Consider the following 284,768-nt stretch of genomic DNA (forward strand, 5'->3'; position numbering starts at 1 on the left):
CAAAGTGTTGGGACTACAAGTATGAGCCACTGCACCCGGCGTCTTCCATTATTCTTAACAAAATGTGTCATACTCTATATACATTTTTGGACTATGATTTTTTTTCACTTAAAAATATATCATGATGGCTGGGTGTGGTGGCTCACGCCTATAATCCTAGCATTTTGAGTACCTGTAGTCCCAGCTACTTAAGAAGTTAAGGAAGGAAGAATTTCTTGAACCTGCAAGGCAGAGGCTACAGTGAGCCGAGATTGTGCCACTGAACTCCAGCCTGGACAACAGAGCAAGACTCTGCCTCAGGGAAAACAAAAAACAAAAAACAAAAAAACGGGAGGCTGAGGCAGGAGAATCGCTTGAATTGGGAGGTAGAGGTTGCAGTGAGCCAAGATTATACCATTGCACTCCAGCCTGGGTGACAAGAGCAAAACTCTGTCTCAAAAAAAAAAAAATGTGTATCATGACATTCACTTCATAATAGTACATGAAACTTCTGTTCATTCTCATTTATGCCACATAGTACTCTGTTGTGTAGCTCTACCACGTATAATTCAATGAGTTTCCTGTATATGTGGCATATGAGCTGTTCATAACATTTTGCTAAAATGTCACAATTAATAACCGTGTGCACTTGTGTTCTTTCATTTTTTTGCAGATGTATCTGCAAGGTAACTTCCTATAAAAGAGATTATTGTGTCAAAGGATAGATACATATGAATATATGATGGTTAAACATTGCCAAATTTTCTCTCTCTAGTATCCCAGTGTGTACTTCCAACAGCAATGTAATAGAGTGCTTATTTTCCTTCCAGCTTCATTAATATAGTAGGTTGCCACCTTTTGAATTTTTGTCAATGAGTGAGAAACAGTATCTCAGGCTGGGCTCAGTGGCTCACGCCTGTAATCCCAGCACTTTGGGAGGCCAAGGCAGATAAATCAACTGAGATTGGGAGTTTGAGACCAGCCTGACCAACATGGAGAAACTCCATCTGTACTAAAAATACAAAATTAGCCAGGCGTGGTGGCACATGCCTGTAATCCCAGCTATTCAGGAGGCTGAGGCAGGAGAATCGCTTGAACCTGGGAGGCAGAGGTTGCAGTGAGCAGAGATTGCACCACTGCACTCCAGCCTGGGCAACCAGAGCAAAACTCTGTCTCAAAAAAAAAAAAAAAAAAAGAAAAAGAAAAAAATGAAACAGTATCTCAGTGGAGTTTCAGTTTGAATTCTCTTTTGAGTGAAGTTAAGCATCTTTTGACATGTTTAAAGAACTTTTTTTTTTTTTTGAGACGGCGTCTGGCTCTGTCCCCCAGGCTGGAGTGCAGTGGCACAATCTCGGCTCACTACAAGCTCCGTCTCCCGGGTTCACGCCATTCTCCTGCCTCAGCCTCCTGAGTAGCTGGGACTACAGGCGCCCGCCACCTCGCCCGGCTAGTTTTTTGTATTTTTTAGTAGAGACGGGGTTTCACTGTGTTAGCCAGAATGGTCTCGATCTCCTGACCTCATGATTCGCCGGCCTTAGCCTCCCAAAGTGCTGGGATTACAGGCGTGAACCATTGCGCCCTGCCTGATAAAAAATCTTTAGCGAATAGTAGGTGCTCAGTAGGTGGCAGATATTACTAACAGTTAATATTATGGTCTGCAGGCTGGGCACAGTGGCTCATGCCTGTAATCCTAGGATTTTGGGAGGCCAAAGCGGTGGATCACTTGAGGTCAAGACCAGCCTGGTCAACATGGTGAAACCCTGTCTCTACTAAAAACACAAAAAAATTAGCCAGGTGTGGTGGCGAACTCCTGTAGTCCCAGCTACTTGGGAGGCTGAGGCATGAGAATTGCTTGAACCTGGAGGTGGAGGTTGCAGTGAGCTGAGATCGAGCCACTGCACTCCAGCCTGGGTGATGGAGCAAGACTGTGTCTCAAAAAAAAAAAAAAAAAAAAAAAATTATCAGCTTTGCTGGGCATGGTGGCTCACGCCTGTAATCCCAGCACTTTTGGAGGCTGAGATGAGTGGATTGCCCGAGGTCAGGAGTTCAAAACCAGCGTTGGCCAACATGGCAAAACCCCATCTCTACTAAAAATACAAAAATTAGCTGGGTGTGGTGGCGTGCATGTAATCTCAGCTACTTGGGAGGCCGAGGCAGGAGAACAGCTTGAATCTGGGAGGGGGAGTTTGCAGTGAGCCAAGATCATGCCACTGCACTCCAACCTGGGCCACAGCAGGAGACTCTATCTCAAAAAAAAAAAAAAAAAAAAAACCACTATGAATCTATGAATAGACAACAGGTTCCCTCAACCAATATCTCCATCATATTGTTCTTAACAGGACTACATCAGTCAACACAAGGGTAAAGCACTTAGCCCACTGCTTAGCACATGGTCTACACTAGTAAATATCAGCCAATTTTATTTCCAGGCAATTATGCCACTATGTGGTTGATGTTACAAAAGAGGAATTCTGTGAGAATGGGGCATCCACCAGCTCTGGAGAAACTATATCTAGCAAACTACATTTATCAAGTAATAATGGGCCAGGCGTGGTGGCTCACACCCGTAATCTCAGCACTTAGGGAGGCTAATGTGGACAAATCACTTGCACAGGAGTTTGAGACCAGCCTGGCCAACATGGTGACACTCACTCTCTACCAAAAAAAAAAAAATTAGCCAGGCATGGGGGTGCACGTGTAGTTCCAGCTACTTCGGAGACTGAGGAAGGAGAATAACTTGAACCCAGGAGACAGAGGCTGCAGTGAGCTGAGATTGCAAATCTGCACTCCAGCCTGGTGACAGAGTTAGACTTCATCTCAAAATACAAAACAAGACAAAAAGTAAAAATGGATTCCTCTTTGTATTACTAATCAACAATTAATTAACTCCAATTAAAACTGGAATAAGAACAGGCCGGGCGTGGTGGCTCATGCCTGTAATCCCAGCACTTTGGGAGGCCGAGGCGGGCAGATCACCTGAGGTCAGGAGTTTGAGACCAGCCTGGCCAACATGGTGAAACCCCGTCACTACAAAAATACAAAAATTAGCCAGGCATAATGGCGGGTGCCTGTAATCCCAGCTACTCAGGAGGTTGAGGCAGGAGAATCTCTTGAACCCAGGAGGCAGAGGTTGCAGTGAGCTGAGATCACACCATTGCACTACAGCCTGGGTAACAGAGACTCCGTCTCAAAAAAAAAAAAAAAAAAAGAACTTTTAATCAGTATGTGATAAGCAATATGATATATTTTCTGTCCAAAGCAAAGAAACTTGACATTTTAGCCTTGCAAACTTATCTAGAATAAATGTGATGGTTCCGTTAGGCTTTTGCAAATATTGGTGATTTCTGCCCTGGATCCCTAGGGATACCTTCACAGACTGACTTCTATGGTCCAGGACCCTTCTTCCCAGGATGGAAACTACCTATCCAGGAAAAAAAAGGACAGAAAGAATGAGACAAGCAGAGGGGCAAGCTGATATTTATAGACCAACTACCATGTGTTAGAGGTTACGTATTTGATCTCTTTAGCCTCCTGATGTGCTGTAAGGCTGATTTATTATTCCTATTTTAGACATAAGGAACTTAGATAAACAAGAACTCAGAGAGGTTAAATAATGTGTTTTGGGTCAATAGGTAATTTGTACCAGGATTTCTTTTCTTTTTTTTTTTTTTTTGAGATGGAGTCTCACTCTATCGCCCAGTCTGGGGTGCAATGGTGCAATCTCGGCTCACTGCAACCTTCTCTCAGGTTCAAGCAATTCCCCTGCCTCAGCCTCCTGAGTAGCTGGGATTACAAGTTTATGCCACCAGGCTCGGCTAATTTTGTATTTTTTTTTTTGCGACAGAGTCTCGCTCTGTTGCCCAGGCTGGAATGCAGTGGCGCAGTCTCAGCTCACTGCAAGCTCTGCCTCCCAGGTTCACGCCATTCTCCTGTCTCAGCCTCCCGAATAGGTGGGACTACAGGCACCTGCCACCACTCCTGGCTAATTTTGTTTTCGTATTTTTAGTAGAGACAGAGTTTCACTGTGTTAGCCAGGATGGTCTTGATCTCCTGACTTCGTGATCCGCCCGCCTCGGCCTCCCCTAAGTGCTGGGATTACAGGCGTGAGTCACTGTGCCCAGCTAATTTTGTATTTTTAGTAGAGACGGAGTTTTACCATGTTGGCCAGGCTGGTCTCGAACTCCTGAACTCAGGAGATCCACCCACCTGGGACCCCCAAAGTGCTGGGATTACAGGTGTGAGCCACCGTGTACCAGAATTTCTAGGTCTTCTGATTCAAAGCCTGGAGCTCTTCCCTCGATAACAATCTACATCTTGTGAGACTGTGATAGAGAAGTCAGCCTTAATTAGCTGGGCAGGGTGGTGCATGCCTGTAGTCCTGGGTACTTGGGAGGCTGAAGCAAGGTAATCGCTTGAACCCAGGAGGCAGAGGTTGCAGTGAGCTGAGATTGCACCACTGCACTCCATCCTGGGCGACAGAGTGAGACCCTGTCTCAAAAACAACAACAACAACAACAACAACAACAAAAAACCCAAAAGAACTCAGCCTTATGTTTGCGATACTCTCCCACATAGGCCTTACTTGGGAGAGGGGTGGAGGGGTGGAGCAAGGATGGTTTGGAGCAATGATCATGATTCTAGTTTTCCTTCTGTAGGTCCCAGGAGGGGAAAGTAGTTGCTCATGGCCAAATAGAGCTGGGGATACTTGGGAGAGTGAGAAATCAGGCTGGGGAATTACCCTGGCTAAAGACATCATGGGTGTCTGTACCTCGTAAGCTCTCCCTAGGAAGTTTTAGTGAGGAAGCCGATACCCAGTTTGTGACTTTCCAAGGGTTCCCACTTGCCTGGAAGATGACAAGTGTCTGGGAAGCAGAAGTCCCTGCTTCTAGTTGTTTCCCTACAACCTGCAGTGAACCTGTCCCTTATTGAAGGCCAGGGACGTATGGTGCCCTGGCCCTACTCACTTCCTGCTTTTGAGAATCTGGGTCCCAGAGGGAGAGGAAAACCAACAGTAGTGAGTGAGTACTATCAGCTGAACCCTGAATTGGTACACCTGGTCTGATAGCCATTTGTATTTATTGGAAACCACAGGACAGAATCCTTGAAACAGAATTCATTGAGGAAAATTTGATTTATCCACTCTGTGCCCTTTTTTTAAAAAAAATAAATTTTATTTTTTGACATGGAGTCTTGCTCTGTTGCCCAGTCTGGAGTGTCATGGTGAGATATTGGCTCACTGCAACCTCCATCTCCCAGGTTCAAGCAATTCTCCTGCCTCAGCCTCCCGAGTAGCTGGGATTACAGGCGCACACCACCACACCTGGCTAATTTTTGTATTTTTTAGTAGAGATGGGGTTTTGCCATGTCTGCCAGGGTGGTCTGGAACTCCTGATCTCACGTGATCCGCATGCCTCAACCTCCCAAAGTGCTGGGATTAGAGGTGTGAGCCACCACACCTGGCCTACTCTGCCTATTGCCCACCTTTTGGGTTGTCAGTTAGGGGAAATAATATTTATGGGAAATGTAGTCAACGTTAAAATGCAGCAGTCTGTTCTCTAGCATGTCTGACCACTTGCTAGCCAGATCTGCTTGCACACTTGCAGTGTAAGCTCTCTGCCTGAAAGGCAGTTCCTTCTTTCTCTGATCAGCTCTGAGGGAGAGCAAGTTCTTCTTTAGTTGAAGAAACCTAGTTGAAGAGCTGAAGCCTCTCTTGCTGCAATCCCTGCCCATCTGTATGCACCGTACTCCAGGGATTTGAGGACAATCTTCATGGCCCAAGTCATCTACCCTCCCACCCCTAGTGTAACTTTGATATTTTGGATGGATTCTTCATTCCTTGGGTCTCCATCCACCACAGCTGGTCAGTGTCCCTGCAAATAATGGTGCACAGAACAAATACAACCAACGTTGCTGACGTGACCCAGTCAGGGTAATGTGCAGGAGATGCATCTGTTCCTATAATCTACACTGTGTGACTCAATGAAACACAGCATGAGTGCTTTCTATCAGTTCCATAGAACTTGCTCTTTTTTTTTTTGAGATGGAGTCTTGCTCTGTTGCCCAGGCTGGAGTGCAGTGGCGCGATCTCCGCTCATTGCAAGCTCTGCCTCCCAGGTTCACGCCATTCTCCTGCTTCAGCCTCCCAAGTAGCTGGGACTACAGGCGCCTGCCACCACACCTGGCTAATTTTCTGTATTTTTGGTAGAGACGGGGTTTCACCGTGTTAACCAGGATGGTCTTGATTGCCTGACCTCGTGATCCGCCCGACTCGGCCTCCGAAAGTGCTGGGATTACAGGTGTGAGCCACCGCGCCAGGCCAGAACTTGCTCATGTTAAGTTTGTAATGGGAAAATACAGCCAAATCTTTTTTTCTTTTTCTTTTTTTTTTTTTTTTTGAGACGGAGTTTTGCTCTTGTTGCCCAGGCTGCAGTGCAATGGTACAATCTCGGCTCACCGCAACCTCCGCCTCCCAGGTTCAAGTGATTCTCTTGCCTTAGCCTCCCAAGTAGCTGGGATTACAGGTGCACGCCACCACGCCTGGCTAAGTTTGTATTTTTAGTAGAGACGAGGTTTCTCCATATTGGTCAGGCTGGTCTCGAACTCCCGACCTCAGGTGATCCGCCTGCCTGGGCCTCCCAAAGTGCTGGGATTACAGGCATGAGCCACTGTGCCCAGCCACACCCAAATCTTTCTCACCTAAACTACACCAAGTCTATGCTTCTCATAACTGTCCCTCCCTGGTCCAGGAACTACTGTCATGATTTCTGCGATACTGGTTTTCTTCCTATCTTTACCGTTTGCCAACTATGTATGCATAATGTTTAGTTTTGTCTGTTTTGGAACTTTATGCAAGTGGAATCAGGTTCTAAGTATTGTATAATTTTCTTATTTCTCTCAAAATTAGGTTTGTGAGATTCATCTACATTAAACATGTGGCTTTGGTTTGTTCATTTTCTTTTCTTTTTTTTTTTTTTTTTTTGAGATGGAATCTTGCTCTCTCGCCAGGCTGGAGTGCAGTGGCACAATCTCAATCTTGGCTCACTGCAACCCCCGCCTCCCGAGTTCAAGCGATTCTCCTGCCTCAGCCTCCCAAGTAACTGAGACTACAGGTGCATGCCACCTTGCCCAGCTAATTTTTTTATTTTTAGTAGAGACAACCATGTTGACCAGGATGGTCTCCATCTCTTGACCTCGTGATCTGCCCACCTGGGCCTCCCAAAGTGCTGGGATTACAGGTGCCACCACACCTGGCCAGTTTGTTCATTTTCATTGCTGTAGACTATTCCATTGTATGTTAAAACTTTAAAAAAATCTAGGCCGGGCGCGGTGGCTCAAGCCTGTAATCCCAGCACTTTGGGAGGCCGAGACGGGCGGATCACAAGGTCAGGAGATCGAGACCATCCTGGCTAACACGGCGAAACCCCGTCTCTACTAAAAACACAAAAAATTAGCCGGGCGAGGTGGCGGCGCCTGTGGTCCCAGCTACTCGGGAGGCTGAGGCAGGAGAATGGCGTAAACCCGGGAGGCGGAGCTTGCAGTGAGCTGAGAGCTGAGATCTGGCCACTGCACTCCAGCCTGGGTGACAGAGCGAGACTCCGTCTCAAAAAAAAAAAAAAAAAAAAAAAAATCTAGTCCACTGTTGATGAACATATGTGTCCTTTATTTATCGTATTATGAACTATGCCACTGTGAATATTCATGTGTCTCTGGGGCACATGGGCAATGTCATTGGTAACCAATTATTTGATGTATTTATGTGTTAGCCCCAATGTCCTTCAGAACATAAGAATCACATCTTTTATACTTAATAAAGACTTTGAGCATACATCTGTTTTCTTAAAATATATTCCTAGGGGTGGAATTGCTGTCCTAGGGTTTACCTAAAAATATGAAAATGTTCAGTATTCTTGATGCTCCTATCTGATTTCAAAATGGCTTTTTCAACTACTTCCTTCACACGGAGAGCCCTAGGTGTCCAAATCAGATGCCTGACCATTTCTGAGGGACCTTGATCTTGAGGGCCTGGCTTCAAGCCTCATTATCAATGGAAATAAATTTGCCACTCTCTCACTGGAAGGAGCCCCTTCTATTTTATTTTTATTTATTTTTATTTTTTGAGAGGGAGTCTCACTCTGTTGCCCAGGCTGGAGTGCAGTGGCACAATCTTGGCTCACTGCAACCTCTGGACCTCCTGGGTTTAAGCAATTCTGCCTCAGCCCCCCGATTATAGGTGCCCAACACCATGCCTGGCTAATTTTTGTATTTTAGTAGAGACAAGGTTTCACCATGTTGGTCAGGCTGGTCTTAGATTCCTGACCTCAAATGATCTGCCTGCCTCGGCCCCCCACAGTGCTGGGATTACAGGCGTGAGTCACAGCACCTGGCCGCATCTGCTATCTTTATGGCTTATGCCTCGTGTTAGTCATCACAACAATACAGAGGATGCACTGGGCTGCCCTATCCTGGCCAAAGGTCTCCCTGGTAAGTATGGATTTGCTAATCCAGGAAAATCATTTATGGGGGGGTTGGGCAGGGTGCTGGGGAGACCCTGCTTGCTCTCTCAAATGCACACCAGTCATTTGGGAGACATTCACTGCTCGAAAAACTCGAGTCTGTATATTGGCTCTCCCCTAACGTTGGCAGGACCTGGGGCAAAAGTACAAACAGATACCTTAATTACTTAAAATTACAAACCAGGTTGGACATGGTGGCTCATACCTGTAATCCCAGCACTTTGGGAGGCCAAGGTGGGTAGATCATTTGAGGTCAGGAGTTCAAGACCAGCCTGACCAACATGGTGAAACCGTCTCTACTAAAATCACAAAAGTTAGCCGGGCGTGCTGACACACGCCTATAATCCCAGCTACTCAGGAGACTGAGGCAGGAGAATCACTTGAATCCTGGAGGTGGAGGTTGCAGTGAGCTGAGATGGTGCCACTGCCCTCCAGCCTGGGCAACAGAGTGAGACTCTGTCTCCAAAAAATAAATAAATAATAAAATAAAATAAAATTACAAACTACTCCAATTAACCGCTAACCTTAATATAGTCTATTCTTCTACTTGGACAAATCTACATCTTTTAAGACCTGGAAGACCAGGTTTAAATTTAGAATTCCTGGACTCCTGGGAGTTAAGCACATGAATGAGGTGGCGAAGGGAGCACAGGACCTGGCCCAACTATTGTCTCTTGGCTCACTTCTTTTCTCACCTCTGTCCTGCACCACGAGGGATCTGTGGACATAGGAGCTCAAACACCCAAGTGTCGTGTCACCCCCTTAAAATAAAACACAGCTGCCCTTTAGCCCCCCCTTTTTTGATGATAATCATTTTAATAGAAGTATATCTTCTTTAAAACAAATGATTTAATTAAAGAAAGTAGAAACTGATTCTAATTAGTGGATTTTCTGATTATTATTATTATTATTTGAGACCGAGTCTCGATCTGTCACCCACACTGGAGTTGCAGTGGCGTGATCTCGGCTCACTGCAACCTCCGCCTTCCGGGTTCAAGCAATTCTCTGCTTCGGCCTCCCGAGTAGCTGGGAGTACAGGCACCTGCCACCACGCCCGGCTAATTTTTTGTATTTTTAGTAGAGACGAGGTTTCACCATGTTGGCCAGGCTGGTCTTGAACTCCTGACCTCGTGATCCACCTGCCTCAGTCTCCCAAAGTGCTGGGATTACAGGTGTGAGCCACTGTGCCTGGCCTATTATTATTATTTTTAATTATACTTTAAGTTCTTGGATACGTGTGCAGAACGTGCAGGTTTGTTACATAGGTATCCATGTGCCATGGTGGTTCGCTGCACCTATCAACCCGTCATCTAGGTTTTAAGCCCCACATGCATTAGGTATTTGACCTAATGCTCTCCCTCCCCTTCCCCCCACACCCCACAGGCCCGGGTGTGTGATGTTCCCCTCCCTGTGTCCATGTGTTCTCATTGTTCAATTCCCACTTATGAGTGGAACATGTGGTGTTTGGTTTTCTGTTCTTGTGTTAGTTTGCTGAGAATGATGGTTTCCAGCTTCATCCAAGTCCCTGCAAAGTACATGAACTCATTATTTTTTATGGCCTCGCTTTATATTCTTTTTATGTTTTGTTTTGTTTTGTTTTGTTTTTGAGACGGAGTCTGGCTCAGTCGCCCAGGCTGGAGTGCAGTGGCGCGATCTCGGCTCACTGAAAGCTCCGCCTCCCGGGTTCACGCCATTCTCCTGCCGCAGCCTCTGAGTAGCTGGGACTACAGGTGCCCGCCACCACGCCCGGCTAATTTTTTGTATTTTTTAGTAGAGACGGGGTTTCACCGTGTTAGCCAGGATGGTCTCTATCTCCTGATCTCGTGATCCGCCCGCCTCAGCCTTCTAAAGTTCTGGGATTACGGGCGTGAGCCACCGCACCCGGCCACTTTAGATTCTTTTAGGGATGCCTAGACTGTGCCCTAGAGAGAATGGATCTGGGAAAGAGGCCACAGCTTCAGCTAACTGGAAAGGGAATTCTGGGGCCACAGGTATTCAGAACTTGGTCCTGAAGTGCCAAACCCTGTGGACTCTCTCACCCTAGGGTGGGATTGCTGGGCCTTAGGATTTCCTTAAAAATATGAAAATGTACGTAATTCCTGATGCTCCTCTTTGATTTCAAAATAGCTTTTTAGGCCGGGTGTGGTGGCTCACGCCTGTAATCCCAGCACTTTGGAAGGCTGAGGCAAGTGGATCACGAGGTCAGGAGTTCGAGACCAGCCTGACCAACATAGCAAAACCCCATCGCTACTAAAAATACAAAAATTAGCCGGGTGTGGTGGAACGCACCTATAGTCCCAGCTACTCGGGAGGGTGAGGCAGGAGAATCGCTTGAACCCTGGAGGCAGAGGTTGCAGTGAGCCGAGATCACACAATTGCACTCTAGTCTGGGTGTCAGAGTGAGACTCTATCTCAAAAAAAAAAAGCTTTTTAAACTACCTCCTTGGCATGGGGTGCGCTCCAGGTGTTGAAATCAGATGGGGAGTGGTGATTAGAGGGGAGTTCCTAAAGTATGGGGCCCAGGGCAGGTTCTCTTGCCCAGGTATAAAGGGCCACACTTGATTTCTCCTCTCCTGCTATGAGTGCAGGGTCTGTACCTGGCTGTATCTCCACCATCTATCACCACTGAAAAGCCAAACGTATTTGCTTAATGGATAGTGCACTGGCCTCTGCATCAGAGGACCTGGGGTCCAGGCCCAGTACTGTCGGAAACAGTTCTTCATACTTTATTACCTCGTTTAAACTTTTCTTAGCCATTATATTGATAAAAATTCCAAGAGGTGAAGTGACTCTCCCAAGGTCGCACAGCTAGAAGAGGTAGAGGCTGGAACTGCACCCCGCCATCTGTCCTCCTTTCTTATTCTTTTTCTTTTTTTTTTTCCCCCACTGTGCTGTGGTGGGCAACCGGGACCGGCCCGTTCGAGAGGCCCGGTCTTTACTGCTCTCCCTCTTCTCCAGCTCCGCTCCGCCTTCAGCGGCCCTGTGGCGCTGGGTCAGGCGCCCAGCTCCGCCCGGACCCTCCCCTCCTGCCGCGCTCTCTCCGCGCTCCCGAGGCCCCGCCCCTCCCCTCGGGCCAACGTCACGTGCCGCCCCATCCCCCCGCGCCTGCGCACTGCTTATTTCCCGCTGTCAGGATGAGGAGGCGGAGGTCGGCGGTCGGGTCCGTCTCTGCCGGCGGCTGTGGCGGCGCCGGCGGCTCCAGCCTTAGCGGTTCCTCCCTGGGCGGCGGCGGCGGCGGCTCGGTCGACGCCTCCTCCGCCAGCTGAGCCCTCGGGAGCCCGGGACGCCGCTTCCCCGCCCATCCCCGCTCCCCGAGGCCGGCCGCCTGGTCATGGCGCAGCCGGGCCCGGCTTCCCAGCCTGACGGTGAGGCGCCCACCATGGCAGGCGCGGCGGGCGCGGCCTGCCCGGCGTCGGCGTCGCGGGAGGACTTCGGGGAGGGCAGGCGGCGGGAAGGGTGCGCGCAGGCCCCAGGGGTGACCCTGCCGGGCGGAGGCGGGGGCGCGCGGGCTGCGGCGCGCGAGGGCGGCGCGGGCACCCCGGCGGCCGTCGCTGGGGAGGGGGCGGGAGGCGCCCGTGCAGCGCTTGCGGGAGGACAGAGGGAAGGGCGTGGGGAGGCTGCTGGGTAGCGTGGGGGAGTGTGGGGAGGGAGCGGTTCTGGGTAGCGGGGAACCGGCACGTGGGTTCTGCCCGTGGGGGAGGATGGAAATCGGGAACATGTGCTATATTCGTTAAAGAAAAAAAAATGTTAGGTAGCGTGCCCTCCCCGCGGCCCCAATCCTTGCTATAGAGCTCTTTGCGCCCAGTTATGTGACCTGGAAGTAGTTGTGTACAGTAACTGGATTTAGTAGCATTCCCTGAATGGCACTGTAGCTTAATGGTAAGTGTTGGGGCCTGGGTGTCTAAAGGACCTGGATTGTTAACCAGCAAGCTCTGGGCTCATTTGTTAGCCTCGTTGAACCTGAGTATTCTCACACAGGAATTAATCAAGAGGTTAATTCATGCCTTTGTATCTTATCTATAAAAATAGCAACACGAATGTGTATATAAAATAATAGAATTGTTAGGAAGATATTAGGAGTAATGAGAATAGTGTTTGAGAATGCTGAGGCCTTCTCGCACTACTTGAAGATATTTGCTTGTGGTACTAAAAAAAAAATGAAGTGGAAGAAATGTGTCATTTATGGCGTTTATATTCTTGGAAGGGAAAAAAGGGCCTCATCCTAAATAATGAAAGTTGATTATCAGAGCCCTTCATGATCTTCTGGGAAACTGGACTGAGCTGTGCCTCACAGATTGACTACATGGTTCCAGGTTTTACCATCTAGAATTGATGTTTGGGAGTAGTGTACTTGGTCTTTTCCAAGATCCTACTGTATCTAGTTGTGAAAGTTCTTTCTGGTGTGTTTCTATAATCAACGTGTGTGCTTAGCGTCTTTAAGTGTGAGTAGAGTAGAATGTTGGGAAAAGGGACTTGGTACGGAGTAGGTACTTTAAAACTTGCCTTTGCTTGGGGTTGTCTCAAAATAACCTTTCATGAAACCCTTACTCTTTATTCTTGCCTTTGGGGAACTTGTAACCATATCAGACATTAAGGTTCTGGCTGCTTTCTGGGAAGTGTGCTCCAGAGCCTATTAGCCTGTAGTTTTGGGTGGTGTTAGTTGCCTGAGGGGAGATGTCCAGTGAGCACTTGGACTTTTATAAGAACCTGCTTGCTATTTCTGTTTCAGTAAGCGAACATAAGGGAAGGAAAGTGTTTTTGGTGGGCTGTCAGAGAGAGGAAACTGGGATGTTTTCAGGCTGCATTTTAATGATCACCTTTTGCATTTGGTGTCAGGCAAGAAAACTTTGTTTTTCCACAATCCCACTTTCTTACTGCGCAGAGCGGCAGGATACAGAGAGAGCTTGTGGTTCTGATCAGGAGTGATAGGTATGCATAGCTGGCTGCTGCCTTCTCTTGAGTTGCATGGAAACAAACGTTTAGGGCAGCTCAGGTGACATGACAGTCTGGAATCAAAATTCCCTGCCTCTTTCAAGATATGAAATGGTCTTCCTTGTAAATAGGCAGAAGTGACTAAGCACTTGAAAGAGACTAGGGAAAATTAGCTTTAGGAAATCTTGTATTCTTGCTATTTTTGTTCAGATTTATTTCCTATTTTTGAAATCTTGTGACTCTAGTATGATTTTTATTTTAAATTAATGTAGGTAGCCATGGCTACTTTTTACAGTAGGAGAGAGGTAATTTGGTACATTTGAGTGCCTTGTGTCAGTGTCTTAGAAGTTCATCTTGGGGATTTTAATTTTTTTTTTTTGAGACAGTATCTCACTCTGTTGGCCAGGCTGGAGTGCAGTGGTGCCATCTTGGCTCACTGCAGCCTCGACCTCCTGGGGTTAAAGCAATCCTGCCACCTCAGCCTCCCAAGTAGCTGTGACTACAGGTGCATGCCACCATGCCCTGCTAATTTTTGTATTTTTGTAGATACGGCGTTTTGCCGCGTTGCCCAGGCTGGTCTCAAACCCCTGAACTCAAGGGATCCATCTGTCTACGCCTCCCAAAGTGCTAGGATTATATGTGTGAGTCCCTGAGTCTGGCTTTTGGGGATTTAATTTGTGTCTTTAGCGGAACTCATGTAGACCACTTTAGCTTTAGGCACATTTGAATTTCCTGCTGATTAAAAAAAAAAAATTGCCAGAATTCTTTTGTGTCAAACTGGTGGTGAAAGATAACTAACTGCTTAGTCTTTGACTGTATCTCTGTTTTATCCCATTTCAGAAGCGATTGTCTTTGATGACTTAAAAAAAAAAATCTATATTGTCTGTTTTTCATGGCCATATGGTAGATTAGGAAAATCGATTTGTGTGTAAATTGAAGGGATGAAATGTAATCACTTTATTCATTTTAATTATTTTGTAAATTAAAGTTTTGGGTTTTTGATACTGCCTCTTAGTTTACTTATTTGGAATATAGGTAATTTTAATAGTTAAATTTCAATTGATCTGTCTTCCCCTGAAAATTCAAAAATTTGAAAAATTTCAAATTTTAATGTTTATTTTAATCTAAGTTCAACTATATCTTTGAAACATTTGCTCTGATTTTACTTCACTTTTTTCTTTTTCTTTTGTAGAGAGGGTCTCACTGTGTTGCCCAGTCTGATCTTGAATCCCTGGGCTCAAGCGATTCTCCCATCTTGGTTTCTCAGTGTTGGGATTACAGGCATAAGCAACTGCACCCAACCCACTTCATTAGTTTTTATTCTTGCCATGTTGAGCAGGCTGGATTCCTGATTGTTTCTTGTTGGTTACACAGACATGCTACCTTTTACCCCTGAAGGACATGCTTTACATACATAAATCTGCAACTTCCCTATCTCACTTAATAAATGTTAGCTAGAATATACTCATACATGGTTATATGGCCATGTAATGTTCTGTAAACACTGTAGGTGTTATCTTAGGGAATCTTCGTAGCAATGAAGTAAGTACTATTGAAATATTACTGCTTCTATTTTCTTGATGAGGAAACTGAAGCACAGAGAAGTTAAAGAAATGTGCCTGGTGTTATACAACTATTAAGTGGGGGAGCAGGCTTCAAATCCATACCATCTGGCTTATGTACTAGATCATGGACTACTTTCCAGGTCAGTGTTGTAGGCCTTCCTCATTCTTGTTAAAGACTATCTCATCATATGCATGTACCATGCATGATTTATTGCCTGTTTCCCTGTTGTGGGGCAAGTAGATTGTTTTCAATTTTTAATTATTTTATAAGCAGTGTTGTAATGGATGTCCTTGTGCATATTTTTTAGGTACTCTTGTACTTCTGTAAGACTAGTGAATTAAATAAAGGGCATGAGTTCTGAGTGGTTTACATTTTAATACCTGTAGCTAGCTTACTCTCAAAGGCATCGGTTTACGTACTCGCCAACAATATATGGCAGGTGGATTTCCCCTGTAATCTTACAAGCGCTGGATGATGTCATTTGTTTTAAATTTGTGTCTTTTGATTAAAAAAAGTGATGTTGTTCAGCTGGGCGCGGTGGCTTACGCCTGTAATCCCAGCACTTTGGGAGGCCGAGACGGATGGATCACAAGGTCAGGAGTTCAAGACCAACCTGTCCAATATAGTGAAACCCAGTCTCTACTAAAAATACAAAAGTTAGCTGCATATGGTGGTGCACACCTGTAGTCCCAGCTACTAGGGGGGCTGAGGCAGAAGAATCCCTTGAACCCGGGAAGTGGAGGTTGCAGTGAGTCGAGATCGTGCCACTGCACTCCAGCCTGGGGGACAGAGCAAGACTCTGTCTCAAAAAAAAGAGTTGTATTGTTCAGTTAACAAGTATTTGTGTGTCTATTCTATGCCAAATCCTATGCTAGGATCTAGGAAATGCAATGATGAACAAAACCAGACCCAGTCCCTGTTCCTAGGTAGTGAATCATTCAGCCACTAATTAGATAATCCTATAGACATGTACAAAACTATTTATTCAACTAATATGAATGTATACTGTTTCTCAGGCACAATTCTAGGCATTTGGAATACATCAGTGGGCAATATAGATAATAAATAACCCTGCCCTAGTGTGGGAGAAACGGATATTAAACAACAAATAAGCAAATGATATGGGTTGTTAGATGATAAGTGCAATGGAAAAAAGAAAACATAGCAGGATAAAGGGAAGGGGGGTGGGGTTGGTTTTAAATAGGCTGGTCAGGCAGCTTTATTGAGAAGATGACATTTGTGTAAAGACTTGAAGTAGATAGAGGAGTTAGCCTTGAGGATATCTGGTGGAAGGGTGTTCTAGGCAGGGATCAGTTTTTGCATATGCCTTGAGGGCAGAAGCATGTCTGGTGTGTTTGAGGAATGGCATGGAGGTCAGTGTGGCTGGAATGATGTTACGGGGCCTAGGAGAAGCCTGGAGTAGGATATGAGGTCAGAGAGGTCGTGAGGTGGAGGCAGATCTTGTTGGCCCTGGAGTATTGCAAAGATTGGTTTTCACTGTGGGGAACCATTGAAAAGCTTTGAACAGAGGAATGATGTGATCTCACTTAGGTTTAAAAAAAACCTGGGCCAAAGTGCTGGGATTACAGGTGTGGTGGCTCACGCCTGTAATCCCAGTACTTTGGGAGGCTGAGGCAGGTGGATCACCTGAGGTCAGGAGTTCCAGAGCAGCCTGGCCAACGTGGTGAAACCCTGTCTCTATTATTATTATTATTATTTTTTTTTGAGACGGAGTCTCTCTCTGTCACCCAGGCTGGAGTGCAGTGGCCGGATCTCAGCTCACTGCAAGCTCCGCCTCCCGGGTTTACGCCCTTCTCCTGCCTCAGCCTCCCGAGTAGCTGGGACCACAGACGCCCGCCACCTCGCCCGGCTAGTTTTTTTTTGTATTTTTTAGTAGAGACGGGGTTTCACCATGTTAGCCAGGATGGTTTTGATCTCCTGACCTCATGATCCGCCCATCTCGGCCTCCCAAAGTGCTGGGATTACAGGCTTGAGCCACCGCGCCCGGCCCCTATCTCTATTATAAATACAAAAGTTAGACATGGTGATCTCAGCTCACTGCAGCCTCCCGGGTTCACGCCATTCTCCTGCCTCAGCCTCCTGAGTAGCTGGGACTACAGGCGCCCACTACCGCGCCCGGCTAATTTTTTGTATTTTTAGTAGAGACGGGGTTTCACCGTGGTCTCGATCTCCTGACTTTGTGATCCGCCCGCCTCGGCCTCCCAAAGTGCTAGGATTACAGGCGTGAGCCACCGCGCCCGGCCTTTTTTTTTGTATTTTTAGTGGAGACAGAGTTTCGCCATGTTGGCCAGGCTGGTCTTGAACTCCTGACCTAAGGTGATCCACTTGCCTCGGCCTCCCAAAGTGCTGGGATTACAGGCGTGAGCCACCGCGCCCGGCCTGTGTTTGACTTCTTTATGACATGGACCACTTCTATGATACAGGCAGTGAAACTAAAGCAAATGGTGAAACGATTGGTACCATATAGAAACATTCTTAGAGAAATAAAAATCCAGATTAACACATAGTTCCGTAAAGTTACATTGAGTGCGTCTGCCTCTCTTGCCTCCCCTTCCACCACCTCCGCTCCTGCCTCTGCCATCCCTGAGACAGCAAGATCAACCCTTCCTCTTGCTCTTCTTCCTCAGCCTACTCAGTGTGAAGACAAAGAGAATGAAGAGCTTTGTGATGACGCACTTCCAGTTAATGAATAGTAAACATATTTTCTGTTCCCATTATTTTAATATTTAGCCTGCTTTATTGTAAGAATACAGTATGTAATACATACAACATACACAGTATGTATCAATTGTTTTATGTTATTGGTAAAATTACTGGTCAGTAGTGAGCTATTAGTGAAGTTTTTGGGGAGTCAAAAGTTATACATGAATTTTTGACTGTGGGAATCGGTGCCCCTAGTCTAGTCCCACGTTTTTCAAGGGTCAACTGTATTTTTTTGTGACTTGTGCCTTTCGTATCGTATCTAAAAGTCATCTCCAAACCCAAGGACATCAATATTTTCTCCAGTGTTATGTTTTAGGAGATTTAAAGTTTTGCATCTTTTACCCTTAGGTCTATAATCTATTTTGAATTTGTTTTTGTGAAGGATGTAAGGTCTTGTGGCTCAGTTCATTTTTTTACATGTGGATATCCAGTTTTTCCAGCATCACCATTTATTCAAAAGTCTGTCCTTTCTCTGTTGTGTTGCCTTTTTGCTCCTTTGCCAAAGATCAGTTGACTGTATTTGCATGGATCTGTTTCTGGACTCTATATTCTGTTCCATTGATGTATTTTTTTTCTTTCATACTGCATGTTTTGAAATTTTATTTGCATTGAAAATAAATACTTGTGGCTGGGTGTTGTGGCTCACGCCTGTAATCCCAGCACTTTGGGAGGCTGAGGTGGGCAGATCACAAGGTCAGGAGAATCACAAGGTCAGGAAATCGAGACCATCCTGGCTAGCATGGTGAAACCCCGTCTCTACTAAAAATACAAAAAAGTTAGCCAGGCGCGGTGGCGGGTGCCTGGGGTCCCAGCTACTTGGGCTGCTGAGGCAGGAGAATGGCGTGAACCCGGGAGGCGGAGCTTGCAGTGAGCTGAGATCGTGCCACTGCACTCCAGCCGGGGCTACAGAGCAAGACTCCGTCTCAAAAAAAAAAAAAAAAAAAACTCGTGATAAGGAGATCGAGACCATCCTGGCTAACACGGTGAAACCCTGTCTCTACTAAAAACATACAAAAAAAATTAGTTGGGCGTGGTGGCGGGCGCCTGTAGTCCCAGCTCCTCTGGAGGCTGAGGCAGAAGAATGGCGTGAACCCGGGATGGGGAGCTTGCAGTGAGAGAGATTGCACCACTGCACTCCAGCCTGGGCGACAGAGTGGGGCGACAGAGCAAGACTCCGTCTCAAAAAAAAAAAAAAAAAGTGATAAAACAATTTGTAAATGTATAATATAAAAGGGAAGTTGATATGAACTGATAAGATCATTCCTCAGAAACAGAAACACTATTAATGTCCTGGTGAATATTTTTCCCATGTCTAAAAAATGTGTTCTGTGGTAATTTAAAAGCGGAATCATGGCTGTGCACAGTGGCCCATGCCTATAATCCTGCACTTTGGGAAGCTGAGGCAGGAGGATCACTTGAGGCCAGGAGTTTGAGACCAGCCTGGGCAACAGAGCAAAACCGCTGTCCCTACAAAAAATAAAAATTACCCAGGTGTCACAGTTCACGTCTGTAGTCCTAGCTTCTTGTGAGGTTGAGGAGATCGTTTGAGCCCAAGAGGTTTGAGGCTACAGTGAGCTATAATTGCACCACTGCATTTCCAGCCTGGGCCACAGAGCAAGACCTCATCTCTTAAAAAAAAAAAAGGCAGAATCATGCTACAAATGCTGTTCTCAAACTATATTATTACTTTTGAAGTTAATTATTGTTTTCATGGCTGTAAAATACAGATTCACTATAATTTTTAGATGTATTTCTCTCATTGATGAATATTCATGCCATTCCAATAACACTCAAGTGGATGTTTCCACATTCATGTGTTTTTATAGAATTAATTCCTTGAACTGGAATTACTGAGTCTAAAGAATGTGAATGTTTAAAAATTTAATTCTAAGTACCAAATTCTCTTTCAAAAAAGGTTTGGCAATTTATAGGCTCATCAAGGTATGTAAGAGAGCTTCTGTGGCTGGGCTTGGTGGCTCACACTTGTAATCCCAGCACTTTTGGAGGGCAAGGTGGGCGGATCTCTTGAGGCCAGAAGTTCAAGACTGGCCTGGCCAACATGGCAAAACTTCCCTCTCTACTAAAAATACAAAAATTAGCCAGACATGGCAGTGTGCACCTGTAGTCCCAGCTACTGGGGTGGCTGGGGCATGAGAATTGCTTGAGCTTGGGAAGCAGAGGTTGCAGTGAGCCGAGATCAGCCATTGTACTCCAGCCTGGTTGACAGAGTGAGAATCTATCTTTAAAAAACAAAAAAGAAAGGCTCATGGTCCCTTAATTTAACAAGTTCTTTGCATATAGGGAAGTTGACCTTTGTCAGGTGTGTATCAAGTGTAGCAAAAATTTTACTCAATTTGTTTTTTAACTTTGAGAGTTTTTTGACTTTGAGAGTTGAGTTTTGGCATATGGAAGTATTTTAATTTTTCTGTGTGGTTATCAATTTTTTCCTTTATGATTTCTAGGTTTGTGTTCTTCCTCTTTGTGTTTTCTTCTTCTTCTTCTTCTTCTTCTTCTTCTTTTTTTTTTTTTCTTGAGGCAGAGTCTTGCTCTTTTACCAGGCTCTCTTACCAGGCTATCTCGGCTCACTGCAACCTCCGCTTCCCACGTTCAAGCGAGTCTCCTGCCTCTGCCTCCCAAGTAGCTGGGGCTACCACCACACCCAGCTAATTTTTGTGTTTTTTTTTTTTTTTTTTTTTTTTTTTGAGACGGAGTCTCACGCTGTTGCCCAGGCTGGAGTGCAGTGGCGCGATCTCGGCTCACTGCAAGCTCCGCCTCCCGGGTTCCCGCCATTCTCCTGCCTCAGCCTCCTGAGTAGCTGGGACTACAGGCGCCCGCCACCGCGCCCGGCTAATTTTTTGTATTTTTAGTAGAGACGGGGTTTCACTGTGGTCTCGATCTCCTGACCTTGTGATCCGCCCGCCTCGGCCTCCCAAAGTGCTGGGATTACAGGCTTGAGCCACCGCGCCCGGCCATTTTTGTGTTTTTAGTAGAGACGGGGTTTCACCATGTTGGCCAGGATGGTGTCGATCTCTTGACCTCGTGATCCGCCTGCTTTGGCCTCCCAAAGTGCTGAGATTACAGGTGTGAGCCACTGTACCCGGCCTAGTATTTACCCTCCCCTCCCCTGCCCTCCCCTCCCCTCCCCTGTCCTCCCCTGCCCTCCCCTGTCCTCCCCTGCCCTCCCCTGTCCTCCCCTGCCCTCCCCTCCCTTCCCCTCCCTGGAGTCTCGCTCTGTCACCAGGCTGGAGTACTTTTAAATGATCAGTTTGCAGTTTATTTTGCCGTCAGGAATGATATAAGAATCCACCTTTTACTCTACTTGTGTTTTTTTTTTTTTTGGAGATGAGTCTTGCTCTGTCACCCAAGCTGTAAGTGCAGTGGTGCGATCTCGGCTCACTGCGACCTCTGCCTCCTGGGCTCAACCAATTCTCCTGCTTCAGCCGCTCGAGTAGCTGGGACTACAGGTGTGTGCCACCACCCCTGGCTAAATTTTGTATTTTTAATGGAGACGGGGTTTTGCCGTGTTGACCAGGCTGGTCTTGAATTCCTGACCTCAGGTGATCTGACCACCTCAGCCTCCCAAAGTGCTGGGGTTACAGGCATGAGCCACTGCACCTGGCCTTACTACTTACTTTCAAATGGTTGGCCAATTGTTCTTGCACGATATGGTGACTAATACATTTTTCTTCATTGATTTTGAAATACTACCATTTATCGTATGCTAAATTTGCAGGAATATTTGAGTTCATTTATAAACTGCATTTTGTTCAATTGATTTACCTATTCTCTTGTTATACTACATGGTTACAATTACTGTTCCCTTCTCCTCTTTAATGTTTTAATATTTAAAAGAGCCGGGCTGGGCATGATGGCTGACGCCTGTAATCCCAGCACTTTGCCAGCCCGAGGTGGGAAGATCACGTGAAGTCAGGGGTTGGAGACCAGCCTGGCCAACATGGTGAAACTCTGTCTCTACCAAAAATACAAAAACTAGCCAGGCGTGGTGGCACACCCTGGCTACTCACAGCTACTTGGGAGGCTGAGGCAGGAGAGGTAGAGGTTGCAGTGATCTGAGATTGCACCATTGCACTCCAGCCTGGGCAAAAAAAAAAAAAAAAAAGATCCAGGTATCCTTCATTATTCATTTACTAGAATTTCCTTATTATTCTTAAGTATTTTTTCATTCAGATAAAATTTGGAATGAGTACATTAAGTCCACCCACTGTGCTTACCTCTCTTGTTTAAAAAAAAGGACTTAAAAAATATCTGTTGTGGGCCGGGCGCGGTGGCTCAAGCCTGTAATCCCAGCACTTTGGGAGGCCGAGACGGGCGGATCACAAGGTCAGGAGATCGAGACCATCCTGGCGAACCCGGTGAAACCCCGTCTCTACTAAAAAATACAAAAAACTAGCCGGGCGAGGTGGTGGGCTCCTGTAGTCCCAGCTACTCGGGAGGCTGAGGCAGGAGAATGGCGTGAACCCGGGAGGCGGAGCTTGCAGTGAGCTGAGATCCGGCCACTGCACTCCAGCCTGGGTGACAGAGCAAGACCCCGTCTCAAAAAAAAAAAAAAAAAAAAAAAAATCTGTTGTGTTTATAAGCTCAAGAGAGCATATATCGTTAACAAACATCTTTACAATTAAGATAAGTTAGTGCATTAACAAATGCATATTAATTTAAATAATATTATTATTATTTTTTTTAATTTTTTTTTTTTTTTGAGACGGAGTCTCACGCTGTTGCCCAGGCTGGAGTGCAGTGGCGCGATCTCGGCTCACTGCAAGCTCCGCCTCCCGGGTTCCCGCCATTCTCCTGCCTCAGCCTCCTGAGTAGCTGGGACTACAGGCGCCCGCCACCGCGCCCGGCTAATTTTTTGTATTTTTAGTAGAGACGGGGTTTCACTGTGGTCTCGATCTCCTGACCTTGTGATCCGCCCGCCTCGGCCTCCCAAAGTGCTGGGATTACAGGCTTGAGCCACCGCGCCCGGCCTATTATTATTTTTTGAGATAGAATCTTTCTCTGTTGCCCATGCTGAAGTGCAGTGGTGTGATCTTAGCTGACTGCAACCTCGGCCTCCTGGGTTCAAGTGATCCTTTCATTTCAGCCTTCGGAGTAGCTGGAATTACTCCGTGCTCATGATCCAGCCTGACTAATTTTTTTCTATTTTTAGTAGAGTGGGTTTTGACATGTTGCCCAGGCTGGTCTTGAACTCCTCGCCTCAAATGATCTGCCCACTTCAGCCTACAAAGTGCTGGGATTATAGGTGTGCGCCACCACACTTGGCTGCATTAATTATATTTTTTAATCCTTCTAATTCTTTAAAGATAATATTAACATTATTTCACAATTGAGGCTATACAAATTTAATAACTTGCCTAGAATCCAGGTTGCCGTGACTATTTTCATTCTAGCTATCCCTCAGGTCAGTTTTAGCTTAGCAAACTTTGATCATTTTTAAAAAGGCAAAATTAAGGCTCCAATTTTCTTTTCTGATCATAACGTACAAAGAAAGTGTAAAAGAAAACTAGACTTGCTGAGCGTGGTGGCTCACGTCTGTAATCCTAGCACTTTGGGAGGCCGAGGTGGGCGGATCACACGGTCAGGAGTTCGAGACCAGCCTGGCCAACAGAGTGAAACCCCATCTCTACTAAAAATACAAAAAATTAACTGGGTATGGTGGTGAGCGCCTGTAATCCCAGCTACTTGGGAGGCTGAGGCAGGAGAATTGCTTGAGCCTGGGAGGCTAAGAGGTTGTAGCGAGCCGAGATCGCGCTATAGCACTCCAGCCCGGGTAACAGTGTGAGACTGCATTTCAAAAAAAAGAAAACTAGACTTACACATAATTCTATAGTTTAGAGTATTTTTTTATTCTACATTTAAAATTTTTATATCTACACATAAAAATATTTTAAAACAATTGATCATATTGCACATGTGGTTTTGCATTCTGCCATTTTCATTTGGTTATGATGTAAACAGTCTCCCTGTGTTGTAAGTTTTCTTTTTTTTTTTTTAATAGTGGTTTTGGCCAGTTGCGGTGGCTCATGCCTGTAATCTCAGCTCTTTGGGAGTCCGAGGCGGGTGGATCACTTGAGGTCAGGAGTTTGAGGCCAACCTGGCCAACATGGCAAAATTCCGTTTCTACTAAAAATACAGAAATTAGGCATGATGGTGTGCGCCTATAATCCCAGCTACTCCAGGGGCTGAGAGAGGAGAGAATCACCTGAACCTGGGAGGTGAAGTTTGCAGTGAGCTGAGATTGAGCCACTGCACTGCAGCCTGGGGGAAAGAGCGATACTGTCTCAAAGGTGGTTATAAGTCTAATTTATCATATAAATGTATCATTTTACTATTACTGCCATTTTGATCATTTATAAATTCTCACTATTAATAATTTCATAGGAAATAACATTCTTGTACATTAATCTTTGATCTCAACTTTATTTCCTAGACTGTTTTGGATCTGAAGTATGACATTTTGATATATACTGCCAAATTGCTTTCTAGAAAGCCAGTTCTAGTTTACATTTCTTCTTCTTAGTGCTGACGATGTCTGTTAGTCTCACTTCATCCTTGTCAACATGAAGTGTAGACTTAAGATGTTCTTGCCAATAGACAAGGCATAAAAATGGCATCTGACTGATTTTAGTTGCAGTTTTAGTATGATTGGCTTTTGTTCATTTTTTTTCCTTTTTTTTGTTTTTGATTGTTTTAAAAAAAATATATTGGCCTTTTTGTGTGTGTGCATTGCCTCATCATGTCCTTTACCCCTTTCTTAATACATTTTTAATTTATATACTTTTTTTTTTTTGAGATTGAGTTTTGCGTCGTCGCCAGGCTATAGTGCAGTGGCGTGATCTTGGCTCATTGCAACCTCCACCTCCTGGGTTCAAGCAGTTCTGCCTCAGCCTCCCGAGTAGCTGGGATTACAGGTGTGTGCCTCCCTGCCTGGCTAATTTTGTATTTTTAGTAGAGACAGGGTTTCACCATGTTGATCAGGCTGGTTTCAAACTCCTGACCTCATGTGATCCACTCATCTTGGCCTCCCAAAGTGCTGGGATTACAGGTGTGAACCATTACACCTGGCATTTATTTATTTACTTTTGAGATAAGATCTTGCTCTGTGGTCCAGGCTGGAGTTTGGTGGCCTGGTGCGATCTTGGCTGATTGCAATCTCTGCTTTCCAGGCTCAGGTGATCCTCTCACCTCAGACTCTGTGGAGTAGCTGAGACTACAGGCATGCACCACTATGCCTCTCTAGTTTTTGTATTTTTAGTAGAGATAAGGTTTTTACATGTTGCCCAGGCTGGTCTTGAACTTCTGGGCTCAAGCCATCTGCCTGCCTTGGCATCTCAAAGTGTTGGCATTATAAGCATGAGCCGCTGTGCCTTGTCCATTTTCTTATTAAAATGGGGGATATATATATAAATATTTGCCGGGCGTGGTGGCTCACACCTATAGTCCCAGCACTTCGGAAGACTGAGGCAGGTGACTGAGGCAGGTGGATCCCTTGAGGTCAGGAGTTTGAGAGCAGCCTGACCAACATGATGAAACCCTGTGTCTACTAAACAAACAAAAATTAGCCGGGTGCGGTGTTGCACGCCTGTAGTCCCAGCTACTTGGGAGGGTGAGGCACGAGAATTGCTTGAATCCGGGAGATAGAGGTTGCAGTGAGCCGAGATTCCACCATTGCACTGCAGCCTGGACAATAACAGAGGAAAACCCAAAAAAAACTATATATATCTCTCTCTCTGTATATATGTGTATTCATAGATGTTGGCCTTTGTTTTTTATTTGTTACAGATATTTACAGATATTGTCCACGTTTGTCCTTTGTCTTATTTTGGCTTTTGGGGTAATTTTTTTTTTGAGACAGGGTCTCACTCTGTCATCCAGTCTGGAGTGCAGTGGTGTGATCACGGCTCACTGTAACCTTGACCTCACACCTCAGCCTCCTGAGGCCCCTATAGACACATGCCACCATGCCTTGGTAATTTTTGTATTTTTTGTAGAGACGGAATCTCCCTTTGTTGCCCAGGCTGGTCTCAAACTCCTGGGCTCAAGGGATCTATCTACCTGCCTCAGTTTCCCAAAGCTCTCGGATTACATGTGTGAGCCACTGCATCTGGCCATTGGGATAATTTTTGTTATGAAGAAATCTAACGTTTCACTTGGACAAACTTATTGATAATATTTTGACATTTTCAAAGATGTTCTCTGTCTCAAAATCAATTAGATAGATGCTCATAACTTATGTTGTTATACGTTTAAATTTATTTTTAAACAGTGGCCAATGTTTTTCTACATCATTTCAATTAAGTTGTTTCTGTGTGAGCTGTTTGTCAAGTTAGATCTTCCACATCTTGTGCTTGTCATTAATTTTCTTTCTATAATTATTTTGTAATTACAGATAAAATTTATATTGCCCATTGCAGACAATTAAGAAAATGCAAAAAAGCGTAAAGTGAACAGTCAGCAAAGACAGTTTATTAACGCTCTGATACATAGTTAGCCCTCTGTATCTGCAGGCTCCACGTTCATGGATTCAACCATCTGGGGATGGAAAATGAAAAAACCCTTTGGGAGGCTGAGGTGGGGGATCACGAGGCCAGGAATTGGAGACCAGCCTGACCAACCCCGTCTCTACTAAAAATACAAAAATTAGCTGGGCATGGTGGCACGCATCTGTAATCGCAGCTACTCAGGAGGCTGAGGCAGGAGAACTGCTTGAACCCGGGTGGCAGAGGTTGCAGTGAGCCGAGATCGCGCCACTGCACTCCAGCCTGGGTGACAGTGAGACTGCGTCTCAAGAAAATAAAAAACCAATAAAACAATAAAAATACAAATTAAAAAATGCAGGATAACAACTATTTACATAGTATTTACATTGTATTAGGTATTATAAGTCATTTAGAGGCAATTTAAAGTACATGGGAGAATATGCATACGTTATATGCAAATACTACACTGTTTTATATGTAATGGATTTGAGTATCATCGGATTTTGGTATCCGAGGGGTCCTGGAACCAATTTCCCTCAGATACTGAGGGAAAACGGTATTATCTTTTTAAAGTTTCATATGTATAAAATATGTGAAAAAAACTTAAAAATTTGATAGAAAATTGTAATACCTTTATAGCATGTTTTTTCCCGCTTAAATGAAGAGATGTTCATGATGTATTATTAAATAATGTTATTTTTAAGGCCAGGTGCGGTGGGTTACACCTGTAATCCCAGCACTTTGGGAGGCTGAGGCGCGCAGATCACCTGAGGTCAGGAGTTCGAGACTAGCCTGGCCAACATGGTGAAACCCCGTTTCTACTAAAAAAAAAAAAAAAAAAAATTAACAAAAATTAGCCAGACGTGATGGCGCACACCTGTAATTCCAGCTATTTGGGAGGCTTAGGCAGGAGAATCGCTTGAACCCAGGAGGTGGAGGTTGCAGTGAGCTGAGATCAGACACTGCACTCCAGCCTGGGCAACAGAAGAAGACTCCATCTCCAAAAAAAAAAAAAGTTATTTTTAATGGTATGTAACAGTAGTATTTTAATGTATGGATTCCATAATATGTTTAATCCTCTATTAGTAAATATTGTTTTTATTTTTTTCTATTTCAGACGACACTGTGGCAAGCATCCTGATACATATGTCTCTAAATATTTAGTCAAATACTTCCCTCTGCTAAATCCCTGTTGCGTCAAAGTTTACATACATTTAAAATTTGATACTTTTGATACAATTAAGTTTTTATATGTTCTTTTGTATCAGGAATAACTCTATCTGAGACCAGCTGGAAAGCCAACCTAGTTGCTTCAAAAGTGAAGGGTTCAGTTTTTCTCTCCGTTCCACGTTCACACGTAGAGTTCTAAATTTGGTTTAACTGCTCAAGAATGTCAAAGATCGGAGTTTCTTCTATTTTCTACTTTCTTCCTCTGTGGGCCTGTTTGTCACATCATTATTTTTTGTAGATTTAGTTCTGATTTCCTTTTGGGAATATTTATTGCTTTAAATCTTCTACTGTTTTCTTAGTTACGTTTGTTGGGTTCTCTACTTCAGGCACGTGGATCATCCTTATTTTGGATAGTCTATTTCTCATAGCTATTTCCTCTCTAATTGCTTTACTTTTCTTTAAAATTCACTGAGATTATCTCAGGTCTTTTTGATCTGTTTAACAAAACGGATTGCATTAATGGATTTCTGAATGTTAGTTTTTGCACACTTAGATAAACTCAACTTGGTTGTGATGGATTGTTATTCTGGTATGGAGCTAGATCTGATTTGCTAAGGTTTGAGAATTTTTGCAATTATATTCATAAGTGAGATTGGCTTGTAGTTTTCCATTTTCGTACTGTGTTGTGTTTTGGGGTTTTTTTTTTTTTTTAAGACAGTTTTGTTCTTGTTGCCCAGGCTGGAGTGCAATGGCACGATCTTGGCTGACCACAACCTTCGCCTCCAAGGTTCAAACGATTCTCCTGCCTCAGCCTCCCAAGTAGCTGGGATTACAAACATGTGCCACTATACCTGGCTAATTTTGTATTTTTAGTAGAGACTGGGTTTCTACATGTTGGTGAGGCTGGTCTCAAACTCCCAACCTCAGGTAATCTGCCCGCCTCGGCCTCCCAAAGTGCTGGGATTACAGGCATGAGCCACCACGCTCTGCCTGGTTTTGGTATCTTGATTATGCTAGCTTGGTAAAATGGGAGGCATTTCATTGTTTTACTATGCTGAGGACAGTTTAAGTAGTATTGAAAATATTCTGTGAACATTTGATAGAACTTATGTTCCCTTTCAAGATTCATCTTAACTTGTATAGCTATTGCATAATTTATTTTGTCAATTTTATTTTCTTGTTTTTGGTGGGGTGGTGGCGGGGGGGCAAGGTCTTACTCTGTAGCTCCAGCTGGAGTGCAGTGGTGCAGTCATGGCTCACAGTAGCCTTGACCTCCCGTGGTCAGTTGATTGTCAGCCTTCTGAGTAGCTGGGACTGCAGGTGTGCACCACCACATCTGGCTAATTTTTGTATTTTTTGTGTAGATGAGGTTTCACCGTGTTGCTCAGACTGGTCTTGAACTGTGGGCTCAAATGATCTGCCTGCCTCAGCTTCCACGAGTGTTGGGATTACAGTCATGAGCCACTGTACCCAGCTTTTTGTTAGTTTTCTATTGTTAGATATTGACTTTTTTCGAATGTTTTGGAATTTTAACTGATGCTGCAGTCAATATTCTTGCAATTACATCTTAACACATATCTATGATTATTTCTTTAGGATACATTCCTGGTGGTGAAATTGTGTAATCACCTTTAGTTGAGAACCACTGGTTTATGACAAAATGCTTTAGGATACCCATTTACCATTCTGATACAAAATTGTACACAAGACTTTTTTAAAAACCCCAAAACCTTAACAGCATAATGCCTTTATTGTAAAGGAAAATAATTTGTAATTAGTAATACAGATTGCTTACAGATTTCAACATGTAAATAAACAGTGCGACTACATAAAAGAAGAACATCCCTAGGAGGTGGTATTACACCTGTTTACAACTTCTGCTTATGTAACTCATGAATCTCCTCTGTTAAACACCCGTAATCATGGGGAAATCTAGCTAGGCCTTGGAATGAGGCAGGTCAGTGTTTGAATCCAGGTCTGCTACTTACTAGTTGTATATCAATAGATTGGCTTAATCTCAGAATATTTCTTCATCTATAACTGGGGTGATAATGCCTCTTTTATGGTTTGGTTTGAAAATTTAATGAACCAGTGTATAGCCTGATACTCCATGAAGAGCTATTTGTGAGTTATTTAATCCTTAATACAATGCTAGAAGATAGTCCTATTATTAGTCCCCATTTTTACAGATGGAGAGAAGGAACCAGCTTAGTGGGAGGGCTGGAATTCAAACCCTAGTTTATTTCCAGAGCCTGTGCTGTCAGTTGTTACGTGCTATGACTTCTCATATAATAGTTGATAAATAGGCAATTTCATTTTCTGTAGCTTTAATCAAGAGTTCCCTCCCAAGTATTAACATCAGCATTCTTTCCTTAAGACTTCCCTTTGCTCTTGGTTCTCGTGTTCCCTTCCTGAGACATAAAATTAATCTCCTTCATCCACATGTAGGCGGATAGCTATTTATTAAAAATTCTGTTCTGTCTCTATGTATGACCTTGATATTTCGGAAAAGCTCATAAATAATGCAGCCAGCTTTCCTTGTAAATAAAATATAGCCCTGTGTTTTTATTATTTATTTATGAAGAACTTTTCTTCTGATAAGTAACCCCCACTGTAGAGTTTATAGCTAGTGTGTAACCTTTTTATAACCCAAGTGTAGGGAGATAAGGAATTACATCTACATTTTAAAATTTTCTATGTTACAATCAAGGGAAGGGTGTATATAGGGAATTTGATTTGTTTTATGGTATAATTAAATATGGTTCTAAGAGGTGTCTTATGTTGCATTAGGCTTTTTTCCTGTAAATGATAAAAATTTTAAGAATATTCTAAACCAATTACTATTTATATTAAAGGAACCGGTAATAACCAGAGATGATGATCTTCTTTATGAATAGTTCTCCACTGTGAATTGTGTGTGTATGTGCATAATGCCTCATTATATCTTCATATGGAACTTCTTAAACATTTAAAAAGATTAGTATGTAGAGTCACCACCTTGCATGTGTCATGGTTCTTAATGTATGGCCAGTCTCACCTATAACCCCCACCTCCTCCAGGATTTTAAACTACAAATCTGTGATTTCATTTGGAAACATTTCAGGGTATGTGTAAACATACCACAATACTATTATAATACCTAAAACCAGTTAACAGTATCACCAAATACCCATTCCATGTTCACATATTCCCTAGTTGTCGTGCGTACTTGTATGTGTGTGGAGGAAGTTTCAGCCTACCACACTGATACCCAAACTGCCCCATTTTTGGGCAGTGTGTGACCTCTTTACATTGACTCCTAAATCTTTTTATATAACCTTAACCGACAAGATGTTCCAGGCTTATCTTGCACACTTCCTGCCCTGGACCTGGAATCGATCCTTTTTCCTAACGATCCCTAGTTCCTTTTAGTGGGGAAATGGCATTTAGAGAACACAGTCTGGGTACTGGGCGTGTAGCATGTATTTTTTTTTTTTTTTTTTTTTTAGCAGTTTTTCTTAAGTCACTATTATCACTGTTATCCTTAAACAGAACACTGGGCATCATTTAATCTTTTATTGATGACTTAGTATTATGGAATTTAGTTTTGGTACTGAGCGGTAAGCTGATGAGTCCCTAGGGCCACTGAAGTTTGTTTTCAGTTAGTTTTGTTTGCCCTTATATTAAGTGGTTCTGAATTCCAGTTCATTTTTAGTCATGGTTTTATTTTTGCCTTGTGACCCAGTCCTCCCTGCTGTCACTGGGGTTTGTTTCTCATTTACAGGGCTATTCAACCTGCTATCTGCACTCGTTTCTTTTTCTTTTTTTTTTTTTGAGTCTTGCCCTGTCGCCAGGCTGGAGTGCAGTGGCGCCATCTCGGCTCACTGCAACCTCCGCCTCCCGGGTTCAAACGATTCTCCTGCCTCAGCCTCCCAAGTGGCTGGGACTACAGGCGCCCGCCACCACGCCTGGCTAATTTTTGTATTTTTAGTAGAGATGTGGTTTCACCTTGTTGGCCAGGATGCTCTTGATCTCTTGACCTTGTGATACGCCCGCCTCGGCCTCCCAAAGTGCTGGGATTACAGGCGTGAGCCACTGCGCCTGGCCTGCACTCATTTCTAAACTGCTTTTTCTCTCTGACTGGACTCCAGGCAAAACTGAGGGTTATGTTAGGAGATATGATTGGGTCTTATAGAGTATAATGTGCAGTTAGTTGGGAAGGAAAATCTAACCAGCTAAGCATTCAAGTGCATTAGTTTTTCATTTCTGTTAAGCTTGAAGGCTGTTGTATTACATTTGTTGCCAGGCCTCCTTATGCTTCTCTAGACTGTGACAGTTTCTGTGACTTTGGTTTGATGATCTTGCTAGTTTTAAGAAGTGCTGGTTGAGGCCGGGCGCGGAGAACTTCTCACAAGTTTCCAGGTGATGGTGGTGGTGTGGTCCCAGAGCTACACTTGGAGAATCACTCCTTTATGCTAAACTTTAAGGAATACTCAAAAGCTGCTCTAGACCTGACCTTAACGGAAACTTGCCTCTGGTGCTGCTGGCCTATAGAAAAGAAATTGACTTAATGCCGTTGTCACTACTGCTTGGACTGATACCATTTCTGATTCAGGAGCTAGACCTATGCCACTGGGACGTGACTAAAAGTCTTACAGCAATGAGAATGGAACCTTGTTTCTTGACACGGCTCTATTCTGAACTGAAGGTGCATTTGGGTGTGTTTGTTTGGAGGAGCCTAGGTCACATGCCTGCATTCTTGTTTTAAGGGAGATTGGGGATTTGTATTTGACTTCTATTTTGGGAAGCTGAAACTCATAAAATGGAAATTTCTTTAAATGTAAGAAGACTATTGGAAAGATGATAGACAGCCATGGATATGGCAGTTGTCAAACTACAGCAGTACTACTGAAAGTAACCTGTCCACAAACTGTTTTTAATGTCTTCGAGGACACAAGGAACCTGAACCAGAATGTCAATCCATGTACTACTTTCTTCATAGAAAAATGTCAGTAGAACTAAGCAATGTGCTTAGTGTCTTAGTTTATTTTACATTGTGGCACAAACTCCTTATCTCATTCTTAGACCAGTAACAAACAGTCTGCATACCAAACTTAGAGTAATAAATCAATATCAGCCTCCACCAAGATTTCAGGTGATGTACCAAGGGTCTCTTAGTCCTAACCTATAACTTTGTTTAAAAAAAAAAAAAATCAACCGCCTGTGCCGTGGTTAAAACTGCAGTAGCTTCGGGTTGTAAGAGGAGCCTTGGTTTAATAGCAATTGAAGTGGAAAGGGTTTAAGGACAGTATTGGATTACATTAATCTTGTGAGATAACAATAACAATGTGGGGTTGTGGCAAAAAAAAAGCTAGAGTAGATTTACCGTACATTTTTTTTTTTTTTTTTTTTTTTGAGACGGAGTCTCGCTTTGTCGCCCAGGCTGGAGTGCAGTGGCCGGATCTCAGCTCACTGCAAGCTCCGCCTCCCGGGTTCACACCATTCTCCTGCCTCAGCCTCCCGAGTAGCTGGGACTACAGGCGCCTGCCACCTCGCCCGGCTAGTTTTTTGTATTTTTTTGTAGAGACGGGGTTTCACCGTGTTAGCCAGGATGATCTCGATCTCCTGACCTTGTGATTCGCCTATCTCGGCCTCCCAAAGCCGTACATTGTTAAGGGTATAGTCCCCTGAAGAAAGGAGATATTTCTGTTAGACTCTATGCTGGTATTGTGTTTAGATCATACTGTCATATTTTATGTGGAACTTTGACTAAGTTTAGTTTGAAGGGTGAGCAGCTTGGATAATGAAGCATTTAGAAATCATGATTAGGAGAAATCTGGAGAAGAAAATAGGGTAGGTATGAAATGTCAGATACTAGAAAATCTACTCTCTAATTCTGGACAGCATAACTAAAATCTTGGAGCAGATTGGGGGAATGTTACTAAAAACAGATTTTTTTTTTTTTTTTTTTTTTTTGAGACAGAGTCTCGCTCTATTGCCCAGGCTGGAGTGCAGTTGTGCAGTCTCAGCTCACTGCAGCCTCCTCCTCCCCAGTTCAAGCGATTCTCAAGCCTCAGCCTCCCGAGTAGCTGGGACTACAGGTGCCTGCCACCATGGCCAACTAATTTTTTTTTTTTTTTTTGGTAGAGATGGGGTTTTGCCATATTAGCCAGGCTGGTCTCGAACTCCTGACCTCAGGCGATCCGTCCCCTTCGGCCTCCCAAAGTGCTGGGATTACAGTCGTGAGCCACCGCGCCTGGCCAGTTTACCTTAGTTTATAAAGTTACTTTATAAGCTTTTTAATGTTTTCTTTTGGAGTGCAGTGTTGCCATCTTGGCTCACTGCAAACTCAACCTCCCAGACGCAAGCGACAGACACACACAACCATGCCTGGCTAATTTTTGTATTTTTAGTAGAGATGGGGTCTCACTCTGTTGCGAGGCTGGTCTCAAACTCCTGGCCTCAAGCAGTCCTCCCACCTAGGCCTCCCAAAGTGATGGGATTATAGATGTGAACCACTGGGCCCGGCTAGGAAAATCTTAAAATCTTAAGTGCAGTGTAAAAAATGATTATTTTGTAGACTGTGAGTTTCTTTGTTTTTTTTTTTTTGAGACAGAGTCTTGCTCTGTCGCCCAGGCTGGAGTGCAGTGGTGCGATCTTGGCTCACTGCAAGCTCCGCCTCCCGGGTTCACGCCATTCTCCTGCCTCAGCCTCCCCAGCAGCTGGGACTACAGGCGCCTGCCACTACTCCCGGCTAATTTTTTTTGTATTTTTAGTAGAGAAGGTATCACTGTGTTAGCCAGGATGGTGTCAATCTCCTGACCTCGTGATCTACCCGCCTTGGCCTCCCAAAGTGCTGGGATTGCAGGCATGAGCCACCGCTCCTGGCCGACTGTGAGTTTCCTTTTTTTTCTTTTTCTTTTTTTTTTTTTTGAGACGGAGTCTCGCTACATCATCCAGGCTGGAGTGCAGTGGCTCAATCTCTGCTCACTGCAAGCTCCAACTCCCAGGTTCATGCCATTCTCCTGCCTCAGCCTCCCGAGTAGCTGGGACTATAGGCGACCACCACCACGCCTGGCCAATTTTTTGTAGTTTTAGTAGAGATAGGGTTTCGCCGTATTAGCCAGGATGGTCTCGATCTCCTGACCTTGTGATCCACCCACCTCGGCCTCCCAAAGTGCTGGGATTACAGGCGTGAGCCACGGTGCCTGGCCAACTGTGAGTTTCTTAACAGCAAAATTTAAAAAATGATTTTTTTGTGTTAAAATATTCTGAGACCATTTTGTATATGTGTACTTTTTTATGAGCAAATACATTGAAGTAGAGCAATAAAATAGCATAATTATTAAAATAAGAAACATAAAGCATTTCATTGCCTTTTGATTTAAATCTCATCAGCATAATTCTTTTATTACTCTGAGTGCCATTTGGGATATTCATTACAGTCTTTTTTTCTATATAATTTTTACATAGCTCATACTGTGCTATATATAACATTGTATTTTTTTATTTAACTTTTTCTGGCTTGGTATTCCTTCACTGAATGAATACGTAAAATGGGTAGGATACACCTACCATACTTAATAGTTTTATTTTATTTTATTTATTTTTTTTGAGACAGGATCTCATTCTGTCACCCAGGCTGGAATGCAGTGGTACGATCTTGGCTCACTGCAACCTCTGCCTCCCAGGTTCAAGCAATTCTCGTACCTCTGTCTCCCAAGTAGCTGAGATTACAGGCACGCACTACCATGTCTGGCTAATTTTTGTATTTTTGGTAGAGATAGGATTTCACCACATTGACCAGGTTGGTCTCGAACTCCTGTCCTCAAGAGATCCACTTGCCTTGGCCACCCAAAGTGCTAGGATTACAGGCATGAGCCACTGTGCCCAGCCAATAGTTTTATTTTAAAATCCAGTGACACACAAGATAAAACATTTGAGTTTTAGGAACTATTCAGATTCTTTGAGCCCACTGGAGTTATTTTTTGTTGTAAATTGGTTGAAACAGGTATTTTCTTGGAGTTCGAACATCTTTAAACAAAAAGGTTTTGGTCGTAGTACATTTCATGTTACTTATATCTTTATCAAATTTAGTGTAAAGATGCCAGGTGTGGTGGCTCACGCCTATAATCCCAGCACTTTGGGAGGCCAAGGTGGGTGGATCACTTGAGGTCAGGAGTTTGAGACCAGACTGGCCAACATGGTGAAACCCCATCTCTCCTAAAAGTACAAAAATTAGCTGTGAGTGGTGGTGGGCACCTGTAATCTCAGCTACTCGGGGGGCTGAGGCAGGAGAATCACTTGAACCCTGGGAGGTAGAGGTTGCTGTGAGCTGAGATCACACCATTGCACTCTAGCCTGGGTGACAAGAGTGAAATTTCGTCTCAAAAAAAAAAAAAATTATTATAAGTTTTACTTGTAAGAGGAACGTAGTAGTAGGACACAGCTTGAGTCTTAGAAATACTTTTATGTGTTCTCTTGTTTATATCAAAATTATTAGGTCTTTACTCCATTTATTTATTGTATTCTTTTTTCTTTTTGTATTGCTGTTGTTAATTCAGACATTCTGAATTGAGTGACATAGTCATTTTTCCCTTTGGATGTCAAGCATTATAAGTAGCCATTGCATGGCTGGACGTGGTGGCTCACACCAGTAATCCTAGCACATTGGGAGGCTGAGGCAGGTGGATCACCTGAGGTCAAGAGTTCAAGGCCGGGCGCGGTGGCTCAAGCCTGTAATCCCAGCACTTTGGGAGGCCGAGGCGGGCGGATCACAAGGTCAGGAGATCGAGACGACAGTGAAACCCCGTCTCTACTAAAAATACAAAAAATTAGCCGGGCGCGGTGGCGGGCACCTGTAGTCCCAGCTACTCAGGAGGCTGAGGCAGGAGAATGGCGGGAACCCGGGAGGCGGAGCTTGCAGTGAGCCAAGATCGCGCCACTGCACTCCAGCCTGGGCAACAGCGTGAGACTCCGTCTCAAAAAAAAAAAAAAAAAAAAAAAAAAGAGTTCAAGACTAGCCTGGCTAACATGGTGAAACCCTGTCTCTACTAAAAATACAAAAAAATTAGCCTGGTATGGTGGCAGCTCCTTTAATCCCAGCTACTTGGGAGGCTGAGGCAGGAGAATAGCTTGAACCCAGGAGATGGAGGTTGCAGTGAGCCGAGATTGCGCCATTGCTCTCCAGCCTGGGCAACAGAGCAACAACTCCGTCTGAAGAAAGGAAAAGAAAAAAAAAAAAAGAAGAAAGAAAGTAGGTAATGCATTAGATAATTTCTCCCTTTTTCTTATTGCTCAAATGAAGGCAACAAATACGGGATATATGGAACTGTTGACAAAGTCTGGCATACTGATATTCTCAGCCTTCTAAATTTCAAGTTTAATGTTGAAGGCTGGCAATACAGTAATTACTTTGTTCGTGATGCTATAAAGATACATGTTAATAGGGAAGGGTATGAGCTGGAAGCCTCAGCATGGAACTGAGTCAGAATCATGAGGTTGGAAGTGACTTCTGGTCTTTTCTGGCTACATATAAAGTCATTTAATCACTACTTTTTTGCTTTATTCATGAAATAAATACTACCAATTTAATAATGACAGCTAACGTTTATCAACTTTATTCTATATGCCACACTAAGTACTTTTTACATGAACTGTTAGCTCATGATTGTGACCTATTAGCTGCCATGTTATAAAAAAATAATGCAGCATTTTGTGTGATGAGAGCTGTTTTCTCCTTGATTTGTGGTTGGTTGCTAATGCATTAGGATACGCTTATTTGTAAACTTTCTCATATTTAGGGTGAATTGATTTTTCTAGATGTTGTAGTAAAGTCATTCTTGTAAAAAGCCGTTTTTTTGTCTTTCTATATTGTAGAATTGCAGTATGTTAGAAGTACTTGAGGTGGATGATCACTTCTTAAAAAAAAAAAGAGAAAGACAATTACTCGATATACTCTCAAAGGGATCATGATTTCTAGAACCGAACACTGTCCTGAAGCCTGGAGAGAGCCAGGCTTTGTGGGTATAGAGTGGGTCTAAACTGTGGGCCAGAGCCATGAGGGGTTGGGAGTAATGGAAACCTACTTAATCTTGGCTGCATCTTTAACGGCTGCATTTTTGTTTTGTTGATTCATTTGTCTCAGTTCCTAATTATAAACACATTAATGTTGAGAGGTATGGGTGTTTTGGTTATGTGTGCATTTCGGTAGAAGGTAGGGATAGGAGGGGATACGTCTTATTAGAGAAAAATAAGAACAGGGATTTTGGTTTTTCTCTTTCCTTGATTCCCCAGAGCCCTTTATTACCCCTGTACTAATCAGTAGCTACTAGTAATACTAAAGTGTTACGTGGAAAAGTTGTTTAACTTACTAAACAATGTGGATTTAATAATAAAAATACCAGTAAAATTAGCACAGAGAACAGATTTCTTTCATGATTTCAAATGGTAATATGAGATAATTGCACATTTTTTCCTTCCAATGGATTTCTCATCCCTCTTTTTCTCAAAGTTTTATCAAACCTTCTGTTGACCAGAAGTTGTTGCTTTGACTTAGAGACCCTATGTGTTTGTTCCTTAAAATAATTACCATTAATGACATGGAACTCAAACCAGCAGTCATCCTGTTTCTGCAATGATTGCACTTACACTGTTAAATCTATAGCGAGGCTAGTTTCAAGGTCTCATGGGAATGAACGCATAGAGATACTTCTCGACTTAACCATGGAGCTATACCCATTATAAATTGGAAATATCATTAAATGCATTTAATACACTTATGGAACATCATAGCTTAGCCTAGCTACCTTAAATGTGCCTAGAACACTTATATTAGCCTACAGCTGGGCAAAATCTTCTAACAGAAAACCTGTTGTTGACAAAGGCTGGCATACTTATATTCATAGCGTTTTAAATTTCAGAAGGTTTAATATTGTTGAAGGCTGGCATTATAGTAATTAGTTTGTTCATGATGCTATAAAGATACATGGTAGGCTGGGCACGGTGGCTCATGCCTGTAATTGCAGCACTTTGGGAGGCCGAGGCGGGCAGATCACCTGAGGTCAGGAGTTCAAGACCAGCTTGGGCAACATGGTGAAACCCTGTCTCTACTAAAAATACAAATACTGGCTGGGCACAGTGACATGTACCTGTGATCCCAGCTACTTGGGAGGCTGAGATAGGAGAATCACTTGAGCCTGGGAGGCGGAGGTTGTGGTGAGCCAAGATTGTGCCACTGCACTCCAGCCTGGGTGACAAGAGTGAGACTCCGTCTCAAGAAAAACCCAAAAAAGATATATGGTAATAGGGAAGGGTATAAGCTGGGAGTCTAAGCATGGAACTGAGTCAGAATCATGAGGTTGGAAGTGACTTCTGGTCTTTTCTGGCTACATACAAGGTCATTTGATTACTATTTTTTTTTTGTTATTCATTAAATAAATACCACCAATTTAATAATGACAGCTGACATTTATCAAGTTATAATAAAATGTTGTGTATATCATGTAATTTATTGAATCCTGTAGTGAAAGTTGAAAGTGAAAAAGAGTGGTTATATGAGTACCATAATAAAATGGAAAAATTGTAAGTGAAACCATCAGTTTGAACCATCTGTATTGGTTTTAGTTCATTGTCAAAGAAATACACATCTGCATAGAAGAGAACTTTGGGAAGCATATGGAAGGCTGGGTGCGGTGGCTCATGCCTGTAATCCCAGCACTTTGGGAGGCCGAGGTGGGCGGATCATTTGAGGTCAGGAGTTCGAGACCAGCCTGACCAACATGTGAAACGCCATCTCTACTAAAAATACAGAAATTAGCTAAGCATGGTGGTGCATGCCTGTAGTCCCAGCTACTTGGGAGACTGAGGCAGAAGAATCACTTGAATATGGGAGGCAGAATTTGCAGTGAGCCGAGATCGCACCACTGCCCTGTAGCCTGGGCAACAGAGCGAGACTCTGTCTCAAAAATAAAAAAGCATATGGAAGAAATTAATGGGCCATAATTCTGTTACTCATACATAAAGCATTGGTACATTTTTTCCCATCTTTTTTTTTCTATACATTTTAAAAATCAGCTCTCAATTAAATTGAGTGAGTGATTGGGAGAGGGGATAGCCTTCAAAGATAATCTCAGATCTTGATTAAAATTGTAGGCAAATCATCATTATCTGGAGTGACTTGTAGCAGGAAACTTGGATCTCTGCTGGCCTAAGTAGTTAGTGGTTGATGAGGACTAACTGATACCCCCTAAAGGGATTATGGTCATAGCTTTAAGGCTGGGATGCTGTTGGGGCAAAAGAGGAGATCAGGGGTTTGGACAGCTGGACCTCCTATCTTATGCTTCAATCAAAAGAACCCTTCGGTTTGGTCAGGGAAGGCAATCATTTAACCAACTGAGTCCAAATTATAGTGTCCATAAAGTAAAAAAAAGTCTGCTAATCCCCACACACCATGATCAATATTGAAAACATGGAAGAAAACCAGATTATCTCTCAGTAATTGAGAGTTCATATAGATTGTACAGTTCTGTATCCTCTCTCTGTGAATGGGTTTTTGATTATGATCTCAGTATAATGGTAATGGATCATTTTGGAGTTGGAAGAATAGTTCAGTCTGGTATGGCGGCACTAATTAGGGAACCTATTAGATTCTGCTTGTGACATTTGAGAGAAATGGGAAATAGCAAGATTGGCAGTGGGTTCATATGTGGGATAATTAGCTCAAATAATCCAGTGTTTAACAGTTCTAAAATTGAATTGCTATTCAGTTGCACAAAGGCACTTTAGAAACTCTTTTTTTGTGGGGAAGTTGGTCTTACGTGATTCTCTGTATATTTGTGGTTTCACTTTACATGACTCATTTACAGTTGTGTATTAAGTCTAATAGAAGGGTCTTTTTTTAGACAAGAGTCTCACTCTGTCACCCAGGCTGGAGTGCAGTGGCGTGATCTCGGCTCACTGCAACCTCCGCCTCCTGGGTTCAAGCGATTCTCCCGCCCCAGCCTCCTGAGTAGCTGGGATTACAGGCGCCTGTCACCATACCTGGCTAATTTTTGTATTTTTAGTAGAGACGGGATTTCTCCATGTTGGCCAGGCTGGTCTCGAACGCCTGAGCTCAGGTGATCCACCTGCGTTGGCTTCCCAAAGTGCTGGGATTACATGCGTGAGACACTATGCCTGGCCTGTCTTACTTTTTTTTAACATTAGAATATCCTAGCATATGGTGGATTTTTGGAAGAGACTTGACTACTTGTTTCATGTATAGCAGTGTGCAGCTGGAATATTAATTTATTGTTTTATAAATTTATTTATAAATAAAAGTTATTACTTGTTAACTAGTATTTTTTTCCCCCAGTTTCTCTTCAGCAACGGGTAGCAGAATTGGAAAAAATTAATGCAGAATTTTTACGTGCACAACAGCAGCTTGAACAAGAATTTAATCAAAAGAGAGCAAAATTTAAGGAGTTATATTTGGCTAAAGAGGGTAAGTTCATAAGTCTCCCACCACCTTCAATGCAAAAATGGCCTCAAAGTGTTGAGTTTCTTGGTAGTAGTGTTAATTTTATCATTGAATAAACCTTGATTTTATTGGTACTTGCATAATAAAAGAATACTGTTTAAAGGCCAGATTAAGAATGAGATTGAAAAAACAAGTTGAAAAATGCCTTCTTCAGATTTTGCCTTGTTTTTTTGATCTTACTGTTGATATTTAGGTTGCATAGCCTTGAGATAAGAGACGGTCATTGCTCTTACACTTGAGATACAGTTGTGGGCAAACTAGGATTGTTGGCATTCTAATAACATCTTTAGCTATGTTTAATTCCGTGAAACATCAGTTTTACCCAACAAATATTCAGTTGTCAATAAATATTTAATATCTACTATGAGGCAGACATTATACTTACATGTTGGGTATACAGAAGGAGCAAAATTCATGTGGTTCTTTAACTTGGTTGAACACAATGAGCCAAACAGATGTTAAGTAATTGTGTGATGAGTTGTTAAAAAAGAAATTGCAGGCCGGGCGCGGTGGCTCATGCCTATAATCCCAGCACTTTGGGAGGCTGAGGTGGGCGGATCACCTGAGGTCGGGAGTTCGAGACTAGCCTGACCAACATGGAGAAACCCCGTCTCTACTAAAAATACAAAATTAGCCGGGCGTGGTGGCGTGTGCCTGTAATCCCGGCTACTCGGAAGGCTGAGGCAGAAGAATCACTTGAACCCAGAAGGCAGAAGTTGAGGTGAGCCGAGATTGCGTCGTTGCACTCCAGCGTGGGCAACAACAGTGAAACTCCATCTCAAAAAAAAAAAAAGAAAAAGGGAAACTATCAGGAAAATACATGAGAGAACATGGTGGGGGACCTAATTTGAAGGATCAGGGAAGGGGCTTACATTCTGAGTACTGACCTAGAATAATGTGGATATGGCTTCCACAGCTCTCTAGACCAGTGGTTCTCAAAGTGTGGTTGTGGAACAGCATCATTATCATTATCACCTGGGAACGTTGTTAGAAATGCAAATGTTTGGGTCCCACCCAGATTTACTGAGTTAGAAACTGTGGAATTTGGGTCCAGATGCACACTAAATTTTGAAAACTGCTCTATTCTATAATAGAATAGTGGCTCTCAAATTCTAACATGGATAAAAATCACCTGGAGAGCTTGTTAAACCACAGTATGTTTGGGTGGAGCCCAGAAATTTGCATTTCTAATAAGCTCATAGATGATTCCAGTTACTGCTAGTTCAAGTACTACAGTTTGAGAAATCCTGTTCTAGACTAGTGATCATGCAGCTTTTTTAACTTGTGAACTCTGTAAAATATATACTTACATACAACCTTTATACATTTTAAAGTTGATGTTTAAAATGTTTTGCTTGAAAAGATGTGAAGGATATAAGTTTTATATTGTTGATATTTACAATTTAAATGAAAACTTCGTGCTTTTTTTTTTTTTTGAGATGGAGTCTCGCCCTGTTGCCCCAGGCTGGAGTGCAGTGGCGCGATCTCAACTCACTGCAACCTCCGCCTCCCGGATACAAGCGATTTTCCTGCCCCAGCCTCCCGAGGAGCTGGGATTATAGGCATGCACCACCACGCCCCGCTAATTTTTTTTTTTTTTTTTTTTTTTTTTTTTTTGAGACAGAGTCTCGGTCTGTCGCCCAGGCTGGAGTGCAGTGGCGCAATCTCGGCTCACTGCAAGCTCCGCCTCCCGGGTTCACGCCATTCTCCTGCCTCAGCCTCCTGAGTAGCTGGGACTACAGGCGCCTGCCACCGCGCCTGGCTAATTTTTTCTATTTTTAGTAGAGATGGGGTTTCACCATGGTCTCGATCTCCTGACCTTGTGATCCACCCGCCTCGGCCTCCCAAAGTGCTGGGATTACAGGCGTGAGCCACCGCGCCCGGCTAATTTTTGTATTTTTAGTAGAGACAGGGTTTCACCATGTTGGTCAGGCTGGTCTCGAACTCCTGACCTTGTGATCCGCTCTCCTCGACCTCCCATCCAGTGGAATGAAAATATCAGTGATTTAATGTCCATTGTCATCTGTTTAACAAAAAAACACACGAATAGCTTTTTAGCAGAGATTTTACAGTGGTTTTCCTCCTTGAGTTTTCTTCTTTACATCTCTTTTAGAATTTTGTTCTTAAAAATGGTTTTGGAATTTGAATGTGCATTTGTTTCTTTTTCTTTCTTTTTTTTTTTTTTTTTGAGACCGAGTCTCACTGTTGCCCAGGCTGAAGTGCAGTGGTGTGATCTTGGCTCACTGCAACCTCCGCCTCCTGGATTCAAGCGACTCTCGTGCCTCAGCCTCCCTAGTAGCTGGGATTACAGGCCCATGCCTCAATGTGCTGTCTCAAAAGAAATAAGTTCTGTCTGGTTATTCAGTATCTTTATATGAATGTATCTTCTCCCTTTTAAAATTTGTTCATGCTTTTGAATTAATCAAGCACCACTGTCCTTCTGCAGTGGTATATTCTTGTCAAGATGACCTGTAAAACATTTGATGTATATATAAAAGGTTGTGGTAGTATTTTCTCTGATGATCATTTGAAACCCAGCAGTATGATGCTGGCTAATGATATCCATTTTCTCCTTTACCTCTTACACCAAAACCTCTGTAGCTTGTTCATCCTGTCTACGGCTAATTGAAGTCAATCTTGCCTAAACCTTGTTTGTTTTGCTTTCTTTTTGTGTGTCCCCAGTAAAGCTGTTAGGGTTCCTTCGTTTTCTTATTTTCTATGAAATTATAAAATTGAATTTTCCCAAAAATTCTGAAGAAATGAAAATGACCAAGAACCTCCCATTTCTGAAATGCATTATCAACTGCAGTTTTAGATCTGTGAATTAAAGAGCTTGTAACAGGGGTTGGTTCAAAAACCATGCTTAGTTTGTTAAAATTTCATTGATGACATCTAAACGCAGTAAATAGTCTTTTTGTGTACTGTTGTATCTTTACTGTCCAAAGTGGTCAATAAACTTAGCTGGCCATAGCAAACAGTTGGGGTAGCTTTTTACAAAATTTCAAAAAAATACTGTGATCCTTTTTGAGAGTTTTTGAGAGACATTCGTAAAGAAAATGCATAGTATATAAAAGGTCATATGCTGATTACTTAGTTTTTGTCTTGGCTGTTAGCCTATATCATAATAAAAATCAAATGTGAAGATTTCCCCTGAGACAGCTGCTTTTATTGTATCTACTGTGAAGTCTAAATCTAGTCTTTAATGATTGCCACAGGTGTTTACAGTATAAACCAGGATTTTGATGTGGACAGCAGTCTTTGTTTTATCTTTCAGGAAAACCAGGTCAAGGTAACTCTGAAAGTCCAAACATTGGTTTTTTCCCAATAGGTCCAGCTTTTGCTTTAGTGTTGTGATAGCTGTGTTTGCACTTGTTTGGAGAATAGCTGAAATATAAGTGCAGATGGTAATGAGAAATGTACCTTTTTACTTCTCTTACTGTCTGTTCTTTTCTTAGTACCTATTCTTTTTTTTTTTTGAGATGGAGTCTTGCTCTGTCACCCAGCCTGGAGTGCAGTGGCATGATCTCGGCTCACTGTAGCCTCTGTCTCCCAAGTTCAAGTGATTCTCCTGCCTTAGCCTCCTGAGTAGCAGGGACTACAGGCACATGCCGCCACACCCGGCTAATTTTTGTATTTTTTAGTAGAGATGGGGTTTCACCATGTTTCCCAGGCTGGTCTTAGTACCCGTTCTTTTCCAAGCCGACTTTAGCTGGGAATGTTATAAATATTTCTGAAAGTTTTATTGCTTTTCTGTTGAAGTATTTTCTGATTTAGCTTTTCTTTAACTACAGAGCTTGGCACTACAGCAGTGTTTGTTTTGTGCTCTGGAAATTTGTAGTGTTGCCAATGAGTAAGAGACGGTTACATGAAACAGAACAAAAGGCCATATAGTTCTCAATCTGACGAAAAATAGTAGGAATAGAGCTTATAGCTAATCACCAGAAGACATTGAAGTTTTCTACTGGTGTTCAGAAAGTCTTTATACATGGTTGTAATTTATATATAAAGCTGTTATGCTAACTAATCAGAATTTCAATAGTGAAAAGCTAGATATAGGAAGCTATCTGTGGTTCCAGTGTCATAAACTTGCACTTAGATATGGAAATAAACAGTATATAAAATTAACAATTAAGACCCATTAGTAATACTGTAAACAAACGATTAGAAATTAAAATAGTGTTTGCTAATAGATTTAATCAGTAGAGATGATACAGAGATTTTAGTAAATTAGAAAGCAGTACTGAGGAGTTCTCCCTCCTAGTGAGACAAAGAAGGAAATATGAAAGAACATAAAGACATAGAGGATGAATTGAGAGCCTTTAACACACATCTGAAAAGAGTTCCAGGGGAAGGGAATGGAAGGGATAGTAAAGAATATTGGAACAGATAACTTAAATTTTTACTAATAAAAAATGTGAGTCCTTAACATCAATATTGACTACTAAACAGGATAAATAATAGTAAATCAAGCCGGGTGTGGTGGCTCATGCCTGTAATCCCAGCACTTTGGGAGGCTGAGGCGGGTGGATTACTTGAGGTCAGGAGTTCGAGACCAGCCTTGCCAACATGATGAAACCCCATCTCTACTAAAAATACAAAAAAACTAGCCGAACATGGTGGTGCACATCTCTAATCCCTGCTACTTGGGAGGCTGAGGCAGGAGAATTGCTTGAACCCAGGAGGCGGAGGTTGCAGTGAGCGTAAATTGTACCACTGCACTCCAGCCTGGGCAACAGAGTGAGACTTCATCTCAAAAAACAAAACAAAACAAAAAATAGTAAATTCATACCATGGCACATCTTTTATATGATAGAACATCAAGAATCAAAAGAAAATGTGAAAATCTACCAGAGAAAAGAAACAATTACAAGAGATACTTTGCAAGCACCATAGATGCCAGAAGACAATGAAATAAGATCTCCAAAGTGCATAGAAAAAATAATTGTCAACCTAAAATTTTATATGCTGCTAAATTATTTAAGGGTGAGGGCAAAATAGATATTTTAGGCATATAAAAACTAAGCACTTAGCCATCTATGTAATCACTAAAACTACTGCTAGTAGGCCAGCTGTGGTGGCTCACACCTGTAATCCTAGCACTTTGGGAGGCGGAGGTGGGCGGATTGCTTGAGTTCATGAGTTTGAGAACAGCCTGGGCAACATGGTGAAGCCGTGTGTCTACTAAAATACAAACAATTAGCTGGGCGTGGCGGTGTGTGCCTATAATCCCAGCTACTTGGGAGGCTGAGGCAGGAGGATTGCTTGAACCCAGGAGGCGGAAGTTGCAGTGAGCCGAGATCGCGCCACTACATTCCACCCTGGGTGACAGAGCGAGACTCCGTCTCAAAAAAAAAAAAAAACCAACAACAAAAAAAGAACTGCTAGTAGAGATAGACATTCGCAAAAAGAAAACATAGAGGAAATATATAGGATGTAAGAAATAGGATAGGGCGGGTGCTGTGGCTCATACCTATAATCCCAGCACTTTGGGAGGCCAAGGCGGGTGGATTGCCCGAGGTCAGGAGTTTGAGACCAGCTTGGCCATTGTGGTGAAACCCCATCTACTAAAATGCAAAAATTAGCTGGATGTGGTGGCAGGCACCTGTAATCCCAGCTACTTGGGAGGCTGACATAGGAGAATTGCCTGAATCCAAGAGACAGATGTTGCAGTGAGCTGAGATCACGCCACTGCACTCCAGCCTCGGTGACAGAGCAAGACTCTGTCTCAAAGGAAAAAAAAAAAAAAAAAAAAAAAACAGTGTAAGAAACAATACAAAATACAGAAATTGATAAAAATATATATTTTTAAATTTTTATCTTTTGAGATTGAGTCTTGCTCTGTCGCCCAGGCTGGAGTGCTGTGGTGCTGTGATGGCTGACTGCAACCTCTGCTTCCCAGGTTCAATTGATTCTCCTGCCCTAACTTTCTGAATAGCTGGAATTATGGGCACCTGCCACCACGCCTGGCTTAATTTTTGGAGGAGACACATCCCCACTTATTCTTTGAGGCTAGTGTTATCTTGACCTCAAAACCAAGGAAGACATCACAAGAAACTTAGCCCAGTATTCCGTGGGAATATAGAAGCACAAATTCTCACCAAAGAACCAGCAAATCAAATTAAGCTACAGGTAAAAAGAATCACACAGCATGAAAAGTGGGATTCATCCCAGAAATTGAAGGTTGGTGCAACACCTGAAAATCAGTAGGATAAGAAACAAAGACACATGATCATCTTACTAGACAGAAAAAGTATTTGACAAAACCCAACACTGTTTCATGATAAAAACACTAAAACAGGAAATCCTGAAAAATGGGCTTCTACGAAAAACTTACAGCTAACATCACACTTAATGTTTAAAGACCAAATGCTTTTCCCCTAAAGCCAGAAACAGGACAATTATGTACACTCTGACCACTTCTGTTCAACATTGGAAGTGAGGATCTATCTAGGGCACTTACCCAAAGAAAGAAAAAGGAAGGGAATCCACATTGAAAAGGAAGAAATAAAACTACTTTTCTCTGATGGCATCCTCTTTCATATACAGACGCCAAGGGAATCCACTACAAAACTAGTTAAAACTAATAAGTGAGTTCAGCAAGATTCAGAATATAAGAGCACCATACAAAAATCAGTTATATGTATGAAAATGGTGTTAAAGAAACAGTTCCATTTACAATAGCATCAAAATGAATAATGTATTTAGGAATACATTTAACAAAATAAACTCAAAACTTGTACTCTGAAAACTTCACTATTAAAAGAAAGGAGATCTGGGCTGGGTGCAGTGGCTCACTGCTACAGTCTCAGCACTTTGGGAGGCTGAGGCGGGCGGATCACCTGAGGCTAGGAGTTCAAGACCAACCTGGCCAACATGGTGAAACCCTGTCTCTACTAAAAATGCAAAAATTAGCCAGGTGTGGTGGTGCACGCCTGTACTCCCAGCTACTTGGGAGGTTGAGGCGGGAGAATCGCTTGAACCTGGGAGGTGGAGGTTGCAGTGAGCTAAGATCGCGCCACTGCACTTCAGCCTGGGAGACAGAATGAGACCCTGTCTCACACACACAAAAAGGAGATTTAAATAAATAGACATCTCATGTCCATGGATTAGAAGTCTTAATATTGTTATGGTGGCACCACTCCTCAGATTGATGTACAGATTAAATGCAGTGCCTTTTAATATCCCAGTTGGCTTCCTTGTAGGAATTGACAACTGATCCTAAAATTTATATGGAAATTCTAGAGATCTAGAATTGTCACAACAACCTTCAAAAAGAAAAATGTTTGAAGACTCACACATCTTGATTCCAAAACTTATTGCAAGGCAACAGTAATCCAGACAAGGTGGCACTATCCTAAGGACAGACATAGATCAATGGAATAGAATTACATTCTCAGTTGCTTTTCCACAAGGTGCCAAAACCGTTCACTGGGGGAAAGAATAATCTCTTCAACAAATTGTGCTGAGACATTTGGATATCTACATGTGAAAGAATGAAGTTGGACCCCCTGCCATCTGCCAGAGTTAACTCAAAATGTATAAGGACCTAGATGTAAAAGGTAAACTATAACTCTTAGAGGAAAACATAGGGTTAAGGTTTTGTGACCTTGGATTAGGCAGTGTTTTCTTAGGTATGACACTAAAAGTGGAAGCAACCAAAGAAAAATGAGATAAATTGAACTTCATCAAAATTAAAAATATTCATGTTTTCAAGGATACCATAAAGTGAAAAGACAACCCACAGAATGGGGCAGAATCTTGCAATTATTATATTGGATAAGGGTCTAGATTACATAAAGACATTACAACAACTCAATAGCAAAAAGACAGTCCAACTAAAAATGGACAGTAAATCTGAATAGGCATTTCTCCAGAGGAGAGACACAAATGGCCGATAAGTATGTCGTAAGGTGATCAGTGACATTAGCCCTCAGGAAAACACAAATAAAAATTATAACATGCCGCTTAGTACCCACTAGGATGGCTATAATTAATACGTCTGACATTAACAAATGTTGGCAAGGATGTGGAGAAATTGGAACTCTCATACACCACCGGCAGGAGCGTAAAATGATATGTTAGCTTTGGAAAACAGCCTATCACTTCCTCAAACAGGTAAACATAGAGTTACCATTTGACTCAACAATTCCACTCCTAGGTATATACACTCAAAAAATGAAAACGTTTCCATACATAAACTTGTACATGGATTTTTGTAGCAGCATTATTCATAATAGTGAAAAAGGAATATCCTAAATGTCCATCAACTGATGAATACATAAACAAAATGTGTTTTTTCTTATCCATAAAAAGGAATGAAGTACCAGTTCTACAACATGAGTGAACCTTGAAAAAACATTACGCCAAGTAAACAAAGCCAGTCAGAAAACATCACATATTTCATGATTCTGTTTATATGAAATGTCTAGATTGGCAGTCTGTAGAGATAGAAAGTAGAATATTTGTTGTCTAGGGTTGGTGGGGTGAGGAGTTGGAGATGAAAGAGCACAAGGTTTTTTCTGGAGTGATGAAAAAGTTCTAAAATTGATGGTGGTGATGGTTGTACAAGTCTGATTGAATATACTAAAAAGTCATTGAATTATATACTTTAAATGAATTGTTTTATATGTGTGATACTGTAAAATATATATTTGGGGCGGGTGCGGTGGCTTACACCTGTTATCCTAGCACTTTGGGAGGCTGAGGTGGGCGGATCACCTGAGGTTAGGAGTTTGAGACCAGCCTGACCAACATGGAGAAACCCCATCTCTACTAAAAATACAAAATTAGCTGGGCGTGGTGGCGCATTCCTGTAATTCCAGCTATTCGGGAGGCTGAGGCAGGAGGATTGCTTGAACCTGGGAGGTGGAGGTTATGGTGAGCCGAGATCATGCTATTGCACTCCAGCCTGCGCAATAAGAGTGAAACTCCATTTAAAAAAAAGAAAAAGAAAAAAAATATATATATGTATATAAAAAATATATACTATATATGTATATAATATATATGTATATAAAAAATATATAAGTATATAAAGTGATAAGTGTCTTTGTTAATGAGCTGACTGATGGCTGGCAGCCCCTAGGTAATTTCAGGATAGGGGATGGTCACCAGAAAGACCAACACAGGATTGGAGGTTGGAACTTCCAACCCTGCCTCCCAACCTCCAGGTAGAGGAGAGGAGCTAAAGGTTAAGTTGATCATTGGTGGCCGTTTAATCATGTCCATGTAATAAAGCCTCTGTAATAACTGAAAAGGACAGGGTTTGGAGAGCTTCCAGGTAACTGAAGATGTGAAGGTTCCTGGAGGGTGGTGCCCCAGAGAGGGCATAGAAGCTCCATGCCCCTTCCCACATGCCTTGTCCTGTGCACCTTTTTCTCTGTACCCTTTGTAATAGTCTTATAATAATCTGGTAAATGCAAATAAATGTTTCCCTGAGTTCTGTGAGCCCATGACAAATTAATCAAACCTAAGGAGATAGTGTAGGAACGTCAGTTTATAGCTGGTCAGTCAGAAACACAGGTAAAATAATTTTGAAGCTTACAATTGATATCAGAAGTGGGCTTCAGTCTTGTTAGACTGAATTTTCAGCTTGTGTGATCTGATGCTATTTCCAGGTAAATAGTGTCAGAATTAAATTAGAGGATACCCAATGGGAGTATGCTACCAAAATTACTGATTGGTTACTGGTGGGCGAAAAGTAATATGTGAATTATATCTCAATGAAGTTGTTACAAAAAAGTACAGTAAGCCAATCTAAGTAAAAAAAGATTACTAACACAAGAGAAATTACTGATATCAGAAATGAAAGAGGAGACTGCACTCTAGATCCCATATATAGTAAAAGGATAATATAAGAAAATTATGGAACAACTTCATGATTAATAACCTTTCAAAAAAAGCACTGTGCCCAGTTGTGTTCACTGGTGAGTTCTATCTGCCATTTAAGGAAGACACTATACCATGAGTTACACCAATCTCTCCGAGTCTCTATTCTCTATAATCTTTCAGAAGATAGAAACAGAGGGAATACTTCCTAACTCATTCTGTGAGGTCTGCATAATCCTAGTCTTAAAACCATACAAAGACATTTAAAGAAAACTACAGACTCATATCTGTCATGCACATATATGCAAGATTCCTTGACAATATCTTAGCAAATCCAATCCAACAATGTATAAAAGTTACACACTGCAGCCAAGTGGCATTTGTGTAGGTACTCAAGACTGGTTCAACATTCAAAAATTAATGTGTAACTTACCATATTTGAGGTGATGGATATGCTAATTGTACTGATTTGATCATTTCACAATGTATAGATGTATCGGAATACCACTTTGTACCCAACACATATGTACAATTATTATTTTTCAATTAAAAAGTTTAGGCTGGGAGCGGTGGCTCACGCCTGTAATCCCAGCACTTTGGGAGGCCGAGGTGGGTGGATCACGAGGTCAGAAGATCCAGACCATCCTGGCCAACATGGTGGAACCCTGTCGCTACTGAAATACAAAAAATTAGCCAAGCGTGGTGTGCACCTGTAATCCCAGCTACTAGGGAGGCTGAGGCAGGGGAATCGCTCAAACCCAGAGGCGGAGATTGCAGTGAGCTGAGATCATGCCACAGCACTCCAGCCTGGTGAGAGAACGGGACTCCGTCTCAAAAAAAAAAAAAAAAAAGAAATTTGTCACATATTTTTTTCCTTTTTGAGACCCAGACGGAGTTTCACTTCATCACCCAGGCTGGAGTGCAGTGGCGCAATCTCGGCTCACTGCAACCTCTGCCTCCCAGGTTCAAGCGATTTTCCTGCCTCAGTCTCCCAAGTAGCTGCAATTACAGATGCCCACCACACCTGGCTGATTTTTGTATTTTTAGCAGAGATGGGGTTTCACCATGTTGGCCAGGCTGGTCTTGAACTTCTGACCTCAATCTGCCTGCTTTGGCCTCCCAAAGTGTTGGGATTACAGGTGTGAGCCACCAAGCCCAGCTTACCAGAGAAATTTAACAAGGATATTGAAATAATTAAATTAAACAGAAGTCTCAGAACTGATAAATGTATTTTCTCAACTGGAAAATTCATTAGAGGCTTTCAGTAGCAAAATGGATCAAGCAGAGGAAAGAAGCAGTGACCTTGAAGACAGGCTGTTTGGAAAAACAAAGAGGAGAAAAAAGAATGAAAGCAATGAAGATGACCTACAGGATGTAGGAAAGTATTTCAAAAGACCAAAGCTAAGAATTGTTGGTCTTCAAGAGGGAGTTGAGCAAGAGCAAAGGTAGAAAGCTTATTCCAAGAAATAGCAGAAAACTCTCCAAAACTTGGGAAGGATATAAATATCCACATGCAGGAAGGCCAGAGGACACCAAAGGAATTTGACCCAAATAAAACTACCCCAAGGCATATAATAACCAACTCTCAATGGTCAAGGACAAAGAGAGGATCCTAAAAGTAGCAAGAGAAAAGTAGCAAATAACCCTAATGGAGCTTCAGTTAGTCTGTCAACAGACTTCTCAGTACAAACCATAAAGGCAAGGAAGGACTGGAATGACATCTTCAGTGTGCTGTGCTGAAAGAAAAAAAAAAAATTGAACATCTAAGAATCATATATCCAACAAAGTTATCCTTCAGATATGAAGGAGAGATACATTCTTCCAGACAAAAGCTGAGAGAATTGACAACTACTAGACCCATCCCACAAGAAGTGCTAAAGGGAGTTCTTCCATTTGAAATTTTGAAAATGCTAAGACACCAAAAAAAAGAAGTATAAAACACACTGGTAAAATTAAGTACATGGACAGACTCAGACATGGACAGAGTTAGACTCTTAATACTACAATTGGTAACTCTAGTATAAAGCCCAAAAGACAAATCTACCAAGAACAGTAATAGCTATGGCAGCCTATTCAGAGATAGGTAATGTAGATATGTGTAAGTTGAGACTACTAAAATTCAGAATGTGGGGAAAGTGGAGCTAAGTTGTAGAGGTTTTTTCCCCACTTTTTTCTTTGTTTCTATTTTTTAAGATGTATTCTCTTTAAAGTAACTTGTTATCTACGAGATGTTTTTTGTAAGCCTTGTGATAAAAACAAAACAAAAACCTATAATAGATTCATTAAAAATCAAAAGCAGTGAATTAAGACATACTACCAGAAAAAATCATTTAGCCCCAAAGACAGAAAGGAAGAGAGGAGTTACAAAGCAACCAGAAAACAAGCAATACAATGGCAGTAGTTTAAGTCCTTTCTTATAGATAACACTGAATGTATATGGATTCAGTTCTCCAATTTAAAGCCTGAGTGGCTGAATGGTTAAAGAAGCCACAACTATATGCTGCCTACAAGAAACCCACTTTGGCTGGGTACAGTGGCTCATGCCTGTAATCCCAGTATTTTGGGAGGTTGAGGTGGGAGGATCACTTGAGACCAGGAGTTTGAGACCAGCCTGGGCAGCAAAGTGAGACCCTGGCTCTACAAAAAATAAAACTGGCCGAGTGCAGTGGCTCACACCTGTAATCCCAGCACTTTGGGAGGCCAAGGTGGAAGGATTGCTTGAGACCAGCCCGGGCAACATAGTGAGACCCCATCTCTACTAAAAAGTACAAGATGTGGTGGCATGTGCCTGTGGTCCCAGCTACTTGGGAGCCTGAGGTGAGAGGATCACTTAAGCCCAGGAAGTCAAGGCTGCAGTGAGCTGTGATTGTGCCACTGCACTCCAGCCTTGGTGAGAGAGTGAGACCCTATCTCAAAGTAGAAATTAGCTGGGCATGCTGGCATGTGCATGTGGTCCCAGATACACAGTAGGCTGAGGCAGGAGAGTTGCTTGATCAAGCCTGAGAGGTTGAGGCTACAGTGAGCCGTATTTGTGCCACTGCACTCCAGCGTGGGTAGCAGAGCATGACCATGTCTCTCACCACAATCAAGTAGATTACTCCTGAGGATGCAAGGAGGGTTCAGTATACACACTAAACAAATGTGATACATCACATTAACATAACCAAGAACAAAAGCCATATGGTTGGCCAGGTGTAGCGGCTCATGCCTGTAAACCCAACACTTTGGGAGGCCGAGGCGGGCAGATCACTTGAGGCCAGGAGTTCGAGACCAGCCTGGCCAACATGGTGAAACTCCGTCTTTACCAAAAATTCAAAAAATTAACCTGGCATGGTGGTGCACACCTGTAATCCCAGCTACTCTGGAGATCGAGGCATGAGAATCGCTTGAACCTGGGAGGTGGAGGTTGCAGTGAGCTGAGATTATGCCACTGCACTCCAGCCTGGGTGACGGAGTGAGACTCTGTCTCAAAAAAACAACAAAAACCATATGGTTATTTCAATAGATGCTGCACAAGCATTCAGTAAAATTCAACACCTCTTTATGATACAAACCCTCATCAAATTGTGTGTAGAAGGAACACACCTCAAAATAATAAAGGGCATACATGACAAACCCACAACTAACATCATACTGTATGGGGAAGAGTTGAAGGCCTTTCCTCTGAGATCTGGAGCAAGACAAGGATGCCCACTTTAACCAGTTTTATTTAACATAGTATTGGAAATTGCAGCCAGAACAGTTAGGCAAGAGAAATAAAGGGCATCCAAATTGGAAAGCATGAAGTTAAGTTTGTCTTGTTCACAGATGACACAATCTTATACTTTGAAAAACTTAAAGACACCACCAAAAAAGTGTTTAGACTGATAAATTTAGTAAAGTCACAGAACACAAAATACACAAACATCATTAGCATGAATATATACCAACAGTGAACAGTCTGAAAAAGCAACCCCATTTACAGTGGCTACAACACACACACACACACACACACACACACACACACACACACACACACACACACACACACACACATATATATATCTAGGAATTTAACCAAAGAAGTGAAAGATCTGTAAAACACTGATGAAAGAAATTTAAGAGGACACACACAAATGGAAAGATATTCCATGGTCATGGATTTAGGAGAGTTAATATTGTTGAAATGACAATACTACCCAAAGCAATTTACAGATTAAATACAATTCCTATCAAAATACCAATGACATTTTTCACAGAAACAGTAAAAGAAATCTTAAAATTTGTATGGAACCAGGAAAGACCCTGAATAACCAAGGCTATACTTAGCAAAAATAACAAAGCTGTAGGCAGAACTATATAACATCAAAATGTACTACAAAGCTATAGTAACCCAGTCAGCATGGCACTGGCATAAAAACTGACGCATAGACTAATGGAACAGAATAGAGTACCCAGAAACAAATCCATGCATTTGCAGTCAACTCATCTGCAGCAAAGTCACCAAGAACATTCAATGAGAAAAGGAGAGTCTCTTTAATAAATGGTGGTAGGATGACTGGATAACCATTTGCAGAAGAATGAAATTAGGCCCCATCTCTCTCCATATACACAACAGTCAAAATAGATTAAAGATTTAAATCTAAGACCTGAAACTGTGAAACCACTAGAGGAAAACATTGGGGAAATAGACATTGGTTGGAGCAGAGATTTATGTGTGTGTAAGACCTCAAAAGCATAGGCAAAAATAGACAAATGGGATTACATCAGGCCAGGTAAGCCTCTGCCGATAAAGGAAACAAAGTGAAGAGACAAGCCACAGAATGGGAGAAAATATTTGCAAACTACCCATCTCATAAGGGATTAATAACTATAATATATAAAGAAGTCAGTAACCAAAAAGCAAATCTTACTTAAACACAAGCAAAATATTTGAATAGGCATTTTTCAAAAGACATAAATGGCCAAGAGGTATGTGAAGAGATGCTCAACATCACTAATCATTAGAGAAATGCAAAGCAAAACTACAATGGGATATCCTGTCACCGCAGTCAAAATGGCTTTTATCAAAAAGACATTCATCCACTGATGGTGGGAATGTAAATTAGTATAGCCACTGTGGAGAATAGTATGGAGGATCCTCAAAAGACTAAAAAAAGAGTTGCTGTATGATCCAGCAATTGCACTATTGGATATATATCCAAAAGAAATGAAATCATTGGGTGTGGTGGCTCATGCCTGTAATCCTAGCACTTTGGGAGGCCGAGGCAGGTGGATTACCTGAGCTCAGGAGTTCAAGACCAGCCTGGGCAACATGGTGAAACCCCGTCTCTACTGAAAAAGCAAAAACAAACCAAACCCCCCCCCCCAAAAAAAAAATTAGGCGTAGTGGTGTGTGCCTGTAATCCCAGCTACTTGGGAAACTGAGGCAGGAGAATCGCTTGAACCTGGGAGGTAGAGGTTGCAGTGAGCCAAGGTCACACCATTGCACTCCAACCTGGGCAACAAGAGCAAAACTCCGTCTAAAAAAAAAAAAAGCATGAAATCCTGTGATTTGCAGCAACATGGATGGAACTGGAAGTCATGATATCAAATGAAAAGAAGCCAAGCACCGAAAGACAAGTGTCACATGGTCTCACTTGTGGGCGGTCGTGAGAAGACAGACTAGACTGGTGGTACGAAGGTCAGGGAAAGCTGGGCTCGGGGGAGATGAAGAGAAGTTGCTTAATGGGTATGAATATATGGTTTGATAGAAGAAATAAGACCTAGTGTTAAACAGATCAATAGGGTGACTCTTGTTTACAGTAATCTATTCTGGCCGGGCGCAGTGGCTCACGCCTGTAATCCCAGCACTTTGGGAGGCCGAGGCGGGCGGATCACGAGATCAGGAGATCGAGACCATCCTGGCTAACCCGGTGAAACCCCGTCTCCACCAAAAACACAAAAAAGTAGCCGGGCGTTGTGGCAGGCGCCTGTAGTCCCAGCTACTCGGCGGGAGAATGGAGTGAACCCAGGAGGCGGAGATTGCAGTGAGTCGAGATCGTACCACTGCACTCCAATCTGGGTGACAGATATAGGCTCCGTCTCAAAAAAACAAAAAAGTACAGTAATCTATTCTAGATTTCAAAATAGCTAGAATAATTCGAATGGTTCTAGTGTAAAGAAAAGAAAACCCCTGGTGCCATGGGGATGAAAAAAGAACGATAAATATTTAGGGTAATAGATACCCCAACTACACCCAGTTTGATTTTTACAAGTTACATTAATGTATTATCACATGTACTTTGAACTATGTACCTCTATTATGCATCAATAAAAATAAAATGCAATGGTAACAAAATGAACAGCCCATTACCACATGGGCAAAAGACCCAAACACCTCACTAAAGAATATATACAGATGTCAAGTGAGTAGATGAAAAGATTATTAGACTATGAGAATGGCCTAAATCCAAAATACTGCCAATACCGACAAATGCTGGTGAGGATGTGGAGCAACAACATTCATTGCTGGTGGGAATGCAAAATGACGTAGCCACTTTGGGATATAGTTTAGTGGTTTCTTACAAAACTAGGCATACTCTTGCCTTTTGATTCAGCAGTCATGCTCCTTGGTATGTAATTAAATGACTTGAGAAGACTTTGTCCCCAAAACTTGCACAAATATATTTATAACAGCTTTATTCATAATTGTCACAACTTGGAAGCATGGAAGATGTCCTTCAGTAGGTTAATGGATGAATAAACTGGTATATTGAGACAGTGGAATATTATTCCATGCTCAAAAGAAATGAGCTATTAAGTCATGAACAGACATGGAGTTAATGCATGGAGTTAATGCATACTACTAAGTGAAAGAAGGCAATTTGAAAAGGCCATATACTGTATGATTCCAAGCATATGACATTCTGGAAGAGGCAAAACTATGGAAACAAAACGAAAAAAGATCAGTGGTTGCCAGGGGTAGGAGGAAGAGGGGGTGAATACGTAGAGTACAGAGAATTTTTAGAGCAGTGAAACTATTTTGTGTGATCCTATGGTGGTGGGAACATGTCGTTATACATTTGTTAAAACCCATAGAATGTACCACATTAAGAGTGAACCCTAGTGTAAACTAAGTGGGTGATGATAATGTACCATTGTAGGTTCATCAGTTGTATCAAATGTGCCACTGTGGTACAGGGTGCCTGTAGTAGAGGAGTGTGGATGTACAGGGCTGTGGGGCATATGGGAAACCTCTATTTTCTGCTCAGTTTTGCTGAGAACCTGAAACTGCTAAAAAGTTTATTTAAAAAAATAAGAAAATACAGTTATGTATTGCTTAGTGATGGCGATACATTCTCAGAAATGCATCATTTGGTGATTTTGTCCTTGTGCGAACCTGATGGAGTGTACTGACAAACACCTAGATGGTACAGCCTACTACACACGTAGGCTACATGGTATAGCCTATTGCTACTAAACTGAAAAGCTGTACGGCACATTACTGAATACTGTAGGCAGTTATAACAGTGATACTTTTGTATTAAACATAGCTAAACAGGCCGGGCATGGTGGCTCATGCCTGTAATCTCCGTACTTTGGGAGGCCGAGGTGGGTGGATCACCTGAGCTCAGGAGTTCGAGACCAGCCTGGCCAACATGGCGACACTCCATCTTTACCAAAAATATAAAAATTAGCCGGGTGTGGTGGCACATGCCTGTAATCCCAGCTACTTGGGAGACTGAGGCAGGAGAATCGCTTGAAGTTGGGAGTCAGAGGTTGCAGTGAGCTGAGATCGTGCACTGCACTCTAGCCTGGCCGACAGAGTGAGATTCTGTCTCAAAAAAAAAAAAAAAAAAAACCAAAAAACAAACCCAAAAAGCAACATAGCTAAACATAGACAAGATGTGTGACACTATGATGTTGCCATGGCTAGATGTCATTAGGCAATAAGAATTTTTCAGCCCCTATAATCCATGTAACCACTGTCATGTATATTTTTTGTTGTTGACTAAAACGTGATTATTTTGCATATGACTGTGTGTCTGAGATTTGTCTCATAATATATATGGAGTGCATATGGATGGATTGGGGATGATTTGCCATGAGTGTATGGTTACTAGAGCTGGCTGGTGCATACATGAAGTTTATAATAATTTTTGATATCTGGTAGGGTAAGTCTCCCCACTTATTCAAAATGATCATGGCCTTTTTGTTAAACTTTTTCTTATATAAACATTTAAAAATAGACAAAAGTAGACAAAACAGTATAAAGCTATGTTAATTTAGACAGTATATAAAGTATTGGCATGAAAATAGACAACTTTTATAGAACAGAGTTCCCCAAATCGAACCCTCACAAATGTGGAAATTTGAAATATGACAAAGATGGCATTGTCAGGTTGGGAAAAGACTGGGACAATGGGCATAGGACAAGGAGAACATCTGTACAGATAAAGCAGGTTTCAGTTTCACACCTGAATACCTGTCAGCATTGTATGTGATATATTGAGACTGTGATATTCTAATTAATGAATGAAGTAGTTATCAACAATCAACAATGTTGAGGGCTAAGAAGTAACTGCAAAAGAACATTAAGGTTTTAAAACCTGCAGCATAAGTAAAGGTGTAACATATATGCACTGTAATGATAAACCCAAATTCCCGACGGTTGTTACCTCAGGGGAAGGTAGTGTCTTTGCGATGTTTTGTTTCCTGAAGTTAAAAAGAAATGGAAGGAGATGTAGCAAAATATTAAAAATGATGGGTCTAGGTGATAGGTAATAGGTGCCCATTACAGAACTTTTTGTATTGTTTCTGTTCTTCAAGTAGTTTATAATGCTTTATAGCATTAGTATAGGCCAGGCCTAGTGACGCATGCCTGTAAGGGCACATCACTTGAGCCTAGGAGTTGGAGATTAGCCTGGACAGCATGACAAAACCCCCTCTCTACAAAAAATACAAAAATCAGCAGGGTGTATTGGCACATGCCTGTAGTCCCAGCTACGTGGGAAGCTGAGGTGAGAGGATCACTTCAGCCTGGGAGGCAGAGATTACAGTGAGCCGAGCTTGCATCACTGCACTCCAGCCTGGGCGATAGAGTGAGAAGCTGTCTTTAAAAAAAAAAAAAATGGCCGGGCGCAGTGACTCATGCCTGTAATCCCAGCACTTTGGAATCCGAGGCAGGTGGAACACAAGGTCAGGAGTTCAAGACTAGCCTGGCCGAGATGGTGAAACCCTGTCTCTACTAAAACTATAAAAATTAGCCAGGTGTGGTGGCAGGAGTGCCTGTAATCCCAGCTACTCGGGAGGCTGAGGCAGGAGAATCGCTTGAACCCGGATGGCAGAGGTTGCGCCACTGCACTCCAGCCTGGGTGACAGAGTGAGACTTTGTCTAAAAAAAAAAATATATATATATATATATATATATATGTGTGTGTGTGTGTGTATATATATATATATATAAAACCAAATGAAGTATTTGAATCTTGTTTTGATCTTAAACAAAATATTCAGAAAGACTTTTTTTTTTTTTTTTTTGTTCAATTGGAGAAGTTTTACCAGAGATTTGGTATTAGTTATCAGGCAGTCGTTAATTTTGTTTTGTGTGACAGTGGCACTTTGTTTATATAAGAAACTCTCCATATTTTTAGAGAGGCATCTATACAATACATTAGATAATGTAATATTTCTGGGGCTTTAAAATACTACAGGAAAGAAAAAGGATAGTTTAAATAAGCATGGCAGGCTGGGTGTGGTGGCGCACGCCTGTAATCCTAGCACTTTGGGAAGCTGAGGCGGGTGGATCACCTGAGGTCAGGAGTTCAAGACCAGCCTGGCCAACAAGGCGAAACTCCGTCTCTACTAAAAATACAAAAATTAGCCAGGCGTGGTGGCACGTGCCTGTAATCCCAGCTACTCGGGAGGTTGAAGCAGGAGAATCTGTTGAACCCAGAAGGCAGAGGTTGCAGTGAACCAAGATCGTGCCACTGCACTCTAGCCTGGGCAACAAGAGCGAGACTCTGTCTCAAAAAATAAATAAGTCTGACAAATCTTGATTCCTGTTGAGTCTTGGTGAAAGTTGTATGAAGGATTGTTGTAGTATATCCTCAACTTATGAATATGCTCGAAAATTTTTATAATTACATATACAGCAGTAAAAGCAATAAACGAATGTTGGAACTCCTACTATTGACAAACGTGTTTGAAATGCTTTACTACAAAAAATTAAGATTTTCTAACTTTATTTTAAACTTCTGTTTGTCTCCTGTTTTTTTGTATTATATATATAAATATAACATTCGCATATAATATATATTCATATATAATAACTAAAGTTAGTGTTGACCAAGTTTTCCTCCAGGCTCTCTATTTCACTTTTAAGTGCCAAAAATGGATATTTAGGTTTGGTATTTGTTTACAGTATTTCTTTTCATAATGACAGCTTGGTTGTGAATACCTCTGGGTAATCTCCAACAAATCAAAAGTACCAGAGGTAATTAGCACGAGGACCTGTTAAGTATGTAAACTTGAGCCTTGAAAAAATTGTAGTACCCAAAAATGAATAAAATACCCCAGAAATAATGCTTTTTCTTTTTTTTTCACTTTTTATGAAACAGTTTGACACTCAGAATATAGAGTTGACACACATAAACTTTTCCTTTGTGGTTTCACGTGTTTATAACTTTCTGGGTTAGTCCTAGTTGCATGCCTACCACGACTTCCTAAGTGTCCGTCTTTAAGCGACTTTACACAGTTCCTTTTAGTAATTAATGTTCTTAAAACTGTCTTTGGCTAGAGATTCAGAGTATTTTAAGAGCGATGGAAACTGATGTCGAGAGAGTCAAGATTTCAGAACAACTTAGCATGACTAGGTATTTCCCTGTGTAACTTGGACTACCAAATCATTAACTCCTGTGATTGTTTGATAACAATGAATGTTTCACAACATTTAAAAGTTCTTTTATTTTACTATTGGATTTTTATAAATAGTTAGAAATTTATGCAAGAAAGTATTGCCACTGTCTTCATGAGGCAACCGAGACTTCCGAGTCTTGTGATTTCCTTAAAGTCATCAGCTGGTTAGTGGTAGAGTTAGATCTTAAATCAGTTTATTTTCTTGGTCAGTTTGGCTTAGTTATTGTGCTTTGGAGAGGAAATTGATAATTTTACAAAGATGAACAATTTTTTTTTCATAAATACCTTACAAGTTGAGATGCTAAAAGACATAAGGTAAGGCCGGGCGCGGTGTCTCACACCTATAATCCCAGCGCTTTGGGAGGCTGAGGCGGGAGGATCATTTCAGCCCAGGAGGCCAAGATCAGCCTGGGCAGCATAGTGAAAATGTCTCTACAAGAAATTTCGAAAATTAGCTGGGCATGATGGTGCAGGCCTGCAGTCCTAGCTACTCAGGAGGCTGAGGTGGGAGGATCGATTGAACCCAGGAATTTGAGGTTATAGTGGTCTATGATTGCGTCACTGCACTCCAGCCTGGGCGACAATTGAGACCCTGTCTCTTTTTTTTTTTTTTTTTTTTTTTAAGAAACATAGCAGCTGACTGGGAAAAGTTTTGTAAGAGAAGACAGATTTAATATCCAGAATATATAAAATGCTCTTACAGATCAGAAGGAAGATCATTCATTAGAAGCAAATGTAAAGAATATCACCAAACAGGAAATGAGTCAGTAGTAAATATATGAAAAGATGCTCAAACTCCTTATTAACAGGGGAAATGTAGATTAAAATGACCATTTGCTACCCATGATATTTACAAGAATTTTTAAAAGATGGAAAATAGTGACTATTGTTAAGGGTAGGGGAAAACAATCACACATCCCCATATACTGTTGGTAAGTTCATCTTTTTTTTTGAAGTCAGTTTGGCCAAACATATGTTCTGCCTGGGCTTAAACCATGTAGGAGGCACATTACATCAACTTAGTATTTAAAAGATGGTAAGAAGGAGCTGAGAAATTAATGCTAACTTTAAAGAATATAGGTCTAGTCACTGCCATGTGCTCTGGCTTTCTTTTCTCTTTTATTAAACATCTTTTGAATGTTTGTAGAAGGTACTGTTACTAATTAGCATTTCCAATAAATTATCATTACAACAACCTTGTGAGGTGGCTATTTTTAACTTCCATTTTGCAGATGTGGAAACTTAGGCCAGAGAGATTAAATAACATGACCAAGTTCATTTAGTCAGCAGATGGGAATGTGTAAATTGAGCTTTAAAACCATGACCGTAACCACTGGATCATTAGATAGATAGTAGCAATTGGTTTGTGATACCCAGCATACCTTAAGTCTCATCTCTATTAAAAGGATGTCATTTTGTATGTTTATATTTTAAAATTTAATATCTTATTTCTTTATCGGAATGCCGGTCTGATAAAAGTGAACATTAATGGACCGTCTTTTACTTTTCTCTCCAGAGGATCTGAAGAGGCAAAATGCAGTATTACAAGCTGCACAAGATGATTTGGGACATCTTCGAACCCAGCTGTGGGAAGCTCAAGCAGAGATGGAGAATATTAAGGCGATTGCCACAGTCTCTGAGAACACCAAGCAAGAAGCTATAGATGAAGTGAAAAGACAGTGGAGAGAAGAAGTTGCTTCACTTCAGGCTGTTATGAAAGGTAAAGACAAACAGAGATCAATTTTTTGATTTTCTAAGATACCCGATTCTGATGATTGAGAATATTTTCAGAGAATCTTAAAATATATCCAGAGTTTCATTTGTGGTTTTATGTACTGTCATCATCAAGATATACTTTCAGATAAAAGAGAAGTCACTGATAACATAAATGGGTATATCAATCCTATCTAACTTAATAATGGAGAGTTATAATACGAATGTTACAGAGATAATGCATTAAATGAGGACTGTACTTTGTAAGGCTTAAAAGTCGATTTCTTCTAGGAGGCAGGCTAGTAATGTCAAAGAATAAAGCTGTATGGGCACAGGGAATGTGCTGGAGTAGAGAGAGCTGCCATGCAAAGGGTAAAGTAACTGTTTACATTGATGAGCTTCAGCTAATTATTGCCCTTCCAGTGTAGTTTGGCCATATGGCTTAGAATTTTTTTTTTTTTTTTTGAGATGGAATCTCGCTCTGTTGCCCAGCCTGGGGTGCAGTGGTGCAGTCTCAGTTCACTCTACTCACTGCAACCTCCGCCTCCCGGGCTCAAGCGATTCTCCTGCGTCAGCCTCCCGAGTAGCTGAGATTACAAGCATGTGCCACCACACCTGGCTAATTTTGTATTTTTAGTAGAGACGGGGTTTCTCCATGTTGGTCCGGCTGGTCTTAAACTCCTAACCTCAGGTGATTCACCTGCCTCGGCCTCCCGAAGTCCTGGGATTACAGGTGTGAGCCACCGCACCCGGCCTGGCTTAGATTTTTTAAGAAACTTTATATATGAAATCTTCACTGCACTGTGTTGGGTAGAATGGCCTAGGCTAGGGTAGGCTTCATGGGCTGCCACCTTTCGTCTAAAAGAAGAGACATAGTTTAGTCTCAGACTCCTTTTGGCACTAGTGCTTCATTACTTCCCAAATTTCTGAGAAGATGATGATGAAACAAAGTAAGTTGTCACTGAATCCTTGGGTTCCTGGAATTAGTTAATACTCTGTTTTATTTTTTATTTTTTGAGACGGAGTCTTACTCTGTCGCCCAGTCTGGAGTGCAGTGGCACGATCTCGGCTCACTGCAACCTCTGCCTTCCTGGTTCAAGCGATTCTCCAGCCTCAGTCTCCCAAGTAACTGGGACTACAGGCGCATGGCACCACGCCTGGCTAATTTTTTGTATTTTTAGTAGGGACGGGGTTTCACCGTGTTAGCCAGGATGGTCTTGATCTCCTGACCTCGTGATCTGCCTGCCTTGGCCTCCAAAAGTGCTGGGATTACAGGTGTGAGCCACCGCGCCCGGCCTGGATTAGTTAATATTCTAAATGTGAAATAGTGATGACTTTTTCCACCGTGTTTGCAATTGTGTGTCACTTTTTGCCTTAGTGCTCTTTATAAAAAGGCAGGTGAAGCTAGCCCTATTTCTGAGTATGTAGCTATGACCTAGAGATTACTCTAGGTTTCATGTAACAAACCTGACTACGATGATTTACCAAAATAGGAGTTCGTTTTTCTCCCAGAACACGAAATCCAAAGGTAGATACCCCAGGCCTGGTTGCGTTGGTTCCATGATGTCAACAATGCCTCAGACTCCTTCAGCCCTTCTGTTCTTTCATCCTTAGCATATGGTTTTCAACTTAATCTTTGCCTTAGCTGAAAAATAGCTGCTTCTCCTTCAGTCTGCATCAGAAAAGCAAAAGTTTTCTAGAACTACCCAGCATATCCCTTTCACTTTGTTGACCAAGTGTGTGGTCACTCATAACTACAAGGGAAACTGGACAATGTAGTTTTAAAATTGCGCACACTGACTTCCTAAACAAAATTGGAGTCTTACCAGTAAGGACGAAGGAGTGGAAATTAATGGGCAATCAACAGGATCTGTCACATAATTTTTTTTTTTTTTTTTTTTTTTGAGATACTTAGGGTTGAGTGCAGTGGCGCGATCTCGGCTCACTGCAACCTCCGCCTCCTGGGTTCAGGCAGTTGTCGTGCCTCTGCCTCCCAAGTAGCTGGGACCACAGACATATGCCATCACACCCAGATAATCTTTTCTTTTCCCTTTCACTTTCCCTTCCCTTCTCTTTTTTTGAGACAGAGTCTCACTCTGTCACCCAGGCTGGAGTGCAGTAGCACGATCTCGGCTCACTGCAACCTCTACCTCCCAGGTTCAAGTGATCCTCCTGCCTCAGCCTCCCCAGTAGCTGGGATTACAGGTGCCCACCACCACGCCTGGCTAATTTTTGTAATTTTAGTAGAGACGGGGTTTCACCTCATTGACCAAAATGGTCTTGAACTCCTCACCTCAGGTGATCCACCTGCCTTGGCCTCCCAAAGTGCTGGGATTACAGGCATGAGCCACCGCACCTGGCAATTTTTCTCTCTTTGGTAGAAAAGGGGTTTTGCCATGTCAGCCAGGCTGGTTTTGAAATCCTGGCTTCAAGTGATCCTCCTGTCTGCCTCCCACAGTGCTAGGATTACAGGTGTGTGTGAGCCACTAAGTCTGGCCATATTTTAGGATTATATCAAAGAGAAAGCCATTTTTTAAAGAGCTTATAGAGTTTGCCTCAAGTTACAATCTTGGGTTTTAGTAAACTATTCCAGAAATATATCCCTTTTCTCACACTTCCAGGTAGTGGGATTGGGCGACATATTATATTTGCCTTGGGAACCATAGTATATGTCTAAGAACATAGATTTTGGAGTTGGCCTTAAGTTTGAATTCTAGCTTTGCTTCATTCTGGGCGTGAAACATTGGCCAGACTAGTTAACCTTTCCTAAGATTCTCTCATTCGTAAAATAATACATGACACAGGTTTATTGTGAAGATTAGAAGTGATGATTTAAAGCCTTTATTTCTGTATATCATAAGAACTACAACTAGTTTGTTTTGTTTTTTAGTGAATTAAACATTTTCCAGAAATTAGACGTAAGCTTTTTATATAACTTTAAAAATTTTCATGTGCCAGGTTATTTTTTTTTTTTTCATAATGCTTAGATGTGAAATATGTGGTGATGTTTTGTAGAAACAGTTCGTGACTATGAGCACCAGTTCCACCTTAGGCTGGAGCAGGAGCGAGCACAGTGGGCACAGTATAGAGAATCCGCAGAGAGGGAAATAGCTGACTTAAGAAGAAGGCTGTCTGAAGGTCAAGAGGAGGAAAATTTAGAAAATGAAATGAAAAAGGTATGAAGGAATGTGTTCATCTGTAGAAATATTTGAATTCAAATGCAGAGTGCTCTAATATTGTTGTGTAATAGAAAGTAATAGAAGTACTTTGATATTTCCTGTGAGAGTAATTATTTGGACATAGACCTAAACATAGTACTAAATAATGTTGTATCTGTGGCTAACTCTGTCATCTTCTTCAAAGTTTTGAGCAAATGTCACTACTTCATGGGGTTTATCCCGACCACCTGCCATTTAACATCGCAGCCTGCCAACTTCCCTCTGCCGCCTGTCACTACTCTCGTCTCCCTTATCCTTCTCTAGTTTTTCTCTTTCCATAGCACGTATTTCCTTACACTATACAGAGTTCACCTGTTGTGTTTATTGTTTACTGTCTTTCTTTCCTTGCTAAAATATAAGCTCTGTGAAGGCAAGAGTTTCTCTTTCTCTCTCTCTTTTTTTTTAATAGATTCGGGGGAACATGTGCTTGTTTTTTATTTGTATATCCTAAATGCTTAGCATAGTGTCTAGGAGATAGGTGCTTGAATTCCTGAGTATCAGTTGAGTGGGTGTTGTTGCTTGATGACTGTGTCTAAAGCGAAGTTCTAGAATAGATGTTAGTTTTCCTTCTTTCTCAGTGTCCTTTGGTTTCTGTGTACCACACATTATGTACCACATATGCTTGAACATAATACCATATAATACTTGAACATAAGGCAACTAAATGTAAAGTGAGACATTTTATCATTGAGAAAATATTAAAAGCTTTTGAGCCAGTTTAAATGAACTTTTACATTATTTTATATGCATACCCATATTTAAAATCACATTATATAAAATAATTAGTAATTGATTTTTCTTTTCAATTGAATTTATCATGCCTTTTTGGTTCTTATTTCTTAGTTCATTCTTCAAATGTATGTGTATTCATGATTTCCACAATCTTTTATTTTTTTAGAACTGTTTTTGATTATCTGAAAAATTGGGAAGATAGTTCCTATATACTCCATGCCTAGTTTCCCCTGTTGTTAATGTTTTACATTAGCATGGTACATTTGTCACAGCTAATAAGCCCATATCAATTTATTCTTATTACCTAAGTCCATTTTTGTATTCAGATTGCATTAGTTTTTACCTAATGTCCTTTTTTTTTCTGTTCTAGGATCCCATCCAGGATACCACATTGCATTTAGTCATATCTCCTTAGGTTCCTCTTGGCTGTGACAGTTTCTCAGATTTTCCTTGTTTTTAATGACCTTTCTGTCATTTTTAAAAGTGCTCTTTAAAGGTTTTGTTTATGATGACATTCAGCACTTGGAATTGTGAAGTCATATTTATATTAATAAATAACTTGATTTGTGATCAATTCTTTGCTTCCTCCCTCCTTCTTTTTCCCTGTTGTTTTTTATCAGATGACCTTTATCAGCATCCTAAACTAGCCTTGACTGAGATATTTTAACTTGTCTTTTCCAAGTAGTATTTAATTCAAAATAAAATAAATGATGACTTTGTAAGGACCTGAAAACAAAGTGAATCTGAACCCCTGTTTTTTGAGGGATATGTGTTTTGGGGAAAATCCACCTCACGTTTGGGCATTTATGATATTTTTCCCTATTGTGCACAACTTAGAATAAGTTTGCACCCATTTAAATTCAGTGAATTAGGTTTTCAGTTTCTCTAGAAGGAAAAAAGCCAACTTTTTGAGCCTGCCTTTGTTTCTCTGCGTGTAAGTGTATGTATATATGAGAAATGAAAATTCGTTTTCTCACCAGTTTACTAGTTTATGTAAGTTGGTTCCTTTTAATCCATGTTTTTGAGAATGGACTTTGGAAAACAATGATAGTTTTAAGGGTCATTCTTTGGGTTTGTTTCATTTAGATGGTAAAAGTAAAATAATATTTAAAGTACTCTGTTTAATTGGATGGAGGCCTTTTTATAGCAACATAATTTTCTAACATTTTGGAAAACACATTATTCTATTTTGGGTGTTTAAAATATAATCAGCCCTTTCATTATTCATAAGAAATTATTGTCTCATGAACTTAGTAACCCAGGAATTTAAAAAATCATTATGGGCTGGGCGCGGTAGCTCACGCCTGTAATCCCAGCACTTTGGGAGGCCGAGGCGGGTGGATCATGAGGTCAGGAGATGGAGACCATCCTGGCTAACACTGAAACCCTGTCTCTACTAAAAATAAAAAAAATTAGCCGGGTGTGGTGGCGGGTGCCTGTAGTCCCAGGTACTCAGGAGGCTGAGGTAGGAGAATAGCGTGAACCTGGGAGGCGGAGCTTGCATGAGCCGAGATCGCGCCACTGCACTCCAGCCTGGGCGACAGAGCGAGACTCCGTCTCAAAAAAAAAAAAAAAAAAAAAAAAATTTATTATGTGTATTTCCTTTTATATATTGGATATTTTCTTAATTGATTAACAAGTCAAATTTGTTTCAGTCAATCAGTTTTCCCATTCCCAAATTCTAAATAGAATATTTGGGAAAACTTCAATTATACCTTGACATTCAAAGTAATGCAGTATTTGAAAGTTAGACATTAATTCAGTTTTGTGAATGTTAATATAGTGCCTGGTCGAGTTACTTGTTACATACTAAGTTTTAGCAAATGGAAGGGTTAGAGTTTCTTAGGAAAGCAGTAAATGAATAAGTCGTGGCATTTAATTCTTTTTAACCATAGGCCCAAGAAGATGCTGAGAAACTTCGGTCTGTTGTGATGCCAATGGAAAAGGAAATTGCAGCTTTGAAGGATAAACTGACAGAGGCTGAAGACAAAATTAAAGAGCTGGAGGCCTCAAAGGTTATGAAACATTGTAATCCATTTGCTTGAAACCCAAGATTCTGCCCGAGTACCATGAACAAAATTAGAATCAGTAATAGGGGAAAAAACCCTGTAATTTAGATTATGCATCTTAAGAATCTTCATTTACAATGCAAAAAACTGCCACGCACGGTGGCTCATGCCTGTAATCCCAGCACTTTGGGAGGCTGAGGCGGGCGGATCACCTGAGGTTGGGAGTTCGAGACCGGTCTGACCAACATGGAGAAACCCCATCTCTACTAAAAATACAAATTAGCCGGGCATGGTGGCCCATGACTGTAGTCCCGGCTACTCCCAGCCTCAGGAGACTGAGGCAGGAGAATCAGTTGAAGCCGGGTGACGGAGGTTGCAGTGAGCCGAGATTGCGCCATTGTGCTCCAGCCTGGGCAACAGGAGCGAAATTCCATCTCAAAAAAAAAAAAAGTAATAAATAAATTTAAATCAAAAAACTGCTTTGAGATGGTTTTGCTCTTACGGACATTGAAAATAATCACAATAATGGTGTTTTATCACAAGTGGCTGCTTTGTCACAAAGTTAGTGTTCATTTTCTTAAGAAAATGAGACCCCGTCTCATTCATTTTCCTATTAAGGAAAATAAACTGTTCAAAGTTGACCTTGTTTTCTGATGGCAGCTCCAGCATTGATGTTTTAGAGATAATGTAGCTATGGTATTGCTGAATTTGTTGGCCATAAAGACACAGCAAAAGAATTAAAGTAGGAACAGGCCAGGTGTTGTGGCTCACACCTGTAATCCCAATACTTCAGGAAGCCAAGGCAGGAGAATTGCTTGCACCCAGGAATTTAAGACCAGCCTGGGCAACATAGTGAGACTCCCGTCTCTACAAAAAATTTTCAGAAAATTAGCCAGACGTGGTGGTGCATGCCTGTTGTCCCACCTACTTGGAGACTGAGATGGGAGGATTACTTGAGCTCAGGAGTTTGAGACTACAGTGAACTGGCACTCTAGACTGGGTGACTGAATGAGACCCTGTTCCCCACACCCAAAAAAAAGGAAGAAAGTAGGAACAAAAGAAGCAGTGAGAGAATAAGCAAAAACAATATAAAAATAAATGGGAATTTATCAATAGTCTTGGTAAATGTAAACTGATACCTATGTTTAAAAGAGATTATCACATTGGATTGTAAAAATCTAACTATATTACTTGTAAGAGCTATGCCTAAAATCAAACTACAAGGTAAGATTGAAAATATTAGCCAGGCATAGTGGTGTGAGCCTGTGGTCCCATCTACTTGAGAGGCTGAGATGGGAGAATTACTTCAACCTAAAAGGTTGAGGTTGCAGTGAGCCATGATCATGCCGCTGCACTCCAGCCTAGGTGATAGAGTGAGACTCTGTCTTAAAGGAAGGCCGGGCGCGGTGGCTCATGCCTGTAATCCCAGCACTTTGGGAGGCCGAGGTGGGTGGATCACCTGAGGTCAGGAGTTCGAGACCAGCCTGGCCAACATGGTGAAACCCTGTCTCTACTAAAAATACAAAAATTAGCCAGGCATGGTGGCACACGCCTGTAGTCCCTTCTGTTTGGGAGGCTGAGGCAGGAGAATTTCTTGAACCCGGGAGGTGGAGGTTGTTGCGGTGAGCTGAGACTGCACCACTGCACTCCAGCGTGGGCAACAGATGAGACTCCATCTCAAAAAAAAAAAAAAAGAAAAGAAAAAAGATTGAAAATAAAGGAATAAAAATATACCATGTAAATTCAAACCAAAAGAAAGCTGCTATAGCGAGTGTAGTATCACAAAGATAGGATAAGGGGGAAAAGCCACTAATAGAGATAAAGAAGGATCCTATCTAAAAAACAGTTCATAAGTAAGATATAATAGTCATGAACTTGAATGCACTTTACATAGTCATGAAATGCATGAACTAATAATGACAATTACAAGAAGAAACTGACTTTCACAAATACAGTAGCAGATTAAAATTGACCTTTAGAGAATATAATCAGAAAAAATTATTAGTAGAGCTATAGACATTTTGAACTATCAGGTTAATAATTTAGTTGTAGTTGACACACAGAACTTGGTATCCAAGAACAAGATAGTATCACATACAGTACTAGGACATAATAGTTAAAAGCTCAGCATTTGGTAGCCTGGGTTACCTTGGGTAAATTACTTAATCATACTGTGCTTTGATTTTCTCAACTGTGAAATGGGGATAATAAGCCCACCTTAATAGTCGCCATGTGGCTATTATGAGGAACATATAAATTCCTATAATAGCCACCATATGGCTATTATGAGGAACATGTAAATTAATACCTATAAACATTTAGGATAGTATCTGGGACAAGTTGTAGTTATTTTTAGATACATTATCTTAGAATTGAGGTTACACAGACCCAATTCTGTAACTATGGGTTATTCAGTTATTTACATTAAAATGATAGTTAAAATGCCTGGACATGAAAAAAATACTCATGGAAAAAGTAATTACAAAATATTTAGAATGATGTGAATAATGCCAGATCTTAAAAAAAAAAAAAGTACAAATTGAGCCAGGCACAGTGGCTCATGCCTGTAATCCCAGCACTTTGGGAGGCTTAGGTGGGTGGATCGCCTGAGGTCAGGAGACTTCGGGACCAGCCTGGCCAACATAGTGAAACCCCATCTCTGCTAAAAATGCAAAAAATTAGCTGGGCATGGTGGCAGGCGCTTATAATCCCAGCTACTGGGGAGGCTGAGGCAGGAGAATTGCTTGAACCCGGGAGGCAGAGGTTGCAGTGAGCTGAGATATTGCCATTGCACTCCAACCTTGGCAACAAGAGCAAAACTCTGTCTCAAAAAAAAAAAAAAGACTGAAAATAAATGGAAATGAATAATATAAATAATATAAATTTGTGAAATAGAAAAGCAAAAGAACAATAGAGAATATCAGTATAATGAAGAAATGGAAAACCTATACACAAATCTCTAGTAAGACTGATCAGAAAAAATGAAAACAAAAAAAGAGAAATCAGAAGTGAGGCCAAGTGGGGAGGCTCATGCCTGTAATCCTAGCACTTTGTGAGGCTGAGGCAGAAGGATCACTTGAGCTCAAGGGGTTGAGGCTGTGGTGAGCCATGATGGTGCCACTGCACACCAGCCTGGGCAAGGGAGCCTGTCTTAAAAACAAAAAAAAAACAGAGGACATAACTACAAATCAGTAGAAATTTAAAAATAACAAGTACTATAAACAATGTCACACAAATAAATTTGAAAACAGATGAAAAAAAATTTCTAATAAAAGATAGCCAAAATTGTTCCAAAACAGGAAAGCTAAGGTAGTCAGTAATTATTAAAGAAAGTGGATCTAGAGTAAAAAATCTTATTGTCTGTTGACTCCTCTCACCGAAAGACATTAAACTGTTGGTTTTACAGGTAAGTTTTTCCAGACTTTCTGGAAAGAGCAAATTCTTATATTTTACAAAATCTCAGGGAATACAAAAAGAGAGAAAGCTCTCCAAATCATTTTATGAGACTAGTAGATCTTCACTACAAGTGAACAAACACATAGAAAGGTAGTATGAGAAAAAATTACCGATCTGTCTCAGGAGTACAGAAGCTAAAATTTTCAGCATTGTAGCTAAAATAAACGGGGAGAAATACATCATGACTAAGTAGGGTTTATTCCCAGAAATTTATCAGAAAATCTATTATTGCAATGTACACATAAAATGATTGGAGAAGAACAGCATATTCGTCTTGGATTCAGAAAAGTATTTGAGAAATTTAACCACAATAACTTAGTAAGGGGCTATTAATCAAACCTTTAGCAAACATAGTTAAGGATGAATATTTAGCAGCCTTACCGTTAATGATGGGAACATTCTGGGGCAGACCCATGCCCAGTAATTCAGAAATGAGGTATAAGAACTGGAAAGAAAGCTACGAGACTGATTCAATTGTCTATATAAAGAAACCAGGGAATGTACAACAGATAGTTAGACTTAATAAGAGTTCAACAATTTGAAAGTTGTTCTAACAAAATCAACATACAAAAATAGTTGTTTTTCTGTGCGCCAGTTGAAGAATGCAGTGGGGGGAGAAAGATTGATCCTATTCACAAGAGTTAAAAAAAAAAAAAAAAAAATAGTTACCTACCAATATAGCTAAACAAAGATGGGCAGGGTCCTTAGAGACTACATCATAAATGAGGACCTGAATCTGTGTATTTTCCTGAATGAAAAGATAGAGCATTGGGCCAGGTGCGGTGGCTCACACCTGTAACCTAGCACTTTGGGAGGCCAAGGTAGGGGGATCACCTGAGGTTAGGAGTTTGAGACAAGCCTGGCCAACATGGCGAAACCCGGTCTCTTTATTAAAAGTACAAAAATTAGCTGAGCATGGTGGCGGAAGCCCAGCTACTCAGGAGGCTGAGGCAGGAGAATTGCTTTAACCCAGGAGGCAGAGGTTGCAGTGAGCTGAGGTCGTGCCACTGCACTCTAGCCTGGGCGATAAAGCGAGACTGCGTCTCAAAGAAAAAAAAAAAAACCCTCCATTTGTATCCCCAAATTTTTAAATTTTACTCAGAATTCAACAGGGTTTAATAAGGAGCTTGATTAATTCAGTTCTAGAAATAGACTTCATATAGAGAAATAAAGGAACAGAAATATACTTAGCAAAATTTTGAAGACAAGATGAGGAGACTTGGCCTACCTATCAGATAGTAGGACCTCAGTAAAGCTACTATAATTAAGATAGTTTGTTACTGGTTTAGGGATAAACAGATGGATCAATAAAACAGCCCAGAAATAGACCTACATATATGTGTAAATTTGATGTATGACAGGTGGCATTACAGATCAGTGGGGGAAGAATGGATTGTTAAAAAATACCCTTTTTGGCTGGGTGCGGTGGCTCACACCTGCCATGCCAGCACTTTGGGAGGCCAAGGCAGGTGGATCACCTGAGGTCAGGAATTCGGGACCAGCCTGGCCAATGTGGTGAAACCCTGCCTCTACTTGGCTGGGCATGGTGGCTAACGCCTGTAATCCCAGCACTTTGGGAGGCCAAGGCCAGTGGATCACGAGGTCAGGAGATCGAGACCATCCTGGCTAACATGGTGAAACCCCGTCTCTACTAAAAATACAAAAAATTAGCTGGGTATGGTGGCGGGCGCCTATAGTCCCAGCTACTTGGGAGGCTGAGGCAGGAGAATGGCATGAACTCATGAGGCAGAGCTTGCAGTGAGCCGAAATTCTGCCACTGCACTCCAGCCTGGGCGACAGAGGGAGACTCTGTCTCAAAAAAAAAAAAGAAACCCTGCATCTACTAAAAATACAAAAATTAGCCAGGCATCCGCCTGTAATTCCAATTACTTGGGAGGCTGAGGCAGGAGAACCGCTTGAACCTGGGAGGTGGAGGTTGCAGGGAGCCAAGATCTCACCATTGCACTCCAGCCTGGGCGACAAGTGAAACTCTGTCTCAAAAAAAAAAATAATAATACATAAGTTATTATCTGGCCATGTGCGGTGGCTCATGCCTGTAATCCCAGCACTTTGGGAGGCTGAGGTGGGCAGATTGCTTGAGCTTAGGAGTTCAAGACCAGCCAGCACAACATAGTGAAACTCTTTCTTTACAAAAAATACAAAAATTAGCCAGATATGGTGGTGCTTGCCTGGAGTCCCAGCTACTTGGGACTGAGGCACCAGAATCACTTGAACCCAGGAGGTGGAAGTTGTAGTGAGCCGAGATTGCGCCACTGCACTCCAGCCTGGGCGACAGGTTTATTCCTAAACCAGTAACAAACTATCTTAATTATAGTAGCTTGACTGCAAGTCGTACTATCTGATAGGTAGGCCCACTCTCTCCACCTTGTCTTCAAAAAGATTTCTTTCTTTTTTTTTTTTTTTTTGGAGTCAGTCTTGCTGTGTCACCTAGGCTGAAGTGCGGTGGCACAATCTTGGCTCACTGCAACCTCCGCCTCCCAGTTTCAAGCAATTCTCCTGCCTCAGCCTCTCGAGTAGCTGGGATTACAGGCCTGGGCCACTGCACCTGGCTAATTTTTGTATTTTTAGTGGAAACGGGGTTTTGTCATGTTGTTGGCCAGGCTGATCTCGAACCCCTGACCTCATGTGATCCACTCACCTTGGCCTCCAAAAGTGCAGGGATTACAGGCTTGAGCCACCGCGCCCGGCCCCAGGGTTTCTTAAGACAAAAATACTGACTGTGAAAGGAAAACTGGCAAGTTTAGCTACATTATAAAGTTCTTTGTTAAAAGATACTATTAATACAAAAAGTTGCAAAGAGAAGCTACAGACTATAAGAAGATATCAGTACCTCTTAACTGACAAAATATTAATATCCAAAATAATAAAAAAAATTGCTAAGTTGGCTGGACGCGGTGGCTTACACCTGTAATCCCAGTACTTAGATTGCTTGAGACCAGGAGTTTGAGAGCAGCCTGGGCAACATGGAGAAACCCTGTCTCTACTAAAAATACAAAAAATTAGCCAGGCGTGATGGCGGTTGCCTATAGTCCCAGCTACTTGGGAGGCTGAGACACAAGAATTGCTTGAACCCGGGAGATGGAGGCTGCAGTGAGCCTAGGTTGCGCCACTGCACTTCAGCCAGAGCAACAGAGCGAGACACTCTCGAAATTGCCAAGTCCACAAGTGACAAATAATTCTGAAGAAAAACAGGTAAAGTGGCCAAGTGCGGTGGCTCGCGCCTGTAATCCCAGCACTTTGGGAGGCCGAGGCGGGCGGATCACGAGGTCAGGAGATGGAGACCATCCTGGCTAATGAGGTGAAACCTCGTCTCTACTAAAAATACAAAAAATTACCCGGGCGAGGTGGCGGCGCCTGCAGTCCCAGCTACTCGGGCGGCTGAGGCAGGAGAATGGCCTGAACCCGGGAGGCGGAGCTTGCAGTGAGCCGAGATCGTGCCACTGCACTCCAGCCTGGGCGACAGAGCGAGACTCCGTCTCAAAAGAAAAAAGAAAAACAGGTAAAGTATAGCCAGGTGGCACACACTTGTAATCCCAGCTACTTGGGAGGCTGAGGCATGAGAATTGCTTGAACCCAGGAGCTGGAGGTTGAGGTTGCAGTGAGCTGAGATTGCGGCACCGCCCTCCAGCCTGGACGACAAATTGAGACTCGGTCTCTGTAAAAAAAGAAAAAGAAAAAAGAAAAAAACAAACAGGTAAAGTGTATGCTCAGTCATTGAACAAAAGAGGAAACCAGAATAGTCAAGGCATGTGAAAAGATATTCAACATTCAACCACACTAGAAATTGGGGAAATGTAAATCAAAGTGGGACACCATTTTACCCTAACCGGGTTGTAAGTGCTACAGAGAAATCTGTCGCATTCACCGACGACTGGTGTATGTGAAACTCTTCCGTTCAAGGCACTGTTGTCAAATTGTACTCCCAGGTGACTGTTTCTGGTTTCTTATGGCCCTTGTTGCTTCTCTGTACTTTCTCCTGCATAGATCCTAATACCATGTACATTTTCCCGAATAGGTAACTTTCAGTGGTTGGTGTGCACCCTCTCCTTGTCCCCTGGCTTCTTGTAGATGTCCATTTGTTTTTGGTTTTGGTCATTACAGGGTATGGAACTCAAAGTAATTCAAAGTTACTCAGAGTCCTGCTCAGTAGTTTTCAAATATTAGAAATTCATTATTAATTAAACCAAATGTTTATCCCAAAAAATAATAACTGGTAGAATTAGTGGGTTATATACCACCATTTTAAATCTGCCATATGGACTCTTTTACCATCAGCTGAATTACCCCCGTCTTCAGGTGTCAGAGAAAGCATTTCACGGTAGTTGCGACTTTACCATTCTTTGTTCATATCACGTGCTGGACTGTCAGCCTTCAGTGAAGCATCAAATGATTGCTTACATAGTCATTTAAATCTTTGACTATTATTGCATGATGGCCTAGAAGTAAAGATAACTGAAAACAGAGAAACCATTTTAAGTTTGAAGAAATAGGAAGATAAAGGGCATGAAAAGGACTTTGAATGTGATATTAGATATAACCATTCGAAAAAGTTGAAAGTTAACTGAAAGGTTAGAATTTAGAATGGACAATTTATGTGACAGGTTAAAGTGACATAATCCTTGATTTTCTGGGGAAGAATTAATTTTTTTTTGGTTATAACTTTCCTATATTAGACTATATTGTTACTATTTTGAGTATTACACTTAATTGATCAACAGAAATAAAGCATTGTTTTTAAAAGATGTGGTTTTATTATTATTTTTTGGAAACAGGGTTTCTCCATGTTTCCCAGGCTAGTCTCAAACTCCTGAACTCAAGCATTCTGCCCACCTTTGCCTCCCAAAGTGCTAGGATTACAGGCATGAGCCAACATGCCTGGGCAAGATGTGATTTTAAAAAGTATTCTGCATTTGCCTTTAAGTCATTACAATGTGAGACTAGTTATTTGTTCCATCATAATTTCCTCTTTTTCACTTCCATAAGTATATGTATCTGTGAAAATGTCTTTATACATTAAATATATAAATTTACATTTGGAATTCCCTCACCAGAAATAAAAGGAAAGCAAACTTAAAAGTGTATGGTATCATTTTTGTCCTTAGAAATTATCAATTTAAAAAAGCAAAACATACCTGGTGTTACTATTATGGCTAAAACAGACACATGCATATGTTGCTGTGGGAATACAAATTGGAACTACGTTTTTGAAAAGCAAGGGACAAAACTGTTATGTGAAATCTCAATTGTATATTTTATTCTGGTGGTATGATTATGGATGACATCTGTTAATTATGTTATTTTCCCAGTTTTCTATATTATTTTATAATTAAAAATTATAAATGGTAATTTTTGTAGATGTAAAATGTAGATGTAAAAGTGTCAGTTTTTTTTAAGGCATAGCCAAAACTTACCATCATTTTGTATCTAAGATAGAAACTGTTGTAAATTTCAGTTTAATGGAATTGCATCTTCTTTCAGGTTAAAGAACTGAATCATTATCTGGAAGCTGAGAAATCTTGTAGGACTGATCTAGAGATGTATGTAGCTGTTTTGAATACTCAGAAATCTGTTCTACAGGAAGATGCTGAGAAACTGCGGAAAGAATTGCATGAAGGTAAATAAATATTCTGTATATTTTTATCTTTGTCTCTAAGAACCATATAAGTTAAATTGATGTTGACTAATAACAATGACAAATCTTAAAATAACAATGCAACATGTTAGTGATTCAATTTAAGCCTTACAGTTGGTTTAAATGCACTCATGCAAACCTGAAATTATGGATTTTCCTTCATGACCTCAGTAATAACTTTACAAGGCAGCGCTCACTCCTATAATTCCAGCATTTTGGGAGGCCAAGGCGGGCAGATCACCTGAGGTCAGGAGTTCGAGACCAGCCTGGCCAACATGGCGAAAACCTGTCTCTACTGAGAAAACAAAAATTAGCCAGATGTGGTGATGCACACCTGTTATCTCAGCTACTCGGGAGGTTGAGGCACAAGAATCACTTGAACCCAGGAGGCAGAGGTTGCAGTGAGCCGAGCTCACACCACTGCACTCTGGCTTGGGTGACAGAGTGAGACTTCATCTCAAAAAAAACAAAAAACAAAAAACCCAACTTCACCAGGCATGAACTTTGGGCAGAAAGATAATAAAGCTGGGAATTTCTCCGTAAATTACTTTTCCCCCCACACTCATTTTGATGGAGGTGTATTAGCAAAAGTTAAAATTGGAAAGGGCAGAGAGTGTATTCTGGAGGCCCCAAGTACTGTCCTGTTTTTAAGGGACAGTTTTGATTTCACTAGTCTGGTAGCAGAGTGATACAGAAATTGACTCTGTTTTCCAGGGGCACATTCTTTCCCCACTAAAATATTATTAAAATAACCCAAACTTTGAGTAAAGTTTTGGCCTTCAGGAAACAGTTTCCAAGTGTGCTATTGCAATAAAAAGACACTCATATTCTTAAAGGTGTCCAAAAGAACTAGTTCAGTTTAAACTATGTCCCTCTAACACTTCCAGAAATAATGTAAATTATTGAGACTATCAAACCTTCCTAATAACCCTTGAAAAGTACCTGAGAAGGTTGGCCGGGCGCGGTGGCTCAAGCCTGTAATCCCAGCACTTTGGGAGGCCGAGACGGTGGATCACGAGATCGGGAGATCGAGACCATCGGCTAACACGGTGAAACCCCGTCTCTGCTAAAAAATACAAAAAACTAGCCGGGCGAGGTGGCGGGCGCCTGTAGTCCCAGCTACTCGGGAGGCTGAGGCAGGAGAATGGCGTGAACCCAGGAGGCGGAGCTTGCAGTGAGCTGAGATCCAGCCACTGCACTCCAGCCTGGGCGACAGAGCAAGACTCTGTCTCAAAAAAAAAGAGAAAAGTACCTGACCTGAGAAGGTTAATTAAAATGAGGAAGGACGTGGAGTAATTTCCATACTGAAACACTCACAATAAAAAATAGAGTCTTTTTTTTGAGACGGAGGTTCGTTCTTGTCGCCTAGGCTGGAGTGCAATGGTGCGATCTCAGCTCACCGCAACCTCCACCTCCTGGGTTCAAGTGATTCTCCTGCTTCAGCCTCCCAAGTACCTGGGATTATAGGATGTGCCACCATGCCTGGCTAATTTTGTATTTTTATTAGAGATGGGGTGTTTCTCCATGTTGGTCAGGCCAGTCTCAAACTCCCGACCTCAGGTGATCCACCTGCCTCGGCCTCCCAAAGTGCTGGGATTACAGGTGTAAGCTACCACGCCTGGCCCAGATAGGCTTCTTAAAAGAAGTTGTCCTTAAGTGGAGTTTTGGAAGGTGGGTAGGTGCTTGTCAGGTACTCAGAAGCATGGCATTCAAGGTCATTTGCATGTGATGCAGTTAGGTAAGGAAGTCTAAGAAAAGCAGTTCAGCACAATTAGAATACAAGAGGCAATGGGCAAAATGTGAGATTGGAGCAGTAGAAACAGACCAGTACATAGAGGTTTTATGCTAAGAATATTGGACTTGATCATCTGGGCAGTTCGGAGCCTCTGAAGGTTTTTTTATTTCCTTTGTGTTTTTTTTTTTTTTGAGATGGAGTCTTGCCCTTGTCACCCAGGCTGGAGTGCAGTGGTGCGATCTCGGCTCACTGCAAGCTCCGCCTCCTGGGTTCATGCCACTCTCCTGCCTCAGCCTCCCAAGTAGCTGGAACTACAGGTGTGTGCCACCACGCCCGGCTAATTTTTTTTGTATTTTTAGTAGAGATGGGGTTTCACTGTGTTAGCCAGGATGGTCTTGATCTCCTGACCTCGTGATCCACCCACCTCAGCCTCCCAAAGTGGTGGGATTACAGGCATGAGCCACTGCGCCCAGCCTATTTTCTCTGAAATAATAGTTTTATTAAGATAAAATTTGCATGCCATAAAGTTCACTCGTTAAAGTATACAATTCAGTAGTTTTTAATATATTCACAAAATTGTGCCCTATCACCACTGTCTACTTCCAAAACATTTTCATTACCTCAAAAAGAAATCCTGTACCCATTTACCGTCACTTCCTATGTCTTACCTCCAGCCCTTGGCAACCACTAATCTCCTTTCTATCTCTGTGGACTTGCCTGTTTTGGACTTTGATGTGAATGGGATTTTGTAATATGTGCCTTTTTGTGTCTGGGTTCAGTGAAGGGTTTTTGACTGGAGAGTGGTAATATTTGTTTTGCATTTTAGAAAGTTCAATCTAATAGCACTGTGGTGAATAGAATAGGGAGGGCAAGACTGAGGGCAGAAGAATGAAAAAGGGGCCTCTGTTGTAGTTGTTTAAGTCATAAGCGCTGGTCTAAGGCAGAAGCCAGAAGATAGATGTATCATATTGCAGAGGAGGCTGAATTAGCAGGTCTCTGTCATAGCTGAATATGTTGGGGTGAGGAAAAGTCAGAAGTATGAGCTGTCTTGGGTTTCTGACTTGGTAGATGGGTAGATGGATCATGCTACCTCCTCTCTTTTCAGTAGAAGATGGCTGAGCTGATGAGTATCAACAACACATACATTTTACAAAGATTCCTTGACCTGTCATAAGAAGTCTATATTAACCGGACCCAGTGAGGATTTCTGGATAACAGATTTATCAGAATGTATTAAACACAATTAGGAGTGTTTATTCCACCTTTGGCCTTTGGAGCAATGTTTCCCAAAGTATATTCTCTAGAATACTTGTTATTTGAGTTGTACTGTGAAAAGTTTTTTTTTTCTTTTGCCAAATAGATTTAGGAAAGGTTATATTATATATCACCTTCCAAGAAAACATAGACATAATTAAGACCCCGAGTTCAAAGTCCTGCAGTAAAGAAATCTTTAAAAATTTATTTAATTATGGAGGAGCCTTTGCAAAATAATAATAATAATAATAATAATAAATTTATCCCTTTAACCTGAAGTTTCTAAGACTTTACTAAGCACAGAAATCTTTCTTTGCTGTGTTCCTAGGAGTCCACTTTGGGAGACTCTGCTTTAAAGAGATGATGTGGGGATAGGTTGCCCCTTGGTCCAGCTAAGAATAGAATCCTAGAGATGTGGACCATTGGTCAGACCTGGCTAGGAGCCCTGTGCTAAAGAAATTGCCTACATTAAAATTCAGTGTTTTTGATTTGTGGTGGGGGGTTCCTAAACAGTTTGCCATCTCTTGGAGCAAGAGCGACAACAACACAACCAGTTAAAGCATACGTGGCAGAAGGCCAATGACCAGTTTCTGGAATCTCAGCGTTTACTGATGAGAGACATGCAGCGAATGGAGATTGTGCTAACTTCAGAACAGCTCCGACAAGTTGAAGAACTGAAGAAGAAAGATCAGGTGAATAGAAGTTTTGAGGTCTGATTTGCCTTGTCAGTAATGTCCCCCACCACATGTGATTGCATTACCTTATGTGTATTAGAGACTGACTTAAGCTGCAACAAGGTGATATATGCCACTTTTAAAAACATAACAGCTACATTTGAGGGGCTTTGTTTTTCATCTTTAGAAATGGCCTCCTCTAGGGGGTGGGGAAACTGATTTAGAAATGGTCTTCAGTGACTGCAGGATGCAGCAGTGCATACTTCGGAGAAAATCTTTCTCTCCCCTGCTGACCAGTTCTCCCAGTGCTCCTGGGTTTTATCAGTCCAGGCCAAGTCTTGGGTGACATTGCTGTAAAACAAGCTTGTCCAACCTGCAGCCCTTGGCTTTGAATGCAACCCAACAGAAATTTGTAAACTTTGTTAAAACATTATGAGATTTCTTTTGCAATCTTTTTTTGTTTGTTTGTTTGTTTTAGCTCATCAGCTGTCATTAGTGTTAGTGTATTTTGTGTGTAGCCAAGACAGTTCTTCTTCAATGTGGCCCAGGGAAGCCAAAAGATTGGACACCCTGCTCTAAAAGCTCTACTAGGTGACATGATATGAATGGAGAGGCTGAGTAATAGGAGGTGGCAGATGTTCAGAGCGCTGCATATTTAGGTTCCTGTCTTCTCCTTATCTTTTAGTTATTTAAATTGCATGAATTATATATATATATTTTTACACATTATCATAATTTTTTTGTTTTAAATACAGTGGAAAAAATAAATATGAAGTGATCAAGTGAAAAATCTTCCTTAACATCTCCCACACCTCCCCTTGTCAGAAGATTGTTTTACCATTTGGTAGAGAGTCTTCTAAACCAGTTCTGTGTGTTCATGATACACATTTAGGGTATAGTTTTCCTCTTACACAACTATGGTTATACTATAAGTATTTATTCTAGGCAGGGCATGGTGGTTCACGTCTATAATCCCAACACTTTGGGAGGCTGAGGCGGGAGGATTGCTTGAGCCCAAGAGGTCAAGACCAGCCTGGGCCATATAGTGAGACTCTGTTTCTACAAAAAATAAAAAAATAAAAAAAAATAGGCCAGGCGCGGTGGCTCAAGCCTGTAATCCCAGCACTTTGGGAGGCCGAGACGGGCGGATCATGAGGTCAGGAGTTCGAGACCATCCTGGCTAACACAGTGAAACCCCGTCTCTACTAAAAAATACAAAAAACTAGCCGGGCGAGGTGGCGGGCGCCTGTAGTCCCGGCTACTCGGGAGGCTGAGGCAGGAGAATGGCGTAAAAACCCGGGAGGCAGAGCTTGCAGTGAGCTGAGATCCGGCCACTGCACTCCAGCCTGGGTGACACAGCGAGACTCCGTCTCAAAAAAAAAAAAAAAAATAGCTGGGCATGGTGGCACGTGCCTGTAGTTCCAGCTACTTGGGAGGCTGAGGTGGGAGGATCACTTGATCCTGGAGGCGGAGGCTGCAGTGAGCTGTGATCACACTATTGCACTTCAGCTGTGAGTTACAAAGCAAGATCTTGTCTCAAAAAAAAGTGTATGTATTTCCCATATGCATTATCCTGGATATATTTTCATATCAACGTTGTATTTTGCTGTTGACTGTGGCATGGAGGCACCATATTGATTTACCCTTTCTCCTTGTAGTGGGCATCTAGGTGGTCCCCCTTTTCTTGTCATCTCAAATAATGTTGCAGCTAAATCCTTGACCATATTGTGTATGTGTGCAGATATTTCCCTAGGATAGCTATGTAAAAGTGTTCCCTGCCTTTCTAAGTATCTTGTCAAACATTTCAAATTGCTTTATGTGACTTAGGTTAGATTTTGTTTTGCAAAGTTTCTTTTTTTTTTTTTTTTTTTTTTTGAGATGGAGTCTCGCTCTGTGGCCCAGGCTGGAGTGCAGTGGCCAGATCTCAGCTCACTGCAAGCTCCGCCTCCCGGGTTCCCGCCATTCTCCTGCCTCAGCCTCCCGAGTAGCTGGGACCACAGGCGTCGCCACCTCGCCCAGCTAATTTTTTGTGTTTTTAGTAGAGACGGGGTTTCGCCGTGTTAGCCAGGATGGTCTCGATCTCCTGACCTTGTGATCTGCCCGTCTCGGCCTCCCAAAGTGCTGGGATTACAGGCTTGAGCCACCGCGCGCGGCCAGTTTCTTCTTTTTTAAATTTCCTTTTTGTCTCTTAATTTGGACTCATTCGTCTTACATGTAGTCAAAGCCAACATAAGGATTTTTTTTTTTTTTTTTTTGAGACAGGGTTTCACTCCAGTCACCCAGGCTGGAGTGCAGTGGCACAATCTTGGCTCACTGCAACCTCCGCCTCTCGGGCTCAAGCGATTCTTCTGTCTCAGCTGCCCAAGTAGCTGGGACTACAGGAGTGTGCCACCACGCCTGGCTAATTTTTGTATTTTTAGTAGATACAGTGTTTCACCACGTTGCCCAGGCTGGTCTCAAACTCCTGACCTCTAGTGATCTGCCTGTCTCAGCCTCCCAAAGTACTGGGATTACAGGCGTGAGCCACCACGACCCCCTGACATAAGGATTTAGATTCTAAAGTACAGATCTTATCCTGCCTCCCCTGCCGCCCATTAAAAGAGTCTAAATGTGGCCGGGTGCGGTGGCTCACATCTGTAATCCCAGCACTTTGGGAGTCCAAGGCGGGTGGATCACCTCAGGTCAGGAGTCTGAGACCAGCGTGGTCAACATGGCAAAACCCTGTCTCTACTAAAAATACAAAAATTAGCCGGGTCTGGTGGCACGTGTCTGGAGTTCCAGCTACTTGGGAAGCTGAGGCAGGAGAATCACTTGAACCTGGGAGGCGGAGGTTGCAGTGAGCTGAGATCGCATCATGCCTTCCAGCCTGGGTGACAGAGTGAGACTCTGTCTCAAAAAAACAAAAACAAAAAGAGTCTAAACTTTACTAAGATGATAAAACTTTTGAACATTTATTGAGCTCTTACTGTGTGCTAGCATTGTGCTAAGGCTTTATGTATAAATCTTTATCTCAAGTGCTTATCAAAAAAAAAAAAAACAAAAAACTGAACTCTCCATAAGTGGTAGGGACTACAGTTATACAGTTCCTGTGTTCTAGAGTAGTGAACAGGCTGAGAGGTAATGTATGGCCCATCTGAGGCTTGAACAATCTCTGATTCCAGAGTCTGAGTGCTTACTCACCACCTCTTTCTCCGTGTCTTTTACTTCTCCTGTGCCTGCCCATTTTTCATCCACAGAAAATTACACAGAATTCCCCCACAGGCCTGCTTTTCCATGTTTCTGTCTTTTGTGTGTGCTTCCTTTCTCCCTGGAACCCTTAATTGTCTCTTCTCATGCAACTGGCAAACTTACCTTACCGATCTTTCAAGATTCAGCTGAAGTGTTACCTCCTTTGGGCCCCCTTTGCTGGTTCCTTCAGATGAAATCAGTCATTGTTTTTCCTCCTTCTTTATAACCTTGTACATACTTGTAAGTGTGTGTCTCTCCTCACTAGGCTGTTTTAGGGTACACTGAAGGTATAAGGTATCTCACTCATCTTTGTTGAGTGAATTATTCTGCTAACTTTAATCATTCCTAAGGTATAAGGTATCTCACTCATCTTTGTTGAGTGAATTATTCTGTTAACTTTAATCATTCCTAAGGTATAAGGTATCTCACTCATCTTTGTTGAATGAATTATTCTATCAACTTTAATCATTCCTTTTGTATTCATATACATTTGTTAATGTTTCTAATGGATGTGTAACATTATAAAAACTTTTTTGGGAGGGGTGTGGTGTCTCATGCCTGTATTCCCAATGCGTTGAGAGGCCAAGGCCGGAGGATCTCTTGAGCCTGGGAGTTTGAGACCAGCCAGGACAACAGCGTGAGATCCCATCTATACAAAAAAACCCAAAAAATTAGCCAGGCATGGTGGTGCATGCCTGTGATCCTGGCTACACGAGAGGCTGAGGCAGGAGGATTGCTTGAGTCCAGGAGTTCAAGACCAGCCTCGGCAACAAAGTGAAACCCTGTCTCTACAAAAAATAAAAAAATTAGGCAGTCGTGGTGGCACATGCCTATGATCCCAGCTATATGAGAGGATGAGGTGGGAGAATTGCTTGAGCCCAGGAGATCGAGGCTGCAGTGAACCATGTTTGCACCACTGCATTCTAGCCTGAGTGTCAGAGCAAGACCTTGTCTCAAAAACAGACTTTTTCGTATTTATTTTCTACAGTAATCACAAGGAATGTTCTGTGTAAAAAAAATTTTTTTTTTTTTTTCATGGATCATTTGAAGAGTCAGTTTTGCTTTCTTTTGTTTCGCCTTACTTTATGCAGTATACTTTTCTTGGAAGCTGCTTCCTGATTTCTTCTTTATACCAGGGTTCTTAGTTTGTGCTTATAGTATTAAAATATTTTGTCATTTCCAGAGGCCCTTATATGGGATTATAAACAAAGAAGCGTAAGTGTCCAGTTTTCTTGTATCATAATGCTCTGTTCTTTCTTATTTGTTTTGAATGGTTAAAGAACTATGTCACTTATTAAGTAGGTTACTTGGGTCACATATATGTTTTTTTCTTCCTAACTTTTAGGAGGATGATGAACAACAGAGACTCAATAAGAGAAAGGATCACAAAAAAACAGATGTTGAGGAAGAAATAAAAATACCAGTAGTGTGTGCTTTAACTCAAGAAGAATCTTCAGCCCAGTTATCAAATGAAGAGGTATAGTGAGTCTATAATTAAAGTCATTATATACACAATGTCAACAATTTTAGCTTACTCATACATCAGTTAATTACATTGTCCATATGAGAAGTGAGAAGTTCATTTTATCTAACTAGGTGAAAGTTAGATAAAAATGACAGTATTTATTTTCGGTTGTTTTTATGGCATTATAGGTAGCACTGTTTGAAACCTGTTGTAGCTTCATTCACTGTCTGAAATAATTAGATGTTCTTTTTCCCAGTATTTCCCAAATTTAATGCATTAAAATAAACCTTTAAACAATGTCTGCAAAATCTTTTTTGATGTGAATAGTACATATTGCTAATACTTGTCTTTTTTGTTTAAAAGAGATTATCTAAAGCGCTGAAATGCTTAACTCCCTATAGCATATATATGAGTATTAACCAGTATTAGGTTTTCATCCCTGACGGCAGTGGGTGAGGTTTGGCAGATTGCAACAACACAGGGTGAAACGTTTCAGGTACTAGGAATGAGTAGAGTAGAGGGACCTGGAAGTGTTAGGTGTTCTGTGGCCTTGGCACCTCTCACCCGCAGTGGGGCAAGGGCCTTCTCATTGGGTTTCCTGTCTCAACCTGTCCCATTCCATCGCACCCTCAGCATTACTGTCAAATTCATTTTCTTAAGTTCAGCTGCAGTCAGGCCACTCCCCTACTCAATAACTACCATTGACTCCCGTTACCTATATAATTAAGTACACATTCTTCACTCGGACAGGTAAGGCCCTTCATCATCTGGATTACATTTTAGCCATGTTGGTCGTCATCTTGGGCTGTACTCCCACCTGGTCTGTTGCTGCCTTCATTTGGAGTACTTTCCTCCCATTGCCTTTCTGAGTATTGAAATCCTTCTGCTCATCTTTCAAAGCTGGTGCTGGTTATCTTGTTATCAGTGAAGGAAATGCTTCTCTTATTGCCTTGAGGACGAAAACGAAGATCCCCCAAGATCCCTAGCGTGGCATACAAGGGCGTTCACAGTTGAATGGCCCTTCCGGCCTCACTCACTGCTCTCCACTTCTCTGTAGCCAGACCTGTGCACTTACTGTTCACACTCACTGACCTGTCCCTGCGGCTTAGAATCACACTCACTCCCTGCCCCACCTGCTTTCCTGATCTGGTGAATGAATCGCAGTTAAATTGGATACGGATCTTGTCTTCCCTTTCAGGGGTATCCTGCTTCTGTTTACTCTGCAGATTTACTTTGAGCCATACGTAATCTACCTCCTGGTGGTTTATATGCCCATGCTTATGGATTGTTTGAGGTTTAAGAAAAACTTTAAAAAAATTTTCGTAGACACTGAAAAGTGCTGTAGATTGTAGTTGTTTTGTTCATTCTTTGTTCTGGGACATAGACTGGGAACCACTTGGTCTAATTCTGCTGTGCATTTAAAAAATATTTAGACTCCCAAGAGAATGTCTCAAGTTTTGGGTACAGCCAACGATTACATAGTGTTTTCATCATGCAGTAATCTATCCAGGAATGTCTGAAAAGCGGGGAAACAGGAAAGGGACATTTGTTGTGATTTACTGAGAAGTATTTTTATTTTTGATTCTCTCTTAATGATCTGTAGACTTTCAGAGCTGGTGTTTTGCAATTTGAATGTTGAATATAATTGTTTTTTATTGAGAATAATGACACAGCTCTTGGTTTAGAGTTAATCTGAAGCCTGGCTAACATGGTGAAACCCTATCTCTACTAAAAATACACAAGATTAGCCGGGTGAGGTTGCGTATGCCTGTAATCCCAGCTACTCAGGTGACTGAGGCACGAGAATCATTTGAACCCAGGAGGTAGAGGTTGCAGTGAGCTGAGATTTCACCACTGCATTCCAGCATGGATGACAGTGAGACCCTGTCTCACACAAAAATGTTAATCTCAGATGCTTTGGAGAGTTAGATTTATGGCTAAAGATATTTGAAATTTGTAGACCTCACATTTTCTTTAACCTGATGCTTATAATGTGCTTTTCTCTATACAAAATGTTCATTATGGAAAACTTGGGAAGTATCGGAAATGCCATACAAAATAAAAATAACTGGTAGATCGTCCTACCCAGAGGTCATAACTAATATTTTGCTACATATCTCTTTCTTGCTTTTCTTATTTTCTTTTCCAGAGATAATATATATGTTAACATATGTGTTTTTTTTTTTTTTTTTTAAATTTGAGAAAGGGTCTCACTCTCACCCTGGCTGGAGTGCAGTGGCGTGATCTCAGCTCACTGCAACCTCCGCCTCCTGGGTTCAAGCAATTCTCCTGCCTCAGCCTCCTGAGTAGCTGGGATCACAGGCGTGCACCACCACGCCAGGCTAATTTTTGTATTTTTAGTAGAGATGGGGTTTCACCATGTTGACTAGGCTGGTCTCGAACTCCTGGCCTTAAGTGATTTGCCCACCTTGGCCTCCCAAAGTGCTGGGATTACAGGTGTGAGCCACGGTGTCCAGCTTGTGCCTGGTTTTTAATTCATAATGGTGACTGAGTGATGACATAGGGAGGTCAATGCCACTGAAAGAAGTTTTGTGTTACAGTTCTCCTAGAAGCAGAGGCCCAGCACACCATGCATGGCCACGGCACGGAAGTACCAGAGCTGGTCAGGAGGCAGGAGCAGGAGCGAGAGAAAAGCATGGGCCATAGCTATTACTGTGGTTTTCTGGGAAAAGCAAAGTGGAGCAGAGCAGAGAGTTTAGGACTGGCTAGTAATTAATTCCGGCAGCCTTTGGGGTATAGGGTCTGTTCTTAGCTATTTGGAACTGGCCCTGGGTTGATTTCGGGCAGGGGAAATACTGGCTCGGTGTGTGATTTAGGTAAGGGAGATGGTTGGGGATATGGGTTTGGGATTGAATGGTTTGTGTATGAAAGGTGTGTTTACAGTCAGGTAAGTTGTTTATTATCTCTAGAAATTAGCTAGTCCTGGGAAGCAGTTTCTTCACGCCAGCAAGGCCTCCAGTAAATCAAGACATCATGAAATATAGAAAATGAAAAGTATGATTAACACACTGATAGTCAAGTTGGTTCCACTTTTTACTACCATCCAATTTTTCATTATCGTAAGTAATGTCATAATGTTATATATAATTTTTCCTTGTACAAAAATCGTAGATGCATCTGATTTTATTTTATTTTATTTCATTTTAGTTTTAGTATAAGTTCTTAGGAAAAGAACTGCCTGGTCAGGCACAGTGGCTCACAAGTGTAATCGCAGCACTTTTTGGAGGCTGAGGCAGGCGGATCACTTGAGGCCAGGAGTTTGAGACCAGCCTGGCCAACATGATGAAACCCGTCTCTACTAAAAATACAGAAATTAGCCGTGTGCGGTGTTTGGCACCTGTAGTCCTCGCTACTCACCGTGGCTGAGGCATGAGAATCCCTTGAGCCCAGGAGGTGGAGGCTGCAATGGGCCGAGATTACTGCAATGGGCCGAGATTGCGCCACTGCATTCCAGCCTGGGTGACAGAGCGAGACTCTGCCTCCCGAAAAACAAAAACAAAAACAAAACAAAACAAAAAACCAAAAAAAAAAACCCTACTGAATTCAAGAATGTAAATATTTTTAAGATATTACTGCCAATGTAGTAGTCTGATGTGGGGTTTTTTGAGATAGGGTCTCATTCTTGCCACCCAGGCTGGCTAGAGTATAGTGGCACCATCACAGCTCACTACAGCCTTGATCTCCTAGGCTCAAGCAATCCTCCTGCCTCAGCCTCCTGAGCAGCTGAGACTACAGGCATGCGCTACCATGCCTGGCTAATTTTTAAATTTTTTTGTAGAAACGAGGTCTCCCTATGTTGCCCAGGCTGGTCTTTTACTCCTGGGCTCAACCTGTTCTCCCACCTCAGCCTCCCAAACTGTTGGATTTACAGGCACGAGCTACTGCACCAGGCCTGTAGTCTGATGTTTTTCAAATGGCCCTCACAGCTGTTCTGTCCCTAGCCCCTTCCCTCTTCAGTATCACAGCAGCACTGTATGTCATACATAGCAGTGCGTGTTAGGTTTATTTGTAAACTAACAGAATGGCTTATCCCAGTTTTTATTAGGATACTTACTTGGGATCTTTGCCATAGTAAGCTTAATATATACGAGATTGGTGTTCTTAGTCATTGCAGTTTCAGATGAGTAAAAATCTTTTTTTTTTTTTTTTGAGACGGTGTCTTGCTCTGTCACCCAGGCTGGAGTGCAGTGGCGTGATCTCAGCTCACTGCAAGCTCCACCTCCCAGGTTCACGCCATTCTCCTGCCTCAGCCTCCCGAGTAGCTGGGACTACAGGCGCCTACCACCACGCCCGGCGAATTTTTTGTATTTTTAGTAGAGATGGGGTTTCACCGTGTTAGCCAGGATGGTTTTGATCTCCTGACCTCATGATCTGCCCACCTCGGCCTCCCAGAGTGCTGGGATTACGGGCATGTGCCACCGCGCCCAGCCCTCAGATGAGTAAAAATCTTTAAAAGTAAAGAAATGGAGGCATTAATTCAAAATTTGTCACCTTTTTATTACACCAAGAATATTTTTAAAACATTAAAAAAAATTGGTTACATGCCGTCGCCAGTAACAACTGTATTCCACAGTCTCCTCTGGTTCATTTAAAAAAGGGCATTTAACAACAAAACGTAGAAAGGATATTTTCTTAAAGTATTGTCATTTAAATGGAATACATTCAGTTGGAAAGAAAACTTGTTACATTTTTCTTTAAATAATTTATCTTATTTCCCCACTAACTATGCAACTGCTTCATGTAATGGCACTGGTTTGCTTTTTGCCTTCGGGAATGTGCTGTACCACGTTGTTTAAAAATTGAGATGAAATTAATGTAACATAAAATTTAAAGTGTATAATTCAGTGATATTGCATATATACACAAATGTTTTTAGTTTGAAAACATTTTTATCACTCCCAAAGGAGACCTCATACCCATTAGAGTCACTCCCCATTTTCCCTTCCCCCCTAGCCTCTAGCAACCACTAATCTGCTTTATGTCTCTATGGATTTACTTGTTCTGGACATTTTCAATAGACGGACTTACATAATATGTGATGTTTTGCATCTTCTTTCGCATAGTATACAACATTGAACATGTTGATTACACCTTGCTTGCAAATAACACATTATTGGGCTGGGCGTGGTGACTCACGCCTGTAGTCCCAGCACTTTGGGAGGCCGAGGCGGGCAGATCACAAGGTCAGGAGATCGAGACCATCCTGGCCAACATGGTGAAACCCCGTCTCTACTAAAAATACAAAAAATTAGCCGGGCGTGGTGGCGGACACCTGTAGTCTAAGCTACTCAGGAGGCTGAGGCAGGAGAATGGCGTGAACCTGGGAGGTGGAGCTTGCAGTGAGCTGAGAGCTCGCCACTGAACTCCAGCCTGGGCGACAAAGCGAGACTCCGTCTCAAAAAAAAAAAAAAAAAAAAAAAAAGAAAATACCACGTTCTCGTCATTTCCTTTCTACTACTCTGTCCTCTCCTTTGCTCATCCCCAAAATGTTAGTCTTTCTCAGGGTTCTGCCCTTGGCCCTCTTTTCCTACACACTCATCCTAGGTGTTTTGATTTGCTGCTGTGACTTTAATTATCATTATACAATAGTTACTCCCAAGTCTCTATTGAAAGACTTCTATGTCCCTCTATTAAGGGGACATCTCTACTTGGATATACGATAGGCACCTCACGCTTGACATACGCAACACTGAATTGCAGGTGACCTTCCCCAGCTCTTTGTATTTGGGAGCTCTTTGAGCTACCAGAGCATTCAGCACATAGCTCTAGCCCATCCTTTTATCACAGTATTATAAGTCTGCTTACTTACCTTGTGTTTTTGAAGCTGTGTGTATCTCTAGGTCAGGGATTACATCTTGCCCACAGTTGTATCCTGAGGGCCTGGTTTCATGTCTGGCATGTAGAAGTGACACTTAGTAAGTGTTTGTTCCATGAGTCTATGAAGGTAGCACATTAATGATTATCATGTGTAACGAGTGGCAGAATACATTTATTGTATTTTTTTGTATTTAAAAATGCAGAGAATTGTCTAACTTGGCAATATATATTTTCACATTTCAGGAGCATTTAGATAGCACCCATGGTTCCGTCCATTCCTTAGATGCAGACTTATTGTTGCCAGCTGGAGATCCTTTCAGTAAATCGGACAATGACATGTTTAAAGATGGACTCAGGAGAGCACAGTCTACAGACAGCTTGGGAACTTCGGGCTCATTGCAATCCAAAGCTTTAGGCTATAACTACAAAGCAAAATCTGCTGGAAACCTGGACGAGTCAGATTTTGGACCACTGGTAGGAGCAGATTCAGTGTCTGAGAACTTTGATACTGCATCCCTTGGGTCGCTCCAGATGCCAAGTGGGTTTATGTTAACCAAAGATCAGGAGAGAGCAATCAAGGCGATGACACCAGAACAAGAAGAGACGGCGTCCCTCCTCTCCAGCGTTACCCAGGGCATGGAGAGTGCGTACGTGTCCCCGAGTGGTTATCGTTTAGTTAGTGAGACAGAATGGAATCTCTTGCAGAAAGAGGTGAGTTACTTTTCTCACGTTTTTCCTCTTGCTCACACTGAGGCACACTGGGAAGCTCTGGGATTTATCGTTCATTCAGCAGATGGTTCCTGGAGTCAGTGCAGGCACATGTTGCCAGCAAGTGGATGTTAACCTGTGTCACCTGACCCTTGTTGTAGTCCGCTTTGGCTATTCCAGGTAATTGTGACAGAGAAAGGAGCTAGCTAGCTTATCACAGTGAATGTGAACTTCCTCACCTGAACTCACAACTCTCAGGTTGGAGCGATCTGCCTGACTAGCATTGCTGAATTTAAGTTAGAGCAACCTGAATTTGGTTTGCTTTGCAGTTTTCTATAATCTCAGTGTATTCCAGGATTCAGGCTTTCATCTTTCCTTTAGATCAAAAGCGCAATTGCTTGTCTGCTGTTGATGCTGAGAGTGGGTTTAAAGAGGGGTTGGGAATATGGGAGAGAAAAGAAGCCAATCTTTAATGAAGTCGATTTTCCTTCTTAGAGAATTTGTAAATTTACAGATAAGATTAGGAGATAAACCCTTAGATATTTGCCTAATGCTTTATGGATTACAAAGGCCTTTCACACACCTGATCTCTTTAAGCTTTATGATTATAATGAGGCAAGTGGGGCATGGTTATCCCCAATTTACAGGTGAGAAAACTGGCTGGGAAAAATAAAGCGAGTTGCTCAAGTGTTCCCTTCGACTTAGTTGCAAAACCTGACTCCTGGGGCTTTCCTTGATGAGGGCTGCTTCCCTTTAAGGAAGCCATGGGTCAGTAAGTGGAACAGCTTACTGAGGCCTGAAAGAAAGTATTCTCGTTGGTCTTATGTATAACATATGTGCCAAGGTGCTATTTACTAGTTTCATACCTATTTTATACTTGGAGCTGGTGAAACGGTGACTTGGCACTGTCTTTATTTGTTTTTCCTTCCCAGTGGTTGGTTAGTATTGAACTGTGAGTACCATGGTATAGTACCTTTTACTTGCTTTGTGTTGTCCTCAGATGTGAGGTTTTGTGCCTCTTGGCAATAAATTGTGTCCCATGTGTCCCGTCATACTTGTACTGGAGAGTTTGACATTTTAGAATCTGACCCTATATTGTAACTTTTTGCCATAAGGCCCTGAAGAAAGTGTTAACTTCATATTCTACTGAGCACCTTTGGTAAGACTGTGCACGTGTACCTCAAGTGTGTGATGTAGATTAATTTTGTTTTGCCTGATAAGAAGTAATTTTGGTGCCCTTCAGGTGCATAATGCTGGAAATAAACTTGGTAGACGTTGTGATATGTGTTCCAATTACGAAAAACAGTTACAAGGAATTCAGATTCAGGAGGCTGAAACAAGAGACCAGGTGAGTTTCTTCTGGATGTGCCAAACTGGGTATCTATTGTAGTTTTCATTGGAGGTGCAGAATTAATTGCCTCCCCTCCGCCCCCAGCCCCATTTACATTATGAAGCGTATCCATCTTGTTAAGTTATGAGGTAACCTGGTACATGCAATGGCAGCTGCTTTTCCAGTGGAGCTCACTAGGACTCTGCTTTTGTGTATCTGCACAGGCTAGCCCAGCTCTTAAAGGGACACTGCCTCATCTCCTCTACCCCTGCCCCTTCCGTCTAAGGCCTAAAAGTGATTTTATGTACATGGAAAGTACTTTATGATGTGGAGATCTCAGGGAGATAAAAGGTTGATTGTTGCCTCTAATAGAATAAAGGCTTAATTGAATGCTAATCAGAATTTGTGTCCTTCATTGCTTATTGCTTACTTCTTGTCATAAATTTGTTGAATTAAGGTTAATAAGTTCACAGAAATTAAGCTTTGGTAGATTTGGTATGCTGAGATTGATAAATCTTCAGTACCTTTTCAAACGCAGTGTTTAATAATGGGTACTTTGATAGCATTTAGGAAATAATTTAGAAATTCATAAGAGTAGGCTTGTAAAAGTATATGTAAGAAAGATACTTTTTCCTTGTATTTCCAAATTGTTCTTTGGTTGTTATGAAGATTATTCCTAGTCTTCAAAATAACTTTAAGCAGGTTAGAATGATGGTTTAATATTTTCAAATGTCATCGCTATGGAGTTCCTTCATACACTGTGTGCTTTACTCATCGATGTTTCAAAGGTTAACTTCTAAAGGTATTTGCAGAACTAATGTAGCTGGCCCCTGGTGGTGTGGTGTAGCAGTGGTTTTCACAGACATTTCAGTAGACTGTTTTAAGGCCTGGCTAAAAATTAGTCAGAAAAAGAAGTGGGAAAAGGGTGTTCATGGAGAGAAAAGATGTACAAAGAACAGAGTTAGGAAAGAAAATGATGTATTCTAGGAAGTATGAGTAGTTATGTGGCTGGGCACAGGGGGTGATTGTTACAAAATAATGGGAGAGTAAACTACAAAGACCATGATGGGAGCAGTGATGACTGAAGAGATATAAATTTTACCCTGAAGCCGGGTGCCGTGGCTCACGCCTATAATCCCAGCACTTTCAGAGACCAAGGTGGGCGGATCACCTGAGGTTGGGAGTTCAAGACCAGCCTGGCTAACATGGAGAAACCCCATCTCTACTAAAAATGCAAAATTAGCCGGGTGTGGTGGTGCGTGCCTGTAATCCCAGCTACTCAGGAGGCTGAGGCAGGAGAATCCCTTGAACCCAGGAGGTGGAGGTTGCAGTGAGCTGAGACTGCAGAGCGAGAGACTATGTCTCAAAAAAAAAAAAAAAAAAAAAAATTTACCCTGAAGACTTTGAGAGGCATTTAGAGTTTTAAGTAGGGAAATTATATTATTTCACTTTTTTCACAATTTCTGGTGTTAGTGTGGATTGTATCCTGGAGACAGAGGATACACTCTAGTTTAGGGAGAACAGTGTCATGGCCTGGAGGGTCTGGGGGAGAAGCAGATGTTTTCAGATGAGACGTGTGTGAAAAATGATTTGACTGTAAAGCACAGTACAGTTGTCTCTTGAGGTCGTTTATCTAATTTCTGCCTGAATTAAAAAATCTATGGTGTTTCCCAGAAAAAGACATAGAGTTTTTTTTTTTTTTTTAATTCTGCAGTTAGATTTTTTTGAAAAATTTATAAAAGGATTCTGGTTTTTCTTTCTAATTGACTTTTAAAATGATATAGGTGAAAAAACTACAGCAGATGCTAAGGCAAGCTAATGACCAGTTAGAGAAGACAATGAAAGATAAGCAGGAACTGGAAGACTTCATAAAGCAAAGTAGCGAAGATTCGAGTCACCAGGTAAGGGAGGGTTTTTAGAGTGTGGCCCATGAGGGATGACTGGGTTATTTAAATGAAAGATTCAAAAAATAGAGTCATGTTTCTTTTGCCTTCAGGATTTGGCAGTTTTATTTTCCCTCAGGTAAAACGATTTCTTACTGATCATTCTGTGATACCTGTTTTACAGATTTTTAAAGAATAACTTTTGAAATAATTGGTCAGTAAACGCCAGGAGGCTCTGATTCTCCTTTCCTTTTTAGTTTGTATTAGTTAGGTTTTCCTGCTGCACTGGAAACTTGCTGACCAAGATACTAATTATTTTCTTTTAAACTTTGTAAAAGTATAGCAACATGGAAAAAAAAAAATAGCATATACAGATACACCAAACATACCAGAACCAACATCTGTGTAACCACCATTGAGATCAAACAATAGAATATTAGCCAGTCCCCAGAAGCCCTCACTTTCCCCGCACTTACAGCTCCCTCCCGACAGGCAGCCACTGTGCTAACTTGTAACACCATCAGATTAACCTGTGCTTCATGTTTAGAAAATGAAGCCATACAGTCTGTGTTATTCTGCGTCTGTCTTCCACCGTTCAACAGTGTATTATTCCTACTCATGATGCATGGAGTAAGTTTGTTTATTTTCATTGTTGAATAGTCATACCATTATACGGATATGCCACAATTTATCCAGACTAACGCTGATGGGTATTTCAGTTGTTTCCAGTTCTGGGATACTATGAATAATGTTCCTTTGACATTTTTGCATAGGGCGTGGTGGACGTGTTTCTGCAGGATTTGTAACTGGGGTGGAATGCTTGGGTACAAACGTTCAAAATGCCACATAGTTTTCCAGAGTGGTTACACCAGTTTAACCTCCACCAGCAATGTATGAGCGTTCCTGTGGTTCCAAGGTCTTGAAAAAACGTCATTTTGTTATTTTAATTATAGCCATTTCGGTGGGTGTGTAATGGTATTTCATTGTGGCTTAGTTTGCATTTCTCTAATGACCATTGAAGTTATTTAGCATTTTTCATGTTTCTTGGCCATTGTGATATTGTGTGTGTGAGAGATTCCTGCTCAAGTCTTATCCTCATCTTTCTATTGTGTTGTCTGTTTATTTTACTTTTTTTTGGTCTCTAAAAACTGATTTGTTAGGTGTCCTTTATATAATCTTGTTAGAATCTTTTGCTGACAAGTATTGCAGATGTCTTTTACTTAGTAACTTATATTTGCTGTTTTTTGTTTTGTTTTTGAGACGGAATCTCTTTCTGTCGCCCAGGCTGGAGTGCAGTTGCACAGCCTCGGCTCACTGCAACCTCTGTCTCCTGGGTTCAAGCAGTTTTCCTGCCTCAGCCTCCTGAGTAGCTGGGATTACAGGCACTCACCACCACACCCGGCTAATTATTGTATTTTTAGTAGGTTTCACATTGTTGACCAGGCTGGTCTTGAACTCCTGACCTCAAGTGATCCACTCGCCTTGGCCTCCCAAAGTGCTAGGATTAAAGGCGTGAGCCATGCACCTGGCCCATCAGTAGCTTATGTCTTCGTTAATGGTGTCTTTTAATGAACAGAAGTCCTTAATAATGTCAAATTTGGGCGGGCGCAGTGGCTCACGCCTGTAATCCTAGCACTTTGGGAGACCGAGGTGGGCGAATCACCTGAGGTCGGGAGTTCAAGACCAGCCTGACCAACATGGAGAAACCCTGTCTCTACTAAAAATACAAAATTAGCCGAGTGTGTTGGCGCACGCCTGTAATTCCAGCCATTCGGGAGGCTGAGGCAGGAGAATCGCTTGAACCCAGGAGGTGGAAGTTGCCGTGAGCCAAGATCGCTCCAGCCTGGGCAACAAGAATGAAACTCCGTCTCAAAGAAAAAAAAAATCAAGTTTGTTAATCATTTCTTTACGGTTTGTGATTTTCTTCCTTCTTAAAAAGGAATCTTTTCCTATGGAGTTAGGAAGATATCCTATATTATAGAGGCTTTATTCACATTTATATCTAAAATTCCTTTAGAACTGACTTAGACACACATACACACACACACACAGTGTAGATAAGGGTAAAACTTTTTTTTTTTAAAGTATGGATAGCCAATTTCTGTATGACTTGGTGAAAAGATCCACTTTTCCCCCATTGCTCTGTGTGGATTAGTTTCAGAACTATGGTCTGTTCAGTTTGTCTGTTTGCCTATTTTTTGTGCCAAATTCTACACTGATTTATGTGAAATAAATTTTTTTTTTTTTTTTTTTTTAAACCCAAGACAGAGTTTCGCACTTGTTGCCTTGTGGCCCAGGCTGGAGTGCAAGGGCACATTCTGGGCTCACTGCAACCTCTGCCTCCCAGGTTCAAGCAATTCTCCTGCCTCAGCCTCCTGAGTAGCTGGGAATACAGGCGCGCGCCACTACACCCAGCTAATTTTTTAAATTTTTAGTAGAGATGGGGTTTTGTCATGCAGGCCAGGCTGGCCTCGAACTCCTGACCTCAGGTGATCTGCCCGCCTCAGCCTCCCAAAGTGCTGGGATTACAGGTGTAAGCCACTGCACCCAGCCTGATTATTATTTTTTTTTTAAAACATCTTTAGGCCGGGCGCGGTGGCTCAAGCCTGTAATCCCAGCACTTTGGGAGGCCAAGACGGGCGGATCACGAGGTCAGGAGATCGAGACCATCCTGGCTAATATGGTGAAACCCCGTCTCTACTAAAAATACAAAAAACTAGCCGGGCGAGGTGGTGGGCGCCTGTAGTCACAGCTACTCGGGAGGCTGAGGCAGGAGAATGGCGTAAACCCGGGAGGCGGAGCTTGCAGTGAGCTGAGATCCGGCCACTGCACGCCAGCCTGGGCGACAAAGCGAGACTCCGTCTCAAAAAAAAAAAAAAAATAAAACACATCTTTAAACATAGCTCCAACTAGGTCACGTGAGTTAGTATCTGCCTAGACACCCATAGAATGCTCTCTGTTACTGTGTGGCTGCATGTGACTCGGGCTTTGGCACTGCCTTGTGTTATCCGAAAGGCCAAGGCTTTGCACACAGCAGATGTGCACACAGCTGTTGGATGATGGTGAGTGGTTACCATGAACCAATAAAACGTCAATTCCAGACACTAAATACTTAGAAGATAGAAGAGTTAGTTTCAGAATAACCAATTTCCTAACTATATTTCTATGAATTTTTTTTTTTAAAGATCTCTGCACTTGTCCTAAGAGCCCAAGCATCTGAGATCTTACTTGAAGAGTTACAACAGGGATTTTCCCAAGCAAAGAGGGATGTTCAGGAACAGATGGTAAGTTTACTTTTAAGTAAATGATAACTATGTTACATATATTCCTTTTTTGTTCTATCTTTACATCATCTTTGATAGGAATTTATCATCCTGTCCAAAGTAGTTACTGTTGTCTTCTCTCGGGACTGTAGAACATTAATAATGGACAAAATATTGTAAAGACATCATTCCTTTTTTAAACCTACTTTCTGGCCAAACAAAAATTTTTCTCATCGTTTAACTTATTTTTCTGTTTGGGAAACCTAAACAGAATAAACTATGGACCTACATTTAATTTTTAATTCCAAATAAAAGCTAAAAAATTGAATGTCTGAGAGCCCTAGCCGGTACAACTTTTGACCAGTCATTTTGTGATTTTCCTGGATGGCTAATTTATTTAGAATAACCTTATTAGGGCTGGGCACAGTGGCTCACGCCTGTAATCCCAGCACACTGGGGGGCCGAGGTGGGTGGATCACAAGGTCAGGAGATTGAGACCATCCTGTCTAACACGGTGAAGCCCCATCTCTACTAAAAGTGCAAAAAATTAGCCAGGCGTGGTGATGGGTGCCTGTAGTCCCAGCTGCTCAGGAGGCTGAGGCAGAAGTGCTTGAACCTGGGAGGCTGAAGTTGCAGTGAGCCGAGATCGCACCACTGCACTCCAGCTTGGGTGACACAGCAAGACTGTCTCAAAAAAACAAAAACAAAACAAAACAAAAAAACCTTATTAGTTTCACAGGGGTTATGAAAAAAACATGTAACTGCTGTGGTGCTGGGGAACTTCCAGAAGGCCATCTGTTCTGAGAGGGATGGGGGCAAAGTGTTAGGAGCAAGGGCTGCCTAGAGCCTTTGCAGATAGTTCCCCAGGCTTGGCCTCCCTCCTTACCAGTCTGGCTACATTTGCTTTGTTTTTCCTTTTCTCAAAGTTGGAGCCTACATCTCATGCCTCCAGCTAAATTAGAGGTGGCCCTGCTGGGGTGATTCTCCAAAGCTGATGCTTACCCGGGGATGACAGTTTGAAAAAAAAAGCCTTGGGTGGAATGGTCATTGAATGTTTTTAATTGGCATTAGGTCAGCATCTGGCCTATGAACTGATCCCTAAATCTTAAACCTGGTCTGTAGGGAAGCATCTCATCCTAATCATTGACCCATAGTTTCATATGTTTTCTCTAATTAGACAATACAAAATAATAACACTGGCGTAAAGATCATTGTTAAATACTGACAGTTTCATAGTGGTGAGCCTCCTACACTCCTTTGTCCCCTTGCATCTTTTTCTTTCTTGTCTGTTTTTTTATTTGAGATGGAGTTTTGCTCTTGTTGCCTAGGCTGGAGTGCAATGGCCTGATCTCCTTCTCCTGGGTTCAAGTGATTCTCCTGCCTCAGCCTCCCGAGTAGCTGGGATTACAGGTGCGCAACACCATGCCTGGCTAATTTTGTATTTTTAGTAGAGACGGGGTTTCTGCATGTTGGTCGGGCTGGTCTCGAACTCCTGACCTCAGGTGATCCACCTGCACTGGCCTCCCAAAGTGCTGGGATTACAGGCGTGAGCCACTGCACCCAGCCTCCTTCTTGTCTTTTAAAACCCATCAGCCTTTGCAGACACTTTTCAAGCTGGTTTCACTTAAAACGAATGTGTGTGAGTGACACTGGAGAATTGTTGAAATTAAGGTTGAGGTCCTATGAACTCTAATACATTACCATTTTGTTGAAATTACCATGAGTAAGAGACACTCACCACCTTAGTGCATGCTTGCCCTTGTTCTTAGTCTTTCTGTGTATGTTTGTAGGTATATGATGTGTGTGTATGTATGTCTTGGTTTGTGTTTTTTGCTGGACTATTTGGAGTTATTGTAGATATGATAGTCATAAGTATTTTAGTATGTATTTCCTAAAACAAAGAGTTGTTCTGCATTGCTACAGTACTATTATTACATCCTTAAAATTTAACCAGTTGTCCCAATAAGTCCTTGATTATTTTTTAGTGGTGGTTTTCCTTTTTATATTTTCTATATTTTGATCCAGGAACCAATCAAGGATCACGTAATTTCATCTTGTTGTCATGTCGCCTTAGTCACTTTTCATCTAGAACAGGCTCCCACTCTTTTTTTATTTTTAAGAATCCAGGCCGATTGCTTTGTTTTAGGCCAGCTGTCTTGTAGAATTCATTTGTCTGATTATCTCCTTGTGATGTGATTCAGGTTAGACATCTTGGCACGAATACTGTGTAGATGAAATGGTTCAATGGGAGGTTCCTAACATCATGAGGCACGTTAATGATGAGTGCTTCCGTTACTGGGGATGTTAAATTTGATCACTTGCTTAAGGTGGGGACAAAATAGTTCCAGAATGACTATATCAATATTGCTACCAACAGCAAATCTACTAAGGTCAACATTTCTTTATAGTTCTTTCTGCCCGTAGACTGTATCTCAGATAAGGGTTTACAGTTTAAGTACTCTGTTCAAATGTTAGTTGTTCTCTCTGTGGTTGTATTAGGAATTTGACATATAGTTAGCTCCATTTGTTTCTCTTTATGTTACATTTTCATATTTGATTTTTCTTTTTTATGTTTTGAATATGCAATATGGTTCATAATCAAAAGTATAAAAATAAATACTCCATTTCCATTCCCTATCCTTTTCACCCCATTTCCACCCACTCTCATACGTAATCATTTGAATTTATTTTTGGCTTATCTTTCTGTTTTTCTCTTTACAAAAACAAGCAAATATATACATATTCTTTTTTCTTTTCTTTCATATCCACAAGGTGGTGGGATGCTAATATTTTGTTGTAAATGGGTTGAAAGTGATCATAAAGCACAGTGGATTCTAGTCTGAAGACAGTAAGAGCCAGTGGGATTTAGCCAGAGCATATGCATGGCCTTGACTGCCTGTCTCTAGCCTGTTTGTCCTTCAGGATGCAGCTCAGTCATCACCTCCTCTGGGAAGTGTTCGTTAACTCTTTCCCCAATTTCCTGCCCCAAATTAGGTACCCCTTTGGCCTTTTATCACTGCAGTACCCAATCTCTGTCATAGCAGTTAATGGTATTGTAGTTTTTGGTTTACTTGTCTTTCTCCTCTATTGGACAAAGTCTTTGTCTTTTACCTCTGTATTTCCTTTGGGCAGCAAAACACGTGGCATAGAGTAGTAGCTGCAAAATAAATGTTGTATGAGAGCATAATCTACATGTATGTGTGCCCTTAAGGTAAGTGACCTGGCATTACAGAGTAGCAGGAGCCACATGCTTTCCGAGAGCTTTGTCTTATACTCGGATTTGCTGGAGTAACTTTTATATTGATGCAAATAATATGAAATACCTAAAATTGTTTTATACAGCAACAAGCAGAAGTGGGAGTGTGTCCGATTTTAAGAATAAGCTTCTCTGGCCGGGCGCGGTGGCTCACGCCTGTAATCCCAGCACTTTGGGAGGCTGAGGTGGGCGGATCACGAGGTCAGGAGATCGAGACCAGCCTGGCCAACATGGTTAAACCCCATCTCTACTAAAAATAAAAAAAAATTAGCTGGGCGTGGTGGTGCATGCCTCTAATTCCAGCTACTTGGGAGGCTGAGGCAGGAGAATTGCTTGAACAAGGACTCGGGAGGTGGAGGTTGCAGTGAGCTGAGATCACGCCACTGCATTCCAGCCTGGGCTACAGAGGGAGACTCTGTTTCAAAAAAATAAAATAAAATAAAGAATAAGCTTCTCGAGTGCTCTGTGATTCCCAAGCTTAGATCCTCTTGACGACTTCCAGTATCTGGGCCTGCTGGGCCATTCACAGTGATCCTGAGCCTGAACAGATGTACACATGACGGGAAATGAAGACACTGCTTGGCTTCTCCCTCCTTTCTGCTGAGCGCATGCCATGAGAAAAGAGGCGTTGTCTTAGAGCACATGCTCCGTCTGACACGGGGCTTGATGGTGTCAGCCACTTCCGTTGAACTAGAGATCCTGGTCCTTCTGTAGTACAGGGACATGGAGGGAAAATATTATTATTAATTAATTTTTTTTTCGAGATGGAGTCTCGCTTTGTCGCCCAGGCTGGAGTGCAATGGCGCAATCTCGGCTCACTGCACCCTCTGCCTCCTGGGTTCAAGCGATTCTCCTGCCTCAGCCAATCCCTAGTTGCTGGGACTACAGGCACACGCCACTACGCCCAGCTAATTTTTTGTATTTTAGTCGAGACGGAGTTTCACTGTTTTGCCCAGGCTGGTCTCAAACTTGTGACGTCAGGCAATCCACCCACCTCAGCCTCCCAAAGTGCTGGGATTGCAGGTGTGAGCCACCGCGCCCAACCAGAAGATAGTATTTTTAAGCGGTTTGTAGGAACAATGGAGAATGAGCCTCAGATACTTGCTGCTTTGCCTGTCCTCTTGTGGAATATGTGCTGTAAATCAGAAAATCTCTGCACTGCCTTTTCTAAGTCTAGCAGAACTTCACCATACCCCGTCCATCCTCAGCACTCCTTTAGTTTGGTCTTGTTTTTCTCTGGTGTAGCTATTACCAGACCACATCTACCTTTCTGGCTGTGATTAGTGTCTCCTTCTATTTTAGGCAGTGCTGATGCAGTCACGGGAACAGGTTTCAGAAGAGCTGGTGAGGTTACAGAAAGATAATGACAGTCTCCAGGGAAAGCACAGCTTGCATGTGTCACTACAGCAAGCCGAAGACTTCATCCTCCCAGACACTACAGAGGTAACTTAACTTTCCACATGATCAAAAATGTCAACAAGTACATTTTCGGAATTGGCTGTATGTTCTTTATGTAAACAGCTTTATTCAGATATAATTCACATGGCGATCCAGCCGTTTCAAGTGTACCGTTCAGTGGTTTTTGCTGTACTCACAGATGTGATGTGTGCGACCATCATCACAATCCATTTTAGAACATTTTCATCATCTCAGAAAGTAACTCCTTGTGACCCAAGTACACCAGCTAAAAACAAACACAAACACACACACAAAAGAGAAAGTAACACTTCACCCTTTAGCTACCATCCTTATTCCTCCTCCTCCCCTAACCTTAAGCAACTGCTCATCTACTTTCTGCCTCTATAGATTTCCCTATTCTGGACTTTCCTATGAATAGAATCATACAATATGTGGTCTTTTGTGTACATCTTCTTCACGTAGCCTAATGTTTTCAAGATGTGTAAGTTATTTTTGTGGGACCATATTGAGAGTGTGCCAGAAATTAAATGTTTGAAGAGGTCACCATGCTGGCTGCTTATGATGTTTGTTTTTGTATCTGGTACTTGAAAGGTTATACCACACTCACCATCATTCTGTCCATAAAGATGACACTTGTGTTTCTTTTTGAGACAGATATTATCTGTCACCCAGGCTGGAGTGCAATGGCATGATCTCTGCTCACTGCAACCTCTGCCTCACGGGTTTAAACGATTCTCCTGCCTCAGCCTCCCCAGTAGCTGGGATAACAAGCGCCCACCACCACGCCTGGCTAATTTTTTGCATTTATAGTATAGACGGGGTTTCACCATGTTTGCCAGCCTGGTCTTGAGCTCCTGACCTCAAGTGAGCCACCATGCCCGGCCAAAGATGACACTTTTGGTCACTTACATTCTTCTGTGGTTGGGTAAACCTGGGCTACAAAACCGATTTCCCAGAGACATTCATAATTGTCTCCTGAACTTTATCCAAGCTTTATTTTTAATTTTTATTTTTTGAGACACAGTTTCATTCTGTCGCCCAGGCTGAAGTGCAATGGTGCAATCTTGGCTCACTGAAACCTCTGCTTACTGGGTTCAAGTGATTCTCCTGCCTCAGCCTCCCGAGTAGCTGGGATTACAGGCATGTGCCAGCACGCTGGGCTAATTTGTTTTTGTATTTTTATTTTTTATTTATTTTTTGAGAGGGAGTCTCGCTCTGTCACCCAGGCTGGAGTGCAGTGGAGCAACCTAGGCTCACTGCAACCTCCGTCTCCCGGGTTCAAGTGATTCTCCTGCCTCAGCCTCCCAAGTACTGGCACAACAGGTGCGTGCCACTGTGCCCAGCTAATTTTTAAAAATATTTTTTAGTAGAGATGGGGTTTCACCATATTGGCTAGGCTGGTCTTGAACTCCTGACCTCGTGATCTGCCCATCTTGGCCTCCCAATGTGCTGGGATTACAGGGCATGAGCCACCATGCCCGGCCTTTTTTTGTATTTTTAGTAGAGATGGGGTTTTGCCATGTTGGCCAGGCTTGTCTCGAACTCCTGATCTCAAGTGATCCGCCTGCCTGGGTCTCTCAAAGTGCTGGGATTGCAGGTGTGAGCCACTGCCTGCTAGTCTAGATTTTAAAATGTTCCAGGAATCCAGGCCGGGCACAGTGACACTTGCCTGTAATCCCAGCACACTGGGAGGTTGAAGTGGGAGTTTTGCTTGAGCCCAGGAGTTTGAGACCAACCTGGGCAACATAGTGAGACCGTGTCTCTACAAAAAATAAAAAAATTAGCTGGGCACAGTGGCATGCATGTGCCTATAATCCTAGCTACTTGGGAGGCTGAGGCAGGAGGATGGTTTGAGCCCAGGAATTTCAGTCTGTGGTGAGATAGGATTATGCCATTGCACTCCGTACTCCAGTCTGGGTGACAGGAAGATCCTGTCTCAAGAAAAAAAAAGGTCCAAGAATCCTTGAAGAATGTAGTCAGTGTGTAAGCCTTGATTCTTGGACCTGCCTCAGTAATAAATCTTAAGAAATTTTAAAAACTGTTGTTTTATATATATTATCTGAAAATCCCGTTTTTACTTTAGAGTTGCTTTAGGATATAATTGAAAGGCTTTCTAAAAGAAGACAGAACTGAAATTTAGGAAGAAAAACAAAACAAATTATGTACTGAATTTATTACAGAAAAACAGCTTACCACCTTCGAAAGTCATCTTTGCCATTATTTGCCTCTGGCCTAAGGTAGTACTTTGCCTGTGGTAGATGTTCAGTACATGTTTGAATGAATGAATAAGTAAGTAAGTAAACCTTATCCTCTTGGTTCACACTTGCTACTGAGTGGGAACTTGCTACTGAGTTTTGTCTTCATTTCCTAACGCCTCACAAATTTCTGCAAGTAATAGTAGAGGAGTCTAAGGTATTATTTCGATTGAATGGCATATTGTAAGTCACTTAACCTTTTTATTTTTCTGCTTATGAAACAGTTTTGAGGGAAGAGTATGTGGCTCAGAAGATACGACTTGGCCAGAAATGTCTTTTCTATAATACAATGAATGTTAACCTGACATGGCACCTGCCCTGAAGCTCTAAGTGGCTTAATGGTCAAAGTCTTAATTTTTGAACCATTAAAACAGCATCTGAGATTCTGGTTATAGAAAATCTTTAGCTTCTTTATTTCTTTTCACTCTCACAAACGCAATAATCATTTGTTTCTCGAATCCAGGCACTGCGGGAGATGGTATTAAAGTATCGCGAGGACATCATTAACGTGCGGACGGCAGCAGACCACGTAGAAGAAAAGCTGAAGGCCGAGATACTTTTCCTAAAGGAGCAGATCCAAGCAGAACAGTGTTTGAAAGAAAATCTTGAAGAAACTCTGCAGCTAGAAATAGAAAACTGCAAGGAGGAAATAGGTGAAGATGAAAGTGATGTAGTTTAGAGTCACTAAAGAAAACTTCAATAAAGAAGTAACATGTGGCCGTGGAGTCTGGAACACAGAAAAGCATAGGAAAACATTTCGTACAGACTCAGTCCATTTTTTATAGATATTCTGATATATTCAGATTCTGAATATATATTCTGATATATTCAAATAATCAGAAATTCTGGTTATTTTAAAAACTTGTCTTTTTTTTTGAGTTGGAGTTTCACTCTTGTTGCCCAGGCTGGAGTGCAGTGGTGAGATCTTGGCTCACTGCAACCTCTGCCTCCTGGGTTCAGGCAGTTCTGCATTCTGCTGCATCAGCATCCCAAGTAGCTGGGATTACAGGCGTGCACCACCACACCCAGCTAGTTTTGTATTTTTAGTAGAGACGGGTTTCTGCATGTTGGTTAAGCTGGTCTCGAACTCCCGATCCCAGGTGATCCGCCTGCCTTGGCCTTGCAAAGTGCTGGGATTACAGTTGTGAGCTACTGCGCCTGGCCAAAAACTCATCTTTTTAGGAGTTCTGTGGCCTCTTTGGCAATTATTCATAGATAGGATTCTCAGTACTTGAACCCAGACCCAGGGGAACGTGATTCGATGGGTGGTGTTTCCCTGCAGAGACGTGATATGTGATCTAGAAGTAGTTTATGACACCATGTCCGTTTGCATAGATCCGGCTTTTCCCTGTGCTGAATATGCTGATTGCTTGGTGATAATTTTGAGACAGCCCCCCAGAACCCATGTTCAGCATATATTTGAATCCTTTGGGGGTGTTCTAAAATTTTAAAGAAAAAAATGTTCATGCAAAATAATAGATGAATGCTAATACGTCTCATTTTTTTTTCCTTCTAGCTTCCATTTCTAGCCTAAAAGCTGAATTAGAAAGAATAAAAGTAGAAAAAGGACAGGTAAGTCATGAGTTTCAAATTAATTCTGTCAGCAACCGGTGGTTATTTATTGACTCCTGCTATGGTAGACCCAACGAATAAAAAATAGTTAAGGCATGGGACCTGCCTTAAGGAACTTCTGTCTTGCGGGAAGAAAACCATGGGGGTAAGGGTGTGATGGTGACTTACTGAGAGTGCCCTGTGTGTCAGGCTGTGTAGAACTGGAGGAGGTAAGGCTAAGCTGTGACTGTGGCTTGGAGTTTCCAGTGTAGGGAGAAGATAGGCCAGGCATGGTCATAACATGTTATATGCTTAGAGGTACAGTAGAAATATGTATAAAAATGTTACAAACAAGAGATGATGTTTTCTAGCTGGCTTAGTCCTCTTAGACATCATCAGTTTCATAGTAACCCCATTCAACTTCCTGACCTCACTGTTCCTTGATTTAGAGATTTTCACCTCCACCCTGCTCTCCCTTCTCACACACTGGGCTGCACTTAGCCCAACTGTGACATCTCACTGCAGCCTTAAATTCCTTGACCAGAATCTGCCATCCTTCCAGCTCTTCATCCTGCAGGCCTCTCCATCGGAGTACCTCATTCAGACCTCCACTTCTCTGAACTTCCCCTTTTATCCTGGTTTTAGCAGCTTCATGGCTTGCTTGCTTTCCCCTAGGTCGCATCTTACTGGCCTGCCTCTTCCCCTCATCTCCCACCACACCTGCCCCTACGGTCTTTCACTCCTTGTCCTGCTGCTGCCCTCACCTGACCACTGCCCAACCCTGGACTAGTCCTGCTGTCCCTAGCTGCTGATGCCACCAGACTTGGTGACACTGCCTGCTCGTGCTGCCAGATGGGCCTCCAGTGCTCCTCATGCAGCCTGCCATGTGTTCTAAGTTGCGTCTCCTCCATTCCTCACAGTGGCAGTTTCAGAGTCATCTCACCTCAGCCTCCTCACTCTCAGCAGATGCTGGCCTCACTCCTCAGGCATCAGGCAGGGCCACCTTCAGCTCCTGGGCTCCTCAATTACAGGTTCTCCTTTTATTCCCAGCCTTCTCTTTTCCTTCAGAGAAAATGATGGCCTGCTTCTGAGCACAGTGTGTCACTGCATAGGTGCTTTGAGTGTCTCCGGACTTCTCCAGACGTCCCCACACCGTGCTGGGCCTTGAACTTCTACCTCTGGACTGGTCTTTTCCATTATGCATGAACAGACCCAGGTGTCTCCCATTCAGAAGGAAAAAGTCTTTGGATTGCACTCCTCTCTCAAGCTACCAATCTTTCTTCTTGCTTCTGTTGCCACAGTCTTGATCATGTCCACTGCCAGACTTCCCAGCCACCCCTCCAACCCGCTGCAGTCTGCCTCCTGCCTCCACTTTGCTTCTGAGATTGCACGAGCAGAAATTACCAGCGCTTGAAATACATCTCATCCTTTCCATTCCAGCTGCCACTCTTTGAGTTCAGACTTCACTCTCACCTGGCTTATTTTAACAGCCTAACTTACTTCCCTGCCTCCAAAATTTGTCCCTAATTCATTTCCATATTGAAATCAAGGTGATACTTAAACATTATACTTGTTCGCATCTCAGTCTAGTGGAGAGCCCTCCAGTGGTTTCTTTTATTTACAGGATCAAGTCCGTATCCTTAGCCCAGCCAGAGCTCTCCTGCCTCACACTACCTCTCCCCCTCAGTGCCTGTGGCTCCCAATGTGCCATGCTATAGGCCAGCTGAACATGCCACCGTTCCTGCATGTGTTTTTAATGCGTGCCGTCCATTCCCTCTTACTGGAGTATCTCTCTCCATCCTCTCCCCTTGTCACCCTTGTCTTTGCCCTGTAAAAATGTAGGAGTCAAATGTCATCTCCTCTAGGAAGTCCTTTGTAACTTTTCTGGCAGAATTAAATGCTGCTTCCTTCATGCTTCCCACGTCTGTTTCCCCTGGTTTCTTCATTTTGAGGCCTTAGAATACAGTAGGTGCCTAATAATGGTTAATGAAAGAATAGTTCAGGAAGAATACAGAGGGGATCCACAGAGCTGAAAGGGTGAGAGTATTCCCAGTGTAGCCTGAGTGTCTTGGTGTAATTCTCCGCGCTCTAGGCTCTTTTAGGCAGTGCACTGCGGGCCTGAGGGAGTTTCTGTCTCAGCTTTTTCTGTTTTCACAGTTGGAGTCCACATTAAGAGAGAAGTCTCAACAGCTTGAGAGTCTTCAGGAAATGAAGATCAGTTTGGAAGAGCAGTTAAAAAAAGAGACTGCTGCTAAGGTAGTATTTTCATTGGTCATTTAATTTTAAAAAGTAGGGCTAAGAAGGTAGGATCCCATCTTGCATGTTAAGAAAAAATATTGGTGCTTTGAAGTGTCACCTTTTAAAAAGTTGGCAAGACTGACAGCTTGTGAAAAGAAAAAAATTAAACGAATTGATCTATTCCAGCTGAGTTAAATCTTTTCTGCCAGGTCCGGAGGCCTGTGTCATGGGCTAGCTTCCGATAGTAGGTAGGCAATCAGGGCCATTGACCAAGCCTGGGCACTGCCCAGTTAGAAGCAGCTTTGAAAATGTCATTCCATCTGACTGATGTATCAAATCCTAAGAGAGATGGCATCAAACCAGGTTTGCCGCCTACATTTTGATGAGTTCCATTAGAATAAACGTGCATGTTGTGGGGGTAGTGAGCTGAGGGGTCAGACCTTAAAGCACAGACAGTGTTGTTGAACTGCTTGTTTTTAGAGGCTCCCACACATCCTGCTGAAGTTTTCTGTGAGAGAGATTGGGGATAGCTGGGGCTGCCTGGGGCGTAGTCACTAAGTTTCCTGGTGGGTGCTTGACTGTGGATGTTGTTAGAGGAAATCCTGTATGCATCCCTGTCGCTGTGACAGATTCTGATCTCAGCAACTGTTTTGATGATTGATTATTGTCACTGTCACCAGCTGCTGGGGGTGGGGAAGGGCAGCACTTTAATCCATTTCTTCCTCTGGCTTTTCACACCCAGTTCATCTTAGGACCTACAGCAAACAGTCCAGATGGCTTGCACACTTGCCCTATAGATAAAGAGATTGGTTGTGTATAGGAGTATGATGGATATCCACCCACCTTGCTGCCCTAGTAGTTGGTAACTACAAGTTACTAGATTTCCTAAGTAATTTGGCCCTTTGGCATTAATCTTCATTCAAAACTTGTATTTTTTAGGCTACCGTTGAACAACTAATGTTTGAAGAGAAGAACAAAGCTCAGAGATTACAGACAGAATTAGATGTCAGTGAGCAAGTCCAGAGAGATTTTGTGAAGCTTTCACAGACCCTTCAGGTGAGGCGTTTGGGGAACCACATACAGAGCACGAAGGCAGTTTTGGGGGACAGAACCTTGCCAATTCCTGACTTGACCACTGGCAGTAGCTAGAGGTTTAGAGACTGGCTGCTCCTACCTCCACCCCAAATGTCTGCCTCATCATTCAGGCCAGAAACCTGGTGTGTTCTTCACACTTGGCCCATTTTTCTTTTTCTCTATACTTTGCCAATTTTGCCTCCTTATGAGTAAAGTATAAACTCCTTAGCATACCATGTAAGACTCTTCCCAACCAGGCCTACCCCTGTATTTTGCTCATCTCTCTGCCTTGTTTTACATTCTCATGTTTAACTGCTTGTGGTTCCTCGCCCACAGTGTGGTCTTCCGTCTGGTAAGCATCCTCCTCTCATCCCCTCCTGACTCCTTTCTTTCAAGGCTCAGCGTAGGTTTATCCATTCCATGGAGCCTTTCTAGGTCCCTGAGCTGGGCTTAAGTGCCCCCTCCCTCTGCCATGCTCCCTTGGGCACTCCATGAGTGCCTGTAATGACAAAATGACATTTAGAGTATTGTGCTAAAACTAAGTTTTTTTTCCCAATGGAACTTCAGATTTTTTTTTTTTTTTTTTTTTTTGAGCAGAGTCTTGCTCTGTCACCCAGGCTGGAGTGCAGTAGCTCACTGCAGCCTCTGCCTCTTGGGTTCCAGTGATTCTCCTGCCTCAGCCTCCTGGGTAGCTGGGATTACAGGCACACACCACCACACCCAGCTAATTTATGTATTTTTAGTAGAGGCGGGGTTTCACCATGTTGGTCAGGCTGGTCTCAAACTCCTGACCTCAGGTGATCCACCCGCCTCAGCCTTCCAAAGTGCTGGGATCACAGGCGTGAGCTGCCGCACCCAGCCTGGAACTGTGGATTCTTCAGGGTCCGGAGTCAGGTTTCATTTGTCTCCATAATCCCAACACATTACACTTTAAAATCCTAGTCTGGGCCAGGCATGGTGGCTCACGCCTGTAATCCCAGCACTTTGGGAGGCTGAGGTGGGTGGATCACCTGAGGTCAGGAGTTTGAGATCAGACTGACCAATATGGTGAAACCTCATCTCTACTAAAAATACAAAAATTAGCCGCACATGGTAGTGGGTGCTTGTAATCCCAGCTACTCGGGAGGATGAGACAGGAGAATTGCTTGAACTCGGGAGGTGGAGGTTGCAGTGAGCCGAGATGGCGCCACTGTAGTCCAGCTGGGGCGACAGAGCAAGACTCTGTCTGGAGGAAAAGAAAAAAAAAAGCCGGGTGTGGTGGCAGGTGCCTGTAATCCCAGCTACTTGGGAGGCTGAGACACGAGAATCACTTGAACCCAGGAGGTGGAGGTTGTAGTGAGCCGAGATCACACCATTGCACTCTGGCCTGGGTGACGAGCGAAACTGTCTCAAAAAAAAAAAAAAAAAAAAATCCCAGTCTGTTACGCAATAGCTTTGGGGAATTATTTTAAAAATTTTAATTGTTCTTGTTGTCTCCCTTTGAAGTGACTGCTACTCTGGTGAGTTAATCTGCTGCATCTCAGCTAAACCAGTCACAGTTCAGAAAATCTAGGCAGGAGCCACCTGTACTTACCTCACCATTGTTTCTCCAGGTGCAGTTAGAGCGGATCCGGCAAGCAGACTCCTTGGAGAGAATCCGGGCAATTCTGAATGATACTAAACTGACAGACATTAACCAGCTTCCTGAGACATGACACCCTGATGGCAGGATTCTAGCCTGCACTTTGGGTTTTTAACTCATCTTTAGAGCAACATTAATTATTATTTAACTCTTAACTGAAGAAAGAGAAGTCACAACAAAAGGAAGACTGGAGAAATGCTTACTTCTAGAGGGAGAAGACTGTGCGGCACAGGAAACAGCAAACGGGCTGATCTGCAGCCCAGAGACCTTCAAATGCGAACACTGATAACGCCAGGCTTGATTCCAACAGGCGTGGGATCAGATTCGGTGATGGAAAAAGTGCTGTTTCCTTGCCTGCTTTCTCCAATATAGATTTTTGGAACACATTTCCCTACCCTAAAGCGACATCCCAGTAGTGTTTGGAATTTTCTGTTCATAGATATTGGAAGAGAATTTGCTTTATCTGTTGTCTAGAGCTCATCAGTAACAGTATTCAGTTAGCAGACAGAAGTGTAGTATGCTGTATGAATATTTTATATTAAAATATGAAGGTTTGGAGCAGGCCATTGGCTACTGACTGTATTTCCCTCACTCAGTACATTTTTGTTTCCCTTTTACCATTTTATCTTGCTTTGGAGGACCTTAAATGCTACTGAAACTTACCTGAGAACCATAGGACTGTGGCAAACAAAACCAATTCAGGAAGTGAATTAATGATGAGGATCTGAAAACTTGGCTAGGGCTATATATACTGGAAGCTGAAGGTTAAAGGAAAAGCACAAGAAACTTGGGAAGCACTTTTTCTGCATACTTAGATGATCTTCATGGGCCCACAGGTACCAGGATAAAGCCGAACTGGTACCATCTACTCTTTTGAAGTGTTTTAGTCTAGTATTGGATCAGTGAAAAACATTAATAAAACAAGCTTTGTCTGAGAACCTCTAGTATACATTTATAAATCTGCTTATTTTTCAACTTGGATCATTAGGCTTACATACTACTTGTTTCAAATGTGTCAAATACAAAAATGGTAACTAGGTTGACAGATATTTTGTATTTTTCTTTTAAGTCCAGACCTGGAATGTAAGGGACAATGCTTATGGAGAGCCAGTTAGAATACTGATCAGTCTGGAAATCTGCCTTGCCATTTTACAAGCATTAGATTCCTTTCCTGTGTGAAGAAAGCCTCTGTGAAACAGGTCTTTGCCATAACTTGATGAAGTGCTACAGAAAGCACAAAGGATTGATTCACGTTCACCAATACCTGCTGAGAGTACTGTCCCAGGAAGATCCACTGGATGGATCATCATCCAGGAGGTTCAAAAGTAAAATGGTTTTCAAATCATTTTTGAGATTGGTTGCATAACAGTAAGGTACCTGAAAGAAGGCTTCTGGGAGTTAGTGAACTAGGTAGATTGTTTTGTTCACATAAAGCCACCATCAACTTAAAGTGAATTGTCTGTTATAAATGAGGTCACTATGGACTTGCCCTAAAGATCTTTACTCCTGTACGTCTGTCTTCCATAGGACAAATGATAAGTACTACATACCTCATCTCTTGGGTTATTATTGTAGTCTTGCATTCATGATTATGAATTTAAAAATAAATATTAATTATGGAAATAGTACTAAAGGCTTGCCGCGCATGAAACATTATTTAAATTGGTTTGAAGTCCCTTTATAAAGAGTGCTATATGGTTTAGATAAAGGAAACATATAACTATTGAGTTACAGGGGATTTTATTAATTATAAAATGCAATCAATTTAAATTACGTAGGTTTAAGACTAGTCCCTTGGATAAGCCCCAAGCGAATTTGTCTTCAGATTATTAAAATTAGTGCTGCAAATCAGGGTGGGCAGTTCACAGCCTTTCTGAACTGACTGAACTAGAGCTTGCAGTGAAGTGTTCTGCTGAGACTGAGCACCTTACAGATATTTTTCCCCAGAAGACAGTACTGGGTAATAAAATCATCACAATTAGGGAATGGTTAGTGGTCTCTACTGTGACAAATGCAAACTGCTGGAATTCACTTTATGGAGGAAAATACTGTAGAAAAACCCAAACTGAGACTCTAAGTTTTGTTTAACAATGTGCTTCTGGTATGCAACAAACTACTGTGTCACTGTCCAGGTAGGAAACAATTCTTTCCACTGGGTTTTCAGCGTAAATGGGAACTGATTTAGAAGGTGAAAGAAAAGATCAGTTGGGTTTCTTGAGTGTTCCTGTGCTTATATTCAGTCTGTGCACACATGTTCTCATGCATGTCTAACCTGATTTACCTCTTACCTGTAACCTACCTTATCATGTGGCTTTTAATTGGCAGTCACTCAGCCATTTCTAAGCAGGTATAGTACTACCTTTCAGAACTCACACTGGCAAGTATAAAAAGATGAGTTAAGGCGAAGTGAGGACAAAATCACATTCTGCATACTAACCTATTTCTTTTTCTCTCCCTTTAAGGTGCTAAACCTGCACCTCATGTCCACTCAGTAACAAGTGTTAGGAGGTAGAGCACAGCCTCACTCAGCTCTGGAAGGTAATACAGCCTGTGAGGAAGTGAGCCAGCAGTGGCCTTTGCAATTGTGGATCTTGAGCTCTGCTCTCAGCAGATTTCAGGTGTAACCATTTGTTAACTGTGCTGAAGGTGTGTCCTTAAGAAGAAAGTGTTCACATTAAAAAAGCTGCTGCCGAGTACACTGTGTGGTCTTTTCTTTTGAATCCTAGGTTCTGTCCCTCTCAGAGTCATGTTTCTGGTGCTGCTACTTTAAAACACAGCTCACAGGAATGCCTTGCTCAGATACGGAGAACACTCAACAGGCTCAGGGAGGTTCTGGCCGTGTGCAGTGTGAAATAACCCTGACTCCTTGCTGAACACAACTGTAGGCTTGAGTTATAAAGCACAATCCAAATTTTAAATAAAAACATTTATTCAATAATTATAAAACAAAATATTTAAAAAGATGAACAACCACACCAAAGGTCATCCAAAATGCCTTTTTATAAATTAGATAATGCTACCTGTTTTACAATATGGGTTTAAGCCTTCAGTGGTGTTCACTTCAGGTGTGAGTCAGCTCCTGGTGGTGTCAGAAGTTTACATGATTGCGGATATCATTGATTTGCTTCACCATTTCCCTTATGTGTTCACCCCTGTAAAATTGTAAAGTCACTCACTTTTGGAAATATAATAAACCATTTATATGGATTCTTAAGAATTCAAACTGGTAATGTCGAAATATCTAAGAACTGCTTTGCTAAAATTAACAGCTGAAGGTTTCAGATGGATAGCAATAGTGTTCACTGTTCATTTAAGGTGGCAAATGGTGCAAGTACTGGAAATACTTTTGAACATAATTACTGTAAAATACGTTTGGCCACACAACAAAATCATGTTACTAGAAGGTCATCACTTTCAATCCTCCCATCATAGTCATTTCTTAAGCCCCTATGTATCATGTGGCTCTTGTCCCAGTAATTACTTGACAAGCAAATACCAAGATCCAGGTTTCTATTAAGACAGGTTGACTGGGGCATACTGTAAAGGAAAAACTATCTCACAGTAATAGCTGACTGGAAGTATTTACTTACTCCTCCTTCAGGATGGACTGAATGCACTTCCGCTGGTAGGCACTGAGAGTAATGGTGGGTTTTTGAAGACTCAACACCTTCTCCATCTTTCGCTGCTGATAGTCCTTTTTCATAGTAACCTTAAGTATCAAAATAGATATTTTGGCAGTGGTTTGCCACACATTTTATCTATTTGAATCTGTTCTTTTTACATTTTTGTAAAATTTTCTGTAGAATAAGTGCTTTAAGAAAAATTACCAAATTTAGCTAGTTTGGATCTATTCCTACCTGTTTGATGGCATTGCCCAAATGTCGAAGTTGATCAGGTATCAGCTGTAATTCTTTCTTCATGTCTCGCTCACTATCAGAGAGAACTGGGAGCTCAGAGTGAAAACTGTGAAGTACTTTTTTCATCCTTTAGAAAAGGCAAGCAAACATCTCAAGTTAAGGTCTCTGCTAATTAGGAGAAACATAATCACAAGCTCATAATTCATGAATCTGGTGTCTCTGAAGTAGGCCCCATAAGAAGTGTTAGGGGAGAGCCTCATGTTTTCCCCAACATATTCTTCAGGAGAGGTAGGGGGCTCAGTTCAATTTTGTAGGTATGTAAGCACCTGCCAATGCCCATTTTCTTAAATATCACTGTTAGTACCCGAGTAGGTAACTAAATGTTATACAGCCCACTGACCTGTTCATGATATCCTCTTGTTTTTCTTTAGCTTCCTCATATTTGTCAGCTAAACGCTCAGCCATTTCCCGCAGACTTTTCCTAATGATATAAGAAACAAGAGACTCTTGAGGTCCACACCTTGATGTTGAAACCAATTAATGTGGCTCAGCATCTTAGGGTAAGAATATGGTTCCAGTCCTACTGACCTATTGTTTTCTTCTTGTTTTTGACACTTACCTCTCCTCTCGACAATAATTGAGATCTTCTAGTTGTTTCTTTTTTTGGTCACATAATAATTTCACCCTTCAAGAACAAAAAGGAATAGAGTTTACTCAGAAGCCAGGTCTAGGCTATAACACAGCATCAGCTACCAGCCAGGGATCGATGGTTTGTGAGCACAGGACATCATACCTCCGCTGAATCTCCTCCTTGGCCAAGTCCTGTTTGAGAATGTACTGCTCTCTGAACACCTGGGTGGCTCTGCTGAGGAGCTGAAGGCATTCTTCAGGAGGAGGGGCTAGGTCCTTTTCAGAAGCTCTTAAAAACAAAGTTTCTACCTTTATTTTCCTTAGCTGAGTAAAACAACTGAAAATAGACTCAAGTCACAGGTGCTTTGTAAACTTTTTATATTTTTAATTTATTTCTTTGAAATGGAGTCTCGCTCTGTCACCCAGGCTGGAGTGCAGTGGTGCTCTCGGCTCACAGCAACCTCTGCCTCCCAGGTTCAAGCGATTCTCCTGCCTCAGCCTCCCGAGTAGCTGGGATTACAGGTGTCTACCACCCCACCTGGCTAATTATTGCATTTTTAGTAGAGATGGGGTTTCACCGTGTTGGCCACGCTGGTCTTCAACTCCTGACCTCAGGTGATCTGCCTGCCTCGGCCTCCCAAAGTGCTGGGATTACAGCTGTGAGCCACCGTGCCCGGCCTAACTTCTTTTGAGACAAAGTCTTGCTCTGTTGCCCAGGCTGGAGTGCAGTGGTGTGATCTCGGCTCACTGCAACCTCTGCCTCCCAGGTTCAAGTTATTCTCCTGCCTCAGCCTCCCAAGTAGCTGGGACTACAGGCGCATGCCACCACACCCAGCTAAATTTTTTTTGTATTTTTAGTAGAGATGGGGTTTTGCTGTGTTAGCCAGGATGGTCTCGATCTCCTAACCTCGTGATCCGCCCATCTTGGCCTCCCAAAGTGCTGGGATTACAGGCGTGAGCCACCGCGCCTGGCCCAGCCTAACTTCTTTTTAAACACTTCCTGTTTATCATTCTCAGGTGCCACTTCCCCCCGTTCCCCATTCACTAGCTGATTAAATATATCCAGTTTCTTCCAAATCCATCACAGTAAAAAGTGTACGAAACAGATGAGGACAGAAAGGATGCACAGTAATTATGAAGACAGAAGAGAACCCATTCATAAAACCGCTATGCCCAAGGTTGCATACTTCAAAAATGCTGGATTGGCAACACTACGTTGCAAAATGCTTCTAATATGCTTTTCAAAGGAATCTGGGGTTTCAGCCAGAACACGGAGGGGAGACTCTGCCACTTCAACATCTTCTCGAGTACAAAGAAGGGGAGGAGACGCTGGATGGACTGTACTTCTGCAAAATAGAGAAGTAAATTGAATTCTACCATGGAGCGATTTACTGTATTACAGGAAAGCAGAAACCACATTAATCCAGAACTTTCAGAATATAAAATAAGGTGTTACTTTTGTAAAAGTGCAAGAATGCATGTTTGCCACCTAGAAAAGGTCACTTTGGGAAGCTACACCCTTATTCTTCCAATGCCCCTAATTTGTCAAAGCATTTCTGACTGCCATTTCTGGTTCTTTTCTAAAAGATTAAGGCAGCACAAACACCTAGCATGCATTCTTGGCAAAGGACTTGAGAGCCAGTTTATAAGCCAGAGCCACAAACATAAATTACTTGTTAGGTTTAGAGTTGATCAAAACCAGTATTAAGCCAGGAAACTGCTGTGTATACCACATTGGTTCTATATAATTTGATTTCTAAAAACTATTCACTCAAGTGCAAATACTCAAACTTCAGAAAGAGCTTAAAAGATCTCACAAACTTTAGCAGCATGGCAACTGATTTACTCTGAAGGCAACAATTCTAATGTGAATGTTTGGTTGGACATGGTGGCTCACGCCTGTAATCCCAGCATTTTGGGAGGCTGAGGCAGGTGGACCACTTGAGGTCAGGCATTCAAGACCAGCCTGGCCAACGTGGTAAAACCCTGTCTCTACTAAAAATATAAAAATTAGCTGGGCGTGGTGGCACACATCTGTAATCTCAGCTACTTGGGTGGCTGAGGCATGAGAATCGCTTGAACCCAGGAGGCGGAGGTTGCAGTGAGCTGAGAACACATCACTGCACTCTAGCCTGGGTGACAGGGTGAGACCCTGTCTCAAAAAAAAAAAAAAGAAAAAGTGAAAGTTCGTCAAATAGCATTACTTTATAGACAACTTGTATTTCAGGGAGCTAGCAGAAATATGATCTGAAAGTATCCAGATAATTGGCTGGGCGCAGTGGCTCACACCTGTAATTCCAGCACTTCGAGAGGCCAAGGTGGGTGGATCACCTGAGGTCAGGAGTTCAAGACCAGCCTGGCCAACACGGCAAACCCTCATCTCTACTAAAAATATAAAAATTAGCTGGGTGTGGTGTGCGCCTGTAATCCCAGCTACTAGGGAGGCTGAGGCAGGAGAATCGCTTGAACCCGGGAGGCACAGGTTGCAGTGAGCTGAGATCATGCCACTGTACTCCAGCTTGGGCAACAGAGCAAGACTCCATCTCAAAAAAAAAAAAAAAAGTATCCAGACAATTAATGTTTATTTTTTCTCTTTGGGATTTATATTTATTCTGAAGTAAGCCAGTGTGACTAGGTTTTATTTTACTAAATGTACTGTGGGTGTTTAGGGGTGGGGGTGGTGTCTAGTGTTTGAAGCTCCAGTGACTTTTGTTTTTGGTACTCATATTCCTGCATTTATATAACTCAGAATGATCTTCCAAGGCTGTTGGAAAAGGAAGACAGTGATTATAGCTTACTTGTCTGACTTCCTTAAAGGAGAAGGACTAAGAGTTCAGCTTTTTTTTTTTTTTTTTTTTAAAGACACAGGGTCTTGCTCTCACCCAGGCTGGAGTGCAGTGGCATGATCATGGTTCACTGCAGCCTAAAACTCCTGGGCTTAAGCAATCCTCTCACCTGAGTAGCTGGGACTACAGGTGTGCACCACCATGCCTGGCTAATTTTTTTGTTTTTTGTAGAGATGGGGGTCTCACTATTTTGCCCAGGTTGGTCTCGAACTCAGGGCCTCCCAAAGCATTGGGATTACAGGTGTGAACCACAACTGCACCCAGCCTGAGTTCAGCTTTATTCCAGTTTACATATTCTACAATGTCCCTCAGGCTGGCAGAGATGGAGAAATTAAAGAGTATGAGTATGGACTTCTGAGTCAATGAGATCTGCATCTGTATCCCAACTCTATTTTGTTACCTGTGATTTTAGCATTTACTAACCTCTTGATCCCTGCTTCTACTCTTATAAAATGGAAATGACAGAACTGTCCTTACAGGGCTGCCCTGATGATTCCAGGAGGCAGTACAGGCACATGGCTTACTTCTGAGCTTGGCACATGGTCACAGCTTGAGAATTATTACTCATATTGATAATGGAATTTGGTATTCAATTTTAGTATTTTTTTCCCCACACTCTGAAGAAAAGCTCCCGACTCTCAGCGAGGTGCAGGAGATGCCAGAAACCATGCCTAAAATGAAACCTTACAGACATGGCAGGAACAGAAATATCTATCCTTCCAACCCTCAAGTCAGAAGCCAAAGCATAAACCACACTTTTGTATAGCTTCAAGTTGGTTACTGAGTGCATTTTCTCAACTGCAGAATTAGTGAGAGCTGTGCGGAGAATAGAAAATGGACGTACAGTAAAGGCCTGACGAGGCATTCATAGGTACTGGTGACGCAGAGCATCGTGGGGCCCAGAATGTCAGGGACAATCCAAAATCCTCGAATTGGAGCCGGATGCCTGGAAAAACACAGTCATAGTTAAGTTACAAAGCAGCAAATGCAATGGAACCAAGAACAAAGACATGACAGGTCATGGCCTTCTCAGGCCTGGGCTGACAGTTGCCTGGGACATCCTGTCAGTACCATAACCTCAAAAGTGGTGGCCTGGAAACCTTTCATACAGCCCTACACTAAAGTCTAGAGCCCATGTCACTAAGTCACTCAGGAATCCCTAACTGTAGAGTGGTGCTGACTGTAATCTCAAAAGTTACACGTTCCACTGAAGATCTGTCTGTCTCTCCAACTTGCACATAAGCCCCAGCTATCTAGCCCACTTCTAACAAATTAAGTGCTTACAAACTGTTGAATGAACAGAGCTGCCGAGTCTGTCTCAATGAGGCCTGATGTCAATGTCACAGGAAATCATTTAGCATGCACAGCCTGCATCTCTCTCTCAATCTTCCTTCCCACTTCAGTGAAGACACTGGAAACTGAGACCTCAGATGGGAACTGTCAATCTGCCAACATGCTCTCCTAGCGGCTCCCACGCCCATCCCACCTGCATGCCTACAACACGCAACTGCCCCTGAATGTGGATGTCGCCTCCGCTCACACCTTCTGAAAATTGTACCATTAACTGTGTCGTTTCAGAATCTCCCTATTATCTACTTCCCCTCAGCTTGCAAACTCATGTCTCTTCCATTTCAAATACTCCCATTTCAATATAATGTCCAGTTCCCCTTAACTGATTCTTTCTCTCCATCCCTTTAGAACCAGCAGTCGACACACTAGTTCCCCTTCCATAGCTCTCATTTACTTTTTTGGCATCTAGAAGGTTGTAAACTTTTTATTATCAGTGTGAAATCTACACATTACTGGGCTATATACTATGTATTCAGTATCCAGGTCAAGAATCAGGACACTGCAGGGGCTTCAGGGCTCCCATGTGACTTTCCCTGGTCATAGCCTTTCACTCCCCAGAGAAGTAGCTACTACTCTGACATTCATAATACCGCGTCTTTGCTTTACAGTTTTCCTATGTATTCATTCCTAGGCAGGAATGTTTAATTTTACCTGTTTCTGAAATTGATATAAATAGGATTTTGGGGTTTTTTGGAGACAGGGTCTCACTCTGTTGCCCAAGGCTGGAGTGCAGTGGTGCGATCACAACTCACTGCAGCCTTGACCTCATGGGCTCAAACAATCCTTCCACCTCAGCCTCCTGAGTTGCTGGGACCACAGGTACGTGCTACCACACTGGCTAATTTTTTTTGTTTGTTTGAGATGTAGTCTCACTCTGTTGCCCAGGCTGGAGTGCAGTGGTGCAATCTTGGCTCACTGCAACCTCCACCTCCCAGGTTCAAGTGATTCTCCTGCCTCAGCCTCCTGAGTAGCTGGGATTACAGGCGCCCGTCACTACACCCAGCTAATTTTTTTTGTTTGTATTTTTAGTAGAGACGGGGTTTCAACATGTTGACCAGGCTGGTCTCGAACTCCTGACCTAGTGATTTGCCTGCCTCGGCCTCCCAAAGTGCTGGGATTACAGGCTTGAGCCACCGCGCCTGGCCTCACCTGGCTAATTTTAAAATTTTTTGCAAAGAAAGGGTCTCGCTATGTTGCCCAGGCTGGTCTCAAACTCCTGGCCTCAAGTGATCCTCCTGTCTCACCCCACCAAAGTGCTGGGATTATAGGTGTAAACTACCACGCCCAGCCTACATGGGATTTTATTATTTTCCCTGTTCACTTTTTTTTTTTTTTTGAGATGGAGTCTCATTCTGTCACCCAGACTGGAATGCAGTGGTGTGATCCCGGCTCACTGCAACCTCTGCTGCCCGGGTTCAAGCAATTCTCCTGCCTCAGCCTCCAGAGTAGCTGCGATTGCAGGCACCTGCCACCGTGCCCAGCTAATTTGTGTAGGTTTTAGTAGAGACTGGGTTTCACCATCTTGGCCATCTTGAACTCCTGACCTTGTGATCCACCTGCTTCGGCCTCCCAAAGTGCTGGGATTATAGGCGCAAGCCACCGTGCCTCGCCTCACTGTTCACTTTTCAAGCTGGTACAGTTTGCTATCCTTCTTGTGCCCCACCAAGCGTCTTTCCTGTGGTGCTCTGTATTGCCAAACCTAGACTATGTCTATTTCTTAGTGTATGCTATTTGTCTCATGTTTGTGTATACTCGATGTCTGAATGCTTAGAAGACATCCAGTAATTGATGAACAGAATAAAGGGAGGTATCTAGAATACCTTCCAGGTTTCTACTGGGGATAACTGGGCTGATATGGCACCCTTCAGAAAAATGGGACGTAGGAGAGAGACTTTTGGGGAGACAGAAGATGAGTTAAGGGGACATGTGGAGTTTTATGTTCCTATAGGGTATCTGAGTGGAGGAGCCCAGTAGGCATCTGGATATGTGAATCTGGAGTTCAGAGTGGTCTGGGCTGGGGCGATATGGATGTGGAAACTGTCAGCACTGAAGCCATGATTATGGCAAAAGGTACTCAGGAAAGGACCTAGAAAGAATAGAGAAGACCCGAGGAAAGAGTTGTGAGCATCACTTGTAAGCAGTAAGTCGAGGCAGAGGAACCAGCCTAAGAAGGAAACTTGAGAAAAGGACTGCTGGAGGGACTGAAGGAGAACCTGGAGGGACAGACGTCAAGGATGCCAAGAAGAGTGTGTTTCAAAGAGGAGACACAGGCAACCTCATCAAATAAACACAGCAATGCAGTGAAGGGCAGGCAGACTCTGCTCTCATGAAACATATACATCCCAGTAGTGGTGACAAGCATTAAAAAAATGCAAATATAAATAGTATAATATGTGCTACAAGGGATAAGAGAACAGGAGGGCCCTAAGTTAGACTGGGCAGTCAAGGGTGTTCTCTGTGAAGAAGTGACATTCAGATGAGAAAGAAGGGTACGAGTTAGCCAAGACATGACAGCAAGCTGGGGCTGGGGCTGGGGAAGGACCTTCCAGTCAGGAAACAGTATGTGGAGTGGCCCTGGAGCAGGAGAAAGCTTCTGATGAGCAGGACACTCTCAGGGGAGAAGTATCATGTCTGCAACTTTCAAATGATTCAGCAGTGAATACTGCGGACGTGAGTGTAATGGATACGCACGTATCTGAACTGCTGAAATGAACAATTGTTTTCTGATACACAAGGGAGGGAGAATCCTTACCTGCAGGGCAATGGCTTCGTACAAAGGATGTGTTCAACAAAGCATTTCTGTTCTGTAGAGAGTTCCTGTAAACTATCCTTATCTTCTTCATCTACCACAGAAGACATTATATAGATGAAATGACGCTTAGACAAGTCTCAAATTAAAACGCTCATGATATTGGGTTAAATGCAATTAAGTTCTTGTCTGGAAACACTGCTTCTCAAATACTATGCTTTTCTGACACAGGCATGTGCTTTCCCAGGGGGTCTAGATTTCCGCCCCAAGAAGCAAAGTAGGATTTTCCTTGGTAATGTCTCTAAATGCAAAAATGTTTCACTAAGAAGAATGAGATCATTCTCTTCCAGGCTGTTCCTTACCCACACTGATTTTATTTCCATACAAATATGGAAATAATGCTTTTTCCATAATGCTTGGGATCAGAAGTGTTTCAGATTTCATATATATATATATTTTTTATTTTGGAATATGTGCATTATACTTAGTAGTTGAACATCTCTTACCTGAAAATCTAAAATCCTAAATGCTCCAATGAGCATTTCTGTTGAGTGTCATGACAGCACTCAAAAACTTTTGTAGCTCACTCAGGTTCAAGGATGGAAAAAAGAGTTTTGGATTTCAAATTTTCAGAGTAGGGTTACTCAATCTGTAACAGTTTTTTTTTTTTTCTTTTTTTTAATGAAATCTCCCCCTGTTGCCCAGGCTGGAGTGCAGTGGCCCAATCTCTGCTCAATGCAACCTCTGCCTTCTGGATTCAAGTGATTCTCCTGCCTCAGCCTCCTGAGTAGCTGGGACTACAGGTGGATGCCACCATGCCCGGGTTTAAGTAGTAGACAGGGTTTCACCATGTTGGCCAGACTGGTCTCGAACTCTTGAACTCAGATGATCTACCTGCCTCAGCCTCCCAAAGTGTTGGGATTACAGGTATGAGCCACCACACCTGGCCTGTAACAGCTTTTTGAAATGTAATTCACAGTACCATACAAGTCATCCATTTAAAGTATACCCATTAAAGTATACAATTCAGTAAGTTTCTAGTGTAAGAACTGTATGCCTGGCTGGGTGCAGTGGCTCATGCTTGTAATCCCCAGCACTTTGGGAGGCCGAGGTGCGTGGATCACCTGAGGTCAGGAGTTCAAGACCAGCCTGGCCAACATGGCGAGACACTGTCTCTACCAAAAACACAAAAAATTAGCTGGACATGGTGGGCACCTGTAGTCCCAGCTACTCAGGAGGCTGAGGCAGGAGAATCGCTTCAACCCAGGAGGCGGAGGTTGCGGTGAGCCGAGAGTGCACTCTTGCACCACACCCTGGCCAAAAAGAGTGAAACTCCTTCTCAAAAGAAAAAACAAAAAACAAACAAAAAAATTGTATACCTATCATAACAATTTGGAATATTTTCATTTTCCCAAAAGAAATCCACATAACCATTAGCAATCACTCCTCAGTTTCTACCAAACTTTCCAGACCTAGGCAACTAATCTACTTTCTGTCTCTGTAGATCTGTCTATTCTGGACATCTCATATAAACAGCCATACAGTTATTTGTGACTGGCTTCTTTCACTTAGCATCTGTTCACAGTTCATCCATATTGTGGCATGTATCAGTACTTCATTCCTTTTTATTGTTGAATAATATTCTGTTGTATAGACATACCACATTTTATCTATCCATTCATCAGCTTATGGACACTTGGGTATGTGGCTTTTGGGCTATGATGAATAATGCTGCTATGAACACTCATGTACCAGTATTTGTGTGGATACAGGTCTTCATTTCTCTTGGAAATATACTCAGGACTGGAACTATCAGGTATGTGGTAAATGAACAATCATTTGAGGAACTGCCAGATTGTTTTCCAAAGTGACTGTACCATTTTACATTTCTATAAGCACTGTATAAAGGTCCTCATTTTTTTCTACATCCTCAACACGTGTTAATGTCCATCTTTTTCATTTTAGCTATACTAGTAGATATGACATGATACCTCATTGTGGTTTTGTGGTATCTTATTTCCATAATGACTAATGATGTTGTATATCTTTTTATAGATATGCTATTTGCCCAACTGTATTGAATGCTAAGGGTTCTTTATATTGTTCTCCATACGAGTCCATTATCACACAAATATTTTCTCCCATTTTGTGGGCTGTTTTCCCTTTTCTAATAGTATCCTTGAAGGAAAAAAAGTTTTAAATTTTGATGGCCAGGTGCGGTGGATCACACCTGTAATCCTAGCACTTTGGGAGGCTGAGGCAGGTGGATCATTTGAGCCCATGAGTTTGAGACCAGCCTGGGCAACATGGTGAAACCCCATCTCTACAAAAGACACAAAAATTAGCCAGGCATGGTGGCTTACTCTTTTAGTCCCAGATACTTTGGGGGCTGAGGCAGGAGCATTGCTTGAGCCCAGGAGTTCGAGACTGCAGCAACCTATGACTGCACCACTGCACTCCCACCTAGACACCGTGTTAGCCAGGATGGTCTCGATCTCCTGACCTTGTGATCCGCCCACCTTGGCCTCCCAAAGTGCTGGGATTACAGGCGTGAGCCACCGCGTCCGGCCTTTTTTTTTTTAAAGCAAATTCTTCCAGACCCTGATTGAGTCAGTTTTGGTATTTTCTTTCTTGAAATTTGTCCATTCCATCTAGATTATGTAATGGCATACATTTTGTTCATAATATTCCCTTATAATCTTTTATTTCTGTAAGTTCAATATTAATATCCCTGCTTTTATTCCTGATTATAGTTAGTCTAGCTAAAGGCTTGTCAAATGTCGTTGATCTTTTCAAAGAACCTTTTGGTTTCACTGATTTTCTCTATCATTTTTCTATTCCAAACTACTTTTCTGAAATTTATTAAATCTATTTTTCCTCTGAAATCTATTAAAAGTGCAGAGAGTTAGTAAACTCACCTGATCCAAGAAATTTGTGAAGTTTATGAATCCAAGTTAGCCCAACACTATGTACACCAGCTTCATGAGTACAGTGATATCTTGAAGGACACTTGGGATCTGCAAATGGAATAATTAATGATACAAAAGTAGCCATTGGATAACTAAAAAAATTTACCTCAAATTTGTTGGCTACCCCACAGTAGCCTATGAACACATTTGTTGATGCAAGGTTTTATAAAAGGCTTTCCTATTGTTAGGGGTTTTGAAATTTTAAAATTTGAATTCAAATTTCGAATATATTTAAGTACAGATATACCTCAGAGATACTGTGGGTTTGGTTCCAGACCATTGCAATAAAGTGAATATAGAAATAAAGTGAGTCACACAAATCATTTGGTCTCCCAGTACATATGAAAGTTGTGTTTACACTATGCAGAAGGTTATGTTTATACTAGTAGGTACGCAACAGCATTACGTCCAAAAATATGTACACACCTTAACCATTTTTTATTGCTAAAAAATGCTGACGCAGAGACACAGTGAGCACATGCTGTGTGAAAATGGTGCTGATAGCCTTGCTTGATGCAGGGCTGCTGCAGCTTTCATTTGTTTAATAATAATAATAAAAAAAAAAGCACTATCTGTGAACCACAATAAAATGAGGAGGTATGCCTGTATTCTGAAAAGTATAAAAAATGGCTGGGCATAGTGGCTCACGTCTGTAATCTCAGAACTTTGGGAGGCTGAGGTGGGTGGATCATGAAGTCAGGAGTTCGAGACCAGCCTGACCAACACGGTGAAAACCCGTCTCTACTAAAAATACAAAAATTAGCCAGGTGTGGTGGCAGCCGCCTGTAATTCCAGCTACTCAGGAGGCTGAGGCAGGAGAATTACTTGAACCCAGGAGGCAGAAGTTGCAATGAGTGCCGGGCGCGGTGGCTCAAGCCTGTAATCCCAGCACTTTGGGAGGCCGAGACGGGCGGATCACGAGGTCAGGAGATCGAGACCATCCTGGCTAACACGGTGAAACCCCGTCTCTACTAAAAATACAAAAAACTAGCCGGGCGAGGTGGCGAGCGCCTGTAGTCCCAGCTACTCGGGAGGCTGAGGCAGGAGAATGGCGTAAACCCGGGAGGCGGAGCTTGCAGTGAGCAGAGATCCGGCCACCGCACTCCAGCCTGGGTGACAGAGCGAGACTCCGTCTCAAAAAAAAAAAAAAAAAAAGAAGTTGCAATGAGTGAGCCGAGATTGCACCACTGCAATCCAGCCTGAGCGACAGAGTAAAACTCCGTCTCAAAAAATAAAAAAATAAAAAAACGCAATCTGAATGTTATTTTCTAAATATGAACACAAGAGGTTCACCAAAACATAAATACTTGCTGTCAAGTAACTCGTTTGTGCTTTTCTCTGTGCATTTATTTAGTTCTTCAAAAGAAAATGGTGGTTAAAATGGCAGCTCTGTAGAAAACCTATGTTTGTATACATCGACTTAAATAAAATTGTTGAAGCAAATGCACTCCTACAGCATAGGTATCACAAAAGACTTTAACACAACGGCTCAGGGAACAGTTCTATCAGTGTACTAAGGTGTGAAATGAGAAGTGAAGTTTAGTATGTCTTCATAATGTTGACTGACAGATAGTTTTAAAGGTTATTTTCAGTTTGGGATGCTCTTTTTGTTTGACAATCATTTATAACTAAAAAGTATGAGTAGTTGTTACACAATTTTAATTAACTGGTTTTGAAACAAATATTTCTGTACCTCCTTTGAGCCCCAGTATCAGTGAGACAATCCTGAGACTAAAAGATAAGCTATTGAATACTTATTATTATGTATATTTATCTCTGTAACTCATGATTTTTATTATTAATATTAATAATGTTACTGGCCGGGTGTGGTGGCTCACGCCTGTAATCCCAGCCCTTTGGGAGGCTGAGGTGGGCGGATCGCCTAAGGTCAGGAGTTCAAGGCCAGCCTGACCAACATGGAGAAACCCCGTCTCTATTAAAAATACAAAATTAGCCAGGCGTGGTGGCTCACACCTGCAATCCCAGCTACTCGGGAGGCTGAGGCTGAGGCTGAGGCAGGAGAATTGCTCAAACCCGGGAGGTGGAGGTTGCGGTGAGCTAAGATTGCGCCACTGCACTGCAGCCTGGGCAACAAGAGTGAAACTCCATCTCAAAAAACAAACAGACAAAATAATAATGTTATTAAAGTAAAAATAAAATACAGAGATAAGGTATATATTGAAGCTGATAAAATGGCACAATAACCCATAAAACCCCTAGATTAAATTTTCCTTTAACAGTCTCACTTTGTGATTAGTGACTTTATCATATATTAATGTTCTAAAGCTGATACATTATTTTTCTGTCTTATATATTGAGGTTCCATAAAACATCTTAGAAAACAGCATTCTGCTATAAAAAGTTTAAAAAACCTTCGTCTATGGGAATCATCTATCTGAATAATTAAAGTATTGAAAATTTTCTTTTCATTTGCCCGTATTTTAAGACTTAAGGCTCAAATCATCTCATCAAATCTAACATTGTTAAAATGACTTTTCAAAACCTGTAGTGCTAACATCAACAGAAAAATCTTAATACTGGGGTGTAAAACAAATTGATTACTAAAAAGAGCCAACATTTAGTTAACAGGAAATCTGTTAGACACTATCACTTTGTCACTAAGAAATCTGGTGTGCCTCAGTGATTATAATATGCCTTGTTCAGCACAATTATGAACAAGGCAAAAATTTCTTAGTTTCACATATGAAAATGTTACTCTCATTAGAAGAACCAAGAAAAGGCTGGGCATGGTGGCTTATGCCTAAAATCCCAGCACCGCGGGAGGCCAAGGTGGACAGATCAGGAGTTCGAGACCAGCCTGACCACCATGGTGAAACCCCATCTGTACTAAAAATACAAAAATTAGCCAGGCGTGGTGGTGCATTCCTGTAATCCCAGCTACTTGGGAGGCTGAGGCGGGAGAATCGCTTGAACCTGGGGGGCAGAGGTTGAAGTGAGCCGAGATCGTGCCACTGCACTCCAGCTTGGGCAACAGGAGCAAAACTCCATCTCGAAAACAAACAAACAAACAAACAAACAAACAAACAAAAACAAAAACCCAAGAACAAAATGTCTACATCTACACTTAAGATTTCCCAAAGATATATGTATCTATATGAGGAAACCAATTAGTTTCTGTCACTTTACTTCATTTGGTCTGTTTCCTCATCTATAAAATTCTTAGACAACAGAAATCTCAAAATACCTTAATTAGACAAACCCAATGTACGCTCTTTGCTGGTTTGTTATGTAAGGAATTCTACCCCCTTAAATATTTTGGCTATACTTTAGTATAGAGTTGAGGCCAAAACTAGGCAAACTGGCTAACAAGAACTGTAAGGAGAATAGGTCAAATTGCTACAAGATTGAAATCCTCCTATGTTGCAGTGAATGACACGATTTCATTCTTTTTTAAAGCCAAATAGGGCTGGGCATGGTGGTTCACACCTGTGGACCAGCACTTTGAGAGGCCGAGGTGGGAGGATCACTTGAGCTCAGGAGTTTGAGCTTGGATGACATGGCAAAATCCCGTATGTACCAAAAATACAAAAATTAGGCGTGTAGTCCCAGCTACTCCAGAGGCTGAGGTGGGAGGATTGTTTGAGCCTGGGGGGTGAAGGTTGCAGTGAGCCAAGATCACACCACTGTACTCCAGTCTAGGTGACAGTGAGATCATTATCACACACACACACAAAAGCCAAATGGTATTCCACTGTGTATATACACCACATTTTAAAAATCCATTTGGGGCCGGGCGCGTGGTGGCTCACATCTGTTATCCCAGCACTTTTGGAAGGCTGAGGCAGGTGGACTGCTTGAGGCCAGGAGTTTGAGACCAGCCTGGCCAACATGGTGAAACCCCACCTCTACTAAAAATACAAAAATTGTCAGGCGTGGTGGCTCACGCCTGGAATCCCAGCACTTTGGGAGGTCGAGGTGGATGGATCACGAGGTCAGGAGTTCGATACCAGCCTGGCCAATATGATGAGACCTTGTCTCCACTAAAAATAAAAAAATTAGCAGGGCGTGATGGCACGTGCCTGTAGTCCCAGCTACTAGGGAGGCTGAGGCAGAAGAATCGCTTGAACCCAGGAGGCAGAGGTTCCAGTGAGCCGAGATCGCGCTACTGCACTTCAGCCTGGGCAACAGAGCGAGACTCCGTCTCAAAATAAATGAATAAATAAAATAAAAATAAAAATACAAAAATTAGCCAGGCATGGTGGTGGATACCTGTAATCCAGCTACTTGGGAGGCTGAGCCAAAATAATCGCTTGAACCTGGGAGGTGGAGGTTGCAGTGAGTCGAGATTGCGCCACTAAACTCCAGCCTGGCTGATAGAGCCAGACACCGTCTCAACAACAACAACAACAACAACAACAACAACAACAACAAAAATCCATTTGGTCTGTTGATGGACACAGGTTGATTCAACATCTTAGCTATTGTGAATAACACTGCAATGGGCATGGCAGTGCAGGTATCTCTTCAACCTTTTATTTCCTTCCCTTTTGACATATCCAGTAGTGGAACTACTGAATAATATGGTAGTTCTACTTTTGATAGGACCAGGAAAAATTCACTATTAGGAATCTGGGTGATCTGGACCAAAGACCACTATTTTAAAACTTGGAAATTTGCTCAGTCTGCCTTAGACAAAATGTGTACTATAGTGACTAAAAGGCTAAAAAAACCCAGTCAACTTTTTTTTTTTTTTTTTTTTGAGGCGGAGTCTCGCTCTGTCGCCCAGGCTGGAGTGCAGTGGCGCGATCTCGGCTCACTGCAAGCTCCGCCTCCCGGGTTCCCGCCATTCTCCTGCCTCAGCCTCCCGAGTAGCTGGGACTACAGGCGCCGCCACCACGCCCGGCTAATTTTTTTGTATTTTTAGTGGAGACGGGGTTTCATTGTGTTAGCCAGGATGGTCTCGATCTCCTGACCTCGTGATCCGCCCGTCTCGACCTCCCAAAGTGCTGGGATTACAGGCTTGAGCCACCGCGCCCGGCCCCAGTCAACTTTTTAAAGGCTGGAACCACAGAACAAACACATGACATAGGAACAGTCTATGATAGTCTTACTATAAAAATCATGGGAAGAAAGCACTACATTTATTGAAGAGCTTACCTCTATGAAGTTTGATTGGACAAGAAAAGTCAGAATCAAAAGGGTCATCCTCTCCAGATGCCAGTTTCAAAGCAAGCTCCAACTCAACACATTCAAACACATACAGAGAAGGAATGAGGTCAATCCTGGAATCCCAGGACTTTTCTGACTGTAAAAAAAAAAGTGTTGTAATTTTGATCTTGCATGTTAATTTAAAAATGTACACAATTAAAAACAGGCAAAAAGCTGGGTCAGGGCCAGGTGCGATTGTTAATGCCTGTAATCCCAGCACTTTGGGAGGCCAAGGTGGGTGGGTGGATCATCTGAGGTCAGGAGTTCGAGACCAGCCTGGCCAACATAGTGAAACCCTGTCTCTACTAAAAATAAAAATTAGCCAGGCATGGTGGTGGGTGCCTGTAATCCCAGCTACTCGGGAGGCTGAGGCAAGAGAATCGCTTGAACCTGGGAAGCAGAGGTGGCAGTGAGCTGAGATCATGCCACTGCACTCCAGCCTGGGCACCAAGAGCGAAACTCCGCCTCAGAAAAAAAAAAAAAAAGAAGCTGGGTCAAATAGTGCTTTCAAATTCTTAATTCCACCTCTATCCTAACAGTGCACTGCACTGTTATTCTGAAGAGATAACACCTCTCTTCCTTTAAGAAGATGTTTGTGAAAAAAGCCGATGCAGTGATTCCAAGGCTCTTTGTATCTGTCCCTGAAGATTGCAATATAGAGATCAGAAAGTAACACGCAGACGGGTGGACCAAGTAAGCTGGGCAACCTTCTAACTTCTTTCCACTTAGATTGCTAAGAGTGCCTCAGCTACTTTTTTAACTGTTTAATTTCCAAAATATCAGAAGTTCCATAAATAAGTTAAAATTCCTTCTCATATATTAAGCATTCATATTGGGTCAGGAAGTGTTCCAGGTATCGAAGATACAAACACCCACAGCAGCCTGCACTTACTGCTTGGTCATCTTCTTCTTCCCCTTCTAGCACGACACAGTGATACAGCATTCCTGATTCAGTGGCGATCACTAAGATATTGGGGACACAGGGTAAGCAGAGGATAGCACAAGCATCATAACCATAGTTGTCTTCAGCCGCAGGATGCATGGGCAACGGACCCAACAGCTTTCCAATATTTCCAGGGCTAAAGAAGGAGTAAAAACATATTTGGGAAATGTTGACAATAAGCTTGCTCACCCCATAAAACCATTCTTTGACTTTGTTTTCCTCCAGCTATCATACCCTCATTATAAATGTAGGATATTCCCAATACTCCACCTTCTCGCTTTCCCACTCAGATTCTACTGCTCTGGTGTTTCTCAACCAGAGACAGTTTTGCCCTAGAGGACAATGGCAATGTCTGAAGACATTTTGGCTTGTCACAACTGGTTGTCACAATGTGCGGGGAGGTATTGGCATCTAGTGGTTAGAGGCTAGAGGCTGCTAAACACTCCCCTACAGCACAGCACCTCTAAAACAATAATTCAGACCAAAATGTCAATAGTACAGAGGCTGGAAACCCTTGCCCTAAATTTGCTATGGTTTATGCTTTCACCACTCCACTGAAGCCACTGTGGCAAAGGTCACCTGCAAGATTTGCTAAATCCAAAAGGCACTTAACCTTCTGCTGCATTTATCACTGGTTAACAATTACTGCTACTCAATATCCTTAACAGCTATAACAATTCTTTCTTATAGTTCTCTCTTCCTACCTCTTTAAAGACAATTTTCTAATGTCCTTTTCTAATTTCTTTCTCTTAAATATTGGTGTTCTCCAGGATTCTGTTGTATGCTTTGACTTTTTTCAAAACACACACTTAAATGAGAGCTTATTAAACTATGCCTCATTTTAACTACCATCTATATTCCAAGACTACCAAATCCTTTCTTCTGAAATGTAGCTTCTCTTCAAGGCTTTGGATCCCTATACTAAATCTGATTTGACAAATACTTATTATTGAGTGCCAGATGATTCTCCCAGTGAATGACTGTTTAGTTGATGAGGCAGACATTTAACTAGAATTAGTATACCATGTGATAAGTGCAAGAACAGAAGGATTTATGGTGTACAAAGGAATGACAAAAAGATACAAAGATAATGAAGAAAGCTATCAAAAACAAATAAGAAAAATAGAGAAAGAATGATTTCTGGGAAGGGGGTTGTTGAGCAGCTTATGCAAAGTCCTGGAAGCATGAAAGACAAGGAACTAAGAAGAAGAAAACTTATTTAGTATGATAGGAGGCAAAGTACAAGGTCTAAAGCAATGGCAAAACAGCTAGACAGACATCCAGGACTGGCTTATGAAGTACATCATCTTGGATGCCATGTTAAACTATTCAGTCTGCTGGGTAACAGTATATCACTAGAGGTTTAAATCAAGTAATGGAACTTCACTTTACAAATCAATCTGGTATTAGGGAGGAAGACATGGAAGGGTCCAAAATGGGATCTGGGGAAACTGTTTAAGAAAATAACCTAGGCAGATGATGAAGTTCTGATGCACGGACAACGGAATGGAGAGAAGGGTGTATAACCAGGGGCACCTAATCTTTTGGCTTCCCTGGGTCACACTGGAAATTGTTTTGGGCCACACAGAAAATACACTAACAATAGGTGATGAGCTTTTTAAAAAAAAAAAAAGAAAGAAAGAAAAGAAAATCGCAAACAAATCTCATGATGTTCTAAGAAAGTTTACGAACTGTTGGGCTGCATTCAAGGCTGTCCTGGGTTGTGCACAGTCCGTGAGTTGGACAAGCTTGGTGTATACTTCCAAAAAATTTTAATCACAAAATCCACAGAAATTTGGGACTTTGATCAGTCCCAAATGTAAGGATGAAGATAACTTTTGGGTTTTGGGCTAAGGTTACTAGGCAGATCATGGTTTGGACAAATGAGGGCTCAGCAGTAAGAGGAGAAGGGGTAAGAGAAGGTACTAACGTTACCACAAAATCCTCCTGAGCTCATGTGTGAAAGGCAGAGAACATTTCTGCAAGGCGAATGCACTCAATAGTGAATCCTCACCATTCTGTAACCTGTCAAGTTCTTTCATCTTTCTTATCTTTACGGTTTTGCATACTTTCTTCTCTCTTCTGTACCCACTTCCGACTGTCTAGTGAATCCTTCAAGTCCAAGCTTTTGTCATAGCATTTCCTCAAAGTCTTCCAACATCAGCAGGTCTACTCATTTACTCCATTACACTCCTGAAGAACCCGGTGATGCCCTGAGCACACGACACTGTACTATAGTTACTGGTTTAGTTGTATGCCCTTCTGATAGATAAGGAACCACATGGTAGGAATGTTGCCTTCAATCTTGTATTTCCATCTTCTGCCACACAGTGGGCCCTGAATAAGTATGTTAAGTCGATTTATAAGCAAATAAACTCTAATGCTCAGTCCTTAGCCTTATGCCTCTGCAGTTTTCCCTCAAATTCTTATCCTGTATAGACTCTCTCACCATGACAGATGATTCTCATACCTCTATTTTAATTCTTCTTGTCTCTCATCATCCTGTATTTCCAACTGTCCATGGAATATTTCCATTTTATTGGTCCAATACTATCTTACACTGATTTACTTAAAAATAAAGTTTCTCCCCCAATTAGCTGCCTTTACTGACCTGTTTCTGTTCATGGCATACTCCCTTATCCAAACAGTAACTAAGTCTTATTTATCCTTCCTTTGTTGCTATCTACTGTGTTTAATTTTTCTCTCTGTTCTACTACCACCCAAGTTCAAACTCTCATAAATTATAAGCTCAATTTTGCAAAAGCTTCTTTAAAAGTCTCTGTCCCAGTCCCTTTCCTAACCAATTGTTTTGTCCTTCTGCTCAGAAACCATCACTGGCTTCCTACTACCCTATTCCTACAGAAAAAAAAAATCCACACTCACTCTTTAAAGAGGTATTTTTAATGCCAGCAAATTTTCTCAGGGCAGATACTTCTAGCTTTATCACTTAATGCTCCCTACATGAATCCTCAGCTGTAGCCCAGAATGTCTAATAAATGAAGCTTGAATGACACTTGCACTTGCTTATTTTTAGACTCTACTTTATGCTGCCCTTGACAGAAATGCTTTCACCCTTCCTTGATACTTCATTTAATCCTGAATGAACCCTCTAAGTCACACATGACATCGCTGCTTCTCTACAAAAATTTCCTCAACCTCGCAGTCAGAATGACCTCTCCTTCCTCTGGTTCTGACTGTCTGTGTACCAATACTGTGGTATACATAGTATTTTTTCATGTGTATGTATCTTTCTCCCCACAACTGGGACATAAATACCAGATTACCATGTCTACATGGTGCCTTGTTCATATAAGATAAACCATAAGCACTTGTTCGGATAACTAGAATTTGTGAACACAAATCCAGGCCTATCATAAGTGATTATCCAAGAATTCTATAGAACTTACCCAAATAACATGAAGAAATGAGAGGCCAAATGATCTGTACTAACCCTTTCTCAAAAAGATGCAAGCCAAGCATCGGAAGGCTGCAACATTTCCACAGACTCAAAAACATGGCTCCCGAGTCCAGCCTCAACGATCTCTACTGGAGCCCAAGCTGAGTTTTCATTTCAGGTGGGTGACCGCCACAACTCACCTGTGTAACAGACTGATGTATGTCAGGAAAGTCTCTCCATTCTCATATAAGATGTACAGTGGGTATGCCACTACTTCGTCTTTGCCTTTTTGTCCAAATAGAGTCTTTGGGACTGCTGCCAATGGCCCAAAGTCAAATGCCACTGCTGTCTCTCCTAGAGATGCAGTATATGCCCTTCTGGAAAGAGATGTAAAAACCAACTTGTTAAAAACAAAAACAACAAAAAATAAAAATAAAAAAAAACAAAACAAAAACACAAAATAATAATAGGAGGTAGGTATATACAGCATTTGTAGGCAATGGATTAAAAAGACAAAAAATGATTATGAAGAAGGTTAACATTTAAACATTCTCAGCTGGGTGCTGTGGCTCATGCCTGTAATCCCAGCAATTTGGGAGGCTGAGGCGGGTGGATCACTTGAGGTCAGGAGTTCAAGACCAGCCTGGCCAACATGGTGAAACCCCGTCTCTACTAAAAATACAAATATTAGCTGGGCGTGGTGGCGGGCGCCTGTAATCCCAGCTACTTGGGAGGCCGAGGCAGAATCACTTGAACCTGGGAGGCAAAGGTTGGAGTGAGCCAAGATCATGCCATTGCACTCCAGCCTGAGTGACAGAGTGAGACTCCATCTCAAAAGAAAAAAAAAAAAAAACTCATGAAATTAAGTGAAAAAAGCTAGCCATAAAATTATTTGGTTCTACTCTCATCTTAAATAGTTTAAATACACAGATATACAAATAGCAAAAATATATACATACACACAAATGCAAAAAGGAAACAGGAAAACACATGAAAACATCAACAGTTGTCTCTGAGCAGCAGGATCCGTAAGTTCTACAAGTAATTTCAAAGCACCTACTCTGTGCCAGGTGTTTTCTAGGGTCTGGGAATATGTCAGTGAATTAAACAAATGCCCTGCCCTCTAGAGAGAGACATACCACAAAAAGAAATAAAGATGGAACATAAACTCAGAAAATATCATGAAAATCAAGTAGGGTAAGAGGGTACTGATGGAGGTGGTACTTTACACTAGTTGGTACGGATAAGACATATGAGCAAAGATCTGAAAGAAGTAAGCAAGCAAGTCTGTGGTTAACTAGGGAAGGAGCAGTCAAGGTGGAGAGCAAACGTCTAAGGTAGAAGTGCTTAACGTCTGTGGAATGGCAAGGAGGCCAAGGTGCCTGGAGCCGAGAGCCAGGGCACAGAGAGAGGAATGAAGCTGGAAAGTCAATCAGGTGGCATACCTGTGGAACCTTTATAGGTAAAGATTCTGGGAAATCAATGGGGTGTGGAGAGCAGGGAAGTAGAATGATCTGATTAAACTGATCTGATTAAACTGTATATTAAAGTAGAATGATCTGATTAAATTTTGGCTGCTGTATTGAAACAGGCTATAGCTATAGGAGATTACAAAAGATTTTCAATTTCTTAATACTTTGATCTATTTTTCTCAATTTTCTACAGCAAATATACATTATATCAAGAAGACGAATCATAAAACCATGCTGTTTTTGCATTTAAAATTTAGTGTAGTTATTCAGGAAGATTCTAGTTCAATACAAGGTTAACAAATATGGTTAAAATGAAATCACAATTTCATATAGCTGAGAAAGCAAACATCAATGCAAGATATTATCTTAGTTTCTTTATCACATAGAAAGGTGATAAAGAAATGAATGGTGGCTCAGGCCTGTAATTCCAGCACTTTGGGAGGCTGAGACGAGCAGGATCACTTGAGCCCAAGAGTTCCAGACAAGCCTGGCCAACATGACGAAACCCTGTTTCTACTAAAAATACACTTACTTCTCACATTACCAAAAGCATGCTAGTCACCTCTGCAAAACCTTGCAGTATGTTAAAACTGCATTTATAATCCCAATAAGCTAATTTAAAAAACCATTTTATGACTCAAATAAAAACTTACCCTTTATTGAGTACTAGGCTTTCCTCTTCGGCTTCTGAAAGTATAATCACCTTAGTGGGTGTCTGGGGCTCACGTAGCGAGTAAATTCTAGCAACCAAAAGAGAAGAAAACCAGCACTTAAAATTCTCTTTTCGTTTCCCAAAACTGCACTTTCCTCTCCATCTAGTCAGTTCTTGAGAATTTTCCCACCACTTATCACAACTATTTCTTTGCAAAAATCTTGCTGTTGCAAAGTAGTCTACTTCATTTATTGTTTAACTACATGAGGGAGGTTTCACTGGGACCTGAAGAAATGTTCTCTATCCTTACCAATATTCTTTAACAGCCTATTCCATACCACTGCACCTCTGTCACTTCCGTCCTGAGCCCTTAGCTATACTCGCCTTGTCCAGTCATCTCACTATTGCCCCTAAGCTTGCCAGTTTTCCTTCAACTACACACATCTATCTCTGCCTATTAGACACCAAATCCCACCAGAGAAAGAACCGTATCTTATTCTTTATATGCCAACTGGCTGACAGAGTGAGTGACATTTAGCCTGCAAATCTATTTATGTGTTTGTTCTATAAAAACCCAACATTGGCCGGGCACAGTGGCTCACACCTATAATCCTAGCACTTTGGGAGGCTGAGGTGCGCGGATCACTTGAGGTCAGGAGTTTGTGACCAGCCTGGCCAACATGGTGAAACCCTGTCTCTACTAAAAATACAAAAAATATTTGGGTGTGGTGGCACACACCTGTAATCCCAGCTGCTCGGGAGGCTGAGGCAGGAGAATCGCTTGAATCTGGGAGGTGGGGGTTGCAGAGAGCTGGAGGCTGGAGTGAGCCAAGATCATGCCACTGCACTCCAGCTTGGGTGACAGAGTGAGACTCCATTTAAAAAAAAAAAAAGAACCAAACAAACAAACCCAATATCATATCATCTCTATTTTCTCAAGGTAAAGTATGATACTGATTTTTTTTAACCAAAATTATTTTAAAGTAACCTATATTTCACAGCATATAAGGCTATTGTGAAAAAGGGAAAGAATTTTCAAAAGGCCAGTAATGTCATTTTAGAAATCCAATGTCCCTTACAATCACTTATTTTGTCTGACACCACTAAGAATTTTTAAACTTGGTTTCTTCTAATATCAATAAAATGCCACATTAAGTAGTTAATAAATGTTTTTCATGATAATTTGATCCATTTGAATACACATTTATTACAGTCTTCCTAGGTTCCTACAAGCGTTACTAACTTGAAAATACACATAAATACTAGACAATAATGTTGTATTGGGGAACAGTGAAAGAAAAAGAAAGTGTAACAGGGCATTCGGTGAAAATTTCCTTTTGCTCTGAAATTGCCCAAAATCTCCAAAGCTTAGGAAAACAGAAGTGTTAAGTACCACATATTTTAAAAAAGAACCTTCAATATCTGGGGCCAGACACTTCCTCTGGGGCTTAAGAACTATACCTACGTTATCTTCCCACCATCTCCTTTTCCATCATAGGATATAAAAGGAAGACTAAGAAGAGAGGATGTCAAAGAGTCCTTCGGAGTACAGTATAATGTTTGTGCTGGGAAGATTTTCCCTCCCCTCTTTCTCTGCCCTGAACTCCAAAGCCAAACGGGTGGGCAGGGAAGGCTCTAGGAAAGAGCCAGATGTGGAGGTACCTGTAACAAGGGAGACTGGTGCATTTCCTAGCTGAATGCCCCTTAGTCACTTAGTAGCTGTCTCAGTTATTAGATTGAAAAAACATAGCAATACACACATATCACGTTTAGTACCATCTACAGTTTCAGGCATTCACTGGGGGGTCTTGGAATATACACCCTGCAGATAAGGTATACTGTACCCCATCTTGAGAGAGGATTCAGGGCATAGAGAACTGACAGGAGCCAATGGGAGCCAGAGCTCCTCAGTGATGGGGAGAGCTGGAAGTTCAACACTGCCCTTCAACACACACACACACACACACACACACACACACACACACACACACACACACCATCTATGCAGAGACTACCACATCAGCGGAGTTCACTGGTGACAGATGGAACGAGATTAAAACAAGATCAGGCATACTTCCCCATCACTACCAGTTTGGTAAGATCTCTACCTCACCTATCCCATTCCCCTACCCCACACTGAAGGAGTTAGATTTGGAGGAAGGAGGAGGCAGCCCATTCCTTACACTTCACCCTATGCTCCAAAGTGCTGGGATAAGAGGAAGAGTGAAAGAGCAGACCGCACACTCTCCAATCGCTTCTGATCCCACAAAACACAGGTCTGACCTACAAAAGGGCCAGGACATAGTTGTGAAATAGATTTGAGATCAAATAGCTTTTGAAATTTTTATTTTCTTTAGACAGGGTTTCACTCTGTTACCCAGTGGTGGTATGATCATGGCTCACTGCAGCCTCAAACTCCTGGGCTCAAGCAATCTTCCTATCTCAGTCTCCTGAGTAGCTAGGACTACCGGCACATGCCATTATGCCCAGCTAATTTTTCTGCAGAGACAGGATCTCACTGCGTTGCCCACATTGGTCTCAAACTCAGGGGCTCAAGTGATCCTCCCACCTCGGCCTCCCAAAATGCTGGGATTACAGGTGTGAGCCACTGCAACTGGCCAAGATTAGAGTTTTAAACTGGACACACTGTTTTCATAACAAGAAGTAACAAGAAAGCTATGGGGATCTGTACAAGACACCATTAAGGGGGGAGCCGTTCAGCAGTGAAGGAAGATTTAGTAGAGCACAGTTAAAAGCAGTGATTAAGAAAAATAAAACTGAAGGTATCTGTACTTCTGCTGAGTCCTCCCAATTAACGATCCAGAAAGTTAACTGATAATATAGTAGAAATCTACATAGCATTAGGGCATTTAATAATAGAGTGCAAAGCTTAGAAGAGGCTTTAGAAACTATTGAATCAAACCTGCTCAACTTAAAAGATTGGAAACTGAGCCACCCCCATCCCTAAAAAGAAGCTCAAGATCTCAAAGATAACAGAAGAGGAGGTGGGACAAGAATTCAAATCTCTGAATTTATACTTATATTCTCTTTCTTTTATGCTACATTATCACCAAAAGGTGACATGATGAAAGAGTTTTGGAAAGATTATTCTAATGTGTCAGATTAGGAAAGGAGATACTTGGAGGCAGGAAGACTAGTTGAGAAGGAATAGTGGTAAGTAAGGCACGTAAGTTAGGGCAGTTAGGTGATTCTTATGATTGAGAATGGGTTACAACAGCCATTAGATAAAAGCAGACTCATTCAATGACTCACTTTGTTCTATGTTGAGCTGTTAACTGGCAAACAGAAACAGAGCTTTCCCACTTGCAAGGCTTCAAGAGAGAGAAAAATAAAATTTACCTTATTACGTTGTCTGATGTTAACAGCACTATGTGGGGATCCAGTATTTCACTTGGATACCATGCAGCATGCTTTAGAGTCAGAGAGGTAGAACTGGTGAAAAATCTCTCAGCAACTGGAGTGGTACTAAAATAAAGATAATAATTTTCCAAAACATTTTATACAACTTTGATGAAAAATCTTCTTTTTTTTTTTTTTTTTTTTTTTTTTGAGACGGAGTCTTGCTCTGTCTCCCAGGCTGGAGTGCAGTGGCCGGATCTCAGCTCATTGCAAGTTCCGCCTCCCGGGTCCACGCCATTCTCCTGCCTCAGCCTCCCGAGTAGCTGGGACTACAGGCACCCGCCACCTCACCCGGCTAGTTTTTTTTGTATTTTTTAGTAGAGACGGGGTTTCACCGTGTTAGCCAGGATGGTCTCGATCTCCTGACCTCATGATCCACCCGTCTCGGCCTCCCAAAGTGCTGGGATTACAGGCTTGAGCCACCGCGCCCGGCCGATGAAAAATCTTCTAAAGGAACTTCTTTTTTTTTTTTTTGAGATGGAGTTTCTCTCTTGTTGTCCAGGCTAGAGTTTAATGGCACAATCTTGGCTCACTGCAACCTCCGTCTACTGGGTTCAAGCGATTCTCCTGCCTCAGCCTCCCGAATAGCTGGAATTACAGGCACCTGCCATCACGCCCGGCTAATTGTTTGTTTTCAGTAGAGAGGGGGTTTCGCCATTGGTCAGGCTGGTCTCAAACTCCCGATCTCAGGTGATCTGCCCGCCTCGGCCTCCCAAAGTGCTGGAATTACAGGTGTGAGCCACCGTAAAAGGCCCTAAAGGAATTTCTATTTTAACACTCTTTGCTTCTCTTTCCTTCAAATGTATTTCCCTGAAATCATGCTGAGAGGGCATTCAAGGCATCTATTCAAACAATATCAAAGAATTGAAATAAAAATATCTTGTAAATTATAGCACATTGGCTGGGTGCGATGGCTCACACTTATCTTAGCACTTTGGGAGGCCAAGATGGGTGGATCACCTGAGGTCAGGAGTTTGAGATCAGCCTAGTCAACATAGTGAAACCTCGTCTCCACTAAAAATACAAGAATTAGGCAAGTGTGGTGGCGCGTGCCTGTATTCCCAGTTACCCATGAAGCTGAGGCAGGAGAATCGCTGGAACCCAGGAGGCGGAGGCCACAGTGAGCTGAGCTCGCGCCACTGCACTCCAGCCTGGGCTGAGGAGGTTGCAGTGAGCTGAGATCATGCAACTGCACTCCAGCTTGGACTACAGAGCGAGACTCTGTCTCAAAATAAATAATTTATTTTAATAATTTAATTAAATTTTATTTATTTATTTATTTGAGATGAAGTCTCGCTCTGTGGCTCAAGCTGGAGTGCAGTGGTGCGATCTTGGCTCACTGCAACCTCCGCCTTCCGGGTTTAAGCAGTACTTGTGCCTTATCCTCTTGAGTAGCTAGGACTACAGGTGTGTGCCATCACACCCAGCTGATTTTTTTTTTAGTAGAGATGAGGTTTCACCATGTTGCCCAGGGTGGTCTCAAACTCCTGAGCTCAGGCAATCCACCCACCTGGGCCTCCCAAAGTGGTGGGATTACAGGCGTGAGCCACTGTGCCTGGCCTCAAATTATATAATATTTCATACATATATATACATTTTAGGATGGTTTGACTTAGGATTGATACATATTTTACACAGTACAAGTGTTTTCAGATATAGTATCTCATTTGATGCTTTTACTAACCCTGTTAGGAAATTACAAGGGCAGATATTATCAATCCTGTTTTTAAAACGAGGAAACAGAGACTTAGGAAATAAACAGTTTAAGGGGACTCAACTTATAAGCTGTGGAGCTAAAAGTAGTTTCTACCTTATACAGATGATCCCCAACTTTACAATGGGTTTACCAGTACATAATCCATCATAAATCGAGGAGCTCCTTATGACTTATGATGGGTTCATAATGTTGAAAAATCCTATGCTGAACCATCCTAAATCAGGGATCATCTGCTGTGCTGTCAGCAATGAATGCATTTTCAACTTACACTGGGTTTATCGGGACATGACCCAATCGTAAGTTGACAAGCATCTGTACTCTTTTGAGTAGATCTTTCAGATTCACTTTTCTGGATTTGTTGAAAAAGAAATTATATAAAAATAGGCCAGGTGCGGTGGCTCACACCTATAACCTCAACACTTTGGGAGGCTGAGGTGGGTGGATCACTTGAGGTCAGGAGTTCAAGACCAGCTTGGCCAACATGGTGAAACCCCATCTCTACTAAAAATACAAAAATTAGCTGGGTGTGGCAGCGCTTGCCTGTAATCCCAGTTACTCGGGAGGCTGATGCACGAGAATTACTTGAATCCAGGAGGCAGAGGTTGCAGTGAGCCGAGATTGTGCCACTGCACTTCAGCCTGAGTGACAGAGCAAGACTCCATCTCAAAAAAAAAAAAAAATATATATATATACACACACACATATATACACACACACATATATACACGCACATATATATATATATATAAAATACTTACTTCTACCTAGTTGAAAGAATGGCCTAGCCTCCAATGAGAGAGCAATGTGGTACTTCAGGCAGAATAAAAGTACAATCAATCACACATATACTATAAACATTGGTAACACAGAAGCCAGTCTGCAGACCACGAGGAGTGCTCTAATGTTTCAAGAGCAGTATACTAAACATGCTTAAGAACCACTGGTCTTGAACAATTTTCTGTATATATAATAAATGATACAGATAAATACCATACAACTTACCTACAATTCACTGTTGATTTTCCACCTTCAAATTCAGAATTCTTCCCCCATCTCTTGGGTAATTCTAATACCATAAGTCCTTTTATTCCTATAAGTGCTACATGATGTTGTGTTGGACTTAACAAGACTTGATAGATTTCAAACAGGGGTGGATTTATGCAAAGCAATCTCTGAAAATTAAAGCAAACCAGTCAATATAGTTAGTTTTAATATAAATATGGATGGCAGTTACTTGAAATCACAGTAATAGTTTAGTTTACAACAATTATAGGATAATAAAACTCTGGGTAAGTGCTCACACTTGTACCATTACCTCATGTTTTTTTGAGATGGAGTCTTGCTCTGTCACCAGGCTGGAGTGCAGTGGTCCACTATTGGCTCACTGCAACCTCCGCCTCCCGGGTTCAAGCGATTCTCCTGCCTTAGCCTCCTGAGTAGCTGGGACTATAGGCGCACATCACCACGCCCAGGGAATTTTTGTATTTTTAGTATAGACGGGGGTTTCACCATGTTGGCCAGGATGGTCTCGATCTCTTGACTCATGATCACCTGCCTTGGCCTCCCAAAGTGCTGGGATTACAGGCGTGAGCCACCGCCCCCGGCCATGAAATTTTTTAAATCATCTAGATTGGAATGTTCCATAAAATGCATCAGATTTCCTTACCTTGATAAATAGAGACTACTACACGTAATGTTCCTTCTTATAATCAAGCTCCACCCTACTACTCCAGGTCTCAACTCTCCACCACTCTTCTGCTTGTACCTCACACTCCAAACAGATTAATTGGTATTTCTGTATTTCTGGGAGATCATCATGCTCTGCCATGCCTTTGTGTCTTTGTACAATTGTTTCTCTTCTTGCAATGCTTTTGATTTTTTTCTTTTTTAGCTAACAAGACTTACACATTCTTGGGAGATTCAGCTTCTATGCACTTTCTTCCCCAGAAAACATCCCTGATCTTCTGGCCAGGAATAAGTGCATATTTTCTGTTGTTTTTTTTTTTTTTTTTTCCTGAGAGAGTCACGCTCTGTCGCCCAGGCTGAAGTGCAGTGGTACGATTTCGACTTACTGTAACCTCTGCCTCCTGATTTTTAGTAGAGATGGGCCTCCTGGCCTCAACTGATCTGCCCACCTCAGTCTCCCAAAGCGCTGGGATTAAAGGCGTGAACCACTGCGCCTGGCCATCTTTTCTGTACATCAATGATATGCTCTGGATAATTCTATCATACTTATTATCATCCAACATTCTAATTGTCCTTTTTACTTGCTCATCCCACACAACTATGAATTACCTGAGATCTACATCTTTCCTCTCTGTATTCTTAGCATTCTGGCATACTGCTGACTCTCAACAGACGCTTAGTAGATAGACATAAACTCAGAATTAATAAGCAATGATAATTATTATATAATAGTAAAGAATGGCTTGAAGGCCAAGTACAGCGTCTCACACCTGTAATCCCAGTACTTTGGGAGGCTGAGGAAAGTTTGAGACCAGCCTGGGCAATACAGTGAGACCTCGTTTCTACAAAAACTGGGGGGAAAAAAAGGGTGGCTTTAAGAGCTTCTGTAGCAAGCAGAATGCTGCTTTACCCATGAAGGCTTAATAACAGTGATCTTTTCATGAGATTCTGGTATGTTGTGTCAGCACCACATGTCCTCAAAATTCTCTTCTTCTCTTGGTTCTATTTGTTCTCCCATGACCATCTGTTTCTTTTCTTTCTACTTTCAGGAATATGTTATGAGACTGCCAAGGTATTGTTTATCTTTATGTATGAAGAATCACCCTAAGCCAAAATGCTTTTAGAACAGACACGACTGTTCTAAATACAATATTTCAAATTGCTGATGTCTGTAATCCTGGTTTTGTTGTTTTTTTAGTTGCCCTTTGCTGATTCTAATCAAATTATTTCTCCTTGTCTTTCCTTCTTTTCTCTATATTCAACCCCCATCTTCTTTCCGCTTGATTTTTCTCGTCAAACGCAAACCAAACAAAGGCCACCTTTCTTGTTACATATACAATTCAATCAATTTAGTTCATTCACAATAATCACAGTATTTCGGTTGCTGTTGTTTTTAAAGTTACAACTTATGCTCTTTTTTTTTTTTTTTTGAGATGGAGTCTTGCTTTGTCACCCAGGCTGGAGTGCAGTGGCAGCCCACTGCAGCCTTTACTGTAGGGGCTCAAGTGTCCTTCCCACCTCAGCTTCCAGAGGAGCTGGGACTACAGGTGTGCACCACCATGCCCAGCTAATTAAAAAGGTTTTTTTTGTAGAGATGGGGGTTTCCTCCTGTTGCCCAGGCTGGTCTTGAACATCTGTTCCTGTGCTCACAAGATCCACCTGCCTCCACCTTGGCCTCCTAAAGTGCTGATTATAGGCTAGAGCCACTACACTCAGCTTACTCATGCTTTTAACATCCAAAGTTACAACTCATGATAAGCTGCTTTCTTCCCCATCTCTAAGGTTTTGAGATTCTGGAGGAGGGAAGGTTACCGAGAGTCACCAATATTTACTGAGAGCTTATAAATTCTGGGCACTCCAGCATTTTTGTATGCTGGACAACAATTTTGTAGCCTGAGGAACAGAGAAAGACCCCATCTCAAAAATAAAAAATAAAACAAATGTTTTAAAAATGAGAAGGGCAGACCCTGCCCCTGCCTTGGAGCTTACAGTCTAGAAAAAAAGACAGAGGCAGAGCGCCAAGGCTTACGGCTGGAATGCCAGCACTTTGGGAGGCCAAGGCGGGTGGATCACCTGAGGCCAGGAGCTCCAGATCAGCCTGGTCAACACGGTGAAACCCCGTCTCTACTAAAAATACAAAAAGCAGCCAGGTATGGTGGTGTGGGCCTGTAAACCCAACTACTCAAGAGGCTGAGGCAGGAGAATCGCTTGAATCCAGGAGGTGGAGGTTGCAGTTAGCTGAGATTGCACCACTGCACTCCAGCCTGGGCAACAGAGGGAGATCCTGTCTCAAAAAGAAAAGAAAAGAAAAAAAAAAAAAGGCCGGCGCAGTGGCTGACTGCCTGCAATCCCAACACTTTGGGAGGCCGAAGCAAGTGGATCACGAGGTCAGGGCTTCGAGACCAGCCTGGCCAACATGGTGAAACCCCGCCTCTACTAAAAATACGAAAATTAGTCGGGCGTGGTGGTGGATGCCTGTAATCCCAGCTACTCCAGAAGCTGAGGCAGGAGAATCGCTTGAAACCGGAAGGCAGAGGTTGCGGTGAGCCGAGATGGCGTCATTGCACTCCAGCCTGGGAAACAAGAGCCAACTCTGTCTCAAAAAAAAAAAAAAAAAAAAAAGTAATTATAAATAATTAAATTATAATTGTGTCAAATGCTACATAGCAGTATAAGATGTTATCGAAATACTGTGCGCTGAACATTTGGTAATTATTATTATTATTTTTTGAGACGGAGTGTTGCTCTGTTGCCCAGGCTGGAGTGCAGTGGCTAGATCTCAGCTCACTGCAGCCTCCGCCTCCCAGGTTCAAGAGATTCTCCTTCCTCGGGCACCCGAGTAGATGGATTACAGGTGCGCGCCACCACGCCTGGCTAATTTTTGTATTTTTAGTAGAGACGAGGTTTCACCATGTTGGCGAGGCTGGTCTCGATTTCCTGACTTCAGGTGATCCACCCGCCCAGGCCTCCCAAAGTGTTGGGATTACCGTCGTGAGCCACCGCGCCCAGCCTTGATAATTTTTAACTGAAACTGTTTAAGTAAGCAAACCGTAGACTCTTGCCCTATTTTCAAAATTGCAGAAGCATTGCTAGCGTCTTATTAAAATTAAGTCACTTCTCGGTAACAAGAGTTGGACCGGGCCCACAACAGATGTCATACCTTAGAATGAGTACCAAGCTCTTTACTTTTTAATCTTTAAGAGAATCTGTGTATTACAAACAAACATTTCCATAAACCAATATTTGATCACAGCAAGTGTGTAATACTTTCTGGATCACGCCCATTTTCACATGCTGTTGGCTAATCAAAAACAAAAATCCCAATTTGGGGTATGGCTTTATTTTCTAAAGCGGGCGTTGGAGGGTGGGGAGGAGAATTAACAGAGACTTTCTCCTCCATGTCAAGCATGAAACGTGGTGCTTTGAAACCTGCTACCTGACTTGCTGTGCCCAACCCAAGAGAAACTTACGATCTATGCCTATTGTAAGTGTCATGTCAGGGAACAGGTTTCTCCCGACCAAACTAAAAATAGCAACTCCGCCCACTCGTTCTCAATCCCTTCAGCCCCGCTTTGTTTATCTCCAGAGCACTCATCCATCACTAGTATTTTTATTGATTATTCCATGGTCCTTTCCTTCCTCCCAGATCTCCAGGCCATAAGCATGGAGAGAGCCTGAGTCCCCGCGACCGCGTAGGGCAGTGTCGGAGCCAATCAGCGGGAACGCCTGCCACGAGATGAAAAAACAGCCAAGAGGGGAAAGAACAAACTAGTTCAGATCCCCGTGAGGCTCACTTCCAGATCGGCCTGACAGTACCTGGTACCGGGACAGGGCGGGCTCTTCATCGCCGCCGCCGGGGCCCCGAAGGCGAACGACTAAGAAGGAGCTGTCTTCTGCGTCCCACAGGAAGAGCTCTCCGCCGAGGCCAAAGACCACGTTTCTCGTCAGCAACTGCGGCGGCGGCGACGAAGGCAACGACGAAGAAGCTGGTTTCTCAGCTTCGGCTGGACTCTGGTTTTTCAGTCCCTCCCGGAGCCGCAGGAACACGACGTGGTTAGGCAGCCAGGTCTGCCACAGCTCGCCGTCGCCCACTAGTCCTTCAGCGGCCGCCATCTTGGCCCAACTGCTCTTCTCACTCCAGTTGCTCAGCCCGCCGCTGAGCGCAGCCAATCCGCGGCCGTCCACTCACTGTTTCGGCCAATCATCGAGCAGGCGGCCCGGAAGCTCGAGAGGCTCGTGCCAGGGGAGGGGCGAGGGCGAGGCCAGCCCACCGGGCAGGGGCGTCGCCAAGGGACACCCAATCACCATTATTTCTGAAGCCCAAGGGGGCAGGACGAGAAGTCAGCGGAATGGTGATGCTACTGGAAGTCTAGCACCTGGGGAGAGACAGACTTGTGTATCTAATTGCCTATTGGACACCTCCATCTGGGTAAACCCAGGCATCCAGAACTTCCCCTCAAGACTTACCTCCCTCAATGCAGGTTGGGCTGGCCTCACACATTTCGCTTGGATGCCTAAATCTGTTTCCACGTGGGGCCGGCCGGTAATACAACACTTCCCAGAATACTCTGCGATCCAAGAGCAGTCTGCAGGCGGAAACTACAACTCCCAGGGGTCTGTGCGCGCCGTCAGGGGGCGGGGCTTGCGGCCTTGTCTCCCGGGGAGAGGAGATGGCGGAGTCATTGAGGTCCCCCCGCCGCTCCTTGTACAAATTGGTGGGCTCGGCGCCTTGGAAAGAGACTTTCCGGCAGGTGGGTGTGGGGTTTGCGCCGTGGTCACTATCCCAGTCCGTCCCGGCGACCGCCGTCTTCCCTGCCTTCGCCTTAGCCCTGCTCCGTGGAGCAGGTGCCGGAGCGCTCCTGCTGTGGAAGCGGACCTCAAACCCAGGCCTCCTGACTGTAGAGTGTGGGATTAGCCCGGGTCGGCCCAGTCCTAGAAAGCCTTGTTTTTGAATTCGGTTTTGTTTTGAATTTAAAGTGTGGTCATTGGCCGGGCACGGTGGCTCACGCCTGTAATCCCAGCACTTTGGGAGGCCGAGACGGGCGGATCACGAGGTTAGGCGATCGAGACCATCCTGGCTAACACGGTGAAACCCCGTCTCTACTAAAAAATACAAAAAACTAGCCGGGCGAGGTGGCGGGCGCCTGTAGTCCCAGCTACTTGGGAGGCTGAGGCAGGAGAATGGCGTGAACCCGGGAGGCGGAGCTTGCAGTGAGCTGAGATCCGGCCACTGCACTCCAGCCTGGGCGACAGAGCGAGACTCCGTCTCAAAAAAAAAAAAAAAAGTGTGGTCATGACATCACCCTTTGCACCTCTGCAGTAACACTATCTACTGTTGCTGCGGAGGTGGCCACCGAGAGAGGCACTTTGCCTACGTTCGTCTTGTGAGATAGAGATGATTTCTATTCTAGAGAGTAGTAAACCGAGGCTTAGAAGAGCGCTCCACTTCAGTTCTGGCCTCTTCTGAACACAGCGTGGTTGCTAGTAAGTAATGTCCAAGAAAGTAACCCGACGCAAGAAAGATAGCAGATATAGCAGAGTTTCTCAGCCTTGACAATGGACATTTTGAGGGAGATATTTACATGTTGTGGAGGGCTGTTTAAGCCACATCTCGGGCCTCTACCCACTAGATGCTAATAGTCCTATAACTAGAATTGTGACAACCAAAAATGTCTCCAAGCATTGCCAAATGTTCCTTGGGGGACAGAACCTCCCTGAGTTCAGAAACGCTGCTGTGCAGGAAGGCTGTTACCCAGCCATATCTAGAGTAGCAAGAATTTGGAAGGAATATAAATGTTCTGTAATAGGACATTGGCTGCCGAGAGATTATGCACACAACCATTAAGGAAACTGGCAAGCTAGAATAAAAAATACGGTTATATGTAAATACATGCACAAAGCATTGTAATTTTATGTATCTCTACAGAGGAATATGCAAAAGTAACACTAGTTAGTATTATCATTGAAATTTTGTGTCTATAAACTTTCTTTAATGTTTTCCCAACTACTGTAAGAGTGTTTTTTAAAAGTAGAAATGGTTTTTTTTTTTTTCCTCCCCATCTTGCTCTTTTTTCCCAGAGATGCCTGGAGAGAATGAGAAACAGCCGGGACAGGCTCCTAAACAGGTACCGCCAGGCTGGAAGCAGTCGGCCAGGGAATGCTCAGAACACCTTTCTAGTGCAAGAGGTGATGGAAGAAGAGTGGAATGCTTTGCAGTCAATGGAGAATTGTCCAGAAGACTTGGCTCAGGTCAGGCTGGGCTGTGTGTTTTCAGGAGGACTCCACCAAGAACGGCTACTGTCCTTTTTTACTTGTTTACTTGAGTCCCCTAAACCCACCATTCCCCTACCCCCATTTAGAATTCAACAGTCTTTTTTTGTGTGTGTGAGACGGAGTCTCACTCTGGCGCCCAGGCTGGAGTGCAGTGGCGCTATCTGGGCACACTGCAAGCTTCGCCTCCCTGGTTCACGCCATTCTCCTGCCTCAGCCTCCCGAGTAGCTGGGACTACAGGCGCCTGCCACCACGCCCGGCTAATTTTTTGTATTTTCAGTAGAGACGGAGTTTCACTGTGTTAGCCAGGATGGTCTCGATCTCCTGACCTCGTGATCCACCTGCTTCCGCCTCCAAAAGTGCTGGGATTGCAGGCATGAGCCACTGCGCCCGGCCTAGAATTCAACAGCCTTTAACCCAGGCTTTTCTACCCTTAATGTTAGACTTGTCTAGATGAATTGTTGTGAAATACCAGACCGTAGATCTGCTCATCACTGCAACATCATCATTTATGAAACTAAAAAGAAAGAAATTTCATTTCTTGCCTCCACACTTGGAAATTATAATTTAGTAGGCATAGGCTAGGAATCTCTTTCTTTCTCTCTCTCTCTCTTTTTTTTTTTTTGTCTTGCTCTGTCACCCAGGCTGGAGTGCAGTGGCAAGATCTCGGCTCACTACAGCCTCCACCTCCTGGGTTCAAACGATTCTCCTGCCTCAGCCTCCCAAGTAGCTGGGATTATAGATGTGTGCCACCATGCCTGGCTAATCTTTTTTCTGTTTTTAGCTGGGATGGGGTTTCACCATGTTGGCCAGGCTGGTCTTGAACACCTGACCTCCAGTGATCTGCCCACCTCAGGAATCTCTTTCTAAAAAGGTCTCCAGAAACTTTCAGATTCTAGTCTCAGCCAGCGTTGGGAGCCATGTATGGGAAGGATACCATTTATAGTGTATCAGGAAGAGCACTGGATTCGAAGTCAGGAGTTCCAGAATTCGAATCCTGGTTTGGCTGTTGACTCTTAACTTCAGTCTGCCTCTTTGAGGTTTAGTTTTCACATTTATAAAATGAGAAGATCATGTTTTCAGCATTGTAAGCATTATGTAAGAAAATGAGAGCAACTGTTTGAAACTATCAACGCACTGTGTAATAACGATGCATTATTCAGTGGCTTCTATGTGTCCTACAATACACCAATGTTTGCCTTACATTACCACAATTAGTACTCACAGTAACCCTCTTAGATAGATTTTATTCCCACTTTACAGAGGCCGAAACTGAGATTTGCAGAGACTAGGAACTTTTCCTGTGATTACATAGCCTTGGAAGAATATGTACCTAACTCCTACCCTATATCGTCTCTCCAAAAGTGGGTACCATTATTTTGTCACTGGGTAGTTGGATCATTTGTTGACGACGTGTCAGCATGACAGCATTACCCCACTGTCAGTGTATTGTGCAGGAGGACTGGACTGATTCTATCCGGCAAATCTGGGTTCTTCAAGCCAGCCTCCAAGTATGAATCATTGTGGGGCTTGGTTGGTGATTAATACTTCAAACTTCTGATGCCTCCCCTTTCTCTTCCAGTTGGAGGACCTGATAGACATGGCTGTGCTGGAGGAAATTCAACAGGAGCTGATCGACCAAGGTAACCCCTAGGAGTAGTCCTTCCTTACCTGTATTTAGCTACTCAAATGCTGTGACTTTTCCTCCAATCAGGATTAGTTCATAAGTCCCCTTTGTCTACCTCTATCGATCAAGTGTCCAAAAGGCTCTTTTTGTACTCTGACATCTTGGCTGTCTAGCTTCCCAATAATAAGGGTCTCCAGGGTGCTAGGCTTTGTGCTAAGAACTTCTCATTTAATGAATGCTGTTTTCTCCACGTGACTGCCCTGTAAGATAGTAGTAGTAGAACAGAAGGTGGTGTTCTCATGCAGGTCACACAGCTAGTAAGTGGAGGAGATGGGAAGCAAAATCAGTTGTGTGAATCCAGTTCTTGTGTTTCTTCTACCATCCTGCCTCTCTATTAATGGGTTAATAGTTCACTGAGGGTGGTGGCTTATGCCTCTAATCCCAGCACTTTGAGAGGCTTAGGCAGGAGTATTGCTTGAGGCCAGTTGAAGACCGTCATGGGCAACATAACAAGACCCTGTCTCTACAAAAGTAAAATAGTTAGCTGGGTGTGGTAGCACATACTTGTAGCCTCCCTCATCCAGAAGGCTTAGGCAGGAGGATCACTTGAACCCAAGAGTTTAAGGTTACAGTGAGCTATAATCGTACCACCTCACTCCAGCCTGGCCGACAGAGTGAGATCCTGTCTCTTAAAAAAATAAATACATAAAAAGTAAACCTGCCACTTTACAGGATACAGTGACAGTGCGTGGTCTGATCCCTTGCCCTATTCATTTCAAGTGCCACATTTTCTCTTAACTCCCCAGGGCCTGTGAGCATCCACTCCTTGAGGGAGGTGCCCATAGCACTGTGTAGAGAGCATAATTTTGTACTTTATATAGTTAAGTCATTTTTTCCATGTAGCCCTGATTTGATTTGGTCTGTGCCACACAAATTAAAGTGGTAAAGCCAAGTGAATCTTAGAGGTATGACTCAAGGGTTTGAGCTCTTGCCTTATCGTAACAATAGCTGTTGATTACTGAAAGGTCTCTATATGCCAGGCAATGCACTAAGTCTTTTTTTTTTCTTTTATTTTCTTTTTTTTTGAGACACGGTTGCTGCGCAAGCTAGAATGCAGTGGTGTGATCACAGCCCACTGCCGCCTTGACCGCCTGGGCTCAAGCGATCTTCCCACCTCAGCCTTCTGAATAGCTGGGATCATAGACGTGTGCCACCTCCCCTGGCTAATTTTTTTTATTAACCTTTTTTTTTTTTTTTTAAGCCAAAGATGATTAAAACAAGACAAAAAATTATTTATGTATTTATTTTTTTGAGACACGTTCTTGCTCTGTTGCCCAGACTGGAGTGCAGTGGTATGATCATGGCTCACTGTGGCTTCATCTTCCTAGGCTCAACCGATCCTCCCATCTCAGCCTCCCGAGTAGCTGGGACCACAGGTGTGCACCACCATGCCCAGCTAATTTTTTTTATTTTTTGTAGAGACAAGGTCTCACTATGTTGCCCAGGCTGGTCTCGAACTCCTCCCTGGTCTCATGTGATCCCCCCACCTCAGCCTGCCAATGTTTTGAGATTACAGGCATGAGCCAACATGCCTATCCTAATTTTTTTTTATTTTTTGTAGAGACAGGGTCTCACTGTGTTGCCTAGGCTGGTCTCAAACACCTGGACTCAAACCATCTTCCTACTTTAGCCTCCCAAAGTGTTGGGATTATAGACATGTGGCATGGCCCCCGGCCTTAGGCTTCATTTTTATGACCTGTAAAATGGAGATAATACCTTATACATTTGTTGTAAGGCTTAAATAACATGTGTAGAAGACTTAGTGCATTGCCTGGCATATAGAGAACTTTCAGTAATCAACAGCTATTGTTATGATGAGGCAAGAGTGCAAACCCTTAAGTCATACCTCTAAGATTCACTTGGCTTTACCACTTTAATTTGTGTGGCACCGACCAAAGCACTTAATTTCCCTGTGCCTCAGTTTCTTCACCTTAGAAATAAGGATAATAGTGAAGAAGTTAATATATGTAAGGGACTTAAAATAGCATTTGACACATAAGTGCCATGCAAGTGTTAGTTGTTAATGACTGTTGCTGTTGACTCCAGTTAGACTGTAAATTCCTTATCATCTTTTTTTATTCATTTTCCCTTCCCCCCCCCCACAAAACCTTTCTTAGTGGTGAAACATAAGCCTCACCAAATGCTTATTTTGCGGCATATTTAATAAATCTGAAGTGACAAAGATTTACTGCGTTGTGCTGTCCTCAGCCATAGGAACATTCTAAAGCAGAAGCTGGCAGACCTTTTGTGAAGAACCAGATAGCAAATACTTTAGACTTTACAGACCATGAGGTCTCTGGCACAACTCCTCAACTCCGCCGTTCTAGTGGAAAAGCCGTTATAGACACCACATCAACAAACAAGCATGACTGTAGTGTTCTGACCCCTTCCCTAATGTCTAGACTGTGAGCTCAATAAGGGCAGGACGGTTTTTTCATCTTTGTGCCCCTGTGACTAGCACATACTAGGTACTGTTGTATGTTTGCTGAATGAATGAGCACACAGATTCTGAACAACACAGATTCCAAGTATGTGGACATACTTGGAAAGCAGATCTCTTTTGACTCAGCAGGGTCGTCCTGGCATCAGAAATCAGTTCTCTTTTTTTTTTTTTTGACACAGAATCTCGCTTTGTTGCTCAGGCTGGAGTGCAGTGGCGCAATCTCAGCTCACTGCAACCTCCGCCTCCCGGGTTCAAGTGATTCTCCTGCCTCAGCCTCCCGAGTAGCTGGGATTACAGGCATGCACCACATGCCGGGCTAATTTTTTGTATTTGTTAGTAGAGCTGAGGTTTCACCATGTTGGCCAGGCTGGTTTCGAACTCCTGACCTCAAGCCTGCCTCAGCCTCCCAAAGTGCTGGGATTACAGGCGTGAGCCACCTCGTCTGGCCAGCAATCAGTTCTCTTTGTCAGCTTTCCTTAGTTGCCTGTGGGACCCTGTCATTCCCTATCTGTGCTCCTATGATCTCTGGAGATGTGTGTGAAAATTGTCTCCTTGGTCTTCAGCCTGCTTTACCTCTTATGCTCACAAAAAGGGGACAGAGAGGAGGGAGAGGGATCTAGCAAGATGAAGCCAGCCTGAGAGAGCAGTAAAAACCAGTGATGGCTATTGTGGTTTTGCCCAAATCTTTCCCTTGTGTGAAGGAAGCCTTTGGCAGTGAAGCTTAGAATTAAATACAGGGCAAGCTGAAGCACGGTGAAGCACTCCAACTGCCTTTGCCTTGCAGAGCAGTCCATCATCCGCGAGTATGAGAAGAGCTTGCAGTTTGATGAAAAGTGTCTCAGCATCATGCTGGCTGAGTGGCAGGCAAACCCACTCGTCTGTCCTGTATGTACAAAGTAAGAGTTTTGAAAACCTTTTCAGCATTATTCGTTCCCATTCCCCACTCCAAGGTGAGTGGAATCTCCCCTGAGATTTGTTGCCTGAAAAGGTTTGGAGATCCAGTTCTGGTGGCCATGATGCTCTGGGATCCTAATTCTGCTTCTAGGTACAACCTGAGAATCACAAGCGGTGTGGTGGTGTGTCAGTGTGGCCTGTCCATCCCATCTCATGTGAGTGTTCCACACACAGATTTCATGATACTTTTTCCCACACGGATCTACTTTCTTGAAGATCCTCCAGCGCTGGCTCGGAGCCCATTGTGCATATTTCTTCCCAGTTTTATGTTCAGTGGTGTCACATTGGTAGCTTCAAATCGGCCATGGCGAGAATATCTGTGGCATGAAAATTGGCAAACAGTACACATCAGGGCCTTTAGGGCCCTGGAGAGCCACCACTGCTTAAGGTTTTTATGGAGACCTCAGCTTGGGATTGGAAATGCCTGTATCTGACGTTTCATAAAAATTTTCTATATATGAAGACATACCTAATTCAGAATTTAAGCTTTAGTAATCTTTTATTTATTTATTTATTTATTTATTTTTGAAACAGTCTTACTCTGTCACCCGGGCTGGAGTACAGTGGCATGATTTCGGCTCACTGCAACCTCTGCCTTGCGGATTCAAGTCATTCTCCTGCCTCAGCCTCTCAAGTAGCTGGGATTACAGGTGCCTGCCACCACGCCTGGCTAATTTTTTTTATTTTTTATTTTTAGTAGAGATGTGGTTTCACCATCTTGGCCAGGCTGGTCTCGAACTCCTGACCTTGTGATCCACCTGCCTCAGCCTCCCAAAGTGCCGGGATTACAGGCATCAGTCACTGTGCCCGGCCTTCAGTAATCTTAAAATACAGAAAGAGCCCTTTTATCTGGCATGATGGGGACTGCAAGTTTGCCAGTTAATTGAGCAATTGATTAAAGAGGCAAATTATAAAAATAAAATGTTTTATGGTAAGTTTCAAAAACATAAATTTATTTGCCAGCCTTTGAGTGGGGCCCTGCTGATTGGAGAGCTGAGTCACCTGTTTTATTTTTTATTTTATTTGAGATAGAATCTCACTCTGTCACCCAGGCTGGAGTGCAGTGGTGAGATCTCTGCTCACTGCAACCTCCGCCTCCCGAGTTCAAGCGAATCTCCTGTCTCAGCCTCCTGAGTAGCTGGGATTACAGGCACACGCCACGACACCTGGCTGATTTTTGTATTTTTAGTAGAGACGGGGTTTCACCATGTTGGTCACGCTGGTCTCGAACTCCTGACCTCAAGTGATCCACCTGCCTCGGCCTCCCAAAGTGTTGGGATTACAGATATGAGCCACTGTGCCTGGCCGAGTCACCTTTTTTACATAAACAACTCTTATAATACATAGTCCAGAGTTTACGATTTTAATTCTGTAAAGTGGATCAAGAAGCTGAGTATGCAACTTTGGAATTTTTCTCCCCCATCTTTTACCTAATTCTATAGCTCTTTTTCTTTCTTTCTTTTTTTATTTTTATTTTTTTTAAGCAGCTCATCTTTTTGAGTGTTTCCTAAACTTTCCACTTATAAAAATAAAACTTCATGGTTTTTCCCTTGTATTACTGATTTACATAATAAGTAATTAGCGTTACTGAGTTACAGTAGCAAGTTCAAGTAACTCAAGCAGACCTAGGAGCATACACTGCTAGTTGTTGGGAAGGATGCACTCAGCTGGTGGGGGCAGAGGCAGAGGGAGGCTGGAAAGTAGCCTGCAGCCTCTGAGTGTTCTTTCTGCCATGAGTGGCCATCAGTGTGTTTTACAGCAGTAGAGGGCATTGGTTAATATGGAGAGGCAGTTAAATGGAGATTGGTTAAGAGATCTTGGCACAGTCATGGGCCCGAGTGTCTTTAAGGCTCCAAGGAATCAAGCCGTCACAGTGAGCCACAGTTCTATTGGTTGGCATGAGGAATGAGGATTTTTCCATCTGTTGGCTATCAAGTCACTGAGAGGAGGTTGAACTTTTTTATTTTTTAGTCTTCTGAGTTGACAGAGCAGAAGCTTCGTGCCTGTTTAGAGGGTAGTATAAATGAGCACAGTGCGCACTGTCCCCACACACCTGAATTTTCAGTCACTGGAGGAACAGAAGAAAAGTCCAGTCTTCTCATGAGCTGTCTGGTAAGCCTCTCCTGGGACCCAGTCTGTGGTAAGAGGGGCCTGTGGTTGGTTTTATTCCTACCTCGATAGAAATAATGACCTAGAAACAGGTAAATGTTTAATGCAGTTTATTATCTGAGGAATTTACTTCATAGAAAAGTGAAGGTAACAAGTCATTTCGACTCAAAGGCCAGTCAGAAGGGAAGAGGCAGCATAGGATCATGGCAAGAGGATTGGTCTGGGAGTTAGGACGTGTGGCTCCACACCTTCTCCTGATAGATCAGCACGGTGGTTTTGGATTCAGCTGGTCATTTCATAGTCATAACACCCAAATAGGCCATGCTGGCATCACTTTTGCAGAAGGAAACAGGGCAGAAAGTATAGCAGGGCAGCCTTAGGTTTGTCTGTCAGTGGAATTTTCACAGAGGTCCAAGGGCTAGTCGCTAGCCTGAGTGACAACTGAGGTGTGAGGGCTGGGAACACAAGCGGGTATGGGAACCACCTGTCCTAGAAGCGTGCTATAGGAACCAGTATCTCTCATAATCCATGTAATCTATCTATATATATATGTGTACATGTGTGTATATAGATATCATACAAACACACATAAAACCGATATGATATATTTGCTTTTAGATCCCAGGCAGGGGGAGCCTTGGGATTAGGAGCACACTGTACTTTAGGAAGTTCATAGCCATGGCCTTCTACTGGGTGTTTATAGAGTTCTTTCATGGCCCTCTCTTCCAAACGCAGGTAACCTACAGGGGTCATTTTTATTATAAGCAACATTGCCTAGTAACAGCCATTTCACCTGTATCAGGTTTCTTCCATAGGTATTTAATTCTACTCATTCATTAAAAAAACAATGAATTGAGGGCTCATTAAAATTGAGAAATACACATCTCTCACGGAGCTCAAGCCTTGGATTGATAATAAGAGAACAGAATAAACAGGCAGTACCCTGGAGAGCTGTAGAGGGAGGGCTTATGGGAGTTCATAGGAGGGTGATCTCCTTTATGGTGACACCTTCCTGGAGGAGGCATTTAACTTGAAGCGTGGAATCGATCTGGACAGACATGGACATCTGGCCAGTTGTGGGGGTAGAGCTTAAGTGGAAGATCCCCACATAGAGGAACAAGGCAGAGAAGCAGAAAACTGGAGTGTAAACAAAGAGCATCTTATTCTACTTCGCTGGAGCATTAGGTTCATGAGGGAGAGGATAGTTCCTGTTAGATTCAGAGAAGTGATGTCATCTGGCCAAAATTTTACTACTAATAAGCGATAGAGCTGGTGTTAGACCCCAGGTCTTTGTGCCTCCAGTGCCCCTGCTGTTTCCTGCTCCAGGCTCCGGCCGTGGTGGAAGGAAGCCATTTTCCATCAGCTTGTGTGGAAAGAGACACAGCAGGTGAAAGTTTAAATAAAACACCTCACTACTTCCTGTTGACTACAGGCGTATGTTTCCTTCTGTTCCAGCTCTCCAGCACTGGTTGCAGATGCTCAAATATGCAGTGCTTTCAGGCCTCTGTGCTGTTCATGCTGTTCTGTCTGAATGCCTTTGACTCCTCCCACTACATTTAAGCATCATTTGCACAGATATTTATTGAGCACTACAATATGCCATGTACTTCATTCACCTGATTCCTCACAAGGAATTGGCCAGTCTCAGCCAGGCACAGTGGCTCACACCTGTAATCCCAGCACTTTGGGAGGCTGAGGTGGGCAGATCACCTGAGGTCAGGAGTTCAAGACCAGCCTGGCCAACATGGTGAAAGCCCATCTGTACTAAAAATACAAAACTTAGCTGGGCATGGCGGTGGGTGCCTGTAATCCCAGCTACTCGGGAGGCTGGGGCAGGAGAATTGCTTGAACCCAGGATGCGGAGGTTGCAGTGAGCTGAGATTGTGCTGCTGTACTCCAGCCTGGGACACAGAGTGAGACTCTGTCTCAAAAACAGAATTGGTGGCCGAGTGAGGTGAGTCACACCTGTAATCCCCACACTTTGGGAGGCTGAGGCGGGCAGACCATCTGAGGTCAGGAGTTCAAGACCAGCCTGGCCAATATGATGAAACCCTGTCTCTACTAAAAATACAAAAAAATTAGGTGTGGTGGCACACGCCTGTAATCCCAGCTACTCGGGAGGCTGAGGCAGGAGAATCGCTTGAACCCGGGAAGCAGAGGTTGCAGTGAGCGGAGATTACGCCACTGCTCTCCAGCCTGGGCAACAAGAGCGAAACTCCATCTCAAAAAACAAAAACCAAACAAAAAAAGAATTGGCCAGCCTGAGAAGTCCGTTCCTTTAGAGTCTGTGTTCCCTTTTTCAACAAACCTAATGAGGGCTGGCAGAGGGGAATTGGCCAGTGTCTCCTTGGGCTTCCACCATACCTCATGCCGTGTCATCCATAACAGTGCTGCAGTTACCTGCCCATATCTGTCCTTGAGGGCATGGCCCATATTTATTTCTACTCCCAGCGCTTGGCCTATATTAATAAATACGTGCTTAATATGTTTGTACAGATGAGTTAAGGTGGAGGGAGGAGAGTTGAAGAGGGCACAGGTCAGCTGGCTTTGGCTTCTGTCTTAGTAAGGTGAACAGTGAGTCATCTACACAGATTATAATGGTAGCAGAGCTAGAGTCTACAGCTCCTCAAGTATGAAAGTCCCCTTGAGTGTGAAAGACCAAATGCTGGCGGGTGGACGAGAAGGGCAATTAAAGGGTAAGCGGAAGATTGCCTAATTGCCATGTGTACAGCTTCAGCTCAGCATATAATTATGGACCCCAGTTATCCACTCACCTAACCGTCAGTGTCCTGTGGCTCAGAGCAGCAGTGAAGCTAAGTGGGAGGTGAGGTTTGGAAGGTGAGTGCTGTGTAGCAGTCTTGGAGATCATAGTTGTCAGTGCTGGCTCTGGGGCGGGCAGGGAGACCATTGTTGGGTAAGTAAGGGGTGAGGGAGGCGGGGTTCACAGCAAACACGAGAAACACAGCCAGGCGCTGTGGTTCACACCTGTAATCCCAGCACTTAGGAAGGCTGAGGTGGATGGATCACTTGAGGCTAGGAATTCAAGACCAGCCTGGACAACATGGTGAAACCTGGTCTCTACTAAAAATACAAAAATTAGCTGGGCCTGGTGGCTCGCACCTGTACTCCCAGCTACTCAGTGGGAGGCTGAAGTGGGAGGATGGCTTGAGCTCAGGAGGTGGAGGTTGCAGTGAGCTGAGATGGCGCCATTGCGCTCCAGCCTGGGTGACAGCGAGATTGAGCCTCAAAAAAACAAACAAAAAACAAGAAACAGGAAGGGGAAAGACAAAATTGTATTCTGTAGGTTCCGAGTTCAACATTTGGAAAAGTAGACATTTGGAATGCTCTAGTTCCACTAGACCTTTGGTTTTCGCTTAAGGGGGACTCAAGGACCATTGTGTTAGAATTCAGTGAAGTCAGGATGTAGGGAGGCTCAGCACAGATGACTGAGGATGTGTTGGAAAATAGGGATGGGTTACAGAAGATGGCACTATATTACAAGACTTAGGAATATTTTGGATGTGACGGTGCTCAGGTGGTGGTCATGGGATAGAATATGCTAAACTACCTATTAGCAGGGTTATAGTGTCTTTTAGAGAAAGCCAAATATATTACCTGTGAAAGTGGTAAGAAACAAGGGTAACCTATTTATGCCTACTGTTTTGTTAGTGGAACGCTAAGCCTGGGGGAGTTATTGATCCCCTACTGCTCAAGGTCATCGCCGAGGTCTGATTTTTCACACAAAAAAATTGCAACCTCTGGCATAAATGGCTCAAGGACAGATGATTCCTTAGCATAGTGGAGGGGCTGAGCCACCAAGGAGTCGGGAGCCAGTTTTACACTTAGGTGCTTACTGATCATATTACAGATCGAGGGGAAGACATGTTTTCTGCCCGTACTGATCATGCATGGTTGGTACCTCCCCTGTGATACGTACCTGCTTCAATCTTGTGTAGACTTGGAGTCTCATCTTCCTGCTAGGCTCTAAAAGCTCCAAGCTACCAAGAGTTTGAATACAATCATACAATCTTTGTGGTCAGTAGTTTCCTGAGGTGAGGATGTTTGATTAGTTCCTCTGCAGATTTGATCTTAGCTTGAAGACTGTTGGTGCTGACGGTTTCCAGACAGCTGTTTGAAGGCTGCAGGACAGAGGTCCAGCAAAGCCAAAGAGGGGCAGTCGTCGGTGGCCTTCATGACAAATTACACGACCTAACTAATTCAAACTGGACTCAGGAGACCTCATCTAATGTGTAGCATTCTCATTGATGACAACTTTTAACGATGTATCACATGTCTTTCATGACTAGAATACAATTTAAGCTAATTCTTCTCCTGTTTAAACCTAGGCCTGTGATACCTGGGCTGTGATCCTCTAGAGCCAGCGTGGACTCACATCATTCTACGGGTTGAAGACCACTCACTCCCTGAGGAGCCTTGGACATACAAGCCTTTTATTTATAACTTATTTTGTATCGAAACTTTTAACCGATCCTGAAGGAAAAAAAACTTTTCCGACATCTCTGTTCTTGGTCTTTTGTGACGCAGGTTGAAGCGGGAGGAATAGAATAGATACACTGCTTTGGAGGAGATAAACCAATTTTATGTCTATCATGTTATACAAAAATCTAGAAATAATAGATTTGTACAGGAAAAATGATAATGAGAGCGCAAAACATATAATTTAAATTTGGTGTTTTTCCCCATGATATTAGGACGATAATCATTTCAAAGCAAATGTCTAGCTTCAGAGTAGGACTTGTTCACTGGCCAGAGCCTGCCATGAAACTAAGGCTTTCAGCGTCTGTCTGCTCTACTGGCTCTTGACAAATCTCTTGAGGTCTTCAAGAAAACTAATGTACTCCTGGTGCTCCAGGGCTGTGCTGAGCTCCACCAACTCATCTGCAAAAGTGTTGTCCACCCCTCGGTCCGCAAGGAAATCCATTAGGTGGTCATATAAGGCCTGCAAAGAACAACATTTACTAGTTTAAAAACAAAAAAAAATCTGTAATGAACATTAAAATGTTTCTTTCTCCCCTTGAACTAGGACCCTTCCTTCCACGGCCCAAAAGGTTCCCCCATCTTATCAAGCACTCACCCAGTCCAAGGAATCTGTGTTGAGTGTGTAATTAGTATCCTTCCATTCAGACTCGCCACTGGACTGAAAGCTAACTTCCCTGATAGAGAAGATGTCACTCTCAGCCTCGTCTTCTTGTCCAACCTGAGAAGAAACAATATTTGGGGAAACTGAAGGGTTCTCCAGGATAAGCCAGACTCATGCGAAGAAAGGGGGCCGCTGACAGCATGAAACTGATCAGGTTTTAACCCTCTTCCCTCACTCCCCTCCCCTCTCCCCCTGCTGGGCTGGTCTAAGCTAGAAAGTCTTTAAATTTATGCTAAAAGGGACAGGAAGTTCCCAAGGGACACGCTGTGCTCCCCAGGGGTGCCAAGGGGCTAGCACTCCATCCTACATACCTCATCCTCTGGATAATGACAGTCCAGCACAAGGGCCTTCTTGCCATCATTCTTTATAACTTCAACCACGAAATTGGGAGTTGATGTCAGTTCAGGCTGGGAAAACAAGAAGTCAGTACATGCCACTGCTGGAAGGAGATGGATGCCTGGATCAAGGATCTCTGTTCAGATTTCTCAGAGCCACCATTAGGATGTTATGTAGCCATTTTAATAGTCTTATGCCATACTATTCCCAAAGGAAGAGCTTGATCTCACTTCTGTTGGCACCCTGCTTGTTTAAGTAACACACTGGATTTTCAATTAAGAAATCTGGATACCAGCCGCCTCAGCTATGTGCCAATTAACTGAGTTTATATCAGTTCCTTAACATTCCAAGCCTTTTCCTCCACCCATACACTGCAAAGCTTTCCTAAAGTTTCAAGATTCCAGCTTGACTGTTCCAGGAGTCTTCAAAAGGGACCAGGGTCAAAGGCTGGGGAACCTGGCCATCTTTATGGCTGAATAACAGCAGCAGCTTTTCCTCTGATGTGGAGCTCTGGGAGCAGACTGGGTCCAATGTCAGAGAGATGCTAGTTGGGGTTGCTGGGAAAGAAGCACACCAGAGAGCTGTGCCATCCACACCAGGTCATGACCCAACACTGTACTGATGGCTTTTGGGCAGAAGGTCTAGGGACTCTGTGGCCCTCGTACTGGCTGGTTACCAGGCTGGGCACAGCACTTCCTAAAATGTCTGAAGAGTAGGCATGATCCAGTTAAAGTCTCTTATGCCCCTGGCATTCTTTTTTTTTTTTTTTCTTCGAGGCAGAGTGTTGCTCTGTTGCCAGGCTGGAGTGCAGTGGTGTGATCTTGGCTCATCGCAACCTCCGCCTCCCGGGTTCAAGCAATTCTGCCTCAGCCTCCTGAGTAGCTGGGACTATAGGCGCCTGCCACCACACCCAACTAAGTTTTGTATTTTTAGTAGAGATGGGGTTTCACCATGTTGGCCAGGATGGTCTCGATCTCTTGACCTTGTGATCTGCCCATCTCGGACTCCCAAAGTGCTGGGATTACAGGCTTGAGCCACCACACCTAGCCTGCCCCTGGCATTCTTATCTTGGTTAAATGGCTGTTGTGTATTACCAGCTTGTGACTGATATGTTAGGAACATTCCGCACATGCAAACACACCAAATGATAACCTCCAATATAAAAAATCTCCCCATAGGCCGGGCGTGGTGGCTCATGCCCATAATCCCGGCACTTTGGGAGGCCAAGGTGGCTGGATCACTTGAGGTCAGGAGTTTGAGGCCAGCCTGGCAACCACGGTGAAACCCTGTCTCTACTAAAAATACAAAAATTAACCAGGTGTGGTGGCACATGTCTGTAATCCCAGCTACTGGGGAGGCTGAGGTAGGGGAATCGCTTGAACGTGGGAGGTGGAAGCTGCAGTGGGCAGAGATCGTGCCACTGCACTCCAGCCTGGGCAATGGAGCGAGACCTTCTCTCAAAAACAACAAAACTCCCTATCATGGGAAAGGCTGAGAACATTTCATTTCCTTTCCAGCCAAACCACTAAGCCTGAGCTGGCAGACAGCAACGTATTTTGCCCCTGGGAAAAGGAAGAGGGCCACAGTCCTGTTAAAGCTGGCCAGAAACCACTGATTCCTCCTGCCTCAGCCTCCTGCATAGCTGGAACCACAGTCGTGCCACCATGCCCAGCTAATTTGTTTTTTTTTAAACTTTCGTAGAGGCAGGGTCTTGCCATGTTACTCAGGCTGGTCCTCCTGGCCTCAAGGGATCTTTCTACCTTGCCCTCCCAAAGTGCTGGGATTCAGGCGTGAGCCAAGCGCCTGGCCTTAGAGGAAAAAAAAATTTTTTTTTTTTTTAAAGAGCAAAGAAAAACGCTCCTTCTTTAAGTCCCAGGGACAGCCTGTCAGAACTGAGGTAAAAGCTGATCATAGTGTTAAGCTTACCTCCTGTTCTTCAACCTTCTGCTTTTGCGTGGGTTCCTCCTCACCATCAAATGTTGGTGGGATGCTGTTGTTAATGTTGAAAGTGACAATGATTCTAAAAGGGCAAGAGAAAACATAACAGACAAGGCATCATTTTAACTGAGTAGGTTAACACACAAACAGGGAGGTCTGCTACAGTTACAAAGGTGTACTGAAACAATGTCTCTATCCTAGCTGGCTGAATTATATGCAGAACTTCAAACAAGGCTGGTACCTACATCCAGTCCTGAGTGATTCAGCAGGTCTCAAGTGTGCCTACCATGTACCAGCTGCTGGAAGCCAAAGCTGGCCTCAGCTTATCTCAGCCAAACAAGTCATGCATGGGTTACTCCCAACAGGGCCAGTACCCCAGGGCTCACTGCCATGTGTTGACTGGGCATCTCATGGCCACAGCCAGCTGACACTGCCCACCCTGGTCTTTCCAAGGAACCCTTGGTGAAAGTAAGGACCTGGGAGGCTGGTGAGATGGAACAGAAGCCCCTTTAAGAGCCTTTCCCCATAAGAAAATTTGCCCTGCAAGGAAAGGAAGAAGGAGCAATGGAGGGTTGCATCTGTTAAACACGGAGAGCAGCCCTGGCCTCGGGAAGCGGATGCCTCACAAAGAAAAAAACGGCTGTAGTAGACAGTCATCCTTCAGAGTACTTGTGGGAAGTTTTATCATCACAAAGCAGGCCAGAGACACCAACTAGCGACAATTTTAAGGTGCAAGAATCCACACCTGAGAAATCATGTCCCAAAGTTTGAGTCAAAATTCCTGGGAGATAAAGTTTAGAACCAGAACTGCTGGACTATGCAACTCTGGCAGGCACCGTTCCATACAAGTTCCATGAAGTACCGCCCCCTCGACTTGTGCTAACTAGCTGCTTTGCCAGGAAGTCACCTTTCCATAGTAACAGAGGCAGTCTGAGGTTGACACAATCTGTCTGATTCCAACTGTGCTGACCAAGCTGAGCTCCTGGGCACAGAAATGGAATGATGTTCGTCAGAGCATTATTTTTAATGGCCCCCAAATAGCTATGAAAACCTTGTGCAAATGGTTTTTAGGTGAGATTACAGAAGACACAATTGACCTGTGTAGGGAAAAACCACACTACACAATAGCCAAGAGAATTGGTACCCTACTTCACATCATACTCAAAATGAATCACAGACCTCAACTAAGAGCTAAAACTAGAAAACTCTGAAAAAATTAAGGCATAAATCTTCACAACCTTGGGCGAGGCAGTGGTTTCTTAGATGTGACACTAAAAAAAGCACAAGCAACCAAAAAAATAGGTAAACTGAACTTCCTCAAAATCAGAAACTTTTGTGTCAGAGGGCATTACAAAGAAAGTGAAAAGAAAACCCACAAGATGGGGAACAATACTTGCAAATCATTAATTTGGTAAGATCACTATACCCAGAAAAACTAAAGAATTCTTTTTTTTTTTGAGACAGAGTCTCACTCTGTCGCCCAGGCTGGAGTGCAGTGACGTGATCTCGGCTCACTGCAACCTCTGCCTCTGGGCTTCATGCCATTCTCCTGCCTCAGCCTCCTGAGTAGCTGGGACTACAGGCGCCCGCCACTACACCTGGCTAATTTTTTGTACTTTTAGTAGAGACAGGGTTTCACTGCATTACCCAGGATGGTCTTGATCTCCTGACCTTGTGATCCACCTGCCTCGGCCTCCCAAAGTGCTGGGATTAAAGGTGTGAGCCACCGTGCCCGGTCAAAACTAAAGAACTCTTACAACCCAACAATTAAAAATGTAAACAGGCTGGGCAGGGTGGCTCACACCTGTAATCACAGCACTCTGGGAGACCGAGGAGGGCGGATCACGATGTCAGGAGTTTGAGACCAGCCTGGCCAACATGGCGAAACCCCATCTCTACTAAAAATACAAAAATTAACTGGACGCATGCCTGTAATCTCAGCTACTCAGGAGGCTGAAGCAGGAGAATTGTCCGAATCCGGGAGGCAGAGGCTGCAGTGAGCCAAGATCGTGCCACTGCACTCCATCCTGGGTAATAGCAAGACTCCGTGGGGTGGGGAGGAAGCTACAAATTGTATGATTCCATTTATATGAAATGTCCAAAAGAGGCAATCCATAAAGTAGCTTAGTGATTACCTGGGGTGGCTAGAGGGAGGAATAATGAGTGACTGCTAATAGGTATTGTTTGGGGATTGACAACAATGTTCTAGAATTAGGTAGTGGTAACCGATGCATAATTCTGTGAGGACTAAGAACCACTTAATTTAATAAACTTCAATAAATGGGTAAATTTTATGCCATATAAATTAAATCACATTAAAGCTGTGATTTTAAAAAAGAATTACATATACATCATAAGGTCAATTATAAAGAAAATTCAATTTATTTATTTATTTATTATTTTTTTGAGATGGAGTCTTGCTCTGTCCCTCAGGCTGGAGTACAGTGGCGCCATCTCGGCTCACTGAAACCCGGGGGTTCAAGCGATTCTCCTGCCTCAGCCTCCTGAGTAGCTGGGACTACAGGTGCTTGCCACCACACCCTGTTAAAATTTTTAGTAGAGACAGGGTTTCAGTGTTAGCCAGGATGTTCTCGATCTCCTGACCTCATGATCTGCCGTCTCTGCCTCCCAAAGTGCTGGGATTATAGGCGTGAGCCACTGCACCCAGCCTCAATTTAAAAATCTGGAAGATGACAAATGTCTATCTGTGTAATGAGATTATGGATGACTATAATGCAGAAAAGTGTAAACACTAACAGTTTAGGAGAAGGTGGGGCACCTGACTTAGGTCACAAACTCCCCGCCTCTGATGGCAGCCCTTACTACAGTGGAACCCCATCCTGTTACATATAAGTTACATGCCTTGCATTTTCACCCAAGCTAAACATTAGAGAGAGCAGGGTGCTACTGTATCAGCGCTGTAAATCAGAGATCAAACAGATTCTGTCAGTACTTTTTTGCGCTACATTTTTGTCTCCTTAGTAACCAGCCCACAGCAAATTTGTGTTCAGTGAATGGACTGCCTGGACCTTATGAAGCTGTCCAATTGAATCCTTCACTCTCTTGAAAACCATTTATCCACACCTGAACTCAAGGCTCTTCTAGGGATGACCCAGGACGGGTCTTGCAAGGTTAAGGGAGTCGGTGCCCTGGGATCCCCAGACCAGTACTTACTTTTCCCCGGCAACTTTCCGCACTAATTTCGCTTCTGTCCCATTCAGTTCCAGCTCCCAACCTCCAGACATCTTAGGGAGGGTTTTATGCTTCTGGATTTTTCTTTCCTCCTCAATTTCATCCTTCAGGAAATCAACAAAAGCTTTGTCTCCTAGAAAAGAAATCCATATACATAAAAAGGAAAGCCAGTTAGTCTAAAACATAAAACTATTACCCTGGTTATCGCAGCCAGAAACCTGGACTATTTCTAATCTCTCTGCTATTACAGTTACTCTAGAAGCCTCAGTTTCCTTATCTGTAAAAATACCATAATATTAGTGGGAAGCTGAGCCTGATGCTGGAAAAGTGATTTCCAACAATGAACGCATTACCACTTTCCGCTATAAAGCAGAAGAATTTCCGATCATCCTCTTCCACTTGCCAAACGATAGTTGTATCGTATGCTATTTTCAAACACGACCTTGGGCTTTCCCAAAAGTCCACTTTCGAGAGAATAAGACTAAGGATGAAGGTACCCTCTAGTATTTAATTTTATTCACCCCCCTACCAACAGAAAATGAAACTGGTGGATAGGGGAGGTGGGGGGAATATGATCACACGTGGGTTTAACCCGCTGGTTGCCAATCAATGGAAAAATGTCCCAGACCTCGGAGGTCGGTTGCAGGCCCCACTCCTGGTCTTTTCCCCTCCGTGAACCGCAAACCACACCCCTGGCCCGCGTGCGCGAACCTCACCTTCAGTGTGCAGCAAGCCGCAGCCACAGCCACAGGCGCAGGGTCCTCGAGGCCGCAGGAGGCCCGGCCGCCGCTCGGAACCTGCGCGCACGCTGAGCAGCCCGAAGGGCCGGGCGCACAGCCGGGGCGCCGGCTGCAGGAGCTGCCGGAAAGGCGAGGCGGGCGCGGCAGCGCGGAGGCTGGGGACGGCGGAGCCCAGCACACGAGGCACGCAGCGCAGCAGAGGTAGCATCGCGCAATCCACTGCGAACACGTGCAGATGCAAAGGACAATCCAGGCCCAAGTACCCCGCGACCTAAAGCGCCGCCGGAAGCCCCGCCCTTGCCCGGAAGCGCTTCCCGCGCCGGCGCACTGAGGACCTAAGGCCCCAGGCGGAATCGCGCCTTCTGCTGGAGGCCTCCGGTGCAGCCCGGGAAGCCTCGAATCCGGTTTCCGGAGCCTTCTTGCTGCGCTGGCCTGAGTCCTCTGTCCGAAGCTGTTTAATTCTTTCTAGTGGCCGCTTCCACCTACTGTTTTCAAGGCACGCCAGGCTTTTGGGCTGTGTGGAATGCACTCTTGTCTTCCCCCAGCTCTCACCAGCCCCTTACACGGTCACTTTCCTCTAGGAGGCTGTGGTGTTATATTATGTATTTATTGGTTTTCATCCCCAGTTCCTGGGTCGTAACTCCCATAGCCCTCGTTACAGTGTTCTGTGATAATGTTGGGTGTGTTAGGCCTCAGGAAACAGACTCTCACTCTCCCCTTCTCCCGCCCTCCTTTCACCCGCCCCAATGCAGGACTCTAATCTCCCACATTTCTGATTATGGGTCTTAAGTCCCTTCCCAGAGAAGGTCCCACCCTATGCCCTGGGGGAAGGGATGCTGATGTCCAGAAGCTTCCATAAAAACCCATGAGGACAGGGTTTGCAGAGCCTCTGATAGCTGAATACGTGGAGGTTCCTGGAGGGTGGTGGCCCAGGGACGGCGAGGAAGATCGGAGCTTCTTCCCCACTGCCCACCCTGCTCATCTCCTCATCTGTATCCTTGGTAATATCCTTTATATGAAACCGGTAAAAGTGTTTCCCTGAGTTCTGTGAGCTGCTCCAGTGAGTTAATACAACCCAAAGAGGGGGGTCGTGGGAACCCCCACTTGAAGCGGGCTGGTCGGAAGTTTCAGAGGCCCAGACTTGCCATTGCTGTCTGAAGGTCGGGGCGGTCTTGGGGACTGAGCCCTCAACCTATGGGATCTGACACTGTCTCATGGGATCTGACACTGTCTCCAGGTAGATAATGTTGGGATTGAATTGGAGGACACCCCGCTGGTGTCTGCTGCTTAGTGTGGAGGGAAAAAACCCAAACCTTTGGTCACAGAACTCTTCTGTGCTGATTGTTGTAAGAGCAAAGGAAGAGGTCAGGGTTTTCCTGAAAGAGGCCTTCCTAGAACCTCCTTTTTTCCATCGGCTTAGAACTCATGCTTGTGCGCACCCAGCCCTTAGGCTTCATTCTCTTCAACAGAAACCTCCTGGCATTGCTGGTTTTAACCGGGTTAAACCCAACCAGACTGTGACATCCTGAAGGGCAGGATCCATGAGTAATTTCTGTGACCTTCCCTCTCTGCACCTCCGACCCTGCATCCAAGTTCTAATGGAACATCATTTTTCTGGGGACAAGAAGCCGGCTTGTATCATTTAGATAGGTCCAGAAGCTTCCATAAAAACCCAAGGACAGGGTTTGGAGAGCCTCTGATAGCTGAATACGCGGAGGTTCCTGGAGGGTGGTGGCCCAGGGAGGACGTGGCAGCTCGGAGCTTCTTCCCTATTCCCCACCCTGCTCATCTCCATCTGTATCCTTGGTCATATCTTTTATACGAAACTGGTAAAAGTGTTTCCCTGAGTTCTGTGAGCTGCTCCACTAAATTCATAGAACCCAGAAATGGGGTTCAGATTTAGATTAAGAACCAACAATCCTACCTTCCCAGGATATACAAGCTACTAAGAAGGTGTGTCTTACTAACTCATGATAAGACTAACACTTAATATTTTCTAAATAATTTTCTATGAATAATGGAAAAGAGACCCAAGAAACAAGCCATACACATCATATACAAGATTCATTTTTAATGGATTTGATCGTCGAGTGCAAATTTGAGCATTATTTACAGGAGCTTTCTGTAGAGTTATTTCTGTTCAAATAAAACCAGACTCTCAAAATACAACATACGCCTGAACCTACTTGACTTTTTTTTCCCTCCCTCTAGTTACCAAGGAATATCATATCTCAGATGCATGGCCTGCTATCACACTGGTCTTTAAAGAAAATAAAAAAATGCATGGCCATAGTTCCAGGCAGTTCCTGGTAGCTGGATTTAGTGGATTTATATGACAGTACAGTACTTCATCAGTTTTACCCACAGGGCAAAACTCGCCTCCATTCAGGCATCTCTTTACAACTGGCAGCAATGCAGCATTAAGGGTTTGTAGCAGGACCTGCTGTTTGCAGTCCTGCCCCTTGTCGTGTTACTCTGGGTGTTGCATACTCCATGATTACTAGAAGACAGACACCTGAGGCATGTGATCTGCTTGGAGTGCATCTATTTACATGAAGCTGCTCACGGGAGCTGGTGACTCTTCCAGATACGGGTTTCGTAGGTTGGCAAAGAGGTATCATACCATCAGATTTTACCAATTGAAGAAGAGTAGCTGAAGGTTATATTGCAATGTTATTGTGAAACATTTAACTTTCTTAAGCGTAAAGTGTACTATCCCTTGCAGCTCAATAGAAACAACGATGTATTTCCTTGTAGTAATATGTGGAGTCAGAATGGGTTGTCCAATCTGGTTTAATCCCTGAGCAGCTATGTTAAAAGTTAACTTTTTTAAAAAGCCCAATAAAAAACTAAATACTGTATTAAAACTCTACCACAATGTTACAGTGATAAACATATTTCTGTACAGAAACATTAAAGCTACTTAGAAGCTGTTTACATCCTTTGCCTCTCAGAAAAAAAAAAATACATTTCTGGAAACTGTTCAGGTACTTACGCTGGACATAAATTACCCCGAGGTTTTTCTTTTTTTTCTGAGACAGTCTCGCACTGTCAGCCAGGCTGGAATGCAGTGGCGCAATCTTGGCTCACTGCAAACCCTGCCTTCCAACTTCAAGCAATTCTTGTGCCTCAGCCTCCTGGGTAGCTGGGATTACAGGCGTGTGCCACCACACCCAGCTAAGTTTTGTATTTTTCGTAGAGACGGGGTTTTGCCATGTTGGCCAGGCTGGTCTTGAACTTCTCAAGCAATCCACCCACCTTGGCCTCCCATCCAAATGCTGGGATTACAGGCATGAGGTGATCTGCCTGCCTCAGCCTCCCAAAGTGCTGGGATTATAGGTGTGAGCCACCGCGCCCAGCCACCCCACAATTTTTTTTTCTTTTTTTTTTTTTTTACCAGCACTGTGAATGATTTATTAAAAACACAATACTTTTTCTTACCAAGTAGGACAAAACATCCTAATCCCCTACTGCAAAAAAAAAAAAACAAAACAAAAAAAACAAAACAAAAAACAAAAAAAAAAACTGTGGGAAACTTTTCAGAAAGTCAGCCATGGTAACAAGTCAGTAAGTGGAAGAACTAGTTCAAAGTTCAAGAATTCAGTAAGATAAGGCCGGGCGCGGTGGCTCACGCCTGTAATCCCAGCACTTTGGAAGGCCGAGACGGGCGGATCACAAGGTCAGGAGATCGAGACCATGGTGAAACCCCGTCTCTACTAGAAATAGAAAAAATTAGCCGGGCACAGTGGCGGGCGCCTGTAGTCCCAGCTACTCGGGAGGCTGAGGCCGGAGAATGGCGTGAACCCGGGAGGCGGAGCTTGCAGTAAGCCAAGATTGCGCCACTGCACTCCAGCCTGGGCGACAGAGCGAGACTCCGTCTCAAAAAAAAAAAAAAAAAAAAAAAAGAATTCAGTAAGATAAGGTATCTAGGAGCTGTCAGATCTTATTTTGCCCACATATAACCATTTCTGACAGAGCCCTAAACACTGAGAGCTTGACTGCGCAGGACCGTGGCTAGCGTTGGAAATAAAGAATCAGCTGGACTTGACATCCCCAACTCCGGACAGATGGGACCCTGGGATGGGGCTGTTCCCTCAGGCCACAGCTTCCAGGGAGACCCTCCGTGATCTCTGAAGAGCCTCTTGGGCAGTTTGGCCCCTGGTTATAACTACGATTCATTCAGTAAGAAATGACAAAACACCCACAGATGTATTTGGACCAAATAAGCACAACAGAAGAGCCAAAGCTCGACGACTTCTAGGACAGAACATTGTCTGGGGAAAGATTACTGGCTTCTGATAATTAAATAGCTAAGAGGAACAGTGAGTGCCTTTTCTCTGCTCGGAATGTCAGAACAGGAAGAGACTGTGGAGACCTCCAATTCCCTCTGACAATGAGGCTTAGAGGGAGGTGCCTAGCAGTTAGAAAGCAGCAAAGCCAGACTGTCCCCAAGTCCCTACAAAGAAGGAAAAAATATCATAGCACATTAATAAGACGCAAGAGTAAGTGCTACAGCTCCAGCTCTTTTCGAATTTGTCCAGCAGGCCTTCCGGTCTTCACTGAACCGCCTCCCGCCCACACACCACGAAAGATACAAGAATGCAAGCCCAGATGTGGTGTGGTCTCTGGCATAAGCCAACGTTCTCTGGGTTCTATGTACCCCTCTCCCCTCCCCACCCCCACCACCTCTGACCAGGGGCTCTGCCCCAAAAGAAACAGCTGAAATGGTATGAGTCACTCTTCACGCCCACATGTTCGCTGGTGCCCAGTTAGAGAGAAAAATGGCAACTGTGTATGTGGGAGTCACCTACACACACAAAACACTGAAAGGCCAGTTTCCCATGTCTATGTGTGACAGGATTCAGAAGGTATAAATCAGCCTTCACCCAGGAAGCTTACATGTCTCCTGAAAGCACTGACAGCGTCACGCACCAACAGGGTCACGTACCGAGGACCAGGAGGCTCCTTTACTGGTCTCTGCTTGGAGACAGACAGAGCGGTCCACCTCTAGATGTAAGTGTTCAGTAGGGATCGCCATCCCAGGAGGTACGAGATAACAGCACCTCCCTCTGGAAACTTCTACAGAAGTCAGTTGTGTTTTCTATTTTAAAACTGCATACAGATAGACGTTAAACAAGAACCAAGGGCAACATCCAAGCTCCGCAACCTCCTGTGGCCCTTCCAGAAAATCGCCCTCAGTCACAAGAACTTGGGATGTTGCTGTACCTAATTCACATCACGTGGAAACAGCAACATTCAGCCTAATGGCTCCCAACTCCCTGTTTGTGTGGCGTGCTCCAGGCATAGTTCTGGGTACCTTCCATTCATTTTCTCTAAACTTTATGAACCCAATTTTATAAGGATTATTATTATTGCTCCCATTTGGCAGATGAGAAAACTGAGGCTCAGGTGTTAATTAAGTCAAAGTCACCCAGTAAGAACCAGAAGCATAATTTTGAAGCTTCCAGTTACAAATGATATGTCCATGTCTACATGGGTCAGTCCTAGGAGGTGAAGCAAAGATGCTTTCAAGCCCCTGGAAGTCAGGCATGCTCAGCTGACTCCAAGGCTTCTCTAAGCGCCACCCTGGAAGGCTGCTGTGAGGACGACTGGAGTCCAAGCTCCCAGGGACCAGCGATTCTGGTGGCATCCTGGCATCCTGGCATCCTGGGGCGGCTCAGTTTCTGGCGGTTCTCAGCTTCCTCCTAAAGTATTCAGGGGCAGCCTCGTACAGCCACTCTGCATCCACGACGCAGAGGTCCCGCATGTAGCACTTGTTGGTGTAGAGCAGCTCGGTGTACACGACGCAGGCCGGCTTGCAGTGGAAGAGGACGGACGACGGGTGGATGGCCACCGGCTGGTGGGTGTCCGTGGTGGCATAGGTGCCGTCTGGCTGAAGCTCGGCGGTGCTCATGAAGAGGCTGTGAGCCAGGCAGCGGCGGACGCTCTCCATGTCTCCTCGGGATGACACGATTGGCATTGACATCTGTTTCGGGAGAAAGCGAGGAATGGAGCCAACCCCAAACACTGGTCAGTACCACGCAGTGTGTTGGGGAAACTGGATCCACCGGGGCAAACGCAGCCCGCACTGTGAGCCTAACAGAGTGGATTCTGACATTCAGAGGTGGTCACCAAGCATCAGCAAGGTCAGGGGAAGAAGGCCCAGCTGGAGGAGGGCGGACCAGAAACAGGGAAACTACTGCCTGCGAAGGCAGGGCTGGGAGGGAGGCGCTCACGTTAGCCACCAGACCACAGGCAGGCTGCGTGACCCACCCCTCACCTAAATTCCATCAGGACACCCAGAAAGGAAAGGCCCTTCCCTCTCGCTTTGACCATCTCACCATCTCCTCACGCCGATTCGCCTCACATGCTGCTGCCAGGCTCATCTACCACTCTCCGTCCACTCAGACACCTTCAACACCGTCTCTATCGCTCCTTGCCAGACAACGCAAAGTTCCCGAGGTGGAGCCACGAAGGAGCCGCCCTGAGCCGCTCCCCCGCCTTTCCTCTCACCGCACTTTTTCTTTTTCTTTCTTTTCTTTTTCTGAGGCTGAGTCTCGCTCTGTCGCCCAGGCTGCAATGCAGTGGCGCGATCTCAGCTCCCTGCAACCTCCACCTCCCAGGTTCAAGCGATTCTCCTGCCTTACTTAGCCTCCCAAGTAGCTGGGACTACAGGCGCCCGCCACCGCGCCTGGCTAATTCTTGTATTTTTAGTAGAAACGGGGTTTCACCATGTTGGTCAGGCTGGTCTCGAACCCCTGACCTCAAGTGATCTGCCCGCCTCGGCCTCCCGAAGTGCTGGGATTCCAGACGTGAGCCACCGCGCCCAGCCTCACCACTGTTCTTTAGACACTCCATGGTTCCCCATAGTTGGCTGCCTTCTCTTTCCTCGCCCCGTTTCATGATTCCTATCTCTGTGCCTTCACATTTGCGGCTCTTAGTAGAAATGCTGCCTTTGTCTCATCAGAGGAAATGTCAGTCACCAGTCAATGTCCTTGTTCTACTGCTCTGGATGAGTGGGTCATGTAACCTACGCCCCTGGGCACAGATGAACCAACCAGTGGTACACACTCGCTGGACCTAAGCTGGCCAGCTTCTCTCTTCCAGGCATCTGTTAGGTTTGAAACTGGAAAACTTGTCAATCTCTGCTGGGCTCTTGAGAGGAGGGGCCATGCAGAGCAATCACTTCCATGTGGAGGTAAAGGGGGGAACAGGGAAGGACGCACGCAGAGGGTACTTGAAGCAAGAGAAGCAGCAAGTCCAGAGAAAGCAGCGGCCCTGGCTCCTGCAGGCTTTTTCTAGTTCCTGTGACTCTATTTCCTGCCTATAGGTTCTCAGAAACACCTTTCGATCCTTGGAAAAATCTTTCTTTTGTCCTTTATGATGGCTCAAGGGTTTCTGCTGTTGTTGACAATCAGCCGATCATGCCTGAAGAAGATACTTTTTTTTGAAGAGACAGGGTCTCGCTCTGTTGCCCAGGCTGGAGTGCAGTGGCGCAATCCCGGCTCACTGCAACCTCTGCCTCCTGGATTCAAGCGATTCTTGTGCCTCAGCCTCCTGAGGAGCTGGGATTACAGGCATGCACCACCACGCTCCGCTTATTTTTGTATTTTTAGCAGAGATGGGGTTTCGCCATGTTGGTCAGGCTGATTTTGAACTCCTGGCCTCAAGCAATCCACCTTCCTGGGCCTCCCAAAGTGCTGGGACTACAGGCATAAGCCAGCTACCACAGCTGGCCTGGAAGATACTCTTTTATCTCCTTATCTGTCAAGATCTAGCTCAGTTGTCACCACCTCCAGGAAGCCCCAGAGGCTAAGTGCTGGTCTCTCCTTCCAGACTATCAGCTTTACCACTCACTGGCTGAGTGATTTGGGGCAAATTATTTAACCTGATTAGGCTTAGTTTCATCCTTTGTAAAATGGGAGTAACAACAGAATCAGTCTTATAGGTTGAAAAGAGGATTTTATCCTTTGGGTTAAGGTCTGAGTTAAAAAAGAAAAAAAAAGAAAAAAAAAAAGAAACGAGTTTAAATAAAGCAATCACATAAAAAGTATTCAGAACAGGGCTGAACAAACACCTCATAAATGATAGTGGTTACTTTAATCTGATGGCCTCCTGGCGTGAGTGTACGTACGTCAGGTCACTGTCTAGATTATTACTTAGTTACTGAGCAGGCATGTCTGTAAAGTCTCAGGACCTTGGCCAGTGCCTGGCATATAATGAGAGGTATCCCTGGCCACTACAGAGTCCTAAATCCAGAACTAATAGAGAAGTGCCATTTCTACTGTCAATAATTGAGAAAACTTACGAAGCCAAGAGACAGACTGGCAGGAAACTGTTCAAATACAAAAGCAGTTTGAAAAAATGTTGGGCTGGGTGCGGGGGCTCACACCTGTAATCCCAGCACTTTGGGAGGCCGAGGCGGGCGGATCACAAGGTCAGGAGATTGAGACCACGGTGAAACCCCATCTCTACTAAAAATACAAAAAAAATTAGCCAGGCGTGGTGGCGGGCATCTGTAGTCCCAGCTACTCAGGAGGGTGAGGCAGGAGAATGGCATGATCCCGGGAGGCGGAGCTTGCAGTGAGCGGAGATCGCACCACTGCATCCAGCCTGGGCGACAGAGTGAGACTCCGTCTCAAAAAAAAAAAAAAAATGTGTGAAAGACCGAATACAACAGGCTACCAAGAGAAGAAACAGCTCTAGTGCTAACTACAGGCCGTTGGCATCAGACACAGGCCTGGGTACGGGCTGTGACTGTCTCCCAGGAGTGTCCGCACTGAGGGGGCACAAGGCATTCACCACAGAGTGCCTGTGACGACAGCAAAAACACGGACACTGTCTCAGTGATCAACAGCAAAAGAACACTCACGAGACCCTCTACCTGTGACATAAAATGTGGAGTGTCATGCAAGCATTAAATATACCACGGCAGGCCTTTCAAACACCATGTACTCTAAGAGGGAATAAAAAGCTAATATAAAACTTCGTGGGTCAGGCGCGGTGGCTCACGCCCGGAATCCCAGCACTTTGGGAGGCCGAGGCGGGTGGATCGCCTGAGGTCAGGAGCTCAAGACCGGCCTGGCCAACACAGTGAAACCCCGTCTCTACTAAAAATACAAAAAATTAGGCTGGGAGTGGTGGCTCACGCCTGTAATCCCAGCACTTTGGGAGGTCAAGACCATCCTGGCTAACACGGTGAAACCTTAACTCTACTAAAAATACAAAAAATTGGCCAGGCGTGGTGGCTCACGCCTATAATCCCAGCACTTTACCTCGTCTCTACTAAAAATACAAAACATTTGCTGGGCGTGGTGGGTCACACCTATACTCCCAGCTCCTTGGGAGGCTGAGGCAGGAGAATTGCTTGAACCCAGGAGGCGGAGGTTGTGGTGAGCCAAGATCGTGCCACTGCACTCCAGCCTGGGCAACAAGAACGAAACTCCGTCTCAAAAAAAAAAAAAAAAAAAAAAGAAAAGAAAAGAAAAAACACTTTGTGGTGGACACTTTGGCAATATCTAACGAAATCCAAATTCCCCATCTAGAAATTCATTCTGTGCACACCACGGCACATATGCAGGAGACAGAACCTAAATGACCGTTACTAGAGGCTTAAATAAACTGCAGTGAATACAATGAAATGCTATGAAATCACTGAAATGAATGAGCTAGACACATGCAGCACCAAAAGCCCAGAAGGATTCAAGAAATACACATGTGAGGCCAGGCGCGGTGGCTCACACCTGGAATCCCAGCACTTTGGAAGGTCGAGACGAGCGGATCACCTGAGGTCAGGAGTTCGAGACCAGCCTGGCGAACATGGTGAAACCCTGTCTCTATTAAAAATACAAAAATTAGCCTGGCGTGGTAGTAGGAGCCTGTAATCCCAGCTACTCGGGAGGCTGAGGCAGGAGAATCGCTTGAACTTGGGAGGCAGAAGTTCCCGTGAACAGAGGTTGCAGTGAGCCGAGATGGCACTACTGCACTCCAGCCTGGGTGACAGAGCAAGACTCTGTCTCAAATAGTAAAAAAGGAAAAGGAAAAGGAAAAGGAAAAGGAGTGAAGCCATGTGGAAGAAAGGAAGTTGTGGAACAGTACCTCATATACACGTATCCGTGTATGTGTGTGCTCGTACAGACATGCACAAAATGCACAAAAACATACATACACAGAAACAAATTCTAGAAGGATCTACCCCAAACTGTTAACAGTAGTTATCTCTGGAGGGGCAGGATTATGGGAGACTTTTTAAACTTTCTACATTATAAATCACTATTTTCTATTTTCTGCATTGTGTAAATATTTAACAACTATATACGACTTGGGTAATCTAAAAGGAAATAATGGAGATATTCCCACTTAAAATCTTATGAAGAATTCTAACACTGGAAAATGCTTATAAAGATTATAAAACCAAATATAAATTATACATAGAATTTGCTATGTGAAAAAATACAATAAAAAATAGGCTGTAGGAAATAGGCTAAACTACTGAGATGCAGAATTGTGGGTAACTTCCTTTTTTCTTATTTGTGAAATTTTCTACAATGAGAAATCCTTTTATAATCACTAGCAATAAGCAATTTCAAAATGTCTACCTTGAACGAAGTAACAGCTTTGTCACCCAAAGAACACTAGGACCGGGACAATACCTTCAAGCAGATGTCCCTCAGCTGTGCTCTGACTTCGGCGACCAGCATCATATTCTTGCTATTGACAAAATTCTCTTTGCACCAATCCTGAATAGGAGACAGAATGATATCACAATCCACTCATTCACTATTTATTTGTTCACAGAGACGGGGCCTTGCTCTGTTCCCTGGGCTGGAGTGCAGTGATACATCATAGCTCACCACAAACCAATCCTCCCACCTCGGCCTCCCAGATAGCTTCAACTACCTGCACGTGCCACCATGCCCAGCTAACAAACCTCTCATTTCTACAGAAAAAATATAACAACATTTTTAGAACACAGTTGAATTCAGAGGAAAAACTTTAGGTGCCAAAAAGGAACGTAGGAAAATATCTTTATATGAAGAAACATGAACTATAAGGAAAACTATTAATAATTTAAACTAAAGAAAAACTTAAAGTTTCCCAACTTGGGATAGTTGTCTTATCATACCCAATAAAATATCAGAATCTCCAGAATAGATTTTAAAAGTTCTACAAGTCATTAAGAAAAAGACCAATGACCCGGTAGAAAAATGGACAAAGGAGATGAACAGACACAGAAAACAAAACAGAAATGCCCCATTTATGTAAGGCTTCTTCTTTCTTTTTTCTCTTTTTGGAGATAGAGTCTCGCTCTGTCACCTAGGCTGAGAGTGTAGTGGCACGATCTCAGCTCACCGCAACCTCTGCCTCCCAGGTTCAAATGATTCTCCTGCCTCAACCTCCCCAGTAGCTGGGATTACAGGTGTGCACAACCACGCCCAGCTAATTCTTGTATTTTTAGTAGAGACAGGCTTTTGCCACATTGGCCAGGCTGCTCTGGAAGTCCTGGGCTCAAGTGATCCACCTGCCCCGGCCTCCCGAAGTGCTGGGATTACAAGCTGGAGACATGGTGCCTGGCCCTGGGCAAGTTTTTCAACTGCACGAAGCTTCATTTCCATGACTATGTTTCATGAATATAAAAGATAATAATAACAGTGCTCATTTCTTAGAAGTACTGTACTGAATGAGATCATATATTAACAAGTGCTTAGCATGGGGCATGGCACGGAGTAAGTACTCATTAATTGGTATGCACTACCATCATTAGACATATTACTTTATTAAGTTCCAACTACGTTTTGATGGGTTGGGAGTCGCTTAAGTCTTGCTGAGTTAAACACGTTCAGAGCAGAGACCGGAGTGACATTTCTTTGGTGACCTCCCAGTACTGAGGCATTTCCGAAATGATGTCTGGCTTTCTTTTTGTGATTCTTTAGATCATTCAGCCACAAAGGGAAAGTGTACTTTTTGTGCGGCTTCAGTAGAAAAAGGGAAGCACGCAGCAGAGACGAGCGGCTGTCTCTGGAGAACAGGAGCAAGACGAGGCTCACCTTATTTCCACCCAGGTTTTTGAAGGTCCGATAGATATTGAGCAGGGTCATGTGATCCCCCTCGCTGGATACGAACTTCTTGCGGACCCCTTGCACTTCCTCTCGCCGGGAAGGAGGGTTGTGGAGGACGCTGTCCACAGACAGCAGGGAGACAATGGTCAGGATCTCCTCTGTACAGTGGAATTTGGGGGACATGAGGATGGTCTGCAAACCGAAATTTAAAATTGTGTAAACCCAGCCTTCTCCTAGCTTTAGAATGCACTATTTCTGTACATTGCTTTTGCAGCTTCCTTTCTAAGGAGTTAAAGGACAGGTATTTCTAAAACCATGGCTATGTACATGACTGTTATTTCACTCTTTCATATTAAATAAAACAGGTGACTGCCTTCCCTACAGAGTTCCGAATTTCTTGTGGGTAGGGCTCTTGACTTCATATCTTTGAATCCCACACTGAACATCAACCAGGGCTATTTAAAAACTAGGGGTTGGTAATTATTTAAGAGAAAAAGTGAGATTAATCGAGAAGCACTGGGTTAATGGTTCTACTTTGGGATGGCTAACTGTAATGTACAGAAAGGGGACTATTTACTTTGTAAATAGTAAAAGAGGGTATCATTTACTTTGGCAAATTTGGGTTCTAAAGGAAATGCCGCCATCTTTCTTCCAATTGGAGTCAGGGAAAGCTGGTCATCCTTATGTTCGAGAGCACCTAACAGGTCCAGCTGGGCAATGGCCGCCTGAATGTGATCTAAAGAAACAGAGACATAAAAAGGAGCCAAAAGTCCAAAAAGAATGAAGTTGCAGCCAGTTCAGTATTTCTGGGAGCTTTTGATAACTCTACATCAAACAACAGCAAAACATCAAAACATCATAACCACCACTGCCCCCTTGACACACCTGTCAAAGAATGACATCACTGTCTTCAGTCCAATTCCCTCTTTTTGTTGAGATGGAGTCTCGCTCTGTCGCCCAGGCTGGAGGGCAATGGTGCAATCTTGGCTCACTGCAAGCTCCGCCTCCTGGGTTCACGCCATTCTCCTGCCTCAGCCTCCCGAGTAGCTGGGACTACAGGTGCCCACCACCACACCTGGCTAACTTTTTGTATTTTTAGTAGAGATGGCGTTTTACCATGTTAGCCAGGATGGTCTTGATCTCCTGACCTTGTGATCCACCCACCTCGGCCTCCCAAAGTGTTGGAATTACAGGCATGAGCCACTGTGCCAGGCCTCCCTTTTCTTTTTTGAGACAGAGTCTTGCTCTGTCGCCCATGCTGAAGTGCAAATGTGTGATCTCGGCTCATTGCAGCCTCCACCTCCTGGGTTCCAGTGATTCTCCTGTTTCAGCCTTCCCTGTAGCTGGGACCACAGGCATATGCCACCACGGCTGGCTAATTTTTGTATTTTTAGTAGAGACGGGGTTTCACCATGTTGGCCAGGCTGGTCTCAAACTCTTGACCTCAGGTGATCCGCCTGCCTTGGCCTCCCAAAGTGCTAGGATTGTAAGTGTGAGCCACTGCGCCTGGCCTCAATTCCCTTTTTAAATGACCTGTTATTTAGCAATATGTATGTAGATTTTGAATACACACATCAAAAGTGTAACCTTTGACCCAGCAATGCTACACTTACAAATTTCACCTGCAGATATACGTCGCACAGAGACCATATCGCCAGAAGCAAACACATAACAGTGGAAATAGCAGTTGTCTCAGGGGCCAGCTGGGGAGGCTGGGGGACAAGGAGGGGTGAGACGGACATTATCACTATTTACTCTTTTATATTTTTTAAACTTTGAACCGTGTAAATACATTACCTATTAAAGAATAAAAAAGCATTTCTAAGGATGCAATAAATATATACATCCCAATAAGGAGTGATCTGTAAAATGTATTAAATGAAAGAAAGCAGTGTGTTTCTCATTGCTTTTTTTTTTTTTTTTGAGGTGGAGTCTTGCTCTGTCGCCCAGGCTGGAGTGCAGTGGCACGTTCTCTGCTCACTGCAAGCTCCGCCTCCCAGGTTCACGCCATTCTCCAGCCTCAGCCTCCCGAGTAGCTGGGACTACAGGTACCCGCCACCTCGCCCAGCTAATTTTGTGTATTTTTAGTAGAGATGGGGTTTCACCATGTTAGCCAGGATGGTCTCGATCTCCTGACCTTGTGATCCGCCCGCCTCGGCCTCCCAAAGTGCTGAGATTATAGGCGTGAGCCACCGTGCCCGGCCTTCTCATTGCTTTTTTTAAAGCAATATTTACCAATTGAAGGATGGATAAATGCAATTTGGTTTATTCACAGAATAGAATAGCACTTAATGTGAAAAAGCATCAACACAAATAAACTATACAGAACAAGCTGAATGAAAACAGCTTACTCAATAACATAAACTTACAAACAAAGAACAAACAGGTGGTTTAGGGATACAGACGCATATAGTAAAACAATAAAGAAAAGCAAGGCAATTACAAACAAAATGTGGGAGTGGTTACCCCAAAGGAGTGGAAGGAGGCGAGGGCAAGCGGGTGGCGGGGGTGCCCTGGGGGCTTCAACTGGGTACACAGGTGTTGGATTTTAATCATTCCTTATACCTTATGTATCATCATTTGTTCGTAAGGATTTAGCAATGAAGGGAAAAAATCAAGCACAGAACAATGTTCAATGTTTGTTGCTGTTTATGGTTTAAAACATACTACAGGCTGGGCGCGGTAGCTCACGCCTGTAATCCCAGCACTTTGGGAGACTGAGGCGGGTGGATCACAAGGTCAGGAGTTCGAGACCAGCCCAGCCAACATAGTGAAACTCCATCTATACTAAAAAATACAAAAGTTAGCTGGGTGTGGTGGTACACACCTGTAGTCCCAGCAACTTGGGAGGCTGAGGTAGAAGAATCACTTGAACCTGGCAGGCAGAGGTTGCAGTGAGCTGGGATCGCACCACTGCACTCCAGCCTGGGCAACAGAGTGAGATCCTGTCTCAAAACAAAAACAAAAACAAAAACATACTACAGCGGGGGCTTGGTGGCTCACACCTGTACTCCCAGCTACTTGGGAAGCTGATGTGGGAGAATCACCTGAGCCCGGGAGGTTGAGGCTGCACTGAGCTGAGAATGTGCCGCTGCACTCCATCCTGGACAACCTGAGCGAGACCCTGTCTCAAAAATAAATAAATAAATACATAAATAAAATTAAACATACTACATATACTCACATATGCATACATTTGCTCTAGAAGTCTACTAGAAAATACTTCCAGTGGTTGTTCTAGGGGAAGAAAACTATGGACCTGAGGATTAGGGCAGGACCCTTGTACACCCAATCAATTGCTGACTTTGTGTTTTCTTTCTTTCTTTTTTAAACCAATTGCATTACTTAAGAAAAGGAACGGGAGGAAGAAAAGGAAAATGGTGCATTGATGAGAGGCCAGGTGCCAAAGCTACTATCATAAAGATTTCCAATTATGTTCTTCCACTGTAGAGAAATTACCAATGAACAGGAGACTGATCAAATTCCAGTTAAAGGCACAGAAATGTGATCTTTGCAGTCCCTGTGCTGAAAAAAGCATAATTTCATTACAGTTCTGTAGTAACCCAAGGACTCACATGACCTTCACTGGTTCCAGAGGTCAAGGAAACTTATTGATGGTGCTGACAGTACAGAATCTATCATTTCATAGCTAGGAGCACTGGCACATGCCTGTGGTCCCAGCTACTTGGAAGGCTGAAGCGGGAGGATCGCTGGAGCCCAGGAGTTGGAGGCTGTGATGGAGCCTGTGGGTAGCCACTGCCCTTCCACCTGGGCCACACAGTGAGACCCTGTCTCTTTAAAAGTCAATCAATTTATCTGTCATTTCATGATTTTGAGATGCTTCTCTAATAACTAATGTTGTTATCCACACAATTAAATAAAGGAGATGACCAAAATACTTTATTTTTTTGGAAGTGTCCATTTGTTGTTGTCTCCTCACCCACCTTCTGCAAAACTGTGGATTTCACTTACCCGGAGATGGCTTGGACATGAAGTCAAAGGTGAGCACATTTGGGACTTTCATTGCCAGAAGCTGCAGCATCACACTGGCCAGGTTACACCTGCGAAGGGCGTGAGGCCAGGGTCATCACCTGATCCCTCTGCCAGTGAGTCAGAACCACTCACGGAGGAGCGTGAGTAAAAACCGCAGCTCCGGGCAAGCAGGAGAGACGTGGGGACGAACGGCAGCAGTGCAGGTGCCTACCTCTGGATCTCTGGCACGGTCATCTTATCAAACTTCTCAAACTCCTCCTCCGTGTAGAGCCGGTAACAGACGCCACTGTCCTCTCTGCCAGCCCTCCCTGTGCGCTGCCAAGCCTGCGTCTTCGATACCCGCTGCACTGCTAACACCTCAAGACCACTGTCTGGACGGAGAGTGAGCCCCATTAGTGCTTCATCACATGAACAAACTCTTTCTACAGTGTTGATAAAAGGAAGCACACCAGCGGTTCTTTCAGCAACACAGGGGTCCAGAAAACCTCAAGGCTAGCACAATGGACAGCGCAAAACCAGGATGCTCCGCAGCGGTTTGGCCCTAGTGAAACGAGGCTTTGCAATAAGCCCAGCGTGAAATCTGTCACGAAAACGTCAGAGAAAACTCACGCATGCAGCAAGGGGCCAGAAGAGTTTCCGAGGTCTTGCCTTAGGTGGTAGGACGGCCAACCCCTCCCGTTTGCTTGGGACAGAGGGTTTCCTGGGATGTGGGATTCTGGGCGCTAAAACTGGGACAGTTTCAGCAAACGAGGATGGTGGTCATACTATCAATCAACAACTCCGGAATTCAATGCCTCAAATCACTTGGGAGCTTTATCCTCCCTTCCAGTTCTGTTGTAAGACAGAAATAATGTGATGTTTGTTTTCTAGCAGTAAATGAGGTTCATTTCCTTGATAAAGGTGTATTCTTAGCCAGGCACTGGAGACCCAAGCTCTTTCACCTAACATCATCTCAAAAAGATACACCTGTGGAAGTCACGACCCTCAAATGTTTGCTGGAGCATTTCAGCTCAATAATTGGGAGCAATAATTTCAGTGGCCTCCACTCCTCTGTGGAATAAAGCGAAGTATCAAACAGACATGAGTCAAGATGACCTGAAGTTAGCTTCCCACTGCACCTTCTTAGGAGAAGCCAGTGCTCCTTCTATGCCTCAGCCCAGCCAGGGGATCTGGTTCCTTCCTAGGAAACCTGGGAGCTCATACCAGCCATATATATATATTTATATATAGTTTCTGATGACAGCCTTTGATTGACACCCAGCTGTTCCTGGCCTTACAGCTGACTTCTGATGGGGTACTGGACCCTCTGTTCAGGTCCCAGACCCTGTGTGCCCAAGTTTGCTCGACCTGGGCTCTTCCTTCCTGCCTCTACTTCCTGTCTCACATACCCGCCTCAGGACTCCTTTGTGGACCTGGAGTGTAGATGATCTCACTCATGGCGCCTGCCACCCGAATTTGCTAGTTACAAACATGAAACACTCAGGGGAAAACTGCGGACTACAGTTTCAGTGGCTGCTCACTAGACACACGAGAGACATTCATGAACTACAAATTCTCACCAGGGTTATACTTCTTTGCTTTAACCATGCCCGTGTCAACTACATATTTTATTCCTGTAATGGTTATGGAGGTTTCAGCGATGTTGGTTGAAATGATCACTTTGCGATAGCCCTAAAAGGAGGAAGAAAACCAAAAAGCCGCATTGACACACGGATGATTCAGAAGCCTTCAAACATATTCTCACCATTGATTTCCACAAGTCACTCAGGACCACGAAAAGATGACTCCATTATTAATGGCAGTCATTAATATGAATGGTTGGTCATTCAACTAGGCAGGGGAAGGGACGCTGCAGTCTTAAAGGTCAATTTGAGGCAATGAGATGTAGCGGAACAAGCACAGGAATCAGAAGCAAGTAGATGTGGGTTGGAATCGTGGCCCCGCCAGTGACTTATTATGCGCTCCTTGAGCAAGTGTGACTTCCCCTCTTGGGGCCTCGCAATCCCCATGGGATCATCACCGGCCTTGCCGGTTCCCATGAGGATGAGAGACAGTGGATATCAAAGCTAGCACAGTGCCTGGCACGGCAAAGGCACACAATAAATGCCACAATGGACACATGCAATTTATGCGGGTCCTTAGAAGTCACCTTGCAGCTTTGGATTATACTCTCCCTCATCCCAACAACTGCCTCCCTGCTCCCATCACAGGAGCGCCATATATGTCACCGTGCATCGTGCTCCTGCGCCTCCTCAATGCGCTCATCTGGTACCTGGGTAGCCCATCCCATACACCTTATCTGGAACCTGGTAATAGGTACACAGACCTCACTGGTGGATCCGTCTGGGTGCCCACAATAGGGCTGGAGAGAAGAGGTGGTGCACTCACCTTTGGGGCCCCTTGGAAGACTCGCAGCTGCTGCGCATAGGGCAGGGAGGCGTACAGCGGAAGGACCAGCAACGCAGGGCAGCCGTCTGGGAGGTGCTTTGCAATGTCTCGGCAGGTCTTGCTCATGGCTTCGATCTCCTCCTGCCCGGTGAGGAACACCAGGATGTCCTGTGAAGGAGGGGCTTCCTGTAAAAAAGGTAGAGGGGGTTTACTAGGCATTGATAGAATTGCAGCTTGCACAGAAAAAGACAATGGTGATTGATGATGTTTCCCAGAGTTATTTTTCTTAACTATGGAAATGTAAATGAGCCTAAAAGTTGATGTCTAGCTTGGAGAGAACCCCGACCAGCAGTGCATAAAATGGTAATAGGCTGGGTGTGATGGCTCACGCCTGTGAACCTAGCACTTTGGGAGGCCGAGGCGGGAGGATAGTTTGCAGCCAGGAGTTTGTGACCAGTCTGGGCAACACAGCAAGATCCCATCTCTACAAAACACTTTTTAAAAAATTAGTCAGGGGTGGTGGCACATGCCTATAGTTCCAGTTGCTTGTCACTGCACTCCTGCCTGGGCGACAGAACGAGACCCTGACTCAAAAACATAAAAAACAAAACTGGAATATATAGGAGTTAGCCAGCTATGTTTATAGGCCAAGTGATGAAATTCTGAAGGAAAATCATCAGATTGTTTTTTCTAACAAGAACAATACCATGAAAAGCATAATCAAGCAAGCAAATAAAATCTGCATGAGGCTTCCTTCCTTTTGTAAGCATCTTGAAAGACGAGGTTGACAAAACAGAAGGCAACTTGGGGAAATCCTAATCCGTGGAAATGAACAGATGCAGCCCCGCTGGAAAAGGAGCCTTTAATAATGATGCCGTCGAAAGCGCTTTCACACACCCCCAAACATACACTGTATACTTGGACAACTGCTTGAGCTGTTGAGGTTAATGGGGTTCCTCACTTTCAAAGGGAACAACACCCAAGTGTGAATGACATACCTAATGCCCTGATTTTTCTTTGATTTCTGATCAGACATATTAATTTGTTTGATGTAAAGTGCTTGACACTTTGGGAGGACAAGGCGGGCAGATCACCTGAGGTCAGGAGTTCGAGACCAGCTTGACCAACATGGTGAAACCCTGTCTCTACTAAAAATACAAAAATTAGCTGGGGGTGGTGGTGGGTGCCTGTAATCCCAGCTCCTCAGGAGGCTGAGGCAAGAGAATGCTTGAACCTGGGAGGTGGAGATTGCAGTGAGCCCAGATTGCGCCACTGCACTCCAGCTTGGCCAACAGAGCAAGACTTTCTCTCAAAATAAATAAAATAAAATAAAATTAAATTAAATTAAATTAAATTAAATAGGGCCAGGCGCAGTGGCTCACGTCTGTAATCCCAGCACTTCAGGAGGTCGAGGCGGGTGGATTACAAGGTCAGGAGATCAAGACCATGCTGGCTAACACAGTGAAACCCATCTCTACTAAAAATACAAAAAATTAGGCAGGCATGGTGGCACACGCCTGTAATCCCAGCTACTCGGGAGGCTGAGGCAGGAGAATCACTTGAACGTGGGAGGCGGAGGTTGCAGTGAGCCGATATCACACCACTGCACTCCAGCCTGGGTGACACAGTGAGACTCCATCTCAAAAATAAAATAAAATAAAATAAAGTGCTTGATGGGCTGGGCGAGGTGGCTCATGCCTGTAACCTCAGCACTTTGGGAGGCTGAGGCGGGCAAATGGGTTGAGGTCAACAGTTTGAGACCAGCCTGTCCAACACAGTGAAATCCCATCTCTACTAAAAATACAAAAGTTAGCCGGGTGTGGTTCCAGATACTTGGGGGGCTGAGGCACAAGAATGGCTTCAACCTGGGAGGCAGAGGTTGCAGTGAGCCGAGTTCACGTCACTGCACTCCAGTCTGGGCGACAGAGTGAGACTCCATCTCAAAAAAAAAAAAAAAAAAAAAAGCCTAATGGCAAAATAAATAGAAAAAAATGTTAATAATTATATGTATGTTTAGGTATATATGTAAAAATACATATTTTTAAAATGTGTACCTTTTTTTCAGCCCAGTATTAACAGAACAATTGTTCAGAGGTACACACAGACAGGACAAAATCTAAATCAGTCAAAACCTCATCAGTGGGAGATTTCATCAAAGCCAGGGGTAACCTAATGCACCAGCAGCTGCCATTTATGAAAAATTCTCATCTTGTTTGCTTTCCGCAGTTAAACAAGGCAGACTTCTTCCCCAAATACTATGAAAACGACAGTAAAGGCCACTGTCTCAGAAAAAAAAAGACAATGAGAGATGAGGAGGCTCAAATCACTTTGGAAGAGAGAGGGGAAAGGGGCTGGATGACTTGGCTGGAGGGAGGGAACTACACATCGTGTTGTGGGAGAGTGAAAACCCAGGGATTGGCTCAAAGTCTGAGTATAGCGTGGTTAAACCCTCCAGTTCCCTCTCCTACCCAGGGCGGCCAGGAGACTGGGAAGCGCTGGGCTTCACCACGGGAAAATGGTGACAAAGGGAAGAGTCATGATAACAACTGCACAAAGGCCCAGGAGAGCCACCTGCCCTAACTGGAACAGCCGCGTAAGGGACTCTGAAAAGACAGACTGCACTTGAACACAGAACCATTCACGATTGGCATATGAGAGATGTTGGAACATTTGGAAAAAAATGAGCCAGAGCTACCTACAAAAGTTACACAACTGTGTTGTTCAAGAAACAAGGTATAGGGATGACGGTGTGCTACTAGCAATGTGTGGTCATGATATTGTTAGTATTAATACTGGACTCAGAAAACATCATAATAGGCCAGACACAAGGATGCAAGCATGTAGTTACTCCCCAATGCTGAGGCAGGAGGATTGCTTGAGCCCAGGAGTTCACGACCAGCCTGGGCAACACAGCAAGATCCTGCCTCAAAAACAAAAACCTAAACAAAAACATCATGATAGAACTGTCAAGAGGCTGGAGATAAAGGGGGCTGGGGAGGGGCAATTCTAAACTCTTGTCACCATGGTAAGAAATTAGCATATGATGCCTGATACCCATAACTCAAGAAACAGTGGCAAAAGCAAGGTAGTTTAGAAATACGAAAGCAATATGTAGAGACTGAAAGGAGGTGCCCTAAACAGCAGAAATCTGGGATGTTGAAGTAAAAACAACTGTTATTCTTTTATTATGAGCCTTTTACTATAGACTACTTGACTTTTTAAAACTTTAAACCCCCACATGCATCACTTCTTTTAAAATAAAAATTGACTGGGCACGGTTTCTCACATCTGCAATCCCAGTGCTTTGGGAGGCTGAGTCGGGAAAATCACTTGAGGCCAGGAGTTTGAGACCAGCCTGGGAAACATAGCAAGACCCTGTGTCCACAAAACATAAAAAAAATTAGCCAGGTGTAGTGGTGTGTGCCTATAGTTCCAGCTACTCAGGAGGCAAAGGCAGGAGGATTGCTTGAGCCCAGGAGATCGAGGCTGCAGTGAGCTATGATTATGCCACTGTTCTCCAGCCTGGGTGACAGAATGAGACCCTGTCTCTAAATAAGTAAATTAAATAAAACTTAATTTTAAAAGCTTGCCTCTGGATTTTCTCAGAAAGCCAATAGGAAGGTAAAAATATTAAATCTTATACAAATTAAACAAAAGTGATTTAATGATTCAAATTTTTGAAGTAAATGTTTAATAAAATGAGAAAATATTTTTTAATATTCTCCTAATATAGTTAAAAAAAAAAACAAAACTCTTAAGTTGCAACCCATTATTGGGCCAATGTCAATTTCTTCTTTTTTTGAGATAGGATCTTGCTCTGTCTCCCAGGCTGGAGTACAGTGATCATAGTTCACTACAGCCTTAATCTTCCAGGCTTAAGTGATCCTCCTACCTCAGCATCCCAAGTAGCTGGGACTACAGGCATGCACCCCCACACCTGGCTGATTTTTTTTATTTTTAGTAGAGATGAGGTCTTGCTATGTTGCCCAGGCTGGTCTCAAACTCCTGAGCTCAAGCAATCCTACCCACCTCTGCTTCCCAACGTGCTAGGATTCCAGGTGTTAGCCACTGTGCCTCGCCAACTTTTTCTTTAAATGAGGTACAAAATATCAGAGTACCCAACATGTAGTAAAAGACGTAGTTTCTTTTTTAAAAAATAATTTTTATAATTTTTTATAGAGACAGGGTTTTGCTATGTTGTCAGACTGGTCTTGAACTCCTGGACTCAAGTGATCCTCCTGCTTTGGCCTCCCAAAGCATTGAGATTACAGGTGTGAGTCACCATGCCTGGCCAGAAGCGGTGTTTCATAGACTTATTTCAGTTATATGTATAGCATACTGGGTTGCAAAATAAAAAGTGCTTCTTTTGTTTTTTTTGAGACGGAGTCTCGCTCTGTCGCCCAGGCTGGAGTGCAGTGGCATGATCTCGGCTCACTGCAAGCTCCGCCTCCCGGGTTCACACCATTCTCCTGCCTCAGCCTCCGGAGTAGCTGGGACTAAAGGCGTCCGCCACCACGCCTGGCTAATTTTTTGTATTTTTAGTAGAGATGGGGTTTCACCGTGTTAGCCAGGATGGTCTCGATCTCCTGACCTCGTGATCCGCTCACCTCAGCCTCCCAAAGTGCTGGGATTACAGGTGTGAGCCACTGCGCCCAGCCAAAAGTACTTCTTAATAGGGGTTATAATCAAGAAATGTTGGTAAGCTACTGCTCTAACATGGCAATTTTCTGGCTCAGTGTAAGAAAGCTGCTGGTCAGAGTTGAATTATTTTTCTTTTCAGAGAAAAGGAGAGACACCATAAATAAAGGATAAAAATCCAGACACAGCAAATCAACTCCTTATTCATCTTTTTTTTTTTTTTTCCAGACAGAGTCTCCCTCTGTCACCCAGGCTGGAGTGCAGTGTTGCGATCTCGGTTCACTGCAACCTCCGCCTCCTGGGTTCAGGCGATTCTCCTGCCTCAGCCTCCTGAGTAGCTGAGACTACAGGCACCTGCCATCAGGCCCGGATAATTTCTGTATTTTTGTAGAGATGGGGTTTCACCATGTTGGCCAGGCTGGTCTTGAACTCCTGACCTCAGGTGATCCGCCCGCCTTGGCCTCCCAAAGTGCTGGGATTACAGGCGTGAGCCACTGCGCCTGGCTTCCTTATTCATGTTGATGACACAACTCACAAAGCTGTTTTTTTATTCAGTAGCTTTGCTTTTTAAGGCTCAATATTCTCACTACCAACTGCAAGATAAAAGACAACTTTTTGGGAATTTGCCCCCCACACCATACCTGGTGGATCTGGAAGACTGAGACAAGCGCGGCGTGCAGGTAATCATTCTGAGGCTGTTTGGTGTAAAACACTTGGATCGGATGCTGCCGACCCTCTAGGTAGAGGACGGGGGCGCCATTGAAATACTGAGAGAACAGGTCCACATCCATCGTAGCTGACATCACAATCACCTGCATGAAAGAACGAAGAGGACCAGAAGCAAACATTGGGACAGCCTTTCCATGTCCCTCTCAAGCCCCAAAAGCAGATGATTGAGGCCTGTGCCACCTCCATTATAGCTAACGTTCTTCCAAGGCTCTGAGCAGAACAGGCAGAGGAGAACACCCTGCTAAAGAACACAGGCCAGGCCAGTTTCCTTTCCTTTTTTTTTTTTTTTTTGAGATGGAGTTTCGCCGGGCACAGTGGCTCACGCCTGTAATCCCAGCACTTTGGGAGGCCGAGACGGGTGGATCACGAGGTCAGGAGATCGAGATCATCCTGGCTAACCTGGTGAAACCCCGTCTCTACTAAAAATACAAAAAATTAGCTGGGCGTGGTGGCGGGTGCCTGTGAAAGGCGTGAACGCGGGAGGTGCAGCTTGCAGTGAGCCGAGATCGCACCACTGCACTCCAGCCTGGGCAACAGAGCGAGACTCCGTCTCAAAAAAAAAAAAAAAATCAAGACGGAGTTTCACTGTTGTCGCCCAGGCTGGAGTGCAGTGGTGCGATCTCAGCTCATTACAACTTCCGCCTCCCAGGTTCAAGTGACTCCTGCCTCAGCCTCCCAAGTAGCTGGAACTACAGGCACACACCACCATGCCCAGCTCATTTCTCGTATTTTTAGTAGAGACAGGGTTTCACCATGTTGGCCCAGGTTAGTCTCGAACTCCTGACCTCAGGTGATCCACCCGCCTCGGCCTTCCAAAGTGCTGGGATTACAGGAGTGAGCCTCCACGCCCGGCCAGGCCTGTTTCCTTCTGTGTGTTATGCATACTTTCAGAGGAAGTTTCCCTAGTTCCTTTCTCCTCTTCTGTGCGGTTTTAACCACTCCAAAGAGCACATCTGTGTGGATAGTCCGTTCATGAGCTTCATCCAAAATGACGCAGCTGTACTTCCGAAGCAGAGAGTCTGAAATTGCTTCGCGCAGAAGCATGCCGTCTGTCAGAAACTTGATCCTGGTGTCTTCTGAGGTGACGTCATCAAAGCGCACTGTATAGCCGACCTGTGCAGAGAAACAACTTATTTGGTCATCAAACATTTCTCGAGCGCCTGCTGCGTCCAGCACTAAGTTGGGCGCTTGCACCACCACATTGAACAAGACCAACACCAACCCTTCCTACTCCCTTGGGAGGCATGCAATCTAGCTGGGAGAGACCATGGTCAAGTTTGCTTCAACTGCAATTAATGTAACTATTACAAGGAATATTTAAAATTAACCTTCTAGCTCAAGCTATTTGATAATTTCATGTGGGCTAGGCGCGGTGGCTCACACCTGTAATCCCAGCACTTTGGGAGGCCGAGGCAAGTGGATCATGAGGTCAGGAGTTTGAGACCAGCCTGACCAATATGGTGAAACCCCGTCTCTACTAAAAAATACAAAAATTAGCCGGGCGTGGTGGCGGGTGCCTGTAATCCCAGTTACTCCGGAGGCTGAGGCAGGATAATCGCTTGAACCCAGGAGGCGGAGGTTGCAGTGAGCCGCGATTGTGCCACTGTACTCCAGTCTGGGTGACAGCGCGAGACAGTCTCAAAATAAAATAAATAAATAAATAAAAAAGTTTCATGTGAAGTTATGTACAGATATGAAAAGATGTCTAAAATATTTTTAAGTGAAATGAGTACACACACACAAATCTGTCTTATATACAGTTCTGAGACTCATTCTCAATACACACATATACACTGGCATAATGCTTACAATATTTCTAGAAAGACATATAGATAAGAGAGTTAACAGAGGTTACTGAAGGCTTAAGATGTTCAAAGAAAACAACTAATTTATCCAACTTGACAACAGATTTTGAAAGCAAAGCACATGGGACCAATAGAGCCCCTGATCTCTCAGGAGCTTGTAAAGAACTCTCGGAAGAATAGGCAAGAAAAGCAGCTCATTATGTAAAAGGAGTCTTGTTTAGAAAAATAACAGGCAGCGGGCATGGTGGGAGAACTGTTTAGTCAAGAAGTATTAAGAGTAAAGAAGGAACCAGGTACCAGCTTCCCGAGTTCAGTTCTCTTCTCGTCTGAGACTCTAGTAGCAAGAGAGATGGCAGCTACTCGACGAGGCTGGGTCACAGCAATGATGCCCTGGCGGCTGATCCCTCCTTCATACAGGTACTGAGGGATCTGAGTTGTCTTCCCAGAGCCAGTTTCCCCTAGGAGAGAGGGGGAAAAAAAAAAAGGCTCATTGAAATGCAAATTAGGGCTGAGCACCAGGCCTGGCACCTATAATCTCAGTACTTTGGGAGGCCGAGGTAGGAGGCTCTCTTGAGCCCAGGAGATCAAGATCAGCCTGGGCAACACAGCAAGACCCTGTCTCAACAACAACAATTAGCCAGGTGTGGTTGCATGTGCCTGTAGTCCCAGCAACTAGGGAGGCTGAGACAGAAGGATCATGAGGCCCAGGAGTTCTAGGTTACAGTAAGCCATGATTGTGCCACTGCATGCCAGCCTGGGAGATAGTGTGAGACAATGTCTGAAAAAAAAAAAAGGCCGGGCGCGGTGGCTCAAGCCTGTAATCCCAGCACTTTGGGAGGCCGAGACGGGCGGATCACGAGGTCAGGAGATCGAGATCATCCTGTCTAACCCGGTGAAACTCCGTCTCTACTAAAAAATACAAAAAACTAGCCAGGCGAGGTGGCAGGCGCCTGTAGTCCCAGCTACTCGGGAGGCTGAGGCAGGAGAATGGCGTGAACCCGGGAGGCGGAGCTTGCAGTGAGCTGAGATCCGGCCACTGCACTCCAGCCTGGGCGACAGAGCGAGACTCCGTCTCAAAAAAAAAAAAAAAAAAGAAGAAAAGAAAAATAAATGCAAATTGGCTGGGCACAGTGGCTCATTCCTGTGATCCTAGCATGTCGGGAGGCCAAGGGAGGAGGATCACTTGAGCCCAGGAGTTGTCTCTACAAAAAATACAAAATTAGTTGGACGTGGTGGTGCACGCCTGTGGTCCCAGCTACTCTGAAGGCTGAGGTGGGCATATTGCGGAGCCAGGGAGGTCCAGGCTGCAGTGAGCCATGATCACACCACTGCACTCCAGCATGGGCAACAGAATGAGACCCTGTCTTAGAAAAACAACAACAACAAATAGCAAACTGACTTAAATTTCACCAAACAAACAGCTCAAAGTCAGAAGTAAAAGATAAAATACTCTGAGTTGGTAAAGCCTCAGGAGAACGGGCATTCAGGTACGTATACTGCTGGCGAAGTTAGTTGGCTAATTGGTATTGTTTCTCAGGAGGCCAAATTATGTTTTTTAAATATTTAAAATGTTTATATCCTTTGCCCCACAATTCTGCTTGCAGAAATTGATTCTAAGAAAATAAGTAAACTTGTGTATAAAGATACAGCTTCGAAGAGATTTTATTCAATTTTGCTCCTGACAGAAAAAAACTGGAAACGATATAAATGTTCAAAAGGTAATTTACATAGTTAAAATATAAAATAAAATAATTTACATAGTTAAAATATAAAACAACTGTTACATAGATTTCTGCATACTGATGGACATGAAGAGACATCCATTCATGCACTGCTGCCTTCAACTCCTGGCCACTCCCCAGCCTGCTGCCTCCCTTCAACCCCTCTGCCTCTGCCCACACTATGGGCAGAACACCTGCCCTCACACTGCCTGCCTGGCAAACTCTAAGATGAGTCAGGCCTCAGACACGCTCTCCTGGTTGCACAGGTGGCCCTCCTCTGGGCTCCAGAGAGCCTTGTTCATCTGTCTTTCAGCCCTGACCATGCTGCGTTGTACAGAAGAGTTTAAATGTGTCCATCCTCCCACAACACCAGAAGCTCCCGGAGGGCAGTGCTCTGCAAGTCCCTCACAGGTACTTGAGTATTTTGCATACAATAAGCACGCAGTAAATGTTATTTCCTGCCTTGTGTGAGTTCCTTTAATAGTGCCTGATTAGAGCAAAAAACTCAGCAAATCTGCGCATCCTTCCCCTCCCTCCAGTTACCACCAGGCCTCTCTGACCTCACAGAGTCCTCCAGTCCCATTATTTGTGGGGTTTTTTTCCTGTCAGTCTGTCAGCCCCCTCTGACTGCTCATCCTTCCTGACCCAGACAAGAATCAGACTAAGAATTTGATTATTCTGCAATCTTCCTGCTGAATCCACTAGGCAAAACCCCAAACTTGAATTAATGTCTCTGTCCATCTTTCCTGCTCCTGTACCAGGGCAACTGAGTGTTGCTAAAGTAAAATACAAAATGCTTGGCACCAGAAGTGTTGTGAACTTTGGATGCTTTCAAGTTTTGTAATATTCGCATTATACTTACTGGCTGAGCATTTTATTTGTGAAAATCTGAAGTCCTAAATGCTCCCAAATCCAAAACTTTTTGAGCACCCGACATGATGCTCAAAGGAAATGCTCCTTGGAGCCCCCTCTGGATTTTGGATTTTCAGATTTGGGATGTTCAAGCTATAATTAGGTTGTGCAGAAGCAAACCTGAGTTTATAGTGTAGCCGAAATGCACCTAGGCACCAGTACTACCAGGATCTGATTTCTTGTTTTTGCAGCCTGTCTTGTCTCCATCCTCCCCAAGGGCCCACTTGAAGCCCAGTGACTCCCATTCTGAGCAGAGCTCCTGAACCTGTCTCACAGAAGTGGGGTTCTAAAATGTGATCATCTCCCTACCTGCCCCTACAAGCCCTGCTGCAGTGCACCATCCTTACATCCATTCTCTAGCTCTGCAGCCTCTTAGCCTTCCTCCTCTTCCAGACCAGCCCTGCATCTAGCGCTTGTGCCCAAGCTCCCCGCTTCCCCACACCTCCTGATCTTTGCTCCGTTAGCTCGATTCTATCTTCAGCCTCCCTCCCTATTGAGTTCTTCCCCTCAACCTCTGAATACAGACGGTCCCTGCCTTAGAACTGCTCGACTTCAGGATGGAGCAAAAGTCAAAACCATACAGTAGCAACTGTTCTTTTGAGTACCCACACACCTGTTTGTCACTTTCAGTATGGTATTCAATAAATTACATGAAATATTCAAGACTATTATAAAATAGGCTTTGTGTTAGATGATATCACCAAACCATAGGCTAATGTACATGTTCGAGCACACCGAAGGCCGGCTGTGCATATTCAATGCATTTCCAACTTAGGATATTTTCAACTTATGAGGATGGGTGGGTTCGTCCACACATAACCCCGTCCTAAATTGAGCAGCATCTGTAAAGTTCCTCTCAGCTTCCCTCCCTTTTCTCAAAACAGAAGCCTGCTCCCCCTGCTTTCAGCCCTCAGCTCAATGACAAATCAGCTGTTACCCACAGAGCTTTGTTGAAATAGCTCTCCAAGGGATCCACGATCAATAGTATCAGAGACTGTGAAAGTCGTGAAAAATTTTGTAAAAGGAAATTTATGCAAGAAATGTTTCACAATTTAAAAGTGATTAGGCTTCCTGAATGCTTTATAAAATGTCACTACAACTCTTAGCTGTACAATTTGCCTGCTTTGCAGCTAGGTTAAAACCTAGGACGCAAGGAGCTAAATGCTGAAAGAAGCCAGCACTTCTTATCTGCACTTCTGTCTAAGTCCTAGGCTGTACACCTAGTGCATAATTAAAATCCTAAACTTACCAAGGTTTTCAACAAAGCTAAAGGTTGCTAAAAGTTAACAATGTAACATGCATTTAAAACTGTTGAAGAGGCAGTTTATGTGCAAGGTGTGTAAGGAAAGTAAAATACACTTTTGGCAAAAAGATTATAAGGAGGGATAAGAATGTACATTTTAACCCATGTTAAAAGGTTAAAAAATTGTTTTGAGGGGGCTGGGCGCGGTGGCTCACGCCTGTTTCTATATCAACCAATCGGGCCTAGTAAAAATAAAAAGCGCTGCTAAAAAAAACTTAAAGAAAAGGCTAAAAAGCTAAGGGAGTACCAAAACAACCAAATGGACTCTTGGTTTAAAAACAAAATCATAGCATGCGTCATCCCATTCCTGGGCTCTCTCCTAATACTATGCCTGGGACTAATACTCTTTTTTGTTTATTTGTTTGAGACAGAGTCTGGCTCTGTCGCCCAGGCTGGAGTGCAGTGGTGCGATCTGCTCACTGCAAGCTCCGCCTCCCGGGTTCAAGCCATTCTCCTGCCTCAGCCTCCCGAGTAGCTGGGACTACAGGCGCCCGCCACCACGCCCGGCTAGTTTTTGTATTTTCAGTAGAGAAGGGGTTTCATGGTGTTAGCCGGGATGGTCTCGATCTCCTGACCTTGTGATCCACCCGTCTGGGCCTCCCAAAGTGCTGGGATACAGGCGTGAGCCACCGCGCCCGGCCAAGGGACTAATGTTCTTACCCTGCCTAATTAACCTTTCTCAAAGATTTTTAACTGACAGGATCATGGCCATTTCACAAACAAACTCCCCAAAAACATCTACAGATGGCATTGCTCCTACAGTCAACCTGAGGCCAGGAAACTCTCCGTCCCCTGGTTAACAGGAAGTAGCCAGAAAGAACATGCCGTCCCTCCTCCTTTTTATAACTGAAGGGTCTGGATTGACAGAGCAGGAGCATCACCATCTTGGACAAGCCCCTCATTCAAAAGTTCACCTTAAAAAACCGCCTAAATCCAAAGGGCATCAGCGTAATGGCTAAGGTCAGCACGACCACAGACCACAAATAACATCTCCAATCAGAAACATTCCAAACTCATCCCCGACCAGACACATGTCAACCCCAAGATAACCTGGCTCTGGCCGAGAAGATGTTAGCCGGGAGATAACCCCCCTCCGGGCCGGAAAGATGTCTGCTCCAAGACAACTTCCCCTCCTCCCAAAGAGAGTCCAATCCCGCCAAAAACTTCTCCACACCTATAAACATTCCAAGCTTGTGATAAGGGCCCTCACCCTAAAACCAATATATACTCTTAAGTCTGTAAGAGAAAGGGCTCCTGACCGAACTCGGCCAGGAGCGCCTCTCAGGTTTTAACTAAAGAAAACCCGTCTTTAATTGCCAGTTGCGTTTCGTGTTTCTTTCCTTTTTCTTTAACTCTTACAAATAGCTCACATCCAAATCCAGTGGGCATCACATCCAAGTCCAGTGAAACTGGACTGGACTGCTGCATCTGCTCACTCTGCATTCCTTTGACTAGCAGCACTCATGGGTCTCCTTCCCCTTTTTGGCTGCTCATCCTTTCCGTCCTTCAGTATCTCCTCTAATACGTGGGGGATGAAAGCCCCTTGAAATCAGTCCCTGCCCAACAACTCTGCCTGTTTTCATGCACCAGAAACTACACCTTCCCTTTCCACCGGAATGTGTTCAGGTTCCCATCTCTCAAAAGACTTTCTCTCCTGCCTAGAACGCCCTCCCTCCCACACGACCTCCCCAGCCACCTCCTCACAAACTGGGTCAGATCCACTCTCCTAAGCCCCGCAAGCCCCCGGTACGTGTCTCTATCCTTTTACACGGAAGGTGAGTCTTTGCCTACACACGTCGGTCACTCTCACCGGGCTGTCCAGCGCCTCCAGGGCAGGGCTGCCGGACCCTTCTTCAAGGCCCCTCTCCAGGTCTGGCCCAGAAAAGGTATTCAGGTTTGTTGAAACCAAGAACGAAAGGGACTGAGAGGCATGTAAGAAAAACTGCTTTAGCTAAGCCACGGATGAAGTGCAAGGAAGAGCCCGCCGGCGCGGCCACTCACCGATGAGGACCGCGTTGTCCAGGTTTCGGAGCTGGGCCAACAGTTGTCCCCGCGCCTGGAAGATGGGCAGACTCCGGCGCTGCAGCTCCACAGCTTCAGGGTAGGGACTGGCCGAGGGCTGGGCCAGGGGCGGCTGCTGCCTCCGGCCTCCTCCTCCACCTCTGCCGCCGCTGCCCGCAGTCAGCAGCATCACCACTTGCCTCCCAGGAGGGAAGGACCCAGAGCGGCTCGGAGGCCCAGAGCCCGGCCGGAATCTCTTGGCCGGCGGGTAGCCCGCCTCCTCCGGCATGTCGGGAAGGCACCGCAGCAGGAGGCGCAAGCGCCGGCAGCTCCTGCCCCCTCTCAGGTGCAGACAGCAGGCGCGCACCGCCCCTTCCTCGCCACGTGCTGGCGGCTCCCGGCGACCACCGATGACATCACGGCCGCCCCAGCCTTTCGAAAAGGGACTGCAACTCCCAGCATGCATTGGGGGCTTGGGAAGGCTTTCACTTCCTGGGGGTGGGAAAAGCAGGGCCTGAGGTACAACCAAGAAAAGGCCCGGAGCTACAACCGCGAAACACAGGGTGTACGGTTCCGTGGGACTGTAGTCTTGGTTAACGAGGGTTTTCTCATTGTTTTGTTTTAGTAGCGTTACTTCTTTTCAGTAAACACGCGTTTTCTCTTTCTCTGTCCAAATCACAGTCACTCTTCAAGAAAAGTACTTAATTCTGTAAAATCAATGAGAAGCACAAATGTGCATTGTCTAATCCTCTAAACTTGTAAGTTTTGTGGTAGATACTGGTTATTAGATTATTTCTAATTTACAGATAAAGAAATTGAGTCATCTGAGATTAGTTATTCAGATGTCCCCAAGTCATAGATTTGTGATCATCTTGTGTTACAGAAAGGAAAACCAATTCTATGATATACATGAATTTAACTCAGAAAATGACTATGCCAGAGGATGTGGTCGCCTCCAGTAATACAAGCAGAGGACGGAGGGAGTTCAATGAAACTAAAATTGTCTTTTATCTTTCCTTTCTCCCAACCATTCCAGCCAGACTCTCACGTTCTCTACATGGCTGTGCAACCCCATCATAGACACTTCAATGAAGATTCAGAACTGCAGCAAAAAAAGTAGGATTATAACTAGTTCTTCCTTCCCCTCCTAAAAATTCTTGGACAATTTGCTAATTTACCAGGAGAATGCCAAGTAGCTGTTTGCTCTTACAGGAAATGTGATTTCCAGAGTACACCGTAGGCTTCAGCTCATGTGAAGGGCATCTTCTGAAGCGCGTTTCCATGAAACTCGCCCTGTATGTGAACCTGTTAAAAAATCTCCCTTCCCATGATTCGTGAGAGAGCGTCTAAAAACAAAAACTTCCCCTTTCCTCCAGGTCGGAGATAATTTTCCTCTAGTTGCTGACAGTTTGGTGACCAGGCATTACTGAAAATGTGCACGTTGAACCAGCAGCAGATTTGTGTTTAAGAATAAACTGATAAATTTTCACTTCCTACCCTGAAATATTTAGAAAGGCAAGCCAAAACTACAAGGGATAATAAATGTTAACTCTCAAATTATGGACCTTGAGTAAGTAAAGACATCCCAGTCCTTTTTCCCAGTGTGCTTTCCAGAGTAACTTAATGTAGGAGTCCAATGTTCCTAATGATGATAATAATTTAGGTAATATAAATGGGTGGACTCATTTCTTGATGAAGCGCATGCCACCTCTAGATGCAGCCACTAATCATTTCTAGGCAAGGGCTGTCATGTAGACCTATTATTGCCAGAACTTCCAGTTTTCTCAAGAAAAGCCAAAAGTGAAGATTTTTATCTGTCAATGTTAAATACAGGCTTAAACTAAAAAAAAAAAAAAAAAAAAAAAAAAAGCACACAGGTAGGTAACCAATCTGCAGGTAACTCATCCATAATCTCTGGCCTAATGATCCAGCTATTTTGTAGCCTCAAAGCTAAGAGGACCAAAGAGTTGAAAAATTAAGTCCTATATATGCATCAAGCCATGTTGCCCACATTTCTCCCATTGGTAGACTGAAATCTGCTGTTTCTCCTAAAGAAGTCTCTTGGGGTTTAGCAGCTTTCATATGTAGATACTGACAACCTAATAACTATTCAAAGAATATCCTGGTTCTTCCTCCAAAAGATGAAGTGTCAGATACATTTCATTTTTAACTTCTTTGGGATGGTCTGTGGACTTAGCTGGTCTGATCATGACCATACCAGCTGGTGGTCACCTTTGCTTTTCTGACCACCAAATCACGGCCCTTGATCATGTTCAGTTTCCCTCTATCCCATTTTCAGAGACAACCACAAGCTTCAGCAACTAGGCTCAAGCTTGCATGCATACACTTTAATCCCTGTATAATTAAAAATACCAGATAATACTTTGCTGATCAATAAACAAAGGTATTTATTCAGCACCCATGTGCCAAGCACTGTGCTAGGCACTGTGGTGGATACAAAAATTAAGACATGGTCCCTGCCCTTAAGGAGCTTACATTCTCATGAGGGAGACAAGACTAATATACATGTACCAGCTAGGAACAGTACAAGACAATATGTAATTTGGCGTAAGAATATGTCATACAGACTTGAAGCTTTATAGGGATTCAGAGACAGACAATAAAATTGGCCTTAGAGTCAAGATTTTTTGAGCAATCAGGAACAAGGCCAGGCCTGGAAGAACTGAAGAGACTTAAGTTGAGGTCCCTGTTAGGTAGAAGTGGAAGTAAAGTTAAGAAAAAAACAAGTATGCATATAATATAGGGGCTTACTAAGAAGTCACTGTGGATTTCTGAGCAGAGGAGTGACTTGATCATACAAGATTCAACAATTTTATTGCAAACTCATAAAATATGTTTAAGTAGTCTGGAGACATCCTACAGAACACAGAAAATAATGGCAGGATCATGACTAACAACATAGCTGGAACTCACCTGTCAAAGAAAAACAGCTACAACATAAAACCCTGGCAGGATAGATGACAATAGTTCTAGGAAGCCCATTACTCAACATGGCAATAGCTCCAATGCTTCCTTATTTTCAGAGGCCCCAGAGACAGAGGGTTTCATTATCCAGACCCAGGACTTGGGTGTTCTGCTTCTAGAGACTACACAAGAGGTATGAAAGATAAGAGGACATACAAGAGTGACACAGAAAAAAACAAATGGAAGAGAGAAACAAATAGAAATCCATACTAGAAAAAATGCACCGAAATGTATATAAAATGTATCTCCTAAGGAGATGCAATTTGTATGTCCATTTATTTTTAAATGAACGTATACCATGTTTCCATAACAAACAAACAAAAAACACTATGCTTTAGTCAAGTGTGCTTTTCAGTATTACTGGAAGAATCCAGGAATCCCTCAAATTATGTGTAAGGTTAGTTGGTCACAAAATTCTATGTATCAAATCTCACTTTTAGTTTATTTGCATTGGGAAAGGGAAGTGTGTTCTGGAAGAACTAAGATTGAGAGAGGTAAATTGGGGGGAAAGTAAGGACTTTTCCTTATGTCCATTCCAGCACAGGTATCCTCTCAAGCAACACAGGGCTAGGCATGGTGGTTGTAGGGCTGGCCAAACTGATGAGAGGTGACACTGCTCAGGACACAGTGTAGTCGCACAGCAGGGCATCCTACCACTGGGAACTTGCACCCTATAAAATCAGAGAAACCAAAAAACCCTGTAACTGCCTGCCTTTAGGCTGTATATTCAAAACGTACTTCCTGTTTTACCCAGTCATTAACGTATACAGATATTCCCTACTTAAATGAACAGTGAGTGAATAGATTTTAGGATCAGCATTTTACCACAAAAATGCCATTCATTGCATAACTCAACTCAGGGAGAACAAATAAAACTAGAGAAACTCATTTCTAGCCCAAAAACAATTTAAAAAAACAAAAAACAAAACAAACGTCACTGATAAAGCATTCTTGAGCAAAAACAAGAGGATAAAACTTAAGAATCCCGTAAGGATTATACATGCTAAGACTGGCTTTTAAACTTTAAAAACCTTTTTTAAACTGCTTAAAGAAAAAGCAGTCCCATAGACCCAGGTTCCATAAAATTGCAACAATCATATTCAAAGTTACTAGCAACATGTAAAATACTTAAATTCCATTAGTTACGCAATTCCATTTAAAGACATTAAAACACTTTTCACTTCAAAAACAATCTGAAAATTCCTATTTAGGATGTCCGTTATGTTTAAGCCTATATCTGTCTTTCTGAGGACAATCTCACATTCTGGAAAGCTACCCCTTAACAAAGGTTGAACTACTACTAACAGTCCACTTTTGGGAAAGGGACTGGTGCATACACACTGTTAATGAAAGCTGTTTGGAATCATCTCTTTCCTAGCGGTGCTCTTCCAGGTTCTGTGAGTTACTTAAGCAGTGTGAATGCAAACCTGCTGAGACTCAGGGAAGACTTAATACTTAGGGGAGGTATTTATTGAACCACAGCATTAAGTGTCTACTTCTGCGGACCCTGTCTTAAGTTCTACCTGATTGGGAAGGTAATCTAGGTACTTGGTTCTGAAAAGGTTCTTGAATTTTCATGAAGCAAATCACTAATGTTACCTAGCCAAAGACCCTGGAAGAACATGTGCCTGGCTAACTGGTATCGGTTCATCTGGCTCCAAAGTCAACATTCTAACTTGTTTTCTAAATCGAATGAAAATCTGAGACCCTGTCTCTATTTTTTTTTAATTAAAAAAAAAAAAAAGGCAAAAAAAATTTTTTTAAAAGGCTGGGTGGCTCATGCCTGTAATCCTAGCACTTTGGGAGGCTGAGGTGGGAGGATTTCTTGAGTCCAGGAGTTCAAGACCAGCCTGGGCAACACAGTGAGACCCCATCTCTATTAAAAAAAAAATTTTTTTTAATTAAAACTTTTTTAAAAAGAAAAGAAAAAAAAAAAGTCTAATGAAAATCTTCCTAGTTTTCCAAAAATGTGGCCCTTAGCAATCTTTCCCTGGATACTTCTTAATGGAGAAATGTAAGCAAAGCAAATAAGATGCCACATTAGCTTACAGCTGACTTTCCTATAGCTGAATTCCTACTGCTACAAGAAGCATCCTCCCTCCTTTTTTTCCACGTTGTCTGACAGTTTTGCAAAACCCAGATGGAAACAACCTATCCAGATGACAGAAATAAATCATCTTCCTGGTGAATCTTGCATTCTGAATTAGTAAGATGTACACAACCACAGCATGACAGCCACGTATTTCCAATCCTGAAATGAAATCCAGTTAAAAGTTGTGAAGACACAGAAGAACAGCTGTGTAAACTGTTCTGAGCTCAGATCTACGCAGGAGAGCTACAATACATTATCAGAATTTAAAAGATCACACACAAAAGCTTTAATACAGTGAGAGAAAAATGGAATTCAGTTTTATTGTGTCCTCTCTGAAACTTCCATTTACACCATGGCCTCATCTATCAAGAGGAAGAAAAGGCCCTGCCTTATACCATAAAAATCAAGTACTCATGTACTTGTTGGAGGTGGCAGGATATTTGTTTCTCCAGTTTTTTGGCTCCGAGAAATTACACTTTCAGTACCAGCATAGTGAGGAACCACTGGCAAACTGTTGGAAATGTCTTCTGGATTAGTCAGTGTACCATTTCATAAAGTGCTTCTGGAGTTAAAATCTGCCAAGCTGTCAAAAGTGTCCACACTTTTGCAACAAAGGATAAAAGAATCCCAGTGGGTATCACTGAGTCCTTCCCAGCTGGGTCTCATTATTGGCACTGCTGCTTTAACCTCCAAGGCGCTGGCCCTCACCCCAGGCGAAGCCTCCTGGCCGTTCTTCAGGTAGTGGATTGTAATTTGGATCCTCATCTGGTGTATCAAAAATAGCTTTCCTAAAAGACAGGCAACAGATATAATTTGGTCCCAGAGTCATCTCAGGTCCAAAGTACTACAAGGTCAGTTCAGGTCCCACAGGGTTTCCACCCATAGGTAAGCACTACACCCGCCTGCCAATTAAACAGTCAACATATTGTAAGAGCATCTATAATTATTAACATTTACATTAGCTTTTATCTTTCACTGATTTTTACTAGAAAAGCAACTCAAATCATAATAATTATAGAGAAGGAGAAAACAAGAGATTAGCAAAATATCCTAAATTCCCAGAGGTAACTATTGTCAATGTTTCAGTTATTCTTTGGGAACTTTTACATTATGTAATTTTACAAAAGTTAGATCACACTACTTTTGTAAGCTGACTTTCACATATTTATCATTAATGTCTCCCCATAACCAAGGTATCACCCAAGTGTCCATCAACAGGTGAATGAACAAAATATGGTACATACATATTACAGAATTTTTTTTTTTTTTTGAGATGGGGTCTCGCTCTGTTGCCCAGGCTGGAGTGCCGTGGTGCGATCTCGGCTCACTGCAACCTCTACCTCCTGGGTTCAAGCAATTCTCCTGCCTCAATCTCCCGAGTAGCTGGGATTACAGACACCCGCCACCATGCCCAACTAATTTTTGTATTTTTAGGAGGGACGAGGTTTCATCGTGTTGGCCAGACTGGTCTCGAACTCCTGAACTCAGGTGATCTGCCCACCTCGGCGTCCCAAAATGCTGGGATTACAGGCATGAGCTACTGTACCTGGTCAACATGGTAAAACCCTGTCTCCACCAAAAATACAAAAATTAGCCTGGCACGGTGAGGCAGGAGAATCGCTTGAACCTGGGAGGAACAGGTTACAGTGAGCTGAGATTGCTCCATTGCACTCCAGCCTGGCAACAGAGCAAGACTGTCTCAAAAAAAAAAAGGAAGGAAATTCAGACACATGGTACAACATGGATGAACCTTGAGGACTTTACACTAAATGAAATATGAAATAAGCCAGACAAAAAAGGACAAATATTGTATGATTCCACTTATGAGGTACATAGAGTAGTCAAATTCAGAGAAACAAAACAGAATGGTGGTGGCTGGGGTGGCGAGTTGTTTAATGAGTACAGAGTTGCAGTTCTGCAGGATGAAGAGAGTTCTATGGATGGTGGTGATGGCAGCAAAATAGTATGAATATACTTAATGCCACTGAACATTTAAAATGAGTTAAGATGGTGAATTTTATGTTAGGTATTATTTTACTACAAAAGTTTTGAAAAATTCACAAGGTATCCCAAGAAAAATTACTGCAGAACATAGGAGGGGATAGTAAATGTCCAAAAGACTCTCTAAGTACTAGGATGTAGTAATTCAAAACCTCACTAAAGAAGGAACCATTAAAGCAGCATCCTCAATTTGCACTTATATTTCTACTTGTAATCCCCCACAGTTGATAAAATTAGAAATGTATTTGAAAACTTCTAATTTATACTGGAGTCAGAAAAACTATACTTCAAAATGAGTTTTTAAAATTCTTATGAATTAACAATAAAAACAAACCAACAGAAAAAAATGGGCAAAGGGCTGAATAGACAATTCAAAAAGGAAATCCATGTGGTCAATAAACGTGAGAATGTTTGCTCTCACAATAATCAAAGGAAAGTACATTAGAAACTGAGATCCCGGCCAGGCGTGGTGGCTCATGCCTGTAATCCCAGCACTTTGGGAGGCCGATCACCTGAGGTCAGGAGTTCAAGACCAGCCTGACCAACATGGCGAAACCCCATCTCTACTAAAAATACAAAATTAGCCAGGTGTCGTAGTGCATGCCTGTAATCCCAGCTACTCAGGAGGCTGATGCAGGAGAATCACTTGAACCTGGGAGGCGAAGGTTGCAGTGAGCCGAGACTGAGCCTCTGAACTCAAGCCTGGGCAACAGAGTGAGAATCCTTAGCAATGACAACAAAAACAAAACTGAGACCCCTTCTACTGCCCAAACATTAGCAGGATGGGGGTGGGGGCACAGCCTGGTATAGGGAGTCAAGAGCCCCATCAGACCATGCACACATGGAGGTGGCCCGACGAGATGTTAGCCTGAGTAGGGTGGGGAGGCATCCCCGTAAGAGGGCAGCCTGGTCTGGGGAATCTGAGGGTGAGTGAGACGAGCAAGGCATCCATATGGGGGAGGTGGAGACTATCACAAAAGACTGGTTACATATGAGGGGTAATTAGGTAGGTAAAACATTAATCATAATAAGAATCAGGTTAGGACAGATGGAAAGGGCAGATGGAAAGCAGTGGTACATTCACACAACCAAATAATACTCAGCAATAAAAAGGAACAAATTACCAATAAATACAAGAACACAGATGAGTCTCAAAAACATTATGTTGAATGAGAGAAGCCTTTTACCAAAGAGTACATGCATACTGTACGATTCTACTCATGAAGCTGCACAACATGAAAAACTAATCTATAGAGGAACAAAATCAGAATAGCAATTGCTTCTTGGGGGACAGGTGCAATGACTGACAAGGAAGGATATCAGGGAACGTTCTGATTGATGGTAATTTTCTGTCTTGATAGATACACAGAAGTGTGCATTTATAGAAACTCAGTTGACATACTCAAGATTTATTTTGTTGCACATAAATACTGAACTCTAGTTACTGATATGCATACTCAAGTATACAAGGAATTAAGTATACATATAATGGCACATACATTTTGGATTGGAAAGCTAGATGTAGGGATAGGTGTGCAAAAAGAATAGGGAACTATTAATTACAGAATCTATGTGGTGGCTACATGAAGCTCACTCCAATTTTTTTCTGATTTCCTATAAGTTTGGAAATTTTCATAATAAAATACTGGAGGAAACAAATAGGAAAAAAGCTAGAACGAACCATGAGGTAGTACTAGAAATGGGAGTATAGTATAAACCCATGTTTTTAAAAATACATAGATCTAAAAATATACATTTGTATACATTATCATACATACATACAATTCCACTGCTCTGTTCACTGAGAGGATCTGGGAATAGCAACACTCCAATAGCAATGAGCACATCTAGCACCCAGATCTTGGCTTCTAAATACCATTCTCCACTTTAAAGGAACCAGGGCTCCTTGAAGAAACAGCTGATTCTAGGACTGGATCAAGGAGAGCACAGGATGAGCCTGGTATATCTTGTTGTGCCAGAAAACAATTGCAAAAAATAAAACAAAATAAAAAGTGGGCTGTAGTGGCTCACACCTGTAATCTCAGTGCTTTGGTAGGCCAAGAGACAGGAGGATCACCTGAGGACTGGAGTTTGAGACTAGTCTGGGCAACATAGAGAGACCTCGTCTCCACAAAAAAAAATATTTAAGAAAGAAAATAAGCAGAGGTTGGTGGTGTGCACCTGTAGTCCCAGCTACTCAGGAGGCTGAGGCGGGAAGATCACTTGAGCCCAGGGGTTTGAGTTAACAGTGTGCTATTATCATACCACTGCACTCCAGTCTGGACAATGGAGTGAGACCCTATACTGCATATGTAATTTCCTGGAGGACTGAAATTGTTTCAAAACATTTTTTAAAAATCATAAACAATGAGACATCATCCTATAACTATTCAACTAGGAAAGGGTAAATAAAATGTCTCCCTTGTTTGATGAGGATGTGCAGAAATGAACAGTTATAAATGCTAGTTGAAATGTAAACTTGAACATCCATTCTGGAAGGCGTTTGGCAACAAAATAGCAATTCCACTTCTAGGAATTATCTTTTGAAAATAATCATGGATGTGTGCAGAGATTTAGCTACAAGGATATTCACCACTCCAATTATAGACGAGAAAACCGAGCACTAATGTCAATGTCCATCAATAAGGGATTAGTAAAATTATGCCATATCCACACCATGGAATATCACCTGTTATAATTTTATAACACTTTAGGATGGAAAAAACAATTCTGACATATTAAGTTTACAAGGTTACAAAAATTGTTTTTTGAGACAGGGTGCCACTCTGTCCCTCAGCCCAAAGTGCAGTGGTGCGATCTTGGCTCACTGCAGCCTCAACCCCTCTGGGCTCGAGCAATCCTTCCACCTCAACCTCTCAAGTAGCTGGGATTACAAGCATGTGCCACCATTTGCAGCTTTTGTAGAGATGGGGTTTTGCCACGTTGCCCAGGCTGGTCTCAAACTCCTGAGCTCAAGTGATCCATCTGCCTTCGCCTCTCAAAGTGCTGGGATTACAGGAATGTGTTATGTTGTCCAGGCTGGAATGCAGTGGCTATGTTAAAGGCCTGGCCCAAGAAGAGCAGTGGCTATTCACAGGCTCAGTCATAGTGCACTATGGCCTTGACTGGCTCAGCGTTTTTTAGAAAGTACAGACAGTAAAGACTGAAGAATACACACTGAAAAGTTAACAATGATAGCCACTGCTATACCCAAGTGTGGACAATTTCAGTTTCTTCTTTTTGCTTAACTAGTCTACAACAAACATTTTAAAACAAAAACTCACATTTCACTTCTCAATTGAGCCCTTTTTAATATGGCATCTCCCAAGGATACCAAATTCCAGAGTAGAAAGAGGTCTCATAAATCAAAGTTCTACTGCACTCCAGCCTAGGTGACAGAACGAGACCCCATGTTTAAAAAAGAAAGAAAGAAAGAAATCAAAGTTCTACCTCAGGAAACTGAATTGCAAAAAAGAAGGGACTTGCTCTATGGCTGGTCAGTGGGACAGCTACACCTGGTTTCCAGTCCAAAGCTATTTGCACTCTGCTTCACTTCTTATCTCAACCACCTGCTCAGCAGGCCACAAAGTCCACCATCAGAAACTTTCATCAGTTTTGCCCATTTTGCTACCTTACTTCACTAAACGTGGACAGTGGCTTTCATAAAACCAGCAGGCTCCTCCTGGAATAGGAAGTTCTAGTGGTCATCTGGAACAACGATTACCAGGTTACTCCCAAGATATCCTGAGCCTGTTAACCTTGCTCTTGCCACAACCCTGGCACTGTCTGCTCCTACCCAATCCAAGTGCTCTTCAACTGCAGCCAGACTGCTCAATCTGCAAATAGTTACTGACCTGAACTATGTGTACTAGGAGCTAGGGGAGCCGAAGAAAACACAGATCATGCCCTCTGTCCTGGTTTGCCTGTAAGAGTATGTAACCTGGTGTTAAAATACTCACAAAATAGATGGTGTTTTCAGAATTCTTATTCCACCAGGCTGATTGGGAAATACATCTTCCAAGAAAAAATAAATGTGTCCAACTGCAATACCTAGAGTCAAGCAGAAATAAAGGATGAGGGAGAGAATTAAAATTTAGATGGCAGGTAGACCTACCAACATAAATCGACTACATTTAGGATGAATGTCAACATAATTATTAAAAATTAATGAACTAATATTGTAGTATTTTACAATAGGTAATACATGAAGGCCAAACAGAATAAACATGAAAAATAGTGGTAAAATACTTTTACAGGTAAAATGACTTAAAAAATAGTGAGAAGAGCCTTACCCAAAAGGTCCACAATGATTGAGTTCCCCAACAACAAGGAAAAGCCCATGAGCACCCAGGGCAGAAAGGGGGCCTGGAAGTTGAGAAGGCCGAAGAAGTTCATGCGGACATAGGGGTTCCTTCGGCTCCACACGTAGACGAGCATTATTGTAAAGGCCTGGCCCAAGAAAACTAAGCTCACAAACAGACCAAAAAGCTAGCAGATGACATTAAGGAAAATATCAACATGAAAAGTTTAATAGGGAAGACTGAGCAGGAGAACTAAAGATTGTGTTCTAACAAAAGTTTGAATTGGAAAAGTCAAGTTGTTACATCTTTAGAACAGAAGGAAAAAAACCCAGAAAATAATTACCCAGAGCAATCAGGCAAAAATCTGCTTAGGCTAAATTATTGAGATTTACAGCTACTTCAAACAAATAATTCTGCTTTCGTGAAGTTTCTTGCCTCTTTGGAAAATGTGTTAATTCTTCGTTCAATAATTATATTAAAGCTTGCTCACAATTAGCACCTTTACAGAGGTGAATAAAGCTAGCTGGAATAAAACCATCTTGTCGGACCGTACCATATCTAAGTCTATTGTGCAGATGAAAATTCTTTTTCTGAAAAATAATTTATTGGTTTTGAAAGCCACCAAGTAAATGTCTTACCAACTTAGTTTAAAAGTGAAGTACGCCAAGCAGCAATGATATAACTGAGATGCTTAACAGGAACCCACCTGGGTTAAAAGTTCCTGTGACTTGCTCTTCCTGTCCGACTGCTAGGCTTGGAAACTTGTCACAGAAAATGTGCTGTAAAATAAATGATAGCGCCCTGAAGCTAAGATCTGGAGATCTACTTTTATCTGTTTGTTCCGAATATCTAGAGAATTGTGGGAGACAGATGACAAGTTTTAGGAAGAGCCAGGGTGTTCTTCAACATTTTCCCGTAGGTTTTCGATTTGTTGAAGGATACGGTCATTAAGAATCCACCAAAAAGGAACATAAATACAAAGTCTGCTGTCCGACCTCGGAAAGAGCCTTCTTCTAGCATTCGACAGTAACGATATCTTAAGTTCCAAGTTAAGAAAATATTCAGCACACGAATATGAACGAAGTAAAAACTTAATGTTATCTTGTAAGTACACTTGGATTCCATATTATTTGTAAGAAGTCAAGTCTTCATTTGTGTAAGAATGTTTGAGTGGTAATGTGATTACTCTTTTACCAAGCATTTTAGAAAAGGTCAAGACCAGCATCATTTTTAACAAACTGTCCCTGGCTGGGAACTAATACAGATGACACACAGACATGCTTTCAGTCCCCTATCCTTTTTTTTTTTTTTTTTTCCCTTTCGAGACGAGTCTCGCTCTGTCATCCAGGCAGGAGTGCAATGGCACAATCTCGGCTCACTGCAAGCTCTGCCTGCCAGACTCAAGCAATTCTCCTGCCTCAGTCTCCTGAGTAGCTGGGATTACAGCTGTGCACCACCACACCAGGCTAATTTTTCACCACGTTGACCAGGCTGGTCTCAAACTCCTGACCTCGTGATCCACCCACCTTGGCCTCCCCAGGTGCTGGGATTACAGGTGTGAGCCACCACACCCGGCCCTCCAGTCCCCTACTAAACCTTTAAAAATTTGTATTGTCTTTCCTGTGCTCAGCCACACCTTAATCTGCACCATCTTTGCTTCTCCACGTCCTAACTTGGAAGAAATCCGCAGCAAGAAGCCTTGTGTGCTAAACTACTTTTCCAGGCCTGGCAGGTTGAGCACCTCAGTCAATAAAGATGAATCATGAGGAGAAAAAACTTTACTGGAAACTTCTCAGAATGATATACTACACAGGACTTAAAATGGATTCCTGCCATCCTCGGGAAGGAATGCAGCTGCAGATGAGCTGAACTGTAACTCCCTCTTCATACAGAGGGCAGGGGTGGAGGAGGAATGCCCTGCTCTGTGGCCCCAAATGCCACTGGATCAGAGCTGGGGTTTTCCTTTCAACAAACCGGAACTTGACAAGCCCAGCAGACACAATCACTGTCTTTCAGCCAGTAGTTCCAGCAACCACGACCCAAGGAGATCTCAAGTTTCCACTCCTCATGAACCCACTCCAAAACTTATGCCCAAATTCTACTAAATTATCATTGTATTCAGGTTGTTTTACCGCTTTGTACCTGTTGGTGTTACTGTGGAGGTATGCCTCAAATCAATTCTCCCCTCCCTTGATCAGATTTGTAAGTAACAAAAAAGCAGAGGTGCTATCTTTTTATGGTTAAAACCTCCCATTTGAACAAACAGTGACCTACAAACATTTTCAAAACATTACTACCTAACCAACTACTTTATGTACCACCGACCCAGAAATTACAGCTAAGATGGTACCAAAAACAAATAACAGGATTAAAAGTTTCAACTTAATTTTTTACTTCCTAAGAAAACAAAGTTTTGATGCTGACCCCATTTAATAAAGGATACAGAAAAATCATGTTAAATAAAAAATTGAATCCGACTGGCCCAAAAAATAAGAAATTGGTGATTAATCTCCATATCTGTTAAAAAAAAATCAAGAGAAAGATGTATTAAGTAAAATAAATTACCAGGAAACAGTTCCATATTAATACAAAAGATACATCCTATGACTGTGATGGTTGAGAAGCCTTGGACAGAGTGATATTCTGTTCTGAAACAAAAACAGGGGCACATAATCTGATGTTAGATTTTTTTTTTTTGCTGCTTTTAGTTCAAAGTCTGAAAGACATCATTGTGACTGTGACATTTATAATAATAGGACAGAAAATTTTAAATTGTGATCATCTTATCGAGAAAGTTTGGTAGGAAGGCTAGGTTAATTTGCCGAACAGAAAACAGTGCTTTCGTGTGTAGTATCATCATATAATAAATAGAACTGACATACCAGAGAAAAACTTCAGGGTCTAATATAAATTGCTGAGAAATGTTTACATCAGGCAGTCAGAAACATCAAAAAGAAAGGAAAATTCTTTTTTTTTTTAATTAAAACTTAAAAAAAAAAAAATAGAGACAGGTTCTCACTATGTTGCCCAGGCTGACTCAAACTCCTGGCCTCAAGGGATCATCCACCTCAGCCTCCCAAAGTGCTAGGATTAGAGGCCTGAGCCACTGCACCTGGCCAGAAGGGAAAATTCTAAGGCAAATACCCAAGTTCTAATCTGAACAAATGGCCAACTCCCTGTAAGAACTAATGGTCTAATAATTACAGTCTACTTGGGAGATACAAGAACACTCATTTTCTTTTTCCTTTTTTTTTGAGACAGAGTCTCGCTGTCGCCCAGGCTGGAGTACAGTGGCACAATCGCAGCTCACTGCCTCCCAGGTTCAAGCAATTCTCCTGCCTTAGCCTCCCAAGTAGCTGAGATTACAGGTGTGCACCACCACACCAGGCTAATATTTTTATTTTTAGTAGAGGCAGGGTTTCATCATGTTGGCCAGGCTGGTCTCAAACTCCTGACCTCAAATGATCCACCCACCTCAGCCTCCCAAAGTGCTGGGATTACAGGCGTGAGCCACCGCGCCCGGCCAAACACTCATTTTCTTGTTGGAAACCCTGATACACCCTTCCCTACCCAACCTCTCCACACCCACAGTAACCACTCACAATGGTAGAGTGCTTAACATTTTAAAATGTCTACTATCTGTTGTGATTCTGTGAGACAAGCAAGTTAATTCACAGATAGGAAACTAAAAGACTAAAAGTTGAATAACTAGCTGATACTAGTTATTCAGCTAAAAGTTGAACTACTAGCTGAACACTAGTTACTCAGCTGAAAGTTGAACTTTTAAATGTCCTGACCAAGGACCCGCAGGAGTAGATGGAGACTGATGGCAAATCTCAAAGTCCTAACTCCAAATGTCATCAAGAGTTTAACAGTTTAACCCCAGGCAGAGTAAAACCAAGCAAGCCAAGTAGGAAGCAAGACTTACTTGGATGGAACTACAGCTCCATGTGAGTATTGTGGGAACACAGTGACAAGAGATGACAAGACTACTTTACAAATCACTAAATTCTTGAGAATTGGTAACTATTAAAGTTGAAACAATTCAGTTCTACATATTAATTACCCAGATTTTAGAGTCCTCATCCTAGTGAGGAGACAAGCATACACATAACTGCAAAGTAAAGGTGAGAGATGCTCTAAAACAAAGGAGGATGAGTACATAAAGGTTACACAAAAGCTGCGTTTTGAAAGGCAAGCCAGAGTTCAATGGGTATAAAGTGAACGAAACACATTTGAGACAGAGGGAACAGCATGTGTAGAGGCACAATTATTGGCTTTTGGGTCTCTCCCCTACTCCAACTATGGTCTGTAAGATCATCTTGGAACAGAAAAATCCATGTTTCTTTTAGCATTTTGAGACAGAGTTTCGCTCTTGTCTCAGAGGCTGGCATAATCTCGGCTCATTGCAACCTCCGCCTCCCGGGTTCAAGTGATTCTCCTGCCTCAGCCTCCCCAGTAGCTAGGATTACAGGCATGTGTCATTACGCCCGGCTAATTTTTGTATTTTTAGTAGAGACAGGGCTTCACCATGTTGGCCAGGCTGGTCTCGAACTCCTGACCTCAGGTGATCTGCCTGCCTCAGCCTCCCAAAGTGCTGGGATTACAGGCGTGAGCCACTGCGCCCAGCCTCTTTTGACATTTTAATCACCGGAAAGGACCATCTCCCACTGTAATCTAATAAACCACCACATAGCTTTAGATGTTTGGAATTTTGTTAGTATGATCTGATCACTGGAAGACAGATCACAATTTAAAAGCACTAACAGAATTGAGTTTCTGGACCATCATGATAACACCAAGGTGGTGGGCGTGCCTAGGTGGTGAATGGACAAAATAAGGCCATCCCTGCAGAGACAACCCCTAAGCAGCTAGCTGGTCACTCTCCTCTCATACTACAACATTAAGTCTAAACCAGTGATTTCCGAATACAGGAACTGGACACATCAAAACGATGCAGGGAACTTTAAAAATGAAACACAGATTTTAATTCCTACCCTTGCAAATTCTGATTTGGTACTTGTTGAGGAGCTTGGGAATCTCTTCAAAGTTCCCTAAGGGATTCTCAAGTCCAACCAGGCTGCAGAATCACTGCTTTACATCCTGACAAGACAACTTATAATCAAAGGTCCCCCATGGGGTTCTTTTTTAGGATAGTGTACAACGGGATTTGCTACTAAACAGTAAGTAAAAGAAGAAACTGAAGCATTAATCACTATTGTGATGAACCACTTACTTGAAAGTGTTTAAAGATTAATTCAGGATTGAAGTACAACTGAAAAGGTGTGATCAATTCCAACTGCTGAAATAGAAAAAGAGCTTCTTAAAGCAAATCAACCAAGAAACAAAATTTCATCATTTACAACAAAGGATTAGTAGGTCTAGCAATTTCCAACTCTCGGTCAATTACTGATTTTCTTTAAGCCTTTCTTCTTAGGCCAGAGGAAGAGGTTGGTAAAGAATTCTCTAGAATTGGTAGAATTCTTTGTATCCTCAATACCTAACACAAAAAAGTTTATGTTGCAATAGTTGAGGCTGACATGAAGAAATGAGGCAGACAGGTGGTGATATTTTAGACACAGGACAAATAAAAACAGCTGCTATGAATCTACCCACCACATGGGCACCACCTGAAACAGCCGTGTGAAACAACAAAACTCACTTGAAATAACGGAGACTCGAGACCCTGCCACCGTTGGGGCTGGGTACCTCCAGCTAGCCCTTTGTTACCCAGAGACCCTCTTTATTATAAGCCACTCCCCTCTGGACAGTTTCCACCTTGCTTTCCTCATTCCTGTTTCTTCATAAAACGGACCTTCCTCTCACTAGTCACCACGGTACCACCTGGCCATTGGCAGAGCTCTCGGACACATTTCTCGGGTGGGAGGCTCCCGCAACCCTAACCCGGTATAGGTCCGGCCCTCATCTCTTAGAAACTGACCTGACCCCCCATGAAGCAGCACTCCCTTCTCAGGTCACTGGATAAGCATTCTCGGCGCCAACTCGAACCCCAGAGTAATCCCTGTACGTCTCCAACCATCCCCGGGACCAGCCCCTCTGGGCCTCCCCGAAGCCCAAACCCCAGTTTCCTGAAGACCCAGTCATATCCAGCCCAGATAATGAGAAGGTGGCACTGCAGCTGCTCACCACGGCGGCGGTGGTGAGGACGCAGGCCGTGGTGTAGGCGCGGCTGACCGGTGGGATCTGCAGGTACTCCAGCCGCAAGCTCTGGTACGCCATCTTCCCCACCGTCGCCTGCCCCCCTCACTTCCCCTTCCGCCAGCAGGCCCCGGCGGCTGGGCGGGACAAAGGCCTCCCCCGCGCCCGCTTTAGGGTTCCCGCGGCTGCCCAATCAACGCCAAGCAATCGGCCAGCCGCCAATCCGTAGAGACTTAAGGAAGGCACATCCGCCAATCACGAGTTGCGTGGCCACCGCCCCCCCCAGCGCCCCAAGTACAGGTTCCTTCTGCCAATCCCCGCCGGCCACAGCTAACTTTCCCGCCCGGCCCCTTTCTGTCATAATTGACGTGTCCCCAACCAGCCAATCAGGAACGCGAGAGTATCCCGCGTTTACTTTCGCTCGCCGAGGCGCGTATCAGTCGGAATTTTGGGGAGCCAACCGCGCCGTCTGTCGCTGGCAAGCCAGCGGCGGTTTAAAGGAGGTGGCGGGAAGCCTGTGTGTGCTCGAATTCGTGACCCTCATGGTCGCTCCGGTAAGTACTGCAGGGCAGCATTTTCTCTGAGGAGAAGCGGGGACGGGCGAGACTGGCTTAGGCGGCATCGCGAGGGAGCGCGGCGGCCCGTGGGTCGGCCTTACAGCGGGCTCCAACCTGAAGGTCCCAGCATGCAGCGCGGGCTCGGGGCCCGACGGATGCCGGGAGCCGGCCGGAAGTTCCGGCGCTCTGGCTTCTGGGTCCTGTCCAGCGCGATCGCCGGGTCTTCGCTTAACTCACTAAGATGGCCTGGGCACCTCTGCGTTGAATCGGCAAATACTGATCAAGCCACATTTATTCTGCCTTCAGGAACTCTTTAAGTCTAGCAGAGAAGATGAGGCGGTAGAAGTTTATCAGCCAGTGCCCGAAGAGAGGTCCTGATGGGAATTAAAAGGAAGGAGTTAATCAAGGAAGTGTATTTTTTGTTGTTAGCGATGGCGCACATCTGTAATCCCAGCTACGTGGGAGGCTGAGCTAAGAGGATCACTTGAACTTAGGAGGCCGAGGTTGTAGTGAGCCAACATCATACCACTGCACTCCAACCTGGGCGAGAGAGTGAGACTTTGTCTCAAAAAACAAAAACAAAAATAACAACAACAAGAAAATTAGCCAGGCATGGTGGCCTGCACCTGTAGTTCTGGCTACTTGGGAGGCTGAGGTGGGAGGATTGCTTGGACCCGGGAGGTTGAGGCTGCAGTGATCCGTGATTGTGCCACTGCACTCCGGCCTGGGTGACAGAGCCAGAACACGTCTCACAAAAAAAAAAAACAAAACAGAAATCCTACCTTACATATACGGCCAAACAGTTGTAACCACTCTATATTTAGCCATTACAAACGTAAATTTTTATTTTATTTTATTTTATTTTTTGAGACGGAGTCTCACTCTGTTGCCCAGGCTGGGGTGCAGGGGTGCGATCTCGACTCACTGCAACCTCCGCCTGGGGTTCCAGTGATTCTCCTGGCTCAGCCTCCCGAGTAGCTGGGATCACAAGTGCCCACCACCACGCCTGGCTAATTTTTGTATTTCTGGTAGAGATAGGGTTTTGCTCTGTTGGCCAGGCTGGTCTTGAACTCCTGACTTCAGGTGATCTGTCCATCTCGGCCTCCTAAAGTGGTGAGACTACAAGCATGAGCTATCGTGCTCGGCCTACAAACATAAATTCTTAAGATTAGCTGCATCTTCCCATAAGAAGATTTGACTGTACTGCTTATTGCAAATTATTTCATAAAGTGCATTCTAAATTCACCTGATAATTGAAGTAGCAGTTTGTTTTAGCTAATTGCCTTTATCTGAATAATAAAACTTCTCTTATTTCTATGACAAGCATATCATTTCATCTCAGAAAAAGATGCCTAAGTTGAATTCCCACAATGGCAAGGAGATAGGGGTTTATTTTCCTAGATGTTTATATTTGAGAGGAATTGCTTGCAGACCCTTAAAAAAACATGTCAGGGTTATAAAGCTGACAAGGGACTTACTCATCTTCTAACTGGGGTTTTTTCATATGGCTTGGCTGGAGAACAAGCAAATTGAGGACATCAGCAGTGGAGTGATCAAAATGATAGATCATGAGGCCTAAAATGAATAAGGAAAGAAGAGAAATGGGAGAGGCTGAGAACAGAAAGAGAGGGTGGAGGGGCTGTAAGTCTTGAAGATTAGGGTGTAATATGAGTATATAAGAATTGGAAGAATTTTATAGGAGGTGGTAGTCAAAAAGTAGAAGCAGTTTGGAAGAGTGGTTACAAATATCAAGAGCCAGGTGGCTAAAAGGTGGAGCTATAGGTCATTGAAGCTCAAGAAACTGAATCTCTAGGGCATTGGTTAAGTCATCTGTTTAGACTTCAAAGTTTTCTAGGATGGTAATTCAGAAGACTGTGATCGGTGCCAAAGTCACAGGTAAGGGAAGTGAACAATGAGGAGGGGAACAGGGAGGGTATAGGCTGATGGAAGGAGCCTCAGAGAGGCAAGAGTTTATATTCTGTTGTGGAAGTGGCATCAGGTATAAAGGAAAACAAACTCCTTATTTTTTGTTTATTTGCTGCTTTGTTTGCTATCTGTAATGTGATTTGTTATCCTGCAGAAGATTTTTTTTCCAAATGAATTATTTCCTTTTTACATTTGCAGGTTTTTCACACCTGAAAATAACATAGCAAAATAAGCCAAGATGTCTGTGGATCCAATGACCTATGAGGCCCAGTTCTTTGGCTTCACGCCACAAACATGCATGCTTCGGATCTACATTGCATTTCAAGACTACCTATTTGAAGTGATGCAGGCCGTTGAACAGGTTATTCTGAAGAAGCTGGATGGCATCCCAGACTGTGATATTAGCCCAGTGCAGATTCGCAAATGCACAGAGAAATTTCTTTGCTTCATGAAAGGACATTTTGATAACCTTTTTAGCAAAATGGAGCAACTGTTTTTGCAGCTGATTTTACGTATTCCCTCAAACATCTTGCTTCCTGAAGATAAATGTAAGGAAACACCTTATAGTGAGGAAGATTTTCAGCATCTCCAGAAAGAAATTGAACAGTTACAGGAGAAGTACAAGACTGAATTATGTACTAAGCAGGCCCTTCTTGCAGAATTAGAAGAGCAAAAAATTGTTCAGGCCAAACTCAAACAGACGTTGACTTTCTTTGATGAGCTTCAAAATGTTGGCAGAGATCATGGGACTAGTGATTTTAGGGAGAGTTTAGTGTCCCTGGTTCAGAACTCCAGAAAACTACAGAACATTAGAGACGGTGTGGAAAAGGAATCGAAACGACTGAAAATATCTTAATTGCTCAGTAGTCAAAAGGAGGAGCCTGTCAAAAAGTAGAATCATAAGGAATTTATACTAATGACTGTTCAAGCCAACCATACTTTTTATTAGATTTGCTTTGTCAACTCTTTCTTGTATTCTGTGTCTTCCTCTTTTTTGGTCCACTTTCCTGAGGTATGTGTGTACTTCTTTGAACGAGGCTGCAGCATCTGTTCCTTAGAGTCTTCTAATAAGTGGGAAGGGATCAAACGAAGAAGCCATGGCCAGTTAAAGATACTTGCAGAGTTGTACCTTGGTCATAAGTCCTTTGTGACCTTGATGATTTTGACTTACTCTTTGGATGAGACCAGATGAGAAAAGGATTAAACGAGTGGCTCCTTTAGTAGTAGTAGTATTTTTGAGGCAAGGTCCCTTTCTGTCACCCAGGTTATAGTAGAGTTCAGTGGCACAGTCTTGGCTCACTGCAACCTCTGTGTCCTGGGCTCAAGTGATCCTCCTGCCTCAGCCTCTCAAGTAGCTAGGACCACAGGTGCGTGTCACCATGCTTTGCTAATTTTTTTGCAGAAACGAGGCCTCACTATATTGCCCAGGCTGAGTGACTTTCTTATTAACCAGTCATTACACTGCGGGACAGCCAACATAGAGTACTTGCTCTCACCCTGTACATTTTCTTACATCAGGGAGTCAATATGTAGTGGAAAGAAGCATGTAGCAAAAAAGACAACCTTGGTCTTTAATAAAAAATAAATTGGTTTATTTCCGAAATAAATCTCCTGACAAAAATTCTGGTGATGTTAAGCAATGACTGTCTTAGAGTCCAGCCAGAGAAGACCTTACACAAAAAAAGAGAACCCACCGGAACAGAGAAGGAAGCGTGTAGCATACTCAGTAGTGAAATTTAATTTTACTGACTGTTACATATCCATGCCAATTTGTTTTCATACTTCAGTTGGTTTCGGAATCTGCCTTATACCTAGTATTTAATTATTTATTCATGCTCACAAGCATCAAATATTTAATTCCCTCAGTGGGAAATTTGTGTTTAAACTCAATGGAATCTAATATTTCTTTATATCATTAGTCCCTGTAAAATGTTAGGTCACCCAGGGAAAGGGGAGAAATAGCAATGGCTGCTCCTAAGGTGTTGCTTGCCCTCCATGTCTTCCTAAAGAGCAGAACTTGGAGTTTCTCCTTTATGTAGAGAAGAAGTAACTTAGGGTGTATTTGCAATGAAATATTCATAGATACTGAAAGCTTGTGTTTACATGAAATATGTTTATTATCAAGAAGTCCTTTTTCCAATTCTGTACATTAAATATATGTGTTTTAAAAGGTTTGGTTTTTATTTTCTGCTGTCTATAATGCCATGGTATATTTCTTTCCAGTATGACTTTTTACTCATTTGAAAACACTGTCCTTTTCACATTTGTAGCTTATTCAAAATCTGTAGTGGGTTGAACAGTGATCCCTCAAAAGATAGGTCCATGTCCTAATTCCTGGAACCTGTGAATGTTGCCTTATTCAGAAAAGGAGTCTTTGCAGGTATAATTAAGGATATGGAGATAAGGAGATCATCCTGCATTATTTGGATGGACCCTAAATCCAGTGAAAAGTGTCCTTATAAGAGAAAGGCAGAGGGAGATTTCAGACAAAAGGAGGAGGTATTACGACCTCAAAGGCAGGTTGGGGCCAGGCGCAGTGGCTCACACCTGTAATCCCAGCACTTTGGGAGGCCTAGGTGGGCCGATCACTTGAGGTCAGGAGTTCAAGACCAGTCTGGCCAGCATGGTGAAACCCTGTCTCTACCAAAAATATAAAAAATTAGCCAGGTGTAGTAGCGCATGCCTGTAATCCCAGCTACTCGGGAGCCTGAGGCAGGAGAATCGCTTGAACCCGGGAGGCGGAGGTTGCAGTGATTGGAGATATCACCCCTGCACTCCAGCCTGGTGACAGAGCAAGACTCCATCTCAAAAAAAAAAAAAAAAAAAAAAAAAGTTTGGAGTAATGCAGCCCCCACAAGCTGGAAGAGGCAAAGAAGAGATTCTCCCTTAGAGCCAACAGGTGGATTGCATTTCTGGCTTCCGGAACTGTGAGAGAATGTATTTCTGTTGTTTTAAGTCATCGGTCTGTTACAGCAGTCACAGGAAACGATATACCTATTAGCAGACATGTTAGTGAAATCAGAATATTGAGATGTTCATGAGGATATAAACTGTCTATTAAGGAAACAACTGCTGAGGCCTTGTCATTATTACATGCAGTAATATGGTTCATCTTAATACAGTTAAGTATGGTCATGACCTGGATAGAAGGGTGAAATCCAGTGTTTGAACTCAGGGGTCCATTTCGTGTTGAGTACATGCTTAATAACTGCTGGGCATTACTGTTGCTGTTTGTCATGGTGGTGTCTCTGCAGAAATAATATAGTTGGCCCTATCGTCCTCCAATAAGTAAATTCTCCCTTCAGAAATTTACAAATGAATCAGAATTATATACAGCTGGTTACCCATTCTCTGCTTCCCTGGGATGCAAGGTTGTTTTAACGTGTGAAAATGCATCAATAGAACAGAATAAATAGAACCACAATAGAATAAAGGATAAAAATTGTCCCATCTCCCATCCAGCATCAATCACCCAATTTCTCACTCTTCCCCCCACCCCAATACTAGATCCCGTTGTTCTGTAATACCAAACCGTCCCTGGTTTTATTTATTCTCTACTGTCATGCCTATTCACCACTACATAATGGATGTAAATGCAAAAAAAAAAAAAAGCATAACTGGGTGCAGTGGCTCACGCCTGTAATGCCAGCACTTTGGGAGGCTAAGGCAGGCAGATTGCCTGAGCTCAGGAGTTCAAGACTAGTCTGGGCAACATGGTGAAACCCTATCTCTACTAAAATACAAAAATTAGCCAGGTGTGGTGGCGTGCTCCTGTAATCACAGCTACTTGGGAGGCTGAGGAATGAGAATTGCTTGAACCCGGGAGGTAGAGGTTGTAGTGAGCCAAGATTGCACCACTGCACTCCATCGTGGGTGATAAGAGTGAGACTCTGTCTCAAAAAGCAAACAACAACAACAACAAAAAATTGCTGGCATGCACCTGCAATCCCAGCTACTCAGAAGGCTAAGGCATGAGAATCACTTGAACCCGGGAGGCAGAGGTTGCAATATGAGACGAGGTCCTGCCACCACACTCTAGCCTGGGCAACAGAATGAGACTGTCTAAAAAAAAAAAAAAAAAAGGCTTGGTGGCTCACACCTGTAATCCCAGCACTTTGGGAGACTTGTTGTGGGAGAATTGTTTGAATACAGGAGTTCAAGACCAGCCTAGGCAACATAGTGAAACCCCATCTCTACATACGAGACAAAATCAGCCAGGCATGGTGGTGCATGCCTGTAGTCCCAGAGACCTGGGAGGCTGAGGTGGGAGGATAGCTCAAGTCAGGGAAGTTGAGGCTGCAGTGAGCCATGATTATGAACACTGCACTCCAGCCTGGGTAACAGAGTGAGACCCTGTCTCAAAAATAATAATAATAATAATAATTCCTGAACAAAATATAAGTAAATCAAATCCAGTAGTATATGAAAAGGATTATACACGATGACCAAGTGGGATGTATCCCAGGAATGTAATATTGGTTTAACATCTGAAAATGAATTAATGAAATATACCACCTCAATAGAATAAAGAACAAAAACTCTATGATTACCTCAGTAGACACATAAAAACATTTGACAAAATTCAACACCCCTCCATGACAGAAAACACTCAACAAATTAGGAACAGAAGGGAATTTCCTCAACCTGGTAAAGGACATCTATGAAAAACTCACAGCTAACATCACACTTAATGGTGAAAGACTGAATATCAGGAAAGAAAGCAAAGGATGTCCACCCAGCATCCTATTCAGCATTGTGCTGAAGATTCTCCCAGGACAGTTACACAAGAAAAAGAAATAAAAGGAATCCAGATTGGAAAGAAAGATCATGTCTGCAGATGATACGATCTTGTCTAAGACCATCCTATTGTCATCTTAAACTATTAGAACTCATAGTTATAAGTATTAGAAGAAATAAATGAGTTTCAGCAAGGATTTAGAATATAATATCAATGTAAGAAAAGCTATTATTTTTCTTTTTTTGAGATAAGGTCCCACTCTGTTGCCCTGGCTGGAGTGCAGTGGTAAGATCTCAGCTCACTGCAGCCTCAACCACCCAGGCTCAAGCGATCCTCCCACTTCAGCCTCCAGAGTAGCTGAAACCACAAAGAGCTTGCCACCACGCCCGACTAATTTTTAAAATTATTAGTAGAGATGAGGTCTTGCTATGTTGCCCAGGCTGGTCTCAAACTCCCGAGCTCAGTCTCCCAAAGTGCTGGGATTACAGGCATGGGCCACTGTACCCAGCCTCAATTATTTTTCTATGCACTAGCAATGAGCAAACAGGAAATGAAATTAAGAAAACAATTCTATTTTGAAGACATCAAAAATAAAATCCTTTGAAGAAATTTAACAGAAAATGTAGAAAACTCATTGTATTCGTCCGTTTTCATGATGCTAATACAGACACAATCCCTATCAAAATTCTAATGGACTTCTTTGTAGAAATTGGCAAGCTGATCCTGAAATGTATATAGAAATTCAAAAGACCTAGACTAGCAAAAGCAATTTTGACAAAGAATAGCAAAGTTGGAGAACTTGTACTTTCCAATTTCAATATTTACTGCAAATTCCAATTTCAATATTACAGTTATCAGGACTGTGTATTAATGGAATAAAGATAGACATATAGATACATATAATAGAAATAAGAATCCAGGCCAGACAAGGTAGCTCACACCTGTAATCCCGGCACTTTGAGAAGCCAAGGCAGGTAGATCACTTGAGGTCAGGAGTTCAAGACCAGCCTGGTCAACATAGCAAAACCCCATCTCTACTAAAAAAAAAAAAAATACAAAAATTAGCCAGGCTTGGTGGTGCAAGCCTTTAATCCCAGCTACTTGGGAGGCTGAGGCAGGAGAATCGCTTGAAGCTGGGAGGTGGAGGTTGCAGTGGGCCGAGATCATGCCACTGCACTCCAGCCGGGGGGACAGAGTGAGACTCCGTCTCAAAAAAAAAAAAAAAAAAAAAAAAGAGAGAGAGACAGAATCCAGAAATTAACTCTCACACACACACACAAATTATTAAAAAACAACAAAAAACAGAAATTAACCCTCACATTTACAGTCAAATGATTTGGATAAGGGTGCTGGGATAATTCAATGGGGAAAGAAGAATCTTCTCAGCAGACGGTGTTGGGATAATTGGACACCCTCATACAAAAGAATGAAGTTGGATCCTGCTGCACACCATGTACAAATATGAACTCAAAATGGATCAAAGACCTACATTTAAGAACTAAAACTATAAAACTCTTAGAAGAAAACATGTATTAGGTTTAAATCTTCATAATCTGAATGGGTCAGTGGGTTCTTAGCTATGCCACTGAAAACATAAGCAACAAAGCAACAATAGATAAACTGGATATCATCAAAATTTAAAACTTTTGTGTTTCAAAGACACCATCACAAATGTGAAAAGACAACTCACAGAATGCGACAATAAATTGTAAATCATTTAATAATAGACTTGTATCTAAAATATATAAAGAACACTTAGAGGCCAGGAGTGGTGGCTCACGCCTGCAATCCCAGTACTTTGGGAAACCCAGGTAGGCGGATTGCCTGAGCTCGGGAGTTTGAGACTAGCCTGGGCAACATGGTGAAACTCTGTTTCTACTAAAATACAAGAAATTAGTCAGGCGTAGCAGTGTGCACCTGCCATCCCGGCTACTGGGGAGGCTGAGGCAGGAGAATTGCTTGAACCTGGGAGGTGGAGGTTGCAGTTTGCGGTGACACTGCACTCCAGCCTGGGCAATACAGTGAGACTCCATCTCAAAAAACAAAAACAAAAACAAAAAAACCCATCTCTACAAAAAATACAAAAATTAGCTGGGCCTGGTGGTGTTCACCTGTAGTTCCAGCTACTTAGGAGGCTGAGGTGGGAGAATTGTGTCAGCCCAGGAGGTGAAGGTGGCAGTGAGCCGAGACTGCGTCACTGCACTCCAGCCTGAGTGACAGAGCCAGACCTAGTCTCAAAAAAACAAACAAAAGAAACAAACAAAAAATGTCCCAATATCAATTGTAATTGTTGCACAACTCTGAGTATATTAAAAGTCATTGAATTGTACACTTTAAATGAATGAGTTGTAAGTTATATGAATTATGTCTTAATATAGCTGGTAAAAATAAGAATACACACTCCAGAAACAATGCCTGGGTTTGAAATCTTGCTCCATTGCTGTGACCTTGGGCAAATCATCTCACCTATGCCTGTTTCCTCATCTGCCAAATGGGAAGAATAATAGAACTTACCTCATAGGGTTGTGAGCATTCAATGATCTCATGCTATATAAAATACTAAGCCTGCCACCTGGTAAGTTCCATCATTAACAAAGTGAGCTCCATGAAGGCAAGGGTTGTCTCTGTTTTCCTGATAATTATCTCCAGTGCTTGGACCCTAACAAGCAATGACATAGTTAAAAAATTAATCTGGCCGGCCGCAGTGGCTCATACCTGTAATCCCAGCACTTTAGGAGGCTGAAGAAGACGGATCACCTGAGGTTGGGAGTTTGAGACCAGCCTGAGCAACATGGAGAAACCCCATCTCTACTAAAAAAAAAATACAAAATTAGCCTGGCATGGTGGTGCATGCCTGTAATCCCAGCTACTCCGGAGGCTGAGGCAGGAGAATCGCTTGAACCTAGGAGGTGGAGGCGGAGCTTGTGTTGAGCCGAGATTGCACCACTGCACTCCAGCCTGGGCAACAGAGCAAGACTCTGTCTCAAACAAACAAACAAACAAAAATTAATCCATTTTCCCAGTATCAGTTTCTACTGTTTCAAATAGCTAAATTTCAACTGTTTCTCAACAACTTAAACTTACTACTGTTCCATGATAATCAGAATCCACTGCTTACTTCACCATCACCATATATTTACCTATGACTGACAACCCAAATTGCCCAAAACAGTTGGCGTTGCCTTCATCCTTTGTGACTTACCGAAAGTCGGTTTACTGGATATCTAATATTTTTACCTGCTTAGCATCCATGGCTCTTCAATCTTCCTCTGGGAACTATTCCTTTCCTATTGCATGCTATTTTCATAGGATTGCCTATTCAGATGACTCTTCTGCCTTTTAGCCAAAGATGGGCATGTGACCCCTGCCAGGCTAGTAAGACTCTAGCATTTGATTCTTGAGCAGCACGGCACAAGGACCCCAAAAATGGGTCCTTGTTTGTTTGGTTTTTCGTTTTATTTGGAGATGGGGTCTCTGCCATGTTGCCTAGCTGGTTTCAAATGTCTGGCCTCAAGCGATCCTCCTGCATCAGCCTCTCAGGTAACTGGGACTACAGGAATGCACCACTGCACCTGGCTTGGGGGCCCATTTGTTTTTATGGTCTAAAAGGCTGTCTGTGTATACTAAGCAGACAGGGAAACACTTGATATTTTGGACAAAGGAAACTCTTACTGGACGCCCAGAAATTGGAGGACAGTTGCAAGCTCAATACAGGTAGGCAGTAACAGTGAAATTAGGTGGGCAGTAGAGAGACACGTGATCACATATTCCTGGGATACCTAAACTATAACTCAAACTATATAAGAGGAAAATTGGCCAGCTTAGACGCATGATGACACTAAAAGTACACACTTATTGTGTGTACACATTGAAGTGTACAAATTAAGTGTACACTTAAAATACTTAGAGAGTGTGAAGTAGTATCTCATTGTGTAGATGATGTGAGAGTAATGGAAATTTAATATTGATTAGAAAATACAGGCCAGGTACTGGAGCTCTATGGAACCAGGAATTTGAAAGAGAGTGAAATCGGGAGAAGCATAGGGAAGAGAGATGGGCTGATAGGAGAGAATATGGGGGTATGGAAAGAAAATGAATTTGGGGGCTGGAGTGAGTTTAATATTGGAGACAGCAGGGATGGGGTGAATGTCAAGGAAGATTGGAGTACAATATTGAGACAATAATCAAGTAGGGGGAACAATGCAATGAATACTGAAATAAGGGGATCAAATGGGGCTGGATATTTAGGAGAATATTGAAGCCAATATTAAGATTGTAGAGGCAATAGGATCTAACAACAGTATAGTCATGGGAACCAGGTGTTGGAATTTGGGGTAGAAAATGGAGGCCCAGACTGGGCACAGTGGCTCATACCTGTAATCCCAGCACTTTAGGAGGCTGAGGCGGGTGGATCACTTGAGGTCAGGAGTTCAATACCAGCCTGGCCAACATGGTGAAATCCTGTCTCTACTAAAAATACAAAAAAAGTTAGCCGGGCGTGGTGGCATATACCTGTAATGCCAGCTACTCGGGAGGCTGAGGCAGGAGAATTGTTTGAACCCAGTAGGCAGAGGTTGCAGTGAGCCAAGATCAGGCCACTGCATTCGAGCCTGGGGCACAGAGTGAGTCTCAGTCTCAAAAAAAAAAAAAAAAAAAAAAAAAAAAAAAATTAGCTGGGCATGGTGGCACGCACCTGTAGTCCCAGCTAATTGGGAGGCTGAGGCATGAGAATCGCTTGAACCTGGGAGGTGGAGGTTGCAGTGAGCTGGCCACTGCACCACAGAGAGAGACCCCATCTCGGGGAAAAAAAAAAAAAGAAAACAGAGGCCCAGATTTGTTGACACAAAAAGGGCCATGATATTGTGGAACAGTGATCGAATGTTGAGGAACAGGGAACTTTGGTTTTGGGAAGAGAGGGACGAGTCTACTGTCAGGAGATTGGCTGAGGAAAGGAAGCTGGGGGATCATATCCTGAGTAGTCCCTGCGGGACTGGATGAGAGATAACAGGGGATGTGTGAAAGGGAGACAATGAGATCAAATGTTTGGAGAGCGCTAGGCTATATGTTGGGAGTCCGTGAGTACTTAATACTAAGAGATAGCAGAAGATCGAATATCCAAGTTTGAAACCTGGAAACCAGTGAGGGATAAATATTGTGGTCCTTTGGAGACAATTTTTTTTTTTTTTTGAGACGGAGTCTTGCTCAGTCGCCCAGGCTGGAGTACTGGGGTGCGATCTCCGCTCACTGCAAGCTCTGCCTCCCGGGTTCACGCCATTCTTCTGCCTCAGCCTCTCGAGTAGCTGGGACTACAGGCGCCGGTCACCACGCCAGGCTAATTTTTTTTTTTTTTTTTTTTTTTTTTTGTATTTTTAGCAGAGATGGGGTTTCACCATGTTAGCTAGGATGGTTTCAATCTCTTGACCTCGTGATCCACGGCGCCCGGCCTGGAGACGTAATTTTGGGAAATAGTGCCACCGATTACTGTGGGGAAATTGTTGTAGTAAAGTGTGATTGTAAAGCACAAGCTGACATTGGGGAACACTGGATGTCATACTTGTGGCACTGAAATAAGTGTCCGGGGACAAGATATCAAGGCACAGAGTGATATGGGATTATGGGAAGTCAGAACTGAGAAGTGGCAAGGCCCTGATATTGGAAAACAGGGAATTTGTAAAGACCCACGGGGCAAATTCCAGAGCTTAGCTGGGGGACTGTACTTGGTCTTTGTAAAGGAAGCAAGTGGAGACCAAATACTGAGGGGCAGAGTTAATGCCACAATGGGATAGTGGCTGATCTGCCATAAAAGGATGGTAGACTCGAATACCGGCGTGTTGTGAGGACCGGATGTGGAGAAAGATGCCATCGAAGGGCCTTGTAGCTATTCAGTGGAGGGAGAGGCTACATTTTGGAATACTGGGTCATGGGGTTAAGTCTGTTTTGGAGGGACAGTAGGGAATGCTGTGGAGCAGACTAGGAAGTTGGGCAGGGTCCACTGCAGAGTTGGAAATTAATGGAGAACTGAATATAGAGGAGACTGAAAAAGAGATAATTTATTCCATCAGAGGTATCACAATTACAGATTACAGACATTTGCAAGTAAAGACTATGCAGGGTTACAGCGCTGCGTTTTGACATTTAACATTCATGAGTAAACAGAGATGGCCGGTGGGTAAATATCTTGCCAAAGTGGTTTCTGGTATTAAGCCTTTTGAGTCTAAGATGACAAACCCCTAGGGCTCAGGTGGTTTTCCCGCACTAACTCTTGTCAATGACACATCCCTCAGCCCCTTTTGTCTTGGGTGCCACAGCTCCAGAAAGGCTCCGGGCCAGAACGAAGCCATCCTAGAGTCCCCAAGGACAGCCCTCCCGTGGACCCCGGCTAGGGCCCCAGAGTCTCATCCTGAGGAGTGCGCCAGCTCTGGGCCTGCGTCCCAGTGGGGTTTGCAGCCACAGGTCCCGCGAGTCCCGGACACTTCCAGGGCGTGGTCTCCTGGTAAGACAGCTCCTCCGGCTCCTCCAGGCAGCGACAACAAAGTCTAAGGCAGGAAAAACGCACAGTCGTGGTCAGCCAGAGCCCCTGGGGGCGCAGCACGAAACCCCGACGAAAGCCACTTACCGAGTCCCGCCCTCCAGCTACGCCTGCGGCGCGGTCTTGTCCTCTCTCGGCCGCGCCAACTCCGGGGCACAGCCGGCTCCTCCTGGGGGCGATGCAGCATCACAGGGCTCCGGCCCAGCCCGGGCCAGGGCGCCGACCCTCCCTGCGGGACCCTCTCTAGAAGGCCGCGGGTCTGGGTCTGGCTCATCCCTTAAAGAATCCAAGGTTGGGCGCACTCTGAGCTCCCCAAACACAAAATGATGGGCTCCCTGCGAGTGCCCCCGCGTCACAGAGTGGTAGGGGTCCAGCGACATTCTCCTAGTTATAAACGGGGTTCAATCACACCCCAGAATTCTAAACGCCCCCACCCCTAACCTGCAGGTGCAAGCAGCACCCTTCTTTCATTGCCTGCAGCTACTTTGTACTTTCCTACTGATAGACAAAGATAGTGACAACAAAGAAGGAAAGAAGCATCGAAAGCTACATGAAGGGGGTGTGTTCCACAACACAAAATGCCGAGCCCTGTTTTCCCTTTCCCTCCCCGCTCGGTCCTGCGCCCACCCCGTCCCGCGCTGGCCACTCAGGCAAGCTGTAAATGGATATAGGTAAAGATGCAGGAGGTGATGGAGAAGGCGATGGCTGCGTAGATGAAGATGGAGAGGTGCGGGAAATGGTCGAGATAGCAGCCTTCGACCAGTGGAGGCGCCTCCTCCTTGGGCTGGGGGCGCGATGCGGCCTTCGGGGGCTGCCCGGCGCGGCCCCCCTGCGCCCTCCCGCCCGCGCGCCGACCAGCCTTCTTGCCCGCGGCCGACGCGAACCTGGGCGCACGGGCAGCGGGAGGGTCTTCCGGGGGAGGCTTGTCAAACAGGCCTTCGGACTCAGGGTCCGGGCGAATCTGCTCGGGACCCCAGGGTCTGCGCTGAAAGACTCCGTCAGCCATGGGCAGGATCGCGGGTAGGTGGGTCAGCTGGGTCTGGGTCGCAGCGCAGTGGGCGGTGGTCTGGGCTGCGGCTGTATTTCTACAGCCCCGGGTGGGGGCGGAGCCAGAGGGGCAGGGGGCCTCTGCAGGGTCCGCAGGGCCTCTCAGCGGAGGCGCAGCTTTGCCTGGCTCCTCCTTCCGCCCCCAGCCTGTTGCAGACGCTGGCTCGCTGGGTTCCAGCTCCCCGGCCGGCGGCTCGGCAGTCTTTGCGCAGCAAGGTTTGTCTCCATGGCAACCAGACTGGAGGCGCAAGGGGGAGGAAGTGCGAGCCTCCTGGGACCCCGGCTGGCTGGGACCCCGGGGCACGAGCAGGCTTGGCACCTAAGAAGCCGAAATGCAACCAGCCAGGCTCTCAGCTGCGTGGGGAGCTTCCTAGGGCATATTTCTCCTTTTAAAAGAAATATTTATTGTGTGGTCTGTTTTAAATTTTAATCTTAATACGTGAAAAAGCTAACACATCATCTTCGTAGAAAACTGGAAATTGAGAAAACAGTATAGGCAAAATCAGTGTAAAATAAAGCCTCCCACAATCCCAACATCCAGAGATAATACAGCTAAAGAATTGGTGCCTTTCTCTGCCTTCCTCCTTTTTTTTTTCTTTGTCTCTCCATCTACATCTGTATCTGTACACCTGTTTTCTCTTCTTGCTCTTCACCCACAAAAGCAGGACTCCAGCCTTTTGAGCATCTCACATATGATTAAGAACAAATCCTTCAAAGACCTGCCTCACCTAAGCCCATTTCTCAGACCCACCTGGGGTCTACTCAGGCCTCCTTGTCATCCACCAAGCCCTCTCTGGCTTCACCGGTACTGCCACAGGCTGCTGCGCACTAGCATCTCCTGGCGTCTCTGTTGCACCTGAGGTTCCAAGGCCGGATGGTGTTCCCTCCTGGAATGGAGGGAGAACAATCACTTGGGTTTATTTGAGTCCCAGTAGATTGGAGGGGTCTGCTGGCCGGCTTTATTAGTTGCAGCAAATTCAAACTGCATCAGACAACTCCCTGCCTCCTGCAAGTGAAAGGTCGGGGGTGAACCAAGGCCAGGGTGCTGAAACACTGTAACCAGGGTGCTGTCCCTCTCTATCTTACAGCGTTGCCAGCAACTTCTTGCATGGCCAAAGCCTACTAGGTAGTGGTAGGTACTCAGATTTTTGCTGAATGAATGATGCGGTGAATAATGGCAGCAGCAAACTCTGGTTCTCACAGCTTAACCCCCTCAGCTAAAAGGGCTTCCAGTTGGCTGGATGAGGAGAAGATGGAACCCTCATCTGTGATCCTGGGAATGTAAAATGGTGCAGTTCCTTTTTTTTTTTTTTTTTTTTGAGACGGAGTCTTGCTCTGTTGTCCAGGCTGGGGTACAGTTGAGCGATCTCAGCTCACTGCAACCTCCGCCTCCTGGGTTCAAGCAATTCTCCTGCCTCAGCCTCTGAGTAGCTGGGATTGCATGTGCACACCATCACACCTGGCTAATTTTTGGTGTTTGTAGTAGAGACAGGGTTTCACCACATTGGCCAAGCTGGTCTCGAACTTCCTGACCTCAAGTGATCCACCTGCCTCGGCCTCCCAAAGTGCTAGGATTACTGGCATAAGCCACTGTGCCCAGTCGGATGGAAGTATATGAAGGGTGAAATGGAAAGGTATGGAGGGTGGAATGGAAGGATGGTTTAGGTGGAGTGAAAGAATGTGAAGAATGGAATGGAAGGTTGCAAAAGGCAGAATGGAAGGACATGGAAGGACCAGAGTTTGAAAAGTGGAATGGGAGGATGTTTAGGGTGCAATGGAAGAGCTTGACAGATGTCATAGAGGGGTGTGAAGGGTGGAATTGAAGGGTGTGAAGGGTGAAATGGGAGGATGCTTAGGGTGGAATGGAAAATGTGAAGAGAGAAACAGAAGGACACGTAGTGGACTGGAAGAGTGTCAAGGATGGAATACAAGGTGTGTAAGGTGGAGTGGAAGAATAGGAAGGTTGTAATGAAATGGTGTGAACAATGGAATGGAAGGGTAGGAAGGGTGAAATGAAATTGTGTGATGGATGAATGGAAGGGTGTGAGGCTAGAATGAAAGGGTGTGTAGGGTGCAATGGGAGGGTTTTCAGGGTGGAATGGAAGGGTATGTAGAGTGGGATGGAAGAGCTTTATGTAAGGCTGTGGCATTGAGAAAGTCACCCAAACTGACCTATGAGGTTTAAGTAGGAGCAGGTAGGGGGGAGGTCTCAGTAACCAAGAGGGTCTCGGGCAGAACCATGCAAAGGCTTACTGCGGTGGAGCTGGGTGTAGGTGAGGAGTGCAGGTGTTAAAAATGCTTTAGTAACTGCAGGGCCTTTTGCATATTGAGAAGATGTGAGGCTAAATCCAGAGCTCAGACAGCAGAGGCCCAGGTGTCTCTAGGATACCTTGTTATTTTTTACCTGGTGTATGTGTACAGAAATGAATATATTGCAAAAACAGTGCTGGTCCCAGCCCAGGTGACCCCTGGGGGCTCTATCTGTCAGGAATTGAGAGAGCTTGACTTACTCCATGGCCTCACCCTGGTGCAAGCTATGCCTATGCCCAGCAACAAGAGCTAACTTTGTCCCAGGCCAGGGACTTTAGGACCCCTAGACATCCCTGACAGGACAGTCACCACAAGGTCCCAAGCTACAACTTCACTCTCTGCTCGGCACCTGAGTGTTCCAGGAAAAATCTCATGAGTCCAGGGCCTGGAGCCAGCATCCGCCAAAAGACCCCAAATGGGGCTGGGCGCGGTGGCTCAAGCCTGTAATCCCAGCACTTTGGGAGGCCGAGACGGGCGGATCACGAGGTCAGGAGATGGAGACCATCCTGGCTAACACGGTGAAACCCCGTCTCTACTAAAATACAAAAAAAATTAGCTGGGCGAGGTGGCGGGCGCCTGTACTCCCAGCTACTCGGGAGGCTGAGGCAGGAGAATGGCGTAAACCCGGGAGGCGGAGCTTGCAGTGAGCTGAGATCCGGCCACTGCACTCCAGCCTGGGCAACAGAGCGAGACTCCGTCTCAAAAAAAAAAAAAAAAAAAAAAAAAGACCCCAAATGGACAAAGGTTGCCTTTAGCTCCTGTCTCTGGGACCTGCCCAGAGTACACACCCCTCTCATAGGTGAGAGGTCTCTTCTTGGAGGATCTTTGCTCCTGGGCTATACTTTGATAGGCTTTCTTCATCCATTTAGGGATTCATTCTGCCTCTGGAAGAAAGATACACTGTCTGAGTCAATAGGAATCAGGGATTTGAGGCCAAAGCCTGGCTCTGGACAATGGCCAGTTGACCGTGTTGGTGACCCCCTCTACGAGGAATCCTAGGACACACATGGATCATAACAGCAGCAGCAGCAATCACTGAGCACTGACTGTGTGCTGGGAACTGTGCCCAACATTTCTGTAGAGACAGTCTCACTTCATTTTCATCACCCCCTAAACTGGGCACCAGGATTTTCTCCAATGTTCCAATGAGGAAACTGAGGCTGAGAAGTGAAGGAATCTAAAATCTGCTGCTAATGCTGACTGCTGGGGGCTGGGTGTGGTGGCTCACGTTTGTAATCCCAACACTTTGGGAGGCTGAGGTGGGTGGATCACCCGAGGTCAGGAGTTCGAGACCAGTGTGGTCAACATGGCAAAACCACCTTCTACTAAAAATACAAAAATTAGCCAGGCGTGGTGGTGCATGCTGTAATCCCAGCTACTCGGGAGGCTGAGGCACGAGAATCGCTTGAACCTGGGAGGCGGAGGTTGCAGCGAGCTGAGATCGCACCACTGCACACCAACCTGGGTGATAGACTGAGACTCTCTCAAAAAAATATAGACTATACTAGAATAGAATAAAATAAAATAAAATAGAACAAAATACTGACTGCTGGGGTCCTAACCCATGTCTCTCTGACCCAAAGGTAAGAGGTATACCTCCCAATCCCCACCCCCTCAGCTACTCACCCCAGGCTTGCTCACCATCAAAGACTGTGTCCTGTTAGCCTTTCCCAGGTCACATCCTGAGCCTCACCCTGCAGCAAAACAGATTTGTTCCCTTTAGAATGTGTGCACGGAGCAAGAGGCAAAATTCACAAAGGCGCCCCCCCTTTTTTTTTTTTTTTTTGAGACAGAGTCTCGCTCTGTCACCCAGGCTGGAGTGCAGTGGCGCGATCTCGGCTCACTGCAAGCTCCGCCTCCCGGGTTCCCGCCATTCTCCTGCCTCAGCCTCCCAAGTAGCTGGGACTACAGGCGCCCGCCACCTTGCCCAGCTAGTTTTTTCTATTTTTTAGTAGAGACGGGGTTTCACCATGTTAGCCAGGATGGTCTTGATCTCCTGACCTCGTGATCCGCCCGTCTCGGCCTCCCAAAGTGCTGGGATTACAGGCTTGAGCCACCACGCCCGGCCACAAAGGCCACTTTTAGCTCGAAGTGTTCATGCCCAGCTGAGGAAACAAACTTTGGTGGTGGTGGTGGTGGCAGTGGTGGTGGGATGTATGTGTCCATGGGTGGTGAGAGAGAAGGACCTTGCAGGAATCTCTGCTGCCTGGGCTAGAGCTGTTCGTTATTCTGGAAACCATGGTTGCTTTGAAACTGGCTGCCGAATTTCTCTCCTGCCAATTTCTAATTTCTGTGCATGCCCTGGCTGGGAGAAGGGAAGTCAAGCCAGGAATCTCCCCTTTCCACAGGTCCACTACCCAAACCCACCGTTGATGGGAAACCTCCAAGTGTATTGCAACCTCTACACCAGGATGTGCCTGGATAGGCCTAGTCACCTGCTGAAGGTGCTGTGGTACTTCTAGCCCAATGCAGGGTCAGCTGCCTGCCCCACCCTGAGAAGCTTCTGGGAGCTCACACCCAATGCTGACCATCCCTGTGCTCCACCCAGTCCCCTGCTGGGGATAGGGGTAGCAGTGATTGCTGAGCAAGGCAGAGAAGGGGAGGCTGAGTAAAGCCTGGGGCTCCATGGGGCAGACAGCGGGAAGTCAAGAACCTGTCTGGGGGCTGTGAGGTGGCACCTGGCAGGCGGGATTCCACATGAGCTGTGGCTCCAAGCCTCCCTATCCTCCCTTCCTGCCCCTATGCACGCTCCAGGTCCCATCAAACTTCACTTACACAGCACACATTCAAAGATACAATTATTAAGAATTTCAAGGCAGTGACTGCCACGCATTAAACCCCAAGCATGGGGGCCTACTGCCATTGCACAGGCTGCACCTCCAGGAAGCTGGTCCTACTCACAGCCTACCGCAGGTCTAGTTTAACCTAGCTGGGCACGGATGGCTTCTTCCTGCTCAGTGCTGTGGTTCTGCATCAGATGTTTAGCTTTCCACGGTGTGTTTTCTCCCACTAGAGAGAACTCAGCGCTTTCAGCATCTCAGCTGCATTCCAGGGCCCAGCAGAACTCACCATTCTGGACATTTTCATCCTCTTCCCCGTTTTCTTTCACAAACACAGACCTCTGCTCTCTGCATATGATCGTCCTCAGAAAGAACAGATTTGGTTACTTGTGCTCTGTCCTCTTCTCTTTGTGCCGCCCCTATAGAACAAGAATCATCAAACAGGGTCAGGCGCGGTGGCTCACCTGTAATCCCAGCACTTTGGGAGGCTGATGCGGGTGGATTGCCTGAGGTCAGGAGTTCGAGACCAGCCCGACCAACATGGTGAAACCCCGTCTCTACTAAAAATACAAAATTAGCTGGGCGTGGGAGTGGGTGCCTGTAATCCCAGTTACCTGGGAGGCTAAGGCAGGAGAATTGCTGGAATTTAAGAGGTGGAGGTTGCAGTGAGCCGAGATCGTACCATTGCACTCCAGTCTGGGCAACAAGAACAAAACTCTGTCTCAAAAAAAAAAAAAAAAAAAAAAAATTGTCAAACAGCCAATTCAGCAACATCATTCTTCTCCTCCTTTCATTCCTCTATCCACCCAGAAGCTGACCCACACTAAATGGTTAAGAACTGTGAGGATAATCCAGCAATTTCCCTGCTAGGTGTATACCCAAAAGAGTTGAAAACAAGGTTTCAAAGAGACATCCGTACAGCTACGTTCACGGCAGCACTATTCACAATAGCCAAAACGTGGACGCAACACACGTGTCCATCAACAGATGAATAGATAACCAAAATGTGGCATAGACACACAATGGGATGTTTTCTTACCTTAAAAGGAAGGAAATTCTGGCCAGGTGCAGTGGCTCATGCCTGTAATCCCAGCACTTTGGGAAGCCGAGGCGAGAGATCACCTGAGGTCAGGAGTTTGAGACCAGCCTGGCCAACATGGTGAAACCCCGTCTCTACTAAAAACACACACACACACACACACACACACACACACACACACAAAATTAGCTAGGCATGATGGTGGACACTTGTAATCCCAGCTACTTGGGAGGCTGAGGCAGGAGAATGGCTTGAACCCAGGTGATGGAGGTTGCAGTGAGCTGAGACTGCACCACTGCACTCCAGACTGGGCAACAAGAGCGAAACTCCATCTCAAAATAAATAAATAAATAAAAATTTAAAAATAATAAATAAAAAGGAAATTCTGACACATGCAATACCATGGATGAACTTTGAACACTTTGTGATAAATGAAAGAAGCAAGCGCAAAAAGATTTCTAGAGCAGTCAAATTTAAAGAGACAGAAAGCAGAATAGTGGTTTCCAAGGGCTGAAAGGAGGCAGGAATGGGGAATTATTATTTAATGGGTGCAGAATTTCAATTAAGGAAGATGAGAAAGTTCTGGAGATGGACAGTGGTGATCGTAGCACGTCGAGGTGAATGTGCTTACACTTAAAAATGGTTATAATCATAAATTATATTACAGATATATTCAACTAAAGGAAAAAATAACCGTGAGGACATTTTGTTCTCCCTCAAACTGTCTTCAAATAAATTAAATTAAATTAAAGGTCTTCAAATTAAGGCCTTCTAAAATCAAAAGAAAACAAAAACCAGCCATTAAAGAATCAAGAAATTCAGCCAGGCATGGTGGCTCACGCTTGTAACCCCAACACTTTGGGAGGCCAAGGCGGGCAGATTGCTTGAGTCCAGGAGTTCCAGACGAGCCTGGGAAACATGGTGAAACCCTGTCTCTACTAAAAATACAAAAATTGGCTGGGCATGTTGGCTCACGCCTATAATCCCACGGGGAGGCTGAGGTTGGTGGATCACAAGGTCAGGAGATCGAGACCATCCTGGCTAACACGGTGAAACCCCGTCTATATTAAAGATACAAAAAATTAGCCAGACATGGTGGCACGTGCCTGTAGTCCCAGCTACTGGAAACTCAGGAGGCTGAGGCAAGAGAATTGCTTGAACCTGGGAGGCAGAGGTTGCAGTGAGCTGAGATTGCACCACTGCACCCCAGCCTGGGCGACAAAGCGAGACTCTGTCTCAAAAAAAAAAAAAGAAAAGAAAAGAAAAAAATTAGCCAGCGGGCGGGCACAGTGGCTCACATCTGTAATCCCAGCACTTTGGGAGGCTGAGGTGAGCAGATCACAAGGTCAAGAGTTCGAGACCAGCCTGGCCGAAAAGATTGAAACCCCATCTCTACTAAAAATACAAAAATTAGCCAGGCATGGTGGCGCACGCCTGTAATCCTAGCTACTCAGGAGGCTGAGGCAGGAGAATTGCTTGAACCATGGAGGCAGAGGTTGTGGTGAGCTGACATCGTGCCATTGCACTCCAGCCTGGGGGACAGAGTGAGACTCGGTCTCAGAAAAAAATATATATATATATTAGCTGGGTATGGTGGTGTGCACCTGTAATCCCAGCTACTCAGATGGCTGAGGCAGGAGAATCACTTGAACCTAGGAGGCAGAGGTTGTAGTGAGCTGAGATTGCACCACTGCACTCCAGCCTGGGTGACCGAGCAAGACCCTGTCTTAAAAGAAAAATAAAAAATAAATTTGTTTTGTAGAGACAGAGTCTTGCTATGTTGCCTAGACTGGCCTTGAACTCCTGGCCTCAAGTGATCCTCCTTCTTGGCCTCTTAAAGTGTGAGAATTACAGGCTTGAGCCACTGCATCCAGCATGAGGGAAGCTATTGCAAAATATAGAAAGTCATGAGACTATTGACATCCTTTGATACAATCATCCTATCCCTTAGTATTGACTCCAAGACAGTGATCTAAAGGATAAAGGAAAGCTCTCTGCAGAAAGACGTGTATTGCAGTACTGCTTATCGTGGCAAAAAATTGGAAGCAAACTCAATGTCAGAACAAGAGGAGAATAGTTAATTAAATGATATATCTACTGCAAGGAGTCATGCAGTCATCAGGAGAAGATTATCCTGAAAACAATCTTTTTTTTTTTTTTTTTTTTTTTTGAGACGGAGTCTCGCTCTGTCGCCCAGGCTGGAGTGCAGTGGCCGCATCTCAGCTCACTGCAAGCTCCGCCTCCCGGGTCTATGCCATTCTCCTGCCTCAGCCTCCCGAGTAGCTGGGACTACAGGCGCCCGCCACCTCACCCGGCTAGTTTTTTGTATTTTTTAGTAGAGACGGGGTTTCACCGTATTTAGCCAGGCTGGTCTCGATCTCCTGACCTTGTGATCCGCCCGTCTCGGCCTCCCAAAGTGCTGGGATTACAGGCTTAAGCCACCGCGCCCGGCCTCTGAAAACAATCTTAAGTAGCTTGAGGGATGCTTGTGATGATCTAAATCAAAGTAAAAAAAAAAAAACAAAAACAAGATTTAAAACCCCATGTACTAGGATGATAACAAGATGAAAAAGTGTTCCTGCAGAGAAAGACTGGAATGGAAAGAGGAAAGACAGAATTTTTGTATTGTTTGGATAATGAGATCATGGGGTGACTTCTTTCTCATTTGACCAGAACTTGTACACCATGGTTATATTAGTTTCTGTGCAACGAAGGCAATTAACAGACGAAAAAAGTCTAAGTAATGGACCCAGTGGCCATTTTCAGGATTAACAATACTCTGTGATGGTCTGATTGGTGCCCACGCAGACAAAGGTCCTTACCTAACCGCCGGGATGGCCCCACATTGCCTAGCAACTACCTGCTTAACAGCAGTTGCTAGGAAACCAAGAACACCGCAGGACTCCTGACCAATAGCACAGCGTCCATACTACTGCCAGCCTTCTCTTCAAGTTCTCTCCAGCAGTCATGCTCCTGTCCAGCCATTCCTCTTCTCCTCCTGTTCTCCTCCTTCTCATTCCTACCTGCCTGGGGCTAACCTGCGAGTAGCACTCACTCATGGGTCCTGCGATCATACAGCCTGACACAACACAGGTGATCACAGGTTCCAGAGGACCATTTTCCTTCCTCTGCTTCCCCTGCTTCCTTCTTGCTCCAGGACTGGGGCCTGGACCAGCGTGTGTGCATGGCTCAAAGTTCAAATCCATAGTTATCCCACTATTGAGACAAGTATTGCTCATGGCCTCCATCAGGTTCTAGCACCTGGCAAATCCTACTCCTCCAGAGAGCGATTCCTTCAGGAAAGGCACTGAGCTCAGCCCAGGGCTCCCATCATCCATCAGAGTGCCTGGTGGAAGCATTCCATGATTCTTTTTTTTTTTTTTTGAGATGGAGTCTCACTCTTGTTGCCTATGCTGGAGTACAGTGGTGCAATCTCAGCTCACTGCATGAGCCACCACGCCCAGCTAATTTTGTTTGTATTTTTAGTAGAGATGGGGTTTTGCCATGTTGACCAGGCTGGTCTCAAACTCCTGACTTTAGGTGATCCATCTGCCTCAGCCTCCCAAAGTGTTGAGATTATAGGTGTGAGCCACCTCGCCCAGCCAAATCCATGATTCTTTTTTTTTTTTTTTTTTTGAGACGGAGTCTCGCTCTGCCGCCCAGGCTCGAGTGCAGTGGCTGGATCTCGGCTCACTGCAAGCTCCGCCTCCCGGGTTCACGCCATTCTCCTGCCTCAGCCTCCCGAGTAGCTGGGACTACAGGCGCCTGCCACCTCGCCCGGCTAGGTTTTTGTATTTTTTAGTAGAGACGGGGTTTCACCATGTTCGCCAGGATGGTCTCGATCTCCTGACCTCGTGATCCACCCGTCTCAGCCTCCCAAAGTGCTGGGATTACAGGCTTGAGCCACCGCGCCCGGCCTAAATCCATGATTCTTGAATGCATTCTTTGACAGGGGTCATGTGGACATCTCCCTGTTCCAAGTGGCCCACTCTAAAGAGAAAGAAAACCTCATGTAGGATGGATTAGTCTGAACACAATGATCCTGGAAGACTCCAATTTTCCACCATTGTTGAGAATGATCCCCGCTGCCCTGCACTTCTCATTCCCATCATCTCCATGTGTTGTTCGACCATCATGTCCGTTCTCAGGAAGTCGCCATGTGTCTCTATTCAAAAAGATCTTTCTTCTATTCTTCTTCTTTTTTAAAACAGAGACAAGGTCTCACTATGTTGCCCAGGCTGGTCTCAAACTCCTGGACTCAAGCAATTCCCTGGCCTCAGTCTCCCAAAGTGCTAGGATTATAGGCAAGCACCCAGACAATTATTTTTATTTAGAGACAGGATCTTGCTGTGTCACCATGGCTGGAATGCAGTGGCATGATTATGGCTCACTGGAGCCTGGGCTCAAGGGATCCTCCTGCCTCAGCCTCCAGAGTATCTGGGAATAGAGGCATGTGCCACAACACCTGGCTAATTAAAAAAACTTTTTTTTTTTTTTTTGGGATGGAGTCTCGCTCTGTTGCCCAGGCTGGAGGGCAATGGCACGATCTTGGCTCACTGCAACCTCTGCCTCCCATGTACCAGTGATTCTCCTGCCTCAGCCTCCCGAGTAGCTGGGATTACAGGCACCCGCCATCATGCCCGGCTAATTTTTGTATTTTTGTAGAGACGGAGTTTTACCATGTTGGCCAGGCTGGTCTTGAACTCTTAACCTCAGGAGATCCATCAGCCTTGACCTTCCAAAGTGCTGGAATCACAGGCGTGAAAAAAAATATATATATATTTTGAGACAGGGTCTTGCTATGTCGCCCAGGCTGGTCTTAATCAATCTTCAGATTTTCGCCTCCCAAAGAGCTGGGATTATAGACGTGGGTGTGTATATCGTATCTCCTTGCCCCTGGAATATAAATTGCTTGAAAGCAGATACTCTATGGCTTCTGTTATCACTGGCAGCTACAACAGCCTCAGGCCCAAGAAGCTAAGATTTACTGCCTGCCTAGCGTTGTGTACCACCTCGCCCAGAACAACTTCCCACTCATGAGCACACCTAATCAAACAACCGTTTGACGCCAGCTTTACTATTCCCTTCTTACACATCTGAAAACCTGTTTCAAGATCACACATTTGGCCGGGCGCGGTGGCTCAAGCCTGTAATCCCAGCACTTTGGGAGGCCGAGACGGGTGGATCACGAGATCAGGAGATCGAGACCATCCTGGCGAACATGGTGAAACCCCGTCTCTACTAAAAAATACAAAAAAACTAGCCGGGCGAGGTGGCGGCGCCTGTAGTCCCAGCTACTCGGGAGGCTGAGGCAGGAGAATGGCGTGAACCCGGAAGGCGGAGCTTGCAGTGAGCTGAGATCCGGCCACTGCACTCCAGCCCGGGAGACAGAGCGAGACTCCGTCTCAAAAAACAAAACAAAACAAGATCACACATTTAATGGGTGGTAGAGTCAATAATTTGATTCCCAGCTCACTGCCTGTCTCTCGAATTCTAGCTGTTGCTATCAGAATCCGGATCCAGGCCAGGCACGGTGACTCACGCTTGTAGTCCCAGCACCTTAGGAGGCCAAGGCGGGCGGATCACTTGAGGCCAGCAGTTCGAGACCAGCCTGGCCAACATGGTGAAACCCTGTCTCTACTAAAAATACAAAAATTTAGCCGGGAGTGGTGGTGGGTGCCTGTAATCCCATCTACTCGGGAGGCTGAGGCAGGAGAATCGCTTGAACCTGGGAGGTGGAAGTTGCAGTGAGCCGAGATTGCGCCACTGCACTCCAGCCTTCCAACCTGGGCGACAGACCGAGACTCCGTCTCAAAAAAAAAAAAAAAAAAAAAAAAAAAAAAAAAAAAGAATCTGGATCCAAAGCGGACATGCATCTGTGTCTCCCCCACCTCCACGCACTTGTTTGTGTCTGGCCTTTCTCCTACTCCAAGACTGGCTGCACTTCGGGGCTTGCTGCCATGGAGACGGCTCCGGATTTAGGAATACATTTCCTAGGCTTCCGGCAACTAACGTGAGGACCTGCTGGGATGAGGGAGGGGGAGCTCTGCAGAAGGGGGCGGGACACGCGGGGCTTGTGCGGCTTAGTGGGTGGCGGAGTCCCTCCTCGCGTGGGTGCCCTGGGTCTCTCCGTTCTGGCGCGCCCCCTTGTGCCCCGCACGCTGTGCGCACGCGAGTCCGCCGAGCCCATCCTGCGCCCCCGCACTCGGGCCAAGGCTTCTGCCCCAACTACCCCGGGCTTAGTTCGCGAAGGTCGCGAGTTGGCCTCCTGCGTCACCGGCGAGAAAGCTTCACAGGTGGCGCCACCCGGGGCTACGCGCCCTGCGGGGCCGCATGAGGTCGCGGCTGGAGCTGCTGTGAGAGGGCATGGGAGGCCCAGGCGGCCTGGACCTATCCTGCGACGCGGGGGCCACCCGGCCCCTAGCTGTCCTCTCCCTTTTCACCTGATGCCGTTTAAATTTTTTTTTTAATTTTGTAAATAAAAAAATTTAACGTCTCATAAAGATAGGGTCTTGGTATGTTGCCCAGGCTGGTCTTGAACTCCTGGGCTGAGGCGATCCTCCACCTTAGCTTCCCAAAATGCTGGGATTACAGGCGTGAGCCACTCCACAGGGCCATCTGATGCCTTCCTTTTTTTTTCTTTTCTTTTTGAGACTGAGTCTCTCTCTCACCCAGGCTGGAGTGCAATGGTGCAATCTTGACTCATTGCAACCTCCACCTCCCGAGTTCAAGTGATTCTCCTGCCTCAGCCTCCCGAATAGCTGAGATTACAGGCCCGTGCCACAAGACTTGGCTGAGTTTTGCATTTTTAGGAGAGACAGGGTTTTGCCATGTTGGCCAGGCTGGTCTTGAACTCCTGACCTGAAGTGATCCACCCACCTTGGCCTCCCACAGTGCTGGGATTACAGGCATGAGCCACTATGACCAGCCTCTGATGTGTTCTTGAACTCAAACTTTCAGCTCACCAAGGCCTCTAGGAGGGTCAAGAGGGCTGGATGGGTGGGTGGGAATGAAAATAGGTGAGGCAGGCCGGGCACGGTGGCTCAAGCCTGTAATCCCAGCACTTTGGGAGGCTGAGACGGGCGGATCACGAAGTCAGGAGATCGAGACCATCCTGGCTAATGCAGTGAAACCCCGTCTCTACTAAAAAAATACAAAAAACTAGCCGGGCGAGGTGGCGGGCACCTGTAGTCCCAGCTACTCGGGAGGCTGAGGCAGGAGAATGGCATATACCCGGGAGGCGGAGCTTGCAGTGAGCTGAGATCCGGCCACTGCACTCCAGCCTGGGCGACAGAGCGAGACTCCGTCTCAAAAAAAAAAAAAAAAAAAAAGAAAGAAAATAGGTGAGGCACTGGACTTCCCTGGTTTGGGTTTGGGGGCGTTCACTACTTTGTCACCTGGTGATTTGAGAAAACACTCTCTAGTCCATTTAGGTCTCTGTTTCTGTACCTCTCTGTCTTTTGTTGTCTGTTTTCCCAAGAGAAAAGAAGAATCAATGACTGACAGCTGCCATCACCAGAATAAGGTACAGTTTGCACGGGGATATTTTTCTTATTTGGGGGCTGTTGCTGCATCCTATTTTGTGCACTCAAGTGTTTTGTCATTTGGGCAGATGTCTGTGAGACAAAGTAGCAAACATGAGAAGCCATGTTTGCTCATTTCTGTTTGCCAGAATAATTTCACAAAGTCCCTGACTCTGACATCTGCTGCTCTCCAGAAAGATGTTTTGATAATGAAACAGGATAAAGCACAGGGCCCCCAACCTTGTGGTTGGTGCAAGACTCTTGCCTGACTCTTGCCTGTATTCCTTGAAAGATAAATGCTCCTAACCTTCTCTTTTTCTACATATAAAATAACATCTAGGCCAAGCTCAGTGGCTCATGCCTGTAATCCTAGCACTTTGGGAGGCTGAGCTGGGCTCAGACCAGCCTGGGCAACGTGGTGAAACCCCATCTCTACTAAAAATGCAAGAACAAACTGGGTGTGGTGGCATGTACCTGTAGTCCCAGTGATGCAAGATTTTTCTCAACCCTGCTTTGCCAGTTGGAAATTTCTGTGAATGGTGGGGTCTCTGTTTGTTTGTTCCCATTGTCCCACTCCAGCCCATGCCTCCCAGGCTGGCCCATCCCCACCGCCACTTCCCGTTGCATGGGATGGCCGCCTGGTGCTGGTGGAGGACTGGAGGGCTACAGCTTATAGCTCCTTTTGCCCCCTCTGTTCGGTGGGTTACAGGTTGTTGTCCCACCTCCAAGAAGAATGAGGTTATGGTGACAATCGAAGGGTGAGGACGGCAGAGAAGATTTTTATTGAGTGACAAAACAGCTCTCAGCTGAAGATGATGTGAGGGTGGTCTCTTAATGTGGTTGGGTCCAGGGCTTTTATGGGCTCAGAATGGGGAGTGCACTCTGATTGGTTTGTGAGTAAGCAATAAAGGCTAAAACAAAACCACCACTCAAAGGTGGGCATGATAGTGTAAAAAAACCAATTAAGGAAGGGTAGGTGTATGTAAAATAGGTGAAGGGTGAGGATCAGTCAGAGGAAGGCATCCCAAACAGGAGGGGAGGTTCTCAATCCAGTCCAAGGATTTACCTGGGACTTGTTGCTAGGCTTTAAACTGTCTTTGGCTTAAAGGTGGGGTTTCACTGGGGACCTGTCCCTATCTGCCTAGGCATTTCACCGCCTCCTGCTGCTATTACCAGCCATTCAGGAGTCTGAGGCAAGCAGATCATCTGAGCCCAGGAGGTTGAGGCTGCAGTGAGCTGTGATTCTCCTATTGCACTCCATCCTGGGTGACAGAGTAAGACCTTGTCTCAATAAATAAATAAAAATAACATCTGGCAGGGTTAGTGATTATGCTTCTGATAGTGACATGAGGCAGTCAAATGCCTAGGCAGATAGGGGTGGGTCCTTGGTGAAACCCCACCTCCAAGCAGAAGACAGTTTAAAGCCTGAAAATGAAGCTACAAGTTAAATCCTCAGACCAGACTGAGAATCTTTCCTCTGATTGATCCCCACCCTTCACCTGTTTTACCCTTCACCTTTCCTAATTGGTTTTCTACACTGTCGTGCCCACCTTTCAGTGATGTCTTCACTTTAACCTTTTTTGCATACTCACAAACCAATCAGCAGGCACTCCCCATTCTGAGTCCATAAAAAGCCCTGGACCCAGCCACACTGAGAGAAGAAAAAACCACCCCACTGCAGGGGTGGGGAACCACCCCACCGCACCCTGCATCCCTTCTCCACCAAGAGCTGTTTCATCAGTCAATAGAGTTCTTCTCCATCCATTCTCACCCTTCAACTGTCAGCATATTCTTCTTGGATGCAAGACAAGAGTTCTGGAACCGCCAAACTCAGGTACAAGCTGTAATACAGGTGGGCTGGGGTGGGCTCTGCCTGCCCAACAGTGGGCTGGGCCAGTATGCAAGCCAGACTCAGCCTGGGCAGGCTGAATGGGTGGGATACCACCAGTGGCAGGTATCCTGGCCCAGCAAGGCCTAGGTGGGAAGGGGGGGGTGGGAGGCTTTTGGGAGTAGGAGGTTGGCGGGCAAAATGACGGAGAAAATTCCTGCATCACTTCCGCAGTCAATAACCACATGTACTTTGGTGATCACTGATGCACTGTACACCCACACCCTGGTCACTCTGATGTGATTTTGCAGGTACTGAACCCCACCACTTGCATATGAGTAGTGGGCTGAGACGCTGCTTTGGAGCAACTGACAACCACTCCTGGGCTTTAAGGCCTCAGTTTATAGTCTTCAGCAAGACTTCTGAATAAACTAGCTTTAATTATTTAAAAGCTTGATTTTTTTTTTTTCTTTAGTTGACATGTCCCTGCATCACTCAATGTGTTTTTTTGGTCCGCCTGGAACAAGATGTTTGAGGTGGGACTAGCCTTTCAGGAGGAGTTCTTCTGGAGTCCTTGGGGGTAACCTTACCCTCTGTGGCCCCTTTGATAGGTGGGTAGTAGGATTGGGGAGCGTGGAAAGTGGGGACTCCCTTGCTCAATAACAATTATTGCACCTCCAGCTGGGAGCTAACACTTGTAGGATGGTTCCTTGGGAAGGCCCTGAGCTACCAGACTCCACCTGCAACCTTCTGATCAGAGAAGAGGACCAGAGCTTCCTCTAGAGAGATCCAGGGTTTTATCTTGAGAATGGATTAATTGCACTATGCTGTGCAATGTGATGCGCAGTGCAAGGCAATAGAAGCAAATAGTTTAGTCCTAAGAGAACCCCCCCACCCCATGCTTCTGAGGGACTCCTATGAGGGGCCTTGGCTATTTGGAGAAGAAAGAAGGTCTAAAACAAATAGGGCATTTTTTTTCTCTCTTAAGAGAGTTGACGACATTGAATTCAAATGCAAGTTTGCAAATTGTACACCTGCCACATTTAGCAGAAAACTGCTGACCCAGGCAGCTGATCTGAAATTCGTTCAAATCAGCAAGTTCATTATGCATAGCTTCCTTGTTTTTGGAAGTGGAAAGCCAGAGTCTTGGTGTAAACTAGGTTCCTTCCTTCCTTCCTTCCTTTCCTTCCTTCCTTCCTTCTCTTTCCCTCCCTCCCTCCCTCCCTCCCTCCCTCCCTCCTTCATTCCTTCCTTCCTTCCTTCTTTCCTTCCTTCCTTCTCTTTCCCTCCCTCCCTCCCTCCCTCATTTCCTTCCTTCCTTCCTTCCTTCCAGTGGAGTCTCGCTCTGTTACCCAGGCTGGAGTGCAGTGGCACAATCTCAGCTCACTGCAAGCTCCACCTTCCGGGTTCATGCCATTCTCCTGCCTCAGCCTCCCGAGTAGCTGGGACTCCAGGTGCCCACCACCACACCTGGCTAATTTTTTTTTTTTATTTTTAGTAGAGACAGGGTTTCACCATGTTAGCCAGGATGGTCTCAATCTCCTGACCTCAGGTGATCCACCTGCCTTGGCCTCCCACAGTGTTGGGATTACAGGCGTGAGCCACCGTTCCCAGCCTTGTTTATGCTTCCTCCATAGGCTTATCCTACCTGAGACCAGAGAACAGCCCCTGGATCTTAGGTAAAGAACATTTTTCTCAAAGTGTGGGTGTCCTGCTAGACTCCACTTCCATTATAAGAGCTGGGATACAAAAGTTCAGGAACAGTCTCATCTCCAGAGGAAGATTCTCACAGTCAGCCACGTTTGCTGAACATGTTTCCAATGTGATATAAGCAAAAAAGTCAATCTCTCCAGAAGGTAGATTGGATCCCCCACGTCCCTTCACCCATGCTTTCTTTCTGTGACCTGACTGAAAATCACAGAGTGACTTGACTGCTCTGTGACCCAGCCAGCTGCAGGTTCTTCCCAGCAGGCTGGAACCCAAACCGAGGCCTTGAACATTCTGAGGCGCTGAAAAAGGTATCTCAGTGGTTGTCAAAAACACTGAAGGAAACTGGTTGCAGCCCTGAGCCAGATTCCTTAAACCCTCCCACAAACTGCATACCTGACCCTCTTGCTGCAGGAATATGTAGGTAGAATCCCTTTTCTCTTGCTGTTAGTCTCAGAGATACGCTGCACCCCACTCTCTGTGTCAGTGTCCCTATTCAGTGCTTTGGACGGATTGCTCTGAATTTAGTGCTGCTTTTTTTGGGAATCCCAGCCAGCCCCATGTTGGTATGGTTTGAAGTAATCCCTTGCAGGAATTCCCCGGAGGCTGCTTCTGGGCTGGCTGGACGGAATAACAGCTGAAAACTAAATGGAGTATGCAACTTTTTATTCCTTTATTTTCACTTTTTCTTTTTTATGTATTTTTTAATTCTTAAATTTAAAAATAGAAGTAAAAAAATTTTAATTTATAGGGGTTTTCTGGTAAAAATGGAAAGCCTGTTAGGCAAATTCTCAAAGAGCTGTAATACGCCTGTATTTTCTGAATAAACTTCCCTCCACTTTACTGTGTCGGCTTGCTCTTGTAGATCTTCCTGTACAAAGCCAAGAACCCACGTGGTCTCCCACGCTGAACCCCAGTTTTGGGGCTCACCCTGTGACACGGTCAGAGGCAGACGGTTCCGTGTCCCTCCTATTCCTCCTTGCATCTGGATGGGATCCAGAGGGCTCTAGGCTTGGCTGCTGTGGCCACCAGACGAGGCTCTATGAGGTCTGTGGGGGTCTTGCCAGCTCCAGATGGACATTCCCTGAGATGCTGTTAGGCCACCTGCACTGGGGCCCCCTGTGGCATCCCTGGCATAGACACATAATGCCCAGCAAAGGCATCATCAGAGTTCCATTACTTTAGTGCTGGAAGGCAAATCAGATGGCAACTTGTTTGCAGAGAAAGAAACTGAGACCCAAAGAAGGGTCAGGCAAAGCCAGGACTCCAGGGCTGGTGTTCATACTTCAGCTGCTGAGTGGCAGGAGTCCCTTTTTGCTGCCCTTCTCCCAGAGTTCCATAATGAGGTGAGGATGGGTCTCCTTCAGGGCTTGGTAGAGTTGATCTTTGCACCTCCGGTCCCAGGACTGGCTCAAGCTGAACAGCTTCCGCATCTGGCTGGGCCTGGTGTCCTCAGCCAGCACCCTCTCATACTGCTCCTGGCTCAGCACCTGTCCATGCAGTTTGTCCAAGACAGCCTCCACCGATGTCACTCGGGCTACCAGCTGCTCTCGATACTGGTCCACAAAGTGCAGCAACCCCGGGGCATCCAGAGGTGAAGGTAAGGCTGGCAATGAACAAAGAAGGGCTCCAACCACAGCCTCCATCTCCAATCCCCATCTTCAGCCCTTTCCTCTCTCCTCTCTACATCCCTCGCTTCCTTCTGCCTCCAGAAATGCACTTCTGCCCTCCCTCATGCCAGCATCTAGCCTGGCATTCTGCCAGAGTGGGGATCGGGAGTGGAGTTCCTGCTGGGTGCACTGGAGGCTGTCAGATAAGGAGTTCTAGGGTCTCTGTGGATAGGACAAAAGGGTATGGGGAGGGACCATGCACCACTCTCCAGGGCCTGACCCCTTGTGAGGTCTGCAATGATGAGTCCCTTCCTTTCTCTCTTCCCTTCCCCCAAGAACCAGACAGTACCCCAGAACTGCCACTGCCTCCTGTGGTCTCTGAGAGTTGTTACTGACCTATGGGGGCTGGAGGGACCAGAGTAGCTGCAGGTGCGAGATCTCCTGGAGGAACACAGAGATGAAGATGATCTGAAACAGTGCTAAGTTACTAACACACACACAGTACACCTCCAGGCTCCCACTCACTTCTGAGCTTCTTCAATTTAGAAAAAAGTCACAGACAAATTCTGGTAGAATCTGGAGTAAGAGCTGGAAAGGTCCTTAGAGGTTATCTAGGTGAATCCCTTCCTTATACATACGGGGAAACTGAGGCCCAGAAGCTGTGATCATACAGTAATAGAGAGAAGGCATCCAAATGAGCAATAGCAATTTCTCCTACAACATCCCAGACTTGGTTTTAATCCCGTGTTGGCCTGAACTGTATCCCTGGTGAACTAACCAAACCCCTTGCTAGACAGCTTGAACTATTTAGCACCTCCTTGTTCTGAGCAGAAATCTACTTCCTTGTTCTTGTTTAGCCTTCTAGACTGGCACCAACCAAAGGTGTATGTTCTGGAATTGGATGTCAGAATCTAGAATCAAGATCAAGCAATCTTAGGACATGCGAATAACAAATGAATTTTAACAGAAAAGACAGACGACAACAAAAATGAAGGGACTTAAAAATTGCTTTGCAAAGGAGAGAAAGGGGAAGTTCACAGCAGCTCATATGTACAAGGTCTGAGAGGCTGAGCAGGCTCCAAGTTCAGTGTGATCTCACAGTTCAGGGAGGTGGGCACAGGGGAGAGAGTTGAGGCTGTGGTACCAGGAGCACAGGATCCATGTGGGTGGAGAAAGGAGGGTATTTCGCATCCTCTCTGCTGACTGGACAGTCCAGGGGTCAATTCTGACTCATTCCCACACTGGAGCACCTGCTGAGGGAGGTGACTGGATGGCAAAGAATTTACAAACCAAAATAGCAGAGGAACGATGGAAGGAGCTGAGATGTGTAACTTGTATAACAAGAGTCATCAGGAAGGCTATGACCACAGTCTTCCAGAATCTAAATGGCTTTCTCATGGGGAAGGAGATACACTTTTTCTATGAGTTCCAAGGGACAGAATTAAGACTGATAAGAGGCAGAGATTGGCTTAACATGAGGAAAAAGATAATATTGCTACGATTTGTTAAGGATTACTGCATGAGGAATGTATAGACATCGCTTTATTTAATCTTTCCAACATTCCTACAAATTAGTCATTATGATCCTCTTTTTACAGACGAGGGACTCAAATGAATTAAGTAATTTTCCCAAGGTCACTCAGCAAGTAAGTGCTGGGGTGGGATTTGAATCCAGGTCTGAAGCTGGGGCTGGTTAGTTCTCCATCTGTGTTTGCACCCAAGCCAGGACTCAGTAAAGCCCATCCTCTTTCCACTACCCTGTGAAGCCAGCTTGTTGCGGCTCAGGAGGTAGACTCACCATTTTTTGACAGCTGACTAGGGATGGTTGTCCTAGAAGGACCGTTTGGAGGGTTTGGGTTCTTAGAGTGTTGGTACTAGATTAAGAGTCCATACATTTTCTCTATCCCAGAAAATGTATTATTTGATTTCCTCTTGTCCACCTCAAAAACACTAAGCGATACAGGGAGAGTATCTGAAATTGCCAAATCGGCTAAACCCATACAACCATATGACTATCTAGGTCTTATTCTTCCACCTCACATCCAAACTACCATGAAAAACTTAGTGAAAAGCTTTGTGGATGTCGACATCTGTTAATTCAAGGGCACTGTGAAGACACATTGTACATGGGGGAGAGCATAAATTTTAGAGGGTCAGATTGACTCAGGTTTAAATTCTAGTCATAACAACTGTTATGTAACTTGAGAAAGCCACCTACCTCCTACCTCCTGTGGGCTATTTCTTCTCATCAGTAAATTGTGATAATGCACACGCCCTCCCCCAACCCCACCCCCCATCCCCCACACACAGACTTTCTATCACTGACTTTCTTCTTCTTTTTTTTTTTGGAACGGAGTCTCCCTTTTTGTCCAGGTTGGAGTGCAGTGGAGCGATCTCGGCTCATTGCAACCTCCGCGTCCCGGGTTCAAGTGATTCTTCTGCCTCAGCCTCCTGAGTAGCTGGGACTACAGGCACACGCTACCACGTCCAGCTAATTTTCGTATTTTTGGTAGAGACAGGGTTTCACCATATTGGCCAGGCTGATCTTGAACTCCTGACCTTGTGATCTGCCCACCTCAACCTCCCAAAGTTCTGGGATTACAGGCGTGAGCCACCGTGCCCAGCTACTTCATTGATTTTCTTTCTCCTCCCGCCTCTGAGTTCTGTGGACTTGTCCTGGTTTTACCTGGTTTCACCAAGGCCTCCCACACCACAGTCTCATCTTTCTTGTCTTTCATTTGCAGCCTGATCCCTGATCCCAAGTGGCCAACGTAGAACTCCGAGAACAGCTGGGCTTCTCCAGGGCTTCGATAGCAGAGCTCCAGTTCCTGAAGAGGCAAAGAGTTGAGTTGCCACCCTGTTCATCTTGCATGAAAGGTTTTTCCCCACCTGACATCTTCTTGGCTCTGCTTGGTTCCACAGGGACACTCCGATGATCCCTGTACTGAAATCAACTACCACCTTCAGAAACTGCTCTTTTCCCAATTTTCCACAGAAGGATGAGGACACAACTGAGCACCTCAAGGGTAAGTCAGGGCTCGTCCTTAAACGTAGTGCTCATAATCCTAAGCCAGATCCTTCTTCCTTCACTTCCCCCACCTTGAATTCAAACCCTCATTTCTCCAGCCCAAAGCCTGTCTTCCCAATGGATCCCAAACTCCACCCACTTTCAATTGACAAAAATTTATATCCATCCCTTTTCCTAAATCCCAGCTAAGACAGAACTCTTTTTTTTTTTTTTTTTTTTTGAGACGGAGTCTCGCTCTGTCGCCCGGGCTGGAGTGCAGTGGCCGGATCTCAGCTCACTGCAAGCTCCGCCTCCCGGGTTTACGCCATTCTCCTGCCTCAGCCTCCCGAATAGCTGGGACTACAGGCGCCCGCCACCTCGCCCGGCTAGTTTTTTGTATTTTTTTTTTAGTAGAGACGGGGTTTCACCGTGTTAGCCAGGATGGTCTCGATCTCCTGACCTCGTGATCCGCCCGCCTCGGCCTCCCAGAGTGCTGGGATTACAGGCTTGAGCCACCGCGCCCGGCCTAAGACAGAACTCTTGATTCCCCACTGTCTTCCAAACATGCTCCCTTTCCAGTTTCCCCAAACTCAGTAAAGGACAGGACCATCCACTGAGCATGCAGGCTCCAAACTCGGAATCATGCTTAACTCCTTCCCTACACAGGCCATCCAGCAGGTCCTGTTGGCTTTACCTTCAAAATCAACCCTGAATTCATACACTTTTCTCCATCTCCCTCGCTACCTTCCTCGTCAAGTGACCTTCAACTGTAACTTGCAGTATTGCAACAGCCTTTTTCTTTTTTGTTTTGTCTTTTTTTCTTTTCTTTTCTTTTCTTTTTTTTAAGAGAGATGGAGTTTTTCCATGTTGCCCAGGCTGGACTTGAACTCCTGGGCTCAAGTGCCTCAGCCCCCTGAGTAGCTGGGACTACACGCGTGCACCACCATACCCATCTTATTTTTTCATTTTTCATAGAGATGAGGTCTCCCTACATGGCCCAGGCTGATCTTGAGCTCTTGGCCTTAAGCAATTCTCCCACCATGGCCTCTCAAAGTGTTGGACTTACAGGTGTGAGTCACTATACCCAACCACAACAGCATTTTTTTTTTTTTTTTTTTTTTATACAGGATCTTGCACTGTCGACCAGGCTGGAGTGCAGTGGCACAATCTCGGCTCACTGCAACCTCCGCCTCCCGGGTTCAAGCAATTCTCCTGCCTCAGCTTCCCAAGTAGCAGGGTTTACATGTGCCCACCACCACACCTGGCTAATTTTTATATTTTTAGTAGAGACTGGGTTTTGTCATCTTGGCTAGGTTGGTCTGGAACTCCTGATCTCAGGTGATCTGCCCACCTCAGCCTCCCATAGTGCTGGGATTACAGGCATGAGCCACCACACCTGGCCTTTTTGTTTGTTTGACAGAGTTTCGCTCTTGTAGCCCATGCTGGAGTGCAGTGGGGCGATGTTGGCTTACTGCAACCTCTGCCTCCTGGGTTCAAGCAATTCTCCTGCCTCACCCTCCCGAGTAGCTGGGATTACAGGTGCCTGTCACCATGCCCCGCTACTTTTTTGTATTTTTAGTAGACGGGGTTTTGCTGTGTTAGCCAGGATGGTCTTGATCTCCTGACTTCGTGATCCGCCCATCTCAGCCTCCCAAAGTGCTGGGATTACAGGTGTGAGCCACTGAGCCACTGCACCTGGCCCATAATGGCCTTTTGACTTGTCTCTCTGCTTTCACTCTTGCCTGCTTATCATTCATTCTCGCCCAGCAGCCAGAGTCATCTTTATGAAAGTAAATCAGGTCTTGTTTTTTTCTTTTTTTTTTGAGACACAGTCTTGCTCTGTCACCTAGGCTGGAGTGCAGTGGTGCAGTCTCGGCTCACTGCAACCTCTGTCTCCCGGGTTCAAGTGATTCTCCTGCCTCAGCCCCCTGAGTAGCTGGCATTACAGGCATACACCACCACACCCAGCTAATTTTTGTATTTTTAATAGAGACAGGGTTTCACCATGTTGGCCAGGCTGGTCTCGAACTCCTGACCTCAAGTGATCTGTCCACCTTGGTACCCAAGGTGCTGGGATTACAGGTGTGAGCCACTGCGCCCGGCTGCAAATCAGGTCTCGTATTAGCATGTTTATGACCCTCAAGAGCTTGCCATTGCACTTAGAACAAAGTGCAAACTGCACACCAAGGCCAATAGGGCAGATGAGGCCTGGAAGACCCTGCCTCTAATCTGACTCATCTCTTGCTATACTGACCTCTTTCTTGTCATCTGGAGGTGTCAAGCTTGCTCCCACCTCTACGCCTCTGCACACTTTCCTTCTGCCTGAAATGTTCTTCCACAAATCTCCGTGTGGCCTGAACCGACACCCAATCTAAAGAAAATCTTCGTTTCCTTAGATCTTCCTCAAATGTAACCAAGGCCCAAATCCTACAGCAGATTCTAACACCCTTTCCTGAGACACCCCATGGTTCCCCATAATATGTGTTCTGCCACTGCAATGAGTAATAAACCCAGTGTGTTCAACTACAGGTTCATTCCTGGTGGTGGACTAGAGGACATTGATGACCTATAGCTCAAACACTTCCCAGTGTCCCCAAGTCAAACCCCATCATCCTTGTCATCCTGCATGTGATCCTCCCTTCTCCGAACTTTCTTTCTCCCAGTCTTGGAAGCATTCCCACTTTCCCTAAATCCCACTCACTTTCTGTTCCACCTCGATTTATCCCGTCCCTGGGAAAGCTCTGAGACCTGCCCCACAGGCATTCCCAGGTAGGACTTCTGTTCGCGGTGAAGAGGCTGACGCTGAGCTGCTCACCTTGGGGAGTATCTCCAGCATCCCTGAACCAGACCCAGACACGGTGTAACGACAGCCCATATAAAGTGGGGTCAGCGGGGGTGGCTTGTGGATTCGCACAAACTGGAATTTCGTTTCTTCATCATCTATGGCCTATGGAACACAGGGAACAATGATTAAGGGAGGCTTCTGCCCCGTGGAATGTGGTCTGAATGGGGAGATGGTGCATCTGTGTGTTTGCGTGGACAGAGTGGGACTCTATCACCCCTGCCTCCCTCCCCGCATGCACTGCTACACAGGCAGCCCTCACTTGGTCTTTGTTATCCTCAGGATGGGAACAGGGTTATTGTTAGAGAAGTTAGAATGGGGAAAGGCTACAGTTTTAGGCATGGGAGCCTCCAATCCTTTGATTCCTGGACAGGGGCTGCAAGAAACTGTCCAAAGATGGGAGACGAGTCCATGACTGAGAAGGGACGAATTGTCCACCCACTTCAAGGTTCTCCTGTACAAGAGGCCCATCCTTAGTCCCAGTTAAAGGCCCTCTAGGGGGCTCTCTGGCTGCATTTTGTGTTTACCGTCAACCCACCGTGGCCCAGCCTTTCTGGCTCTTAGTGTCACCTTCCGAATGGAGCAGTCACTTGGGATCAGGTAGAGGTGGAAGGTGACTTCCTCAGGATGGAGGCGGTGGTAAAGCAACACCAGGGAGTTGACGGGAAAGAAGCGCAGGGTACTATGGATCACTTTCAGGAGGACTCCCAAGGGGGAGAAGCTGGGGTTTTCCAGAACGATGTGATGCAGCTCCACCCTGGCTGGCTTCTCCAGGAGCATCCCCTCCTCTTTAAAGTGGGCCACTTGGAACAGGGATGTGTCCACATGGCCCCCTGTCAAAGAATGGATTCAAGAGGCACAGGTTTATTTTTATTTATTTTGTTGAGACAGAGTTTCCCTCTTGTCGCCCACGCTGCAGTGCAATGGAGCAATCTCAGGTCACTGCAACCTCTGCCTCCTGGGTTCAAGCGATTCTCCTGCCTCAGCCTCCCGAGTAGCTGGGATTACAGACACGCGCCACCACACCCGGCTAATTTTTGTATTTTTAGTAGAGACGGGGTTTCACTACGTTGACCAGGCTGGTGTTGAACTCCTGACCTCAGGTGATCCGCCTGCCTCGGCCTCCCAAAGTGCTGGGATTACAGGTGTGAGCCACTGCGTCCAGCCTAAGAGGCACAGATTTAGTGTTGTTACTGAGTCAGGATTTGCTGGTATGGTAGGATCCCAGGGCTTAGGCTCAGGTACCTTCTTGGGGGAGCCCAGTGCTATGGTCTTGAATATCTGTGTCCCCCTACAATTCATATGTTGAAAGTCTAACCCCCAAGGTGATGGTATTAAGAGGTGAAGCTTTTATGGGAGGTGATCAGGTCATGGGGGTGGAATTCTCATGAATGGGATTAGTGCTCTTATATAAGAGACTCAAGGGAGCATGCTTGCCCCTTCCACCCTGTGAGGACACAGCTAGAAGGCTCCCTCTACGAGGAAGAGGGCTCTCACCAACACACCACGTCTGCTGGCGCCTTGATCTTGGACTTACCAGGCTCCAGAACTGTGAGAAACAAATTTCTGTTATTTATAAGCTACCTAGTTTATGGTATTTTGCTATAGCAGCCTGAACAGGCTGAGACACCCAGCAGGGGGAAGAGGGCATTTCTAGGCCTGGGGCCTTCGGAGGCTGTGGGAAATTGTGCCACTAGGCGGGAGCACTTAGGATTGCTGAACTCCTCAGTGGGAGCTCAAGGATCACCCTTGAGCCAAACTTATACACAAACCCAGCCCCTGGCCCGGGAGCTGGGAAAGATATAGAACCTTTAGTTGCCTGTGCTGGTGTGGATTCTCCATGAGAGTGACGCTGGCAGGTTTGACTGGGCAGGTAGAGAAAAAGGAGGAGGAAGGGGCAGTGGGAAAATGGAGTGACCAAGGTGTTTGGCCACTCACCATTCAAACTCTTCTTTTTAGGAAGAGCCTCCTCCTCCCCACTGCGTGGGTCTTGGCAGGAGGCAAGCCGAGCCCCCCACTCAGGATGCTGCTACTCCCTGGCATCAATGACACAAGTGTGTCACCAATACTTGACTAAGTGGTTGTCCCTAACTGGGACCTCAAGTCTAGAGCGGTGAAACACAGATGCAGAGAGAGAGAATTTTGGCAGTAGCAGTTGGGTGAAGAGTCCAGTGGGAGGCAGGTGTGGTGGTGCACACTCATAATTCCAGCTACTTAGGAGGCTGAGGTGGGTGGATCACTTGAACCCAGGAGTTTAAGGTTGCAGTGAGCTAAGATTGTGCTGCGGCATTCTAGCCTGGGTGACAGAGTGAGACCCTGTCTCAAAAAAAAAAAAAAAAAAAAAAAAGGAAAAAAGAAAGTAAGTAAAAGAGTCCAGTCGCTCCTGGGCAGGAGGGTCCTACAGTAGCTGTGTCTGCAGCCTGTCTCCATATTTTCTTGATGTGACCTTGGCCCTGCCCTTGGTTTCTCTGAGTCACTGGGCCACTATTTCCTCTCCCCAGCTAAAATTTGTTGCTAAGTCTATGAGTTAGTCAATAACCTTTCAGTGTATTCCTTTTCTGCTTAAATCAGCCAGGATTGGTATCTTTGATTGCAGCCTCTGACCAGCGCCAGCACCTTGAAGTTACAAGAGAGCTTGAGGGATGAACACTGGTAATGGGAGAGACACAGGCCTAGCGATCAGGAGTCCCAGCTCCATCCCTGCATTGCCTGGTAACTGCTGCAATGCAAGTGGTTTCTGGGCAATAAGGCATCCAGCAAGCTGGACAAGGCCCTTAGTCAGATGTCAATCCCAGAATCATGAAGACCCTTACTTAAGTTTTCTCATTTAACTGCATTTTTGGGATGAAAATAAAGTCACAGTGGTATCTATCATCTGAAAAAACGAGGAAGAATTCACCTATGAATCTTACCAATCAAACAATACAACTGTTCTTTTTTTCTTTTTGAGACAGAGTCTAGCTCTGTCACCCAGGCCGGAGTGCAGCGGTGTGATCTTGGCTCACCACAGCCTCTACCTCCTGGGTTCAAGTGATTCTCATGCCTCAGCCTCCTGAGTAGCTGGGACTACAGGCATGCACCACTGCGCCTGGCTTTTTAGTAGAGACGGGGTTTCACCATGTTGGCCAGGCTGGTCTTGAACTCCTGACCTTAGGTGATCTGCCTGCCTCGGCCTCCCAAAGTGCTGGGATTACAGGCGTGAGCCACCGCGCCCGGCCACAGTATAACTATTCTTAGCATGGGACACCTGCATCCCAGTCTTTCTCTGCAGCAACACCTTTTCCTATTTTTATCATAGTCTATGACGCTTTGTCTCTTGTTTCCCGTGGCAGTTTAACTTGTTGCAAGGACGTTGGACCTTTTAATTACCACAGCCTATGATCCCTGCTAGTGGATGCACCACCCTGTGATTCAGCCTCTGTTTCTCATTTCAGTGTTGAGTTTGCTTCCAACTTTTCACTATGATAAATAGCACTGCAATATACATATTCTGCAGGAAGCTGCTATTTCCCTTGTGTTATTGCCTTGAAATCAATCAGTACCAAGGGATGAGGAAAGCCTGTGAGACGGCAGGACTTCCTTCACCCCGCAGTTGCTTCTCCAAGAGGTGATGCTGGTTTGCACTGCCATCACTGGCACTAAATGGATGGTCTCACCCTGACCTCCAAACCTTGGGACGTCCTCACGTGTCAGCTGAGGGAACTGAAATCCTGGGAGGAAAGTGCTTTTTCCAGGGTCACACAACCGGCCATGGACTCTGACCACAGTCTGTGGCACTAACAGATGCTCGGTGCCACTTGAATTTTCGCTGAATTCCAGAAGGTGCTGGATGTCTCCAACTTACCTTCTTGCTAGGGTGACCAACTGTCCATGCTTGCCCAGGACTGAGAGGGCTCCTGGGGGTGCAGGACTGTCAGTGTTAAGATGAGCTGGTCACCCCCCTTTTGTACATATTGCCCTTTCCATAGATGGTGGTAGTCACCTCATCCAAACCTGACAGCATACTTGTGCTGATAGATCAGAGAGAGAAGGGAAGCAATGGGGGAGACTGTGGTCTGAAGGAGATGAAGGTTGAGTGTTGACTGGGGCAAGTGTCGCTGGCAGAAAGACCTACCTGGAGCTGCCTTTGGCTGGTTGCACTAGAAAAATTTAGAAAATGCTATCGTGAGGGAGGCTTGTTTCTGTGGCTCAGGGGTCCAGGGCTTTGCATCTGCTCATTACACAAAAGCTTATTGAGTACGGACAATGTGCCAGGCCCTGTGGATGCGGCTGTGAACAGGAAAGACATGGGGACAGCAATTCCAGAGCTTGTGGCCCAGTGGGGAATACAGGCAGCAAAGAGAACAATGGACCAAAGCATCACAAGTGCTCTGCCAACGGCAGCCCGTCAGCTCCTTCCTCCTTTCCCAGCCGCATGCCCATTGTTTGCCTTGGGACATTGCTGCTCCTGCTGTCCAGGAGCCTGGGGACTCTCCCTCCTTTAGATGCTGCCCTTGGGCCTGTGACCTGATGTCTAGCCGTGCCCTCCCTGCTAAGTGTGTGGTCAGCACCGTCCAGGCTCAGGTGAGGGGCACAGTGGCTCTCCCGCTCAAGCAGGGACAGTGGGACCCACATCACATGAAAGTGGGACACTAGAGGGTTGTCTAGCAGAGCAGCTAAATGATACGGACTGCCTGGCTTTGACTCCCAGCAAGGGCTCTTACTGACTGTGGGACTCTGAGAAGATTACTTGCCCTCTCTGTGCATCATCTGTAAAGTAGGGCTGATAACAGCATCCCCCTCTCGGTGTCACTGTGCAGATTGACTGGGTTTGTGTCTACAAGGCCCTAGGATAATAAGGGCCACTTGCTCGTATTACAGATAAAACGCAGCTTGACCAATCTATCCACCTGGCTGTGGTGCTTCTTTCTGTTTCTTCCTCAAACAACTTGGCCCAATCCTCTTGGTAACTTGGGGTCTGGGAAGAAAATGCTACTAAATTGTTTTTTTTTTTTTTTTTTTTTTTGAGACGGAGTCTAGCTCTGTCGCCCAGGCTGGAGTGCAGTGGTGCGATATCAGCTCACTGCAAGCTCCGCCTCCCGGGTTCATGCCATTCTCCTGCCTCAGCCTCCCGAGTAGCTGGGACTACAGGCGCCCGCCACCACGCCCGGCTAGTTTTTTGTATTTTTAGTAGAGACGGGGTTTCACCGTGTTAGATAGGATGGTCTCAATCTCCTGACCTTGTGATCTGCCCGCCTTGGCCTCCCGAAGTGCTGGGATTACAGGTATGAGCCACCATGCCTGGCTTTTTTTTTTTTTTTTTTTTTTTTTTTTGAGATGCAGTCTCTTTTTTTTTTTTTAGACAGAGTCTTGCTCTGTCACCCAGGCTGGAGTGCAGTGCATGATCATGACTCACTGTAGCCTTGACCTTCCAGGCTGAAGTGCTCCTCCCACCCCAGCCTCCTGAGTAGCTGGAACTACAGGTGTACACCACCATGCCTAGCTAATACTTTAATTTTTTTTGCTTTTTTTTTAGAGATGGGGTCTCACTATGTTGCCCAGGCTGGTCTCAGACTCCTGGGCTCAAGTCATCCTCCTGCTTCTGCATCCCAAAGTGTCGGGATTACAGGTGTGAGCCACTGCACCCGGCCACTAAGGTGTCTGAATATCCATTTTGCTGAATCTGAGTGTTGTATAAGGACTCTGTATCCTTATACGATTCAGTAAGTGTTGCTTCCAGGAAGCCAACAGTTTTGAGGCCTGAGGGATATCACTGGGGTTTCCAGCCATGTCATCTGGTTGAACTCCTGAGTGGGTGGGCAGGGGGAGGGGGTGAGAATGGGGAGAGACCCCACTCAGGTGGCTGTGTGAAGTGTTCGTGTTCCCACGGGCAGCACAGAGAGAAGCAAGGGTGACAAAACTGAGGGAACTCACTTCCTCTTGGAGGGAGGGTTGTGTGGAGAGCAGAGGTCTGTGTGTGCTGGAGATGGGTGGGTGGGGGAACGAAGGACCCGAAGGACAAGGCCAGCTTCATGGGCGTTTGGCCTGTACAGTCACACAGATGTGTTTCAAAAAGATATGTCCAGACAAAAGTGGAATGCAGGAAAATCTTGCTCCCCATCTCCATAACCCCCCCTCGGCCCCTCAAAGGAAGCCACAACACTGTCTCCCAGGAGATCATCATTCTATACTCCCTTTCAGGCCCATAATTACCACCGCCTTCCTCCCTATCCTTCCCTCTTGTTTACCTTGGAGAGCCACAAAGTGAGGGAGGTGCACAGCTTCCACGGCTCCGGGCTCAGCCTTGATGTCCAACAGAGGCCCTGCCACCATCCAGCTGTGCTGTGGGTTGATCTCACCCAGGAACTGGTCCCACACACAGAATTCAATCTCAGTGGTCACCGCTTCTCTCACCACAAAGCAGAGACCCGTGTTGGGCCAGCGGTAGGAGCCAGCTACAGGGAAGTGAACTCTGGGAAGAAGAGGGAGAAGCAGACACTTACTGCACGAACTCACTGAGCACCTGCTGGATGCCAGACCCCATGCAGGGGCTTGCGGATACCGTACAGGGGCTTCAAGCCCAGACTTCAGAATCAGATGGACTTGCATTTTAGTCCTGGCTCTTCTGCTCTTGACTGTGGATCCCTGAGCAAGTCATTTAACCTTCCTGTTTTTGGTTTCCTCATCTGTCAGTAAGAGTAATTGTAGCTCCCATCTCCTAGTTGTGAGAAAAAGTGACTCAATGCATGCTCACAGCTTAGTACACGCCTGGGAGCAGTGAACTATTTCTACTATGTTGATGATGGCAATGATGGTGATGATGAAATAACAAGTGTTTGTATATGTAAAGGGCCTATTTACCAATAATTAATAACAATATATGTGCTAAGATTTCTATCTATATCTATTATCTATCTATCTATTTCTATCTGTCTATATCTATCTCTATCATCTCTATCATCTATCTATCTCTACCTATCTATCTCTATCTACCTCTATCTCTCTCTATCTCTATATCTATCAATCTCTACATCTATCTATCTATCTAATTTATATCTCTATCTATCTATCTCCATCTATCTGTCTATCTCTATCTATCTATCTATATGTCTCTCTCTCTGGAAATATGGTCTCACTCTGTTGCCCAGGCTGGAGCACAGTGGCCTGATCTTGGCTCACTGCAGCCTGGAAATCCCTGGCTTAGGCGACTCTCCCACCTCAGCTCCCTGAGTAGCTAGGACTGCAGGCACAAGTCACCATGCCCAGCTAATTTTTTTGGTCATTTTTGTAGACACAAGGTTTTGCCATGTTGTCCAGGCTGGCCTTGAACTCCTGGACTCAAGTGATCCTCCTGCCTCGGTCTCTTAAAGTGCTGGGATTATAGGCATGAGCCACTGTGCCTGGCCATATGTGCTAACATTAATGCTAAACCCTCAGAATTGGAAACAACACGTTTATAGAGATCAGAAGTGATTTTCCCAAGGCTCCTCATGTGGGTTAATAGTGGGTCCCGGGATGCCCCAGCTTCTGTAGGTGTGAGTTGGGAGTGATGCTGTCTTCTGGTTGAGATGATGTTTGTGGCAGTGTTTGGTAAGTGGTAACATGTTATATAAGAGAAAATGACTATAGACAATTACTACTAGTGCGACTGTAAGCCCTGGGAGGGCAGGGCTGCCATATTCATCTTAGGGTTCCCAGCTACTAGTACAGTCCTTAGCTCATTAGCAGCTGTTAATAAAACAGGAGCATACAGATTAAGAGAGTTAGTGAGATTTAAGAAACATAACAAACAAAATACAATGAGTGGACCTTGTTTAGATCCTGGTAAGAACACACCAACTGGCCAGGTGCAGTGGCTCACACCTGTAATCCCAGCACTTTGGGAGGCTGAGGAGGGTGGATTGTCTGAGGTCAGGAGTTCGAGACCAGCCTGTCCAATATGGTGAAACCCCGTCTCTACTAAAAATACAAAAATTTTTATTTTTCACACGTGGTGGCGTGTGACTGTAGTCCCAGCTACTAGAGAGGCTGAGGCTGGAGAATCGCTTGAACCTGGGAGGTGGAGGTTGTAGTGAGCCAAGATTGTGCCACTGCACTCCAGATTGGGCGACAGAGTGAGACTCCGTCTCAAAACCAAACCAAACCAGACCAAACCAAACCAAAACACCAACTTTAAGAACACGTTTTAGACAATTGAGCAATTCGAATATGGATTGGGGATTACATGAAATCGAAGATATATTGTCAGCTTTGTGAGATGTGATATTGGCATGGTAGTTATGTTAAGGAAGAAAGGGTTTTTATTTTTATTTTTTGAGATGTGTAATGAAATATTTAAGGGTAAAATCACCTGACATCTTGGATTTAAAATATTGTAACAATAACAAAGAGGGAGAAAGTGAACAGCTGAAATGAATTTGGCAAAACAGTGGCTGAAGCTGGGTGATGGGTACATGGAAGCTCCTTGTACTCTCTATTTTTGTGTATGTTAGACAATTTTAAGTTTCATAAGAAAACAACTTTTTCCATCATGAAAAGCACACACCCGGTGTTTCAGCCCTGTCCTTGCCTCTTGTCTGGGCAAGAGGAGGGGACCCCGAGGCGAGTGTGGGTTGGGGGGAACTGACTGTCTGTGGGGACCCAGGATGGGCAGTGGGGTGGGGGAGGCCAGCCTGGGACCAGCAGAGCCCCTCACTCACCGGTACAGGCTCCTTTCTTTGTCAACTACCTCAGTAGCCACAGGCCCCGTGGGGCCCCAGAAGTCATCGTCAGTCCCCAAAGGCGTATCCTGGTCCCCTAGAGAGGCAGGTGAAGGCAGGCACAAGGGTTCCACCTGTTCTACCTCTGGGGAGCTTCCCTCTGAAACAGCAAGGCAGCGGTCAGCTCCAGATTCTCCCGCCTGGCCTCCCCCAGCCCCTATGGTTATACTGTAAGGGCCTCTTCCCAAGGCCGGCCTGCCTGGACCATGGCAGGGAGTGTGTCCACAGCTTCTGCTCCTGCTCCCTGGCTGCCTGCCTGCCTGCCTGCTGTCTGGGGAGCCCAACTCCAATGCCTCCAGCCCAGCCTCCACCCATCTCCCCTTCCCCACTGGAACAGAAGTGCCACTCTTCCCAGCATGCCCAGGTGGGCAGGTTGAGAGAGGAACATGGTTCAAAAGATGAAAGGGGCCAGGCACCGTGGCTCTTGCCTGTAATCCCAGCACTTTGGGAGGCCGTGGCAGGAGGATTGCTCCAGTCCAGGGGTTTCGGATCAGCCTGAGCAACATGGGAAGACTCGGTTTCTATAGAAAAAAGAAAAATATCAGCCAGGCACGGTGGTGAGCGTCTGCAGTCCCAGTTCTACTCAGGAGGCTGAGGTGGGAGTGTTGTTTGAGCTCGGGAGGTTGAGGCTGCAGTGAGCCGTGAACATGCCACTGCACTCCAGCCTGAGCAATGGAGTGAGACCCTGTTTGTTTGATTTTAAGATGGCAGGGCCAAGATGGAGATGTGATTCCCAGGCCTTGGCAGTCAAGGATGGGAGGCTGGACCCCGGTTCAGGGTTTGATACATGCCGTAGACGTACTGGAGAGGGGCAGCACCCATCGGTGGGTGCAGGAGAGGGGGAAACAGAAATCCAGTCAGTTCCTAGGAGTGGGCGCTCTCTCATGGGGGTAGCACCCTCTTAGGTAGGGAACCTGCCCCGTCCCACATCAGGGGCAGAGGGATGGAGGGAATGACCTCCCACAGCTGGCCTCCCCCAACCCCTGTCATGATGCTCCCAGCCTCGCCCCTTCAAACTACCTGATTCGAGTCTCTGTCGCTTGAGTGAGGACGTGCTATTACTCGTCTCTCCTGTACCCAGGCCCTCATCAGGGATCATCCCAGTTGGTTTCCTGGACAAAGAATTGTTCATTCTGCCTGAGATCCTGGAGGAAGCGAGGGCTGCCTACATGACATTCCCACTAAAAATTCAACTCCTCCTTGGGCCAGGTGCAGTGGCTCACATCTGTAATCCCAGCACTTGGGGAGGCTGGGATGGGTGGATAGCTTGAGCTCAGGAGCTCGAGACCAGCCTGGGTAACACAGTGAGACCTCCCTACCTCATCTCTGCCAAAAATACAAAAATTAGCTGGGCATGGTGGCATGCACCTGTATCCCAGCTCCTTGGAAGGCTGAAGTGGGAAGATCACTTGAGCCCAGGAGACAGAGGTTGCAGTGAGCTGAGATTGTGCCACTGCATTCCAGTCTGGGTGACAGATCCAGACCCTGTCTCAGGCAAAACAAAACAAACACAAAAACTCCATCCGAATTTGAACTAAATCCTGTGGCTCTTCTGTGGTCCCTGTCTCTGAGCAGCCTCCATCCACTCATGCACCCAGGCTAGAAGTGGGGTGTCATCCCAACTCCCTCCACGCCCACCCTAAGAGCTGATCACTTTGACAACACCTCCCAAATAGCTCTTCTTTCTATTCTCTTCTCTCCACCTCCACAACCTCCACCCGAGTCCCAGGCCCTGGCCTCCGTGGCCCGCACCACTGCAGCATCCTCGGAAACAGTAGTGGCTGAAACGTGGTGGCTCACGCCTGTAATCCCAGCACTTTGCGAGGCTGAGGTGGGCAGATTACTCTGAAAGGTCTCCCTGCTTCTGCTCGGGTCCCTCTGCCGCCCATTGTCTACAGAGCAGCCAATCTTAAAATAGGAAGCTGCCCCATCACTTGGCTGCTGCAGCCCTGTAATGTCTCTTCATTGCTTCAGGGGGAAAATGGAAAGTTTTTAACATGGTCCAAAAGGGCTTGCTGGGGCCTCTGTCACCCTCTGATGTCACCTGGGCCGCTTTTTCCTTGCTCACTGACCTCTAGTCCATTGGTTCTCAAACTCTGTGTGCTTAACAATCATCTGGAGGGCTTGTTAAGACACAGATTCGGCCGGACGCGGTGGCTCACGCCTGTAATCCCAGCACTTTGGGAGGCTGAGGCGGGCAGATCACAGGGTCAGGAACTTGAGACCAGCCTGGCCAACATGGTGAAACCCCATCTCTACTAAAAATACAAAAATTAGCTGGATGTGGTGGCGGGCGCCTGTAGTCCCAGCTACTCTGGAGGCTGAGGCAGAAGAATGGCTTGAACCTGGGAGGCAGAGGTTGCAGTGAGCCGAGATCATGCCATTGCACTCCAGCCTGGATGAGAGTGAGACTCTGTCTCAAATACCACAGATTCCTGGGCCCCACCCTGGAGATTCTGGTTCAGTGGGTCTGGAGTGGGGCCTGAGAATTTGCAGTTCTATCGAGCTCCCGGTGAGGGTGATGCCGACGCTGCTGGTCCACGGACCACACTTTGAGTAGCTGCTCCTGACGTCTGGCCTCCCATTCCTCCAGGGGGCTAAACTCTTCTCTCTCAGAGCCTCTACTTCTGCCTGGACTCCACCCCTTCCTAGGCCCAGCCAACCTGTCCTGTCTTTCAGAGCTCAGCCCAGCTCCTCTTGACCAAGTCAAATAGGCCCACTGGTACACGCACCGACCCCAGGTGCATTTGCGCAGACACTTGTGGGATAACCCGTGCCTGTCTCCCTGCTGGACTAAGCTCCTGGAGGTTGGGCCGTGTCTTTCTTGTTCACTGCTGTGTCCTCAGATCCCAAAATAGTGCCTGACACATAGTGAGTCTGCAGGGAATATTTGTTCTATGAATGAATGACTCCTCTTAAACCTAGGAGCTCTTTTCTTTCCATTTCAGGGGAGCCACTGCAGCCAGGAACCTGGGGACGGATGTCCTTCATGGTCAGGTGGAAAGGCGCCCACCTGGGAGAATGCGGGAGCTGCAGCGGATTCCTCGGGGAAGGGAAGGTGGACTTTCCTGGCCCTGGGGCTTGCCCCTCAAGTCAGGGGTGTGTGTGGTGGTGGTGGTGGTGGTGAGGGCGGTGGGTGACAGTGATGGCGAGGGTGGTCTTTTTCCCAGGGCACGGGCTCTCTGTCTTTGTCTCCCTCTTGTGGTCATTGCTTTCATTGTTCCAAACCTCTGTTTTTCACGGAAGGATTGCCGGACTAGAGGCCATTTGGTATCATGCTGTGCTGGGTCCAGGGGATTTGCTGGCTCATCCACCCACTGACTTTTTCTTGTTCTTTTTTTTTCCTTTTTGAGATGTTGTCTCGCTCTGTTGCCAAGGCTGGACTGCAGTGGTGTGATCTCGGCTCACTGCAACCTCTGCCTCCCGAGTTCAAGTGATTCTCCTGCCTCAGCCTCCTGAGTAGCTGGGATTACAGGCACCCACCACCACGCCCAGCTAATTTTTGTATTTTTAGTAGACACAGGGTTTCACCATGTTGGTCAGGCTGGTCTTGATTTCCTGACCTCGTGATCTGCCTGCCTTGGCCTCCCAAAGTGCTGGGATTACAGGTGTGAGCCACCATGCCCGGCTTTTTTTTTTTTTTTTTTTTTTTGAGATGCAGTCTTGCTCTGTCGCCCAGACTGGAGTGCAGTGGCGTGATCTCGGCTCACTGCAGCCTCCACCTCCCGGGTTCAAGCGATTCTCATACCTCAGCCTCCTGAGTAGCTGGGACCACAGGTACCCGCCACCACGCCTGGCTAATTTTTTAGTCCACTTACTTTTTCATGTTTTCCTCTCCTTGTTTGTCTAACGTAAGAGTTTAAGCAGGGGGGGATGTGATTCTATTTGCACTGACAAGCGCACCTCACTCTGGCTGCTGCAGTTTCTCGGTTTCTCCCTGGCTGTGTTGGTCTCTCACCCCAAGGCTCTTTCCCTGTCTCCTGCTCAGCCCTGGGCCTGGATCAGCCAGAGGGAGTTCTGGGGCCACCCCTTACCATCTGCTGAAGATGAGCAGCTCAGGCTTCTTCTGCTCCAGGGCCCTCAGCTCCTGCCTCATCTCATCGCTCAGAGTCGTCTGGTCCAGCCTGAAAGCACAAAGGGAGACGGGTCCTCCTGGGATCTCCCATGTTGTCCCCAGGTCCCCAGGGCCCAGAATCCCAGGACCTGCCACCTTCTGGAGGAGCGGCCACAGGGTGCGTTCCCTGGGAGCCGGGCTCTGAGGAGGAGGGTACCGTGAGAAGATTCACTAGGGTGTGTTCCTGGGTCAATGCCAGGGCAAGGGCAGGGAGGGAATCGGGGAGACGTGGGCTGTGAGGCAGTCTCCATGGAGGCCTCAGCTGACTCTGGGAGATGATCCTTTAGAGCTGTTTAAAGGAGTTGGGTTGAGGGGCTGGGCCTTTCTACTGCAACACTGGCCCGTCATCAGATGTGGGCCTCCTCAGGAAGGAGACGCGGCCTTGGGTGAGGTGGCTGTCACTGGCAGAAGCTTTCTTTGTAGCCGGCTGCCAGGGATTTCCCCATGGCCTCAAAATCCCAGGCCTGGGTCCTGGGACTCTCTTCCCAGTGGTCGGAGGTTTTGCTGGGAAGAGAGAGTCCTGGTTCCGCCGTCCTCCCAGGCCTTGTGACCTGGGGTTTCCGCCAGATGTGGGATGCTGATTGTCTTCTCTGGGTCTCTGTCCTCCATCTGTCACGTAGGAGGAATCAATCCTGCCCTGCCTGTTCTGAGGCCCAGAGGAGGAGGAGGTGAAAAGACCCTGCCTCCTGCGAAGGGCTCCGCACGCGTTCCCCTACTGCTGTTACAGCCGTTCTGCCCCTGGGGAGGAGCGCAGCCCTTGAAGTAGAGGGTTCTTCTTCTCAACTGACTCCTGGCTCCAGGAGGGAAGGAGGTGGACACCTACTCAGGACTCTAGAGGGTAAACCCCCTCGGAAGCAGCCCAGGTTTGATGGGTAAGTGTTGAGCTGCGGCCTGAAGCCACATCTGCCTGCCACGGCCAAGCTCTGGAGAGAGGCTCTTCGGCATAAGGGAGGTAGTGATAGCCAAAAATCTCAGTGGGGAGCAGCAGACTGGGGTGCAAAGGTGCTGCCCCCTCGGATGGAGTTCCCATGGTTGTAAATGGCCAATGCCAGCTACAGGAGAACCCAAATGTAGACTATTTATTTCCGTTATTTTGCCTTGACCACTTCTTTAGGTTTGGGAGGCCTGGCTGAGGAAGGCCCGGGGCCCAGGCTTCCCGGACCCCCTCTGAGAAGGCTCTGGATGTGGGGGTCTGGAGCCCCCGTCTGCTCCCTGAGCACATGGCAGGGCCCCTGGCAGGAGCCATAGGTAAGTGTCAAGACAGAAGCCACCTGTGGGCTTGCTCCCAGGAGGTGGAGGGGAGTGGAAGTGGCCCAGAGATAGCGTGGGGGTGGCTCCTCGGGGAAGGGTGAGAATCTCTGGGGCCTACGGGATGGGAAATGAGGGCTGGGGGCTCACTCCAATCCGGCTGCTCAGGGTCCTTCAGCTCTCCAGGGTTCAAGTGCCTCTTTGTTCCGGGCCTTTCCCCACATCATCCCTTGGCCTGGACTACTCTCCCAAACTTGGCCTGGCTACCTATTCCTCCTTCAGACCTCAGCCTGACGTCGCTTTCTCAGGGAAGTCCTCCCTGGCCTTCCCTGAGAATGGGATTTTGATCAAATCCCATCCTCCCTCAATATTACATTCTCATAATACCCTGTACTTTCCTTTCTTAGCACTCTACAGAGCTCATAAATACAGACTTGTGCATTTACAGGTGACCAGTGTCCATCTCCTCCCCACTAGAGTGGAAGCTTCAGGAGGGCAGGGCCCATGTCTGTTTGCTCACTCTTGTACCCCAGGGCCTGGCCTGGTGCTTACACATAGGAGGCACTCAGTGAATGAATGAATGAGTAAATGAATGAATGAAGCGCTGCCCTGGAGTGAGGGGAACCTGGGAGTCCCTTACAGCATGCAACCTCAGTAACAGTTATCATTTGATCATGCCTGACTCTCTTCCCAGCACTGTCCTTGTTTTTATTTGATTGATTAATTAATTAATTAAATTTTGAGACTGAGTCTCACTCTGTTGCCCAGACTAGAGTGCAGTGCTGTGATCTAAGCTCACTGCAACCTCTGCCTCCCGGGTTCAAGTGATTCTCCTGCCTCAGTCCCCGGAGTAGCTAGGGGTCACAGGTGCACACCACCATGCCCGGTTAATTTTTATATTTTTAGTAGAGATGGGGTTTCACCATGTTGGCCAGGCTGGTCTCAAACTCCTGACCTCAAGTGATCCACCCGCCTTGGCCTCCCAAAGTGCTGGGATTACAGGTGTGAGCCACCACGCCCTGCCTGTCCTTGTTTTTATGCACATTTTATTTCATTACAATCCATGAGGTGGGTATGATACTCCCATTCCACAGATGAAGAAACAGAGTCCCAGAGAATTTGGTGACTTGTCTGAGTTACACGGTGTAAGCTGTAGAGCTGGTAAGAAACTTGGGTTGACTATGCATTTATCAGTCCTTCCTTTTTCCATGCCCTGTCCGACACCCCCACATCCTTCTTCCCTGCCCTCTGCCCAGAAGGGACCTCCAGGGCCTTACCCCAGGCGTGTGAGTTGGCAGGCAGGATGCCTGAGCCCCTCACACAGCAGTCGCACACCAGTGTCGCCCAGGTTGTTCTGCTGCAGGTCTAGCTCCATCAGGAAGGGGCTGGCGCTGAGCACAGAGGCCAGGTCCTGGCAGCAGCCAGACGTGAGGCCACAGCTGACCAGCCTGCAGGAAAGATACACAGCAGCCCAGGTCACTGTCCTGAGGGTTTGCTCTTCAGGGTAACTAGGGTCTGATCTTCCTTCCTAGCGTCTGTGGCCTTTTGAGGGTCTGGGATGACAAGCAGAGAAGATACAAACTTTCCTGGCTTGCAGTAACCTGGGAGATTTTCACTTTCCTCTTACAGCCACGGAACCCCTCAGGATGCCGGCACCCACCCTTTCTCAATCTTGTGTGATTCACTTGATCCTGTTCCCCCACTCTGTCCACACTGATGAGTAACTTACTCAATGTCCCACTTGTACACCTGGGTCTAACTGTTTTCTCTTTCCTTTTTCTTTTTGAGATGAAATCTCACTCTGTGGCCCAGGCTGGAGGGCAGTGGCGCAATCTCAGTTCATTGCAACCTCCACCTCCTGGATTCAAGCAATTCTCCTGCCTCAGCCTCCTGAGTAGCTAGGATTACAGGCATGCACCACCATGCCTGGCTACTTTTTGTATTTTTAGTAGAGACGTGATTTCACCATGTTGGCCAGGCTGGTCTTGAACTTCTGGCCTCAGGTGATTGGCCCTCTTCGGCCTTCCAAAGTGTTGGGATTACAGGCTTGAGCCACCGTGACCAGCCAACCTGGGTCTCATTGTTAACCACATCATCCCTGCTAAACACCCAGAGCCAGCTGACATAGGATGCTTTGGTGGGTTTCAATATTAAGGGCACCTGCAGTCCAGGAGGAAAATGAGGGAGCTCAAATGAGGTTAGAAGAGGGGGAGTATCGGCCGGGCGCCGTGGCTCAAGCCTGTAATCCCAGCACTTTGGGAGGCCGAGACGGGCGGATCACAAGGTCAGGAGATAGAGACCATCCTGGCTAACATGGTGAAACCCCGTCTCTACTAAAAATACAAAAAAAAAAACTAGCCGGGCGAGGTGGCGGGCGCCTGTAGTCCCAGCTACTCGGGAGGCTGAGGCAGGAGAATGGTGTAAACCCGGGAGGCGGAGCTTGCAGTGAGCTGAGATCCGGCCACTGCACTCCAGCCTGGGCAACAGAGCGAGACTCCGTCTCAAAAAAAAAAAAAAAAAAAAGAAGAAGAGGGGGAGTATGAAGGCTTCATCTAGAACTGAGGACCTATCCTGGGCTCCTCACCACACACTGGGGTCTGGAGCGTGCACTGTCCCAGGACAGGGCCATGTTGCTACCCGCATGCTGTGCTGAGCAGTGCCACAGCTCTCCAGCCTGCCTAGTATTATCCAGGTGGATGAGTCTGCCTCCCCCCTAGCTGAGCTGCAGGCCCCGTGGAATCCAGGTCGGGGTTTCTTGGCTGGCTGCTGTGGGGCCAGGGGAGCCTGGGTTCTTGCTGTTCATGGGCCAGGAATCACAGGGAAGGGATCGGTGGCTCATCTAGGAGGAGGAGCAAGGCTGGAGGGGCAGGCTGTTTCTGCTATTTTTCCAGATAAAGTTCTTCTCTCGCCCTTGCAATGTGAGTCGTTACAGAGATGCACTTGGCAGGGGCTGATAACAGGTCACTTGGAGATGAGGCTCACTGTGGCCCATTTAATCTTGATAAACATGTACCCCTTGATTAGTGGGGCCTCTATTTTGTTGTTTTGAAATGGAGTCTCACTCTGTCACCCAGGCTGGAGTGAAGTGGCACAATCTCTGCTCACTGCAACCTTTGCCTCCCGGGTTCAAGTGATTCTCCTGCCTCAGTCCCCTGAGTAGCTGGGGTTACAGGTGCACACCACCATGCCCAGGTAATTTTGTAGTTTTAGTAGAGATGGGGTTTCAACATGTTGGCCAGGCTGGTCTCGAACTCCTGACCTCAAGTGATCCACCCACATCGACCTCCCAGAGTGCTGAGATTACAGGCGTGAACTACCACCTTGTTTTTATACACATTTTAAATCATTATCATCCATGAGGTGGGTATGATACTCCCATTCCACAGATGAAGAAACAGAGTCCCAGAGAATTTGGTGACTTGTCTAAGTCACATGGTATAAGATGTAGAGCTGGTAAGAAACTTGGGTTGACTATGCATTTATCAGTCCTTTTTCCTTCCCCTGTCCGACACCCCCACAACCCTCTTCCCTGCCCTCTGCCCAGAAGGGACCTCCAGGGCCTTACCCCAGGCGTGTGAGTTGGCAGGCAGGATGCCTGAGCCCCTCACACAGCAGTCGCACACCAGTGTCGCCCAGGTTGTTCTGCTGCAGGTCTAGCTCCATCAGGATGGGGCTGGCGCTGAGCACAGAGGCCAGGTCCTGGCAGCACCCAGATGTGAGGCCACAGCTGACCAGCCTGCAGGAAAGATACGCAGCAGCCCAGGTCACTGTCCTGAGGGTTTGCTCTTCAGGGTAACTAGGGTCTGATCTTCCTTCCTAGCATCTGTGGCCTTTTGAGGGTCTGGGATGACAAGCAGAGAAGATACAAACTAACCTGAGATTTTCACTTTCCTCTTACAGCCACGGAACCCCTCAGGATGCCGGCACCCACCCTTTCTCAATCCTGTGTGGTTCACCTGATCCTGTCCCCTCACTGTGTCCACACTGATGAGTAACTTAGTCAATGTCCCCCTTGTACACCTGGGTCTGTCTTCTCTTTCCTTTTTCGTTTTTTTTGAGATGAGGTCTCGCTCTGTGTCCCAGGCCTCCCGAAGTGCTGGGGTTACAGGTGTGAGCCACCGCACCCGGCCAGGAGGGCCTTTTTAGAGGGCAAAATTAGCAACATACCCTTTTCCCAGCAGTTCTATTTTTTGAAAGTTAAGCTACAGATAATATGCTGGGTCTCAGGACGCATGGGGGGATGGTAACTGCTGCAGTTTATAGCAAACACTGGAGACAAGCTGGCTGCTCATAACAGGCAATGGACAAAAATGATGGTACATCCATGTAGTGAAATTCCACGCTGTGATTAAAAAGAACGATGTGACTTTGTATGTACTGATGTGGGACCGTCTCTAGCATATATTTTAACCGATAAAGCAAAGTGCAGGGCAGAGTTTGTGCTGTGCTAGCATTTATGCCAGAAAAGGGCTATGTATCTGCTGTATGTTGTATATGTGTAGGGCTCTCTCTGGGGGATCCCCTGTCTGGGGATCCTCTGCTCTTGGAGTCTCAGCCCTGCTTCTAGAACTGTTGGCTGCCCCAGCTGGGTCTGCTGAGACCCAGCTGCAGTCCAAGCTTGTAAATGTCACAAAGCGTTACAGGGCCTTTGCTAAGACAGGGGACTGGGAAAATGGAAAACCAGGCTTTGACATCAGACCTGGCTTCAAATCCTGGTGCAGCTACTTCCTGGCTATGTGGCCTTGGGAAAATAATGAACCTCTCCGAGACCCAATCTTGTCTTCTGTAGATGTAGCGAGGATTCAATCTTACAAGTGTTACCGAGTTCCTAGCTGACCAGGGATCGCCGACCCCTGATGTTAGGATGGGATCCGCGTTGTCTCCCCTTCCCATCAACTCTGATCAGGGTTACTGAGTGGGGAAGCAGGCAGTGGCCCTGGGAAAGGGAGAGGTTTGGCCTTGGGAAGAAGGAAGGGACGTGTGATGTGTGAACAAGGATCTCGCGAGGTGTAAACAAGGATCTTTCAGGGCTTGGGCAGAAACAAAAGAAGACCCGAAGGCAGCCCTGAGCGGGTGCATGGAGGGGTATGTGTAACTTTGTGCATGAAGGGAGGAGGCCCAGCAGGACCAGGAGAGGGAACTATTCACTCTTGTTTCTTTTCTTCTCTTTTTTGAGAAGAAGTCTCGTTCTGTCGCCCAGGCTGGAGTGTAATGATGTGATTTCAGCTCACTGCAATGCCCACCTTCTGTGTTCAAGTGATTCTCCCGCCTCAGGCTCCCTGAGTAGCTGGGATTACAGGTTCCCACCATCATGCCTGGCTACTTTTTGTATTTTTAGTAGAGACGAGGTTTCACCATGTTGGCCAGGCTGGTCTCGAACTCCTGACCTCAGGTGATCCGCCTGCCTCGACCTCCCAAAGTGCTGGGATGACAGGCATGAGCCACTGCGCCCGGACTTGTTTCTACATGGTAGGGGGGGATGGCTCTGTCCCCTCGGATGAGATAGAAAATGGAATTCAGTGGACACCAGTGATTTCAGCTCTCCATGGCAGAACCCCAGAATGCCAAGTAAGAGGACCTGTTACTGGGCAGACCACAGCTGGTGGGAACAGGAGAGGGATAGAAAAACATCGCTGCAATCCTCATAGCTCTATGCAGTGGGCACTATTATCATCCTCCTCTGTGGCAGTCTGTGAAAATGGCCACAAATTCTGCCCCCTGTCCCCACCTTGCATTCATGCCCCTTGACTCAACTTGGCTTCTCTTGCCGTGTTTGGAGACTGGAGGCCCGCTCCCTCCGTCCAAGGGTGGACGAGCTTCCTCCTGAGCTTCTACTCCCTGGCTGAGATCCTGCAGGCTCCTCCCACTCCCACAAAGCAGGTCTCACCTTCTCTCTGCCCTTACCCTCCACCTGCCTCATGGTGGCAGGTGGTTCCCTCCACCTCCCCCTGCCCACCAAGAACAATTACTGCAGTCGCTGCAGCGTGCAGCACGGCCAACTCAGTCTCTGGCAAAGGTGTCTGGCTCCAGCATCCGTGAGCACATTGAAGCTCAGGTCCAGCACGGTCAGGTTCTGGTTGACTCTCAGCCCAGAGGCCAGGTCCTTGCAGTCCTCAGCTGTGAGGCCACAGCTGGCCAACCTGTGGAAGACACACACCCCCGGTCTTGAGGTTACTCACCTGTTGATTCAACAAACACCCATACGCACCCATTGATCACCTACTATGCGCCAGGCCTGTGGGCGAGGCAGAGGTTTAGAAAACCCTCCCAGGCCCCAGAAATGCACAGGGTACTTGGGGATAGACACAGAAACACATAGTTTTTCGATCCTTTTTGATTAAAAACCCTCCAATTTCCCCACCTTACTCAGAGTACAATTCAAGGTCCGTTTCCTGGTCTACAGGGCCCTGAGGACTTGGATCCTCATAATCTCTGTCCTCACCTTTTTTTTTTTTTTTTTTTTTTGAGACGGAGTCTCGCTCTGTCGCCCAGGCTGGAGTGCAGTGGCGCGATCTCGGCTCACTGCAAGCTCCACCTCCCGGGTTCATGCCATTCTCCTGCCTCAGCCTCCCGAGTAGCTGGGACTACAGGCACCCGCCACAACACCTGGCTAATTTTTTGTATTTTTAGTAGAGATGGGGTTTCACTGTGTTAGCCAGGATGGTCTCGATCTCCTGACCTTGTGATTCACCCGCCTTGGCCTCCCAAAGTGCTGGGATTACAGGTGTGAGCCACCGCGCCCAGCCCTTGCCTCTAATCTCTTTTAGCTCCATCCTCACTGCCCCTCTATCTATTCCTTCCACACCCCAGGCACAGTTCCACCTAAGGCCTCTGCACCTGCTGCTTCTGCTGCTGCTTCTGCCCGGAACAATCTTCTGGCACTGATAACTCATGGTTTGCTCCTCTACTTGCGTCAGGTCTTTGCTCAGAAGGAAGTCGCTTTGGTGACATCTTGCCTCATCTCTCCACTTAAAATTGAACACCTACCCCCCAGACTCCCTGCTTCTTTCTGCTTTACTTTTCTCTATAGCTCATGTCACTCACAATATATTTTACTTACTTATTTGGCTTCTTGTTCTCCCTCCCAACTAGAATGTCAGCTCCTGGAGGAAGGAATTTTGCCCATTTCCTTCCTTCCTTCCCTCCTTCCTTCCTTCCTTCCTCTCTTCCTGTTTCTCTCTCCTTCCTTCTTTCCTCTCTTCCTGTTTCTCTCCTTCCTTCCTTTCTCTCTCTCCCTTCCTTCCTTTCTTTTTTTCTCTCCTTCCTTCCTTCCCTCCCTCCCTACCTTCCTCCCTCGCTCTCTTCCTCTCTTTCTCTTTCTTTCCCTCCCTCCCTCCCTCTCCTCCCTTCCTCCCTCTCCTCCCTCCCTCCCTCCCTCCCTCCCTTCCTTCCTTCCTCCCTCACTCCCTTCCTTTCTCCCTTCCTTCGTGTGAGATGCAGTCTTGCTCTGTCATCCAGGCTGGAGTGCACTGGCATGATCTCAGCTCACTGCAACCTCTGTCCCCTGGGTTCAAGGGATTCTCCTGCCTCAGCCTCCTGAGTAGCTAGGACTACAGGTGCCAGCCACCACGCCTGGCTAAAAGGGTTTCGCCATGTTGGCCAGGCTCGTCTTGAACTCCTGATCTCAGGTGATCCACCCACCTCAGCCTCCCAAAGTGTTAGGATTACAGGCATGAGCCACCGTGCCCAGCCCCATTTTCATTGCTAGTCATATCCCAGTGCCCAGAGCAGGGTCTAGCATATAGTAGGTGCTTAGTAAGTATGTAGTAAATAAATGAATGAAATAGCATCAAAAGAGGGGCACGTCAGGTACAGCTGAAGGCAGAGGAATGAGTGATTGCCAAGGCAGGGAGGAAAAGGTGAGCCTTAAATGAGGGGTTCACTGAGGTGAGGGTGGAGGCAGGGGCACGTGTGGCTGGTAGGGCAGATGTGAATTCACAGCAGGCGGTTCATATAGTGATGTTGGCATAAAGGCTACTCAGGTAGAGAGAAAGTTTGAGGGTAAAGCTGGAAAATATCAAGACAGTGGTAGGTCTCGGATGTCATTATAAGATGTTTAGACCTATTTTCCTGTGGCAGTGATAAGCCCATGAAAGTTCTTGAAGACAGCAGTGACCTGGTCTCTACATTGCTTTAGAACAATCCCTGAGGGAGGCTGTAGTGAGCTGAGATCGTGCCACTGTACTCCAGCCTGGGTAACAGAGCGGGACTCTGTCTCAAAAAAAAAAAAAAAAAAAAAAAGCAAGATCCCTGAGGGAGTGGAGGTGGCTGGGTGGGGAAAGGTGGGAGGCAAGGGCAGGGAGGATGAGCAATGGGGTCAGAGCAGCAACTTCGGGAGATGCCTTGAGTAGACCCTGTGGCACTCAGTGGAGTCCAGGGAGGCCTCTAGGTTGGATTCAGAGTAGAAGCTGCTGTCACTTACTGAGAAGGTAGATGTGAGAACAGTGTCAGTTTCATCCGTGTACTACCAGGGTAGTTGCACAGGGCCCTGTGCTCAGAAGGACCCGGAACTGACAGGGGTGTGAGGAGGACCCTTCTAGATTGGGGGATTAATGCTCTGTGGTGGCCATCTTGAATTTCTTAATCATTTTGTCCTTAAATTTGTGTCTCGTAGGTGAAGTCTGATGGGACCATGGGGCCTCAGCTCATAGGTGATGCCACCTCCTGCCACCTCCCTCCTTTCCTCGGGGTGAAACAGTTCTTGGCCATCCTGCATTTGAGTGTTGTGGGATCCCCACTCAACCTGCCCCTCAGCCCAGTGATTACTGCCACGCTTTATCGCTGGTAGGGGCTTGGATCAGGCATGGGTAGGTTGAGGTGGGGCATCCTAGGGTAGGGCCGGTGGCAGCCTTTCTCGATGTGGGCTGGCAGCATCATGGCACATTTGGTGATTTGGTGGGGGCCAGTCTCCCCCACCACTGATCTGGACAGGTAATGCATCCTGGCAATACCCTGGAGGGTCTCCCATCTGCTTTAGGCTGGGGTGGTGGCCCATGGAAAGGACAGATGTCTGGCTTGACATTTTACCCACTCTGGGCCATGGTGCCTGGGTCTGGTGACTTGTGGGAGAGGCAGCCTGCATCTGGTGGGCCATGTGCACATGCTCAGCTGTGGGGAGGCTTCCAGGCACCTTTGAGGGTCTGGACAATCACTGCTAGTGTCCCAGTGCCCAAGGGAATGCATCGTTAAATAGCAAATAAAAGACACTGGGATAGGTTGAGAGAGAAACTATGGAAGAAAGAAAAAGCTCTGTATCTTGGTACCTTTAACAGCACTTTCATCCTGACTTTTGAGCTAGGACACTGCATTTTCATTTTGTACTGGGTCCTGAAAATGATGCAGTTGGTTCTGAGAGGAGGAGCAGTTTGTTTTTAGTTAGGGAGGAGAGTCTAGGTAAGAATATGCTGAGTTTCAGGAGCCTCTGGGACATCCCCTCCAAAATCCCTGTCTCTCCTTACTCTCACAAGACCTACTTTTCCCCTTTGTTTTTCTCTGACTTCCTTCTGGACTTTCCTATCCAACCAGGAATCCAAGGTCAGCTGTATTAAACACACATCCTGGCAAGGTGCGGTGACTCCCGCCTGTAATCCCAGCACTTTTGGAGGCCAAGGCAGGAGGATGGCTTGTGTCCAGGAGTTTGAGGCTGCACTGAGTCATGATCACACCACTGCACTCCAGCTTGGGTGATGGAGCGAAACCCCAATTCCCCGTCTCTCTTACACACAGACACACACACACACACACACACACAGATACAGACACACACACAGACACACACACACACACAGATACAGACTCACACAGACACATACACAGGCACACACAGACACACACAGACACACAGGCACACGCAGACACAGGCACACACACACAGACACACACAGGCACACAGGCACACACACACAGACACACAGACACACATACACACACAGGCACACACACAGGCACACACACACAGACACACAGACACACACACAGGCACACACAGACACACACAGGCACACGCAGACACAGGCACACACACACACACAGACACACATACACACACAGACACACATACACACACAGGCACACACACACAGACACAGAGACACACACAGGCACACACACACAGACACAGACACACAGACACAGACACACAGACACAGACACACACACACAGGCACACACACAGGCACACACACACAGACACACACAGACACACAGACACACAGACACAGACACACACACACAGACACACACACACAGACACACACACAGACAGACACACACAGGCACACAGAGACACACGCAGACAGACACACAGAGGCACACGCAGACACAGGCACACACACAGACACACAGACACACACAGACACACATCACAGACACATACACACACAGATACACACACACAGACACACACACACATACAGCCATATACAGACACACACACACACAGACACACATACAGACACACACGACATGACTCAGTATGTGGCATTGTAGAGCACTTGGCATTTTAGAGTGCACCAGGCCCTTGGTAATGTCTCCGTGGACAATCGCTGTCTTCCTTCTCTGCTCCCAACCCTGAGCTGCAGAATGTGGCCCAAGAAAGTCCAGACACAGCTGGCAGATGTGGCTCTGTGCTCACCGCCTGTGGCTGGCATCTCACAGCTGAGGGCCTACTTCCCAGATGGCTGTCTCCTGCCAGCTCACTCTCTCCCTGGGTGGTCAGTTTTACCCACCTGGCTTATCTGATTTCCTGCTTGTTGACAAGCTCATTTTCACTGGGCATGTTCCTGCCCCCAGGACTCATCTCAGCATAAACAAATGCATCTCTCTTGGGGCTTTATTCATTTTTGAACAAGTTACCATTACAAGCTGTGCTGTGTGGACTTCCCTCCTCCAGTCCTACCCATTCCCAAGCCCCAGTGAAGACACTTGGTATTGGACCTCTATGAGGAGGCTGAGGCCATCTGACCCTGGGCAGTAGTGACCCCAGTGGGCAGGTGAAGGGCACAGGCTTTGGGGCTAGAGAGAGACACGGGTTCAAATCTTGCCTCTGTCAGTTACAAGTTGAAGAGCATGGCAGATGTCTTTATCAAGTTTCAGTTCACTCATCAATATCATGGATCTGCCATGTCTATTGTACCAGCTGGCTGCAAAGATCCAAGGAGATCATGTATGCCATGTTCTTAGGGAAGCCCCTGGCAGAAGGTTAGTGCTTAAAGGATGCTGCTGCTGTGGAAACCAAAACCCTCAATGTCCCTCCACCTCTCCGTCCTCAGCTGCCTGTGTCATCACATAGT

General features: G+C 44.7%; 10 protein-coding genes, 1 long non-coding RNA gene and 2 other non-coding genes across 47 annotated transcripts in view; 4 read left to right on the forward strand and 9 right to left on the reverse strand.

Moving 5' to 3' along the window:
• Positions 1-11,601: 11,601 nt before the first annotated feature.
• RABEP1 (rabaptin, RAB GTPase binding effector protein 1) lies at positions 11,602-115,855 on the forward strand. 6 transcript variants are annotated; one of them, XM_005582643.5, is made up of 18 exons: positions 11,602-11,857; positions 40,716-40,844; positions 63,103-63,306; positions 66,315-66,475; positions 69,145-69,264; positions 78,214-78,349; positions 81,870-82,048; positions 86,604-86,735; positions 92,805-93,272; positions 94,513-94,617; positions 96,384-96,500; positions 99,668-99,766; positions 104,304-104,444; positions 107,139-107,328; positions 108,192-108,247; positions 110,384-110,482; positions 111,404-111,520; positions 113,131-115,855. In XM_005582643.5, exons 1-18 carry the CDS (start codon positions 11,824-11,826, stop codon positions 113,230-113,232), a joined length of 2,589 nt encoding a protein of 862 aa, XP_005582700.2. In that variant the 5' UTR covers positions 11,602-11,823; the 3' UTR covers positions 113,233-115,855. The 6 variants fall into 6 exon arrangements, with proteins under 6 accessions (XP_005582700.2, XP_073874471.1, XP_005582702.2 ...); XM_065532625.2 differs by lacking the exon at positions 11,602-11,857 and adding an exon at positions 15,014-15,129; XM_074018370.1 differs by lacking the exon at positions 66,315-66,475.
• LOC141408748 (uncharacterized) lies at positions 108,260-114,471 on the reverse strand. Its single transcript, XR_012425176.1, has 2 exons — positions 113,112-114,471; positions 108,260-111,255 (listed from the first exon to the last, which is right to left on the reverse strand). It is a non-coding gene; the product is annotated as an uncharacterized lncRNA (long non-coding RNA).
• Positions 115,856-116,070: 215 nt separating the features above from the next.
• On the reverse strand, positions 116,071-150,141 carry NUP88 (nucleoporin 88). 2 transcript variants are annotated; one of them, XM_005582642.4, is made up of 17 exons: positions 149,833-150,141; positions 145,333-145,502; positions 142,554-142,679; positions 139,195-139,281; positions 137,270-137,446; positions 133,622-133,808; positions 132,679-132,826; positions 127,510-127,608; positions 124,595-124,685; positions 121,337-121,438; positions 118,834-118,992; positions 117,810-117,935; positions 117,636-117,701; positions 117,417-117,497; positions 117,017-117,143; positions 116,750-116,868; positions 116,071-116,311 (listed from the first exon to the last, which is right to left on the reverse strand). In XM_005582642.4, the coding sequence occupies exons 1-17, from the start codon at positions 150,127-150,129 to the stop codon at positions 116,248-116,250; spliced, it is 2,226 nt and encodes a 741-aa protein (XP_005582699.3). In that variant the 5' UTR covers positions 150,130-150,141; the 3' UTR covers positions 116,071-116,247. The 2 variants fall into 2 exon arrangements, 1 of the variants encoding a protein (XP_005582699.3); XR_012425175.1 differs by lacking the exon at positions 124,595-124,685.
• Positions 150,142-150,660: 519 nt separating this feature from the next.
• Positions 150,661-164,520, forward strand: RPAIN (RPA interacting protein). Of its 7 annotated transcripts, XM_005582639.5 has the most exons (7): positions 150,661-150,767; positions 152,095-152,265; positions 153,870-153,930; positions 157,202-157,313; positions 157,463-157,526; positions 159,343-159,483; positions 163,827-164,520. In XM_005582639.5, exons 1-7 carry the CDS (start codon positions 150,687-150,689, stop codon positions 163,854-163,856), a joined length of 660 nt encoding a protein of 219 aa, XP_005582696.3. In that variant the 5' UTR covers positions 150,661-150,686; the 3' UTR covers positions 163,857-164,520. The 7 variants fall into 7 exon arrangements, 4 of the variants coding, with proteins under 4 accessions (XP_005582696.3, XP_045231492.2, XP_065388698.1 ...); XR_010582236.2 differs by lacking the exon at positions 157,202-157,313; XM_045375557.3 differs by lacking the exon at positions 159,343-159,483.
• C1QBP (complement C1q binding protein) lies at positions 164,059-171,150 on the reverse strand. Its single transcript, XM_005582637.4, has 6 exons — positions 170,824-171,150; positions 170,090-170,240; positions 166,904-166,997; positions 164,953-165,048; positions 164,576-164,698; positions 164,059-164,440 (listed from the first exon to the last, which is right to left on the reverse strand). The coding sequence occupies exons 1-6, from the start codon at positions 171,053-171,055 to the stop codon at positions 164,291-164,293; spliced, it is 846 nt and encodes a 281-aa protein (XP_005582694.1). The 5' UTR covers positions 171,056-171,150; the 3' UTR covers positions 164,059-164,290.
• A 3,887-nt stretch (positions 171,151-175,037) lies between these two features.
• DHX33 (DEAH-box helicase 33) lies at positions 175,038-202,795 on the reverse strand. Of its 6 annotated transcripts, none has more exons than XM_005582646.5 (12): positions 202,397-202,795; positions 196,757-196,917; positions 195,540-195,767; positions 194,567-194,737; positions 189,288-189,473; positions 188,459-188,570; positions 187,111-187,270; positions 186,879-186,967; positions 183,515-183,642; positions 182,895-183,098; positions 181,500-181,586; positions 175,038-176,833 (listed from the first exon to the last, which is right to left on the reverse strand). In XM_005582646.5, the coding sequence occupies exons 1-12, from the start codon at positions 202,683-202,685 to the stop codon at positions 176,525-176,527; spliced, it is 2,124 nt and encodes a 707-aa protein (XP_005582703.4). In that variant the 5' UTR covers positions 202,686-202,795; the 3' UTR covers positions 175,038-176,524. The 6 variants fall into 6 exon arrangements, with proteins under 6 accessions (XP_005582703.4, XP_005582704.2, XP_073874473.1 ...); XM_074018372.1 differs by lacking the exon at positions 175,038-176,833 and adding an exon at positions 177,364-178,829; XM_074018373.1 differs by lacking the exon at positions 175,038-176,833 and adding an exon at positions 177,364-178,829 and having other exon boundaries at positions 181,446-181,586.
• LOC123569603 (U7 small nuclear RNA) lies at positions 175,358-175,419 on the forward strand. Its single transcript, XR_006693419.1, has one exon. It is a non-coding gene; the product is annotated as a U7 small nuclear RNA (small nuclear RNA).
• Positions 202,796-204,779: 1,984 nt separating the features above from the next.
• On the reverse strand, positions 204,780-220,041 carry DERL2 (derlin 2). Of its 7 annotated transcripts, none has more exons than XR_012425178.1 (8): positions 219,923-220,041; positions 219,012-219,077; positions 216,219-216,292; positions 214,718-214,811; positions 213,767-213,962; positions 213,434-213,524; positions 211,257-211,404; positions 204,780-208,261 (listed from the first exon to the last, which is right to left on the reverse strand). XR_012425178.1 is itself a non-coding variant. In XM_005582653.5 (7 exons), the coding sequence occupies exons 1-7, from the start codon at positions 220,013-220,015 to the stop codon at positions 208,156-208,158; spliced, it is 717 nt and encodes a 238-aa protein (XP_005582710.1). In that variant the 5' UTR covers positions 220,016-220,041; the 3' UTR covers positions 204,780-208,155. The 7 variants fall into 7 exon arrangements, 5 of the variants coding, with proteins under 5 accessions (XP_005582710.1, XP_005582712.1, XP_005582709.1 ...); XR_012425177.1 differs by having other exon boundaries at positions 207,764-208,261; positions 211,253-211,404; XM_005582653.5 differs by lacking the exon at positions 211,257-211,404 and having other exon boundaries at positions 219,012-219,074.
• A 331-nt stretch (positions 220,042-220,372) lies between these two features.
• On the forward strand, positions 220,373-224,587 carry MIS12 (MIS12 kinetochore complex component). Of its 2 annotated transcripts, none has more exons than XM_045375552.2 (2): positions 220,373-220,488; positions 222,616-224,587. In XM_045375552.2, the coding sequence occupies exon 2, from the start codon at positions 222,656-222,658 to the stop codon at positions 223,271-223,273; it is 618 nt and encodes a 205-aa protein (XP_045231487.1). In that variant the 5' UTR covers positions 220,373-220,488; positions 222,616-222,655; the 3' UTR covers positions 223,274-224,587. The 2 variants fall into 2 exon arrangements, with proteins under 2 accessions (XP_045231487.1, XP_045231488.1); XM_045375553.3 differs by lacking the exon at positions 220,373-220,488 and adding an exon at positions 221,996-222,387.
• Positions 224,588-233,180: 8,593 nt separating this feature from the next.
• On the reverse strand, positions 233,181-234,741 carry LOC101864946 (uncharacterized). Its single transcript, XM_045375549.2, has 2 exons — positions 233,772-234,741; positions 233,181-233,691 (listed from the first exon to the last, which is right to left on the reverse strand). Exons 1-2 carry the CDS (start codon positions 233,956-233,958, stop codon positions 233,498-233,500), a joined length of 381 nt encoding a protein of 126 aa, XP_045231484.2. The 5' UTR covers positions 233,959-234,741; the 3' UTR covers positions 233,181-233,497.
• LOC123569449 (uncharacterized) lies at positions 234,331-234,741 on the reverse strand. Its single transcript, XM_045375550.2, has one exon. It carries the CDS (start codon positions 234,688-234,690, stop codon positions 234,331-234,333), a length of 360 nt encoding a protein of 119 aa, XP_045231485.2. The 5' UTR covers positions 234,691-234,741.
• A 575-nt stretch (positions 234,742-235,316) lies between these two features.
• Positions 235,317-284,768, reverse strand: part of NLRP1 (NLR family pyrin domain containing 1) — a 72,060-nt gene continuing 22,608 nt past the window's right edge. The window contains exons 6-20 of one of the 11 annotated variants that reach the window (XR_012425179.1): positions 279,447-279,617; positions 277,043-277,213; positions 274,755-274,925; positions 272,150-272,239; positions 269,136-269,227; positions 268,544-268,636; positions 268,056-268,215; positions 265,605-265,828; positions 259,948-260,210; positions 259,351-259,482; positions 256,215-256,356; positions 240,111-240,240; positions 238,668-238,735; positions 237,830-237,925; positions 235,317-235,618 (exon numbers count right to left, since the gene is read on the reverse strand). Coding sequence is in view for 6 of the 11 variants with exons in the window: in XM_065532628.1 (XP_065388700.1) it covers positions 253,205-253,524; positions 253,925-253,969; positions 256,215-256,356; positions 259,351-259,482; positions 259,948-260,210; positions 265,605-265,828; positions 268,056-268,215; positions 268,532-268,636; positions 269,136-269,227; positions 272,150-272,239; positions 274,755-274,925; positions 277,043-277,213; positions 279,447-279,617 (2,086 nt within the window). In the remaining 5 variants the exon portion in view is untranslated. Of the gene's footprint in view, positions 235,619-237,829; positions 237,926-238,667; positions 238,736-240,110; positions 240,241-252,567; positions 253,525-253,924; positions 253,970-254,469; positions 254,795-255,890; positions 256,357-259,350; positions 259,483-259,947; positions 260,211-265,604; positions 265,829-268,055; positions 268,216-268,531; positions 268,637-269,135; positions 269,228-272,149; positions 272,240-274,754; positions 274,926-277,042; positions 277,214-279,433; positions 279,618-284,768 lie in introns of those variants that run through there. The other 10 variants (XR_010582239.2, XR_010582238.2, XR_012425180.1 and 7 more) reach the window with 10 other exon arrangements.
• LOC123569599 (U7 small nuclear RNA) lies at positions 252,668-252,728 on the reverse strand. Its single transcript, XR_006693416.2, has one exon. It is a non-coding gene; the product is annotated as a U7 small nuclear RNA (small nuclear RNA).

The sequence above is a fragment of the Macaca fascicularis genome, chromosome 16 (genome assembly GCF_037993035.2).
Source record: "Macaca fascicularis isolate 582-1 chromosome 16, T2T-MFA8v1.1".
NCBI lineage: Eukaryota > Metazoa > Chordata > Mammalia > Primates > Cercopithecidae > Macaca > Macaca fascicularis.

Coding starts and splice junctions, on each gene's coding strand:
- LOC123569449 (XM_045375550.2), bottom strand. CDS start 234,690: ATGGCTGACGGAGTCTTTCAGCGCAGACCCTGGGGTCCCGAGCAGATT.
- RABEP1 (XM_005582643.5), top strand. CDS start 11,824: ATGGCGCAGCCGGGCCCGGCTTCCCAGCCTGACG. Junction 40,845..63,102: donor GTTATATTTGGCTAAAGAGG/GTAAGTTCATAA, acceptor TTTTCTCTCCAG/AGGATCTGAAGAGGCAAAAT. Junction 104,445..107,138: donor TCCTCCCAGACACTACAGAG/GTAACTTAACTT, acceptor TCTCGAATCCAG/GCACTGCGGGAGATGGTATT.
- RPAIN (XM_005582639.5), top strand. CDS start 150,687: ATGGCGGAGTCATTGAGGTCCCCCCGCCGCTCCTTGTACAAATTGGTG. Junction 157,314..157,462: donor GTCTGTCCTGTATGTACAAA/GTAAGAGTTTTG, acceptor TTCTGCTTCTAG/GTACAACCTGAGAATCACAA. Junction 157,527..159,342: donor GCCTGTCCATCCCATCTCAT/GTGAGTGTTCCA, acceptor TTTATTTTTTAG/TCTTCTGAGTTGACAGAGCA.
- NUP88 (XM_005582642.4), bottom strand. CDS start 150,129: ATGGCGGCCGCTGAAGGACTAGTGGGCGACGGCGAGCTGTGGCAGACC. Junction 118,993..121,336: donor TGCCTCGTCAGGCCTTTACT/GTACGTCCATTT, acceptor TCTATTTTGCAG/AAGTACAGTCCATCCAGCGT. Junction 116,869..117,016: donor TGGGCAATGCCATCAAACAG/GTAGGAATAGAT, acceptor TTGATACTTAAG/GTTACTATGAAAAAGGACTA.
- DHX33 (XM_005582646.5), bottom strand. CDS start 202,685: ATGCCGGAGGAGGCGGGCTACCCGCCGGCCAAGAGATTCCGGCCGGGC. Junction 188,571..189,287: donor TCTTCCAAGGGGCCCCAAAG/GTGAGTGCACCA, acceptor TCCTCCTTTTAG/GGCTATCGCAAAGTGATCAT. Junction 181,587..182,894: donor AAAACCTGGGTGGAAATAAG/GTGAGCCTCGTC, acceptor TCTCCTATTCAG/GATTGGTGCAAAGAGAATTT.
- C1QBP (XM_005582637.4), bottom strand. CDS start 171,055: ATGCTACCTCTGCTGCGCTGCGTGCCTCGTGTGCTGGGCTCCGCCGTC. Junction 166,998..170,089: donor CGGAAAGTTGCCGGGGAAAA/GTAAGTACTGGT, acceptor TTGCCCTTTTAG/AATCATTGTCACTTTCAACA. Junction 164,441..164,575: donor ACACAGATTCCTTGGACTGG/GTGAGTGCTTGA, acceptor TGTTCTTTGCAG/GCCTTATATGACCACCTAAT.
- MIS12 (XM_045375552.2), top strand. CDS start 222,656: ATGTCTGTGGATCCAATGACCTATGAGGCCCAGTTCTTTGGCTTCACG.
- DERL2 (XM_005582652.5), bottom strand. CDS start 220,015: ATGGCGTACCAGAGCTTGCGGCTGGAGTACCTGCAGATCCCACCGGTC. Junction 213,525..213,766: donor AATCATTGTGGACCTTTTGG/GTAAGGCTCTTC, acceptor GCTTGACTCTAG/GTATTGCAGTTGGACACATT. Junction 208,262..213,433: donor CTGAAAACACCATCTATTTT/GTGAGTATTTTA, acceptor CCTGTCTTTTAG/GAAAGCTATTTTTGATACAC.
- LOC101864946 (XM_045375549.2), bottom strand. CDS start 233,958: ATGAGCCAGACCCAGACCCGCGGCCTTCTAGAGAGGGTCCCGCAGGGA. Junction 233,692..233,771: donor TAGCTGGAGGGCGGGACTCG/GTAAGTGGCTTT, acceptor TTCCTGCCTTAG/ACTTTGTTGTCGCTGCCTGG.